The 288,358-nt window shown below is 43.3% G+C and overlaps 1 protein-coding gene across 1 annotated transcript; it reads right to left on the bottom strand.

The window, feature by feature from the left end:
* Positions 1–90,491: 90,491 nt before the first annotated feature.
* Positions 90,492–262,402, bottom strand: LOC126481704 (serine protease snake-like). The gene is made up of 7 exons (XM_050105653.1): positions 262,330–262,402; positions 184,250–184,441; positions 171,172–171,263; positions 151,229–151,344; positions 141,227–141,483; positions 114,551–114,702; positions 90,492–91,747 (listed from the first exon to the last, which is right to left on the bottom strand). The coding sequence occupies exons 1-7, from the start codon at positions 262,400–262,402 to the stop codon at positions 91,574–91,576; spliced, it is 1,056 nt and encodes a 351-aa protein (XP_049961610.1). The 3' UTR covers positions 90,492–91,573.
* Between the last annotated feature and the right edge of the window lie 25,956 nt (positions 262,403–288,358).

Genomic DNA, 288,358 nt, shown 5'->3' with positions numbered 1-288,358 from the left:
AACAGTTCCTGATGACGCAGGCCGAAACGAGAAATTCAGGTTGCCATGTTTCTCCCACGCCAGCTGTGCCGTTCTTTTCGTTCAGAAAACGGGGAACCACAGAAACACTTCGTCAGATTCGTCTCTTTTATTTCTTCGTGTAGGATGAAAATAGACTATTGTATCTGAGACATTTAAATTTGTGCTGTTCATAAAATTTTAGCAAATTCATAGAAAATTCGGTGGACATGAAATGGAGATTTTATTTGTAGGGTAACTGTATTACTAGCTACTCCGTTCAAATTAGTTCATAAAGGGATCGAATAACGACTGCACCATCATGCCTGATCACTTATCCAATGACATAAAGCGCCTTTTATTGCGGCTGTGATCATTATGAAGACCAGATTGATGCATCTCTGTACACTGTTCAGTACTCCAGAAGGTCCCTTCATACCTGCTCACCTGCCGTCTCCCCCCCCCCTCCCCCCCTCTCACCCCGCCCCACCACCCAACACGCGCACTTCCCTCTATTACCAAACTAACCATTTCCTGAAACCTCAGGCTGTCAGATGTCAGCCTACGCCATCTCTCAGTCAAGTTGTGCCATAAAGCCCTACATTTACATCTACGAGTACATCTACATTTATTCTCCTCAAGCCACCCAACGCTGTGTGACGGAGGGCACTTTACGTGCCACTGTCATTACCTCAGTTTCCTGTTCCAGTCGCGTGTGGTTCGTGGGAAGAACGACTGCCGGAGAGCCTGCGTGCGCGCTCGAATCTCTCTAATTTTACATTCGTGATCTCCTCGGGAGGTATAAGTAGGGGGAAGCAATATATTCGGTTCCTCATCCACAAACGCACCCTCTCGAAACCTGGCGAGCAAGCTACACCGCGATGCAGAGCGCCTCTCTTGCAGAGTCTGCCACTTGAGTTTGCTAAACATCTCCGTAACGCTATCACGCTTACCAAATAACCCTGTCACGAAACGCACCGCTCTTCTTTGGATCTCCTCTATTTCCTCTGTCAACCCGACCTGGTACGGATCCCACACTGATGAGCAATGCTCAAGTATAGGTTGAACGAGTGTTTTGTAAGCCACCTCCTTTGTTGATGGACTACATTTTCTAGGGATTCTCCCAACGAATCTCAACTTGGCACCCGCCTTACTAACAATTAATTTTATATGATCATTCCACTTCAAATCGTTCCGTACGCATACTCCCAGATATTTTACAGGAGTAAATGCTGCCAGTGTTTGTTCCGCTATAATATAATCATACAATAAAGGATCCTTCTTTCTATGTATTCGAAATACATTACATTTGTCTATGTTAAGGGTCAGTTGCCACTCCCTGCGCCAAGTGCCTATCCGCTGCAGATCTTCCTGCATTTCGCTGCAATTTTCTAATGCTGCAACTTCTCTGTATACTACAGCATCATCCGCGAAAAGCCGCACGGAACTTCCGACACTATCTATTAGGTCATTTACATACATTGTGAAAAGCAATGGTCCCATAACACTCCCCTGTGGCACGCCAGAGGTTACTTTAGCGTGTGTAGACGTCTCTCCATTGACGACAACATGCTGTGTTTTGTTTGCTAAAAACTCTTCAATCCAGCCACACAGCTGGTCTGATATTACGTAGGCTCTTACTTTGTTTATCAGGCGACAGTGTGGAACTGTATCGAACGCCTTCCGGAAGTCAAGGAAAATGGCATCTACCTGGGAGCCTGTATCAAATATTTTCTGGGTCTCATGAACAAATAAAGCGAGTTGGGTCACACACGATCGCTGTTTCCGGAACCCATGTTGATTCCTACAGAGTAGATTCTGGGTTTCCAGAAATGACGTGATACGCGAGCAAAAAACATGTTCTAAAATTCTACAACAGATCGATGTCAGAGATATAGGTTTATAGTTTTGCGCATCTGCTCGACGACCCTTCTTGAAAACTGGAACTGCCTGTGCTCTTTTCCAATCATTTGGAACCTTCCGTTCCTCTAGAGACTTGCGGTACACGGCTATTAGAATGGGGGCAAATTCTTTCGCGTACTCTGTGTAGAGTCGAATTGGTAACCCGTCAGGTCCAGTGGACTATCCTCTGTTGAGTGATTTCAGTTGCTTTTCTATTCCTTGGACACTTATTTCGATGTCAGCCATTTTTTCGTTCGTGCGATGATTTAGAGAAGGAACTGAAGTGCGGTCTTCCTCTGTGAAACAGCTGTGCGGCTGGTCCCGGCGGAGGTTCGAGTCCTCCCTAGGGCATGGGTGTGTGTGTGTTTGTCCTTAGGATAATTTAGGTTAAGTAGTGTATGATCTTAGGGACTGATGACCTTAGCAGTTGAGTCCCATAAGATTTCACACACATTTGAACATTTGAACATTCTGTGAAACAGCTTTGGAAAAAGGTGTTTAGTATTTCAGCTTTACGCGTGTCATCCTCTGTTTCAATGCCAGAGTGTCTGGATTTGCTGTTTCGATCCACTTACTGATTTAACGTAAGACCAGAACTTCCTAGGATTTTCTGTGAAGTTGGTACATAGAATTTTACTTTCTAATTCACTGAACGCTTCACGCACAACCCTCCTTACGCTGACTCAATTCCATTCACCACTACTTCATTCATTGCTTGATCTGCCCATCCATTCCAACATTCTGTTGAAAGCGCCTTCTCGTCTGTGCTGTTTATCGTCCACATTTCTTTTCCATATAAGGCTGCATGCACTACAAAAATTTATGCTGAATGCTAACACGTTATCAGATTAACAAGTTTTTCTTGCTGTTGTTAGTCTTCGTTCTTCATCCACTTTACTTCTGCTGTCGGTTACTTTCCTTCTTAAACATCGAACGTGGCCTACTACTTTGAGCGTTTCGTTTCCTAGTCCAATTCCTTCAGCATCACCTAATCTAATATGACTACATGCCTTAACCCCTATTTTACTTTTGTGTTGGACTTATCCATTCAGTTAAAGTGAGTTTCCGAGTCCTTAGGCGCACCTGAAAGAAGTAAAGTCGTTGGTACATCTTTCCCTACCAAACAGTAAAACTAAATCCAAAACCAAGCCGAAAAAGTCTTTTAGCTTTTCTCTTGCCTAAAAAAGAATTTTTATTTAGAAACTTATGGTTTCAGTAGTGCAATATTAGTTTCTTTTCGAGTCATCAGTCTTCTGATTGCTTTGATGCGGCCTGCCACAAATTCCTCTCCTGTGCCAACCTTTTCATCTGAGAGTAACACAACCTACGTCATAGTATGAAAGCTTTCACGACCGGATGACATATCTTCTGGTAAACCTTCCGGGATGTAAGGTCGTGGTCCATGGACCACGACCTTACATCCCGGAAGGTTTACCAGAAGATACAACCTACATCCTCAAATATGTGCGGGATGTATTACAGTCTGTGTCTTCCTGTGCAATTTTTATCCTCTACAGCTCTGTCTAGTACCATGGAAGGTATTTTGCAATTTCTTAATAGATGTCCTACCATCCCCTCCCTTTTTTTGTGAGTATTTTCTATATATTTCTTTCCTAGCCGATCCTCCGGAGAATCTCCTTGTTCCTTATCTTATTAGTACACCTAATTTTCGACATTCTTCCGTGACATCTTAAATGCTTCGACTCTCTTCTTTTCCGGTTTTCCCACAGTCCATAGCTCAGTACCGTACACTGCTGTGTTCTTTCTCAAATTAAGGCCGTTGTTTGTTACTAATAGTCTTCTCTTGGCCAGGAATGCTTTTTTTTTTTTTGCTAGTGCTAGTCTACTTTTTATGTCACCCTTCCTCCGTCCGTCAGCGCCATTTTGTTGATAAGGTAGCAGAATTACCTAACTTTCTTGTCATTCGTGGTCACCAATTCTGATGTTACTTTCTCGCTGTTATCATTTCTGCTGCTTCTCATTGCCTTTGTCTTCCTTCGTTTTACTCTCAACCCATATTCAATACGCATTAGACCATTCCATTCAACAGATACTGTAATTCTTCTTCACTTTCGCTGAGGACATCAATATAAACAGCGGATCTTATGATTGATATCCTTTCACCTTCAATTTTAATTCCGCTCTTGAACCTCTCTTTTGTTTCCGCCATTGCTTCTTCGGTACATAGATTGAACAGTCGCGGCGAAAGACTACATGCCTGTCTTACACCCTTTTTAATCCGAGGTCATCGTTCTTGGTCTTCCACTATTATTGTTCCCTCTTGGCTCTTGCACATATTGTATAATCGCCGTCTTTCCCTGTAGCTTACCCCTGTTTTCCTCAGAATTTCGAACGTCTTGCTCCACTTTACATTGTCGAACGCTTTTTCCAGGACCACAAACCCTGTGAACGTGTCTTGACTCTTCTTCAGTCTTGCTTCCATCATCAACCGCAACGTCACAACTGCCTCTCTGGCGTCTTTATTTTTACTAACGCCAAACTGATGGCCATCTAACTGATCCTCGATTTTCTTTTCCATTCTTCTGTGTATTAATCTTGTCTACAATCTGGATGCATGATCTGTTAAGCTGATTGTGCGACAGTTTTCGCACTTGTCAGCTCCTGCAATCTTTGGAACTATGTGAATGATGTTTTTCCGAAAGTCTGTTAGTGTATCGCCGGTCTCATACATTCTACACTCCAACGTGAATAGTTATGTAGTTGCCACTTCCTCCAATGATTTTAGAAATTCTAATGGAATGTTATCTACCGCTTCTGCCTCAATCGATTTTAAGTCTTCTCAAGCTTTTCTAAATTCTGATTCTAATACTGGATCCCCTATCTCTCCTGTTTCTTCTTCTACTACGTCATCAGGCTTTCAGTGTACTCTTTCCACCTATCCGCCCTCTCTTCAGAATTCCCATTGCACTTACAACGTTACCAACATTCCGTTAATTTCACTGAAGGTTGTTTTGACTTATATGCTAAGTCAGTCCTACCTACAAATAATTTCTTCTTTTCGATTTCTTCACATTTTACATGCAGCCATTTCAACTTTGCTTTCCTGCGCTTCCTATTTATTTCACTCCTGACTGGCTTGTATTTCTGTATTCTTGAATTTCCCTTATCTTTGTACTTCATTCTTTCATCGATCAATTGAAGTATTTCTTCTGTTGCCCATGGTTTCTTCGCCGTTACTTTTTTGCACACATGTTTTCCTTTCCACTTTCCGTGCTCGCCCTTTTTAGAGATGTTCACTCCTCTTCAACAGTAGTACCTACTGACCTATTACTTACTGCAACATCTATAGCCTTCGAGAACTTACAGCCTACCTGTTCATTCCTTAGCACTTATATATCCCACTTCTTTGTGTATTGATCCTTCCTGACTAATCTGTTAAACTTCAGCCTATTCTTCATCACTACTACAATACACTGTGATTTGAGTCTATATCTGCTCATGGGTACTCCTTACAATCCAGTATCTGGTTTCGGAGTCTCTGTCTGACCAATATATAATCTAACTGAAATATTCCAGTACCTACTTTTCCCAGTCTGTCTTCTCCTCTTATGATTCTTGAACAGAGAGTCGCTATTACTGGCTGAAATTTATTGCAGAACTCAATTAGTCTTTCTCCTCTCTCACTCCTACTACCAACCCCATATACTGCCGTAACCACTTCTTCTGCTCCTTTCCTTACAACCGAATTTCAATCCCCCATGGCTATTAAATTTTCGTCTCCCTTTACGCACTGAATTACCCGTTCATTATTCTCATATACTTTCTCCAGCCCTTCATCTTCGGTTTGCGATGTCGGCATGTATACCTGAACTATCGTTGTCGGCGATGGTTTGCCGTAGATTCTCATGAAAACAAGTGTACCACTGAACTGTTCACTATAACTCACTCGCTTCCCTACCTTCCTATTCATAACAAATCCTACTCCTGTTACACCATTCTCTGCTGCTGTTAATATTACCCTATACTCTTCTGACCAGAAATCCTTGTCTCCTTTCCATCTCATTTCACTGATCCCCAGTGTATCTAGATTGAGCCTTACCAGTTCCCTTTTCAGATTTTCTAGTTTCCGTACCACTTTCAAATTCTGACACTCCACGCACCGACTCGTAGAACGTTTTCCTTTCGTTAGTTATTCAATCTTTTTCTGATGGTCACCTCCTCCTGGCAGACCCCTCTCGGAGATCCGAATGGGGGAATATTCCGGAATCTTTTGCCAATGGAGAGATCATCATGACACATTTGCAGTTACGGGCAACATGTCCTGTGAATACACATTACGTGTCTTTAATGCAGTGTTTCCCCATTGCCCTCTGCATCTCATGCCGTTGATCATTGATTACTCTTCCGCCTTAGAGGCAGTTTCCCTCCCCAATGCCAAGAGTGTGTCCTGAACCTGTGTCCGCTCTTCCGCTCTCTGACGAGGCTGTTGTCAGAATGAGGGTGATCTCTTATGCCGGAATTCTTCTGCCGACGTTCATGATGATTTTTATTCAAACTTTGAGCGTTGGCGGCTTTCAAACCCGCGACCGAGGATGTTTTCCTTACTAATCGGAGACGATACCCCTAGACCGCGAGCTCAATCATCGCAGTGTTGAGGTGAGAGATGAGATCCCACTGTATGACAGTCATCCTAAACGTGTAGCAGAGTTGAGATACCCGACGTATGTCAAGAACTGAAATATGGAAATAATACAACATTTTAATTGGAATGAGATTTTCACTCTGCAGCGGAGTGTGCGCTGATATGAAACTTCCTGGTAGATTAAAACTGTGTGCCCGACCGAGACTCGAAATCGGGACCTTTGCCTTTCGCGGGCAAGTGCTCTGTGAGGACCGGGCGTGAGTCGTGCTTCGGTAGCTCAGATGGTAGAGCACTTGCAAAGGTCCCGAGTTCGAGTCTCGGTCGGGCACACAGTTTTATACTGCCAGGAAGTTTCATATCAGCGCACACTCCGCTGCAGAGTGAAAATCTCACTCTGGAAACATCCCCCAGGTTGTGGCTAAGCCATGTCTCCGCAATATCCTTTCTTTCAGGAGTGCTAGTTCTGCAAGGTTCGCAGGAGAGCTTCTGTAAAGTTTGGAAGGTAGGAGACGAGATACTGGCAGAAGTAAAGCTGTGAGGACCGGGCGTGAGTCGTGCTTCGGTAGCTCAGATGGTAGAGCACTTGCAAAGGTCCCGAGTTCGAGTCTCGGTCGGGCACACAGTTTTAATCTGCCAGGAAGTTTCATATCAGCGCACACTCCGCTGCAGAGTGAAAATCTCATTCTGGAAACATCCCCCAGGCTGTGGCTAAGCCATGTCTCCGCAATATCCTTTCTTTCAGGAGTGCTAGTTCTGCAAGGTTCGCAGGAGAGCTTCTGTAAAGTTTGGAAGGTAGGAGACGAGATACTGGCAGAAGTAAAGCTGTGAGGACCGGGCGTGAGTCGTGCTTCGGTAGCTCAGATGGTAGAGCACTTGCAAAGGTCCCGAGTTCGAGTCTCGGTCGGGCACACAGTTTTAATCTGCCAGGAAGTTTCATATCAGCGCACACTCCGCTGCAGAGTGAAAATCTCATTCTGGAAACATCCCCCAGGCTGTGGCTAAGCCATGTCTCCGCAATATCCTTTCTTTCAGGAGTGCTAGTTCTGCAAGGTTCGCGCGAGAGCTTCTGTAAAGTTTGGAAGGTAGGAGACGAGATACTGGCAGAAGTAAAGCTGTGAGGACCGGGCGTGAGTCGTGCTTCGGTAGCTCAGATGGTAGAGCACTTGCAAAGGTCCCGAGTTCGAGCCTGGGTCGTGCACACAGTTTTAATCTGCCAGGAAGTTTCAACATTTTAATTAATTCTTCAATAAAAGATTGAAAAATTACTATTTGAAATTCGATATTATTTAATAGCACTTTATGCAAAACAATACTGCACAGTGCTACACTTGCAAGTGACAGTGAATTACAGACTCTTAACTATTGGGACAGTAAAAATGGGAGAGAAAATAGAGATAAGGTACTGTAGTATTGAACAACAACCATTTATTAGGTAGCATGTTTATCAATACAGCTGCTGCACACTAAACCGGTTTCTTAATTCAAGATGTTCTTTTTGTCCGTTTTCGTGGACGAAAACGTTTTCACACCTAGAGCGGCAGAGGGTTAGGCAACCTGAGTGACAGCTTCGCGCCCTCTATCGCTCCACTGTCTGCCCGATGAGGACCTCCTATGCGAGCACGCAGGTAGCTCGGTAACGAAACGTATTGTTGCTACCGTGTCACTATTACCTGCTAATTTTTTTAAGCAGTGTACTTCAGCGTTCCACCCCCGCGCGTGGCAGATGTTTAGAAGAAGCAACATGTAAATCGATGCTGAACATGAATGTGCTGGTTTGAAATCATCTTGCGACCGGTAAAAATTTTCTCGAATTTTATTACGAAGCATGCTATTAGTACAGACAAGACACTGTCTTACAAAGGACCGACTAGCGTGACACATTGTTTGAACTGAAAGAGACGATTTGCTATGTAACATATCACAGCCTCCCCTCCGTCAACTCATGCAGAGCCCTAAATGAATTCAATTACTTTCTTTTTCAATCTGTTCCTTCTCGTAATTTGACTGCTACATGTCAAACTAATTTTACTGGGATTTTAATAACCGATCCTCATACAGGCGCTTGAAAGACGCTACGCTGTTAATATTTCGGACCTATATACACTCCTGGAAATTGAAATAAGAACACCGTGAATTCATTGTCCCAGGAAGGGGAAACTTTATTGACACATTCCTGGGGTCAGACACATCACATGATCACACTGACAGAAGCACAGGCACATAGACACAGGCAACAGAGCATGCACAATGTCGGCACTAGTACAGTGTATATCCACCTTTCGCAGCAATGCAGGCTGCTATTCTCCCATGGAGACGATCGTAGAGATGCTGGATGTAGTCCTGTGGAACGGCTTGCCATGCCATTTCCACCTGGCGCCTCAGCTGGACCAGCGTTCGTGCTGGACGTGCAGACCGCGTGAGACGACGCTTCATTCAGTCCCAAACATGCTCAATGGCGGACAGATCCGGAGATCTTGCTGGCCAGGGTAGTTGACTTACACCTTCTAGAGCACGTTGGGTGGCACGGGATACATGCGGACGTGCATTGTCCTGTTGGAACAGCAAGTTCCCTTGCCGGTCTAGAAATGGTAGAACGATGGGTTCGATGACGGTTTGGATGTATCGTGCACTATTCAGTGTCCCCTCGACGATCACCAGTGGTGTACGGCCAGTGTAGGAGATCGCTCCCCACACCATGATGCCGGGTGTTGGCCCTGTGTGCCTCGGTCGTATGCAGTCCTGATTGTGGCGCTCACCTGCACGGCGCCAAACACGCATACGACCATCATTGGCACCAAGGCAGAAGCGACTCTCATCGCTGAAGACGATGCGTCTCCATTCGTCCCTCCATTCACGCCTGTCGCGACACCACTGGAGGCGGGCTGCACGATGTTGGGGCGTGAGCGGAAGACGGCCTAACGGTGTGCGGGACCGTAGCCCAGCTTCATGGAGACGGTTGCGAATGGTCCTCGCCGATACCCCAGGAGCAACAGTGTCCCTAATTTGCTGGGAAGTGGCGGTGCGGTCCCCTACGGCACTGCGTAGGATCCTACGGTCTTGGCGTGCATCCGTGCGTCGCTGCGGTCCGGTCCCAGGTCGACGGGCACGTGCACCTTCCGCCGACCACTGGCGACAACATCGATGTACTGTGGAGACCTCACGCCCCACGTGTTGAGCAATTCGGCGGTACGTCCACCCGGCCTCCCGCATGCCCACTATACGCCCTCGCTCAAAGTCCGTCAACTGAACATACGGTTCACGTCCATGCTGTCGCGACATGCTACCAGTGTTAAAGACTGCGATGGAGCTCCGTATGCCACGGCAAACTGGCTGACACTGACGGCGGCGGTGCACAAATGCTGCGCAGCTAGCGCCATTCGACGGCCAACACCGCGGTTCCTGGTGTGCCCGCTGTGTCGTGCGTGTGATCATTGCTTGTACAGCCCTCTCGCAGTGTCCGCAGCAAGTATGGTGGGTCTGACACACCGGTGTCAATGTGTTCTTTTTTCCATTTCCAGGAGTGTATTATCACCTACGCTTTTTTTTTTTTTTTTTTTTTTTTTTTTTTTTTTTTTTTTTTTTTTGTTGCCGGGCACGACGTGATTTCGATTTCTACACAGGTAGCCATTAAAACTACACCACTGCGCAAACTGCATCCAACAAACGCCGATTTGCCGTTAAGTGCAGGAGAGACCGAGCTAGCTGGCGTAGATATTGATTTTTCTATTATTTCATGCAATACTTGGAGAGATTCTGATGACTGAGGCGGATAGCTTAACTTTTTGGCGTCAAAATCACATAGGACACATTAATTAAGTACGTGTCTATGCAACACCAGAAATATTCTTCCTAAAAGCTTGCAAGTGTGCCAACTAATCGCAGGCGCGGGACTGCTTGGCAACCGCAAGGGGCGAGTTGGCATAACCTGATGTGCGTACGGACACTTAGAACACAACAATTTTACAGGAAAAACGTCTTATTTTAACAAAACCTGAGGTAAAGTCATTTTCAAAGACTCAGTTGTTGAAAAAATAAATTGCTCATGAAGAAATAACATTTGAACAAAAATAAATTTATGAACAACAGTATGAACATAGGACCGCAGCTCGTGGTTTTGCGGTAGCGTTCTCGATTCCCGCGCACGGTGTCTCGGGTTCGATTCCCGGCGAGGTCAGGGATTTTCCCTGTCTCGGGACGACTGGGTGTTATTGTGTCGTCTTCATCATCATCATTCATCCCCAATACGGTCGGAGGAAGGCAACGGCAAACCACCTCCAGTAAGAGCTTCCCTAGTAAGGCGGTGTGGGTCTCCCACATCGTCCCCTAGGCTCCTCCGAGTATGGGACTTCACCATCATGAACTTAGATGTGTAACCAAGCAACGAATCCTACAACAAAAGTAAGTTCTGCTTATTATTATAGCTACCTATAGTTACTGAAATAGCATAAACTCAATGTTTTAAATCAATAACAAATGTAAAAGTTGGGCGGTCGTTTATTTCAACAGGTAGATCCAATTTCCTCACAATATTACTTAGGTTGTGCCAATCTGAGTCATCCTCGTTTGGCCGTCTCCAGTTTTCTCTCTTTTAGATCGTGGCAGATCCGTGACCTCTTGGCACCTTTTTGAAGTTGTCCAGGATTAATGGGAACTGTCGAATGAGAATCCTCACATTCGTCTAGATAGGAGGCTGAGGGTATAAGTTCTACGCCGTAGAGAGATTGTTGACCTTCTCAACAGTCATTAAGGAAGGCCAAGTTGTCGTCATCTCCGTCATAGCTACTAATACCTGAAACGGCGTCATCAGAGTCCGTAGAAGAAAATAAGAATTGACGTTTTCTGGAAAGATTTAAAAAAATAGAAAAAGCACCTTGTGGACTCTAGCTATGTCGCTCTTCTTGGCTATACATGACTTTTTCTTGTTGATGGCCCTTTCAGTCTCTGTTCTACACTATTGGCCATTACAATTGCTACACCACGAAGATGACGTGCTACAGCCACGAAATTTAACCGACAAGAAGAAGATGCTGTGATATGCAAATGATAAGCTTTTCAGAGCATTTACACAAGGTTGGCGCCGGTGGCGACACCTACCACGTGCTGACATGAGGAAAGTTTCCAACCGATTTCTCATACACAAACTGCAGTTGACCGGAGTTGCCTGGTGAAACGTTGTTGTGATGCCCCGTGTAAGGAGGAGAAATGCGTACCATCATGTTACCGACTTTGATAAAGGTCGCATTGTAGCCTATCGCGATTGCGATTTATCGTATCGCGACATTGCTGCTCGCGTTGGTCGAGATCCAATGAAAGTTAGCAGAATATCGAATCGTTGGGTTCAGGAGGGTCATACGGAACGCCGTGCTGTATCCCAACGGCCTTTTATCACTAGCAATCGAGATGACAGGTATCTTATCCGCATGACTGTAACGGATCGTGCAGCCACGTCTCGATCCTTGAGTCAATAGATGGGGGGAGGGGGGGGGGGGGCGTTTGCAAGACAACAACCATCTGCACGAACAGTTCGACGACGTTTGTAGCAGCATGGACTATCAGCTCGGAGACCATGGCTGCGGTTACCCTTGACGCTACATCACAGACAGGAGCGCCTGCGATGGTGTTCTCGACGACGAACCTGGATGCACGAATGGCAAAACGTCATTTTTTCGGATGAATCCAGGTTCTGTTTTCAGCATCATGATGGTCGCATCCGTGTTTGGCGACATCGCGGTGAACGAACATTGGAAGTGTGTATTCGTCATCGCGATACTGGCGTATCACCCGGCGTGATGGTATGGGATGCCATTGGTTACACGTCTCGGTCACCTCTTGTTCGCATTGACGGCACTTTAAACAGTGGACGTTACATTTCAGATGTCTTGCGACTCGTGGCTGTACATTCGATCCCTGCGAAACGCTACATTTCAGCAGGATAATGCGCGACCGCATGTTGCAGGTCCTGTACGGGCCTTTCTGGATACAGAAAATGTTCGACTGCGGCCCTGGGTAGCACATTCTCCAGATCTCTCACCAACTGAAAACGTCTGGTCGATGGTGGTCGAGCAACTGGATCGTCACAATACGCCAGTCACTACTCTTGATGAACTGTGGTACGTGTTGAAGCTGCATGGGCAGCTGTACCTGTACACGCCATGCAAGCTCTGTTTGACTCAATGCCCAGGCGTATCAAGGCCGTTATTATGGCCAGAGGTGGTTGTTCTGGGTACAGATTTCTCAGGATCTATGCACCCAAATTGCGTGAAAATGTAATCACATGTCAGTTCTAGTATAATATATTTGTCCAATGAATACCCGTTATCATCTGCATTTCTTCTTGGTTTAGCAATTTTAATGGCCAGCAGTGTATGTTTGATTGAACTGTCTGTTAGAATAACAGTAAAGCTTCTTTTTCGGCCACGTTTGGTTTTTTAATCATGGTGGTTCTGTCGGGAAAGGATGAATTTCTTTGGGGCTTTGTGTATTTATTTATTTTTGACAGAAATCGTAATGGAATGTGGATTTGACGTAGGTGTGGGACGAGCTGTCATAGGTATGCCAACTGACCCCATACCTAACTATCCCACGGCGATATTAAAAACGTAATGGATACCACTACCATCGAAAATTGCCATCAGTAGCTCCTCAGTTCGATCTACAGGTTTACCACAATAACGAAAAATACGACGAAAAAACTTACCCGCGAGTCAGAAAAATTATTCCATGTGTCCCTCTTTGTTGACGGTTCTAAGCAGACTGAAGTTACGGTGGATAATGCTCGTTTACTGCACACTTCCCATTAGCACGATGACAGCCTTCTAATTCCACACTGGCAGGTAGTGGAATCTTTGTGCTATCTAGCACCTTATGCGAACTAACCCTGGTCTCCACAACTACGTGACTGGATAGGTAAATCATTAGCATTTTAGTGGGCAGCCTCATTAAGTAGGTAGCAGTAATGACATATACACTCCGTAAAATTTACGCAGCGCGTTGATCATTCAGATATCGCATTTGAATGTTGTTTGTTTGTGTAGAAGATAGCGCTGAGCCCCACGTAAGAAGGAGGACGGTCTACCAGTAAGTGTCGGATGTCGACAGCGGCATGATCGTGTGCTATTTACACTGTGTGCTATGGAGGGACATGGGGTCCGCATAACGCCCTCCCGGACGTTTTGCAAACTTGTTAGACTGTCGTAATACTTATGCACAGTACGTTATTTCCTATCCTTTCTAAAGTTGTAGTTTTACTGGCTAGCAGTGTATAGGCTAACCTAAATAATCCTGTATATGTATCTTTGAGAATTTAATAACGATTCGTTCCACCTGTTTCTTTACAAGGTTGCAGACGTCTATTGTCCCTAAGTTTTAAGTTATTTATCTGGATCGTCACACCTGCAAGTACAACATGTATTCCGACAGTTGATGATCATAATTAATTTCCCAGCAGACTTTAGCTAGGACCAAATGACAAGGATCAAAAAGCTACAGGACCAGAAATTCCATTCGATTGTAAATTACACTGGTGCCCACTGTTAGGCTAATGTATACCCAACACATAAATGAAGGTTACAATGTCATAATGCTTCCAGAAAGAAAACAGTGAAAACACTGGTGCCTCGCGGTCTAAAGAAAAGAAAAACTGTTCTGGTCTTCAGTCAAGAGACTGGTTTCATGCAGCTCTCCACGCTACTCTATCCTGTGCAAGCTTCTTCATCTCAGAAATACTACTGCAACCTACATCCTTCTGAATCTGCGTAGTATATTCATATCTTGGTCTCTCTCTACTATTTTTTCCGTCCAAGCTTCCCTCCAATACTAAATTAGTGATCTCATGATGCCTCAGAACGTGTCCTACGAACCGATCACTTCTTCTAGTCAAGTTGTACCACAAATTCCTCTTCTCCCCAGTACTGTTCAGCACTCTTCTTGTCTAAACTAGTTATCGTCCATGTTTCACTTTCATACATGGCTACACAAAGTACAAATACTTTCAGAAAAGACTTCCTGACTCTTAAATCTATACCTGACGTTAACAAATTTCTCTTCTTCAGAAACGATTTCCTTTCCATAGCCAGTCTACATTTTATATCCTCCCTACTTCGACAGTTATTTTGCTCCCCAAATAGCAAAACTCGTTTACTACTTTAAGTGTCTCAATCCTAGAAACGTAGGTTTGCCTTTCCCTAACCTATCTTCTATGAGAAGTCGTAGGATCAGTACTGATTCGCACGTTCCAACATTTCTACGGAATCAAAACTGATCTTCGCCGAGGTCGGCTTCTACCAGTTTCTCCATTCGTCTCTAAAGAATTCGTTTCACACCTGTTAACACCTGCTTTCTTTGGGTTTGGAAGTATTATATTCTTCTTGAAGTCTGAGGGTATTTCGCCTGTCTCATACATCTTGCTCATCAGAGGGAAGAGTTTTGATATGGCTGGCTCTCCGAAGGCTATCAGTAGTTCTAGTGGAATTCTGTCTACTCCCGGGGCCTTGTTTTGACTTAAATCTATCAATTCTCTGTCAATATCAGGGAACATTTACAGGTAAGCGGTACAGACAAGTAAAGTAAAGGAAGAAATCACTGAATTCGTCGTAGTTCATAGTGCTCCAAGATCAGAAAAGGGATGCAACTACGTTTTTGTTGTAAAACCAGTACCTGGAATATGTACCAGGCTCGAGAAAATACTGACTAAGAGAGCACTCAGTCTAGACAGACGTGGGATTACGACCATATCGGTGAATGGCAACTGTGAGGCGCTATTAGACAACGTGGTGTGTAATTGGCCTTTGAGGGAAGTATGTGGGACAGTCAAGGGACATGTCTGAAACGTTCCATCTGTCGCCCGTGGTCGCCAGGTGCTACATAAAATACAGGGTGGTCATAATTAAACTGACATTACTCTGAGCACTACAGTGCAGGCGCTGAAACATCACAGGTATGTTCACTAGTCAGTGCGATCTCGGAGTATTCTTAAAAAATAATAGTTCCCACTTTCGGTCACTAGGTGAAAATATGGCTCTATAAGCAGTCAGAATGTGGCTTGGGTGCAATAAAAACGTAGGAACGAACAAACACTTGGTAACGGTGGTTTTGGCATGTTAATTATCGTATTGTAACAAGTTACAACGTGTGTTCAGTATAGCCTCCCAAATCAGGAACATGCTGCATGCGTAACACCGACAGTTGCTCGCAGCATATTCGGTGTAATCAGAGAGATATGTCGTCGCATGCTGTCCTTCAGACCAAGGAAGAGTCCTGATACACCTCTGATAGGGACGATGTTTCAGATACTCCTACAATCAGAAGACATATGGATTTATGTTGGAGGATCTGGAAGGCCACTCATCTTGAAATTGCCTAAATAACGAAAAGTGTGGGGTGATCCACATGAATTTCAAATGAAATCCGTTGGAATTCGATTACTCGATAAATAGTACAATTCTCAAGGCTGTCAATTAAACTAAGTACTTGGGTGTAAAAATTACGAACAACTTCAGTTGGAAAGACCACATAGATAATATTGTGGGGAAGGCGAGCCAAAGGTTGCGTTTCATTGGCAGGACACTTAGAAGATGCAACAAGTCCACTAAAGAGACAGCTTACACTACAATCGTTCGTTCTCTGTTATAATATTTCTGCGCGGTGTGGGATCATTACCAGGTGGGATTGACGGCGGACATCGAAAGGGTGCAAAAAAGAGCAGCTCGTTTTGTATTATCACGTAATAGGGGAGAGAGTGTGGCAGATATGATACGCGAGTTGGGATGGAAGTCATTAAAGCAAAGACGTTTTTCGTCGCGGCGAGATCTATTTACGAAATTTCAGTCACCAAGTTTCTCTTCCGAATGCGAAAATATTTTGTTGAGCCCACCCTACATAGGTAGGAATGATCATCAAAATAAAATAAGAGAAATCAGAGCTCGAACAGAAAGGTTTAGGTGTTCGTTTTTCCCACGCGCTGTTCGGGAGTGGAATGGTAGGGAGATAGTATGATTGTGGTTCGATGAACCCTCTGCCAAACACTTAAATGTGAATTGCAGAGTAATCATGTAGAGGTAGATGTAGAGATTATGCCGTCATTACCGAAGATTTTTCGATGCAAATCTTTCACCTAGCAAGCTACATGTGGTGTCACTCCATGTTGCATGAAAATAGTGGTATGGACACAATGGCGTTCTTTTAAAGCTGGAATCACTTGTCACTTAAAGAGGTCTTTATGGTGTACAGATATCACTGTACACCTAACAGCATCCTCGAAAAGCAATGAACCGAGAATGGAGGAGCTTGTGATAACGCAGTCACAGAAGCTGAGTGCAGTGGATGTTGCTGCACAGCTGTAGCGGAGTGAAACCCCATATGCGATAGTTCTGTACATTCAAGGCACCATGCAGAGGAAAATGTGTGTACTCTTCGAAGAATACCCACATGTCATCCACTTCCATTAGTTCCAAATAAATAGCTCCAAAGTCACAGCATTGTTGTCTATCGTGGTGCTTTACTTGGTGTACGTTGCAGGGATACCAGAGTGAAATACGGCGCAAAAACTTTTGAACTGTTAGCCAGGAGAGAGACAAATCCCGTGACACAGACTGAGCACTGACTGCAGAATTTCAGGCATGTGCTGCTCGGTCGTCTATTGCTACAGCAATTTCATCAACAATTGTCGTGGCTATGGGCTGCTTGCACCATCTGATTCACCTGTTTCTTCAAAATTCTTACTCCTATTCTGTGACCCATTTGTTAACATGAGGCGTCTTGGCAGCTGTTTCTGTCGGCGGTATTCTCGCAGTGCAGTGCTGCTACTGCTGCCCCATTGTGGTGAAACAGCTGTACCAGCAGTGCACGGTCTTTCTTGTCAATAGCCCGTGCATTTCGTACGGGAAACTTCACCCTTCTTAACCTTTTGCACCAACTGTTTTGGTTGGCAGGAGAGCCAACACCGTGTTACTAGAAGGAGGCCGAAAGGCACGCGTTTTAGCTCAAGCAGGCTGGCGTGAGGTCTGGAACAGGACAAGGAAATTAGAATTTAGAAAAACGGACGTAGCTGGTGGAATACTTAACTTTAATCCATTAATGGTGAACGTCGGTCTTGCCGGTACATGATTCACACTATCAATGGTAACTGATAATAGCGCCTTGCTAGGTCGTAGCAAATGACGTAGCTGAAGGCTATGTTAAACTATCGTCTCGGCAAATGAGAGCGTAATTTGTCAGTGAATCATCGCTAGCAAAGTCGGCTGTACAACTGGGTCGAGTGCTAGTAAGTCTCTCTAGACCTGCCGTGTGGCGGCGTTCGGTCTGCAATCACTGATAGTGGCGACACGCGGGTCCGACGTATACTAACGGACCGCGGCCGATTTAAAGGCTACCACCTAGCAAGTGTGGTGTCTGGCGGTGACAACACACCAACAGTCACTTCACAAATGAAATCAACACGCATCGCCAAGTGACGAACAGCATACTGACGCCAAAATAGTAAACATTTCACGTTCTGACTGCTTACAGCGCCATGTTTTCACTTGATGGCAGAAAGTGGAACTGTTAATTTTTTATCATACTCCGCTAGAACACTGATTAATAAACATATGTACAATATTTCAGCATCCTTCGGTGCATACAGCCCACTCTGAACACCTTCAGTTTAATTATAACCAGCCGCTACATCAAAGAACAGGAGTGATACAGTAGCAAAATTGTTGGAGCTGGCTGTTAATCTGGGATTAATTCGTAGGTTCTTAAAGATATGATTGCCTAGGTGGATGACACTGCTTCAGCAACTTATTTATGTACGAAGGAATCGTCTGATAAAGTCTAAGTGTTTACATGATAATTTACAATGAGAATTCTTCACGCTCATGAACAACTGTACTTACCTGTTAATTTCTTCGTTAGACTATAGCTGCACTGCTGTCCATCGTTCCTTCTCTCACAGAAATTACTGTCCAGCAAAGTACGCGGAATAACCTGAGTGGAATATGGACGCAGAAAAGACACAAAATCACTGTCAAATTGAAAGTTTCGTATGGAGCGTAAGGTACACCTGCATGCCTATGCTACTGCCAGTTTTGTCCACGAAAGGCACACGTAAATCTTCGGGTCTCGGTCCTTAAAAACGAATTTAATTCGTCAAGAAGGTCAAATGTATACACCACTAAGCTTTCGAAGCTGCACCTGTCGTGCTCTCTGAAGCTGTCTTTAACACTTGACATCACGGCCTCAAATGTTTGCCAAGTATTGTGGCAGTAGCGTCATTGACATTACTGATACCGTATGTAAATAAATAACCAAAAGGTACACCAACTGATTTATTCGTCTAGCTGTGTATCTGTAGCTTGACAAATACAGGTCGCACTAAGATGCAAATATTGAAAGAAAATAATGATTACAACCAAAGAGGATTGGTATTATATCATTTTAAAGAAAAAATGTGGTTCACAGAATGTGGACAGTGGAACCTTCTAGCACTGCTGAAGAAACACACATAGAGACAACTTTAGTTATGCTTATATTATTAAAGGTTGTGTTTTAGGCCGGACTCCTTGAAGACTCTCTGCTAAAGGGGGAGTGCGTGTCTTAAAGATGTAAATAGTCTGCTGTAAATGGCGTCATATATACCGTCAGCGGGAGCGTCGTCAGAGCGGCCATGACCTGCTCGAAGCCAGCTGGTAGCTGTGTGATTCCAGCTGGAACGGAGGAGCCCTCCTTGGCCACATCCAGAGCACCTCTTCAGCTGGCCATCGTAAATTATAATGGCACTGCTTACGCCGATATACACCCGTAATTAGGGTGGCACGTGTTTTAGCTCGCTGCAGATGTGTGGTACACCTTTGAGAAACTGGTATGTGGTAAATTGTGCCCATTTCCCAGCTGTGTCACTAATCACCTTCCCATATGAGCAGAATACAGGTACAACCACTTCTGAAGGGACAACAAAATGGAGTACAGATGCGCGGGTCGTCTGCAGTCCACGTCCTGCATGTTCTCCACCTGCGTCACCGAAATTTCCATCAGAGTGTGATATTATGCAGCTAAGACTTTTTTCTGTAGCTAGCAAAACTCGCTATTGTCGAAATATTGTCCATGAAATGGAAACAACCACTCGACTGCAAATATGGAAGTACTCTCTTAATTAATCACACCGAGAAAACTTGGGACATAATATCAGATGTTCTGTGTGTCTTTACTGTGACGTATAAAAATGTATTCAAAGCAAGCTGTTGTTAAATACTTAATTAACTGACAGATCCCGATATTTCGGTTATTTTGTCGATTTGCTGCAGACGTAGCAAATGAGGAATAGTGATGAGCACCAGTGAACTGACGAAGAAAAGAAAACATTATGTTGCCAAGGCAGTTATTTGCACTGTAACAGAGCAAAGGAACTACGTTCACCAAAAAAATATCTGAACATGAAGCTAAAAAACGAATCAAGAAGTCAGGCGTCGAAAAGCAGATTAGACAGAATACCACAATATCACCACACATATTTCGAATGCAAGACAAATAAAGCGTTTGAGTTTCTCGATAACGACTTGACGAGCCACGGTATTCTAGTTATATCTGTTTTGTTTTGCATACGCAGCTATGCCAACACGTCAGTGGTAGCTCGTTCAACGCCAGCTTCATATGGACTGTAATGTGTGCGGGTAACAAGCAGTAACTGATATAATAGCTGTAGTGTCTCATCTGTAAAACCCTTAGGTTTCCATTTTCTTTGTTGCGTAATTCAATACATTTAATTGCCCTACTGGGTGTACGTGTCACGGTAGCAATCGCAGTAAGAACTGGATGGTCAGCTTCAGCATTCCAACGAATACTCGCGTCATCAACAGAGATTGCTCCTGCAGAATGCTGCGCAACTTCATCTCGCCTCAAGAGTTACGGCAGAGCCCTGATGGGAATTTTTGCACCGTAACTAAGTCGTATCCTCTTTTAATTCGTACTACGCTGTTTATAAAAGGCTACTCTCTGTGAAACTCGTGTACCAACACCGCTGTCTAAGATAGCCTGAATACCAAGACGCATTCTCGAAAGAAACGACGATCAGAAATGTGCATATATTAGCAAGCGAAACGAACAGATGATTTCGTAATACACATACAAATTTTTTATACTCAGTACTTAGTACAGTTATTAACTGACTTTAGTAATTTAAAATGCTGTCATAGTCTACTAATTAAGATCTATAATCTTATATCAAAAATTTAACTGACTAGTTTAAGCATTACAGTTAGAATCTGTGTCAAGTGTGCTACAGAGATGTGTGATAGGATCGCAATTTCCTGTATACCTAAATGACGGACAGGGTGGCCAGCAATATGTGGTTCTTTGCCGATTATACTGTTTTGTATGGTAAGGCGTCAAACCTGGAAGACAGTAGGAGGATACGAGATGACAGACAAAATTTATAATAGTTGTGCTGAATGACAGCTAGCTCTTACTGCAGAAAAATTTAAGTTAATGCGGATGAGTAGCAAAAACAAACCTCTAATATTCGGCTAAAGCATTAGTAGTGACTTGCTTGAGACAGCCACGTCGTTTAAATATCTGGGCGTAACGTTTCAAAGCGATACGAAATCTAACGAGGATGTGAGGATCGCGGTAGGGAAGGTGAATGGTCGTGTTCGGTCTATTGGGAGAATTTCGGAAAATTGTGGTTCATTTGTAAAGAGGCCGCTTATAGAACCATTAACCATTCCTAAGTACTGTTCGACTGTTTGAGATCCGTACCAGGTCAGATTAAAGGAAAACAACGAAGCAATTCAAAGGCGGGCTGCTACATTTGTTACCAGTGGGTTCTGATAACACGCAAGTGTTACGGAGATGCTTTGGGAATTCACAACAATGAGAATCCCTGGAGGGCAGACGACGTTCTTTTCGAGGACAACTACTGAGAAAATTTAGATAACCGGCATTTGAAGCTGACTGCAGAACGACTCTACTGCCGTCAAGTACATTGCGCGTAAGGACTACGAAGACAAAAAAAAAACTAAAACTCCACCCGAACATCCATGAAGGCCCAACGGTACCGACCGGCCGCCCACAGGCATCACTTGATGAGGATATGGAGGGGCATGTTGTCAGCACACCGCTCTCAGTATACGTGGCCGGAGCCGCTACTTCTCGATCAAGTAGCTCCTCAGTTTGCCTCACAAAGTCTGAGTGCACCCCGTTCCTAACAGCGGTCGGCACTCATCCAAGCGCTAACCCAGCCCGACAGCGCTTAACTTCAGTGATCTGACAAGAACCGGTGTTGCCACTGGGGCAATGCAGTTGGCACTACGAAGATAAGATACGAGACATTAGAGTTTATAGGAAGCCATATAGGCAATCGTTTTTCCCCTTTGCTAGTGGAACAGGAAGGGAAATGACAGGTAGTGTTACATGGTAGCCTCGGCCGCGAAACGCACAGTGGCTTGCGAAGTGCGTTTTTCTTTCTATGTCATCAGTCTTCTGACTCGTTTGATGCGGCCCACCACGAATTCCTCTCCTGTGCAAACCTCTTCATCTCACAGTAGCACTTGCAAACTAGTTCTTCTATTATTTGCTGTATGTATTCCAATCTCTGCCTTCTACAGTTTTTGCCCTCAACAGTTTTTGCCCTCCACAGCTCCCTCTAGTACCATGGAAGTCATTCCCTCATGTATTAACAGATGGCCTATCATCCTGTCCCTTCTCCTTGTCAGTGATTTACACATATTCCTTTCCTCTCCGATTCTGCGTAGAACCACCTCATTCCTTACCTTATCAGTCCACCTAATTTTCAACGTTCGTCTGTAGCACCACACCTCAAATGTTTCAATTCTCTTCTGTTCCGGTTTTCCCACAGTCCATGTTTCACTACCATACAATGCTGTACTCCAGACGTACATTCTCAGAAATTTCTTCCTCAAATTAAGGCCGACATTTGACATTAGTTGATTTATCTTGGCCAGGAATGCCTTTTTTGCCAGTGCTACACTGCTTTTGATGTCCTCCTCACTCCGTCCGTCATTGGTTATTTTACTGCCTAGGTACCAGAATTACTTAACTTCATCGACTTCGTGACCATCAATCCTGATGTTAACTTTCTCACTGTTCTCATTTCTACTACTGCTCATTACCTTCGTCTTCCTTCAATTTACTCTCAATCCATACTCTGTACTCATTAGACTGTTCATTCTGTGTAGCAGATCATGCAATTCTTCTTCACTTTCACTCAATATAGCAATGTCATCAGCGAATCGTATCATTGATATCCTTTCACCTTGAATTTTAATTCCACTCCTGAACCATTCTTTTATTTCCATCGCTGCTTCTTCGATGTACAGATTAAACAGTTGGGGCGAAAGACTACATCCTTGTCTTACACCCTTTTTAATACGAGCACTTCGTTCTTGGTCATTCACGCTTATTATTCCCTCTTGTTTGTTGTACATATTGTATATGACCCGTCTCTCCCTATAACATACCCCTACATTTTTCAGAATTTCGAACATCTTGCTTCCATTATTAACCGCAACGTCAGAATTGCCTAGCTCGTGCCTTTACTTTTCCTAAAGCCAAATTGATCTTCAACTAGCGCACCCTCAATTTTCTTTTCCAGTCTTCTGTATATCATTCTCGTAAGCAACTTGGATGCGTGAGATGTTAAGCTAATTGTGCGATAATTCTCGCACTTGTCAGCTCTTGCCTTCTTCGGAATTTTGTGGCTGATGCTTTTCGGAAAGTCAGATGGTATGTCGCCAGACTCATATACTCTACACACCAACGTGAATAGTCGTTTTGTTACCACTTCCCCCAATGATTTTAGAAATTCTGATGGAATGTTATCTATCCCTTCTGCCTTATTTGACCGTAAGTCCTCCAAAGCTCTTTTAAATTCCGATTCTAATACTGGATCCCCTATCTCTTCTAAATCGACTCCTGTTTCTTCTTCTATCACATCAGACAAATCTTCACCCTCATAGAGGCTTTCAATGTATTCTTTCCACCTATCTGTTCTCTCCTCTGCATTTAACAGTGGAATTCCCGTTGCACTCTTAATGTTTCCACCCTTGCTTTTAATGTCACCGAAGGTTTTTTTACTTTTCTGTTTGCTGAATCTGTCCTTTCGACAATAACTTTGTTTTCGATTTCTTCACATTTTTCCTGCAGCCATTTCGGCTTAGCTTCCCTGCACTTCCTATTTATCTCATTCCTCAGCGACTTGTATTTCGGTATTCCTGAGTTTCCCGGAACGTTTTTAAAGTTCCTCCTTTCATCAATCAAGTGGTTTCTTCTGTTACCCATGGTTTCTTCGCAGTTACCTTCTTTGTACCTACGTTTTCCTCCCCAACTTCTCTGGTGGCCCTTTTCAGAGATGTTCATTCCTCTTCAACAGTGCTGCTGAGCTATTCCTTATTGCTGTATCTATAACCTTAGAGAACTTCAAGCATATCTCGTCACTCCTTAGTACTTCCGTATCCCACTTCTTTGCGTATTGATTCTTCCTGACTAATGTCTTAAGCCTCAACATACTCTTCATCACTACTATATAGTGATCTGAGTCTGTATCTGCTCCTGGGTACGCCTTACAATCCAGTATCTGATTTCGGGATCTCTGTCTGACCATGATGTAATCTAACTGAAATCGTCCCGTATCACCCGGCCTTTCCCAAGTATATCTCCTCCTCTTGTGATTCTTGGACAGGGTATTCGCTACTACTAGCTGAAACTTGTTACAGAAGTCAATTAGTCTTTTTCCTCTCTCATTCCTTGTCTCAAGCTTGTATTCTCCTGTAACCGTTTCTTCTACTCCTTCCCCTACAACTGCATTCCATTCCCCCATGACTATTAGATTTTCGTTCCCCTTTACATACTGTATTACCCTTTCAATATCCTCATACACTTTCTCTATCTCTTCAGCTTGCGACGTCGGCATGTATACCTGAACTATCGTTGTCGGTGTTGGTCTGCTGTCGATTCTGATAAGAACAACACTGTCACTGAACTGTTCACAGTAACACACCCTATGCCATACCTTCCTATTCATAACGAATCACACTCCTGTTATACCATTTTCTTCTGCTGTTGATACTACCCTACACTCGTCTGACAAGAAATCCTTGTCTTCTTTCCACTTCACTTCACTGACCGCTGCTATATCTAGATCGAGCCTTTGCATTTCCCTTTTCAGATTTCCTAGTTTCCCTATCACGTTCAAGCTTCTGACATTCCACGCCCCGACTCGTAGAACGTTATCCTTCCGTTGATTATTCAATCTTTTTCTCATGGTAACCTCCCCCTTGGCAGTCCCCTCCGAGAGATCCGAATGGGGGACTATTCCTGAATATTTTCCCAATGGAGAGATCATCATGACACTTCTTCAATTAGAGGCTACATGTCGTGTGTATACACGTTACGTGTCTTAAATGCAGTGGTTTCCATTGCCTTATGCATCCTCATGCCGTTGGTCATCGCTGATTCTTCCGCCTTTTGGGACAGTTTCCCGCCCCTAGGACAAGAGAGTACCCTGAACATTTGTTTGCTGCTCCGCCCTCTTTGACAAGGACGTTGGCAGAATGAGGGCGCCTTCTTATGTCGGAAGTCTTCAGCCACCAATGCTGATTAATAATCAAAATTTAAGCAGCTGCTGGTTACGAACCCCAGACTGGAGACGTTTTGATTATGAATCAAAGACGCTACCCTTAAACCACACGTACAAGTACATGGTGATAATTATTGAACTCTAAGAAATACAATCGTCATAACTTCTGAACGGTTTGCGTTAGGACATTTAAACTGCATGTTTGGCAACGGGGCGTGATGGGAATTAGTATGGTATTGTATGATTTGGTTTAGCGACGAAGCCTACTTTCATTCAGATGGGTTGGTCAACAACTAAAATTGGAGTATTTGGGGGACTGAGAATCCGCATTTCGCGATCGAGGAGTCTCTTCACCCTCAACGGGTAATTGTGTGGTTTGCAATGTCCAGTCACGGAATAATCGGTGCGATATTCCTTGATGGCACGGTGACTAGCGAACGGTACGTGAGGGTTTTGGGAGATGATTTTATCCCCATTATCCAGAGTGACCCTGATTTCGACAAGATGTGGTTCATGCAAGACGGATCTCGACACCATCGAAGGAGGAGAGTGTTTGACTTCCAGGAGGAGCATTTTGGGGACTGCATTCTGGTTGTGGGATATCCAGAGGTCTCTGGCATAGGACACGATTGGCCGCCACATTCTCCGGATCTGAACACATGCGACTCCTTTTTGTGAGGCTATATTAAAGACAATGTGTACACAATTAGCACAAAACCATTGATGAGCTGGAAAAATCCATTCAGGAGGTCATCGACAGCATCGATCTTGCGACACTTGAGCGGCTCACTAGGAATTTCGCTATTCGTCTGCGCCACTTCATCACCAATGATCGCAGGCACATCGAATATGTCATAACCTAAACCCGAATATCTGTAGTGATGTTTACATGTTGAATCGGTGTGTGCAAGCTGTAGTTTGTAAGTAATTTCCTTTTTTATATATATAGTTCAATAATTGTCAGCTTGTACGTAGATGTGTGTATGCCTTGATAGAGAGTAACTCACGTTGCGCAAATTACACGTATTGCACCCATACATTATTTGAGAATGAGAGCAATAAACTTAAAGCATAATTTCATTCACAAAACGTTTGCTCTCTGACCACGTCCACAAAATAATGAAATCGCTTACGACATTTTCGTTGTTTATGCAGTAAAACATCAGCACCAAGTACGAGTTTTCATCTCATCAGTTCTTTACTACAGTCTACATTCGTAACACATTTTACAGACAGTAGTGTATCCACATGTACCACTAAATGCGTTCGCAAAATATGTGATTTTAGGATACATGTTTCTGGAGGTATGACGTTTCATACGTGGAAATTGTATTTTCTAAAGAATTCCGTGTAGGAGTTTACTGGTTATATTCTAATTAACACGTAAAAATCGAAGAAAATATTTAACCAACAGGTTTTCGACGACGTGATCATTAAATAAGAAGGACATGTGCGGAATGGGATAAGACTCGGATCGAGGTTTTTTTAAAGATGTTATTCTCGTTTTTTTCATAAGCAGATTCGGACAGGCACTGAAAAATTTACTTTTGAAAGCAAAATGCGGGTCCCACGCGTTATCACTGCGCCATACCGATCGGTAAATAAGTATGTCACGAACGGTGTAAATAATGCACGTGTGATACATATTCCGGGTACTGGTTGTAGTTGCTGAAGAATTATTTGCTGTAATTTTCTATAGTCTAGGCATATTGGTGATTGAGAAGCTTCTATTTATACTTGAAGACTGAGAATAAAGTCAGTAATTCTAGTAACGAAAGGGAAATTTTCAGATCCCAACTCTTCAACGGTGACATGTGAAAATTTGTACCGGAGCGCGACTTGGACCCGGACCTGTCCGAAATACCTGACAACACATATATAAGTATGTACATATGTGCTCCTTGACATCGAAATGATACCTTTTGTGTGGATGGACTCACTCGTCCGAATCACTGCGGGACTCGTCGGAATAGCTGCGAGCAACAGCTGCGCGTAACTGCAGTGCCGAAATGGTAAGTGGAATTGTATAATCTCTGAGAAATGAAACGTGTTCCTTAGTGTTCATAAGAGCCCCATATCTCTCCCGTCTGCAAAAAAAGAAGTACGAAAGTTTAAGATCATTTATGAGGTCGTACGAATACCGGTGCATAAATTTTGTGCTACATTTCGTTATACATAAATGCATACAAAAACAGTGTTTTTTATATATGTTTTTCAAATTGTAATGTGCAAACAAAATAGTTGAATCACAGAGAAGCAGTGTAAATTAATTCTATGTCCCCTCTTTTCATTCGAGAGAAGATCTTATTTTCACCTAAAAGGCTATGTTACAATTGACACCTGCGTGTGTTACAAGTGGTCCATCCCTGTGGACAAGTGTAACATAGAACTGTCTTAAGTATAAATTTAAATAAAGTGGGAAATATGTAAGTATTAATAATTAATACATATTCATAATTGCAAAGAAAGGAAGATTTAGTTTCTTAAATTAAATAATTTTCTATTATAACTGTTACAAGAAAAACTGGATTTGGTTACAGCTGACCCCAAGCACTTTTACGTGGCTGCAACTGGACTCCCCGGCTAGAAGTTGAATCTGTTGCTGTTACCTGTGAGCAGAGCTCGGCCGCTGTGGGACTGCTCCATGTCATGGGCTCAGATGTTCTCTCAAGCCAGTCTCTCACATCGCTGCTGTCTTCTCTTGATAAAAAAGGATGTGTGTCTCACAATGTTTCTTTCCATAGTTCTTGGACCATTTCTGCTTTGATAAAACTCTCAAAGGAATAACACACTACTGAAACACTTCCGTTAGCATAGCGATTTGCGTAATCTCGGACAACCAATAATTAAATGATTAATATGCGGGTCAAAAAGTGGCCGTAAATCTGTCTTACTTATCTTTCGAGAAGCAAATTTCCATAAGTGATAACTGTGACTGCGAATCTTCTGCAGTTAAACTTAACTGTAGAAAAGTTCTCGTATTTTCTCTTTCAGATTTTGATGCGCCCCGCCACGAATTCCTCTCCTGTGCTAACCTCTTCATCTCAGAGTAGCACTTGCAACCTACGTCCTCAGTTATTTGCTTGACACATTCCAATCTCTGTCTTCCTCTACAGTTTATGCCCTCTACAGCTCCCTATAGTACCATGGAAGTCATTCCCTCGTGTCAGCAGATGCCCCATCATCCTGTCTCTTCTCCTTATCAGCGTTTACCACATATTCCTTTCCTCTCCGATTCTGCGTAGAACCTCCTCATTCCTTACCTTATCAGTCCACCTAATTTTCAACATTCGTCTATAGCACCACATCTCAAATGCTTCGATTCTCTTCTGTTCCGCTTTTCCCACGGTCCATGTTTCACTACCATACAAAGCTGTACTCCAGACGTACATCCTCAGAAATTTCTTCCTCAAATTAAGGCCGGTATTTGATATTAGTAGACTTCTCTTGGCCAGAAATGCCTTTTTTGCCATAGCGAGTCTGCTTTTGATGTCCTCCTTGCTCCGTCCGTCATTGGTCATTTTACTGCCTAGGTAGCAGAATTCCTTAACTTCATTGACTTCGTGACCATCAATCTTGATGTCAAGTTTCTCGATGTTCCCATTTCTACTACTTCTCATTACCTTCGTCTTTCTCCGATTTACTCTCAAACCATACTGTGTACTCATTAGACTGTTCATTCCGTTCAGCAGATCATTTAATTCTTCTTCACTTTCACTCAGGATAGCAATGTCATCAGCGAATCGTATCATTGATATCCTTTCACCTTGTATTTTAATTCCGCTCCTGAACCTTTCTTTTATTTCCATCATTGCTTCCTCGATGTACAGATTGAAGAGTGGGGGCGAAAGGCTACAACCTTGTCTTACACCCTTCTTAATTCGAGCACTTCGTTCTTGATCGTCCACTCTTATTATTCCCTCTTGTTTGTTGTTCATATTGTATATGACCCGTCTCTCCCTATAGCTTATCCCTACTTTTTTCAGAATCTCGAACAGCTTGCACCATTTTATATTGTCGAACGCTTTTTCCAGGTCGACAGATCCTATGAAAGTGTCTTGATTTTTCTTTAGCCTTGCTTCCATTATTAGCCGTAACGTCAGAATTGCCTCTCTCGTCCCCCCCCCCCTCCCCTATGAACTATGGACCTTGCCGTTGGTGGGGAGGCTTGCATGCCTCAGCGATACAGATGGCCGTACCGTAGGTGCAACCACAACATAGGGGTATCTGTTGAGAGGCCAGACAAACATGTGGTTCCTGAAGAGGGGCAGCAGCCTTTTCAGTAGTTGCAGGGGCAACAGTCTGGATGATTGACTGATCTGGCCTTGTAACATTAACCAAAACGGCCTTGCTGTGCTGGTACTGCGAACGGCTGAAAGCAAGGGGAAACTACAGCCGTAATTTTTTTCCGAGGACATGCAGCTTTACTGTATGATTAAATGATGATGGCGTCCTCTTGGGTAAAATATTCCGGAGTTAAAATAGTCCCCCATTCGGATCTCCGGCCGGGGACTACTCAAGAGGACGTCGTTATCAGGAGAAAGAAAACTGGCATTCTACGGATCGGAGCGTGGAATGTCAGATCCCTTAATCGGGCAGGTAGGTTAGAAAATTTAGAAAGGGAAATGGATAGGTTAAAGTTAGATATAGTGGGAATTAGTGAAGTTCGGTGGCAGGAGGAGCAAGACTTTTGGTCAGGTGATTACAGGGTTATAAATACGAAATCAAATAGGGGTAATGCAGGAGTAGGTTTAATAATGAATAAAAAAATAGGAGTGCGGGTTAGCTACTACAAACAGCATATTGAACGCATTATTGTGGCCAAGATAGACACAAAGTCCATGCCTACTACAGTAGTACAAGTTTATATGCCAACTAGCTCTGCAGATGATGAAGAAATTGATGAAATGTATGACGAGATAAAAGGAATTATTCAGGTAGTAAAGGGAGACGAAAATTTAATAGTCATGGGTGACTGGAATTCGTCAGTAGGAAAAGGGAGAGAAGGAATCATAGTAGGTGAATATGGATTGGGGGGAAGAAATGAAAGAGGAAGCCGCCTTGTAGAATTTTGCACAGAGCATAACTTAATCATAGCTAACACTTGGTTCAAGAATCATGAAAGAAGGTTGTATACCTGGAAGAATCCTGGAGATACTAAAAGGTATCAGATAGATTACATAATGGTAAGACAGAGATTTAGGAACCAGGTTTTAAATTGTAAGACATTTCCAGGGGCAGATGTGGATTCTGACCACAATCTATTGGTTATGAACTGCAGATTGAAACTGAAGAAACTGCAAAAAGGTGGAAATTTAAGGAGATGGGACCTGGATAAACTGAAAGAACCAGAGGTGGTGCAGAGTTTAAGGGAGAGCATAAGGGAACAATTGACAGGAATGGGGGAAAGAAGTACAGTAGAAGAAGAATGGGTAGCTCTGAGGGATGAAGTAGTGAAGGCAGCAGAGGATCAAGTAGGTAAAAAGACGAGGGCTAATAGAAATCCTTGGGTAACAGAAGAAATATTGAATTTAATTGATGAAAGGAGAAAATATAAAAATGAAGTAAATGAAGCAGGCAAAAAGGAATACAAACGTCTCAAAAATGAGATCGACAGGAAGTGCAAAATGGCTAAGCAGGGATGGCTAGAGGACAAATGTAATGATGTAGAGGCTTATCTCACTAGGGGTAAGATAGATACTGCCTACAGGAAAATTAAAGAGACCTTTGGAGAAAAGAGAACCACTTGTATGAATATCAAGAGCTCAGATGGCAACCCAGTTCTAAGCAAAGAAGGGAAGGCAGAAAGGTGGAAGGAGTATATAGAGGGTTTATACAAGGGCGGTGTACTTGAGGACAATATTATGGAAATGGAAGAGGATGTAGATGAAGATGAAATGGGAGATAAGATACTGCGTGAAGAGTTTGACAGAGCACTGAAAGACCTGAGTCGAAACAAGGCCCCGGGAGTAGACAACATTCCATTAGAACTACTGATGGCCTTGGGAGAGCCAGTCATGACAAAACTATACCATCTGGTGAGCAAGATGTATGAGACAGGCGAAATACCCACAGACTTCAAGACGAATATAATAATTCCAATCCCAAAGAAAGCAGGTGTTGACAGATGTGAAAATTACCGAACTATCAGTTTAATAAGTCACAGCTGCAAAATACTAACGCGAATTCTTTACAGACGAATGGAAAAACTGGTAGAAGCGGACCTCGGGGAAGATCAGTTTGAATTCCGTAGAAATGTTGGAACACGTGAGGCAATACTAACCTTACGACTTATCTTAGAAGAAAGATTAAGAAAAGGCAAACCTACGTTTCTAGCATTTGTAGACTTAGAGAAAGCTTTTGACAATGTTGACTGGAATACTCTCTTTCAAATTCTGAAGGTGGCAGGGGTAAAATACAGGGAGCGAAAGGCTATTTACAATTTGTACAGAAACCAGATGGCAGTTATAAGAGTCGAGGGGCATGAAAGGGAAGCAGTGATTGGGAAAGGAGTGAGACAGGGTTGTAGCCTCTCCCCGATGTTATTCAATCTGTATATTGAGCAAGCAGTAAAGGAAACAAAAGAAAAATTCGGAGTAGGTATTAAAATCCATGGAGAAGAAATAAAAACTTTGAGGTTCGCCGATGACACTGTAATTCTGTCAGAGACAGCAAAGGACTTGGAAGAGCAGTTGAACGGAATGGACAGTGTCTTGAAAGGAGGATATAAGATGAACATCAACAAAAGCAAAACGAGGATAATGGAATGTAGTCAAATTAAATCGGGTGATGCTGAGGGGATTAGATTAGGAAATGAGACACTTAAAGTAGTAAAGGAGTTTTGCTATTTAGGGAGTAAAATAACTGATGATGGTCGAAGTAGAGAGGATATAAAATGTAGACTGGCCATGGCAAAGAAATCGTTTCTGAAGAAGAGAAATTTGTTAACATCGAGTATAGATTTAAGTGTCAGGAAGTCATTTCTGAAAGTATTTGTATGGAGTGTAGCCATGTATGGAAGTGAAATATGGACGATAACCAGTTTGGACAAGAAGAGAATAGAAGCTTTCGAAATGTGGTGCTACAGAAGAATGCTGAAGATTAGATGGGTAGATCACGTAACTAATGAGGAGGTATTGAATAGGATTGGGGAGAAGAGAAGTTTGTGGCACAACTTGACTAGAAGAAGGGATCGGTTGGTAGGACATGTTTTGAGGCATCAAGGGATCACAAATTTAGCATTGGAGGGCAGCGTGGAGGGTAAAAATCGTAGAGGGAGACCAAGAGATGAATACACTAAGCAGATTCAGAAGGGTGTAGGTTGCAGTAGGTACTGGGAGATGAAGAAGCTTGCACAGGATAGAGTAGCATGGAGAGCTGCATCAAACCAGTCTCAGGACTGAAGACCACAACAACAACAACAACAACGTCCCTTTACTTTCCCTAAAGCCAAACTGATCGTCACCTAGCGCATTCTCAATTTTCTTTTCCATTCTTCTGTATATTATTCTTGTAAGCAGCTTCGATGTATGAGCTGTTAAGCTGATTGTGCGATAATTCTCGCACTTGTCAGCTCTTGCCGTCTTCGGAATTGTGTGGATGATGCTTTTCCGAAAGTCAGATGGTATGTCGCCAGACTCATATATTCTACACACCAACGTGAATAGTTGTTTTGTTGCCACTTCCCCCAATGATTTTAGAAATTCTGATGGAATGTTATCTATCCCTTCTGCCTTATTTGACCGTAAGTCCTCCAAAGCTCTTTTAAATTCCGATTCTAATACTGGATACCCTATCTCTTCTAAATCGACTCCTGTTTCTTCTTCTATCACATCAGACAAATCTTCACCCTCATAGAGGCTTTCAATGTATTCCTTGCACCTATCTGCTCTCTCCTCTGCATTTAACAAAGGAATTCCCGTTGCACTCTTAATGTTACCACCGTTGCTTTTAATGTCATCAAAGGTTGTTTTGACTTTCCTGTGTGCTGAGTCTGTCCTTCCGACAATCATATCTTTTTTGATGTCTTCACATTTTTCCTGCAGCCATTTCGTCTTAGCTTCCCTGCACTTCCTATTTATTTCATTCCTCAGCGACTTGTATTTCTGTATTCCTGATTTTCCCGGAACATGTTTGTACTTCCTCCTTTCATCAATCAACTGAAGTATTTCTTCTGTTTTCCATGGTTTCTTCGCAGCTACCTTCTTTGTACCTATGTTTTCCTTCCCAACTTCTGTGATGACCCTTTTTAGAGATGTCCATTCCTCTTCAACTGTACTGCCTACTGCGCTATTCCTTATTGCTGTATCTACAGCGTTAGAGAACTTCAAACGTATCTCGTCATTCCTTAGTACTTCCGTATTCCACTTCTTTGCGTATTGATTCTTCCTGACTAATGTCTTGAACTTTAGCCTACTCTTCATCACTACTATATTGTGATCTGAGTCTATATCTGCTCCTGGGTACGCCTTACAATCCAGTATCTGATTTCAGAATCTCTGTCTGACCATGATGTAATCTAATTGAAATCTTCCCGTGTCTCCCGGCCTTTTCCAAGTATACCTCCTCCTCTTGTGATTCTTGAACAGGGTATTCGCTATTACTAGCTGAAACTTGATACAGAACTCAATTACTCTTTCTCCTCTTTCATTCCTTGTCCCAAGCCCATATTCTCCTGTAACCTTTTCTTCTACTCCTTCCCCTACAACTGCATTCCAGTCGCCCATGACTATTAGATTTTCGTCCCCCTTTACATACTGCATTACCCTTTCAATATCCTCATACACTTCCTCTATCTGTTCATCTTCAGCTTGCGACGTCGGCATGTATACCTGAACTATCGTTGTCGGTGTTGGTCTGCTGTCGATTCTGATTAGAACAACCCGGTCACTGAACTGTTCACAGTAACACACCCTCTGCTCTACCTTCCTATTGATAACGAATCCTACACCTGTTATACCATTTTCTGCTGCTGTTGATATTACCCGACACTCATCTGACCAGAAATCCTTGTCTTCCTTCCACTTCACTTCACTGACCCCTACTATATCCAGATTGAGCCTTTGCATTTCCCTTTCCAGATTTTCTAGTTTCCCTACCACGTTCGAGCTTCTGACATTCCACGCCCCGACTCGTAGAACATTATCCTTCCGTTGATTATTCAATCTTTTTCTCATGGTAACCTCCCCCGTGCCAGTCCCCTCCCGGAGATCCGAATGGGAGACTATTCCGGAATCTTTTGCCAATGGAGAGATCATCATGATATTTCTTTAATTACAGGCCACATGTCCTGTGGATACACGTTACGTGTCTTAAATGCAGTGGTTTCCATTGCCTTCTGCATCCTCATGTCGTTGATCATTGCTGATTCTTCCGCCTTTAGGAGCAATTTCCCACCCCTAGGACAAGAGCGTGCCCTGAACCTCTATCCGCTCCTCCGCCCTCTTTGACAAGGCCGTTGGCAGAATGAGGCTGACTTCTTATGCCGGAAGTCTTCGGCCGCCAATGCTGATTATTTATCAAGATTTAGGCAGTGGCGGGGATCGAACCCGTGACCGAAGACGTTTTGATTATGAATCAATGATGCTACCCCTAGACCTCGGGTCCAGCCTCAGAACCATTTATCTTCTGTTACGATTCTAAAAATTATAAAATAAATTTTGAAAGACAGGGTAATAAATCTACATCTACATCTAAATGACTAATCCAGATTTCACAATTAAATACGTTGCAGACAGTTCGTCGAATCATCTTCAAGTTACTTGTCCACTGTTTCAATCTTGCGCGAGGGACTTTAATCTCTTTGTGTGAGCTCTAATTTGTCTTATTTTATTACGATAATCATTTCCAGCGATGTTGGTGGGCATCAACAAAATGTTTTTGCATTCGAGGGAGAAAGCTGCTGATTTAAATTTCGCGAAAAGCTCCCGCCTCAATGAAAAACACCTGTACGATCTTCCAGCATGCTGGTATAGCAACGGGTCAGCAACTTCTGTTAATCAGTACAATGAAAAGCCAGTCCAAATCTGGAAATTTTACTTTTTTTTTCATTGACTCGGTAACCCATTTTCAAATCGTTGTAACGTAGTAAAAAATGGTATTTCCGAAGATGTGAAAGGCGCGTCAAAAACGTGCAACGAACAGTTACAGCGCATTCTATGTTACGATAATCTGTAAATCTGTCTCGGCTTGGAACTAGTCATCAAGTGAATAAAAAAAGGAAAATTTGCAACTTTGGTCAGGTTTTTCGTTGTACCGAAAACCGCTTTTGTTTCAATAACTCCAGTCGCAACTAGCCTGTCATATCTGTGATAATCTCTCCCCTACCTGCTACAACAGAAAACGAGATTCCCTATCACTCTGAACTTTTCCCGTGTCCTCCGTCAATACTACCTGATGAGGAGCCCACTCCGCGCAGCAGTACTCCAGAAGACGTGGGACAAGCAGTCTCTTTAGATCTGTTGCATCGTCTGTCTTCTGCCAATGAAACGCAGTCTTTGGTTGGCTTTCCCCACAACGTTGTCTTATCATTGTTCCAGTTTAAGTTATTCATAATTTTAGTCCCTAAGTATATATGTAGGGCTTATTTCAATAGTTTTACAAGTACATTTTTGTTCATTCTGGGATATAGAGTCCTAAAGTTAAATGAGCGCTGAAAAATCTGCAGTTGAGATACCAGAAATATTCAAGCATATGGCTTCTTGCTAGAAATGAACATTTCTTTCTGTTTGTTTGTATCATTAATTTCAGAAGCATTAAAGGCGGAAAAGTGGAGGTAATGGACTTGTACCACTATTGAAATAAGCCCTTCATATATATATATATATATATATATATATATATATATATATATATATATATATATATATATATATTTCTAGAGGTTGTAGAGGGGACATAGTAGATCAACTTTTACATAGGAACTCATGTTCGGAATCGTGATCCAACGACGCTACAGAGCGTCATAGTTATATGTGCCGGCGCGTATATAAGGTGATCCAGCGATAATGTTACAAACTTTCTAGGATAATGGAGAAGGATAAATGTAACAGGATAAATGTCCTGTTCCGGCAACGGACGAGACGAAAGTTGTAAGCGAAAACCTTTCTGACACCTCTCACAGTGTGGTACATATACTGGCACTTTTGTTGCTAGGATTATAGGGTTGGCATCTTTCAGAGATGGTAGTATGGAATAAAACAAGAAAAATGTTTAGTAAACAAAGGTTATAAAATGCATACCTAGACACCAATAAGCACTTGTCCTACTGAAGAGATGTTTCACATTAGCGAATATGATCAAGTTCTGATAGCTCCTCAGGTACGCCCTCTCCAGCCCATGCTTACGGGAGATTTTTTTCCTTCTTTTGGTCCATACTACCACTTCTGGAAGTTGCCTACCCTACATTCTTAGCAACACAGTACCAGTACATGTATTCCACTGTCAGAGGTATGAGAAGTGTTTTCACTTACAACTATCGACTCATACATTTCCGGTACAGGGAACCTTTTCTCAAATTGCTACATTTGTCCTTTGCCATCATCCTAGAGAGTTTGTAACGTGTTCACGGTATCTCTCTGTACGTACATAAGCCTAAGTACAGGCACAGGGCCGCGCGGGGTAGCCGCGCGGTCTGAGCCGCCTTGTCACGGTCCGTGCGGCTCCCCCATCGGAGGTTCGAGTCCTCCCTCGGGCAAGGGTGTCTGTGTTGTCCTTAGCGTAAGTTAGATTAAGTAGTGTAAACTTAGGGACCGATGACCTCAGTACTTTGGCCCCATAAGATTTTACCACAAATTTCCTAAACTTACACGCGCACGCGCCTGTAGCTTCGACGCTCTGCAGTGGGGTTCCATAACGTTTCTGTGCATGGGTTCCTATGTAAAACTTGGTCTGGTGAACGATATCACCAAACTTCAAGAGTCCGTAGAGGGTATCTTGAGGAACAAACTGAGGACAGAAACCCATGCCCAGAAACGTCATCCAACGACGCTACAGAACGTCGAAGTTACAGGCTTCAGCTCCTGCCGCCAGCCCACCCCTTCGGCTGCAAATGTCACCTTGTACGTTGACGGAGTGCAGGTGAGACGTCTCGCAATGTACTTGACGTTAGACGGCGCCGAACTTGTCTACGCCTGTCATAACAACAATGTAGAGACGGTTAGCAGCAACGACGTCAGAGGGGAAAGTCAAACGTACGCAGTACAAACGTAGCTCTCAATCGTAGTTTGTCTCGTGCTGGTGTGCCGCATCATGGAGGACTTCACCTGGTCCGAGCAGCGCGATTTGCATTTTGTCTATGATGAGGCGAGAGGAGGTGGGCACATCATCTTACACAACTATGGGAAAAGATACCGAAAAAGATGTGAGCCACACGATTGTATGTTTGCAGCTATTCGTCAGCATCTGGGTAAAACAGGTGGTTTCGAAGGAGGTCAAAACGACGGATGTCGCGTGCGAAGCTTACGCACGCTACGATTTGAAGAGGTCGTATTAGAGAGAGTCCACAAGCACTCGCGCTGTGCCACACGCATTGCAAAGCAACCAAATAACGTTTAGGCGGTGATGCACGAGGAGGGAAGGCGAGGCATTCATTCCATTTCTAAAAGGCGCAGGCCCTGACGGTCCATGGTTTTGTTGACCGTGTGGAGGTCGGGCAGTGGTTTTTGCATCGTAACGCCGCGCTGCTGTATTACATTGTGTATGTTTTGTTCACGGTCGAGGTCTCCTTGAACCGTCAAGCCGTGATCGATGCTCACAGCTGTGATATTTGGGCAGAAGAGAACCTCCACACCACCCACGAAAGAGATCATCTAGAAAACTTTACCACAAATTTATCGGTTGTCCTGGTACACGATTACTTTATTGTCCTCCACATCGTTCCTCCTTGACTCACAGGCGATACCTTCCGCAACGTTCGGTCGAAATGTGCTGCAGGAATCACTGTAGGACGTGCCGCTAGCAGTCTGTCGACGTATATGATTCGAGCACGCTGTGGCAGGCGCACACTTTGTAAGCTACCGCTTCTGTTTTGCTCTTTTCTGCTGATGGGTAAGCCTGCGAGCCGAACATATAAGTGAAAAATTTTGCACAACGGATTTTATAACGCTAATTTGTCGCCCGGGCACTTATACGCTCTCCAGAAAGGTAAGCTTATCCTTTGCCCTATATGTGACATCAACTAGTCGTATGCAAATCTGGTTGGTTTCTAACAAAATGGTTCAAATGGCTCTGAGCACTATGGGACTTAACTTCTGAGATCATCAGTCCCCTAGAACTTAGAACTACTTAAACCTAACTAACCTAAGGACAACACACACATCCATGCCCGAGGCAGGATTCGAACCTGCTACCGTAGCGGTCGCGCGGTTCCATACTGTAGCGCCTAGAACCGCTCGGCCACACTGGCCGGCTGGTTTCTAACCATATCCTCAGTATACGCTAGAATGTTCAGATGTGCTGATCTACAAACACTGCCTCCATCAGGTGATTGCAAACATGAAATACACAAAAAAGGAGATAATAAAATGACCAAGGAAGGTACTAGCTATGAAATGATACACTCAGTAGTGTTAAATTCTTTACTCTTCTGCAATTTACTCTATACAAGATTACACAGTACCAGCAACATTATAGTTCTTCCTAGTCACATTTGGTAATCGCTCTGCCTGGCACTGTCCTATATTCACGGTCGTTAATTCAAGCGCGGAATTCTGACGTCAGCTGTGGCAATTGCAATTGTAGTTAGAACTACACTCGCGACTAGCAACGTGAAGCCTCAGCATAGAACGAAAAAGACACGTAATCAGCAATTTACTTTACTTCCCTAACCGCCGTTGCGAATGCACGACCACTACAGTGATCTAACGCTTATCGCTGCAAAGGTTCTCGGATCAGCGAGATAACATAAATTCTACCTCACCAAAAGCTTCCTTAGGCACCTCCACGGCTGCCGTGGAACACCAAACGATCCTCAGGCTCTCGCTACAAGTCCTCTGTCCCAGCAACGAGGTCGCACACCTCACCAGAACCAACCTCTTTCCTCGACGCCCCAGGAACCAGTGTTTTTCCGTCGCTACGCTTTTTCGTAGGTCCTGTTCTTTTATCTTTCCCCCTTTTAATGTGCGTGGCCAGACACGTTGCTGGAAGGCGTTCGTTTCCGAGCGCCGACCAATCTCAGTTTTGCAACCGACCGAAGCTTCTAGATGCTTCCAGACTGTTCCAGAAGCTTCCGCTCCGGCCGTTGGGAAAACCACCTACACGCCGCCACGCGTTTTGTGAGCGAGCCCCCGTGTCTTCTCCTTGTCCTCGGTCACGTGGCTCCCGCTGAGCCGCGGTCCACCCGCCTGGGGTTTCCAGAGTAGCTTACGGACGCTGTTGTCTTCAGCTCGCAGGCCTGCCTGCCACGCTTGTGTCTTTCCCGTTCTCCTGCCAGCCTCCCGTCTCCGTCCGCTTCACTATCGCCCAACGTGCAGATATTCTGCAACAAATTAAGATCCCTAGCCGATGTCAGTATCGTTAAAGGTTTCCTGTCTCGATGTTTATAATGTTAAAAGGTATTCTTTTCGGAGTGGTAGTTGTAATGTGGCTCAAAATGATGCCACATTACAACTTAAGTCCAGCTGCGAGGACCCACATAGGACAGATGCTTGTAGGTTGCTGGAGCGGTTTATATGGTCCTTTAACTTGACCGCTTTTCTTGTGGCGCCATCAGAAGAAAGTGGTGTACGAAACCCCAGTGGAACCCGCGAAAGGCTTAGCTGCAAGTATGCCTGCAACTTGTGAAAATGTTCGCATCACGGCTGGTGTCTTTGAGCGAGTGTGCTAGTCAATGGTATGCAGGAATTTTAAATGGCTTCTCTTATCCTATTTGTTTCTTGTATAGAATACGCAGTTCAGTGCTTGAAACTTCTGTTGTGGGTCACTCTGAATATCCTCATATTTCCTCCTCCTTCCTTCGCATTTATATTTTCTTTCTTTCAGTTAGATAAAAGCGTCGAATTCTTGACACATTTCTGCCGTTATTCATTGAATGCAACTGATTGCCGCATACTTCTGCAGAGCAGACGGCGATATCTGTTGCGTAGGCAGACGTTAGCCGCAGTATATTCGACGCTATCGCTATCTTTCTGTTACATTCTGTATAACGAAAAACATTGGACGTTTTAGGGGGTTCCAGGAGAGAGATAAACTGCTGATGGAAACCCCTGTCCGAAACCCTCATCCACCGAGGCAACAGAGCATCGTGTTTACACCGGATAAGACCTGTCTACGTAGCAGCCAGCTACATCTTCTCCGCTGCCGGTCGTCGCCATCTGTCGCGATCACTGAATAACAAACAACACAGGTCTATCGTCTGACGTTCCACTTGTGGTCCACCAGTGTACAAACTACCAAGTCGCCTCTGCTGCCGAAAGCGTGGATGACTTTTCCAGACACAGGTTCCTATCCTCGATTTGTTCCACAAGATATCCTGTACCATCCCTCGAAGTTTTCGCAACATTTCTGATACGTACTCTATATATCCCGGACCTTTTCATGCATGAACTACAGGTTCGTGTCAGAGAAATATCGGAAGCTCTGTTTACTGACCAACCCACTCAGAAGAACATTTATCTTATCAGACAACACGAGGTTTTTCAACAACGCCTCATCGCGATGCGTCCTGTCCAGTAACATTGTGCAGACGTTGCGCCTAACCATTTTATCTGGCTGCCGTAACTGTCGAGATACTTGCATCTTATAAGGATGAAGCTTTAAATCATACACTCCTGGAAATGGAAAAAAGAACACATTGACACCGGTGTGACAGACCCACCATACTTGCTCCGGACACTGCGAGAGGGCTGTACAAGCAATGATCACACCCACGGCACAGCGGACACACCAGGAACCGCGGTGTTGGCCGTCGAATGGCGCTAGCTGCGCAGCATTTGTGCACCGCCGCCGTCAGTGTCAGCCAGTTTGCCGTGGCATACGGAGCTCCATCGCAATCTTTAACACTGGTAGCATGCCGCGACAGCGTGGACGTGAACCGTATGTGCAGTTGACGGACTTTGAGCGAGGGCGTATAGTGGGCATGTGGGAGGCCGGGTGGACGTACCGCCGAATTGCTCAACACGTGGGGCGTGAGGTCTCCACAGTACATCGATGTTGTCGCCAGTGGTCGGCGGAAGGTGCACGTGCCCGTCGACCTGGGACCGGACCGCAGCGACGCACGGGTGCACGCCAAGACCGTAGGATCCTACGCAGTGCCGTAGGGGACCGCACCGCCACTTCCCAGCAAATTAGCGACACTGTTGCTCCTGGGGTATCGGCGAGGACCATTCGCAACCGTCTCCATGAAGCTTGGCTACGTTCCCGCACACCGTTAGGCCGTCTTCCGCTCACGCCCCAACATCGTGCAGCCCGCCTCCAGTGGTGTCGCGACAGGCGTGAATGGGGGGACGAATGGAGACGTGTCGTCTTCAGCGATGAGAGTCGCTTCTGCCCTGGTGCCAATGATGGTCGTATGCGTGTTTGGCGCCGTGCAGGTGAGCGCCACAATCAGGACTGCATACGACCGAGGCACACAGGGCCAACACCGGGCATCATGGTGTGCGGAGCGATCTCCTACACTGGCCGTACACCACTGGTGATCGTCGAGGGGACACTGAATAGTGCACGGTACATCCAAACCGTCATCGAACCCATCGTTCTACCATTCCTAGACCGGCAAGGGAACTTGCTGTTCCAACAGGACAATCCACGTCCGCATGTATCCCGTGCCACCCAACGTGCTCTAGAAGGTGTAAGTCAACTACCCTGGCCAGCAAGATCTCCGGATCTGTCCCCCATTGAGCATGTTTGGGACTGGATGAAGCGTCGTCTCACGCGGTCTGCACGTCCAGCACGAACGCTGGTCCAACTGAGGCGCCAGGTGGAAATGGCATGGCAAGCCGTTCCACAGGACTACATCCAGCATCTCTACGATCGTCTCCATGGGAGAATAGCAGCCTGCATTGCTGCGAAAGGTGGATATACACTGTACTAGTGCCGAAATTGTGCATGCTCTGCTGCCTGTGTCTATGTGCCTGTGGTTCTGTCAGTGTGATCCTGTGATGTATCTGACCCCAGGAATGTGTCAATAAAGTTTCCCCTTCCTGGGACAATGAATTCACGGTGTTCTTATTTCAATTTCCAGGAGTGTATTTAACAGCGTTCTGCAAAGACGTGCGAGGGATTTTGTAATGTACCGGAATGGCAGCGGGCAGATCTCTGTGGGCTTCGTCACAGGACTGCGCAAACTCGTCTGATATATTCCGCGTTCTAATTGTCATTTTAGATCCCTTATGCTTCACTCTGGTTACAGAAATCATCTGACGCCATTTTTTTATCCATTGGATAATGTTCTATTGTTTGGAACACGAAACCGGCTCTCTTTTCGACGGGACATGGTGCTTCGGACAGCGACAAGGCCCTGCGCGCGACACAACTCCTCCACTGCCTCATTACGCAGCTGTACTGCGCAATGTTGCACACCGAACCGAACGGCATAACTACGAGCGGCTGATTAGATGCGGTAAATGGCGCGGGAGCATCTACATCTTAGCAGCGTTAGCAATTCAAAGTATACTATTTCCCTTGCGAGAAGGAATCGTCAGATACAGTAAGCACGAACATCATTTTGAAGCTCATTTCCAGGCGATTCTTGTGGTGTAAACGCCTCAGCTGTGATATACTATGGACGCAACGTACATGTAAAGTCAGCTAAATTTGCAAAGTTTCGTATATTAATAGCAATGTACACTACTGGCCATTAAAATTGCTACACCAAGAAGATGACGTGCTACAGACGCGAAATTTAAGCGACAGGAAGGAGATGCTGTGATATGCAAATGATTCGCTTTTCAGAGCATTCACTTAAGGTCGGCGGCGGTGGTGACACCTACAACGTGCTGACATGAGGAAAGTTTTCAACTGAATTCTCATACACAAACAGCAGTTGACCGGCGTTGCCTGGTGAGACGTTGTTGTGATGCCTCGTGTAAGGAGGAGAAATGCGTACCATCACGTTTCCGACTTTGATAAAGGTCGGATTGTAGCCTATCGCGGTTGCGGTTTATCGTATCGCGACATTGCTGCTCGCGTTGGTCGAGATCCAATGACTGTTAGCAGAATACGGAATCGGTGGGTTCAGCAGGGTAATACAGAACGCCGTGCTGGATCCCAACGGCCTCGTATCACTAGCAATCGAGATGACAGGCATCTTATTCGCATGGCTGTAACGGTTCGTGCAGCCACGTCTCGATCCCTGAGTCAACAGATGGGGACGTTTGCAGGACAACCATCTGCACGAACATTCGACGACGTTCGAAGCAGCATGGACTATCAGCTCGGAGACCATGGCTGCGGTTACCCTTGACACAGTATCACAGACAGGAGCGCCTGCGGTGGTGTACTCGACGACGAACCTGGATGCACGAATGGCAAAACGTCATTTTTTCGGATGAATCCACTTTCTGTTTACAGCATCATGATGCTCGCATCCTTGTTTAGTGATATCGCGGTGAACGCATATTGGAAGCGTGTATTCGTCATCGCCATACTGGCGTATCACCCGGCGTGATGGTATGGGTTGCCATTGGTTACACATCTCGGTCACCTCTTGTTCACATTGACGGCACTTTGAACAGCGGGCGTTACATTTCAGATATGTTACGACCCGTGGCTCTAGCGTCCATTCGATCCCTGCGAAACCTTACATTTGAGCAGGATAATGCACAACCGCATGTTGCAGGTCCTATACAGGCCTTTCTGGATACAGAAAATGTTCGACTGCTGCCCTGGCCAGCACATTCTCCAGATCTCTCACCAATTGAAAACGTCTGGTCAATGGTGGCTGAGCAACTGGTTCGTCACTATACGCCAGTCACTACTCTTGATGAACAGTGGTATCGTGTTGAAGCTGCATGGGCAGCTGTACCTGTAGACGCCACCCAAGCTCTGTTTGACTCAATGCCCAGGCGTATCAAGACCGGTATTACGGCCAGAGGTGGATGTTCTGGGTACTGATTTCTCAGGTTCTGTGCACCCAAGTTGCCTGAAAATGTAATCGCATGTCAGTTCTACTATAATATATTTTTCCAAGGAATACCCGTTTGTCATCTGCATTTCTTCTTGGTGTAGCAATTTTAATGGCCAGTAGTGTATAAACGAATGACACATCAACATACGATGGTTCAGCTGAAAGATGTTGATGGAGGTCTCCATTTGACCTAAGAACCAAAGTACGCAAATCCATACACAACCCAAAGGGGTCAATTAATTCACTTTTTTGCTGTAAACAATTTGGTGTATAATTTACTCAATGCCATACAAACAAGCAACAGCGTGGAGTGTTCTTAGTATAGTTTTAAGATAAGGCGTTCATTCATTCATGTTATTAAAAGGGATAAGGGCGTTTTTCACAGTTCATTTACTTTAATTCAAAAACAGGGCACAACATACAAAACCTGATTGCACCAGTGAGATCAATAGGCAAATGCAATACGGTGGTGGTGGTAAGTTCCTCTGGGACCAAACTGAAGTCATCGGCCCCTAGGCTTAAAGACTACTTAATCTAAAACTAACTTACGCTAAGGACAACACACACCCAAGCCCGAGTGAGGACTCAAACCTCCGACGGGGTGAGCCACGCGAACCGTGGCAAGGCGCCTCAGACCGCGCGGGGTAGGGGCGCAGTATGAATTCATCTACTACATACATTCTTGACGCTATTATTGAACTGTTTGTGTGTTATGATTATCTGATGAAATTTTCTAAATTTATGATTAAAGGTTTTAGTTAGAAGTTTCAGTCTTAAAAATATAAGATACATAACATTAATAAAATTGTAAACAGCCGACCAGTTGCAATGGATAAAGAAATTCTTTACCTAGGTTTCGACAAATATAAATTTGTCTTCTTCAGAACGTAACCTAAGGGCAATGAACATCACAACGCTATGATGTTCACTGCCCTTAGGTTACTGTCTTCAGAAGGTCGAAACCTAGGTAAAGAGTTTCTTTATCCATTGCAACTGGTCGGCTGTTTATAATTTTATTACGTGAAACCGTTGTTATGTTTAAAATATACATAACATTCTAATAGGCGCGTCAGCACATATCCAGCGATGTTATGATGTGTTCCTAGAATAATGTTGTTGTTGTTGTTGTTGTTGTGGTCTTGAGTCGAGAGACTGGCTTGATGCAGCTCTCCACCCTACTCTATCCTATGCAAGTTTCTTCATCTCCAAGTACCTACTGCAACCTACATCCTTCCGAATCTGTTTAGCGTATTCATCTCGTGGTCTCCCTCTACGATTTTTACCCTCCGCGCTGCCCTCCAATACTAAATTGGTGATCCCTTGATGCCTCAGAACATGTCCTGCCAACCGATCCCTTCTTCTAGTCAAGTTGTGCCACAAATTTCCCTCCTCCCCAATTCTATTCAATACCTCTTCATTAGTTATGTGATCTACCTATCTAATCTTCACCATTCTTCTGTAGCACCATATTTCGAAAGTTTCTGTTCTCCTTTTGCCCAAACTATTTATCGTCCACGTTTCACTTCCATACATGGCTACACTCCATACAAATGCTTTCAGAAAAGACTTTCTGACACTTAAACCTATACTCCATGTTAACGAATTTCTCTTCTTCAGAAAAGCTTTCCTTGCCATTGCCAGTCTACATTTTATACCAATGTTAGTAAATAATAATTTGTGAACATGCGGTGCTGTGGGTCCGTTAGTACGTGAGGCTTCAGATGGCCTACGAGAAAGCGCAGTAACGACGTCAGTTGCAACGACGGCACAGTGAGTGGTGGTTGTACGCTATCATCAGTGGCCACAGTACAGTACAGAACATTTACCGAAACACTTAGAACGTAATTTATTTTAATAATGGTGACTACTAAACAGTGTTTTTGGTTTGAACAATTTTGAACGTTTTAGGATATCTTCAGATAATTGGACTTTGCGGTGGATGATGGTTATGCGGTTCTGTGAGCAGTGATAACGCTGCTAATTTCGATTATTCTACATTAAAATTTAGACAGGTAACGATTGATATTGGCTACTCGTTTGAGTATGGATAATTTGTAAATGTTTCAATTGGAGATGGTGCATATTTTTATTTCATTGAGGACTTCTCAAGTCAGTGAGAACTGATGGATTCGTGTCATTGCACTTAAAGATATATGGAACCGAAAAAATGAGTAAAAGGGTAGATTTTGGCTAGTGTTACGGATACCAATGAAAATAAATTACATCAATTGTTTAAAACAAATTACTAATCTGACAGCAAAACTTGGAATTGGGCTTCAGAACCAAAGGAAAAGACGAAGCCTTTTAACGACTGCTGTAAAAAGAATAAAGCCTTTCTAAACATGGAATTCTGAGAGGTCACAGCTAGAGTTGTAAAACTACCGTAAACTATAGTAAGTGGGCGTAGACTACAATAGTTTTCTTGGTAGCCTTGGTCAGTTAAGATCGTAACCGCGTTACCAGTACGCTGCTTTTGTTGCATACCTATCGGGTGTTACCTCATTTCGACCCCTTTACTTGTGTATGCGATCATTGTCTTACTGTATAGTTTCCCACAGAAACCGGGAGCTGTGAACTGCATAGAATCTGAACGAGTGTGTGTAAAGAGCCACATAAACTACGGAACGTTTTTGTTCTACACAGTTATCCTTCTGTCTGTTAATTAAAAATAAACAGTGTTTATAACAAAATTTATGTCATCGTTCCACGTTTTACTCGAAAATTATTAATTTATAACATGAAACAGAGGTATGTTGAAGCGAAAATGAAAAAAAGAAACAATATAGATTTATCATATAGAGCTATAAAACGTAATTTCCACAAAAAAGGTAAAATTTAAGAAAACGCTAAACAAAAATATATCTAACATCGCTTCAATACCTCATCGAGCTTATATGAAAGATGTTTGTTATTCACAAACAACATTCTGGCAATTGATGATGATGAAGAATGTTCTATTGAGTACAAAATAACGACAATACTTGTACAAATCTTCTTGTCTTTGTGCATGTAGGAGTACGAGGAGGACATTAGTGTTTATCGTCCCGTGGTTACAGACGGATAAGCAGCTCGAATTAGGGAAGGATGGGGAAGCAAATCGGCGATCACCTTCCAAAGGAAGCAAATCGGCATTTTCCTGGAGCGATCTAGGCGTGCGAGTCCGGTGTGCTAACCACTGCGCCATCTCCCTCAGTGTTTGTGCATGTAAATTGTACATGTACACCATATATGTGTCAAAAGCAGTTGCTCTGATTACATTAAAATGCAAAAGTTACGCTATCAAATAATTTTTATTACTTACAAAATGCAATTTATATTTTACAAGGATATGAAATACACAACGGATTAACACTGAACAATGTGCGGTTCTAATTATGTACAAGCAAACAAACAAACAGATGAAAGGGAAGTCGTCGACTCCTAGTTCCTCTCTCACACTTTCATTTCCGTTTCTTCTCCTACCAATACTATCGATAATCCTACAATTTATTACGTCATTTCCGTACTGCACCAAAACTAGCCAACCGCAGTCTTGGTAGAGCGCAACGTTGCTCACATCAGAATATGTGAACGAATCTTATTGGTTGCAGCACAGATACGATTATCAGAACCATCGAAACCGTTGACCTACAGTCTGCTTCAAACGCAGAGGTCAGAAGAGATCAGTTCTTTTCAGCTGGCAGTAGATCGAACAGGATCACATTTCAAAACATTGCCGAGGTGATTTTCATTCACGATATTTTCCTTGGAATCGAGGGAAATCTCCAGAAAATCTTGGCCGATAACAGCGTATACGAGCTAATTTCAATTTATTTCTGGATAGATACGTAGCAAACATTTATTAGGGGGCCCCAGGGATATGACAGGAACGGTCACTCGAACCAAAAAGTCCAGTAAACAGTGGCTCTAGAATGCACACCTGAGGTTTCAGCACTTCTTCAACTCCGATATTGTGAAACAAATCTCTTCTACTGCAACCTCTTTACTTTCCACATCTTGAGAGGTGGTAGTATGAACCAAAAGAAGAAAAAAATTCCAAGTAAACATGGGCTGTAAAGTGCGTGCCTTAAAAGCTACAAACACTTGCTCAGTCGAAGAAACGTCTTTCACAGTAGCGTAGACCAACAAGTGCTCATAGCTCTTAAGCCAGGCACTTTACAGGCCATGTTTACTGCACATTTTTTTCTTGTTTTGGTCAATACTCGCGCCTCTCAAAACATGGAAAGCAAAGAGGTTGCACTAGAAGAGATGTGTTTCACAGTATCGAAGGTGAATAAGTGCACATAACTCGTAAGGTACTCATTTTAGAACCCATATTTTCTAAAAAAATTTGCACTCAATGATCGTCCCTGCCATATCCCTGAAAACTGATGATTCCTCCTGGGCCACCATATGCGTGTGCGAGTGTGTGTGTGTGTGTGTGTGTGTGTGTGTGTGTGTGTGTGTGTGTGTGTAATAGACTGCTGCTCGCCATGCAGATTGAACTTCACCGGTATGACAACTTTTTAAAAACGAAATACTTTTAATCTTCCTACATCCATATTTATGTTGGATGAAGGTGGGATACAGCTGGTATACTTTTTGTTAAAAATGGAACTCCTCCCGCTGTACTTAACGTTTTATATTTATTTGGCTACTAGTTTCGACGTTGCGTCAACGCCACCTTCAGGCCCGTACACTTTGATGAAATCAATTGTGTGTGGATCACTACTAGAAGTACGCGGTGAGAGCCACACACAATTGATTTCATCAAAGTGTACGGGCCTGAAGAAGGCGTTGAAAGTAGTAGCCAAATAAATATAAAATCTTAAGTACAGCGGGAGGAGTTTCATTTTTAACAAAAAGAAATACTTTTAGTTCTCTATCTTTAAATAGGTGACAAGCTGCTCGAGTTACGACCCATTGTCCAGTAAATGGTGTTTCCTGCCAAATACCAGGCAAGTAGTAGGTGAGCAGAAGCAATATTTGGTAGGGGCTTTCCAGCTCTGACATTTGCCTTCAAAACCCCTTAGAAACCTTGACCGGAACCAGGGAAAGGAAATTATTTTTAATTTTATTCTGGGTCAATCCGTCACAGACTAATGTACACTTCCTGATATGAAAGAGAAAGCGTCCTAAAGACATGGACGGATTTAACGTGATTTCGCACAGGTTTACACTATCGACTGGCATCTACGTTAAAAGAATTAAGATTCTCTTTGACAGGTAGAACGGTGACCAGTGTTGCTCGCGTATGGCGTAGTTACCAGGCCTGACACTATATACTACGGGTGCTAAAAGCGTTGAGCGATCACTGAAGGACACGCGTACTCGTGTGTGACAGCGTTATCACCACCTGACCGTGTCTGAAAGCGGCCTCACTGTCGGTCTCCATTTGGGCGGCTGGTTGAGTCGTGCGATTTCCAGGCTTTTGGGGTATTCGTAGGTGACAGCGCTTCGATGTCAGACTGTGTTGGAATATGAGGGCAGGCATACTCATCAAGATTCCAGTAAGTCACTTCTGACCACCACAAGGGTGTATCCCTATTGTAGCGGCACTACTGTGACTGGAAAAGTCAGTTTTGGAGCAATATTTCTGAGCACACAAGTTACAGCCAGGCACGGGCCTGTTCACAGTATGTTACACTACCAGCAATGGCGAAGAAGAATGGAGGCCACATGGCCAAAGACCCACTGAGAAGAGTAAACGCAGCGGTGTGCATGGCGCAAGTTACAGGCAGAAGGGGCCCTCTGGGCCAACCCAGGTGTTATGAGTACATGACTCAGAGCGGCACATTAGCAAAACAGAGGCGCACAGCCACGTATAAATAGGCACCGGTTCACTAGCAAGGCATTCAAGTGTGACAGCTCTCCTGGACGGCAGGGTGTGTCACACCACCAGCTACACGCAGCACCAGATGGGGCGCCAGCGTTCCAGTCCACGGCAGGTCGTTGGTTCGGCCCTCTGAGGCCAACACGGGGTCCGCAGCCAGCCAGCGGCCGGACACGCCATGGTTCGCTATGGCGGGCAGTCTTGTTGGCTTTCAACACACGCCGGTGGCACCCCGAGGTGAGAGCTGCAGATTCGGATGCCGGATCACGGGCGCTTGTTGTCACTGCGACATTCTTAGCCATGTCGACAAGGAAGCACGCCGCAGGCCGCCTTGCAGCTTTCCTCGAGCAGCGCTGAGGCAATAGGGATAGAGGACACCGAGTCGACTGCTGGCGCATCCTGACGACGACGCAACTGCGCGGCCGTACAATGCCGACACACAGCAGGGTGTTGCACGGGTCGCTGAGGCAGCCATTCTGCGCCAAGCCATTTCACAGACAGTGAAGTGGTGTCCTCAGCATTGCAGGACCCGGTGACGCAGACCAAGAGGAACGGGGGCACTGTAGATGGAAAACTCGGACGAGTTTTAATACAGCCCATCCTCGTCCAACATTCCCTCTACACTATACTATTCACTAAGTACCCATTTAAATCTGCGTCTCCTATCCAAAAACAAGCAACAGATTACTTGCAACATCCTGTCCCACCCTGCACCATTTACTGGAGGCAAGCAGCAACACAACAGGAACGGCTACGTTTGGAGTGTTGCCGTGACTGGGAACCATAGGCTGCTAAAGAATTGCACCACATTGTCTTCAGCAATGAACTGTGGTTCTGCAGTACAGTGGATTACCATATTCGGCAAGTATGGCGGCATCCTGGAGAGAGGTCACATTCCTACAGCGTTCTGGAGGATCACAGTGGTGTTACTCCTGGCGTCACAGTATGGGGAGGCGTCGGGTATGACTTGCAGTCATGGCTGGCACTGAGTTAGGGAACTCCCACAGCGCAGCGGTACGCCAGTTATATCCTGCGTCCTCTTGTGTTCCCTCTCACGCGGCCGTATCGTGCTGGCATTTTTCTACAGGACGATGCTTGTTCACACACAGCATAGGTCGCTATGAACTGTCTACACGATAATTTAGAATCGAATGGGCCCACAGCGTAGAAGACATCTCTCAGAGACGTTAAACTACTACAGCAGAAATTACACAATGTCTGTATGATGTTGAGGTACTCCTGTGGGCCAACAAGATCTCTGTGTGTGCCCCCAATAGAACTCTTGTGGGACCATTCCATACAGTGAACTCACATTTCACGGCCAGCATCCGCAATATCCAGAACCAGTCACAACAGCTGTGAACCTTCCCAAACGGTCAGTGGATGCATCCATGCCAGGCGCGGGGGAAAAGAATTTGCAAATGATATGGGAAATATTATTTAAAGGGTTCAATGATTTTTTGAGATTATTCTGGAATATATTGTCGGATCAAGAAGCGGATTCGTCCACCCGAACAGTCAGCACAGGTAATGAAGAAAAAATTGAACAGTAAGATTTCGTTACGAATACATAGACATAAAAATTAAAAATTTTCTTCTGTCCTTTCTTCAAATGATTTCTTATACCTCTTTAACGTTGTAGTGACACGTTGGTGTTTCCCTCCATTATTACTGGTGTCCTTGCAGCTCCTCACAATCGTCCAAACATTTATTACGACGTACTTTTATACATTAATAAATAGATATTCAAACAATTGTTTGAAACTGTCCCGAATATCTTTTCACACACACAACCTTTACGTAAGACATTCACAAGGTTAATAATACTCGGCATGCGTACATTCTTTATGCATCTGGTCTCTTTCAGATCTCAACGCAGACAGGCAGCTGCTAATTAATTAGTGCGCGCTGGATTGCTCATTAATAATCATCTCTGGCCTCACTATCTTTTATCGTTGTCACAGATGTTATCGCCATCCAGCGTCTTTCAATAAACTTAAAAATTATCGCCTCGACGTCATATTGACAAATGGACTGATACTGCCACGTTCTTTGTAAATTAAACTCGGTTTTGGAACCACTGAAATGCCATCAGTTACCCTCTACAACCGTGAACTTTTATTTCGTTTCCTCTTTCCTTCTCAGTGCTTTATTTATTTATTTTTCAGGCAGTGCATGAAGGTTTAGATTCTGGATATCAGTTTATACGTCTCCGAAAGTGAAGCCATTGACTTGCTCGACAAACCCGGCACTGAGTACAGCTCTGCCGGGGAACTCCATCCAACAACAATACAGGCGCCTCCGGAGGACTGGCGAAGCTCTGTTCTACTGTCGACGCTGCCTCGGGCGATTACACATAAACATTCCAGCCGAGAAAATCAACACCTGCTTGTTTTCGTGAGACTCTCCAGCAGACGCGATGCAGACGGGCAGTACCCGTCTCACCACAGGTGGCACTTACATCAGTGCTGGAGATGCGGCAGCCATGATACCTCCGCCCGTGGCGTGCTGACAAACAGACTAAGCAGTCTTCGTCCACCTTAGCTGTACTTTAGACAACAGTTAGTCGTAATCATGTTCTCTGTCTGCTCAGTGCTCACCGGGACATTTTTCACAATTTTGAGGCCAGTTAGCCAGAGTCCTAATCCGACCTCCTTTCAGAGGAGCCACAGCCAGTGCGGGCGTGACAACCCAAACTCTCTTGTTCTTGTTTCTAAAGGTGTAGCAGACGCAGGAATTGCTGTCGGAGAAGATGGATGGCATCACCGCAGCGTCGGAGGTATACAATCGCAGTGCCGCCATTCCCCGCTTTTGACAAAAAAGTGAAATCTAGGGTGAACTACACGCCTTGAGCAACATTTCGTCACAAATGGAATCACGGGCCATACTCATGAGTACCGTTGCTTGGTGTACAGCCTGTCCAAGAAGTTCATCCCTGAGGTGGTTCAAAAAATGGTTCAAATGGCTCTGAGCACTATGGGAGGTCATCAGTCCCCTAGAACTTAGAACTACTTAAGCCCTTAAGCCTAACTAACCTAAGGACATCACACACATCCGTGCCCGAGTCAAGATTCGAACCTGCAACCGTAGCGGTCGCGCGGTTCCAAACTGAAGCGCCTAGAACCGCTCGGCCACAACGGCCGGTATTGAGGTGGAACCCAACAAATTGTCTTATGAACAACGTAACTTGCCACAGTGTTTTGACTCGCAGATCCATGTGGCAGCTGCTCGCCATACGTTCTTTACCTGTCAGCGCAAGAATGGCCAAACCTGTCATGAGTGGATAGTGCAGTTATAGGGTCTTTCTACGAACTGTTTATATCAGTGTGGCAATCCTAAGTGTAAAGAGGCTTATGCATACTGCGCGACACGGACTTTGTTCATTCGCCTGACGAGGGACTTAAGAACGAATTAGTGAAACTGAACGACGGCTCGTTGGCGCATGACTTCCGATCATTCGAGCAAACGGTGAGATCATGGGCGGCCCTGCAGGTCCCCTCTCAGGTTTTTCTCCATTCACCTGCCTCGCAACGACCAGGTCCTCCCGCCGTTCAGTCGCCACTTTTACTCAGGACGCAGCCACTTACCCACCAGAAGATTTTGGCGGACGTGCCTCTAGTGAGTTACATTCATGTCCTCATTGTTTTATTACTCGTCGAAAATAGCAATGCTACTTCAGGAAGGCGAGATGTACGTTGGGTCCTCGTGATGACTGGGTGTTGTGTGATGTCCTTAGGTCAGTTAGGTTTAAGTCGTTCTAAGATCTAGGGGACTGATGACCATAGACGTTGAGTCCCATAGTTCTCAGAGCCATTTGAACCATTTTTTACGTTGGGTCGTGAGTTGGGCCACAAGGCCCAAGCTTACAACTCTGCCACCAAAATGAACGTAGACAGCACGCAACTTCCGGAAACGAACTCTTATAGCAAAACCCACATCCCAGGGACAGGTCCATCCGTGCTCCAACTTCATGCTTCATCGCTCTCTCTGACCCACACGTTGACAATGGACGTGTTCATCTATGAGACACCTGTCAGGTTCAACATAAATTCAGGCTCCTCCACAATGATCATCAACACGCCTGCTTGGGTTACTGGTTCTTTGGCTATTTCCAAAACGACTGAAGAGTTGCAGCAACAGTGATGTCGCGATTATGGGCCAATTTAGTCCCCAGCATCTGCTATAAAGTGTCACTCATAAGAGCCAAATTATTGATTGTTCAAACAGAGGGCCATCAACATTTTTGAGTTGACCTTTAAGACAAATTAGGCATTGAGGTGCACAGTTCTACCAATCAGATAAGGACCTCCTTAAAAAATAAGCCTCCGTTTTTAATTGTCAGGTGACTTGTGTTAACAACCATCAGGCACACATCACGTTGCTGCCATCTGTAATTCCCAAATTTTGTACAGCAAGGTATGTCTCATTTACTTCAACATGCAAGTTGTGGTTAGAGCTCTAATGGCTGCACGACAAAGTGGTCCTCATGCCAGTGGCTAATAGTTTTTGGGCTGCCCCCACAATTTTGTTTGAAAAACTACGGATTTGTGGTGACTTTAATTCGACTGTAATCGTCGGGGCGATCGTGGACACGTACGCTATTGTGAAAGTGTTACCATTTTTAAGAAGATTGACTTCCGTCAAGTCTACTTCCAATTGCATTTGGACGCAGAGTTCTGGTGCTCAATACTCCATTGGGGCTATTTCAGTACAATGGACTGCCATTCGGGATTTCAGGTATACCTACCATATTCCAATGCTACCTGGAACAGCTGACCCAGAAGGTCCTAGGAACAGCAAACTACTTGGATAACTTTGTAATGATGGGAAGAAATAGAAGGGAGGTGTCAACACTTTTGGAGACACTCTTCCAAGTTTTCCAGAAAGCAAATCTCAAATGCATCAAAAAAATGTTTTTTTTGTCAAATAGGTCGAATACCTAGCGCTTTGGAGATCGGTTCAAACGCTTTACAGGTGGAAGCTATACATTAATGGTCGGCATCCACGGACACTAAACATTTAAAGTGGGTCCTGAGACATTTCAGTTACTACCGAAAGTTTATCCCAAATGCTGCAACTATCGTGGAGCAATTACACCACCTTCTACGCAAAGACGTTAAGCGGCAATTGTCACCCATCTGCCACAAAGCCTTATAGGACATTAACCAGGCTTTCGTTGAGTCTACGTCTCTCATAGCTTATGAGCCACAAAAATTGCTCATGGCAGCGGCTAACGCATCGGATTATGGGCTGGGAGCAGTTCTGTCCCATCAACTAAATGGCTTAGAATGCACTATCACCTTTGTGTGCGAAACTGATGCTGGTGAAACGAAATTACAGCCACATTGAAGAAGAGCCATTGGTGATAATCTTTGTTCTAAAGAAATTTCACAATTATTATATCTATGGCCAGCGGTTCGTACTACTGACTGACCACAGGCAACTGTTGTATGTCTTCAGCGCAAATTCAGGTATCCATTACCAAAGGGCGTGAGGCCTACAACGGTGGGCCGTGTTTCTGTCCCCATATATGTATGGCAATGAGTATACGAGTGCGGTAACACTCTTTCGGCTGCTGGCAGGTCAGGACACGAGTTTTGACAATGCTCCAGAGATATGTTTCCACACAGGCGTTGAAGCTGCAGCAGTGGATATTCGCACCAAAATTTCGGGCGTCTTCTCCATCTTACACTGCTGAAGTCTTTCCAAAAGGCCGTCAGTATTCTCCCTCCGGCGCTGCCTGATTCTGCTAAACTGGAGACTTGCCTGTCTGATACTGGCTTTCCTCTCTCGTCCGTGACCCGTGCGTTGGCTGCCATTTCCTAGCGCCAGGGGCATAGTTAATCGCACAGGCTTTTGCTTGACCGCACTGAATGTGATTGAAGCTACCATCAGAAGAAAGGAAAGGCGGGGATCAAGCAACGCTACTAAGACAAGAGTCATATTTACACAGAAATAAACAGATACATTAAGCCTTCAATTAGAATCACAGAAATTATCTCTCGCTGACAAATGTAATCGCACTGTAACAGGTAGCAAAGAGTGCTTCGCTGTTCAACTGGAACGAACAATAATTCCGACAGTCATTGTTCAGTTAACTGGGAAACAAAAAACACAAAGAATGAAGAAGGCTATTAGAGCGGGAGAGTCATTTTGAAACGACGAGATACAACACGGCGGCGGCGGCGGAACATCCCTTGTTAGCTGGGCAGCGCCGTGAGTGATCTCATGGCTCGATGGCACACTCGTGTTTTCCAAGTGTCATGGGTGATTTGGCTGAACGAGTTACCACAAATAACGAGCAATAACATGACTGCAATGATTGCTCGTTAGATACCGATAACCTTCCTTACCCTTCTGACGCTTCAGCACTCAGGTAAACTTCTACACCTTGGGCCCAAAACTACAGTGGGAGCGACTGTCTTCCGGCATCATGTACGTGTATCCCTGAGGGTCTTGTTGTTGTGGTCTTCGGTCCAAATCCTGGTTTCATGCAAGTCTCTATGCCACTCTATCCTGTGCAAGCCTCTTCATCTCCGAATAATTATTGCAACTTATATCTTCAGGAATCTACTTACTTTATTAATCTCTTGGTTACCCTCTAGGGGTTTTACTACCCATTCCTCCCTCCAATACTAAACTGATGATTTCTCAAATGTTTCCTCTTAATCGATCCATTCTTTTAGTCAAATTGTGCCACAAATTTCTTGTCTTGCCAGTTCTATCCAGTATCTCTTCATAAATTACGTGACTTACAATCTAATCTTCTTACTTCTGTAGCAGCATATTTCAAAAGGCTATATTATCTTCTTGTCTATATCGTTTATCATCCATGTTTCACTTCCATACATTGCTGCACTACAGACAAATCCTTTCAAAAAATAAATAAATAAAACAAAATAAAATACTACCTAAGACCTAAATCTATACTCGATGTTAACAAATTTCTCTTCTTCAGAAACTCTTTTCTTGTCATCGCCAGTCTTCATTTTATGTCCTCTCTACTTCTGTCGTCATCAGTTATTTTACTGCACAAATAGCAAAACACATTCACTACTCTAAGTGTATAGTTTCCTAATCTAATTCCCTCAGCAGCACCTGATTTGATTAGACTACGTTTCATTATCCTTATTTTGCTTTTGTTGATGATTATCATACATCATCCTTTCAAGACATTGTCCATTCCCTCTGTCAAATCTTCTGCTGTCTGTGACAGAATTACAGTGCCATCATAAAACCTCAAAGCTTTTATTTATTCTCCCTGAACTTAATTCCTACTCCAAATTTTTATCTAGTTTCCTTTAATGCTTGATCATTTCTGTACAGGTCGTAAATAGCCTTCCACTTCCTCTGTTTTACATCTACTGCCTTCAGAATTTCAAAGAGAGTATTTCAGTCAACATTATCAAAAGTTTTCTCTAACTCTATAAATGATATAAACGTAGGTTTGCCTTTCCTTAATCTGTCCCCTATGTCGTAGCGTCAGTACTGCCTCGTGTCTTCCTACGTTTCTCCGGAATCCAAACTGATCCTTCCCGAGGTGTGCTTCTACCAGTTTTTCCATTCTTGTGTATAGAATTCGTGTTAGCATTCTTCAGCCATGACTCATCAGACTGATAGTTCGACAATATTCATACATGATTTCTCTGGAATTGAAATTATTATAGTCTGCTTCAAGTCTGAGGATGTTTTGCTGTTTCATACCCCTTTGGCTTCAGATGGAATAGTTTTGTCGTGGCTGGCTCTAACAAGGATTTCACTAATTCTGACGTCAGTTGACAATACTGAATTTTAATACTACATTGCAGCAACATGTTCTAAACGAATTTAATTTCTCACTTAGTAATACTTCCTAGCTCTTTGCTAGTTCACATAAAGTACCATAAGTCTCTAGCTTGTTCAACAGTCATCCAGTCATATGCTGAATCTAGCTTTCCACAGACAGAATTGTGCATCATCTTTGATATTGGCTCATACACAACCTTGTCTTGTCAACATCAATATTTTTCACAAAATTGAACTGTGAATACGTACTACAGGTTATTCTTAAGATATGATAAATAATATCATCAAATGGGATATTATTCAATCTGATGAGATTAAATTGCATAAAATGTTTATATTTTGCATGTAGAGTGAATATTACTAATAAAAACATATATAATGGCAAGGCAGTAAATGTTTTATATTACAAAAGAGTTGTCATTTCCAGATAACGGCGTTATTTAAAAATTTGTATAGTAGTAACAAAATCTGATAAAATATTCATGTTCACTCATATTAATCATATGGCTCATCCCATAAAAAGTCACAGCTCTCTAACTCAATAAAAATAGTCAAATACCATAACTGGGCAATTATGAGAAATTTGGTAAAGACTCGCAGCGCACATCAAATGGCTAAAGCACTAGAAACAATTCTATATTAGTGCATATATTTATTCATAAATGCAAAACATTTTGTGTCATTATCAAATCCATAAGTATCCAAATCATTATCTGAAAGCAACTACACATTGTCGTTAGTATAAAGTTTCAGAATTTACGTAAAAGCTAAGTAAATAGCATCGTTATCTCTAAATAACTATTAAAAATCATTGTCATCATATTGATCACCATCATCTTCAAAATATAATCAAAATCTTCCAGACATCTCAGAACCTACAACCTATATCTAATAGTAATTGCTACTGTAATTATAATAATTATAATTGTAATTAAATTACTACTAATAATCTCCTTTCAATCCGACTGTACTCATATTCTTGTACAAAAATGTTTGTCATGTTTAAAAAAAAAATCGCCCACAGACAGCACACGCTTGTAAGTGGCGACCGTGGGAAACAATAGCGCCACTGAAAACGGTGCGCTGGAACATCGGCGAAGAGCGAGCGAGGATGTTGCAACAGCAGAGCAGGAAGGTCAACGGCCTGCCTCGTCTGACGGCTGCTGGTATTACCGCGAAGATCCCCACAGTACGAGCTTTCCGTGCGTGAGTCACACGTTTTCCACAAATCGGCGGCTGGTGTTACTGACGCGTTAAATGACACAGCTTGTGTCTCCTGGTAAGAACTATATTTCTGTACCTTGACCCTCCGTCGTAGTGGACGGTGGGAACGCAGCGGTATACGATTAAGACTTGCGAAGCACGGGTACGTGGTGCGCGGCCGACCACTGATCGTGGTGTTGCGGACGCAGTGCACGGCTGCTGACCGACGATGACAGACAGCTGTGATTCCAGAAAGTAATGCCTGTCATCGATTAGACGCATATTTTAAGGTGCATCTGAAGACGGCGTCGGCAGTCCCTAAATCGATTATGCATTAAAAGAAATTCCAAACCATTCTTGCAGCCAGAGGCTAGTTTATTTGTTATTCCTAATTTATTCCTGTTTAAATGTTACAGTTCCAGAATCAGAAGAGATAGAATTCACTACAGACACCTTTTTATACATGGTGTACAACAAACCGTTTACGTTATTGAGCAGGATATTAACTTTCAAAAAAGGACAGGAGGGGGGCAAACTATAACCTCCGTTACTTACTTTAGTAGTCCTCCAGCAATTTCAGCGTTATTTGAATGCGGTATCTTCGATTGAGATTGGACGTCACTTCAGCGTGGCAGTAACAGCACGGGGTTTTTATTCAGCTACGGAGGGATATGCTCTTATAAAAAGGAAGAAGAATTATATCGGATGTCTGGATAATAAAAGAAAATTAAAAGAAAAGAGGTAGTGCTAGTGAAAGTGTAACTTGGAGTTGCAAGTTTTCGGTCGAAAATTTCTGGGGAGCTGTTGAGGAGAAGAGTGAAGGTGAAAGATTTAGACTAGAAAAAAATGTGAAGGGAAGAGATACAAATAACGAGACCAAGATAAAAATTGAGGAGAATGGATAGTATTACCGTCAGACAAAAGTGATTGAATCTTTAACGGTACGTTCACTCATTGGACTGGTTAACTATCACTGGATTATATTTAGAGAAGAACCAAGTAAAAATTGTGAATAATAATAATTCCTTGAAACAAAATTTGGAAAAGAAAAAATTCAGATTCGAAATGGTATTATGTGGTGCTGGTGAAGGAAATATTCTTCAATAAAACAGTTCGACAGGTATTAAGCATTGTACTTTAACTGAAGCAGAAGTTACTAAAGCTTCGCATCTACTGAATAGCGTCTTATGGTAATCCAACTCAGGCCGTGGGATTTCCAAGAAAGGTGAAATAGGGAGCATCTTAAACGAGGTGCAGCAAAATTATATTAAAACCTAAGAAGACAGACTAAATTGAAAGAACAAATGAGGAAAAAGTACATGAAAAACGATTGTCGTAAGAATAGACGACTCGTAAAGTTTTCACAATGAGTTTTTCCTCTACAGCGAAGTGTGCATTGATAGGAAACTTCGTGGCAGATTAAAACAGAGTGCTGGACTGAGACTCTAAGTTCCCGGGTTCGGGTCCCGACCCAGCGCACGGTTTGAATCTGCCACGAAGTTTCATATCTGCGTACACTCCACTGTAGAGTGAAAAACTCATTCATGAAACATCTCTTCAGACCATGTCTCGACAATATCCTTTCTACCAGGACAACTTCGCTGGAGAAATTCTGTGATGTTGGGAAGGTAGAAGATGAGGTACTGGCAGATAAAGCTGCGAAGACACTTCGTGAGTTGTGGTCGGGTAGCTCAATTGGGAAAGTACTGGCCGCAAAAAGCAAAATTATCGTGTTTGAGCCCCGGTGTGGCAGACAGTTTTAATCTGCCAGGGAGTATGGTTTCGCAAAATTTTCACGAACGGGTCTCCAGGATTGATAGTGGGGAATACCACATCGTGACGACTGACATCACTGGAAAAATTTTCATCTGTGAAATGGTGACTGCTCCTTAATCCACAAATTTATTCCAGAATATAGTTTCAATATTTTTTTACGATTTTCAGCGTCTTGTAGGAATTTTGATCCACATACAGAGTGTCTACACCGAAATGCTCTGTTTTTTGGTAGGTTTAAAAATAATAAACCTTCATTTGTTTCAAGTCCGACTCATCCATTGGGTGCAGAAGGATAAAAACATGGCATGGGCAGTGTCTGGACACTAACGGCGTGCAGTGGGTCGGCGTGCCTCTGAAGAACAAGTTCAGAATGTCTACCAAAACCTTACAACGAAGTTTACGCAAATAACTTCTTCACGTGGTATGGATTTTCAGATGAAATATTTCTGGAATCAACTGGAATCCCGCTTTCTTTTCGAGTGTAATGTTTTCTGGTGAGGCCACATTTCACGTCTCTGGATCTGTGAGTCAGCATAACGTGCGGATTTGGGGATCACCGAATACACACGTTATCGGGGAACAGATGCGAGATAGCCCGGAAGTGAACGTGTGGTGCAACAAGGTAACTGGACCACTTATATTTGCTGGCGAGACTGTCACGGTATCGACTTACCTAGACATGGCGAGACATGTTGGAGATGTTTGCTTTTACCCAGGTTGAAAAACTGCAATCAAGCCTTTGGTTTCAACAAGATGGTGCTCCACCGCACTAGCAGTTGCATGTTCGTAACGAATCGAACATTTCCAGGAGGCTGGATTGGGCATCATGGGCCCGAGAACTGGTCTGCCAGTTCTCCTAACATCGCAGCACTGGACTCTTTTCTCTCGGCCTTCTTAGAGGACAGGATGTTTGCCACTGCAGTGTGGCACCCTCCAGACCTCCTTACTCGAATTGTGGATGCCATCGGTACCATATCTGAGGATATGTTAGAGACTTAACTTGGCATAGTACTCACTTTTGAGAAGGAAGTAAATTTATTTTATTTAATTTTGCGTTGGAAGCAAATTGAGAATAGGGCCCTTCGGTATAGACATCCCGAACTATCCTGGGAACGAAGTTCTTAAGTGACCACATATAAGGGTTTGAACACAGATCAGAAGAGTGAAAAAGACTTCATAAAAAATGGAAATTATATGAATACTGAACAAGTAAATAAATATTGTGCAGAAAATAAATACAATTCATCATGGCTTGCTAAATCATTCTCTGAGACAAGCAATGCGGCTGGCTGACTAATCTCAGAGTTTAAGCGACTTGCTTAAGACAACATGCCCTACCGAAAATGAAGCTACGCTAGTAGACGGAAGAGAGACTATAGTTTCTTTCAGAAATGCAAGTGCTTATGTCTGAGTACATAACATGATGGACATTGCAATTTTGCAATCTTTAAAAATATGTTAAGTGTAATGTTCCTTAAAAAAATAACTTTGTGTTATCCAAATTTACTGTGTGATGTGTGGTTGAGAAAGTGGTGTGTTTAATCAGTTCTACTCTAATCCAAAGAAAAATTAAACAATTTAATCTGGAAAAACCCATATGTAATGCCTATAATGAAATCAATCCCTCTGAAATTTACTCCGTCTCGTGAGCACCGAGTTCTATGGCCCTGTGCAATAAATTGATAATGCCCGGATTAAAGCTGTTACAATCGTTTATACTTTTCTGATTCTGGCACATGAAATTTTTTTGACTCTGAAAAATCATTTATTTTAAAAAATATTCATTGGATTTAAATACACACGATGTGGAAGAGGATGACGTACTGATAGCAGGATATGCTAAGACCGAATGCTTCAGTTTGAAAATTGTATTCAAGATAAAGTTTCTCCTTCCCAAAATCTGATATGAAACATTTTACATTAACATCAAAATCAGTGAGCTTCTCAATTGTTCTACAATTCTCACTTACTGTCGTAATTAAAATACTTGGATTGTCACATGAGAAAAAGTCTGACAACGTTTAACAAAACAGATTCCAAAATTTAACTTGTCTGTATCAGGATTACAAAACACACAAAATATTACAAATCGGGTACACCTAATCCAGCTATACACTAAACCTGATGGCAAACACTTTGTTTCAACATTGAAGTGTCAGTACCGTAAAATAACAAGATCCACAATGCTTTGCTGCAGACTTAAAATTTATATACAAAATTTCATTACCTTACAAAACAGTATTATGCCAAGTGCATAGGCCAGCAGCTAAATTCTCACAGCTACCCACTTGCTTAAAGTCTTACGTCCTACCTTTAACAGAGTGCGACAACTGCTATTGCGCTCCCCTACTTACAATCGGTTCTGCCACTCAGGCAACATGTTTGGTTCAGTTCTGTCAAAAATACAATCTCTTCTACATGTTATAACCATTTCATTTCATTTTTCATGAAATACATTACAATATCTGGCTCCACGTACAAGCCCCTCCCTCCCCCTTCCCCCCCTCCCCGCCCACACACGCAACATCAATAGCTTACACTTCATAATGAGAAATAAACAAATTGATGCCTTTGGATCTAAAATATTTTGCGTTAAGATATTTAGAATCATTCATTCAGAACTAATACGGCGTAATAGTAATCAAATTTTCGGTATTTGAGAGGTTCCAAAATGGCTATGAGCACTATGGGACTTAATATCTGAGGTCATCAGTCCCCTAGAACTTAGAACTACTTAAACCTAACTAACCTAAGGACATCACACACATCCATGCCCGAGGCAGGATTCGAACCTGCGACCGTAGCGGTCGCGCGGATCCAGACTGAAGCGCCTAGAACCGCTCGGCCACACCGGCCGGCTGGTACTTGAGAGGGCCCCGTGACAAACGAGTGATCGTTGTACAATGAAACTTCACACCTGTTCGCAGCACTTTTCGAACGGAGGACGATGGAATCTTCATCTGTCCTGACACAGCTCAGTCACTGCTTTAAGATCACATATCGCGTCCAGCATTCTCAGCAATGGCAGCAGTAACTTCTTCAACAACTTGTGGCGCAGTTGCAGTCGGCCTCTTCCAGGAGCAGTCCCCGAATCACCAAATATCGAACTTCCAAATTATGTTCTTCAACCCCAGTGCGGAAAGAGGGCCTCTCCGTGTTTCTTTAATGCGCGAAGAACAGAAGCACTATTGCCGTTCTTTGACAGAATAGCACTGCGAGTAAAGCCCTGCCCACGTTGTCCAGACCCCTGCTGGCTGTCTGCAGCCGTATGCTCACTGATGCTTGTGTTTCAGCTTCACATCGCCGTACCAGTACCGCCGCCTAACGGTAAGTCAAGACACCAACACTACTAACAACGCAAATCCTGCAGCTCACAGTGTGAACATCATTCCTGTAAAGTTGGGCACTCCTACAGTAAACAGTTCTCCTTCTACAGTGGCTCAAGTAGCGGAAGTTTAACTACGACCAACCTGTACCTGTAGAACCTATTCTTATGTTTCGTGTGATTCTCCATTTCAGAGTTGCTACTGCAAGCTAAAGATGCTGCCATGAACTTCGATATCAATACCTGTACCACATGATTACATGTATGACGCCCTATACCACTGATCAGCAAGTGGAGGAGGCCAAATGTGACAAATAGTGTAAACATTGGAAGTAGAAATGACAAGTTGGGACTTTTATTAATGAGCTTATAAGTAAAATATTAAATGTTAAGATGTTTAGAATTCTTCATTCATTATTAATACGCGTCGAAAATATTCTCGTTTTTCATGCGATTCCGTGTTTGGAAATGGCACTGAACGCTGAATGTATTGCAGCGGACTACTTGAACTACACCTAGAATCCTCTCACAGAAATTGTGCGTCCTTTAGACACGTGTAGCCACTGCTGAATGTGGAAGGGTAAACTGTACAAATAGTATGAGCGCTACAACTCCATATGGCAAGTTGTTGCTTTCCTTGTTGTTTTTTACAACAAAATTATTACATTTGTGTATGTAGTCTTCTATTCTGCTGTAATACGTGATGAACAGACTGTTATGTTTCATGTGATTATGCATTTTGGAACTGCAACTCGAACTTGAAGGTCTGTCATAAGCAATGCGAACTACATCTGACTGACTAGATGTATGAGAAGGTTCAAGGACGTAGCGGCCTCTTATTGGCAAGTCGAAGCGATAAAATACGAGAAATTGTATGAGTCCTGAAAGTTTGTTCAGTATCTCTATGTTATGTCGAAGTTTTTAAGAGCAAATACTTATGGCGTAAAGTCAAGCGTCGGGCACCAGTCGGGAACGGTAGGGAAGAGAAGGCTGTGAGAAGAAGTCAGCCAGTCGCACGCTGAGCGACCCCGCCATTTCAGGACGACAACGTAGTAGCATCCTGATAGCAACGTGTGAAGAGGACATAAGCTCCGCGACCGACCGGTGACGCCCCGAGGAATAGCAGCTCCAAGATTAGCGACTTGGATTGCAGTGTCCACGTTATGCACTTCGATAGCGGTTCAGGACAGACGTGTCAGAGATCAGCAGTCACTGCAAAGACTGATTATATCGTATGTCACCCTTTCCTTGGAACACATCTGTGTAATTGCCAATGTATTGTAATTGTTCCTATTGTAATAAAATTCATCAATACGAGTTGTTTGATAGTTTGTCTAGCGGACCGAGTATGCAGGCTTCCTAGACACAACAAAAAGTACGTTTCCTGCCAAAAAAAAAAAAAAAAAAGAAAAACAGTCATCGTAAAGACGTGGCTGGAGTTTAACTGATTGGTGTTTGTTCGTATTTAATATTGTTATGGGGAGTGATAAGGCAATTAAAAGGTGTCAACAACATCTAATGTTGATCGATCACTGTGAATGACTGGAAGATGATGAGTATCGTATGAGACGGCGTTATCAGCACGTGACAGAGTTTGAAAGGGGCCTTACAGTGACTTTCCATGTGGCCAGCTGGTCGAATCTTGTAGTATTCTGATATACGGAGCGTTTGGGTGTGAGAGACGCCCCAGACTGGACTGCATGGGAACGCGAGGGCAAGTGTACTCGTCGCCAACATCCCGGTCGGCCCCTTCTGACCAGCACAAGGAACATTCACTGTTTTGTGCACCAAACACATCATAACTCCTTCACATCTCCGCCAGCCATCCGAGAACAAGTAAGGGACTCCCTGCACCACTGTGTGTCGTCCCGCGCCACTGTCTGGAGACTCGCAGCAGCTGCACTGGCAAATTACTGTCCCATGTGTAGTAGGACGGCGTTAACACCACAACACAAACGACTGTCTTTTGATTACTACTGTGAAGCATGGACTGCTGACGAATGGCGTCGCATTGCTTTCACCAATGTACTGCGGTTTCGTACAACCCAGGATGACCTTCGTCGGCTGACCTGTGCGAGCACCAGTTCTTCCAATGTTTTGAAGAGGCACAGCGATGTTACTCCTGACGTCAAAATGTTAGGGAGCCGTGGGGTAAGACTTCACGTTGCGGGCGGTAGTTACTGAGGGAACTCTGATACCAAGACAGTACGTCACGGACACTGTGTGTCAACATGTGGTGCCTCTCACGCCACTGTATGATGGCGCCATTTACCAACAGATCGATGCTCGCCCACACATTACACGTGTCTCTGTGAACAGTCTGCCTGTTGATGAGGTACTCGCGTGGCCAGCAAGATCCCCAGATCCCTCCACAGTAGGAAATGTGTGGCGTCAGCACCGATGTCAACTCTGTCCCAGAGCCAGTAACCAAGATGTCAAGGTCCAGCTACAACTCTTGTAGACCAGCTTGCCTCAAGAGGGGACACAGCTGTCCTACGACACCTTTCCCAACCAGCCAGTGCATGCATCCCGGCGGAGAGAGTGCCATATCATACTGATAAGTAGCCTCATGCTGCCACGTTCTTCGGAAATTTGATTCCACTTTGTAATCACTGAAATAACATCGCACACCCTCTCAAGGTGTGAGGTTTCATTTTCATTCTTTTTCCCCTTCTGAGCGCTTCACATCTTTGTCAGGCAGTGTAATTCTAGTTTTAAGATATTTACTCTCTTTCGCTAAGAGAAAAATGTGGGTCATATCCTTATGTCTCAGGTTATTCAACACTTAGTAGTTGCTGCTGGATGCTGAAGGTGCTTTCATGGGCTATGAGAATGACACATAGACCACTTGCCAGAATGTATGAGATCCATTCGACATGTCGACGTGATAACCACTAAGCGTAAGTGGGAGGTGTTAATAGTATGAGCACTGCCTGTTGGCACGGACTCTTGATGTTTTTCGAAGCAAAGTATTTAACGTCAAGAAGTTTAGAATCTTTCATTCAGAACTAACGTTGTATTCACGAAACTTATGCTGGACCAAACATTTAAATGTGGTAGCGGGAGAACCCACAACCACCAAGTAATCGCTGTTACCAGTTGCCTTACTTGTACACAGCAGCTGTACAGCTTTATCACAGTATCAAATAGGATTATGGTCCATCTATGGCACAATTAGTTTGTAACAAAAATTTTGTATCTTATATACCAAAAAATTTTTTTAAATATATTTGTTTAATGTAACAAGAAGTTCCTTCGAAAACGTTTTGTGTAATTTTACGAAGTTAGAATAACTGTAAATTTGTGTGTGCATTGCTGTAGAAATATCCACCAGAAGCTTATATATATAAAATGTTCAAAGAGATTATACGAATCCACCCTAGTTGTAATAATAGTGATGTACACCATTAGCATGAACGTAGCAGTGACGTGGGGCGCACCAAATGTGAGAACCGTCTACTGCCGTAGCAGAAAGGAGGGCGAATAATGTTGCTAATGTGGTTGCGTTAACATCATTTCACTGTACGTCCATATTTTAAACATAACAATGTAGTAAGACCAGTCTGAAAGCGCTAAAAACTGCATACTGAGACTCAGTACGTATCTGGCCAGTGATAAAAGAAATTGTTCTAACTGTAAAGTGAAATTCAGTGTTTGAAGTTGTGTAAAAAGAAACTACGCAACAGCGTGGCTTTGTATGCACAGAAGGCTACACGACGAGAGGGTGACGAAATTGTGAAGACCTTATTGCTCTATAAATAATAATTATCAGTTGCATGCGGACGTTTGTGTAAAATTAGTTCAGTTGGAATGTATATGGTAAAGATGGTACACCAAAAGAAAAATCAGCAAAAGATTTGTAGTTTTCACTTACAGCAGCCCTAAGTTTAATCTTCATAATTACGTGAGCACTGCTAAAAGAGTACCGTCAAACATCGCTTCAGCTACCTAGGCAAGAATTTTTTATGTATCTGTAAAGGCGGATTTCGTTTTGATATCAAATATTATTTGGATAATATAAAGTAAAAGGTTACATCTTTCCTTATTTAGTATCCACCCTAATTAGAATCACTGTTAAGTATGTAAAGGTTTCTTTGCAAAATTAACGTCATTATGTTCCGAAATATTTAAGCAATGAAAACTGAATTTTGGCTACAGGAGAAAGAGCCATTTGTATTGGCTAGAGTGCATCATTTGATAAAAATGCACTGTTAATTGTACACATATTTCACATAGACATGTAATGCATAAAAGTACGTCAATTTCTGAACTCATAGTTCACTCGTGTTACTGAGTGGCGAGAAACCAGCAATTTCTAGATTTGCCAGAAAAAAATTCATTACATTTAAAAGAAACAGTCATAACAATAAATGAATAATTTTACTACTTAATCAAAGGTTTGCATTATTATTATTATTATTATTATCATTTATTTTATGGCCTTCATTGGACCACTGTAGTCAAAAATACAAAGTTCTAAACAAGTTGTTACACATGGATACAATTTGGTTCGACAACAACTTAATATGATGTTTAGGTAATATAATTATTAGAGGCTATTCTTATATGAAAGGTGTTTTGCTCTTCTGTCTGCCCAATATTTCTTCATTCTTTCAGATATTTTCTTTCTTTCTTCATCTGAGACAACTCTTCCTGTACTCCTTTTATTGATTTTCATTTGTAGTCTGGTTTGCGGGTCTTGCAGTATTCTGGTTTTCTCTGTCTTGTTTTTTAGGTCATCTACTGTAATTTGAAGTTCTTTTATATCTTCCTTAATTTCTGTGATCCATTTAATGTCGCTCTTTCTATTCCACAATTTTTGAATTATTTTTTTACTAATTCTGTTTTCTGGAGTTCTCATCAGATGCCCAAAGAATGAGATGCGTTTCCTCCTAATTGTGCTCATGACTGGTTCTATTTTCTTATATACTATTTCATTTGATGCTATTCTCCAATGTCCATTTATTTTATACTGTTTATTTATACATGTCCCAATTATTCTTCTTTCTATTTTTAGTATTCTGTCAATTTCTGCTGTATTAGTTGTTTTGAAGATAGTTTCAGCTGCGTATGTTATTTCTGGTTGTGTAACTGTTTTATAGTGTTTTAATTTTGCATCTATAGATAGGCTTTTTTTGTTGTATGTAGTTTTGGTAATGCAATTTGCGTAGTTCAGTTTTTTTATTCTATTTTGCCATGATGGCTTCTCATTTAGATTGTATGTTGTTATTTCGCCTAAATATTTAAATTTATCAACAATTTTGATTTCCTGTTCTCCTATTGTAATTTTGTTTGCAAGTGGTGGATCAGTTAGCATAATCTCCGTTTTTTCAAATGATATTCTAAGGCCTACTTTCTCTGCTATTTCTTGTAGTGATTTCACTTGTTGCCTGGCTTCTTGAACGGTGTTGGCTACGAGAGCAAGATCATCAGCGAATCCCAAGCAGTTTAAGCTAATATCATCTTTTGCACTTCCAATTCTTATCCTCTTTGGATTGTCCTTGTACCATTCTCTCATTATGTATTCCAGTGCACAGTTGAAAAGTAATGGTGATAGGCAGTCACCTTGTCTTAAGCCTGTTTTTATGAGGAATGGTTCCGAAATTTCTCCTCTAAACTTCGCTTTTGATTTGGTGTTGGTTAGAGTGAGTTGTATTATTTTAATTAGTTTTGAATGGAGTCCTAGATTTCTTAAAATTTTTAATATTGAAGGTCTGTGGAGACAGTCATATGCCTTCTTAAAATCTACAAATGTTATTGCCAGAGGTTTGTTCCGTTTCTTGTAGTATGCCATAATTAATTTTAAACTAATTATCTGCTCTGCACAGCTTCTCCACGGTCTGAAACCTCCCTGATATTCCCCTAACTCCCATTCTAATTGCTCCTTGGTTCTTTCACATAGGATCTTGGATAGAATTTTATATGTGCAATCTACGGGAGAGATTCCTCTGTAGTTGTCTGGGTTGCTCTTATCTCCCTTTTTGTGTAGTGGGTGGATGATAGCTGTGGTCCAATGTTCGGGAAATTGTTCTGTTACCCAAATTTTTGTTAGAGCCATGTGTAAGGAGGTCTTGACTGTGTCACTTGCATATTTCCACATTTCAACAAAAACCTGATCTTCTCCACATGCCTTATAATTTTTTTGTTCTTTAAGAATTTCTTCTACTTCTCGGAAAGTTGGAGGGTCTAGTTTGTTGGGTTAGGTTTTTATTGGGATATTTATGTTGATTTGTAAGAGTTCTTTGGGTTCCTCACAATTCAGAAGTTTGTAAAATGCTTTTGCCATGACTTCTGCATTTTCCTTGTTACTGTGTGTCATTCTTCCATCTTCATCTTTCAGTATTAGTGTAGGGGCCTCATATTGTTGTAGTTGTTTCCCAAAGATTTTGTAGTAGTTCCTGGAGTTGGCTTTATGATAATTACCTTCTATAGACTTTATAATATCTTTATGAAATCCTCTCTTGATTCTTCTAATATTTTGAGTGAATTTTTTTCTTTCATTTTTTAGGTTGATGGCATTTTATTCAGTTTTATGTGTTTGAAACTTTAACCATGCTTGGTGTCTATCTTCATGGAATTTCTCACATTCTGATGTCTACCATGCATGTTTCCTTCATGGGTTCAAGGGAGCTAGATTCTCTGCTTCTTTTTTAAGATTAGCCACTAGTTGTTCTAGATCATCTGTTAATTTGATGGTTTGTGTTATTTGTTGGTACTTATTATTTTTAATTAGCTGATGTGGGTCAAACCTCCTTTTTATTTTATTATTTTTTCCGGTCTTCTTCTTTAACGGTGTGAATTTGATTTTAATTTTAACCATATAATGGTCTGAGCCTGTGTCTACTCTTCTCAGTACTTTAACATTGTGGATCTCCTTATGAAAATTTTTGTCCATACAGACATGGTCTAGCTGCCACTCACTCTTCCTCCAGTCTGGATGTCTCCATGTTTTAAGTTTACTTGGCTTCCTCTTAAAGTATGTTGATTTAGATATAAGGTTTTGTTCTCTGCAGAGTTCTACAAGTCTTTGACCGTTTTTGTTTGTAAATTTATGTGGACTCCATTTTCCAATTATATCTTTATATTTCCTTTCTTTTCCCAACTGAGCATTGAAATCTCCCAATAAGATTTTTACATTCTTTTTATTTACTCTGTTCACAGTTTGTTCTAGAAGGTTCCAAAATTTATCTACCTCTTTCTTTGTTTTTGTTAGACAATTTTTTTCATTTGTTGGGGCATGAGCATTTATTATTGTGTAGGTTTTATTTATTGTTTTAAAGCTTAGAGTCGCAATTCTTGGTGATACTGCTTGGAAATCCGTTACTGAATCTATTATTTTTATGTTTACTAAAAACCCTGTTCCAAACTGGAGACATTGTTTCATTGCCCTCGGTCCTGGTTTCCCATTATAAATTCTGTATCCTTGTGATTCGAATGGGTCGTCTGTGGTGTTTCTCATTTCTTGGATCCCTGTTATTAAAATTTTTTGTTTACTTAGTTCATCTGTGAGCTCCTTGAGTTTTCCGGTCTGAAGTAGTGAGTTTATGTTGTGTATTGCTATATAATTTATTTGTTTATGTTTAATCTTCTTTTTGTGTTTTAGTGTGCATTTGGATGGTTGCAAACGCTCCGATTCGTTGCTGTCTTCTAGTTGACTACCCACCGAATCCGATGTAGCCTTTTCCTGCCTTTTTGAGCAGTACGGTGGATTTTTTTTCCTAAAAGACCTTTCCATTTTTGACTGTCGAAGGTTGTCAACCTTAGTTGGAGCAAGCTCCAATTTACAACTACGGTTGTTAACCGCAGAGGGTGTGTTTGGTCCGCGAGAGCTGTTTTATTTCACTCAAGTCCGCCAGTAAACCGGTGAGGACTTCCCTATCCGCCACCTGGGACGCGCCACGTAGGAGTATCACCTCTCCTCCTACTATGACAGCATAGTAGGTTCGTGGTAAAGGTTTGCATAATATGATTTTAGCTCATAACTTTAGTAAGTACCTGCAATTTTCTCAAAGTATTTATAATATGATAATTAGATGTGGGTCAGAACATTACTGAAGAAATAGACATTTCTACCAGTTCGATATTTGCTATGAGAAATTTCATAAAGTCAATATAGGCATCTATAATGCTTTAAAATTGTTCATATTAGCATCATTACGTATTACATTACAGAAACAGTGCTAATGTAAATCTAGGTTGTATGTCATTTTCCTGTAGTATTCATAACAGCAGCAGTAAACTGACAGTAAGGTAGGTAAGATTTATAATCACTATGAAGTAAAGTACCCAGGCTCTGCAGTACTCCAAAGTTAGTTTCCTGATCTCACAGCTGAATTTAGTAACACATAATTTTTTAGTACAACTAAAGCCTCCGAGTCCGTTTTGTACGTTAAAGTAGTGTTTCCATCTAACAGCTTTAACTGTAAATCTAGATTCAGACACTGTAAACCTTTCTTACTAAAAACAATACAAAGCCTAGGCTTTTCAGTTTTCTAGGTAGAAACACTAATGGTGAGTAATTGTTCCTGTGTAAGCTGTGGTTACTGCGTTGTCCCAGTAATGTGGAGCTCTGAAGAGGAAATTAATGAGTAGGAAGGAAGTGATACTTGTGTGAAATTACAGCGGCCATTTTATAGTGCGCAGGGTCTTCAGATTCTGATAGCCTACTTGTTAGCAAGGTCACTGTCAAGGCACACTGTAGTTGTTCAGTTTTTACCTGGTTAGTGATTTTGTGTTTTGCTAAATTAAATCTCATTAGTGTCATTATTCCCGCGCCCGGGTTCCCGGGTTCGATTCCCGGCGGGGTCAGGGATTTTCTCTGCCTCGTGATGGCTGGGTGTTGTGTGATGTCCTTAGGTTAGTTAGGTTTAAGTAGTTCTATGTTCTAGGGGACTGATGACCATAGATGTTAAGTCCCATAGTGCTCAAAGCCATTTTTGTCATTATTCACGAAATAAACAACATAAGTTACCTGGACAATTTTTATAGTGCGTAAATAAACATCAAAAGCGACAGTTGTCTTAATTCTGCTAGAGAGATGTGTCTTTTTAACAGCACACTGAGCTAATTAGCTAATTATGCTTTAGAAATTCTTTCCAAATTATTTAGTGAATATGAACTGTCGAGTCGATAGTCAATAGTACAGTAGAGTATAGCCGAGAAAGTGTAAGGTCATTGGAAGTTTAGCTGCAATTTACAATCATCTATCGATTAAAGTTTGACAATACTTGAGTGAAATATGAATACTATGCGTGACAGTATAGATCAACGTTTACTTGCCCTTACGTTGGTATAAACCTCGGTCCACAGAACAATGTCTAACATAACTTGTATCGAGTCCACACCGAGTATTCTTGGCGGCGACAGCAGGTGACTCCGGAGACACTCGCCGAGACACCTTCCTTGAGCTGCTGACCAGCTGATTCTGAGTGCAGTGCTTACATTCACTTTTAGCGGAGTGTGTGACATGAGGCGGATACGTCACATCGTCCTTCTTTTATGCGCGCTCACTTCGAGTCGAACCTTAATCAAGCTGCGCCTAAGCAGTAGGCAACTCGGCGGTCGTGTATGCAGGCTGAGTGACGTATCTTTTGGGAGGACAGAACAACTAGTAAGAGGGCTGTTCGGAGACCAAGGTCCGATAGGTCTCGAAATGGAAACTGCAGTGAAAATAAAGTTTTATTTGTAGCAGTACGCCTTTCAGCTACATCTCTACACAGTAGCGTTGTACCAACTTTCCAATACTCTCGTCACAGAAGACAGCCGCCCGTGCCTACTGCCACTTCTCTACACTCGTCTGCAGTTCGCTCTCTGTGCTGGAATGTTGTCTTCATAGCTAGCGGTTCATGTGAGCAGACACGAACATCAGAGGGAGCCAAGGTCCGTCTGTATGATGGGTGATCGAACACTTCCCATCGGAAACGCTACAATGGCATTCTCATTGCCCTTGCAGTGAGCGGCCGAGAACTGTCATGATCGAACGAAATGGATGACAGTTACGTTGTGTGGCGTTGCGTGAAATCAGACGAAACCTCGCATCAGGCACCCGTACTTGGCGCGAGACACTATTGTTCTAGGCATAGTCACGTGCCCATCGTGTGCTCAAAACTCAAAAGCGCGACGTCACGCCACCGACAGGCATACTGGAGACACCTCGCAACATTTCTATCTAAAGCTGCATCGGATTTTGACTGTCGTTTCCATTTCGCTAGCTATCGAACCTTACTTTCCCAATAGCCCTCGTATATAGGACGGTTCTGCGATAGTGTTCCAACTTTGAGATGTGATGAAGAAGAATAAAAGTATCGATTTGAGGTACGGGACCCTGGTCTGGGAACGACCGAGTCAAAAGTTATGAGCGGAAATCGGCCTGATAACTCTGACAGTGGAATACATGTACTGGTACTGTAAGAGCTCAGAGCACGTCTTTATCTTCGATACTGTGAAACACACCTTTTCGACTGCAGTCTCTTTGGTTTCCATGTTTCTGGAGGAAGCAGTAAGGGCCAAAACAATGAAAAAAGGTCGAGTAAACTAGAGCGCTAAAAGGCGTAACTTTAGGCGTATCTTTGTTCATCTTCTCTGCTTTGGAATACATCTATTCTGCAGAACAACTGCCCATAGCTCTTGAGGTATACGTTTTAGAGCATTTTACTGGACGAATGTTCTTGTTTTGATGGATTCTACCTCCTCCAAAAATTTGGAAACCAGAGGGCTAATCGTTCTGCCATAGGCTACGAGAACTGCACCAGAATCATAGTATGAGACCCTCTGCACTTGCAACAAGCATTGATCGGCAAGTGGGAGGGATTAAATGAGACAAATTGTGTGAGAGCTGCGAGTTGGCACGGCATTTGCAGGTTATAATGAATTGCGTGGCAATTAAGTAATTAATGTTGATATGTTCATAAACTTTTATTCAGAACTAATAAATGTGGCTCATATTCTTACGTTCCATGCGATTCTTCATTTCGTAGTGGATAAAATATAATAAACGTGCTGCCATTGGCTGAAACAACCATGCCTTGACCAAATACCTGAACGTACTCTTATGATATGAAGATCGTATCTATTCTTTCGGACATGTCTGGATTTCATTGTAATTTTGTACTCATATGAGATTCTACAGATAACTGATAACCGCTAATCGGTAAGTGGGCAGGATTATATGTCGTACATAGTGTGCGTGCTGCACGTTGGAACGATATCTAACAGGTTTATTGGTGTTATGTGAGTAAAATATTTCATGTTGAGGCCTTAAGGATATTTAATACAGAACTAATATATGATCAGGGTGATTTTACGTATGGGAACTGCTATATGTAGCTGAAGGTTCTGCCATTTCTACGAGAACTATACCTAAACCTTCTGACTGAACGCATGAGACCCTGTGGACACATGATGACAACTGATCGGCAAGTACAAGGGATTTAATATGACAAAGAGCAAGAGCACCGAAAACTGAAACCGCAGGTTGCAGCTATGGAAAAGTAAGTTGACTGAATGTTGCTTTATATCTTCGAAACACCATGTAATTCTTTTAGTGTTACTGGTATTGCTGTGTTGGTAGTGTTAAGTCATTCACACTAGAAAAGAACTGAAGTGCACTAAGAAATACCTAGGCCAAGGTTTCTCTTCTCAGAGACTGATCTGAATTACATATAAATTCTGTTTTTTTCCGTAAGATTATGCAACTGACTCCAAGACTCAAAAATAATGATTCATTGTGTAAATGTCAATAATACTCAATTATTGTAAAGATTTTAAGGAATCTTCTATATAAACCTATGGAATTGTCGAGTTTTGTCATTTTATCTGAGAGTCATCAAAGGAATTTGTCCAGACCAGCTTTTGCAATGTGATTCATGTTACCATATACACTTCACTAGTTATTATTGTTCAGTGGCTACCGTTTTATTCTTCTTCTTTCGGAGTTATGAATGAAACATTGAAATACAAATTTTTTTAAAAAAATTATAGGCGTTGAATGCATGACAGGTCGTGTCACAGGCTTGGTTTTATGTATTTGCTCTTGCTATTGTATTTGGTAGAACTGTTTCAATTACGATACGAAATTTGGAAATGAAGTCATTGTAGCTCCGAGCAGAGTACACCAGAGTGAAAGCGTTTCCCACACTCCCTGAATGCTCCATGTGCTCAGCCCAGATCGTGGATGATCCCGATGGCCCAAGACAAGCACACAAAGCGCACGAACGTAGACCGCAGACAAACCACTTCCAGAGAGACGCTTCTTGGGGAATTCTTCTAAACAACTATTGTTTGATTTTAATAGTAGGTATATTAATTAATATTCTAGAACTGACTTTAACGACAGTTACACGAGTCTTGTCCTAGTGAACAGAAACTTGGAATCACGGTTCTTGTTAGTCACTCTGTCTCATATTACCACAGTAGTCGATTATCTTATGGATGTTTTGTAAATGTAGGAGATTGTTCTCGTTCAGTAAATAAACATACAATATACCTTAATCTGCCACAATCTTTATTTGCGAAAATAAACACGTAAGCGTAGTATTTCGTTTGCTTTCCGGAGTAATAATTGCAAACTGGGGCCGCTGCTGCAGCAATTCACTATAGCTCGATTACTGAGTGGCTGTGGCACAATGACTAGTGGTAGTTGAGCCTGAAGGTATTTCCTGCCGTGGAGGGCCCAGAGAGACAGGCCAGCAACAGTATCCACCGCTTACACTGGGCAGTCACAAATAAATTCTCCAGCAAAACTTCACACACCAAACCGTTAAGGTTCGAAGCACACTGAGAAGCAAACAATGAAGTTTTACGTGGTTTTCTTCAGGTATGGGCCAACAGGGTGCTCTAGGGACACTATCAAACATTTTAGGAAGCGATAGTACAGAATAATTGGAGTAAAACATTCTGTATAACATCTGGCGAACTTTTTTTGATTACAGAGATACAGCTGGTTAGACATAAGTTTTCATCTCGCACTTAGGTACTCTTTTTGCTATTGGCTTATTTAACGCTAGCCATATTTTTTAAGTTGTGAAGTTGTGCTTTTGTTTATATAACTGAATTGTTCAACGGTGGTTATGATTTGTTAGCCAATTCTACTTTATCGAGGAAGAATGTCGCACGTACTTACAAGTGCTGAGTATACTGATATGGTCTCTGTGTACGGATTTCGCAATGAAAACACAGCTGCTACTTTTAGAGAATACGGTATCCGATTTCCTAACTACAGAGTACAAGACTCAAGAGCGTCTATTCATCTTTTCACTAAACGGTATGAGATTTGTGCAGTGAGGAGCACTCATATTTCATCTGAACGTGTAGATGAAGCAGGAGACATTCAGTTTGTACAACATAATCTTTCAACAGACATACGCAGAATTTCTGCACATATTGACGTTACTCATTCAAGAATATGGCGGACATCATTTACCTACGGCCTCTATCCTCAACGTTGTAGTGGACTGAGCATCTTCAAGAAGTAGATATCGTTGGCTAATTTCAAATCGCCGGTTAATCCCGTTTTCCATTGGTACTGTTAACTGACGAAATACCTTTCAGTCGTGAAGCTATCAATAACGCTCGTAACTCACAACGGTGGTCCGAGGAAAGCCGACAAGCCTTTGTCGTGTCATATTTTCAAGAACGCTGGTCTGCAAATGTGTATTGTGGTGTTATAGACAGTCGGTTGATCGGACATGTTGCGTTACCTAGTCGTCTTACAGGGCCAACTTATCTAGAATTTCTGGAAACAGTTCCCAGCACTAAGAGAAGCGGTTCCTTTGGTTGCAAGAATGGCTATGTTCTTCCAGCATGACGGGGCACTCATCCGTGGCAAGTCATCTAATCTTAACATTCCCCGCCGCGGAAATGATTACCTTTTTTGTCCATAAAGGTACCTGGACCGTACCCCTTTAGATTTTTTATTATCAGGATGGTTACAGGCAAAAGCCATAGAGATAAAGTAACAAAAGAGAGGAATTGAGCGTTCATTATGGGCGTTTGTAGTTCTGCGAGACTGTAGATTCTGCGATACTGAATACCACAATCAGCTGAAGATCCATGGACTTCCGTATATAGGACAATCGTAGAAGTTGGACAGAGGAATATAGGTACAAAGAAGGGAACTGCGAAGAAACCTTGTACAGCAGAATACTCCTATTGATCTATGAACGACAAAAATGTTCAGGGTGTCTCAAACCTTTTGTCTCAAACTGAAAAATGTGATACTGCTTCCACAGCCAGTTATATTGAAATAGAGAACCGAAGGTGGGAAATGCATATTTTTTGTATTGTGGACATGCACAGCACACACTGCTTAACAACATTGCTGGTAGTAATTGTTCAAAGCGACAATCTCCAGTCTCAGTGCATACATTGCCACGGAGCGTGAAGTTCTACCGCGTCTCGCAGAGACCCCGGCTGTCTGATGTACACTGGAACAGACATAATACGCACGACGTAGATAATAGCATGTATTTCATGTAATGTCACCTGCATCGCACCGCCACATTAACCTGTGCCACACGCGCGCTACTATCCCTGGTGTCACTTGTTTACTGCATCAGACAGCTTGTGATGAGTCTATGGTGAGGTGTGTTGTTGTGTGCAGCGCATGACGTGCAGCCAAAGATGGAACGTTACTCGTCACGAGAGTTCGCAGACGTAAATTTAATGCGCAGTGTGCCAGGAAGTACTAAGAAATGACGAGATACGTTTGAAGTTCTCTAACGCTATAGATACAGCAGTAAGGAATAGCGCAGTAGGCAGTACAGTTGAAGAGGAATCGACATCTCTAAAAAGGGCCATCACAGAAGTTGGGAAGGAAAACATAGGTGCAAAGAAGGTAGCTGCGAAGAAACAATGGGTAACAGAAGAAATACTTCAGTTGATTGATGAAAGGAGGAAGTACAAATATGTTCCGGGAAAATCAGGAATACAGAAATACAAGTCGCTGAGGAATGAAATAAATAGGAAGTGCAGGGAAGCTAAGACGAAATGGCTGCAGGAAAAATGTGAAGACATCGAAAAAGATATGATTGTCGGAAGGACAGACTCAGCATACAGGAAAGTCAAAACAATCTTTGGTGGCATTAAAAGCAACGGTGGTAACCTTAAGAGTGCAACGGGAATTCCACTGTTAAATGCAGAGGAGAGAGGAGATAGGTGGAAAGAATACATTGAAAGCCTCTATAAGGGTGAAGATTTGTCTGATGTGATAGAAGAAGAAACAGGAGTCGATTTAGAAGAGATAGGAGATCCAGTATTAGAATCGGAATTTAAAAGAGCTTTGGAGGACTTACGGTTAAAATAGAGCAGAAGGGATAGATAACATTCCATCAGAATTTCTAAAATCATTGGGGGAAGTGGCAACAAAACGACTATTCACCTTGGTATGTAGAATATATGAGTCTGGCGACATACCATCTGACTTTCGGAAAAGCATCATCCACACAATTCCGAAGACGGCAAGAGCTGACAAGTGCGAGAACTATCGCACAATCAGCTTAACAGCTCATGCATCGAAGCTGCTTACAAGAATAATATACTGAACAATGGAAAAGAAAATTGAGAATGCGCTAGGTGACGATCAGTTTGGCTTTAGAAAAACTAAAGGGACGAGAGAGGCAATTCTGACGTTACGGCTAATAATGGAAGCAAGGCTAAAGAAAAATCAAGACACTTTCATAGGATTTGTCGACCTGGAAAAAGCGTTCGACAATATAAAATGGTGCAAGCTGTTCGAGATTCTGAAAAAAGTAGGGGTAAGCTATAGGGAGAGACGGGTCATATACAATATGTACAACGACCAAGAGGGAATAATAAGAGTGGACGATCAAGAACGAAGTGCTCGTATTAAGAAGGGTGTAAGACAAGGCTGTAGCCTTTCGCCCCTACTCTTCAATCTATACATCGAGGAAGCAATGATGGAAATAAAAGAAAGGTTCAGGAGTGGAATTAAAATACAAGGTGAAAGGATATCAATGATACGATTCGCTGATGACATTGCTATCCTGAGTGAAAGTGAAGAAGAATTAAATGATCTGCTGAACGGAATGAACAGTCTAATGAGTACACAGTATGGTTTGAGAGTAAATCGGAGAAAGACGAAGGTAATGAGAAGTAGTAGAAATAAGAACAGCGAGACACTTAACATCAGGATTGATGGTCACGAAGTCAATGAAGTTAAGGAATTCTGCTACCTAGGCAGTAAAATAACCAATGACGGACGGAACAAGGAGGACATCAAAAGCAGACTCGCTATGGCAAAAAAGGCATTTCTGGCCAAGAGGAGTCTACTAATATCAAATACCGGCCTTAATTTGAGAAAGAAATTTCTGAGGATGTGCGTCTGGAGTACAGCATTGTATGGTAGTGAAACATGGACTGTGGGAATACCGGAACAGAAGAGAATCGAAGCATTTGAGATGTGGTGCTATAGACGAATGTTGAAAATTAGGTGGACTGATAAGGTAAGAAATGAGGAGGTTCTACGCAGTATCGGAGAGGAAAGGAATATATGGAAAACACTGATAAGGTGAAGGGACAGGATGATAGGACATCTGCTAAGACATAAGGGAATGACTTCCATGGTACTAGAGGGAGCTGTAGAGGGCAAAAACTGTAGAGGAAGACAGAGATTGGAATACGTCAAGCATATAATTGAGGACGTAGGTTACAAGTGCTACTCTGAGATGAAGAGGTTAGCACAGGAAAGGAATTCGTGGCGGGCCGCATCAAACCAGTCAGTAGACTGATGACCAAAAAAAAAAAAAAGTGCCAGGATGTACTGCCGACAAAGCAGCACAAATGTACTGATAACGCTTTCCCTACAGGCATCAGTTTATCTCCGCAGATACCAACTTACGAGAGAGACCTGTCCAAACACCAGAGTTTCAGGAGACGGTATTGGATCGTGTGGCCGACCGCCCAAAAATAAGCACCTGTCAACTTGCCCGTCAAACATACACTTCGAAGGATACTGAGTACTGGTGGAAGAGGTATTGCAGCCATATGACATAGAACATGTGCAAGCACTGGAACCAACGGGTTTTGAGCCCCTTGTTGACTTCTGTCAATGAATTAGCTACCACAGTTCTGTAGTGCAGAACTTTATATAATTTGTTTTGTTCGCGGTGGAGGCCTCATGCAGCTAAGGTGGTATTTCCAGCAGCCGCATCAACCATGCCTGGAGTGAAGACAATCCCCACGCCACCCACATTGGTGGCCGCCAGTAACGATTCTCAGTCAACGAAAGGGCGGGCGTTGTCCAAGATCACGTAACAGTACGTTATTTGCTGCCTCCTCATTTGAGTGGTCAATATTACCTGATGTCCCTGTGAGGTATGCTGCCACATTCTTGGAGACTTGTCGTCCACGAAAGGATGTGGTTTCAACACGATGGTGCACCACTTTGATGTTAATGTCTGCAAGCACATGAACAACACTTACCTCATCGTTGGATTGGAAGGGCAGGTGGGCAGCTCGATCATCGGATCTCGCACTTCTGGACTTCTCCCTCTAGTGTAACGTCAAGACGTTGGTGTATGAAACCTCCGTAGAAACGGATGAAGACTTGCTTACCAGGGTCAAAGCTGCCTGCCTCCTGGTACAACAGACACCTAGGATCTCTGACAGAGTGCAGCAAAACTTAATGCGCCATTGCCACGCATGCATTGAGACTGGCTACAGTCACTCTGAAAAATTACCATGAGCAATGTTGTTGATATGCGATTTTCGCACTGTATGCCCATAACACAATAAATATGCACTTCCGACGATGGGCTTCCTATCTCAATGTAGTCTGTTGTCAGCCCACAATCACCTGTTTCAGTTTGACCCAAAAGGTCTGACACACCATGTATAAGTTACTCAGAAATGAAATCAGCAATAAGTGCATGGACCTAAAGCCAAAATGGCTACAGGAAAAATGAGAAGTAATCGACAAAAATATCTGTTAAATTATGGTTAGATAGGCATTAGGAATGGTAAAGGCCCCTGAGAGGCAGTCTGACGTTGGACTTGATATTCAAAAGAAACAATGGCTGCAGTGGTATTGGGTTATCCAGACAAAAGATTCTGAAGGCACAGAACGAAGACGTGATGACTGAAGAAAACTTCACAAACCAAGATCGCTATAATAATAATAATAATGTCGTATGGCTAGGGCCTCCCGTTGGGTACACCGTTCGCCTGGTGCAGGTCTTTCGAGTTGACGCCACTTCGGCGACTTGCGCGTCGATAGGGATGAAATGATGATGATTAGGACAACACAACACCCAGTCCCTGAGCGGAGAAAATCTCCGACCCAGCGGGAATCGAACCCGATCCCTGAGGATTGACATTCCGTCGCGCTGATCACTCAGCTACCGGGGGCGGACAACCAAGATCGCTAATAAAGTATATTATTGGATAACTGATTCCGACAGAGCCATGTTGTCGCATTAGATCAGCAAGACGATGAGGAAAAATTGATAGGAAAACATTTGCAATCATGATATTAGAACATGAAAAAGTGTCTTACATGCAATAAAATCATAACTTGTGGAATTATGACATACCTTATGCTATAGCATTTTTACATCATATTGTACATCGGTGTTGCAAGTCGCTTCACACTGCATACGCACTTCCCAATACCATGAAGATCACTATACTTCAACATATCAAATGTAAAGCTATCATGTGCAAATATAAGTATTCTGCGCCAGTTACGAGTGATCATGTTTAGCCGAGCTGGGGAATCCGTGCAGTGTAAGGCGCCTTGCCTCGGTTCGCGCGGCTCCCCCAGTCAGAGGTTCGAGTCCTCCCTCGGGCATGGGTGTGTGCGTTGTCCTCAGCATAAGTTAGTTTAAGTTAGATTAAGTAGTGTGTAGGCCTATGGACCGATCACCTCAGCAGTTTGCTCCCGTAGAAGGCATCACAAATTTCCCATTGTTCATGTTCACCATCAGCTGGCGACCAACAAAGAAGTGGTGTAAACACAACGACAACCACGTACATCCACTGGGTGGTATTGTGTGGCTGACTGGATTATCATCTTATGTACATCACAATACACAGATATATTATTCCACATAATTGGTGATACATTATTAGGGACTACTTTCGTTTAAATTTTTGTAAGTCCAGCTCAGAGAAATATAGAAATTTTATGTATAATTAACATATGCACCTGTGATAAATTTGTAGTATAAAATATGTGTGACTTACGTTGAAGAGCTATAACTAGGCTCGCAATATGCCGAACGTAGATAAGAATTTAATGTCAGTTTTCTGTGTCACGTTTGTCATTTACATCCGAGTGTCCATAGTCATGCTTCGAATTTTTCAACATAACGTCCAGACTCTCTTTCAAATTCTGAAGGTGGCAGGGGTAAAATACAGGGAGCGAAAGGCTATTTACAATTTGTATAGAAACCAGATGGCAGTTATAAGAGTCGAGGGGCATGGAAGGGAAGCAGTGTTTGGGAAAGGAGTGAGACAGGGTTGTAGCCTCTCCCCGATGTTATTCAATCTGTATATTGAGCAAGCAGTAAAGGAAACAAAAGAAAAATTCGGAGTAGGTATTAAAATTCATGGAGAAGAAGTAAAAACTTTGAGGTTTGCCGATGACATTGTAATTCTGTCAGAGACAGCAAAGGACTTGGAAGAGCAGTTGAACGGAATGAATAGCGTCTTGAAAGGAGGATATAAGATGAATATCAACAAAAGCAAAACGAGGATAATGGACTGTAGTCGTATTAAATCGGGTGATGCTGAGGGGATTAGATTAGGAAATGAGACACTTAAAGTAGTAAAGGAGTTTTGCTATTTAGGGAGTAAAATAACTGATGATGGTCGAAGTAGAGAGGATATAAAATGTAGACTGGCAATGGCAAGGAAATCGTTTCTGAAGAAGAGAAATCTGTTAACATCGAATATAGATTTAAGTGTCAGGAAGTCGTTTCTGAAAGTATTTGTATGGAGTTTAGCCATGTATGGAAGTGAAACATGGACGATAACCAGTTTGGACAAGAAGAGAATAGAAGCTTTCGAAATGTGGTGCTACAGAAGAATGCTGAAGATAAGGTGGGTAGATCACGTAACTAACGAGGAGGTATTGAATAGGATTGGGGAGAAGAGAAGTTTGTGGCACAACTTGACCAGAAGAAGGGATCGGTTGGTAGGACATGTTCTGAGGCATCAAGGGATCACAAATTTAGCATTGGAGGGCAGCGTGGAGGGTAAAAATCGTAGAGGGAGACCAAGAGATCAATACACTAAGCAGATTCAGATGGATGTAGGTTGCAGTAGGTACTGGGAGATGAAGAAGCTTGCACAGGATAGAGTAGCATGGAGAGCTGCATCAAACCAGTCTCAGGACTGAAGACCACAACAACAACAACAATGTCCAGAGAATATATTTTTTTGTTTTTCTTTATTTTTTAAAAATCACCGTTATAATTCCATTTTAATTTAGTTTGACAAGACATATCATGAACGTTGCTCCACTCACATTCCCATTCAGTATCCAGACATTGGGCAACATATGTGATGTACCGGGTTACAATTATTGAATTATATGAAAAAAACGTAAATTAGTTACAAGCTATGGCGTGCACACGCTATAGTTAACATGTAAACGTCACTACAGATATTCGAATTTAGGCAATGATATGTTCAATATGCCTGCCATCATTGGCGATGATATGGCCCAGACGAAAAGCGAAATTCTGCATGACCCGCTGAAGTGTCGGAATATCGATGCTGTCGATGACCACCTGAATGCCTCTTTTCAGCTCAGCAATGGTTTTGGGGGTATTGCTGTACACCATGTCTTTAATATAGCATGTGTTCAGATCCGGATACTATGGCGATCAATCGAGGGCCATGCCAAAGGCCTCCGGGTATCCCAGAGTGTTCTCCTACTTCGATGGGGCCGAGCTCCGTCTTGCACGAACCACGTCTTGTCGAGATCAGAGTCACTGTGGATAATGGGGTTGAGATCATCTTCCGGAACCTACACGTACCGTTCGGTAATCACCATGCATGCCATCAAGGAACATCGTGACTGGACACAGCACAGCACACAGTCACCCATGGAAGGTGAGGAGACTTCTCGATCGCGAAATGCGTCTTCTCATTCCCCCAAATGCGCCAGTTTTGCTTATTGACGAACTCATCCAAATGAAAGTGGGCTTCGTCGCTAAACCAAACCATACTAATTCCCATCATGCCCCGCGGCCAACCGTGCAGTTGGAACCTCCAAACGCAAATAGTTCAGAAATTATGACGATTTTATTTCGTATAGTTCAACAATTGTCACCCTGTTGATGAACGTCATAATTCCACAGTTAAAATTATATAAGGCTGTTATTTCTGTAATGGTGATATTTTATAGTATTGTGTGTACAGCACTGTTTTTAAATAATAGAAAACAAAAGTATATTGTACAGCCATTATGGTGAAACATTCGAAACATGACTATCGACAGTCATATGTGAATTATAAATGTCACACTACATCAGAATATCGATCCTGAAGAATTTCGTTTTAAATTCTCTCTACATTTAGTATATTCTGAGCCTAGCTCACGTTTCTTAACGTATGCCATATATATTTGATGCTACAACATTATCAAAGGTACATACATTAATTAGACATGTTGTTGTTGTTGTTATTGTTGTTGTTGTGGTCTTCAGTCCTGAGACTGGTTTGATGCAGCTCTCCATGCTACTCTATCCTGTGCAAGTTTCTTCATCTCCCAGTACCTACTGCAACCTTCATCCTTCTGAATCTGTTTAGTGTATTCATCTCTTGGTCTCCCTCTACGATTTTTTACCCTCCACGCAACCCACAGTACTAAATTAGTGATCTCTTGATGCCTCAAAACATGTCCTACCAACCGATCCCTTCTTCTAGTCACGTTGTGCCACAAACTCCTCTTCTCGCCAATTCTATTCAATATCTCCTCATTAGTTATATGATCAACCCATCTAATCTTCGGCATTCTTCTGTAGCACCACATTTCGAAAGCTTCTATTCTCTTCTTGTCCAAACTAGTTATCGTCCATGTTTCACTTCCATACAAATACTTTCAGAAACGACTTCCTGACACCTCAATCTATACTCGATGTTAATAAATTTCTCTTCTTCAGAAACGCTTTCCTTGCCATTGCCAGTCTACATTTTATATCCTCTCTACTTCGACCATCATCAGTTATTTTGCTCCCGAAATAGCAAAACTCCTTTACTACTTTAAGTGTCTCATTTCCTAATCTAATTCCCTCAGCATCACCCGATTTAATTCGACTACATTTCATTATCCTCGTTTTGCTTTTGTTGATGTCCATCTTATATCCTCCTTTCATGACCCTGTCCATTCCGTTCAACTGCTCTTCCAAATCCTTTGCAGTCTCTGACAGAATTACAATGTCATCGGCGAACCTCAAAGTTTTTATTTCTTCTCCATGGATTTTAATACCTACTCCGAATTTTTCTTTTGTTTCCTTCACTGCTTGCTCACTATATAGATTAAATGACATCGGGGAGAGGCTACAACCCTGTCTCACTCCCTTCCCACCACTGCTTCCCTTTCATGTCGCTCGATTCTTATAATTGCCACCTGGTTTCTGTACAAATTGTAAATAGCCTTTCGCTCCTTGTATTTTACCCCTGCCACCTTCAGAATTAGAAAGAGAGTATCCCAGTCAACATTGTCAAAAGCTTTCACTAAGTCTACAAATGCTAGAAATGTAGGTTTGCCCTTCCTTAATCTAGCTTCTAAGATAAGTCGTAGGGTCAGTATTGCCTCACGTGTTCCAACATTTCTACGGAATCCAAACTGATCTTCCCCGAGGTCGGCTTCTACCAGTTTTTCCATTCGTCTATAAAGAATTCGAGTTAGTATTTTGCATCCGTGACTTATTAAACTGATTGTTCGGTAATTTTCACATCTGTCAGCACCGGCTTTGTTTGGGATTGGAATTATTATATTAGACATAACGTTTCTATATTTCTCAGAGTTAGATTGTATAATAGTGTACACAAAAATGGTCCTTAATGAAGTATCACCAGTCATGTGGAGTGGTGTACCTATGTTCTATGCTGTGCACAAGATAACAATCCAGTCAACCGCTACAGTGCCAGCTGGTGGACGTACCTGGCGATCACTGTGTTTACGTCACTTCTCTGTCAGTCGCCAGCTTGAGATGAACATGAACTTTTGTAATAGTTGCAATATAGTTATGTTTATGTTTCCACATTATACAAGCATAAGATATGTAACGGTTCCATTGATTATGTAACAAGAGACTTTATCAAGCTGTAATACCATGATTGTAAATATTTCCCTGTCAACTTCTGTTCATTTTCTTGCAGATCCGATGACGACAGCCCAGCTCTGTAGAAACTGGTCATGCTTTCTTTAGTGGTCTTGGCTTGTGATGTTTTCTTCTGTTATCATACACTGCAGTTTGCTCCCAGACTGACAATGTCACGAATATACGAAGAAGACAATCCTTCAAGGAAATCTATTATTGGAGACACCATTGTTGATGAGCACCTCAGTCACATTGACAGCTAAACCATCTACATCTACATCTACATCCATACTCCGCAAGCCACCTGACGGTGTGTGGCGGAGGGTACCCTGAGTACCTCTATCGGTTCTCCCTTCTGTTCCAGTCTCGTATGCATAGTAATTCCCTTCATGCCCCGCGGCAAACCGTGCGGCATACCTGTTCAGCGAGGCAATTTATCAGTCTGACAATAAAGCAGAGCTGTGGGTAATGTCCATCCTGTGCAATCTTTGGATGCATAACGATTGAGATAAAACGGAAACACACATCTACGATTTTTAGAAATACATTAAAGAAAAAAATAGTTAAATATTTTGAAAGATAAAAAGTGCCAAAAATGTAGAGTAAAACATTGTTTTAGAATTATATTGGATTAATAAATTGCTTTCACTTCAGTTACTTAAATTTTTTATTTATCGAAAGTTTGTAACACGTAACAGACATTTGGATTAATAATCGTAAATCTTGTCAGCTTTTGGAAAAGATTCTGAAAAAAAGGTTTTTGACTTGAACATTGTAGAACTGAAATGCACATCTTTCAGCCCAAACTTTTCAGCGATTTCATAGTGTTTTTTAATTACTTTTACTTCAGTTACATGTGATGAAGTGGTAGTTGTAAAGTGCATCTTCTGTTCTGCTGCTGCTGAAAGGTAACACGTCACTAGGGCACTTCACGAAACAGTTTAGAATTCCGTTATTCCTTGGATCACTGATACGTCGATACTGAGGTTCGATATGGAATCCACCTTCATGGGAAGAAGGAATTTATTCCGACCCCTTCTTACTCTGCTGCAGTCTCTGTGCTGGTCAGAGCTTGCTTCGTTTCTTTGTTCCCCACCAAACCCCCCCCCCCCCCTCCCTCTCTCCACCTTTGCAAGTGTTCAAAAATTGTAAAATGTTCAACAAACTGTACTGACACTCACTCATTGAACACACACACACACACACACACGCGCGCGCGCGCGCGCGCGCAATACCACATATAGCATGTTTCTTACCAATAATTGCCTCGGGCAAGATGAAGCCAATTAGAAAACACTGTCCGTTGACTAGATACAGAGCTGTTCATCACATTTGTCTCTCACAGCACCAACCAGAGTGAAACTGATAAGATAATCTTAGTAAGCAACGCAATACTGTTTAATACTCTGTCAGAGTTCCATAAAAGCCAAAGCACCGGCATTATTATGTAGATTCTGCAGCAAGTATTCCAACAGATTCTGTCCTTTCCTCAAGAACAAAATTATTCAACATCTTATCCTTACAGATAGGCAACATTTTGAAAGCCATAAAGTAATTAAACATCTACTCCACCACAAAATACTATCCTCGCTTCCACAGGGTTTTATTGATTTGAGCAAAATTACAATCTGTATAATATCATGAATGTTGGAAACAAACGTAGCCCTCGAAACGGAAATATTTTTTTCACTTTATGATCCATATAATTCATACAATACACCCAGTAGATACGAACACAGTTTAAGTGTTAAGCAATACACAATATAGAGGTAAGAGATCATAACCTGCCTCTCCACTCTGACCTTAGTCTTTCGTTTCTCAATACATAATCTAATAAGATTATAGTGGTCCTAATTCACAGCATCCAACTTGTGGCAGTGGTTGCAATATACAAATGCATCTGCTCCGCACCTCCTTTTATACTGGCGGTTCCACTTCTCATGATCTCCAGTGGTCGATTCCACATTACCGAAGGGTGCCCAAATACGTTTGACAAGACTGTGATAATACCCTGAAGATTTCTGCAAGGATAACCTACATCCCCTGCAAAGTGTCTTTATGTTGTTCTTGTTTCATTTCCTAAGAGGTTCTCTATAAGGAACAAGGGACTCTTCGACACGTCTCTCTCAATGCATACCAGAATGGTTCGATAATATTCACATTTGGAGAATATGGAAGTCATGGAGAACGTGTTTTTTTTTTCCTTCTCATTCTCTTCAAACCCGTCACAGACATACACGCCATGTGACTTGGGATACTCTCATCCTGGGTCACGCCATTCCACACAGGCAGCAATTAGGCGTCTTTGAATGAATTAGATCTCCTGAAATAGAACCGTACAGACACACATTGGGCCGGCCAGAGTGGCCGAGCGGTTCTAGACGCTGCAGTCTGGAACCGCGCGACCGCTACGGTCGCAGGTTCGAATCCTGCCTCGGACATGGATGTGTGTGATGTCCTTAGGTTAGTTAGGTTTAAGTTGTTCTAAGTTCTAGGGGACTGATGACCTCAGATGTTAAGTCCCATAGTGCTTAGAGCCACTTGAACCATTTTAGACACACATTGAACATACTTAAATAGAAGTTCAAATGTGTGTGAAATCTTATGGGACTTAGCTGCTAAGGTCATCAGTCCCTAAGCTTACACACTACTTAACACACACTACTTAACCTAAATTATCCTAAGGACAAACACACACACCCATGCCCGAAGGAGGACTCGAACCTCCGCCGGGACCAGCCACACAGTCCATGACAGCAGCGCCTGAGACCGCTCGGCTAATTCCGCGCGGCTAAATAGAAGTGACAGTATGAATTGATAATCGCAATCCTATTGCTTGATGACAAATCAAACCGCTGAGGACCTGCACTGCGCCACCTATTCATAAGGGCTGGGATATCAACAACTTGTTACTATCGTCTCTTTGAGATTATGAAGGTAGCAGGGGTAAAATACAGGGGCTAAAAGGTTATATACAACTAGTACAGAAACCAGACAGCAGTTATAAGAGTCGAGCGGTACGTGTTCTGGCGTAACCACAAACGCCGGAACGAAGATGCGGAACGCAAGACCAGAGAAGGCGGTGGGGAAACGGCGGCCAATGGTGCGCGGAATGGGACCGCGCCACGCCAGGTGCCCCCCCCCCCTTGCAACCGGTGTATATAAACTCCGCTCCTGCTAGCCTCGGACGGCTCAGATCAGCACCGGATCGCGGACGCTAGTTATCAGTGACGTGTGTAAAGTGTCGGCTGAACAGTTCACATATCAAGCACTCTAAATTATATTGCAAGTCGCCCCTCGTTTGTATTCTCTAAAGTTAAGTATTGTCAATTGCTTTCTAAAAATAGAACTACTAATGTTATTTGTCTGAAACTGTTGTATAGCATTCTGGGAACGCTGCATTCTGTAGGCACCCTGTTAGCAATAAGTGGGAAAGATCCACAGCACAAAGGGGGGCAGTGGTTGAGAAGGGAGTGAGACACAGTTATAGCTTATCCTCAATGATATTCAGTCAGTACATTAAGCAAGCAGGATAGAAAACCAAAGAAATATTTGAAGATAGAGTTACAGTACACCACAGAAGAAACAGAAACTTTGAGAGACAGCAAATGACTTGGAAAAGTCATGACAGTTAAAGAGCACTTCATGTTTTTTTTTTTTTTCCTGCACATACTACATAACTTCACTCCTAAACTCTCGCAAATCTTAACCAGCATTGTGACTAAGTAAACAGTTACTTCACGATGCTTAACCCTGTATACCACTGTATATTTATCTGGAGTGCGTAACTAGACAAGCAGCGACAATACGGTAATTGTTTCCACTAATTTCTCAAGTTATATGAATGCACTGCTGTGTGTCAGGTGTTTGGTCTCTTCTGACTAGTTCCTTGATTTAATCCAGGTGTAGGGTCCTGGATGCATCTTGTCAAGTGGCAGCACATAAGGCCACACTGCTCTTGTACAAGTGTTTGCCCGGCCTACAGACGTGTTCCCAGAACCAGTCCGGACGGCGCTTCCCACTACTGAATGTGCAGGGTGCGTCAGCTGGCTGGTGCTGCGAGTGCCCGCCTGTGCCCCAGACGTGCCCCCCTTTCCAGTCCAGGCAGCGCGCGATGCTGGGGAATGTGTCGGCTGTGCTGTCAGGCTGACGCTAGTAGCACCTTCCCAGGCCCCAGACACGGCCCTCTGTCCAGTTCAGACAGCGCGTCCCGTCGATGAACGTGTAGGGCGTGCCGTTCGGCTGGCACTACGAGTTCCCTTCTGGGCCCCAGACGTGCTCCTCTATCCAGTCCAGGTAGTGCGCCACGCTGGTGTACACCCCTGGCACGCTGCCCCCACATGGGCTGGGCCCCAGGCTGGTGATCCCCACCACGGTGTACAAGCCGTCGAAATCCACCTGCAGTGGACCTCCAGAGTCGCCCTGCAAACATGCCAGAAAACCAGGGTTGTTAGCTTCCAACGTAGTAACACTGAAGGATTTGGAAGACGTTACTCCGTTAACACCTTGACCAAACATTGGAAAAGCATACTGAAGTATCCCCATGCCTGTGGGACATGATAATAAAAATTTCATTCTTACATGAGCTTATTTCCGTTAGTTCCAATACAGAAAAAATGCATTCCTATTGTTGAAGAATGAGGTGATTGTACTTGAAGGTTATCAGGGGAGATCTGAACACAGAATACATGAAACGCGTGCACTTGCAGTTTCTAGCTTTTCTTTTGTGGGCGCTGAGAAAGGTTGAATCATTGGCACAAGAAAAGTAGGAGAATTATATCGACGCATGGCACAGACAATTGGATGTGCAGTTACTGTACAAGAGTAGACATGAATCCTTCCAGAAGGACTAAACCGTGACAAGATTCTTGGCGTGTTCAATTGGCTCTGTCACATAGACAGCTGACAATAGTAGAAATCACGCTAAAAGTAACAGACCGATCGCCACGCTGAATCGTCGGGAACAGATTGGTTGAACCTGGGTTCTGGTATAGACTTTGCGTGCACCGTTTCCTGCTGGTAGCTCACCAATGTGAGAGAAATTTGCATTCTGTAGACTCCACCGATGTGTGTCCCTTGTATCTGTGGTTCTCATATCGACGCCAACAAGTCTGCAGGTGAGTGGGTGAAAAGCAATAGGGTGGAGCAATAATCCAGATATATAGCTGTCCAACATCTGGGATCATGGTATGGGGAGCTACTGGGTTGATTTGTTAATTATTGAAGGAAGGCTGAATACTCGTCCGTATGTGGCAAGACTGGTAAAACCTGTTGTTATATCCATCATAATTACAGTACCAAGTGGCATATTCAGCAACACAAATGCAAGACCCCACAGTAAGTTTCCCACCACAAATGTCTTGAGGAATGTACAGATCTTTGACTGATCTGGCCAGTTCGCTGACTGAATACCCTTTGAGAATGTCTGCGGTGGGACGTGGTAACGTTTACTTTGTTACCAGAATCCAACTAGTATGTGACGGCACGTGCTTCGGGTGTGCCAGTAAATTGCCTAGAACCTCGCCAACATAACTTTTGGAGGCTGCTTCCATGCCAAAACAAATACAATAAAATGTTTATAGCTGAGGTCAGACACAACTCTTACTGATACTGACGATAGACATCGGTTCTAAAAGGGATAATAATTTAATATTTTAATATTTGTTACGTGATGAACAGTCCACCCTCTTAGCTGAATGGTCAGCATATCTGATTGCCACACAACAGGCCTGGGTTCGATTCCTGGCCGGGTCGGAGATTTCTCTGCGGGGGGGAACTGGGTGTTGTGTTGTCCTCATTAGCATTTCGTCGTCATCAACACGCCCAGTGCGGCGTCGACTCAAAAGACTTGCAACTTTACAAACTTTACCAGGTGGGCACTTCCAGCCGTCAGTGTCCTTGATCATTCTAAAGCTTGATAAATATTGTACTGGTGCTTAGTCGTATAATACTTCCCATTGCCGACAGTGTGTCCGGCGAGGTGTCTCAGATGCTAAAGGCACTCCCATCTGGAAGGACAAGAGTTAAAATTTACCTCCTGCGTTTTCTGCAGTTTCCTTAAAACCATGTCAGTCAGATGCATGGTAGTCCCTACATGAAGAGTACAGGCACCTACGTATTCTCTTCTTTTCCAGTGGGACTAACGCTCCGTCACTAATATGTTTCAGTAAAATAAGTCAAGTGATGAAGTGCAATAACGTCAAGGAAGAACCTATACATCAGGAGCGCGGCACTGTAAATCAGAGAAATTCCCAGAGAAAAAGAAACTTAAATGAGATTCTGTAGATGCATATCAGAAATGGAGTGAACATATGATTTACGAAGTAAAACGTGATATAAAGATGGAAGCAGGGAAAACTTTACTCATAAGTTCTAAAAGGTGATAGCAAAGATACCTGAGGAAGGAAATGTATGGTCTCGCTTCACATCTACAAACTCTTAAGATTTTTTAAGCGTTTTGAGAAGTAGTTGCCCAGCGCGATGTTGTGAGGTAGCGGGCGAGTCGTCGCGCCCTGCAAGTATTCTTAAGTTCGGAGGAAGCAGCGGCTACCGCTCGGGTTCGGCAAGGCGCCGCTCGTTGGCAAACACGTGGTGTCGAACGTTAGCCGGACGGGAGGGGCGGGGGGGGGGGGGGGGGGGAGGTGGCCCCAGCGCGTGGTCCAGCCGCGTGGCTGGCAATTCCGCTGTGACGAGGACGGTGCTTTGTGTCGATGAAGGAGACACGCCGGGAGTGCCAAAGGTGGCGGACTTTGTGAAACCAATATGGCAGACATTTCACAATTCCTATAAAAAAAATTAATAGTAGGCAGAGGAATCATGATACCTCAAAGAGGAACATGAACATTACCATTATTTGCACGACGATTCTGATGATGTACTCGGATTTTCAATAGCTTCATTAGTTTAAAGTTTAGTACCTGATTATAACACGCAGCAACGAATTTCTAAAATCTAAACGCGTCTTCCGATTTTGTGTCTTTAGAAAGCTATTAGTGTAAACTTAATTTGGTATGAATTACAGCCACGTAACTTGAATAGTACACGAGTTATTGGAGGTCGAAATGGCCGATTACAATCGATCGAGTCAGGCCATAAGTACTCCACAGTTACACGAGAAAAACGGTAGTAGCATGCTTGTAAATATATTTATTTGTCTATGTCTTTGTTTATATCCGATACATGCTATTCATTAATAAATTGGTTAAATATTTACTGTGTGTTAGAAAGCACAGAGACATTAGGCTCCTGGCGTACCTTTTGCTTCTTTTCTTTTGATATATGTTTATTTAATTGTTTGTTGTTGTTGTTGTTGTGGTCTTCAGTACTGAGACTGGTTTGATGTAGCTCTCCATCCTACTCTATCCTGTGCAAGCTTCTTCATCTCCCAGTACCTACTCCAGCCTACGTCCTTCTGAATCTGTTTAGTATATTCATCTCTTGGTCTCCCTCTACGATTTTTACCCTCCACGCTACCCTCCAATACTAAATTGGTGATCCCTTGATGCCTCAGAACATATCCTACCAACCGATCCCTTCTTCTAGTCAAGTTGTGCCACAAACTTCTCTTCTCCCCAATCCTATTCAATATCTCGTCATTAGTTATGTGCTCTACCCACCTAATCTTCAGCATTCTTCTGTAGCACCAAATTTTGAAAGCTTCTATTCTCTTCTTGTCCAAACTAGTTATCGTCTATGTTTCACTTCCATACATGGCTAAACTCCATACAAATACTTTCAGAAACGACTTCCTGACACTTAAATCTATACTCGATGTTAACAAATTTCTTTTCTTCAGAAACGCTTTCCTTGCCATTGCCAGTCTACATTTTATATCCTCTCTACTTCGACCATCCATACATGGCTAAACTCCATACAAATACTTTCAGAAACGACTTCCTGACACTTAAATCAATACTCGATGTTAACACATTTCTCTTCTTCAGAAACGCTTCCCTTGTCATTGCCAGTCTACATTTTATATCCTCTCTACTTCGACCATCATCAGTAATTTTGCTCCCCAAACAGGAAAACTCCTTTACTTCTTTAAGTGTCTCATTTGGTAATCTAAATCGCTCAGCATCACCCGACTTGATTCGACTATATTCCATTACCCTCGTCTTGCTTTTGTTGATGTTCATCTTATAACCTCCTTTCAAGACACTGTCCATTCCGTTCAACTGCTCTTCCAAGTCCTTTGCTGTCTCTGACAGAATTACAATGTCATCGGCAAACCTCAAAGTTTTTATTTCTTCTCCATGGATTTTAATACCTACTCCGAACTTTTCTTTTGTTTCCTTCACTGCTTGCTCAATATACAGATTGAATAGCATCGGGGAGGGGCTACAACCCTGTCTCAGTCCCTTCCCAACCACTTCTTCCCTTCCGTGTCCCTCAACTCTTATTACTGCCGTCTGGTTTCTGTACAAATGCCGGCCACGGTGGCCGTGCGGTTCTAGGCGCTACAGTCCGGAACCGCGGGACTGCTACGGTCGCAGGTTCGAATCCTGCCTCGGGCATGGATGTGTGTGATGTCCTTAGGTTAGTTAGGTTTAAGTAGTTCTAAGTTCTAGGGGATTGATGACCTAAGATGTTAAGTCCCATAGTGCTCAGAGCCATTTGAACCATTTTTTCTGTACAAATTGTAAATAGCGTTTCGCTCCCTGTATTTTACCCCTACCACATTCATAATTTGAAAGAGAGTATTCCAATCAACATTGTCAAAAGCTTTCTCTAAGTCTACAAATGCTAGAAACATACGCTTGCCTTTCCTTAATCTAGCTTCTAAGATAAGTCGTAGGGTCAGTATTGCCTCACGGGTTCCAACATTTATACGGAATGCAAACTGATCTTTCCCGAGGTCGGCTTCTACCAGTTTTTCCATTCGTCTGCAAAGAATTCGCGTTAGTATTTTTGCAGCCGTGACTTATTAAACTGATAGTTCGGTAATTTTCACATCTGTCAACGCCTGCTTTCTTTGGGATTGGAATTATTATATTTTTCTTGAAATCTGAGGGTATTTCGCCTGTCTCACCAGATGGCAGAGTTTAGTCAGGGCTGGCTCTCCCAAGGCTGTCAGTAGTTCTAATGGAGTGTTCTCTACTCCCGGGGCCTTGTTTAGACTTAGGTCTCTATCAGACTCTTCACGCAGTATCATATCTCCCATTTCATCTTCATCTACATCCTCTTCCCTTCCTATATCATTGCCCTCAAGTACATCGCCCTTGTATAGACCCTCTATATACTCCTTCCACCTATCTACTTTCCCTTTTTTGGTTAGAACTGGGTTTCCATTTAGTGTTTAATTGTTTATGTATTCAGTAATGTGTTAGAGCGTGTTTATGGTCCAGCCATAGGAATTAATTTCAAGTTATTTAAATGTAAATCCAGTATTTAGTATGTGTATCAACATGTTTGTGAGCGCACGTCGGCTTGGAGACATGGAGCGAGCGCTGTATCTGACGGTGCTCTTTACTAGGAGAGACGTATGGAGGCTAGGGAGGAGCATTGTTTCCGGGGCGATGACACGGGGGAGTTCGGAACGGTGCGGAGCGGCGGACAGTACGGGGCAGAACACACGGGAGTGAGTGCTCGACGCGGGAAGTACGGCGCGACGGACGCACGGTCAGCGGAAAGACTTGGACAGAGTGGAGCAATTTGCGCGTGGTCGCGGAGGATAGAAATATTTCGGAGTGCCGACCTGTGCTCTTGTGTGATTTCCGTGGCTTCTGCAGCGAAGACGGAGTCTGCGTTTAGAAGTGAATATCTCGCGAGCTATGTTGTTGCCCATAACTAATTACGTGAAGTAGGAATCCATTGTTTCCGTCTTATTCAACTTATATTTTATTTAATTACTGGACTATCGACACCAGTAAGTGTTTTGCAGAAATATACCGCATTCTCACAAGTCCTTCTACTATTGCACTCATAATTTAAAATCGTTAAGATAGTATTTCTACATCTACATTTATACTCCGCAAGCCATCCAACGGTATGTGGCGGAGGGCACTTTACGTGCCACTGTCATTACCTCTCTTTCCTATTCCACTCGCGTATGGTTCGCGGGAAGAACGACTGCCGGAAAGCCTCCGTGCGCGCTCGAATCTCTCTAATTTTACATTCGTGAGCTCCTCGGGAGATATACGTAGGGGGAAGCAATATATTCGATACCTCATCCAGAAACGCACCCTCCCCAAACCTAGACAGCAAGCTACACCTCGATGCAAAGCGTCTCCCTTGCAGAGTCTTCCACTTGAATTTGCTAAACATCTCCGTAACGCTATCACGCTTACCAAATAACCCTGTGACGAAACGCGCCGCTCTTCTTTGGATCTTCTCTATCTCCTCTGTCATCCCGACCTGATACGGATCCCACACTGATGAGCAATACTCAAGTATAGGTCGAACGAGTGTTTTGTAAGCCGCCTCCTTTGTTGATGGACTACATTTTCTAAGGACTCTCCCAATGAATCTTAGCCTGGCACCCGCCTTATCAACAATTAATTTTATATGATCATCCCACTTCAAATCGTCCCTTGCGCATACTCCCAGATATTATACAGAAGTAACTGCTACCAGTGTTTGCTCTGCTATCATATAATCATACAATAAAGGATCCTTCTTTCTATGTGTTCGCAATACATTTCATTTGTCTATGTTAAGGGACAGTTGCCACTCCCTGCACCAAGTGCCTATCCGCTGCAGATCTTCCTGCATTTCGCTGCAATTTTCTAATGCTGCAACTTCTCTGTATACTACAGCATCATCCGCGAAAAGCCGCATGGAACTTCCGACACTATCTACTAGGTCATTTATATATATTGTGAAAAGCAATGGTCCCATAACAGTCCCCTGTGGCACGCCAGAGGTTAGTTCTGTTTGCTGAAAACTCTTCAATCCAGCCACACAGCTGGTCTGATATTCCGTAGGCTCTTACTTTCCTTATCAGGCGACAGTGCGGAACTGTATCGAACGCCTTCCGGATGGCAAGGAAAATGGCATCTACCTGGGAGCCTGTATCTAACATTTTCTGGGTCTCATGAACAAATAAAGCTAGTTGGGTCTCACATGATCGCTGTTTCCGGAATCCATGTTGATTCCTACATAGTAGATTCTGGGTTTCCAGAAATGACATGATACGTGAGCAAAAAACATGTTCTAAAATTCTACAACAGATCGACGTCAGAGATATAGGTCTATAGTTTTGCGCATCTGCTCGACGACCCTTCTTGAAGACTGGGACTACCTGTGCTCTTTTCCAATCATTTGGAACCCTCCGTTCCTCTAGAGACTTGCGGTACACGGCTGTTAGAAGGGGGGCAAGTTCTTTCGCGTACTCTGTGTAGAATCGAATTGGTATCCCGTCAGGTCGAGTGGACATTCCTCTGTTGAGTGATTTCAGTTACTTTTCTATTCCTTGTACCCTTACTTCGATGTCAGCCATTTTTTCGTTTGTGCGAGGATTTAGAGAAGGAACTGCAGTGCGGTCTTCCTCTGTGAAACAGCTCTGGAAAAAGGTGTTTAGTATTTCAGCTTTACGCGTTTCATCCTCTCTTTCAATGCCATTATCATCCCAGAGTGTCTGCAGATTTTATTTAATTGTAACCTTTCATTGATAAATTTGTATGTTACTTTCATAATTCGCAATTGCTGAGTGATAGAAACCTTCGACCATTCGATTCATGTGTGTATTGTTATCGTATACTGTAGACTCAGCAGTTTTGGCCTGTAATGCGGCAACTACGTATCCCAGCCCCTAGAGAACGAAACCATCCAAAACTTTTAATATTTCAACGTTGAGTCGGAGGGTGCGTAGTTATTTGGAAGTCCGCAATGTTAACAAGACATACTGCTGCTGCTGCTGCCGCTTATGTGTGAGAGGGTGATAGTATTTACTGCAAGCCACTATTATTTTGTGGAGTTCTTCGAAAAGTAGGTAGAAAAATAATAAAAAATGGGAGTTGAGTGCGTAGTTTTCGTCAGTGTGTTGTGTATTAGTAGAGGTGCCTCCGTAAGAAGTACGTTTTCTGTTATCACAATCCACTTTGGTTTTCGTGTATTCGTTAACTTATAATGAAGGAGGGTTATGCTAGCCAGTTATTTTGCCTTTCCAAATGACGACGAAGAACTTTGCTGGGGAAACATTCAACGAGGTGTCTGAATGTCTGTGGGGGGAATGGCGATCCATTGAAACTTCTTGGCAAATTAAAACTGTGTTCCCCACCGAGACTCGAACTCCGGACCTTTGCGTTTCGCGGGCAAGTGCTCTGCCATCTGAGCTGCCCGAGCATGACCCACGCCCCGTCCTCACAGCTCTACTTCCGACAGTACCTCGTCTCCTACCTTCCAAACTTTACAGAAGCCCTCCTGCGAACCTTGCAGAACTACCACTGCTGAAAGAAAACATGTTGCGGAGACATGGCTTAGCCAGAGCCTGGGGGATGTTTCCAGAATGAGATTTTCACTCTGCAGCGGAGCGTACGCTGATATGAAACTTCCTGGCATATTAAAACTGTGTGCCGGACCGTGACTCGAACTGGGGACCTTGCTCTACCAACTGAGCTACCCAAGCACGACTCACGCCCCCTCCTCACAGCTTCACTTCTGCCAGTACCTCGTCTCCTACCTTCCAAACTTAAAAAAGCTCCGCTGCAGAGTGAAAATCTCATTCTGGAAACATCCCCCAGGCTGTGGCTAAGCCATGTTTCCGCAACATGTTTTCTTTCAGGAGTGCTAGTTCTGCAAGGTTCGCAGGAGAGCTTCTGTAAAGTTTGGAAGGTAGGAGAACGAGGCACTGGCAGAAGTGAAGCTGTGAGGACGGGGCGTGAGTCGTGCTCGGGCAGCTCAGATGGTAGAGCACTTGCCCGCGAAAGGCAAAGGTCTCGAGTTCGAGTCTCGGTCCGGCATACAGTTTTAATCTGCCAGGAAGTTTCATATCAGCGCACACTCCGCTGCAGAGTGAAAATCTCATTCTGGCGACCCATTCTTCCTCAAGAGCAGAAACCAAAGAAGTTCGGGACTCTGGGCAATCCAACGTTGTTAGCCATAAAGCATTTTCTCACAGACGCCGCTTTATGACAGCGTGTAGTGTCATCCTGATAGCATCACCGTTTTCGAATTCCTTCCTCTGCTGTACGCAGGACAGAATGCTGTAAAATGTGTTCATATGCTTCGACATTTAGCGTTTTCCTAGGCGCAGTGAGGGCACCACACCATGACCACGACGAACACCACGCTACCGTAGCACCACCTTCTCTGTGCTTCACTGTCGGTACCACACATTACGGCCGGTAAACGTTTCCAGGCATTCGCCAAAAGCAAACCCTTCCATCGGATTACCAGATGATATAGCGCGATTCAGCACTGCAAAATCGCTAGTTTCCAGTCATCCTCTTGTCATGTCGCTGGCTCGGTTGCGGAGAATCTTTGTTAGCGGCTGCATTTACACAGTCGAGCACGGGATACGGAGCTGCTATGCTGTGTTGTGGGTAAGTCTGCATGGAAAAGGCATTACTATGGAAGTTCAAGTGTGGCTGCAAGTACTATTATTGTGAAGTGATGAGATATGGAAGTGCATTTAGTGAAAAGTGGGTAAAAGAGTAATTAAATATGAGCAGTTCCGCCGGCAACGTATTTGAGTACCCTCCCGTTGCGTGTCGTACTGTACTACACTAAACATCCGCGCCGTGTTCGGCCTTCCAGAATGAAACGGATGTGAATCAGTAAAATAGTTTACCACAAAGGAGAGCAACCAAGTGCCAGTGTCTTGCAGCGAGCGTGAAAACATGCGTTCGGTCATCGCGTTTCCGTATCATCAACAATCAGCCGCGTCGCGACGGTTACGCGCACGCTCGTACGAGTGAGAACTCTGGACAGCGTTGTATTATTGCAAGTGTGAAGAAGTACTGGTACGAGATGTCTGTGTGTGTGCTTGACGAACGTAAGAACGGCTTCGGCTTCTTCCGCATCATCAACAATCACCTTCGTCGTGTCGGTTACGCGTACGCAGGTCCAAGTGTTAATTGTGAACAGATAATCACCATTACTGCCTGTGTTTCTATCACCGCAGGTTCGGCCACAGGAAGACTGTGAAATACGTGTGACTGTGTGCAGAACAACAGTGACAGACATTAACATCGTCAAGAATACTGTACGGTAATAAGGCAATGATAACTATGACCTCTGATCAAATTAGCAAGAATGGTAATTGGCATCAACACTTACGACTTAGTGTGCAAAAAGTGCAACCTGCGATTTTCTTATCGTCTCAGAACATAATTGTTCATACCAGTCGTAGGACAGTGTTGTGTTTAGTGTTGAGCGGCTTCCCTAAACTTGCTTTCATATTTATATACACGAATTTAGGTAAGCCAGCAGCAGTGTGGAGCAAAAATAATACGACGGCCGCGAGAGTACCAGGTACGTCGCGTGGACAGGGCGTACGGTAGAAGCGAGAGCAGTTTAAGGGTCCCCCACCAGTCGTACCCCTGAGCGTGTCACACTCTGTCCAGTGGTTTCGTTCTTTGCACCACCTCAAGCGTCGCCTGGATTATGAGGACGTGCTCGACCATTATATACCGTTTTTCTGATCTCGCTACACTCAGTCACTGTGCTAGATGGACTGCTGGCAGCTTTTTGTGACTCGCGAGTGACTCCTTCTGCCGATATTACTCACGAGTATTGAGCTGACGGTAGGAGTGGACAGGCGGAGGAAGAAGCGATTCCAGCTGCTGCCTGTCCCGTGATCATCCGGGGCTCTGGAGGCGACTGGGGGTTCTCGTCTAACTCCACCAGCAGCAACAACGGCAGCTCAGAATTGTCTTCGGCTACATTCTTCGTAGTCCGCACAGCTACCACATCGTAAGACTGTTAAGCGAAAAATTATGAACTTACATAGGCATTAACCAACAACTTTTCTTTCACAAAGTATGACTAATCTGAATAATAACCTGCGGTAGTTAAAACTTGTAGGACACCTGTGTTGTCATTGTCCTCAGGCATTATTACCAAGTGGGAAACCGTTTCCTTTCCATGTAATCATCGAGTCTCATAAGCATATGAAAATTGATTAATTATTTAGTGACAGTTTTGTGTGTTTGCTAATGGCCAGCTTCAGTCTAAATTTTCTGCCTCAGTAACTGTTCTTTCTTGTATTGTATAACAGAGGCTACTTAAAGTAAAGTAAAATTTCACTGGCAAAACTAATAACTAAAGACACAACGCAAATTAACACAGCGCAGTTTGATTTATTTTGTATTTAGCTTAGCGAGGGACTTCTTCTGGCTTGGTATGTATTTTATAGTTGTTATTTTAAAAGTAAAATCAGTTGCTCAGTTGCTCAAAATAAATTCAGTTAATCTTTCAATAATCAACAGTTAATTGCCTCCCTTTTTCTAAATTTTGCGTCACGTGACACTCAGGTTACTGAAAGTCATTTTTTACATTACAAAGTTAAGCCAGTCATTTATTTAACGTTACTTTCAAAATTTAGTATTTCAGAATGAGTAACTGTAAACTCGGTTCTTTCCGATTCATTTACTTTCTCGTGAGCTGTTGTGCTGTGGAAAAGCGTGACAACGTTCTGTTGCCACGCCAGCGATTATTTGCTTAAATTTCTTTGCTGTTCCCTTCCTCATGATTCCGCAGATTCATTGCCCTAGCGGGCTGGAGGCCGTTAATTATCCGTTTTTTTATCTAATCACTGTTTCCTTTGTATTATCAGTGATTGTTGTAGTAAATATTACGTGGTACCCCTTTTTCCCCCTGGTGCAGTTCGTGAGCTATTGCACTATACTGCACCCATTTCAAAATTATCATCAGTATTTGGCTTTAAGTTTAGAATAGATTCTTCCTTCAAAAGAGTTTGTTGTACGCTTTCCTCCAAATAACAGGCGTTATTTTCCCTCGGTAACGATAGCCTTACTCACTATAAAATTTCATTAGGCACATACGATCACAGTCAGTTATATCGGAATCCAGTAGGCCGATTAGGGAGGGGAATTTACAAGTGGCCAATTCCGCTTTACACAGGGGTGTCCGGGTACTTTTGATAAGACTCTGTAGATATTCTGAAAACTGCTGCAGAGAAACTATTTCAGTTATTAAAGAGATTCCCCACGAAGAGGAAGGGACTCTTCAACGTTCCTCTCAATGCATACCAGAATGACTCGATAACACTCAAATTCGGCGAGCATGGAGGCCACGGAAGACGTTTCTATTTTATCTTATTCTCATCAAACCTCTCATTCTCATCAAACCTGTCTTCTACGCACATACACGTAAGCTGGCGTACTCTCATCTTGGGTCACGGAGTCCCATACTGACAACAATGACTGCGTCTTTGGACGAATGAGACCAGCTACAAAAGAGCCGCAGAAGCACACATAACACCTACTTATATAGAACCGACCGTCTTAAAGACCGTTCTGAGGACACGGTGCGATGATATTCTTCAGCGTGTTGTCTAATGACAAATCGTGCCACAGAGGATTTGCACTGCGCAACCTATTCGGATGGACTACTATGTGAACAACAGGTGACTACCGTCTCTTTTACATTCTTAGTTTAGGAGGGGTGAAATACGGGGACCGAACAGTTGTATACATTTAGCACAGAAACCAGACGGCAGTTGTAAGAGTCAGGGATAAGAAAGCGGAGGAGTCGTCGAGCAGTGAGATAGGGTTGCAGCCTATGCCCGATGTTATTCAATCCGTACGTTGAACAAGTAGTAAAGGAAACCAAAGAAGGATTTGCAGAAAGAAATGAAGTTCAGGGAGAGAAAATAACTTTCAGTTTTGCCGGGGATTTTGTAATTCTGTCAGAGACAGCAAAGGACTTGTAAGAGTAGTTGAACGAAATGGACACAGTCACGAAAGTTATAACGTGAGCAATAACAAAAGCAAAACTAGGGTAAGGGAATGTAGTCGAATTAACGGAGGCGATTAGCAAACGAGACAATAAATTTAGTAGATGAGTTTTACTATTTTGGCAGGAAAATAACGTTATGGCTCAAGTAGAGAGGATATAAAATGCATGCTCGCTATGGCAGAAAAAGCTTTCCTGAAGAAGAGAAATTTGTTAACATAGAGTATATACTTAAGTGTCAGGAAGTCCTTTTTGAAAGTAGCCATGTATGGAAGTTAAACATGGAAGATAAACATCAGATTACTCTCCATTCAGGGGCTGTTACACGCAGCGACCGTTATTTTGACTTGTAAATAATAAGATTTCAGCTATCAGTCGTCCTTTGGAATTTTTATTCGTAGATCTAGATTTCAGATAGAAACTAGCCATTCTCAATGCACTATCAATTTTCGTCAACGCATGTAACGCCTGTTGGTTGGGCTTTGTCCACAGTTCAATGAATTGTGCTCAAAGCCCGACCAAAAGGCATTACATGAAACTTCCCGGCAGATTAAAACTGTGTGCTGGATCGAGACTCGAACTCGGGACCGGTCCCGAGTTCGAGTCTCGGTCCGGCACACCGTTTTAATCTGCCGAAAAGTTTCATATCAGCGCACACTCCGCTGAGTGAAAATTTCATTCTAGGCATTACATACATTGACCTAAAATGAAAGTGCATTGACAATGCCTAGTTTCTAGCTGAAATCTAGATCTGCCAATAAAAATTCCAAAGGACGACTGATAGCTGAAATCTATTATTTACATGGTAGATAAACAGTTCAGACAAGAAGAGAATAGAAGCTTTAGAAACGTGGTGCTAGAGAAGAATGCTGAAGAATAGATTGGTAGACCACATAACTAACGAGGAGGTACTGAATAGAATTGGGGAGAAGAGGAATTTGTGGCACAACTTGACTAGAAGAAGGGATCTGTTGCTAGGATATACTCTGACACATCAAGAGCTCACGAATTTAGTGCTAGCGTGAAGTATGGAGGGTAAAAATTGTAGAGGGAAACAAAGAGATGAATATAGTAAGCAGATTCAGAAGGATGTCGGTCCTCTTTCAGAATACTGCTGCGCGGTGTGGGATCCTTAGGGGATAGAAATGACGGAGTACATTGAAATAGTTCAAAGAAAGGCAGCACGTTTTGTATTATCGCGAAATATGGGAGAGAGTGTCGCGAGAACTGATACAGGATTTCGGCTGTAAATCATTAAAAGGAAGGCTTTCTTCGTTGCGACGGAATCTTCTCACGAAATTCCAATCACCAACTTTCTCCTCCAAATGCGAAAATATTTTATTGACACCGACCTATAGAGGGAGGAACGATCACCACGATAAAATAAGGGAAATCAGAGCTCGTACGGAAATATATAGGTGCTCATTCTTTCTGCGCGCTATACGGAAGTGGAATAATAGAGAATTATGAAGGTGGTTCCATAAAATCCCTAAGATGTAGATGTAGATGTAGGTTGCAGTAGTTATTTGGAGAAGAAGAGGCTTGCATAGGATGGGGTAGCACGGAGCCCTGCATCAAACCGGTCTTCGGATTGAAGACACAACAAGGACTTCTTTGTTAGACGTTTAGGGTCGATAGATTTGTAGCTACGGGACACGAAAAAGTGCGGGAAAGTCCATCTGTGTTAAGGGGGCAAAAACACGGCAATGAAATGCATGGAACGCACGTAGAAAGGGACGGAGCAGGGTGACTCATTGGTTAGCACACTGAACTCGCATTCGGGAGGACGACGGTTCAAACGCGCGTCCGGTCATCCTGATTTAGGATTTCCGTGATTTTCTTAAATCGCTTCATCCAGTTTCCGGGATGTTTCCTTTGAAAGGGCACAGCCTGTTTCCTTCCCCCCGCCCTTCCCTAATCCGATGGGGCCAATGACCTCGCTGTTTGGTCCCCTCCCCCAAATCAACAAACCAAACCACATGATAGTCGTCAGCCATCACTGTTAATATCTCGGATCAAATACGAGGTTAAAATCTATACAGTTTCGTGGAAATATTGCCTCAGATGGTTACTGGCTCTGGTACTAAAGATATGGAGCGCGTAGACAGAGCTGTATGATAACTATCAATTAGAAAAAGCGCCACATGTGAGCCTTGTAAACACTGTGGCTGGAACTACACAACATTCAACGGCATCGACGAAGTGCTTCGCATAGTCACCTCCAGGCGACGTACTCTTTTCTATAGTATTATAAAGCACATATGCCAGTACTTATTGTGTGTTATTTTATAAATATATACCGCGCAATACAATTAAAGGATCACTTTTTCGATATTCCGTAACAGTCTCCCTTCCAAAGCGTAAGTTTGATACTTGGCCAAAAGGTTCCCAAAACATGCCTCTGTAATTGGACAAAAGCGTGGCGCCCTGCAACGGCAGCCATGGGCTCGGCGGTGCTTCAAACAGCAGGGTGCCGACACATACGAGAAAAAGGCCAGAGCTCAGAAATTCGTGAGAGGTGTAAGGTGGGTTAATGACGTCTCATTGGCTCCAAGTTTCACAACTCCTCCCAACGCCGCCGAGGACGTGTGTCACGATGAGAAGATCGCCACACACCACCTTTCACACATTTCGATCCTTCATTTTCCGCCTTTGCGATGGAGGTCACAACTCCGACGTCCACCGTTGAAATCACGCGGTGTTCTTATGGGTGGCCGAGGAAAACGTTTGAGAGTCACCACAGTTCATAGCTGACACGAAAAAGACTCAAGAAGTGGCATAAAGGAGCGACAATGAAACCACCCCTTCCCTCGGGTGTTGATTCCCCGCACATTTCGCGATCGAATACGATAGTTTGCAGTGCGGTGAGCAAGAGGACGGCGTTCTTGACAACATTAGACACTCCTGACACTTCTCTGACGACTCAACACTTCTGTAAAGACGTCGGGCGTTGCAAGTCTACTCAACGTCCGCCCCTGGTAGCTGAGTGGTCAGCGCGACGCAATGTCATACCTAACGGCCCGGGTTCGATTCACGGTTTTGTCGGGGATTTTATCCGCTCAGGGATGGGTGTTTTGTTGTCCTAATCACATCCCCCATCGACTCGCAAGTCGCCGGAGTGGCGTCAACTCTAAAGACTTGCACCAGACGAACGGTCTACCCGACGGGAGGCCCTAGTCACACGGCATTTAGAATTTTTGCTCTGGTATACAGTGTGCAAACATCAAGGCCCGTTCAAAACGTCGAATGAAACATTATCCGAAGCAGCAAAGGGTTTTTATGATTCTTCAGCTATCCTTTTTCTCGCCCTACTGTGACGGGATGATGGGTGAGTGGGGTGGGGATGGTAACATTGACACGTGTGTGAATAGAAAGTGGCAAAGGATCTCTCTAAGACCCCCGTACCCCATCTGGCAACAACCTCGCTGCTCCTTCGAAGGGGTTGCCTGTCTTTAAGCGTTAGAGAACCAACGGAGCGTCACTCAAGTGCATGGGTGTCGAAGAGACTGTACATGTACATTTTCAAAATGCGTAACAAATGTGCGAGGTGGGGCGGAGGGTGTTGGTGAACGGGAAAACCTCATAGGGACGCTTTGTCGTTTTATTGGTGCCTGTGTCAACGTCGCAACCCTCCGTGATCACGCGACAGGAGGACGTGAAACAGGCGCACTGTAAACGAAGAAGCGCCCTTTGCTGTTCGGATCACGTTCAAATTTCGTTGAATGATTCTGAACGGTCCCTAGAGGTTCCACCCTGTATACCAGAGCGAAAGCGGCAGTCATTCTAAACTCCAGAAGGGTCAGATCACGTTCAGTGCGGTTACAGCAGCACAAAATCCATGCGGAAACGCTGAACTGTCCAAGGAGCGCCAGAAGTGTCGAACATTGTCAATAACATCAGCCCGTTGCTCATCGTACTGCGAACTGCCATTTTCGACCTCAAAATGTCCCGGAATATACCGTAGACTTATATTGTTCACGTCAATCTGTTGTAGAATTATGAAACGTGTTTTACGCTTAAGTATTACAAGGTTTTGGAGAACGAAAACCTCCTCTGTAAATGTAGACAACGACACTCAAGTTGACCATGTGTTCCTTGACGTCACGAAGGCATTTGACACTGTCCCGCGTGGCTTTTAGTAAAAACGAGTTCACTGAGTATCGGACCAGATCTGCGACTCGATGCAAGACTTCCTTGCCGAAAGAACCCAACACATCCCTGTTAACAGAACAAAATCGATTGATGTAAAGGTAATTTCGGGAGTACCACGAGAAAAAGAGATAGGACCGTCATTGTTTACGATGAATATAAATTATGTAGCAGAAAGTGTCGGAAGTTCTTTAAGACTATGTCGCAGATGATGAGGTTGTCTGTAAGAAAGCAGCAACGCCAGAAGACAGTATCGATTTGCCGAATTACTTACAGAAGACTGATGAACGGTGCGGGCTTTGGCAGATGACCCTGAACGTAAATAAATACACTCAAGAGCCAAAAAAACTGGTACACCTACCTAACATCGTGTAGGGCCCCCGCGAGCACGCAGAAGTGCCGCAACACGACGTCGCATGGACGCGACTAATGTCAGAAGTAGTGCTGGAGCGAACTGACACTATGAATCCTGCATGGCTGTCCATAAAACCGTAAGAGTTCGACGGGTTGGAGATCTCTTCTGAGCAGCGCGTTGCAAGGCATCCCAGATATGCTCAATAATGTTCATGTCTGGGGAGTCAGGTGGCCAGCGGAAGTGTTCCTTGACCCACTCTGTTGCAATTCTAGACGTATGGGGTGTCACACTGTCCTGCTGGAATTGACCAAGTCCGTCGGAGTGCATAATGGACATGAAGGGATTCAGGTGATCAGACAGGATGTTTACGTACATATCAGCTGTCAGACTCGTATCTAGACGTATCAGAGGTCCTATATCACTCAAACTGCACACGACCCACACCGTCCCACACCGTTACTGAGCCTCTACCAGCATGAACAGTCCCCTGCTGACATTCAAGGTCCATGTATTCATGAGGTTGTCTCCACACTCGTATACGTCCATCCGATCGATACAATTTGAAACGAGACTCGACCGACCACGCAACATGTTTCCAGTCATCAACAGTCCAATGTCGGTGTTAACGGGCCCAGGTAGCCGGCCGGTGTGGCCGAGCGGTTCTAGGCGCTACAGTCTGGAACCGCCCGACCGCTACGGCCGCAGGTTCGAATCCTGCCTCGGGCATGGATGTGTGTGATGTCCTTAGGTTAGTTAGGTTTAAGTTGTTCTAAGTTCTAGGGGACTGATGACCTCAGCAGTTGAGTCCCATAGTGCTCAGAGCCATTTGAACGGGCCCAGGCGAAGCGTAAAGCTTTGTTTCGTGTAGTCACCAAGGATACATGAGAGGGCCTTCGGCTCCAAAAGCCGATATCGATGATGTTTCGTTGAAAGGGTCGAACGCTAATTCTTGTTGATGGCCCAGCATTGAAATCTGCAGCAATTTGCGGGAGGATTGCACTTCTGTCACGTTGAACCATTCTCTTCAGTCGTCGTTCGTCCCCTTCTTGCAGGACCTTTTCCGGCCGCAGCGATGTGGCGGATTTGATATTTTACAGGATTCCTGATATTCTAGGTACACTTGTGAAATGATCGTATGGGAAAATCCCTACTTCATTGCTACCTCGGAGATGCTGTGTCCCGTCGTTCGTGCGCCGACTATGACACCACGTCCAAACTGATAAACTGCCATTGTAGCACCAGTAACTGATCCAACAACTGCGCCAGACACTTGCTGTCTTATATAGCCACTGCCGACCGCAGCTCCGTATTCTGCCTGTTTATATCGATTTGTATTTTAATACGCATGCCTATACCAGTTTCTTTGGCGCTTCAGTGTATAACACATTGCGCATACATAGGGAAATAAGTCCACTATTGTACAGCTACACTATTGATGACAAGTTGCTGGGCACAGTATCTACCGTAAAATCTCTAGGAGTAACTATCCAGAGAGTGAAATGCCAGACTGACATTCACAGAATAATCTTAATGAAATGTAGCTCGTCCACGAAGGATGTGACTTACAAGGAGCTTGTTCGGCCGATTCATGAGTATTGTTCATCAGTCTGGGATTTTCAGCAGGTAAAAATGACAGAAGCGATGAAGCGATAGAGAAGATCCAATGAAGATACACTCCTGGAAATGGAAAAAAGAACACATTGTCACCGGTGTGTCAGACCCACCATACTTGCTCCGGACACTGCAAGAGGGCTGTACAAGCAATGATCACACGCACGGCACAGCGGACACACCAGGAACAGCGGTGTTGGCCGTCGAATGGCGCTAGCTGCGCAGCATTTGTGCACCGCCGCCGTCAGTGTCAGCCAGTTTGCCGTGGCATACGGAGCTCCATCGCAGTCTTTAACACTGGTAGCATGCCGCGACAGCGTGGACGTGAACCGTATGTGCAGTTGACGGACTTTGAGCGAGGGCGTATAGTGGGCATGCGGGAGGCCGGGTGGACGTACCGCCGAATTGCTCAACACGTGGGGCGTGAGGTCTCCACAGTACATCGATGTTGTCGCCAGTGGTCGGCGGAAGGTGCACGTGCCCGTCGACCTGGGACAGGACCGCAGCGACGCACGGATGCACACCTAGACCGTAGGATCCTACGCAGTGCCGTAGGGGACCGCACCGCCACTTCCCAGCAAATTAGGGACACTGTTGCTCCTGGGGTATCGGCGAGGACCATTCGCAACCGTCTCCATGAAGCTGGGCTACGGTCCCGCACACCGTTAGGCCGTCTTCCGCTCACGCCCCAACATCGTGCAGCCCGCCTCCAGTGGTGTCGCGACAGGCGTGAATGGAGGGACGAATGGACACGTGTCGTCTTCAGCGATGAGAGTCGCTTCTGCCTTGGTGCCAATGATGGTCGTATGCGCGTTTGGCGCCGTGCAGGTGAGCGCCACAATCAGGACTGCATACGACCGAGGCACACAGGGCCGACACCCGGCATCATGGTGTGGGGAGCGATCTCCTACACTGGCCGTACACCACTGGTGATCGTCGAGGGGACACTGAATAGTGCACGGTACATCCAAACCGTCATCGAACCCATCGTTCTACCATTCCTAGACCGGCAAGGGAACTTGCTGTTCCAACAGGACAATGCACGTCCGCATGTATCCCGTGCCACCCAACGTGCTCTAGAAGGTGTAAGTCAACTACCCTGGCCAGCAAGATCTCCGGATCTGTCCCCCAATGAGCATGTTTGGGACTGGATGAAGCGTCGTCTCACGCGGTCTGCACGTCCAGCACGAACGCTGGTCCAACTGAGGCGCCAGGTGGAAATGGCATGGCAAGCCGTTCCACAGGACTACATCCAGCATCTGTACGATCGTCTCCATGGGAGAATAGCAGCCTGCATTGCTGCGAAAGGTGGATATACACTGTACTAGTGCCGACATTGTGCATGCTCTGTTGCCTGTGTCTATGTGCCTGTGTTTCTGTCAGTGTGATCATGTGATGTATCTGACCCCAGGAATGTGTCAATAAAGTTTCCCCTTCCTGGGACAATGAATTCACGGTGTTCTTATTTCAATTTCCAGGAGTGTATATACGTTTCGTCAAGGGATCTACATCTACATGTACATCCAAACTTTGCAAGCCACCTGACGGTTTGTGGCGGAGGGTACCTTGAGTACCTCTGTCGGTTCTCCCTTCTATTGCAGTCTCGTATCGTTCGTGGAAAGAAGGATTGTCGGTATGCTTCTGTGTGGGCTCTAATCTCTCTGATTTTATCCTCATGGTCTCTTCGCGAGATGTACGTAGGAGGGAGCAATATACTGCATGACTCCTCGGTGAAGGTATGTTCTCGAAACTTCAACAAAAGCCCGTACCGAGCTACTGAGCGTCTCTCCTGCAGAGTCTTCCACTGGAGTTTATCTATCATCTCCGTAACGCTTTCGCGATTACTAAATGATCCTGTGAAGAAGGGATCGTTTAGTCGGTGCGAGAGTGTGACAGAGACGCTCTGCGACTGCAGTTGCTGTCGTTACAAGAGAAGCGTTGTGCATCATGGAGAAGTTTGCTGTCGAAATTTCGAGAGAGTACTTTTCAGGAACAGATGGGCAACATAACACTGCGTCCTAGAAACATCTCGCGTCATGACTACATCGAGAAAAGTCGAGAAATTAGCTGTAATTTAGAGGCTTACCAACAATGGTTCTTTCCACGCGTCATTCGCGACTGGAACAGGAAAGGAAGGTATCAGTTAGTGCCGGAAGTACCCTCCGCCAAACAATGCTAGGTGGCTTGCGGAGTAGGATGTAATCATCGCCCCAAGGGAAGAAGTGGTTTCATTGACCTTTTGTGTCGATTCTGATCGGCGGTGTCTCTGGAACCCGTTCCTCGGGTACCCACTAGAATCCAGCGAGATTTCAAGGCTAGGCGATCCTCCACCGTAGAGGCGTCAAAAGAAGGGGTGAGATGTGGGTAAGAGTGGTTGTGAGGGCTTCCCCATCATATGACAAGTCCACGGGCTGTTGGGCAGAATTGTAGTGAAGTTTGGTGGCTGTGTGATATCATTAACCCATCTTACTCCTCACATAAACTTGTGAGCTCTGGTCTTTTTTCACAAATTGTCGACACCTTACTGTTTCAAGCGACGACGTGTGCGAGGGTGAAGTGGCAGGTGCAGCGCTTCTGCATCATACTCGGGAACGTTGTAGGCCCATCTGAGCCAATTTAAAAACTCATGAGACAGTTATGGAGCTTCGTAAAAGTGATTTTGTAATCCGCAGTGTAATGTACGTGTGCGTGCAAGCTGTTGTTAACCCGAGTCACGCTGCCGGTGATCAGTTCTCGGCCTAAATCCCAAAAGTTACCTTAGTGCCGTAATAGCGAAGAGAAAACTGTCTTGTTTTCATGTAAAAGTCTGTCAGAACTTCTTGTTATTTTGAGAAACTCCTTAGACGAGTTGAAAAGGGTCACAAACGTTAGGACCTCCCTGCTGCACAATGCTGAAATAAAATAAAATTTTGTTTGCTAATTGCAGCAAGTGTATGTGCATTTACGTTTACTTCTGTTTATGGGACGTCTGTATAAAGAAAGTAAAGTTGCAAATTCAATTCCTCCGTTAATTTATCTATAACTTGGCTCAGAACCAGAAAGGATAATTTCGTACCCGCTCATATGAATGAGTGATCTGCTTAATAATTAATATCTCACAGCGAACTGCATAAACAGTTTTACACGTAAAACGACGTTCAACAGCTTTCTCATGAAACAGTTAATGCTAACAATAAATGAGTAATTAAAATTTTGGATTCTGTGATTGCAATTTCTTTAATCATTAAAAGTATGTCCGAACGGGTCATGCAAACATAATTTTACGTTGATACAACAGGAAATTGTAGGTTTGTGTGACCTGACATAAATGACTTACAATCTGCCTTGTTTAGTGCAGTGTTTACGGTATGCAGAAGAATAACTAACTTTGAGTCCTATTGCTTCAGTTGACCACTAGTAACACGATCCCAATCAAACTTTTGTAAAATAACAGCACAAATGACTTGTGTAAGAGGCGAGGGGTGTTACAGAGTGCAAGACCGAATTACTAAACGAACGGTATCTAACCATATACGTTAATTTGAATTGCGTACTTTAGTGCAACTAATCTTAACGTACGAACGCACTACCTGCACTGGATGTCTCGAACATTCCAGAAAAGGACTACCTCTTCTGATGTGACGTTGCGTCGAATTTAAAACTTTTTTTATGTTTCCAAAGAACCCTTGCAAGGCAAAACATTTGTGCAGTACAAAATATAAATGAAGGTAAGTAGGCATAAACTTGTATAATTCCCGGCCCCTTGATCAGTTTTGCTGTTTTCTAGCGGGGCGGCGATCGAACCTTTCCTTTCAGTCTGCTGTTAGTGTTGACTGAAGCATAAATTTAGAAATGAGAAACTTCAGCTTTAATTTAGTATCATTTGTAATGAGCAAATTACATATTTTAGAAAAATCCATTCACATCGTATAATTAGACCAGTTCCACTAGTCGTTACCCTTATCTCTCCATACTGAATCATACCCGACATTACATTCCATAAACGCTACGCAAGCGCATCGCCACTAGCGCCGTGCAGCGGCCATATGCGGCAACTCGCCATCGACAACAATGTGTCCTTCAGTCTTCACCGACAGGACGGTTGTCGTGTTGACAACGTGTCACGACAACTGACAGTTCGGGAATTGCGAACAGTGTTTCAGACACTAGGTGGGGACACGCCTTTACTCGGCAGAGATCAGACAACGATCAGCGCAGAAGACTCTCTGAGATACAGCTGCAAGAGACCAAAGTGGAGGCAGTCAGCTTACCGAGCAAGTGTCCGATTTGCCGGCGGGGTCCCCCGCGCAGATGATGGAGTTGTTGAGCCCCTCCGGGAACTTCCTCTGGTAGTACTTCTCACACCTCTCGAGTGGAAGTACACTGATCTCAGTCTTAAGCAGTTTAGCGCTTGACTTAAAACCTGAAAGAATAGAATAATTGTTAATGGCACACTCAGATCTACATCATCATTTTTTCTTTGTGAGAAATTAACATAGTTATTACCGTAGGTTTCTACGACAGAGGTTCTAAGTGATATCTGGGGGAACGTAATACGTTAACATAACACCATCACACTCGTACACGAGAATCACCATAACTTTAGACCGCTCCATTCGCACCATCAACAGAACAGGCTCTGCTAATGGTATACTAGCCCTTCCACGTCGCTGGCAACGAGTTCTACACAATGCTGGTGACTACGTTGAAGGACAGTAGCAGGTGCAAACATGTAACTCTTTTGTATCGGTTGTGAATAAACAGTTGCCTCTATTTAAGTTCCAATCCTCGTACAAAGCATTTATTAATAAAGTTACCTCCACTTATGAAAGATGTTTTCCTCTAAAGGTAACTCGAATCACACAAAAGTCAAAAAATAAACCATGGATTACACAAGGAATAAAGATATAATGTGGGATAAAAAGGAGACAGTATCTTCCGTCTAGGAACAGCTCTGATGTTAGCATTCTAATGCATTACAAAGAATACTGCAAAATATTGAAGTAACTAATCCAGAAATCGGATCAGCTTTATTATGAGAAAAACATAATTACTTTGGGCAACAAAATAAAAAACTGTATGGGGTAAAGTGAAGATAGAGACATGTGGGGCCAGGAAACAAGAGAAACAGATAGCTCTAAAAATAAAAGAGACTTCGGTAACAAGTGCGTGTAGTGTTGCAAACCTCTTAAACAAGTACTTCATTTCCGTTCGTGACAGCTTGGGTTATCAGGTTCGGTGAACAAGCAATGGAGTATCTAAGACCAGTCTTTAAAAATAACTTCAGTAAAATGGCAATGACACTCACGTTTCCCAAAGAAGTAGCATCCATCACAAAATCCTTAAAATCTAAGTATTCTAGAGCGTACAATAAAATATCAATGAAGTTAATCAAAGAGTGCTCACGAGAGTTGAGTTCTGTATGAAGTTATTTGTGTAATTAATCTCTCATCAGTGGAACATTTCCAGACTGGCTAAAATATGCTTAAGTTAAGCCTCTTTACAAGAAGGAGGATAAAGAGATACCATCAAACTATCGACCAATTTCACTTTTGCCGGATTTCTCAAAAATATTTGAAAAGGTTGTGTTCAAGCGTCTCCTTAAGCATCTGGTTGCAAATAATATATTGTTCAAGTCACAGTTTGGATTTCTTAAGGGTTCTGGTACAGAGGAAGCTATTCACATTTACGGTGAGAATGTACTTATTTCATTTGATAATAAATTATAGGCTATTGGCATTTTCTTTGACCTGTCAAAAGCCTTTGACTGTGCGAACCACACCATTCTCTTACGTGAATTACAATATTAATGGTGTCACCGGCAGTGTGGCAAAGTGGTTTGAGTCTTATCCAACTAACAAGAAAAAAAGGGTGTCGTTGCAAAATATGTGTGTTGTAAGCAGTCAGTCTTCATCTGATTGGGAATTAATTACATGTGGTGTTCCTCAAGGTTTAATCTTTGGCCCATTGCTTTTTCTTGTGTGCATTAATGACTCTCGTCTGTTGCGTAGCCACATGCACGTTTGTTTTATTTGCAGATGATACAAACATTGCAGTAAGTAGCAAGTCATGTACAGATTTAGAAATAGCCACTAATCAAATTTTCACTGACGTTAATAAGTGGATTAAAGTTAATTCACTGTCATTAAACATTGAATAGATCTACTATATGCAGTTCAGAACCTGTAAGAGATTTCCTTCCAGCATGTGTATAACTTATGAAGACATGCAAATCGAAGAGGTTGCCAGTGTTAAATCTCTGGGATTACAACTCGATAATAAATTATGTTGGAAAGGGAATACCAAAAAATTGCTTAAGCACCTAAACAAGTCTGTATTTGCAGTGAGAATGGTGTCAGATGTAGGATATATAAATATAAGAAAACTTGCATACTTTGCCTACTTTCATTCTATTATGTCATATGCGATCATATTCTGGGGTGATTCATCTAACTGAGCAAAAGTTTTTAACATGCAAAAGCGTGTAATAAGAATCATTCGTGGTGTAAATTCAAGAACATCCATAGAAACCTGTTCAAGGAACTTGGTATTCTAACCACTGCTTTTCACTACATTTACTCCCTAATGAAATTTGTGGCAAGTAATATATCTCTATTTCCAATCAATAGCCCAATAAATAGTATCAACACTAGGAATTAGATCAATCTACATAAAGACTTAAAATCACTTACCTTGGTCCAAAAAGGGGTCCAATATTCAGGAACACACATTTTCAATAAGTTGCCAGCAACCGTTAAAAACTTCGTTTCAGACAAAGCACGGTTTAAACAGAGTTCGAAAGACTTTTTGATAGGCAACTCCTACTCTGTGGATGAATATCTCAACAGAGACTGTTAGGCCAGCTTAAGTAAAAATGTCTGTTAGATTTCAGTTTTGACATCACTTGGCCACAACAGTAAAGATTAGGTATATTGTATATGATAAATTTATTAATAATGCATAACAATGTTTCATTCTGACAACGTGTTAATGCTGTAAATATTAGCTGTTCCAGTTTACTGTATTGTATTCACCTATATTGACAATCTCCTGACAAATGATCAGGGTAATAAGTATTATATTCAAATGTTTTATGTTATACTTTCTGATATGTTCCACACCCACGAGATTCATCTCATTTTTTGGGTCCATGGAACTGAATCTAATCTAATCTAATCCCGCGTTAACAATTGCAGGCAGGTGACCACAACACAAAGAGTGCCATCTAGTAGTCGCAAATGCAAGATACTTAACTTTCAAAATGTAGACAGACAAACGCTACGATGAACATTATTTTCTACATAAAGTAAAAGGCAATAATGTTACCTGACTGCTGCACACACGGTAAAAAATTGTCTGCATAAGAGCTTATATATATAGTTTAAAGGCTGAAAACGCCATTTTAGAAATACAAAGGGAGCTGAATAACTCAGTGAGCAGAAAAGATAGAGTATAGATATAGTATAGCATAACATGAAATGCAGTTAATAAAAACTTTTAAAAAACAAAAAAATTATGAGCCGACTTAAATAGAAAAAATATTTCGGTAACTGCACGAGGGAACACAAATCAAATGTCAAGAAACGGCTTTATACCGTTGAAGAAGCTTTTGTTACCTATTTGTAGCTGCTCATTAAGAATGAGACCATCATTACGAGAATGATGTTTAAAAATTTATAATTCTTCTAGAACATATAATCTACGGCCTTTCTTCTCAATGTGCAAAATGTTGATATCGTGAACAGCTTTGGGTGCGTGACCTGTAATCGGAAGATGGTCTGCAAAAGACGCCATTTTTTGTTAAAAGATGTTCTTTGTATCTGACTGGTGAGGCACGCCCTTTTTGTCCTATGTGGTAAAAAGAGCAAGTGCCACAAAAAATCTTATAGACACGAGAGTTTTTCAAAGGGGAACAGGTGGACTTTAAATTGTGAACAAACTTTTTTTCGAGCTATTATTGGCTGAAAAGGCGACATTACAGTTGCATTTATTATGAAGAAGGCGTCGAATGTGATAGGAGATGGGCCCCAAGAAGGAAATAGAAAATAATTTCTTCTTTTGGTTGGACTCAATGATAGAGGTGCCGAGTGTAGTAAATCTTTTAACAGTTTTCTTTTTAAGGATGTCGTCAACTATGGCAGTTTCGTATTCGTTGTTAAGTGCTATAGTTTTGATCAAATTAATTTCTTCCTCGAATTTTTCTTTCGAGAGTGGAATAGAAGTAGCTCTGCGAATAGCAGAGTGGAAGAAACCGTTTTTATGAGATTGAGGGTGCATGGAAGAAGCAGGTATGATATGATCGGTACATAATTCTTTACGGAAAACATTAAAAGATATTTTATTTCATTCTGCTGTTAGCGTCAAATCAAGAAAGCTCAGCTAGCGGGACTCATTTCCGAAGTCACCGGTGAAAGATATTTTCTCGTGAAGTTCAATAAATTGACTGAAAATACGGTCAATACCATCAACAGGTCCTTTGTAGATGACTAAAATACCATCGACGTATCTGATATAGGAGAGAATGCCCAGCGCTGTAGCTGAGAAACGGTTGAAGAACTTTTCTTCAGCAAGGATACCAGCCAACGGATTTCCCATAGCGAGACCACCGGGTGCTGATACAGTTGTATTTTTATTTGACTACGACTGTGATTAGATTCATGAAGTCAGTGATTTGTTCATCTGAAAGTTCTTTTTTTGAAATGGCGTAAAAAGAAAGTGCGAACACTGTTCCAAACACTGGGTGGGGACACACCTTTACGCAGCACAGATCAGATAAACATCGATCAGACAGACGATACCAGAAAATCATCCAAAAAATACTTGAAAATGGCTCAAGGGAGACATTGTATAATCGTACAGGAAATAAAGAAAGTGGCAGCTGAAGGCTTCAAGAAATCATTCAAAAAATAGATCGCAGCTGAGGACCCTATCGCACAGAAAATTATATTAACCTTCGAACATTTAGTATTACATTTTAATGAGGTTTGTTTAATAAATACGTTAAATGATAGTAGAAAAGGGCAGAATTTTTGTAAGTTGAGTCGCAATACAAACCAAAGCGTCTAATTTACCTTGTGTATGGCAATAATCACTTAAATAATTCTTTTAATGTATCATATTTCAAGTTAGGTGAAAAAGTATAAAATAATTTCTCCTGGACCTATACCAGTTCCTAGTCCAAAACAGATACTTCTGAAAATTTATGGTTGTGAATTTTTAATATCTGTGGAAATGGAAAGAGCGTTTGGCGTCATTGGCCGGGAGTCCCCTTACGGGGCAGGTCCGACCGCCTTGGTGCAGGGCTTACTACATTCTACTCCACATTGAGCGACCTGTGCGCCGGATGGGGATGAAATGATGATGGACACAACACAACACCCAGTCCCTGAGCGGAGAAAATCTCCGACTCACCCGGGAATCGAACCTGGGCCCGTAGGGCGGGAATCCGTCACGCTGACCACTCAACAATCTGGGCGGACTTTAATATCTATGAAAAATACTTAACGATTTATAACAAGAAACCTGAGGTACATGCAGTAAATAATAGTTACAGCATAAACTATTGATGAATCAGTTATGTGCTGCATGCACCCACATTCTCGTTATAATTCTTACAAGTGCTCTCATAGCAATTAAAAATCCACAATTACAGTTTTCACAGCTATCTACATGGCGTTAGAAATCTGAATGGGGATAGAAGAAATAAATGTACACTTTTTAGTCTGATTCAAAAATGTACTAAATTAAAAAAATTATTTTTATTCAAGTACTAATTTTCTGCTTTTTAATCATGCATGTGTGAATTTTTTTACAGTCAAAGTAACAGCAGAAACTGGTCGATAAACTAACGGCCATCAACAGCATAGACATAGGTCAGACGATAAATTTACATTGACAAAGCGAACGCTTTGTTAAGAAGTCAGTTGGAAAAGTAGCATTCAAAGACTGGAAAATAACAGTGAAACTTGTGAGACGAATATATTATCAGAACCATGGAATAATGAAGGAACGTTACAACAGTGCATCAGAGACTTGATTATATATGTGACTACGAGCAGCAACACTGATAGGTCCAATGACTGTGACCCTGAATAGCGGTGTTTTCCCATTAACTAGTGGACAGTGTATAGTGCACTTTAATTATGCACTTACTTCCATTAAATCTTGTGTTTGTCAATTTATGTCAGAGAATTTTCCTTTCCTGTTGTGAGGCTACGGAATACCGTTGATCCAGCTCACATCACCTCTTTATAAAGTAGGACTTCATATAATACATTTTGTGTAGACACTGAGATGTTATTTCGGTGTGTCTAATAGTTTCCGAGATATGCAGGGATAGGCCAGAAACAGATATCATACGTGAATCTCGGAAACTTTACGAGATCTTTGTAGGAGATTGAATCCAAGTTATATCTTGACACAATTGCATTAAAAAATCGCACTCAGAAGCATGTACAGAGTGGTCAGAAAGAGTATGAAAAGCTTGTAGGGGTGTTGCAGTTGTAGGTTGTGGTGAGGAATAATTATTGAGAAAAAGATTGATACGTTCACCGTATCCGAGGTGATTAGCATTGAAGGTAGCCAATCAGGCTGTTGGGCGTGCAAATTCAGCGGTCCGACAGATGCAATTAATGCCAGTTGTTCTCATAGCGTAGATGACAGCGCACGAGACTGCTTAGCATGTGGCTCGGGTTCGATCCCTACTACCGCCCGGTGTCCAGTTTTTGTGTCGCTCTCTCGTCCGGTTTGAGGAAACCAAACGAAGGACACGTTTGGCCACACCGTCTCTGAATATGCTCGCACATCGGCCTGATTGGATAACTTCAATGTTAATTAACTCGTAAACGGCCCAACGTATCGAATTCCTTTCTTAACAGTTATGTTCCAGCATAGCCAGCCGTGCAACACCCTAACAAGGTTTTGAGACTCTTTCTAAACACCCTGTGTATAGGAAACGCAATGTAGTTGGTAACTCTCGAAAGATTCATCATCGAACGAGATTTCTGGTAGTAAGTTACTACCCCGAGTTCAATAGCTTTCAAGATTTGATGTGACACGTTTGAAGGTGTTGGTGAAAAGAAAAATTTCATCCATTTTAAAAAAAGTTAACTGTCACTATAATTAAAATTAAGAAGAGATTTTGGATGAGATTTTGGATGTGCATGGAAAGACTATAGAGTTCTATGGCGGAGGTAGAGGGTTTAAGGCGACTTCCTATCGTCACGGATAGTTGTGTCCTGTGGTGATTGCGTACAAATAGTAGTACCTGACTGCACAACTTCGGAACTTAAATATCACGTGCCAACTAGTTTAATTCAGATTTATAGCCTAGTGTCCCCGGGTAACCATAAAAAACTCGTATAAAGTACACAACAGTATTCTGAACCCGCCACAGCCGCCTAGCTAACCACCCACATCCGTGTTTCCTTCTCTGCCGCCGGCCCCGGTGGTCTAGTGGTTCTAGGCGCGCAGTCCGGAACCGCGCGACTGCTACGGTCGCAGGTTCGAATCCTGCCTCGGGCATGGATGTGTGTACTGTCCTTACGTTAGTTAGGTTTAAGTAGTTCTACGTTCTAGGGGACTGATGACCACAGATGTTAAGTCCCATAGTGCTCAGAGCCATTTGAACCTTGTCTGCCAGTGTGCAGTGAACTAGTGCAGCGACAGGCTCAAGAGTATTCTAGTAGCTTGTGTTTGTGTTTTTAACAAATTTTTCAGTGCAAATCCATGTCTACGAGGCGAATGGGCTGACTTTTACTTAGCTCTTTTTATACCTGTTGTCTGCATTTGAATCTTAATACGAGTGTCATTCAATAAGTAACGCCCCACATTTTTTTCTCAGAACACATTTATTCTGAAGAGTTAGAATTTGGTGACAGTATACATCAACATGTCTTGTCCATGTCCCATTTTTCTAGGTAGTCTCCATCAGGCTCTATAGCGGTACGCCACCGTTGTGGAAGAGCGTCCATTCCCTGCTGGTAACTTGTCTTGTAGGCTTTGCCATGTTTTCACTGCATGACTGACAGTCTCGTCATCTTCAATGTGTGTTCCCCGCAGAGAATTCTTAAGCGGCCCAAAGAGATGGAAGTGCGAGGTTGCCAGGTCTGGACTGTAGGGTGGATGAGGCAATGATGTCCAACCCTATTTCGTGATGTGTTCCCAGTTCTCAAACTTGTGTGTGGGCATGCATGATCGTGTTGGAGTGCTCGTGGTCTTGCGGTAGCGTTCTCGCTTCCCGCGCACGGGATCTCGGGTTTGATTTCCGGCGGGATCAGGGATTTTCTCTGCCTCGAGATAACTGGGTGTTGTGTGTCTTTCATCATCATTTCATCATCATTGACTCGCAAGTCGCCGAAGTGGCGTCAGCTAAAAAGGACTTGCAATTTCGGCGGCCGAACACCCCGCATGGGAGCTCCCGGCCAACAATGCCGTATGATAATTTCATTTCATCGTGTTGGAACAAGATTTCTGCTGGATTCTTGTCCGATCGATCACGTCGGAAACGGTTCTTGAGTATATTCAGAGTCTTGACGTATGCCTCTGAATGGATGGTTGACCCCCTTGGCATCACATCCACGAGAAAGACGCCATCAGAATCCCAGAAGACCGTCACCACGACTTTTCCGGAAGAGGGGGTTGTCTCAAATTTTTTTCGTTTGTGGTGAATGAGGATGATGCCACTGCATGGGCTGCCTTTTTGTTTCCGGCACAAAGTGGTGCACCCAACTTTCGTTCCGCGGAGCGGTCCGTGACAGAAATGCCTCTCCGTACGTCTCAAAACGCTCCAACCGTTCAGATGAAATGGCATTTCTTTGAATCTTGTGGTCGGCTGTGTGAATTCGTAGAACCCCTTGTGAGCACCTCTTTGAATATCCGAGAGTCTGGATCATTGCACTTCTAATGCTGACCGACAACTGCAGAGCCAATTGTCGAATTGTGATGCGCCAGTCTGCACGAATAAATGGTTCAAATGGCTCTGAGCACTATGGGACTCAACTGCTAATGTCATTAGTCCCCTAGAACTTAGAACTACTTAAACCTAACTAACCTAAGGACATCACAAACATCCATGCCCGAGGCAGGATTCGAACCTGCGACCGTAGCGTCCGCACGAATAATGGTGTCCGCATGATTCAGCATGTCTGGAGCAGTGGCTGTGACAGGACGTCCCGAGCGTGGCTGTCCATAGAGCTCTGTTTCTGCATTTCCTGAGGCTGTAACTTTCTTTATCCATCGCCCAACTGTACTCCTATCAACTGCAGCATCGCCATACACTGCACACAAACGTTTATGGATGTTCACCACGGTTCTTTTTCTGCACACAATAATTCAATAATAGCACGCTGCTTGTAACGTGAGTCGTATGTAGATCCATTTTGACCCTGAACTACGGCTCTGCCATCTACCAGAACGGTTCGAAACTTCACCGGCGCACAGAACAAAACTCAAATGTGAAGCATCAGTAAGGACGTTTGTCTTCGTGTATTAATGGCTTTTTAAAAAACGTGGGGCTTTACTTATTGAACGACTCTCGTATTAGGATGGACAGGGAACGTACATGCTATGTGCAGACGCCGGAGCAGACGGCCACAGTCTGGGAACAGTTGAAGACGTTGGCGCCATCAGCCACCCGCTGGCTGCTGCCTCGGGAGTTGAGAGGCGGCGGAGAATTTGTCGCCACCTGCCGTTCAGCAGACCCAACTGATGCAGATCAGCTTAGGTCGCACACGGATATTTCGCAGAAGTTGGAAACAAAAAAAGTTGGCAGGGCTGGATGTGACCCTAATTCCATTTTACAGAGAATACTCCCCTCGGCACTGGTCCCTTCTTTAGCTTTCATTCATCACGAATCTCTCGCAAAACGCAAAGTACCAAGCGACTGGAGAAAATGTACAGGTGACTTCCAATACATGAAGGGCAAATGAACGGACCTGCAAAATTACGGACCAACATGCTTAATGTCGCTTTGCTACAGAACTCATGAGAATATCATAAGTTTGAATACAATGAATTTCCTCGAGACGGAATAGTTTCCATGTACTTATATGGATATGGCGTCTGTTCTTTCTGACATGTCTGAAAGAACAGACACCATTGATGACCTGCGGTCGTCTAGAACGAAATTAGAATTATATTGATTTCAGCTGCTGGTGGGCGTTGATATATATCGACGGGGACAGGTGAAAATGTGTGCCCCGACCGGGACTCGAACCCGGGATCTCCTTGTTAGATGGCAGATTCTATCCCTCTGAGCCACCGAGGGCACAGAGGCTAGTGCGACTGCAGCGACTATCTTGCGCACGCCTCCCGCGAGACCCACATTCTCACCTTGTGTGTCCTCGACTCTGGGTGGAGGCTTCTTTTTTTTTATTTGCCAAAAGTAGTTTGCGTGGTACAATATCTGGCGTTTTAATTACAGTGGGTCTTCTACAAAACAGTTTCACTTACGTACTAGAACACAGAAATTGGAGTACAATCGTTTTCATGGGTCAGCTTTTAAAGAAAACTTGTTTCGCACAACTGCATCTACTAGATTCCAAATCTGTTTTCTGTGTACCCTCCCCCAATTATTCCATCGATTAATGCCAACTGTTATTCTTGCCACGTTCAGAACCATTACATTTAGTTAGGGCCTTACGTCAACAGTAGGGCTAGCAACGTGCTTCGCAAACAATTTCGATGGAACCATTGGGGGAGGGTACACAGAAAGCAGATTTGGAATCTAGTAGATGTAGTGGTGCGAAACAACTCACGTCCACGCCGTGCAAAAGATTTCCTTAAAAGCTGAGCAATGAAAACGATTGTACTTCCATTTTAGTGTTAGCATTACGTACCGGCAAATATTTTGTAAAAGAACCATTGTAATCGCTGTATGACGATTAAGACGCCAGATACCCTACCACGCTGGCCGAGCGGTTCTAGGCGCTTCAGTCTGGAACCCCGCGACCGCTATGGTCGCAGGTTCGAATCCTGCCTCGGGCATGGATGTGTATGATGTCCATTGGTTTGTTAGGTTTCAGTAGTTCTAAGTTCTAGGGGACTGATGGCCTCAGATGTTAAGTCCCACAGTGCTCAGAACCATTTGTACCATTTGAACCCTACCGCGCAGACTACTTTCAACAAATAAAAACAAATATGTCTCAAAGCAGGATCGAACACTCGACCTCCTGTCTGCCAACCCAAAATACTTTCCCCTGTAGCCGGCCGGAGTGGCCGTGCGGTTCTAGGCGCTTCAGTCTGGAAACGCGCGACCGCTACGGTCGCAGGTTCGAATCCTGCCTCGGGCGTGGATGTGTGTGATGTCCGTAGGTTAGTTAGGTTTAAGTAGTTCTAAGTTCTAGGCGACTCATGACCTCAGAAGTTAAGTCGCATAGTACTCAGAGCCATTTGTACCCTTTTTCCCCTGTACCAACAGCACAACTTCGGTGTGTATATGCTGGCAGAGGTAGTTAGTTACCTTACATGTGATTACAGTGTTGCCACATCGCCAATCTTTAGAGTCCATTTAATGCCCGAAATATGCGCAGGACGGAATTCTGAGAGACATTTTTGTACTGCCAGTATGTCAGGAATCGTGCTGCGAAGTCCGAGTGTGCGAATTTTTCTTCACCCTGTATATATAAAATATCTGGCAAATTAGGGCGAGCAGCTGGTGCTGATAACGCTACAGTGTAAGGAAAGTGACCACAGAATAATACAGGATGACTTACACGGAATTTGTGTATGGTGATGATGTTGGTGATGATGTTGATGATCATGTTGATGATGATGTTGATGATGATGTTTGGTTTGCGGGGCGCTCAACTGCGCGGTCATCAGCGACCGTACGGGGTCCCAATTTTTACACAGTCCAATTTTTTTTTTTTTTTTTGCTCTGTCCAATCTAGCCACTGTCACAAATTATGATTATGATGATGAAATAATGAGGAGAACACAAACGCCCAGTCCCCGGGCAGAGAAAAATCCCCAACCCGATCGGGAATCGTACCCGGGACCGCGTGATCCAGCGGCAGCAACGTTAGCCACTAGACCACGAGCTGCCGTCGTATGATGTTGATGAATGCCAGCTTGCTCGAAATGTAGAAAAAGGTAAGTTGATGTAGATGAGTAGCAAACACCTTAGTGTTGTGCTGCTTGATACTCTGACGTCTGGTAGATATCATGCCGTAAAGCTGCAGAGCACTCTGGAACGGAACGCATACGTAAGGTCGGTAGTGGTGTAGGTGAATGTTCGACTTCAATTTGGTGAGACAAATGGGAAAGTGTCGTTCATCTGCAAAGGAGACTGCGTATAGAACTGTACTGCGACACATTCTCGGCTACTCGTCTAGTGTCTGGAATTAGCGAGAGGTTGCGTTAAAGTAAGACGTCGAAGCAATGCAGAGGCGTGTTATATTTGTTGCCGGTAGGTTCGATCAATACACTAGTACTACGGAAAAGACCAATCAAAATAAATGGAAATTTCTGGAAGGAAAACGATGTTCTCTTTCAACGAGACATTATTGAAAAATTTTAGAGACCGGCATTCGCGACTAACTTCAAAACCATTCTGCTGCCACTAATGAATATTTCGCTAAGGGCAACCACGACAAGGTGAAGCAAATTAGGGATCGTACGAAGACGTACAGGCATCGTCTCGTCCTTCTTGCGAGTGGAACGGTACCCTCTGCCACGCATCACATGGTGGCCTGCTGTGTATTTATATACATGTACAAGGGGTGAGCTAAATAATGTGAACACCTTTAGTTACTTGAAAATAGTTTATTAATAAGGGGCTGGATCGCCATTTGCCCGTAATACACACACATCAAAAAAGTTTTGCATCACATCGGTTCCGAGAGTTTCGGAACTTGTACAGAAAATTGGAACAGAAATCAACATGAACACCATTTCCGCCCTTCTTATTGCTCACAAAAACTACACATACACAAAGCCACCATACAGCGAGACCGTCAGAGGTGGTGGCCCAGATTGCTGTACGCACCGGTACCTCTAATACCCAGTAGCACATCCTCTTGCAGTGTTGCATGCCTGTATTCGTCGTGGCATACTATCCACTATGCCATATCAAGGCATTGTAGGTCCAGATTGTCCCACTCCTCAACAGCGATGGCGTAGATCCCTCAGAGTGATTGGTGTTTCACGTCGTCCAGAAACAGCCCTTTTCAATCTATCCCAGGCATGTTCGATAGGGTTCACGTCTGGAGAACATCCTGGCCACTCTAGTCGAGCGATGTCGTTATCCTAAAGGGAGTCATTCACAAGATGTGCACGGTGGGGGCGCGAATTGTCGGCCATGGAGACGAATGCCTCGCCAATATGCTGCCGATATGGTTGCGCTATCGGTCGGAGGATGGTATTCATGTATCGTACAGCCGTTACGGCGCCTTCCATGACCAACAGCAGCGTACGTCGCGCCCACGTAATGGCACCTCAAAACAGCAGGTAACCTCCACCTTGCTGCACTCACTGGACAGTGTGTCTAAGGCGTTCAACCTCACCATGTTGCCTCCAAACACGGTCTCCGACGATTGTCTGGTTGACGGCGTATGCGACACACATCGGTGAAGAGAACGTGATGTGAATCAAATGGCTCAAATGGCTCTGAGCACTATGGGACTTAGCATCTATGGTCATCAGTCCCCTAGAACTTAGAACTACTTAAACCTAACTAACCTAAGGACAGCACACAACACCCAGCCATCACGAGGCAGAGAAAATCCCTGACCCCGCCGGGAATCGAACCCGGGAACCCGGGCGTGGGAAGCGAGAACGCTACCGCACGACCACGAGATGGGGGCCGTGATGACAATCCTGAGTGGTCCATTCGGCATGTTGTTGGGCCCATCTGTACCGCGCTGCATGATGTCGTGGTTGCAAAGACAGATCTCACCATGGACATCAGGAATGAAGTTGCGCAACATGCAACCTATTGCGCATAGTTTGAGTCGTAACAGGATCTCTGTGGCTGCTCGAAAAGCCTTATTTAACATGGTGGTGTTGCTGTGAGGGTTCGTTCGAGCCATAATCCGTTGGTAGCGGTCATCCACTGCAGTAGTAGCCCTTGGGCGGCCTGAGTGAGGCATGTCATCGACAGTTCCTCTCTCACTGTATCTCCTCCATATCTGAACAACATCGCTTTGATTCATTCCAGCCGGCCGCGGTGGTCTAGCGGTTCTAGGCGCTCAGTCCGGAACCGCGCGACTGCTACGGTCGTAGGTTCGAATCGTGCCTCGGGCATGGATGTGTGTGATGTCCTTAGGTTAGTTAGGTTTAAGTAGTTCTAAGTTCTAGGGGACTGATGACCACAGATGTTAAGCCCCATAGTGCTCAGAGCCATTTGAACCATTTGATTCATTCCGAGACGTCTGGATACTTCCCTTGTTGAGAGCCCTTCCTGTCACAAAGTAACAATACGGACGCGATCGAACCGCGGTACTGACCGTCCAGTGATGTTTGAACTGCAGACCACACGAGCCTTGTACCTCTTTCCTGGTGGAATGACTGGAACTGATCGGCTGTCAGACCCCCTCCGTCATGCATGGTTATTTACATCTTTGGGTGGGTTTAGTGACATCTCTGAACAGTCAAACGGACTGTGTCTGTGATACAATATCCACAGTGAACGTCTGTCTTCAGGAGTTTTGTGAACCGGGGTGATGCGAAACGTTTTTTGATGTTTGTAGCTGCGATTCTTCTTGGAATACTGGTATATAATGATGATATAGTCTCGAGTGGAATGTTATACCACTCTTCGACGGGAACCTCTTCCAATTCCTGTAATGACGAGGGAGGCACAAATCTGCTCTGGAGTCTGCACTGCAATAGCTCCCACAAGGATTAGATAATATTCAAGCCTGGGGACTGTGCTGGCCAGGGAAGACGCTGCACTTCAGCTGCATGCTCCTCATACCACGATTGTACTGTCCTGGCTGTGTGAATGGATGCATTATCGTCCTGAAATATGGTACAACAACATTTGCCCCTGATGACCTAAAACGTTCACATAATCGTTGGCTGTAACACGGCCTTTGAGAGTAATGATGGGAGCTGTCGACACCATCACACTCTCACCTCCATGGTTAAGCGTTGGAATCAAGCAATCGGGATTTTAAGCTTCTTTTGGTGTTCTCCAGGCGTAAACCCGGCCCGATGTTGGAAATAACGAAAACGTTGACTCGTCGGACCGTATGACGTGTTTCCACTGTACAGCCGTGTTTTACGCTTCTTTGCGTTGGTTGTGGGCACTAAGGGTTTCGGTGCAGCAGCTCGTCCGTGAATATTTGCTTTATGTACACTGCTGGCCACCGTAAATGCAACACCCTGAAGGAAGCATCCGAATCAAGTGAAATTTACACCATGGGTTTGCAGCGATGAGATATGCAACTGATTAGAATTTCAGCGCAGACGCACATCACGCGCGCCTGTGGCGCCACCTCATAGCGCCATTTAAGACTTGGCGATTTCGACGAGTGTACGTTCGGCACGTGTGTTTACCTTGTGGTTGTTTCACAAGACGATCAGTTATGCCTCGTAGAGAACAGCGAACATCTTTTGATCAAGTATCCGAGTTCGACAGAGGAAGGATAGTGGCTTACCGAGATTGTGGATTATCATACAGAGAAATGTAATGCGGATGTGTGACCGTTGGATACAGGAGGGTACGACGGACCGACGTGGTCGATCGCATTCACCTCGGTGCACCACTGCACGTGCTGATAGACAAATTGTGCGCATGGCAGTGACGGATCGCTCAGTGACATCCCGAACCATAGCACAGCACATTGCGTCTGTAACGCATCATCCAGTGTCTGCGCGTACCATTAGACGCCGTTTACAGCAGAGTGGTCTGTCCGCAAGACGTCCATTGCTTCGTCTACCATTGACGCAGAACCACAGACGTCTCCGTCGCCAATGGTGTGATGACAGACGGATGTGGACGGCAGAATGGAATGACGTTGTCTTTACTGACGAGGCACGCTTCTGTCTGCAGCACCACGATGGTCGGATTCGAGTGTGGAGACACCGTGGAGAGAGGATGCTGGACAGCTGCATTATGCACCGCCCCACTGGTCTTGCACCGGGTATTATGGTATGGGGCGGTATTGGATATTACTCTCGTACGCCTCTAGTACGCATTGCCGGTACTTTCAATAGCCGGCGCTACATATCCGAGGTGCTGGAGCCAGTTGTCCTTCCTTACCTTCAGGGCTCGGCCACAGCCATATTTCTACAGGATAATGCGCGACCACACGTGGTACGCATTGTCCAAAGGTTCTTCGTCAATAACCAGATTGAATTGCTTCCCTGGCCGGCTCGCTCTCCGGATCTTTCGCCGATAGAAAACATGTGGTCCATGGTTGCTCAACGAGTGACCCAGATTACATCCCCAGCTGCCACACCAGATGATCTTTGGCAACGTGTGGAAGCTGCTTGGGCTGCTGTACCCCAGGAACACATCCAACGTCTCTTTGACACAATGCCGAGACGTGTGGCAGCGGTGATCTCCAACAACGGCGGCTACTCTGGCTACTGATTCTGGCAGGAACCACATGTCACAGACGTCTGTAAACGTAATCATTTGATACTTGGTCAACATGTTATCTACAAAATAAATTTTGTTGTGCTACCTCTTGTCTTTCTTGGTGTTGCATCTAGGTGGCCAGCAGTGTAGTTGTCGGCGGACAGTGTCGATAGATACGGGGTCTCGAAGACGGCTGTTGAGCTCGGCAGTCACTTTAGCTGCCATGGTTTTGTGTTGTTTTGACACAATTCTTGTTAGCGTACGACGATCTGTGCATTTAGTTTTGGCTTGCGACCGCTATAACATTTAGACGACGGTAGCTTTCCATGTCTTGTGTGGGCTGTCATGGCTGTTGAAACAGTTGCTCTTGAAACATTCAGTAAGTTGGCTGTCACGGTTACTGACGCTCCAGCTAGTCGGGCCCCCACAAACTGCCCTCATTGGAACTGCGTTAGGTCTTTCAATGCACGTCGACCTCGGCCTCTGGATGCAAATACGAAGTGCTGAGTTGTGACCTAGTATTGTCGTAGCGACTGAAGTCATTCATCAGTCACGCACTCGTTGACCACACGAGGGTCCCTGTCACTGGCGGTGATGCAGCAGCAACAGGTTGGAATCTCTTGGGCAGCGCACGTGGTGGATCAACGTAGTACCAAATCTCACTCAGCTGCAGGTTTAATGTCAAAGAAGTGCACTTCGAAGGAGACTGTCTTTATTTTTACTATTGTTTTGTTTTTCTTAAATGGTGAAGCTACGTTCTTAGTTTTATAAGGCGCGTGTGGGTATTGTATATTGAACCGGGGACCTAGAAACAACGGAGAGTCTTTGACCCGCGGTAGCCCTCAGCGGTTCACAACCCCACTGCCGCCCCACACCGAACCCAGGGTTATTGCGCGATTCGCCCCCTTCCACCGTGGACGGCCCCCACCCCCCACCCCCACCCCCCACCCCCCCGCGGGAACGTCTTATACCAGACAAGTGCACCCAAAATATTTGCGTGGTATAGTAATTATGGTGTACGCGTATACGTGGAGACACTGTTTGCGCAGCAATCGCCGACATAGTGTAACTGCGGCGGAATAATGGGAACCAGACCGCATTGGCCGGGGCAGATGGAAAACTGCCTTAGAAACCATCCACAGGCTGGCCGGCACACCGGACCTCCACACTAATCCGCCGCGCGGATTGGTGCCGGGGACCGGCACGCCTTCCCGTTGGAGAAGCAGCGCGTTAGACCGCGCGGCTAGCCGGGCGGGCTTTTATAAGGTGTGCCACTGATTTTCTGCTTCTATTGAATCTAAGCTGACACACACATGCTCACAGACAAGGGGGTGAAACAAAACATATTTTTGGGCAGTTTATAAGTAGTCCAGTTGACATTTTGGGGAAAAGTGATGAGTGACAAGCAGCGTGAGTCACCACTTGTTTTGTTCCGAGCACATGTTGCGATTAATTGGTGACCGCTTGCAATTATCAGTTTTGAGGTTGTGTGTTTCGCTAACGTGGATGCAACAACTTCATATCGAAACTCCAACATTTTACCAGAGGTATCAAAAACTAATAACAAAGAGACTTCAAAGTGACAGTTAATCGGAACATATAGTTGCTCACTGAAATCAACTGATACAGCTTGCAAAGGAACAACATTAGATTTAGTTTTTTGTATGTTTTGTTTGTAACAAAAACAAACTAATATCGACAGTGAGATTTTCACTCTGCAGCGGAGTGTGCGCTGATATGAAACTTCCTGGCAGATTAAAACCCTGTGCCGGACCGAGACTCGAACACGGGACCTGTGCCTTTCGCGGGCAAGTGCTCTACCAACAGCTTGGGTAGCTCGATTGGTAGAGCACTTGCCCGCGAAAAGCAAAGGTCCCGAGTTCGAGTCTCGGTCCGGCACAGGGTTTTAATTTGCCAGGAAGTTTCGAACTAATATCGATACACCAGTTCCGTGAAACTACTGTGTACGGTACTTAACATCTTATTACATTAACTTTATTTCTGCATATAACTATTTTCATTAATCGAAATTGTAAATGTCTGTTCTCGTCCTGAGGAAAAACTAAGTTATGGAAAAGAAAAGGGTGTGGTCTTCAACCAAACTAAGGGAACCTCTGTTCCATTTAACTGCTCCTCCTTTTAAACCGCCTTTCTGTACCTGGGACAGCTTTCCTTTGGTTGAGGTGCGCACCTGGCGGACAGCGGAGGACACAGTAGCTGCCACGCAATGTTTGAAAACAGTTCACGTAGAAGCGCGCTCCTCGTGAAGCTGATGTTTGTGCAGAAATTTGGTGCTGTGTGTCGAAGAAGTCGGCGGTTTAGCGACTTTCTTAGTAGTGCGTCGTCTCATATAGATTTAGCCTTCGATGCAAGTTATTTCCGGGCAAAATTTTGTGTTCCAATGGGTCACGCCAGAGGTACATGAAGCAGTGTTCAAAGACTTATACGCCACCTGACATGCATAATACTCCCAATTGCACTGTGACTCAAGGGCAAGCTTTTGACTTTCAAATTTATGTTTCACATTGTTGCAGGAGAGACAGATATATTAGAGAGAGTGTGGTGATGTATTTTTTAAACAGTACAGTAATAATAACAGTAAATTGTGTTGCCGTCTTTGAAAAGCACTTTAGGTCCATTTATCTAGAACTTTACATTAACACTTCATTAATTAAAAAGTGTCTGTCACAGAATAAAATTTACCGTCTCCTTTAATACGAAAACTAAGTAAAAATTATGAAAGCTTGCATTGCTACATTCATTGGATAATGTGACTTATATAGTTTGTCAAGTTTAGACTATATTTAATAAGTCGATACGAGTAACTTCATTTCTGTTTTAAAAGTTTAGTTAATTTGATTGGAAAAGTGATTGCTGCCAAACATCTTGTCGAATTCACTCTGGTCCTAAGTGTAAAGTTACATTTCTTCAAGGAAAATTTCGTTATAGATTTCAAGCAAAAACTCTTTTCAAATTTTATCCCTTCAGGACTGGACACTGCATTCTATAGACATTATTATATATTTTCATAAGGAAAATATTCAGGGTGAGTTTTCTCTGGTTGTGATCCAGCTGTAAATACTGGTACTGTGATTTGAAAACCTTCAGTTATTTAATCACTAACTAAGATAAGCAGTGAAATGCGTAGCGATGTATCCGACTGCAAATGTTCGCTGCATACACCCTTCGCAGTGTTTGCTCAGAAATCGATTGACATGGACCTGCACTAACGGACAGCAGCAATTCTTGTCGAGTTTGAAACCAATTGTCATCGACAACACGGGGCGCTCGCCTGCCGTCCTTAGCGGCTAGGGTCCCTTTACGACGGCTGTTGTTACGCCGCGTTACATGGCAGAGGGTGGCACACCGTTCCGTGTAGACACGGTCGACAGTCCACACTGACACACCAACAAATCGGACAGTTGCACTTGGGGTGTGGTGAAGTGCGCGTCCAAGCACGAAGACTTTTTTCTGCCACTCTGCCATACCTCGACATCGACCCACCGTACTGCGATATGCCAAACTACAGACATCGCCGCCGTGTAGTGCACCAGTGGCGGAGGGCCGCGTGATGGCCTGATAACAGTCCTACACCATACTAACATACTGCAACAAAAACGCCCACAGTATAGGGAACATCATGAAGAAACATGGACCACGAATATCATTCCACACAGACAACACAGTACAGAAATAACTACACTAAGAGAACCTCCACAGACAAATTCTCCAAAGCTGGAACCTATCAACGAACCTGTAGTTCAACCCAGTCTGTCTTCACAGGCCAAACATACAAAAATTTCAAAACGAGATATTCTGAACATGAAACTTCCTGGCAGATTAAAACTGTGTGCCCGACCGAGACTCGAACTCGGGACCTTTGCCTTTCGCGGGCAAGTGCTCTACCAACTGAGCTAGCGAAGCACGACTCACGTCCGGTACTCACAGCTTTACTTCTGCCAGTATCTCGTCTCCTACCTTCCAAACTTTACAGAAGCTCTCCTGTGAAACTTCCAGAACTAGCGCTCCTGAAAGAAAGGATATTGCGGAGACATGGCTTAGCCACAGCATGGGGGATGTTTCCAGAATGAAATTTTCACTCTGCAGCGGAGTGTGCGCTGATATGAAACTTCCGGAGGTGAGTCGTGCTTCGGTAGCTCAGATGGAAGAGCACTTGCCCGCGAAAGGCAAAGGTCCCGAGTCCGAGTCTTGGTCGGGCACACAGTTTTAATCTGCCAGGAAGTTTCATATCAGCGCACACTCCGCTGCAGAGTGAAAATTTCATTCTGGATATTCTGAACACTTCAGAGTCTTAAAGTGACAGTAGATACTCCATCCCGTTGTATGGGCTTCCTCCAGCGATACCAGTCCTTGTCCTGGCGGCGCAGTCAGTGGTTCACTGTGTGAATCACCTGCACGTCGTCCTCAAAATGTCTTCCAGGAATGGGGTCCTTCAAATGCCCAAACAGGTGGAAGACCGAGGGGGCTAGGTCAGGGTGGTCGGATGTGATAGCCGTGGATGGTCCACCCGACCGCTGTAAATCGCGGAGCTCCACCGAAGGGCCTTCTGATGACCTCACCCTCCGTGCCCAAACACTAACTGTACTATTTTGACTAAAGTTCAGTCTTGATCACATCATTTATGTTTTAATGATATAGGTAACCGATTTCGGTTCTTTTTACAAAACCATCATCAGACCCATGGCTCCTTTAGGATGGTAGGCGGAGCTCTCCTCAGCTGCTACGAAGTCAACTGATCTAGTTGCAGCTGAGGAGAGCTCCGCCTACCATCCTAAAGGAGCCATGGGTCTGATGATGGTTATGTAAAAAGAACCGAAACCGGTTACCTATATGATTAAAACATAAATGGTGTGATCAAGACTGAACTTTAGTCAAAATACAACAATTAATTGATCACTGTTTTCCAAAAATGTTTACCAAAATTGTACTAACTGTACTTCTGTCGACAGCAGATGCTCCAAGGACTTTGCACAAGCGTTTGTGAGTATTCCCCACAGTTTCTTTCTCTGCAGTGATAAATTCAAAGAATGCACGTTGTTTGTAACGTACATCACCTACAGACACCATTTTGAAACTGTCCCGCAGCTACGCTATCTGTCGGAAGAGCCGAAAACTTCGCGCGCTCACTAAGAAGACTTCAAATAATACATACGTAAAGTTTCTTGTTCGTAGCATTGTTTTCGGCTGAGAAAAAAATGCAGTGTATTACTTTCTGAGTAACCCTCGTACAATAACATACATAACCACAAAGCATGGAAATGTACTTCGAAAACGCACAGATTTCTTCATGACTGCTATGCGGATGACATGCTGGAAAAAAGACAAATGGTTCAAATGGCTCTGAGCACTATGGGACTTAACATCTGAGGTCATCATTTCCCTAGAACTTAGAACTACTTAAACCTAACAAACCTAAGGACATCACACACATCCATGCCCGAGGCAGGATTCGAAACTGCGACCGTAGCGGTCGCGCGGTTCCAGACTGTAGCGCCTAGAACCGCTCGGCCACACCGGCTGGCGGAAAAAAGACAAAAACAGTACCAAAAACGGCCTCTAAAAGTGCATTTTCACTAGGAAGGTAATTTGCAGGTAAGCTATCGAAAGAAAGCAAACAAAGTGCACATGTTATTGTATTTACGTCTAAAATATATAAACGACGATAAACTGCGTATTATGTTCTACAGGAATAAATTTGACCCACAGAAGATGATACATAGTTGTCTAAACTTGTCTGGTTGGGTAAAGAGAAAGAAACTGTGTTTCGCATAATGTGGAGTTTAAAAAACACGTGAAATGCATCAACAGAAACTTCCAAGCCGAGCGAGATGATTCCATCAGTCAGGCAGCGGTAGCCGACCGCGACAGACGCAGCAACAGATAAGTAAACGCTTTTGTGTCATTTATGAGTTCCTAACCAGGAGCAAATTTTATTGTATCATCTGTGTGCTTTAACAGTTTAGTTTCTTGTGTTTCTGCGTGTAAATTTAACATCTACTAGCCACAGTTCTCGCGTTTTCGTTTGTGACATATTAAAAGTTCCTAATCAGGGGAATAGTACTTAGTTTCACTTGAGTGCATCGGTAGTTAGGTTTTTGAATATCTGCGTATTACTAGACACAGTTCGTGCCTTATACGTCAGGGTCTAACAGTAGAGTTGCGCAGCACGTGCCGATAGTCCGTTTATCTGAACAGTTTAGTTTTCCACGGTCTTTAGCATGGACAGGGACTGTGACTGTTGTGTGCGGATGCGAGCCGAGCTGGTGACACTGCGCTCTCAGCTGCAGGCTGTGATGGCTTCGATTACACAGCTCGAGGCTGCAGTGGATGGGCACCACTGCTGTGGGCCGGCCGTGGGGATCCAACAGACGTCCAGCGCGTCAGAGTCCTCCGATCGGTCCTCACCGGTGGCCAACCCAGTTACTGCTCGCACTGAGGCTGACCTCTCACCTGTGGTCGAGTGGGAGGTCACCCTGGGGCGATGCAGGAGACGAAAGACTTCCCAGACGGCCGCACGTAAGGCCTCCCCGGTTTGTCTGACAAACAGCAAACAGGTTCCAAGTGCTGTCTGTGGCTGGTACTGTCGCTGAGCCAGATGCTGTCGCCTGTCCTGTTTCAGAGGAAACCACTCAGCCTGCAAGATCCAGGCAATTGCAGAGGGTGGGATTATTGGTAGTTGGGTGCTCCAATGTTAGGCACGTCATTGGGTCTCTAAGGGACTTGGCTAACAAGGTGGGTAAGAAAACCCATGTGCACTTCTTGTGCATACCGGGTGGAGTCATTCCAGATGTGGAAATGGTCTTCCTGGATGCCATGAAGAGCACAGGGTGCAGCCAACTGCAGGTGGTTGCTCACGTCGGTACCAATGAAGTGTGTCACTTTGGATCAGAAGAGATTCTTTCTGGTTTCGAGTGGCTAACAGAGGTGGTAAAGACTGTCAGTCTTGCTTGCAAGATGAAACCAGAGCTGACCATTTGTAGCATAGTCGACAGGACCGACTGTGGGCTGGTACAGAGCCGAGTGGAGGGTCTGAATCAGAGGCTCAGACGGTTCTGCGACCGTGTAGGCTGCAGATTCCTTGACTAGCGCCAAAGGGTGGTTGGGTTTCGGGTTCCGCTGAATTGGTCAGGTATCCACTATACGCAGGAGGCGGCTTCACGAGTAGCAGCGGCTGTGTGGCGTGGGATAGGCCGTTTTTTAGGCTAGAGGGTCTCGGGAAAACACAAGAAGGGCTTCAGTCACAAAAGTTGCAGGCTGAACACAGGAAGAACGTAGCTACAGGAACCACTGGTATAACAGCTGTAAATTGTCGTGGCTGTGTTGGGAAAGTACCAGAGCTCCAAGCGCTAATAGAAAGCACCGATGCTCAGAGCGTTATAGGCACTGAAGGCTGGCTAAAGCCGGATATAAGCTCAGCCGAAATTTTTGCGAAGAACCTAATGGTGTTCCGAAAAGATAGGCTAAACATGGTTGGCGGTAGCGTGTTTTTTGCTGTCACAAGTAATTTAACTTGCCGCGAAATTGAAGTAGATGCTTCCTGTCAGTTCGTATGGGCAGAGGTCATTGTTGGCAAACTGGATAAAATAATAACTGGATCCTTTTACCGACCTCCTAGTTCAGATGATACAGTTGCAGAAAAGTTCAAAGAAAACTTGAGCTTGATTTCAAACTCGTACCAGATTCATACGATAATAGTTGGTTGTGACTTTAATTTACCCTCGATATGCTGGCGAAAATACATGTTTAATTCCGGAGGCACGCATAAAATATCATCCGAAATTGTGGTAAACGCACTCTCTGAAAATTATTTCGAGCAGTTAGTTCATGAGCCCACGGGAATGGAAAACGGTTGTGAAAACACATTTGACCTGTTAGCAACAAAAAGCCTGAGTTAATAACGAGCATCAAAACCGATATAGGGATTAGTGAATACAGGGTTGTCGCAGCGAGATTGAATACTGTAATCCCCAAACCCTCGAAAAATAAGCGAAAAGTATACGTATTCAAAAATCAGATAAAAATTCGCTTGACGCCTTCCTGAGAGACAATCTCCATTCATTCCAAATTAATAATATAAGTGTAGACCAGATGTAGCTTAGATTCAAAGAAATAGTATCGGCAGCAATCGAGAGATTTATACCAAATAAATTAACAAACGACTGATCTAATCCTCCTTGGTACACAGAACGGGTTAGAACACTGTTGCAGAAACAACGAAACAAACATGCCAAATTTAAACAGACGCAAAATCGTCAAGATTGGCGATCCTTTACAGAAGCTCGAAATTTAGCGCGGAGTTCAATGCGAGATGCTTATAACAGTTTGCACAACGAAACTTTATCTCGAAACCTGGCAGAAAATCCAAACAGATTCTGGTCGTATGTGAAGTATGTTAGCGGCAAGAAACAATCAATGCCTTCTCTGCATGACAGCAATGGAGATACTATCGAAAACAGTGCTTCAAAGCGGAGTTACTAAACACAGCCTTCCGAAATGCCTTCACAAAAGAGGACGAAGTAAATATTTCAGAATTCGAATCGAGAACAGCTGCCAACATGAGTAACGTAGAAGTAAATATCCTCGGAGTAGTGAAGCAACTCAAATCACTTAATAAAAGCAAGTCTTCTGCTCCAAACCGTATACCAATTAGGTTCCTTTCCGAGTATGCTGATGCATTAGCTCCATACTTAACAACCATATACAACCGTTCGCTCGACGAAAGATCCGCACCCAAAGACTGGAAAGTTGCGCAGGTCACACCAATATTCAAGAAAGGTAGTAGGAGTAATCCACAAAATTAGAGGCCCATATCGTTAATGTCGATATGCAGCAGAATTTTAGAAGATATATTGTGTTCGAACATTATGAATTACCTCGACAGAAACGGTCTACTGACACACAGTCAACATGGGTTTAGAAAACATCGTTCCTGTGAAACACAACTAGCTCCTTATTCACATGAAGTGCTGAGTGCTATTGACAAGGTATTTCAGATCGATTCCGTATTCCTGGATTTCCGGAAGGCTTTTGACACTGTACCACAGAAGCGGCTTGTAGTGAAATTGCGTGCTTATGGAATATCGTCTCAGTTATGTGACTGGATTTGCGATTTCCTGTCAGAGAGGTCACAGTTCGTGGTCATCGACGGAAAGTCATCGAGTAAAAGAGAAGTGATTTCAGGCGTTTCCCAAGGTAGTGTTATAGGCCCTTTTCTGTTCCTTATCTATATAAACGATTTGGGAGACAATATGAGCAGCCGTCTTAGATTGTTTGCAGATGACGCTGTCGTTTATCGACTAATAAAGCCATCAGAAAATCAAAACAAACTGCAACACGGTTTAGAAAAAAGTGGTGCGAAAAGTGGCAGTTGACCCTAAAAGTCCGCAGCTCGTGGTCGTACCGTAGCGTTCTCACTTCCCGCGCCCGGGTTCCCGGGTTCGATTCCCGGCGGGGTCAGGGATTTTCTCTGCCTCGTGATGACTGGGTGTTGTGTGATGTCCTTAGGTTAGTTAGGTTTAAGTAGTTCTAAGTTCTAGGGGACTGATGACCATAGATGTTAAGTCCCATAGTGCTCAGAGCCATTGAAACCATTTTTTTTTATCCTAAATAACGAAAAGTGTGAGGTCATCCACATGAGTGCTAAAAGGAACTCGTTAAACTTCGGTTACACGATAAATCAGTCTAATCCAGAAGCCGTAAATTCAACTAAATGCGTAGGTATTACAATTAGGAACAAATTAAATTGGAAAGAACACATAGAAAATGTTGTGGGGAAGGCTAACCAAAGACTGCGTTTTATTGGCAGGACCCTTAGAAAATGTAACAGACTTACTAAGGAGACTGCCTACACTACGCTTGTCCGTCCTCTTTTGGAATACCGCTGCGCGGCGTGGGATCCTTACCAGATAGGACTGACAGAGTACATCGAAAAAGTTCAAAGAAGGGCAGCACGTTTTGTATTATCGCGACATATTGGAGAGAGTATCACAGAATTGATACAGGATTTGGGCTGGAAATCATTAAAAGAAAGACGTTTTTCGTTGCGACGGAAACTTCTCACGAAATTCCAATCGTCAACTCTCTCCTCCGAATGTGAAAGTATTTTGTTGACACCGACCTACATAGGGAGGAACGATCACCACGATAAAATAAGGGAAATCGGTGCTCGTACGGAGAGATTTAGGTGTTGATTCTTTCTGCGCGCTGTACGAGATTGGAATAATAGAGAATTGTGAAGGTGGTTCGATGAACCCTATGCGAGGCACTTAAATGTGATTTGCCGAGTATCCATGCAGGTGTAGATCCACGGCGCTCTCTAGGAAAGAGCGTGCTCTTTTAGAGAGAGCAGTTTGTTGGTATTTTGGCCAGTGAAGTGAGTGACGCCCGCCCCCCGACTCACCCGCTCGGTCGGTGGCGCCCCAGCCGGCGACGGTGAGCGGGCCCGGGGGCGGCCGCGGCTCGCCGTGCAGGCAGGCGGGCAGCACGCTCTCGCCGTAGGCCACCTTGCGCTCCAGCCGCAGCAGCGCCACGTCGTGGTAGAAGGCGGGTCGCCGGAAGCCCGGGTGCACCAGCGCGCGCTCCACGCCGACCCGGCCCTCCGCCGGCGGCGCCTCGCCCAGCCACGTGCTGCCCAGCTGCACCACCGACGGAGACTTCCTGCGCCGTAAAAGGGCATCTCCCGTACTCTGCACCAGCCGACAGCCCACACACGAGGCAAATGCCTAGCTGCAGCCTTCACCAAAGACATCGTGCTCACCTCTATACATTTAGTACTGTTCTGACACTATACTAGCTATCTGGTGATGCCTGGCTTATGTATTTATTCCAGTCTTCTACTAGTCCATGTCATCCTTCCTCCAGTCTCTGTCCATTTCCGTCTGCACCTCTCGCTACACATCTCCTCCTCTTGCTTTTCACTATCCGTCTGTCCATCTGCTCCTCTCCCCTCTCTCTTCTACATCCTCCTCCTTCCCTTTCTCCATCCATTCCTTCCTCCCCCTCTCTCTGCCCTTCTGCCTTTCCCACTGTCCATCTCTTTCCCCCTCCTCTTCCCTTTCTCTCTTCATCTCGTCCTCCCCTGTCTATTTCCTCCATTCGCCTCACTCTAACTCCTCTTTCCCCCATCTAAAAGCATCCCCTCTTCCCCCTCTATCTTCTCCTTCACCTCTCTAAGTCCACCTCCAGCATCCCTCTCTCTGCTCATTTCCTCCTCCCTCTCTCCCTGTCCCTCTCCTTCTCACCCTCTCACTGCCCATCTCCTCCTGCTTTTTCTCTCTGCCCATCTCTTCTTCCCTGCTCTCTCATTCCATCTCTTCTTACATTTCTTTGTTCATTTCCTTCTCTCCCCTATCTCTGTTCATCTTTCCCCAATTCTCTTTCTGTGCCATTTTCCCCTCTCCATCTTTCTATCAATGTCCTGCTCCCCCACAGCTGTGTCCATCTCCTCCTTGCCTCTCTTTCTCCATCTCTTGTTCCACCCTTTGCTCTCCACGTTATCACCCCCACCCCAGTACGTTTCAGCATCTTACTCTCACAGTATATTTTTTTCCAAATAGCAAGTACAATATTATTGAACAATATGGTTTAAATGGCTCTGAGCACTATGGGACTTAACATCTATGGTCATCAGTCCCCCAGAACTTAGAACTACGTAAACCTAACCAACCTAAGGACATCACACAACACCCAGGCATCACGAGGCAGAGAAAATCCTTGACCCCGCCGTGAATCGAACCCGGGTACCCGGGCGCGGGAAGCGAGAACGCTACCGCAGGACCACGAGCTGCGGACTATTGAACAATATTACAAACTACGACATGCACACACTTTATTCAACATATAAACGTCACTACAGATATTTGGATTTAGGTTATGACATGTTCGGTATGCCTACCATCGCTGGCGAAGTTGTGGCGTAGACGAATAGGGAAATTCTACATGACCAGCCGAAGTGCCGGAAAGTCGATGCTGTCGATGACCTCCTGAATGGCTGTTCTCAGCTCAGCAGTGGTTTTCGGGTTACTGCTGTACACCTTGGCTTTAATATAGCCCCACAAAAACCAGTCGCATGTATTCAGATCCTGAGAATACGGCGGCCAATCGAGGCCCACGCAAGTGGCCTCCAGAGCCAGAATGCGGTCCCCAAAGTGCTCGGTAGTCGCCGTGACGTCAAGGAATATCGCACCGATTATTTCGCGACTGGACGTTGAACACCACACAGCTACCCATTGAGGGTGAAGAGACTCCTCGATTGGGAAATGCGGATTCTCAGTCCCACAAGTGTAACAATTTTGCTTATTGACGAACCCATCCAAATGAAAGTGTACTTCATCTCTAAACCAAACTATGAGTGTGCTTACTAATTCCCATCGTGCCCGCGGCTGACCGTGCAGTTTGATCATCCTAACGCAAACCGTTCAGAAGTTATGACGACTTCATTTCATTTAGTTCAATAATTGTCACCATGTGTAAATATGTGTACCAAGTTTGGTTTACACAGATGCATGGGTTTAGGGCCGCGCGGGATTAGTCGAGCGGTCTGAGGCGCTGCAGTCATGGAGTGAGCGGCTGGTCCCAGCGGAGGTTCGAGTCCTCCCTCGGGCATGGGTTTGTGTGTTTGTCCTTAGGATAATTTAGGTTAAGTAGTGTGTAAGCTTAGGGACTGATGACCTTAACAGTTAAGCCCCATAAGATTTCACGCACATTTGAACATTTGATGGGTTTAGGAGAAGCTTTTAACCAACGGCTTTGCCCACGTATGCACATCTCACATATGTTTAACAAATTTCAAGCATCTTTGTACACATATTTCACAGCTCTACCGCATTTCACCCTGCAGTTTTGTTTTCAGGCAGCTCAATGCATATGACGTCATATCTCCTGAACTATATGCCATACATTCATGTAATTTTGCAGGTACATCCAGTGCTATATTTCGATACATTTCGATACTTCCTGCGAAAAGTTTTGCTACTGTACTGAGTGGTAAAGAAGTTTTAAATTAAAACGTCATGTGTGATGCGGCAATTTTTGCCGTATCTCATTGTTCATGACGTCATACCTCCGGTGATATGTGTCGTACAATGATATACTCTTCAAGTACATTTAGTGGTTTATGGAAATACTGTCGGAAAAATATTTTGCGTTTAGAGTTGGTAATAAATACGTAATAAATTAAAAGGTCATTCCTGATACACCAGATTTACTGCCTTAACAGCGAAAATATATTAAGCGATAAACTTTATTCCTTTTATCATTCTGTTCGCGGTGTCCGCGAGAAAAGTCTCTTAAAGGTTTGAAATTATGTGTAAAATTGGTTTCGAGTCACTGAATACTCATTCTCAAATAATCGATGAGGATAGTCGGGCTATTTGCGCGTCGTGAGCTACGCTGCTTTTTCATTCCAACAAATGGTTCAAATGGCTCTGAGCACTATGGGACATAACGTCTGAGGTCATCAGTCCCATAGAACTTAGCACTACTGAAACCTAACTAACCTAAGGACATCACACACATCCATGCCCGAGCCAGGATTCGAACCAGCGACGGTAGCAGTCGCCCGTTTCCAGACTGTAGCGCCTAGAACCGCTCGGCCACCCCGGCCGGCTTTCATCCCAACCCCCACCCCTTTGAGAGGGGTACGGTTTGCCCCCCACACTGACTCCTTCCAAACAGTAAGCCACATGTGTAACAAGTTGGGTTGAAATCGATCCAGTGCTTTAGGCGGGGATGTGGAACATCCACTTTTATATTACGTTTTTGAAGAACGAACATATGCTGTATAAAAATAGATGTGGATTCTGCAAACAAAGATTTTGCGAATGTTAGCTCGCTCTGTTCGTCCATAAAATCAAGAGAGGTGTGTTCAGGTTGGTGCCATACACCGTGACTTCACGAAGGCAGTTGATACAATTCCGCACAGTCGTTTAGTGAAAAAACATACGAGCTTACGTAACGGACGAGATTTGTGGCTCCGCTCATAATTTCCTGGCACTTAGGACTCAACAAATCGCTCTAAGGAACAAAATAGTCAAATGCAAAGGCAGGAGTCTCTCAAGTACGAGCATTGTTGTTTGTTGTTGTGGTCTTCTGTCCTGAGACTGGTTTGATGCAGCGCTCCATCCTACTCTATCCTGTGCAAGCTTCTTCATCTCCCAGTACCTACTGCAACCTACATCCTTCTCAATCTGCTTAGTGTATTCATCTCTTGGTCTCCCTCTACGATTTTTACCCTCCACGCTGCCCTCCAATGCTAAATTGGTGATCCCTTGATGCCTCACAACATGTCCTACCAACCGATCCCTTCTTCTCGTCAAGTTGTGCCACAAACTTCTCTTCTCCCCAATCCTATTCAATACTTCCTCATTAGTTATGTGGTCTACCCATCTAATCTTCAGCATTCTTCTGTAGCACCACATTTCGAAAGCTTCTATTCTCTTCTAGTCCAAACTATTTACCGTCCATGTTTCACTTCCATACATGGCTACACTCCATACAAATACTTTCAGAAATGACTTCCTGACACTTAAATCTATACTCGATGTTAACAAATTTCTCTTCTTCAGAAACGCTTTCCTTGCCATTGCCAGTCTACATTTTATATCCTCTCTACTTCGACCATCATCAGTTATTTTGCTCCCCAAATAGCGAAACTCCTTTACTACTTTAAGTGTCTCATTTCCTAATCTAATACCCTCAACATCACCCGACTTAATTCGACTACATTCCATTATCGTCGTTTTGCTTTTGTTGATGTTCATCTTATATCCTCCCTTCAAGACACCATCCATTCCGTTCAACTGCTCTTCCAAGTCCTTTGCTGTCTCTGACAGAATTACAATGTCATCGGCGAACCTCAAAGTTTTTATTTCTTCTCCATTACTGTTCACAATATTGTGTCAGACAAAAAAAGTGAAGCACACAGAAGACGTTTGTATTTCTGTGCAACTTCCTACACGTAAACATGTTCTGTGAGAACGTAAATAATCAGAGCTGCAGTTCTCTGCGCAGAACGACCAACACAGGTCTTAGTGTTGTTACCAGACCTGGTAGGATATACAGGGTGAATCACCTAAAACTTACACCGCAAGTACTGCGGAGATGGAAAGTGCTATTGATGTGCGGTTTTCACAGAATGAACTGGTAGTCAGGGTTAGCCAATAAACAGATGGTAATAACATACAGGAAGTGTATTTTTTGTACAAACATACACTTTTTTAAATGGAACGGTGCCTATTGACACCAACACACTAAAAGTAGGATAAATTAGAATGAGCCGGATGGAGTGGCGGAGCGGTTCTATGCGCTTCAGTCCGGAACCACGTGGCTGTTACGGTCGCAGATTCGAATCCTGCCTCGGGCATGGATGTGTGTGATGTCCTTAGGTTAGTTAGGTTTAAGTAGTTCTAAGTTCTAGGGGACTGATGACCTCAGATGTTAAGTCCCACGGTGCTCAGAGCCATTTGACCCCTTTGAACCAAATTAGAATGTCAGTAGTGTTTGTTGGAGGATATTAGTGTGAGTCGTTTACGAGATATCGTATTTTGAAAAGTTTACGCACCGACACTTTTTCTGCCATTCTTCTAGGTGCGACGTTGTTTGTTTGCTTGCAGTGTACTTGTGTGTTTCTCGAGTAAAACGCGACTTCCCAGTCAGTTAGTGTGTGACACAACAAGCAGTAGCTCGTGAGTGGGAAATAGTGTTTACCAGTGCAGAAAAAGCCGACATGCTCATGGTGTATAGGGAGTTAGGAACAATGCAGTCGTTTCTTGCTCGCTTATGCGGTAAGATAACCCAATATACGTCAACCATCTCGACAATTATTTATCAGTCAGTTATGTAGAAGTGGCAGTGTAACATCTACACAACCTAACAGAAGGAAATGACAGGCGAGGGGGGGGGGAATTAATGTTCTTGCTGCTGTTTTTTAATTGATCCACACATTAGCTCCCATGAAATCAGCATGAGTGAGGCAAGGATCCTACCCATTCTCTATCGACATAGGTTCCATCCCTATCACATTTCTCTTCATCAAGAGCTGCATGGAGACGTTTTGTTCATGGGTACAGCACACACTAGATGTATCACGTATCTCGTTTAGTGACGAAGTCACATTTACAAGTCGTAGCCAGGTAAACCGCCGAAACATGCACTGCTGGTCTGTTGACAATCCCCGCTGGCTTCGTTAGGTGGAACGTCAGCTTACATGTAGTGTAAACGTGTGGTGGGGGATAATGAACCATCAGCTCATAAACCCGTTTCTCATAGACGGAACACTAAACTTGCACAAGTATGGCAGCCTCCTAAAAGACCATCTTCCACAGTTGCTAGATGACGTTCCTTTTCACACTAGGAGGAACCTCTGGTACCAACATGATAACGGTTCAGCCCATGTAGACTTTCTTTGTGTGGACGAAGCTGAAAGACGCTGTCTACAGGAACACGCCAGCTCCACCTGATGGTACACAACGACGTGTCTGCAGCCTGCTCCGACATCTTGTACTGCCCCTGTCGGTACTCATTAAGAACACAGTCTACAATGTTCAGTTGTCTCGTAACTGGTTAGCATCCACATAACCAGTGTACGCACCTGTATTGTTCTTCACTGTTTATAGTCACAGGTATTATACAAGTATCGCTGTGGGAACTTATCAAAATCCGATATCTCGTAAACGACCCGCACTATTATCTTGCAACAAACACTACTGGCATTCTTATTTACTCTACTTTTAGTTTGTTAATATCAACAGGTATCGTTCGATTTAAAAAATGCGTGTTTGTAAGTTGGAAATTTGTGGTAAGGACTATGGGACCAAACTGCTGAGGTCATCGGTCCCTAGGCTTACACATTAATTAAACTAATTTAAACTAACGTACGCTAAGGACCAAACACACACCCATGCTCGGAGGATGACTGGAACCTCCGACGGGAGGGAGCCGCACGAACCATGAGAAGACTCCCCCGCACGGCTACCCCGTGCGGCTGTATTTCTGTAGAAAAATACGCTTTATAAGTATGATTACAACTGTTGATTGGCTAACAATACCAGTCCCTGACTTCCAATCCATTCTGTGAAAACCACATATCAACAGCACTTTCCACTTCCGCAGTATTTACGGTACACCCCGTGTATAGGTACGAACAGCGTCAAATGCTGAGTGATCACTATGAAGGATACAGTGGTGCCACGCGCTTGTATGATACAGCAGACAGTCTTTTTAGTGGGACCTCACTGTTGGCGTCCAATTTGACGGTTACTCGAATCGTGCACTATCGAGATTTGTGGGATTTCTGGATGTGACGGTGGCCTAATGTTGGACCCTTCCGCGCGGCTGTCTCTTGAATAAATCACTCAATTTTTATGAAACTGTAATATCTGTTTGTCTGAATATGTTCATCACATCAACCGATTTCCGTCCTATTCGGATAAGTCCTTCGCGGTGAGGCGTCTTATATATTATATGGGGTGAGTCACGTAAGACATAACACCTCTTTTATTTCGTGAACGATTACACATTTTGAAACGCAGTTTTCGACAAATATTAGAGCCTCGAGGGGTACGTATTTTTTTTTTTCTTCGCTTGGTCAATGTTTTTAGCGCTGATATCAATGAAGATACTGAACCCAGTACGTTGTTTAAAATAGAACTGTATACTTTTTGAATTCGATAGCTCTTGAGATGACAATTACCTGATACCGCGTTTGTTAATGCTGACGTTGACACCAGTCGTAAAAAAATTCAAGTAATGTCCTAGAAGGATGGGTAATTTCCCCAACCCCCACAAAAAAATTAAAAATATTAAGTGTCATGTAATATTTTGTGTAATGTAGTATCTTGTACAGACACCTTTTATTAATCTGACAAGTTCCATATCATTACGAAGTGTCGTATTCATTATCTATGGAACAAGTACTAATCTGTCTGTGTATCTATCTAACATGGAAAACCATCAGGTCGTCCAGGCACATCTGACGACGTCATTGAGGGAGTGAGACAGCGCTTTGTCGGCAGCCCTAAGAAGTCGACCCGGCGTGCATCTCGCGAACTGCAAATCCCACATACGACAGTTTGGCGTGTGTTGACAAACTGTTTGCATTTGAAACAATACAGATTGACGATCGTGCAACTAATGAAAGACACGGATAAAATAGCTCCCAAGAATTTCTGTGGAGATATGCTAAATCGATTACATGAATATGAACATTTCTTGGACAAAATCGTCTTTTCTGACGAGTCGAATTTTCACTAAGTGGCAAGGTTAACACACATAACTGTAGGATTTGGGGCAGTGAAAATCCACATCAAACATTACAACATCTTCGTGATAGCCGTAAACGGAACGTTTTTTGCGCATTGAGCAAGAACAAAGTACACGGTCCCTTTTCTTCCCAGGGAGAACCATCAATGGGGTAGTGTGCCTGGATATGTTACAACAATTTTTGATACCACATATCGATGAGGATGATCATGAACGAAATTTTTACTTCATGCAAGATGGTACACCACCCCCCTACGTGGCTGTCGTCCGGGATTTTCTCAGTGACCGCTTTCCAGGTCAATGGATTAGCCATGATGCTCCAGTTGCGTGGCCCCCACATTCCCCAGAGCTGACAGCACTTGATTCTTTTTTTTGTGGGGATCTTTCAAAGATATCGTGTTTGTACTTCCTGTGACGGCTTCTCTACCTGAACTCACAAGGGAACCTCCCCATCGCACCCCCCTCAGATTTAGTTATAAGTTCGAACAGTGGATAGGCCTTGAAAAACCGAACACAGATCAATCGAGAAAACAAGAAGAAGTCGTGTAGAACTATGAAAAAAATAAGCAAAATATACAAACTGAGTAGTCCACGCGAAGATAGACAACATCATGGACATTTCGAGACGAGGAGCGCCGTGGTCCCGTGGTTAGCGTGAGCAGTTGCGGAACGAGAGGTCCTTGGTTCAAGTCTCCACTCAAGCGATAAATTTTTCTTTATTTTAGCAAAGTTACGATCTATCCATTCGTTGATTGACGTCTCTGTTCACTGTAATAAGTTTAGTGTCTGTGTTTTGCGGCCGCACCGCAAAACCGTGCAATTAGTAGACGAAAGGACGTGCCTCTCCAATGGGAACTGAAAATTTTTGATCGCAAGGTCATAGGTCAACCGATTCCTCCACAGGAAAACACGTCTGATATATTCTATAGACACTGGTAAGGGAATGTGCGTCACATGACAGGAATATGTTGTCGAGCCACCTAACTTGTACACTTGGCGAATGGGTAAAAAGATTCTTCTACGTTGCCCGATTCAGGTTTTCTTGTGGATATGATAATTACTCCTAAAAAAGTGAAGAAAACATAAGAGTTTGTCACATAAACTGCAACAAATGAATCCAAAAGTCTCACACTCGCACACTTTTCCCTGTGCTCTGTCAAAACATATGTTTTTACGTGTTCAAATTTTCGTGTGTAGACCGTCAAATCCTGCATATGTTCAAGAAAATCTGAACATGTCCTGGAATTTTGGAGAGCGAAGTTGATTATGTGTGAGTGCCTGAACTTTGATAATTGTCTAAAAATAAAAAATTAAAGTCTTTGCTGGAAGGAAGACTTGAACCAAGGACCCGTACTTCGGCAGCTGCTCACGCTAACCACGGGACCACGGCGCTCCTGTGTTCAGTCGGTCCTTGATGTTGTCTATCTTGCGCATGGACTACTCAGTTTGTATATTTTGCTTATTTTTTCATAGTTCCACACAACTTCTTCGTGTTTTCTCGATTGATCTGTGTTCAGTTTTTCAAGGTCTATCCACTGTGCCAACTTATAACTAAATCTGAGGGGGTGCGATGGGGAGGTTCCCTTGTCAGAGCGAGAATTTACGCCACCACTGAGCAAGTTACACCTACAATGCTACAGCGAATTAGGGAAGAAATTGACTTGTGATGGGACGTGTGTAGGATAACCAAAGGAAACCACATAAAACCTAATTGGTTTAAGATACGAAACACAGATGTATATCTTCTTTCAGTAAATTTATATGAATTCTTAGAACCGTAAAGTTCTTTTTGAAACACACTGTACTTGTAAGCACACCCTAATACATCTAAGTGGCCCTCCGTGGAACGTTTCACGGCAGGCAGTGCGCAGTGGGACAGGTTACTGGCGTCAAGCCAACTGCTGGCGCTATTAATGGAGCGCACCGTGTGTGGCAAGCACATCGTTAATTGGAAAGTTTTGGTCGATTAGATGACTGGTAACTACTCTTTGACCTTATTATCAGATCGTTTTTCTCCGCATTGCGGATCGTTTGTACTCTTCAAGTTGGTGGAGCATTATGTACACGTAACTGGCCCACCCTGAAACGCTTCACGACAGGGAACGTGCAAGAGGCCGCTGGCGCCAGGCGACGCGCCACTCACCAGACCCTGTTGGTGCAGCAGTGCGCGGCCGTCAGCACGAACTGCTGGCTGATGAGGGAGCCGCCGCACAGCCACGACGGACGCTCCGACCCCCGCCGCAGGTAGCCCAGCGCCGCCTGCAACAGCGCACCGCAACACGCCGGCTGTCGTCACTGACTCCCAAGTCAGAGCGGTCACACAGCAATACTCGCAGGCCCCGTGGTGTGCAACTCACTGAAACTGCAGCTTACCGTGAACAATACAGTGTTTTTAACAACCACAGCCGTGATTAAAATGTCTTCCAGGTGTCGTACCACGTCAGCGTATAAAATACTTTATGTATTGACATCTTGGGTTGTCGGGTGTTCTGCCGGATATCAGCGTCGTACAGGGTGTTTCAAAAATGACCGGTATATTTGAAACGGCAATAAAAACTAAGCGAGCAGCGATAGAAATACACCGTTTGTTGCAATATGCTTGGGACAACAGTACATTTTCAGGCGGACAAACTTTCGAAATTACAGTAGTTACAATTTTCAACAACAGATGGCGCTGCAAGTGATGTGAAAGATATAAAAGACAACGCAGTCTGTGGGTGCGCCATTCTGTACGTCGTCTTTCTGCTGTAAGCGTGTGCTGTTCACAACGTGCAAGTGTGCTGTAGACAACATGGTATATTCCATAGAACAGAGGATTTTTCTGGTGTTGGAATTCCACCGCCTAGACCACAGTGTTGTTGCAACAAGACGAAGTTTTCAACGGAGGTTTAATGTAACCAAAGGACCGAAAAGCGATACAATAAAGGATCTGTTTGAAAAATTTCAACGGACTGGGAACGTGACGGATGAACGTGCTGGAAAGGTAGGGCGACCGCGTACGGCAACCACAGAGGGCAACGCGCAGCTAGTGCAGCAGGTGATCCAACAGCGGCCTCGGGTTTCCGTTCGCCGTGTTGCACCTGCGGTCCAAATGACGCCAACGTCCACGTATCGTCTCGTGCGCCAGAGTTTACACCTCTATCCATACAAAATTCAAACGCGGCAACCCCTCAGCGCCGCTACCATTGTTGCACGAGAGACATTCGCTAACGATATAGTGCACAGGATTGATGACGGCGATATGCATGTGGGCAGCATTTGGTTTCCTGACGAAGCTTATTTTTACCTGGACGGCTTCGTCAGTAAACAGAACTGGCGCATATGGGGAACCGAAAAGCCCCATGCTGCAGTCCCATCGTCCCTGCATCCTCAAAAACTACTGGTCTCGGCCGCCTTTTCTTCCAAAGGAATCATTGGCCCATTTTTCAGATCCGAAACGATTACTGCATCACGCTATCTGGACATTCTTCGTGAATTTGTGGCGGTACAAACTGCCTTAGACGACACTGCGAACACCTCGTGGTTTATGCAAGATGGTGCCCGGCCACATCGCACGGCCGACGTCTTTAATTTCCTGAATGAATATTTCGATGATCGTGTGATTGCTTTGGGCGATCCGAAACATACAGGAGGCGGCGTGGATTGGCCTCCCTATTCGCCAGACATGAACCCCTGTGACTTCTTTCTGTGGGGACACTTGAAAGACCAGGTGTACCGCCAGAATCTAGAAACAATTGAACAGCTGAAGCAGTACATCTCATCTGCATGTGAAGCCATTCCGCCAGACACGTTGTCAAAGGTTTCGGGTAATTTCATTCAGAGACTACGCCATATTATTGCTACGCATGGTGGATATGTGGAAAATATCGTACTATAGAGTTTCCCAGACCACAGCGCCATCTGTTGTTGAAAATTGTAACTACTGTAATTTCGAAAGTTTGTCTGCCTGAAAATGTACTGTTGTTCCAAGCATATTGCAACAAACGCTGTATTTCTATCGCTGCTCTTTTAGTTTTTATTGCCGTTTCAAATGTACCGGTCATTTTTGAAACACCCTGTACTTGCACGATATTTCGGTCACGTAGCTCGTGGCCTTCATCAGGTGCTGGAGCGGGTGTGGTGGGCGGGGACCGCAGAGGGAACACCTAGAACCGCAGCGGACGGAAAACGGAGCAGCAACGCTCCAGCAGGTCGCAGGGAATGGGCGCGGACCACAGAGGAAGCGCCTGCAGCAGTTGGCGGAGGGGGAAGGCCATAGGTATAAATACTGGACCAGGTCCACTCGAGGAGCAGTCTCAGGTCGCACCTGATGAAGGCCACGAGCTACGTGACCGAAATATCGTGCAAGTACGACGCTGATATCCGGCAGAACAGCTGACAACCCAAGATGTCATTAGATGGCCGGGAAAGCCTGAAGAGTTACACTTTATGGATTATTGAATATTCAATGAACTGTGCATGAAGCCCGACCACCAGGCATTACATGCATTCATCAAAAATGATTGTGCATTGAGAATGGCTAGTTTCTAGCTGAAATCTAGATCTGCCAATAAAATTTCAAAAGGACGACTGATAGCTCAAATCTATTATTTACAAGTCAATATAACAGTCGCTGCGTGCAACAGCCTTCTGAACGGAAGGTAACCTGATATTTAACTTATTCTTTTCAATTTCGTCAATTTTTTTCTTTTTTGCCGTGTTACCACCCACCTTGCATCGAGTTTCATGAAAAAGAAACACTATTAAAATTTAATTTCCTGTACGCTCTTCCATTTTTGTTTTTTGTTTTCAGGTAATACTTTTTGCTTGCACTTATCCACGGTGCTTGGACTAGATATGTGGCGATCTATGGCAGCTCTGACGCCAGAGTCCACTCAAGTGGCGCCGGCAGAGTACCGGAGCCAGCACGAGTGTTTCGAACTACACTTTTCACCGTACGATGTTGAAGACGGCGCTCCGCGGTAGGCCCCCCACCCCGTCTTCCCATGTTGACCGAACGGCATCGTCAATTACGACTGCAGTGGCCGCAGTATCGTCAGATTGCACCGTCAATCACTCGAAATCCGTTGCCTGGTCAGATGAATCACGTTTCTCACTAACAAGGGGAGGCTGCCAATTGTGAAATTCCCGATTCGATTCATACTGCGCATAATAAAAGCTCATGGCCAGAAATGTAATGTGGCAAAGCACCAAGATGCACTTCTCAGCCGTTGTCGAGAAAATCGACAGTTAAAAGAAACCGTTGCGGTGAATACTCTCTACGATTAATAAGTTTCTGCAGCGTCGTGGCGCAGCGGTAAGCGCTCGGGTTCGTAATCGGAAGGTCGCCGGATCGAATCTCGCGCCATGCAATTTTTTTTATTATTAGTTTTTTGTAATTCATATATATATATATATATATATATATATATATATATATATAAACTATTAATGAATTGCTTATGCATGTTGGTGAAGGCGGATCGCTCTCCAATTGTACCGCCTCCATTTTTCCGTTTGTTTAACAGGGTGTACCAAAGCTCTCCCGCCCGCACTGGTTTTCGACGATGTTATAAGTTGCGCTAGGGACCGCATCTACCTTCTTTCGAAATCAGCAGGCAACTACGCTGTTATGCTCGTTACGGCCCATTCAACATCTGTCCTTCAAGTGTAACGAGCGAGTAACGGAGTTTATATTTCATACCTGCCACAGCAAATTTGTGTTCGTGGGGTCTCTATTCTAATTCGAACGTTTGACTTACGCTATACGTATTCGTTTCGGAATATCGTTTCTACGTATTCCGTTAACTATACGTGGTTAACATTGTGAAGACAATTAATAACATTTGTGAAATACAACTTTGTAACTTTGTTTGCGGAAAACATAATGATGTTCGAAGTCGCCAGTTTTTCCACGACAAACGACTTTCAACAACTTATTATATGCATAATTGTTGCAACTGATTGCCGGGAATATATATATATATATATATATATATATATATATATATATATATATATATATATATATATATATATATATATATATATCTGAATTACAAAAAACAAATACTAAAAAAAAAGGTTGCATAGCGCGAGATTCGATCCGGTGACTTTCGGATTACGAACCCGAGCGCTTACCGCTGCACCACGACGCTGTAGAAAATTATTAATCGTAGAGAGTATTTCACCGCAACGGTTTCTTTTAACTGTCGATTTTCTCGACAACGGCTGAGAAGTGCATATTGGTGCTTTTCCACATTAAACCTCTGGCCATGAGCTTTTATTATGCGCAGTATGAATCGAATCTGAATTTCACAATTGGCGGCCTCCCCTTGTAAGACCAGGTTGATTGTCGCTTGCGGATAGGGCGCGAACTCTTGCTCCGAACATCCGCTATACACCCCTGACGCAGGCTGCAGGGCGGTGGAGGGAGGGGGGGGGGGGGACATTCAGATGGACCTCTATGGAACCTGTAGTAGCGATCGAAGCCACCACGACAGCTGGGTGGACTACGTGAATATTATTGCAGACCGTCTGCAACCGTTCACGCTGCATGTACTATGATGGCATCTTACAGCTTCCAGGACAGTTTCGAGAAGCATTATGGTGCACCCAAATTAATGTCTTGGCCACCAAAATCCCGTGATATGAACTCGCTGGAAGACGTTACGGACGCTACGCAGCGCCAGCTCCGATCTCGGAAACCATCGGCCGCAATTGGCGGGAACTGCGTGACCGCGCGTCGGCAGCTGGTGCCAGCACGTACCTCCGCACACCCAGGTACGAATCCACGCCACGCAGGATCGCTCTTTTACTGCATTCCAGAGGCGTCCACTGTCTTTTTGGCACATCAGTATCGCAGCACGACTGAGACGGTGGGTTTCTGGCGCCAGGCGATATCGATTCTTACTTCCAACTTTGATCGTTGTCCCTGTGCCTTGTTCTGTTTGCGTCTTTGAGGCACGCTATTTATGCTGGCGCGCGTGCGCAAGTCGAGGAGAGTTGGTCTGCGCATGAACCGACTCAGTCTGTGACGTGACGTGCTTTCGATGTTGTGGGGAGTTGGCGACACTGTGTCACGTGGACGGCCATATGCCGTGAGGACCAGTTGAGTTGGAGCAACGAAGAAGCATGGACCGCTGCCGGAAGGTATTACAGTTGCATTGACACGGCTGGCCAGTGTTGAACAGCATTTGCCAATACCTCGAGAGCTATGTGGATGGATGGCGTGTGAATTTCACATGAAGAAGAAAAAATTAATCGCCAAGCTTTCGTGGTGGGTTCCTCCTTCTGTATTTAGTGAATATTATTGCGTACTTAAGGACTGTTGCAGTTGCTCGTGCTAGTGGCCAGCAAAACATTCACTGCAGTGGTGGCGAGGCGATTTATGTTCTGGAACGGCCATGAAATTATGTTACTGAAGTGGCTAGAAATAGCGCCTCGCATTTGTAAGTTTGGATTTGGTGCTTAGTAGCACGCCGAACGTAGCTGGTTCACTTGAACGTCATTTCTTAATTTATAGATTTAGAATTTTCTGCTTTTACGAATTAGTGGTAGTTGTTGTTTGTTAATAATTTCTTGTGCGTATTGAAGTGACATTAGTTCCCTATTCCAATTTCAAATACCTACCTGAAGGCTGATTATCACGTTAGGTACTGCATGTTTGATTTATGTGGTGTCAGCCATCCAGCAAAGACAGATTACCTTAAGTCATTGGGTGTGGACTGACACATCTTTTCACGTAGTATCTAGATTTTTCTTTTTTTTTATCACAGGAAACTAAGCTCCTTAATTCTGTTCATTGGTTAACTTGTAATATGTTTATATTAAGGTATTGCTTTTCTATTTATATATTTGTGTAGCTTGTATATACTACAGTGTGTCTGCCGTCATGTTTTCCTGTTTTCAGAAACGTGTATAGTGGTCGACGCGAGCAAACCTCGCCCCCGTGCTTGCAGTGTGACGGAAATCTCAGGATTTGAACTCAGGACCGTCCGGACCCCGTTAACGCGCGATTTTTCTACTTTTGTTTTAGGCAGAAGATTTCCTACTGCCCAAAGTTGAGTATAAGTTCACCCTTTCGATCGTGTGTTTGTGAAATCGTAATAGATTAACGTCTGCTTGCGTCCATCACATGTTCATCAAATTGACGTTTTGCCTTAAGCTTGTATAAAGTCTAGAATCTTCCGGACGTTGAGTGTAGTAAAATACTAAGTGTAAACAGAACAATTAATAGTGCCCTTCAGGTCAGATAGCATCACATTAAGTTTACCTTTTCAGTAACTGTAAAACTGAGTGAGAAAAGCGATATCCGACATTGTAAACATTTAGTTATCTGTTATTACCCTCACGTAAAGAGGCCGTTGTCACAAGTGTGACGGTTAATATTGTAAATACTAATTGTGGATGGGGCCCTGATATGCAAATGTTGTTAATTGATTATTACTGCTGATGAATTCATGTGTATGTGAACTCAATAAAGAAGTGTTGCAACTACAAACTGGTTGTGTTACTGCTATATAAGGTTAGAGTGTGCAACGGCCACACCAACAACAATAAAGATTTTAGCATCTTTGTCGTTATACATAAATAGCTCACAGATAAAAATAATTGATAGAAGTGAAATAAGAGGTAAGTCACAGTACAAATACTGGTATCGATGACATATTGAAGTCTGAACCCTCAGATTTCTGTTGTGATAGACGCCGAGCCCTGTTCGTGGAACCTAAAGAAAATTTTTGTGGGGTCAATTCTAATAGAAGTAAGGATAAGAAAATACACGTTATAAGCACTGCTTACTATACGCTTATTCTATCAGGGATATAAATGGAGATATTTTTATTGGTGGCTGAGGACAGTTTACTGAACAACATTACGTCAGTACTTACTTCATTTACAGACTAATAATTGCAGCTATTAGGAGTCTTATGTTTTTACGTCGGTTAGTACCTCCAAGTACATGTGACAAAACCAAGCCACTAATACTTATTTTCCCCTACTCAACGGGTCAGGTGTTGAAGTGCGGATGTGCGGAGGCAAAATGTTTAGTCTATATCAACAAGTGTCACTTATTGGTTCAGTTACATCCTTGCAGATAACGTCAGGCAGTAAATCGTGTGACGTGATTGCGGGAAGACAGGCACAGAGAAATAAACTAGCTCACTAACGAAGGTACATATTAAGGTACCAATGATCACAGTACCTACCATTACAGCCCTAACACCAAAGTAACCCACTTCTCAATGTAATTCATTGCAGTATTAGCGAGATATATCACTTAGTGGTTAGCACGCTGGAATTGCACTCAGTTGGACGACGAATCGAATCCCCGTCTGGCCGTCCGAATAGATTTTCCACAATCTCCCCAGATCGCTGCAGGCAAACACCAGTATGGCCCTCTTCAAAGGGCATGGCCGATTCCCTTGCCCATCCTTCCCTAATCCGAGCGGCTGCTCCTCCTCTAATGACCTTGTTGGCGCTGGAACGTTAAACTCTATCTTCCTTTCTTTTTCCTTCGGGAGGACGACCGTTCAAATCCCCGTCCGTGATTTCCCTAAATTGAACAAACAAGAACCAGGATGGTCCCACAATCCCTGTCCGTGGTTTCCCGAAACAACAAACAACAACCAGGGTGGTACATTTTCTGTTTACCTCGTAGTAAAGCGCAGATGCAGCTCAGCAGCTTCCAAAAGCTCCTCATCGCTAGCAAAATACTGTATCCAAAAAACATGTTCATGTTTAGGAAAATACTTCAAATTTTCGAGGCATTGTGCAAAAGTCCGTCGCCATGCGGAATTATCATGCCGGGACTTACCATGCCAGACTGTTGGATTTCAGTTTGCGCTGAGGCCTCTTTAACATTTCGCTGTAGTGTTGAATCAGTTGTGCCTCTGTTTCTGAACTGAACCATAAGCGTGCGTTTAGTATCTTAGAAAATTGTTACACACGTCTTCTTTAGGCGGCATTTCACATTTGCGTGGTAAGATCTTCGTCTGCGTGCAGTAGCAAGAACATCACAACCGAGCCTGTACTGTGGGTTTTAGGTCGTTGACGAATGTAGACGATCTGTTACCTCCTTGCCTAATAGTTCACATAATTTCATAATAAACTAGAAGCGTCATTCACTCGCAGCACTGCCATTGGTAAAATTTTCGCCATTAACTGCACAGACATCAAGCTGTACGTCAGCGCGCGTGGCACCTATTTTTCTTTTTCTTTTTGTAGATTAAAAGAAATGCTAGTATTGCGCCTTACTTAGTAGGATTCGAGATAGGTAGCGTTGTGAGTAGGCTGTTTAGGTTTTCTTAGCGCTCTGTATGAAAATCACTGGCTGTGCTGTGTGCAGTCTGTGGCTGGTTGGCATTGTCGTTATACTCGGCATCGTAGTTTTGGGCAGCTAGATGTGAACAGCGCGTAGCGTTGCACAGTTGGTGGTGAACCGCCAGCAGTGGTGGATGTGGGGAGGGAAATGGCGGAGTTTTGAAATTTGTACGACTGGATGGCATGAACTGCTATATATATCATGACTATTAAGGTAAATACATTGTTTGTTCTCTATTAAAATCTTTCATTTGCTAACTATGACTATCAGTAGTTAGTGCCTTCCGTAGTTTGAATCTTTTATTTAGCTGGCAGTAGTGGCGCTCGCTGTATTGCAGTAGTTCGAGTAACGAAGATTTTTGTGAGGTAAGTGATTTGTGAAACGTATAGATTAATTTAGTCAGGGCCATTCTCTTGTAGGGATTACTGAAAGTCAGATTGCGTTGCGCTAAAAAAAAAAAAATGTGTCAGTTTAAGTACAGTCATCTATAATTGTTCTAAGGGGACGTTTCAGCGTTAATAACTACAGCTGTAACAAACAGACATCGGCGTTGAAGGCTCAACGGTACCGGCCGGCCGCCGTGTCATCCTAATCCCTTAGGCGTCGCCGGATGCGGATAAGGAGGGCGAAGTAGTCAGCGCTCCGCTGTGTCGGCCGTTGTAGTTTTTCGTGACTAGTGCAGCTACTGCTCAATCAGGTAGCTCCTCAATTGGCTTCACTAGGGCTGTCTGCACACTTCAGTTGTAGCTGGGGTGATTTATTGGCCACGTAATTTAGTAAAACTTAAAATCACGAACTTGACATCAGAAATATTTTTATAGGTTACCCAGTCAACGGGTGACACATCTAAAACAGTTAACACTTTACATTAACGATTCATGTGTGTCAAACCATCACGTAATCCGCTCCGCACAGTGAAAATCCGTTCTGAACAATCCTCCCAGGCCGTAACGAAGCCATGTCTCCGCAATATCCTTTCTTCCAGGAGTGCTAGTCCAGTAAGGTGTGCAGGAGAGCTTCTGTGAACTTCTGAAGGCAGCAGGCGAGGCACTGGCGGAAGTACGCCGTGCGGGCCGGCCGCGTCTCGTGCTTCAATTAACTGGCGGCAGAGCAGAGCACAGCACGTGGCCGCGACAGCCGAAGGTCCCCAGGCTCGAGACCCCTCCCAGCACATAGTATGAATTTCCAGGTTGTTTTCAATCAGCGCACACTCAGCTGTAATGTGGAATTTCATTCTGGAAGCATGTTGTTCTTTTCTGTAGTCTGCCATAACGTTGCTGTGGTTCAGTATTGCATCACTGTAGGATGCCATCTGGGCACTTAATTTCAGCATAACTGCCTCGTCTCACACTATAAAATTCCTTGTGACATTTCGTGTCCTTACTTTGCGATTCTTTCCTTCCACTGTCTATTCAACTACAATCTTCAGCAACATCTGAATTCGTAAAATGCGTCCAACTCTTCTCTCTCACCAATTCATTACATTCTTTGTTAGGAATTTTTGGTCGTTGATTCGTCACAGGACGTCTTCATCCCTTTCTCGATCGATGCAGCTGACATAGAACAGTCGCCAGTAACATCGAATTTCAATGAGAACATTTACCGTACAGACAGACAGTTACGAAACTGGTTGATTTATATCGAATACTGTCTACGTTTTGTATCCATGCATAGATATGCCTCCTATGAAGTTTTCAAAAATCTTTTCCTCGTGTTAAGTTTTATATTTTGCGATGTCAGCAGCTTCTTCTTCTTATAAAAACCCCTACTGTCTTATGCAACCCTTACTATCACGCCATCTTGCATCTCCCTTTCTCTATCCACCTTACTGATGAGACACGAAAATGCATTGCGTTCTCGAGTATCTCTTGTCCATGTTTAACTTTCATCCAATATGGTTTGCACACCATTATATTAGCTTTATTTTTGTTCACGTGCATTTTGGCACGACGTAACCACAATCAAATCTAAATTATAAAGCAGTGTCATCAGTGAAGTAAAACACTTAGCAATGCAAACACATTTATTGCAAATACCATCATACCATCCTCATGGACGGAGGGTGCTGCTATTTATATGAACACTGAACATTCCAGAGTATGCAAACATTACAAACATAAGAAATTTCGAGAACCATACAGAAATGATAAATACTAAATAAATATTTGCTGCTGAACAGGTCTGAAACGGCGACCCGCATACGCAAGCCACTGACCCCTACTGCTACTCCAACATTACACAATGCACAGCTCACGGCATTGATCCCTCTCTTGGAGAAACAGCGTCCCGTTGTTTGAGATGTTATCACTGGAGCCGAGTACAGCATCCTAGAGCTAGACGTTGTTAGAGGTCCAGCGTATGGCAGCACTGGAGCAGCGTCAAGTTTGGGTCATGTTGGCACATATCCTTCAGTACGGTAAGTAGCAAAGGTCGCTCCTCCCATCGAAGCTTCACAATAATCGAGTGGGCCTTCAGTTTGCTTGAACAAGAATCCCCCATCGTCAGTTTGCACCTGAGGATTGTAGTAAGTCTCTGCGTTGTTGTCTTCTTAATGAAGGTTCATAATCTTCGACTATGTATGCGACGTCTGCCAAGTGATGAATGGTACGATACATTATATTAACTTTTCCAACAGTCGCACTTCCCACATAGGCTAAAAATCTATACCAAGTCTTCGAGGCTAAATCTCACTGATCAGTGCTTGGCGTTACAGCACTCCCGGCCTTTCTTCGGGTGTGCAGAATCTATATGCTAGCCAGCTGCCTTGCTTCTTTAGCCCTGGCGATCTGTTCCACTTACTCATCTTGGTTCTCGTCCGACTGAACCAAGAACAGTGTATAGATTGCATTTGGCCTCGCTACAGTGAAGCATGCAGTGTCTTGATTCGCTGAGTTGTATGCGAATCTCACAACAAACGGTATTATATACCAGTCTGCCTGGTCCACATCAAAGTACATCGACAGCATATCTGCCAGCGTCTTATTAAACTTTTCTGTGAGCCCATTCATCTGTGGGCTGCACACAATTGTCATCATGTGGGCGTTGTCACAATGTGAAGTTACCCCTGATACTACTCGTGACTGGAAAACTTTTCCATCGTCAGAGATCATCACATGGGGTGCTCTCTGCTTCAAAATTATGTGTTCCACAAACAAAGTTACAGTTTCTGAGAGTTCAGCGGTCGGCATAGCGTTTCTGACAGCATATCGTGATGTACTCTGTGCAGACTATTATCCACTTATCGTCATTTGCGTACTTGGAAAATCTCCCAAGAGGTCGCTTCCAGTCTGCAGGCATGGCGCTGCCGCAGGTGTAATCTGTTTCAGATGCCCCAGAGGTAATTGCGGCACTCCGCTAACATCCGTGGCATTCCTTACAGTGAATCCACGTAGTGTCTAATGAGTCAGTAGGGGCCTGGCCAGTGATACCTGCATCTGCTGCCATGTAGAGAATCCCAGGTGACTAGATGCTGGAACATTATGGAAATATGTACTTCGGCATAGTTGGCTGTAGATGTGCTGAGATGATGAGTAACCATTTCTGCCCGTGTTTGTAAATAGTGGCTCTTATACGAGGGTTGGAACTTTGGCAACTATTTATTCACAACCGATACAACAGAGTTACATGTTTGCACCTGTTACTGTCCTTCAAAGTAGTCACCAGCGTTGTGTAGAACCCGTTGCCAGCTTTGTGGAAGGCGTAGTATACCGTTAGCAGAGCCTCTCCTGTTGATGGTGCGAATGGAGCGGTCTACTGCCTGTCAAATCTCTGGAACAGTTCTGAAGCGAATGACACGAAGTGGTTCCTTCATCTTCGGAATCAAAGTCACAAGGACTTAAGCCGTATTACTGTCCCTTTTTTGTGCATCACCTGCGACCAGCTTTGCGAAAGAAGCGGCGACACTTTCTGCGCAACCCACCCGTCATTTTGCACGACAGTGCGCCGGCGCATACAGCGCAAGCTGTGGCTGCTCTGTTCAGTCGATTGGACTGGGAAGTACTGTACCATCCACCATACTCCCCAGACTTAAGTCCTTGTGACTTTGATTTGATTCCAAAGATGAAGCAACCACTTCGTGGCATTCGCTTCAGAACTGTTCCAGAGATTCGACAGGCAGTAGACCGCTCCATTCGCACCATCAACAGAACAGGCTCTGCTAACGGTATACTACGCCTTCCACATCGCTGGCAACGGGTTCTACACGACGCTGGTGACTACTTTGAATGGCAGTAAAACGTGCAAACATGTAACTCTTTTGTATCTGTTGTGAATAAATAGTTGCCACTATTTAAGTCTAACCCTCGTACAATGTTTCATTCATCGGTTAATATTTTCCTCTGGATAATTTCTTCTTCTTCAACGTTTGTATGGTTTTCCGCAATGCTGGATCTTTCTTCTGTTCAGCAACAATACCATTTAATGAAGCAGTGACTGAGATTTCATCCACACAGCTGTGTTCTGCTAAAGGATTCTTTGAAATGGTGTCCTTGGGTTTGCATTCCCATTAATATACCACTTTGATGTAATCCTAAAGCCTCAGTGCCTGTCTCACCAGTTGACCTGAAAGATCATTCAGGCTAGTCATCCAGAATAGGAATGGTGCCCCATTATATTGATGAATGATTTGTCAAATAAATGTGGGTGGAAATTGTTGATCGTTGTAGAATAACTCATCTCGGACGTGGAGAGTACTATGGAGACATAGTACCTTGCTGAATTTTCACCTAGACTCCACCTATCCCATAACCATTAGTGTCAGTTTGAAGTTCTGTCTCAGCTTTCCTGCTATACAATAGCACTGGAGAAATTATTAGCGCCTCCTTATAAGGTAAGACCTTTCTTGCAATTTGTTCCAGGAAAATTTGGTTCGTGGTCGTGCGGCAGCGTTCTCGCTTCCCGCGCACGGGTTCCCAGGTTCGATTCCCGGCGGCGTCAGGGATTTTCTCTGCCCCGTGATGACTGGGTGTTGTGTGATGTCCTGAGGTTAGTTAGGTTTAAGTAGTTCTAAGTTCTTGGGGCTAATGACCATAGATGTTAAGTCCCATAGTGCTCAGAGCCCTTTGAACCATTTTTTGAAAATTTGGCGCCTCTATGCAATAGTTCTTGCAAGGGAGATGATGTTATCTACCGAATTATGGGTTGTTCGGCCGTCGACACCCAAAGTAAGAAGTGACTAATTGGTTGATAATCCCCACTGCTGATACGGTGTTTTACCAAAGGCCTCCTATTCTGTGTTTTGCACTCCAGATTTGAAAGCAGCCGAGACGTGACACAGAGTGGCTAACATTTGCCAATGTTGTTCTCTGGACAAACCATATCTTATTGGCATTTCGATAGTAGTTTCCTCCCCTCCTTGTTCAGCAGTGGTAACAAGCATAATTCTTTGTGGGTAGCACTGAGCTGATGATACTGAACTTGTTCGAGAGTTCTTATCCACAGGGATAAGTTGTGGATGTTCATGAAAATTACTGATCCAAAGTTGTTATTGACCATCGGCAATGCGTATGATCGCCACTGGCGTGTAGATTTCTTTTGTGTGACTGAGAAGCTTTTACGAGTCAACAAATGTTTAATTAACTCAGTATCTAGACTACAAATAGAGCTTGTCTCACTGAAGACGGCAGGACTGCAGTGTCCTGAACAGCAAGCAAGTGCCCAGACTAATCTTCGTTATGTGTGCTTGTCGTACCTCATACTCTTCCTGTTTTGTCCTGCCGTCATTGCTGGTCACTTCAGTCTGATTCGCATAAAGAGAATGGATTACCCTTCCATCACTGTGGTTGACACCAGACTGCGTATGAATGTGAAAACCTTTTACTTCATGAAAAATATTCTCTTTATCTGCGAATACAATGTATGTTTCACTGTTGTTTATAAATCTGTCTTCTATTATCATCCTTACTCTTCTTCAGTACCTCGTCCTCCGAGAACATTGTCGATCAGTAGCATCGTCTGCTGTTTGTCCGTAGCTACTCTGAACGGACATTCTGTGCCCAATCCAAACTACTTAAGATCTTTAGCCATCATAATCATCTACATCCTTGACCATATCTACCATCAATCTTCCCTTGAATAAATAGTTACAACATGCTGCGTTTGTTGTTGTGCATTATATGGCCAAAGTATTCGAGTTTTCTTCTCTTAACGGTGTTGAGTACTGCCGCATTTTTTACTTTATCTGTCCATGGTGGGCTTATCCTTAAAACCATTCGATACGACATTTCAAATGCCTCCAGTTTGTTGCCACACACTGCGGTTAAGAGTCCATGACTGAATTGCATAGAGTAGGATAATGAATATGTAGCATGAAATAGTTGAACAGGCGGTGAAGTGTAGCACTCATGCCGTGGTTAGTCAGAAATTTCATTTTCTGAAAAAAAAACTTCTGGCCTGTTCAATTTTGCAGCGAATTTGTTGTGAGAAGTTACAGTCATCGTTGATTTGACACCACAAATATTTATATGATTGAACCCTTTCGATCTTATAATTACAGGATGCAAGAGTGCCCTGAATTACATCTCGTTTTCTATTGACAAAGATCCTTTATGTTTACTTGACGTTTAAACCTAACCCCTTGGTATACCTCTTTTCAGTAGTAGTGTTTAGTAGTCCCTCCAGACCTTCCAGCCTGGCTGTAAGTAAGGCAATGTCATGAGCATATCACATGTTACTGATAGTAACTCCATTAACCACCGTTCCTTGATACTTTAGACCAAGAGAAGCTCAGAAAATCTTTTCATAATAGAAGTTAAAAAGTAATTGCGAGAGGATGCAGTCCTATCGAACTACTTTCACTATTGCATAAAAAGTTCTCAGTTTACTTGCGCCGGCCGGAGTGGCCGTGCGGTTCTAGGCGCTTCAGTCTGGAACCGAGCGACCGCTACGGTCGCAGGTTCGAATCCTGCCTCGGGCATGGATGTGTGTGATGTCCTTTGGTTAGTTAGGTTTAATTAGTTCTAAGTTCTAGGCAACTGATGACCTCAGAAGTTAAGTCGCATAGTGCTCAGAGCCATTTTAACCAGTTTACTTGCTGAAGCAAATTTGGATAAAATCCCAAGCTTTCAATGACTACCACCATCACTGTCATCAGGGGCTGAGGCTGACTGTCGTAAACTGTCGGAGCCCCACTTTTATACACAGAGGACGGCATGTGATTGGTTGGACACCGTCATGACGACAACACAGTAATGGCGCATACGGAGGTCGCACCCTCTACGTCCTTAGATTATGTTTGAGCTCGCTATCCAGCGTTGTTTGCAGAGCCATCTCCTGCAACAGGCGGTAAGTTACGAGAAGTTTTCCGCGGAGCTCTTTCTTCATCGAGTGCGAGGTTTCATTATTGATACTTCTTTTGACAGCTGACTATCGGTATGCATACTAGCACTCTAGTTCCAGTACATGTTTCCAGTCAATCGGATGGCATAGTCATGCAGCCCCAGTTCACCAAACACATGCATGTTTGTTATGAAGGACAGTATCAAAAGCTATTTCGTAATCGACGAAACAAGCATAAACATCGACACAAATATCGCGGCATCACTGAATCAGTACCTCGGATTTATGGTATATTCTCATATGCAGTACTTTAAGGAATGGCATGAGCGCATTGAACTGATCATTGTATGATGGGCTTTTTGTGAAGTGGTCCAAACGTTGATTTGAGCCAGTCATGAGTTATGATTCCACTTCGGTAGACACTGTTGAACAAAACCAACCAGCAAGGCAAGACATCATTCGTCCCTGAACAGTTTTAGTACTTTATTGTGCATTTCGTCAGGACCTGGACCCTTTTCATTCTTTGATATTGTTATGGCACAAATTCTGCTCTTGTAATTTCCATGTCATAGCTCTCCCAGACCACCATGCTCAACACTTCCGTGGTCCCTGGAGTGACTTTGAATGTATCCCTTCCACTCACCCATTTCCTGTAATATTAAGCAGAATACTGTCATCTATTTTTATGAAGATTCTCAACTTCTAATGTTGTAAATCCTAGTTCCTAGCCTTACTTTTTTGTACAAGTCTCACTTTCCCTTCAGTTCTTCTACACTGAAGGGCCAGAGAAACTGGTTGTTGTTGTTGTTGTTGTGGTCATCAGTCCTGAGACTGGTTTGATGCAGCTTTCCACGCTACTCTATCCTGTGCAAGTTTCTTCATCTCCCAGTACTTACTGCAACCTACATTCTTCTAAACCTGTTTAGTGTATTCATCTCTTGGTCTCCCTCTTCGATTTTTACCCTCCTCGCTGCCCTCCAATACTAAATTGGTGATCCCATGGTGCCTCAGAATATGTCCCACCAACCGATCCCTTCTTCTAGTCAAGTTGTGCCACAAACTCCTCTCCTCCCCAATCCTATTCAATACCTTCTCAGTAGTTATGTGATCTACCCATCTAATCTTCAGCATTCTTCTGTAGCACCACATTTCAAAAGCTGCTATTCTCTTCTTGTCCAAACTATTTATCGCCCATGTTTCACTTCCATACATGGTTTCACTCCATACAAACACTTTCAGGAACGACTTCCTGACATTTAAATCTATACTCGATGTTAACAAATTTCCCTTCTTCAGAAACGCTTTCCTTCCCATTGCCAGTCTACATTTTATATCCTCTCTACTTCGACCATCATCAGTTTTGCTCCCCAAATAGCAAAACTCCTTTACTACTTTAAGTGTCTCATTTCCTAATCTAATACCCTCAGCATCACCCGACTTAATTCGACTACATTCCAATATCCTCGTTTTCCTTTTGTTGATGTTCATCTTATATCCTCCCTTCAAGACACTGTCCATTCCGTTCAACTGCTCTTCCAAGTCCTTTGCTGTTTCTGACAGAATTACAATGTCATCGGCGAACCTCAAAGTTTTTATTTCTTCTCCATGGATTTTAATACCTACTTCGATTTTTCTTTTGTTTCCTTTACTGCTTGCTCAATATACAGATTGAACAACATCGGGGAGAGGCTGCAACCCTGTCTTACTCCCTTCCCAACCACTGTTTCCCTTTCATATCCCTCAATTCTTATAACTGCCATCTGGTTTCTGTACAAATTGTAAATAGCCTTTCGTTCCCTGTAGTTTGCCCTGCCACCTTCAGAATTTGAAAGAGAGTATTCCAGTCAACATTGACAAAAGCTTTCTCCAAGTCTACAAATGCTAGAAACGTAGGTTTGCCCTTTCTTAATCTAGCTTCTAAGATAAGTCGTAGGGTCAGTATTGCCTCACGTGTTCCCATATTTCTACGGAATCCAAACTGATCTTCCCCGAGGTCGGCTTCTACTAGTTTTTCCATTCGTCTGTAAAGAATTCGCGTTAGTATTTTGCGGCCGTGACTTATTAAACTGATAGTTCGGTAATTTTCACATCTGTCAACCCCTGCTTTCTTTGGGATTGGAATTATTATATTCTTCTTGAAGTCTGAGGGTATTTCGCCTGTCTCATACATCTTGCTCACCAGATGGTAGAGTTTTGTCAGGACTGGCTCTCCCAAGGCTATCAGTAGTTCTAATGGAATGTTGTCTACTCCTGGGGCCTTGTTTCTACTTAGGTCTTTCAGTGCTCTATCAAATTCTTCACGCAGTATCATATCTCCCATTTCATCTTCATCTACATCCTCTTCCCTTTCTATAACATTGCCCTCAAGTACATCGCCCTTGTATAGTCCCTCTATATACTCCCTCCACCTTTCTGCTTTCCCTTCTTTGCTTAGAACTGGGTTTCCATCTGAGCTCTTGATATCCATACAAGTGGCTCTCTTTTCTCCAAAGATCTCTTTAATTTTCCTGTAGGCAGTATCTATCTTACCCCTAGTGAGATAAGCCTCTACATCCTTACATTTGTCCTCTAGGCATGCCTGCTTAGCCATTTTGCACTTACTGTCAATCTCATTTTTGAGATGTTTGTATTCCTTTTTGCCTGCTTCATTTACTGCATTTTTTATATTTTCTCTTTTCATCAATTAAACTCAGTATTTCTTCTGTCACCCACGGATTTCTACTAGCCCTCGTCTTTTTACCTACTTGATCCTCTGCTGCCTTCACTACTTCTTCCCTCAAAGCTACCCATTCTTCTTCTACTGTATTTCTTTCCCCCATTCTTGTCAATTGTTCCCCTATGCTCTCCCTGAAACTCTGTACAACTTCCGGTTTAGTCAGTTTATCCAGGTCCTATCTCCTGCAATTCTCACCTTTTTGCAGTTTCTTCAGTTTTGATCTACAACTCATAACCAATAGATTGTGGTCAGAGTCCACATCTGCCCCTGGAAGGGTTGCACTTCTGTCACGTTCAACGGTTTCTTCAGTTGACTTTGGTTCCGTTCTTGTAGGATCTTTTTCTGACTGCGGCGATGTCGGAGTTTTGGTGTTTTCCGGATTCCTGATATTTACTGTACATTCGTGAAATGGCCGCATGGGAAAATCTCCCTCCACTCCATCGCTGCCTCGGAGATGCTGCGTCCCATCGCTCGTACACCGACTATAATACCACCTTCAAACTCACTTAAATTTTGATAAGCTGCCATTGTAGCAGCAGTAACCGATCTAACAACTGCGCCAGACACCTGTTGTCTTATATAGACGTTGCCGACCGCAGCGTCGTATTCGGCTAGTTTACGTATCTCTGTATTTGAATACGCATGCCTATACCAGTTTTTTTCGCTCTTCAGTGTGTTTCGCTGCATGACTTTGAAAGATGTGCGTTTACACTGCGCATTTCCTTCCATATTATTTTCTGCAATTCCCTGTACATTACAAGGATTTGCTTTTGACAAATGGCTTCTCGAGTGTCCTTATCTCTTTTAAAGTCGAACTAATCCTCATATAATCTATTTTTTTTCACTTCCATTCTTCGATAAAGTACTCCTAAAACTATACTGATTGTGCAGTAATTTTCATATCCGCAGGCTCTTGCTTTCTTGGAAAGCGTATCAATTACAGTCGTTTCACAGAGTGATCTCCGTTTCATAAATGTCATTCGCGAACTTATACGAGTTTTTCTCCGCTGTTTGACCACAGCAAACCATTATTAAAAAATAATGCCGGAAACAGTGTTTTGTACTACCTAATCAATGGCGTCCACCGAGAATTGCTCTCAACTTGATTAGGCTTGGTCGATGACAAATCACATACCTGTTTACAGTGCAACTCTCAGCCGAAGTGTTAGATATACACTATGTTCCTGGGACCGTCAGTCCAAAGAGAAATGAAGCTCTCCAACATGTTCTAAGAAGACTGAGATATTGGTACTATGGGTATTGTGGAACCAAACCTTCACTAACATAAAAGAGTTCAAATGGCTCTGAGCACTATGGGACTTAACATCTGAGGTCATCAGTCCCCTAGAACTTAGAACTACTTAAACCAAACTAACCTAAGGACTTGACACACATCCATGCCCGAGGCAGGATTCGAATCTGCGACCGTAGCAGTCGCGCGGTTCCGGACTGAAGCACCTAGACCCGCTCGGCCACTGCGGCCGGCTTTCACTAACATACAGAAAAAGCGCCTGAAAACATGTGGCCAGTTTCTTTGCCTTTTGCATATTATATATCCATCATCGGTTATGTTTACAGCTTCCACGGAGACAGACCGACGCGTTCCTGAGTCACATCCTCCACATTAACGTTCTGTCACCAGCCCTCTAAAGATCGCTTTCATGGAATGCGCCTCCATATTATTCCACTGTGATTTAGACTTTGCATGAAATCCTACTGCACTCTGCCTTGTTTTATTTAGTGCTAAAGCAGTTAAAAATACCTCACACAAGTATTGTTTCTCCACACTTACCATATGAGGAAATTCCTTCTCGACAACTTCTTCACCATTTAAAATGAAGAGCTTCGGAACTTCATTGAAATTTGCTCGATAATTTCGGCACGCTGAAAAGGAAAGATAACTAGTGCATTAAAAGTAATAATAACATTTTATACAGTCTATTGTCTTTGCTCCTATATACAGACAAGATATTGTCTAACGCTGTTTCCAAAAATTTCGAAATGTTCTTAACCGATTTACTTCAAATTTTTACACGTTATTCTAATAAAAATTTTGGATAGATATAGGTTACATATTTTTTAAATATATATGATATGTAAATATATATGTAATATGTAAAGGTAGCGTTCTGAGTAGCAATCAAAATATTCAGGCGCCCGGGTTCGAACCTAGCCACTGCTTAAATTTTCAGTGAAAATTATCAGCAGTGGCAGCCGAAGACTTCTGGCATAAGAAGTTACCCTCACTCTGTCAACGGCCTTGCCACAGAGAGCGGAAGAGCGGACAGAGTTTCCAGGCACTGTTGCTCTTGGAGAGGGAAACTGCACCTAAAAGGTGGGAGAACCACCAACGATCAACGGCTTGTGGACGCAGAAGGCAACCGAAACACCCACCTTAAAGACACATAATACCTATCCACAGGACAGGTGAGCTGTAAGAAGAATCGCGATGGTCTCTCCACTGGCAAAAGATTCTGGATTACTACTACATTCGAATCTTCTGGATGGGACTTCCAAGGGAGAGGTGACCATGAGAAAAAGATAGAATAACCAACGAAGTGATAACATTCTACGTGTTGGAGCATGGAATGTAAGAAGTCTGAAAGTAGTAGGGAAGCTAGGAAATCTAAAAAGAGAAACTCAAACGCTCTATCTAGATATAGTGGTGGTCACTGAAGTGTAATGGAAAGAAGATAAGGATTTTTGGTGAAAAAATGAAGGGTAATATCAAAAGCAGCAGAAAATAGTTTAAAGGGAGTAGGATTCGCTATGTGTAAGGTGGCAGAATAAATGCAGGTCAGATTCGCACCTTATATGAGAGCTTTATACATCGCAATGGGAAGGTGAATATGGCACATAACTTAATTCGGCGGTAATTAGCTAATTTGCCTAGCACTATGTAATGCAAAAAGGGATGACATTCAATCGACAGTAATTAACACACCGTTCCTATAATGCATGTTTGAGCAGAAGGTGAAACAAGCAGCGAGAGGCGTTTTAGTTTCGAATTCAGAGGGACAATGCATAGGTAAGGCTGAGCTACAGGGGGTACCACGGAAACCAGTTAAAGGGAGGTTCCAGGCGGAAAGTCAACGACCGACCAGGTGACTGGACAGGGAGAGCGAGTTTAATGGCCCATCTGAGGGAGGACAGGAAAGAAAGCTTTTAGAAAACTGCTTTTCGGAATTCCAAATGGATACGAAACAAAACCAGTGACGCATTTTCGATCATGTGTCCAGCAAGTGGTACTCATATGAGAGAGTCAATGTACGCATTTAGGCGTCTGGAACGGGCACAAAACGTCCTGTTGGTGGAAACGCGCTAGGAAGGAGAAAAGAGCCAAAGTTTCGACACAATTTAATGGTAGGGACCTTGCGATTAGTAGAGACAGTTTCCACAAAATAAGAGGAACGCTCCTATTGGTCGGAAAAACCTATGACGTGAAGAACAAAAGAACCCAGGTGGGGAGACAGTTCGGCTATGAGTAAGACAAGGCAGAAATTCTTAGGGACTCTTCTCTGAACTGTCGCCAAGTGCAGAACTGAGTGCATAACGCTCTGTACGACGCAGAGCGCAGAGGTGTAATTTGTGCGAACACTGCGTCCTCAGCGCCTGACATCCAGCTAGAAACTAGCTGTAGCATCGTTTACCTCCAACTGTGGAGAAATGAACCAGCCAATTAGTTAATTGTTGTTGTGAGAACTGAGAGGGCATTATAATATGCATGCTGCTCCAACCATGCGCGTGTATATCGTCACATTCCAAGGCTAGGGTTGAGTACATGTTCTCTCGCATAACGAGAAACATAGGGAAAGTTTCTGCTGGAAAATTCAGCAAAAGTGTAATTAGTTTTATAGGAATTTCAGTTGAAGAGAGCGGCCTAGCAGACGACAGCTCATCGCAGCTTAAGGTAAATACCGCGTGCAGACGCATAAACTTGTTGGTTCACCAGCTTGCGTCCGCTGTAAACTCGAGCGACCTTGGGTAATCTTTTGTTCAGTTTGGCACATAGCTAACCATCCACCGTATATTTGATGGTCATCCTAAAAATAGTACCGAACTTTGAACCGGAATCTGACGTTTTTCGTAGTACTGACCAAAATCATAACGTAAGTGTAGGAACAATTTTGTAAAGAAACTTCTAGTTAAAATGTAGTATTGTTGTGTTTAGGATAATTTAACCGTCCGAGAGTTAATCTTTAATATTGTAGTGTTTAGGATTATTTCACTTTTGATGTTGATGAGATGCGTTATCCTGACAACTGTTTTTTTGTTGTCACATTGAAAACTGTGTAAAAGCGTGTATTTTTGTGCTAATATTGCGACATTAAACATGTCATTCCAACTTACACAGTTGTCTTGAATCCTAGAATGAGTAAACCACAAATATTGCTACTTACACATGAACAGGAAGGCTACTGTGGACAGTTCAATGATATGGTGGTTCCCATCAGTTTCGACAGTGGACTAACGCCGACGACCATAACGCAGATACACAACCAGACGTCGCAAGCAGAAATGAAGATGTAGAAAGAGTATACGAGGATGTTGAACAGGTAATTCAGTATGAAAAGGGAGCCGAAAATCTAGTAATGAAAGGGGACTGGAACGCAGTTGTAGGGGAAAGAATAGAAGAAAGGCTTATGGGGAGAGCATGGGCTAGGCAGTCGGAATGAGACAGGACAAAGACTAATTGAGTTCTGCAATAAATGTCAGACGGTAATAGTGAAAACCCTGTTCAAGAATCATAAGAGGAAAAGGTGTGCTTGGAAAAGACCCAGAGACAAGGGAAGATCTCAGCTGGGTCATGGTCAGACAGAGATTTCGAAATCAGATACTGTATTAAACTCAGAAGCAAAAGTTCAAAACCCAAGATCGGTAGCAGGTTTCGGTAAGCCTACATACCCATCTTCGGATATTTTGCTCTAAAAATTCACATAATCGTAGAGCATAATATTACGAAGATGGGAACGTAGTTTTACCGAAACCGGTTATGGAATAAATGCTTTATTAGTGATCTTGGCTTTTTCAAGTTTTATACTGAGTTTAATGCACTGCAGATCGCTCCCATTCCGGCACAACGTCAGGAATATATGGATAGTGGATTTAAGGCGTACCCACGAGCAGGTATACAGTAGACTCAGATCATTACTTAGTAATGATGAAGGGTAGACTGAAGTTTAAGAGAATCAGTGTGGAAAGAAGTGGGATACTGAAGTACTGAGAAATGATAAGACGGATTTGAAGTTAAGTAATACCAGAGTAGGCAATTCAATTGAAGATGAGTGGACTTCTAAAAAAAAAGGGCAATCAGAGATGTTGGACAGACAAACACAAGTACAAGAAAGGTAACTGCGAAGAAACCTTTGGTAACAAAAAAAAATACTTCATCTGATCGACGAAAATACAAAGGAAGTAAGAAATGCTCAGAAAAAGAAATAAACAAATATAAATCACTTACGAATGAAATAAATAGGAAGTGCAGGGCAGCCAAAGCGAAAACTGGCTGCAGGAAAAATGTGAAGAAATCGAAATAGAAATGATCGACGGAAGGACTGACTCAGCATGTAGAAAAGTCAAAAATAATCTTCAGTGAAATCAGAAGAAAGTGTACCAGAGCCTGAGCTAGGGCTTATGGGGTTCGGGGGAGGGGGGCGGGAGGGGGGGATGAGATCGGTTCTGAGGTGAATCGCGAAGTTTTTTGGACAGATGACGACAAACGGCTTTAGGTTCACCTGCGACCAGCAAATATCTGTCACATCTTTTTGATTTCTTCGAAGTGGATTTATACGACTGTCTATGTGGTGGACTAAGAACTGTGTACGATTTATTCTCTTTGGGGAGAGAGAAGACTGTGAGGGAGGGGTGGGGAGGCGTGGGCTCACGGCGTGGTTACGAAATGATGTTACAGTAGCGATCTCTTAACTACACACGAACTGCAGCTGTTGCAGCAACCTTACAGCGGTTGCGCAGTCTGCCTAAAAGCAATTTTTCATTGGTAAGAACTTCTGTGAGACATGTGAGAGTGAATCCCCCTCTGTTAACCGCAGGGGGTTGTTAGTATTTCCGAGTGATGATAATTTCTTCTTTGATACCGAAATCACCAAGGAAAAAATCTCGACTGATAAGAGAAATAGCCGATATTCCAAATACAGTTCCTTTACAGATCTTTCAGATAACAAACGGCTCTTTCATCCCCATCGTGAGATGACATCTAAACACCTTTAAATAGCTGTTGTTTGTGCAAAATAAAGAAGTACAACACATCTTCTGTATTAATTGCCATTGATTTAGGAGAGGCGGAAGGTGGCTGCATTTTATACATTAAACAATTTTTCAATTAAATTACCTCAAAGAAACAAAGAACACTCTCTTTATTTGTAATGTTTTATTTTAACAACAATACTGCACTGAAACACTTAAAATACTAATGGGTAGCCTTCTGAAAGTGCACTATGTGATCAAAAGTATCCGGACACCTCGCTGAAAAGACTTACAAGTTCTTGGCGGCCTCCATCGGTAATGCTGGAATTCAACATGGTGTTGGCCCACCCTTAGCTTTGATGACAGTTTCAACTCTCGCAGGCATAAGTTCAATCTGGTGCTGGAAGGTCTGGACAGTGTAAGGATTGGGAATTTGTATGGGCGCTGATAACGACGCAGTTGAGCGCCCCACATACTAAATATCATCATCACACCGGTTCAGTACCATCACGTTAAGTTCAGAAGGCTTGCCAACCAGGTAAGTTGGTCGGCGTGAGCACCCGTCTCAAAGCGACAGGGTGCGGACATGGAATTGGCTCGAACTAACAAGTAGTGTTGAATTCTTGCAATGCACAGGTCATCCACGCTCTACAGAGCGATCGATATCTACGAGTTTTGAGTTAAAGGAACCGTGAGACGAGTGCTCCAGAACTAAATTCGGCGTTCGAAGAGGTTACGGGCCGTCATGTATCGTATCAGACCGTTAGGAGAGGACTGTATGATGCGAATCTTCATTCCCGACGACCACCGCGAGCTCCGCGTAGTACACAACAACAACACTATGGACTCTGTTATCAGATGGGCAAGATATCGTACAGAATGGATTCGCTAGGACTGGCGTCGGTTGTCATTTACGGACGAAACGTTGATCAGCTTGCACTCTGATATGCACAGAAAATTTGTTTGGAGATCATATCTCTACTCTGTAGTATACGAACGACATTCTACAACTAATAGCGGTATCACATCATCAACAGTTTGGTGATAATATCATCTTGATAGATGACAGTATGCGTGTTGATCATGCTGTTCTCGTGAACATGGTCTTTGAGTACGCTAGGATCACCAGAATGGAGAGGCCGTCCTGTTCCCCGAACATGAGTCCAATTGAACATGTGTCGGATCGATTGAAACGAGCTGTTTATCGACGACGTCGAAAACGACCATATGTTCAGTGCAACTTACACAGAATCCCTGTTGAAGGGTGGGACAGCCGGCCAGGGTGGCCGAGCGGTTCTAGGCGCTACAGTCTGGAACCGCGCGACTGCTACGGTCGCAGGTTCGAATCCTGCCTCGGGCATGGATGTGTGTGATGTCCTTAGGTTAGTTAGGTTTAAGTAGTTCTAAGTTCTAGGGTACTGATGACCTGAGATGTTGAGTCCAATAGTGCTCAGAGCCATTTGAACCATTTTTGAAGGGTGGGACAATTTGGACAACGGCTGGGTTGGTGATCTTATCGATGGCATGCGACTAAGATTTCATGCTCAGAGGGAGCACCATCAATTCTGCTGCTGTATATTATGAGATGCTACAGAAGTTGATAAATAAAATCAAAGACAAATGGAGAAAAATGCTGACTCGTGATGTGTCACTTCATAGCCTCTCTCGCGACCTGATCGTACCGTTTCGATGGAGCATTGTGACTTATGGACCCTACTTCCCTAACCTGACACACTGGGAACAACATCTTCTCATTAAAATGAAAAAGTTGTTGAGTGGACAGCGCTTTTAGAACGATGAAGAGGTCGTGGATTCTGTGACACAATGGCTTCAGGACGTGGAGCAGACGGTATGCTCTGAGTGTAAATAAAAGCTGGTGCCCACGCTCCAAAAGTGAATTGATCTGAACGGCTGTTATATGGAGAAATAATAACATATTTTGTCACATACCAGTAAGGATCATTAAAATATATCCATCTTTCGACTTTTAACAATTTTTGTATTCCTACTGTCTGGATGCTCTTGGATTTTAGACGAACTGCCCTTGATTAGAGTTGTAAAACTGTCGTAAGCAAGCGTAGGCTACTTAAGTTTCCCTAGTACCTTTGGTCGGTTAAAGTCGTACCCGCGTTACCTGTACGTTAGTAGAGTTGCATACCTATCGGGCGTTACCTCATAACGATCCCTTTGCTTGCGTGTGCGATCAGTGCATCACTAGATTACGCTAAAAACTGGAAGCGGTGAACCGTCTAGAGACTGAGTGATGATATATAAAGGGGTGGGTAACCTAAGAAATATTTTTATTCTACATGGTTATCCTCCTGTGTGTTACTTAAAAAATCAGTATTTACAGCAACACTAAAACTGTTGATGTTCAATTCAGGTTTTATTGGAAAACAGTTGATTTGAAACGTCAACTACAGGGATGTTATAGGAAAAATAAAGAAAACAATACAGATTTATAATGTAGCACTAGAGAAGGAATTTCTTCAACAAAAAGGTAAAACAAAAAAAAAAACTATATCAAACATCACTTCAATACTTCATTCAATATACATAAAACGGGTTTCTCTTATTCATAAACAACTGTCGCATTTGTCAATAATAGCAGGAAACTCTTGCCTTAGATCGTGATGAAGAACGTTCTATTGGTTATGAAGTAATCACAATAATCATGTATTCTTTTATTTTTGTGCACTTAAACTGTAGCTGCATCAAAGTACCTGTTTTGGTTACATAAAACTGCAGAAGTTACGCGATCAACGATTTTTTATTACTTATGAAATGCAATTTACACTCTGTAAGAATACAAAATACACAATGGACTAACGCTGATGTGTTGTTCTAATTACGTGCAAAATAGACAACCAAACAAACAAAAGAACAAAGTGAAGTCGTTGGCTCACAGTTTCCCTCTTATAGATTCATTTATGTTTTTTTTCCCTACCAACACTACCGATACTACCGGTAATCCTAACGTTTACGTCATCATTCACACTGAGGTGACGAAAGTCGTGGTATGTCTCCTAATATCGTGTCGGACATTCTTTTGCTCCGAGTTGTGCAGCATTTCGACGCGGTGTGGACTCAACAAGTCGTTGGAAGTCCTCGGCAGAAACACTGAGCCAGTCTGCTTCTATAGCCATCCACAATCACGCAAGTGTTTTCGGTGTAGCATGTTGCGCAGTAACTGACGTCCCGACTACGTCGCACAAATGTTGCACGGAATTCACGACGGACGATCTGGGTGGCCAAATCATTCGCTCGAATTGTACAGAATGTTCTTCAAACCAATCGCGAATTACCGTGGCGCAGGGGCATGGCACACTGCCACCCATAAAACTTCCATGGTTGTTCGTGAGCATGAAGTCCACGAATGGCTGCAAATGGTCTCCAGGTAGCCGAACATAACCATTCCCAAACAAAGATCGGTCGAGTTGGACCAGAGGACCCAGTCCATTCCACGTAAACACAGCCCGCAGCACTGCGGAGCCACAGCTTTGCACAGTGCCTTGTCGACTACTTAAGTGCTTGGCTTGGTGGGGTCTGCGCCCCACTCATTTCCTACATCAGCTCCTACCAGCTGACAGACTGCCTCATCTGACCAGGACACGATCATCCAGTCGCCTAGGGTCACCAGCCCGGGAGGGGCGGTGCAGGCGATGTCGTGCTGTCAGCAGAGCCACCAGCGTCCGCTGTCTGCTGCCATGGCCCATTAACGCGGAATCTCGAAACACTCTCCTAACGGATACGTTCGTCGTACGTCCCACATTGATTTTTCCGATTATTTCACGCAGTGTTGCTTGTCTATTATTCTACTGGCGATTAAAATTGCTACACCACGAAGATGACGTGCTACAGACGCGAAATTTGACCGACAGGAAGAAGATGCTGTGATATTCAAATGATTAGCGTTTCAGAGCATTCACACAAGGTTGGCGCCGGTGGCGACACCTACAACGTGCTGACGTGAGGAAAGTTTACAACCGATTTCTCATACACAAACAGCAGTTGACCGGCGTTGCCTACTGAAACATTGTTGTCATGCCTCGTGGAAGGAGGTGAAATGCGTACCATCACGTTTCCGACTTTGATAAAGGTCGGATTGTAGCCTATCGCGATTGCGGTTTATCGTATCGCGACATTGCTGCTCGCGTTGGTCGAGATCCAATGACTGCTACCAGAATATGGAATCGGTGGGTTCAGGAGGGTAATACGGAACGCCGTTATGGATCCCAACGGCCTCGTATCACTAGCAGTCGAGATGACAGGCATCTTATTCGCATGGCTGTAACGGATCGTGCAGCCACGTCTCGATCTCTGAGTCAACAGTTGGGGACGTTTGTAACACAACAACCATCAGCACGAACAGTTCGACGACGTTTGCAGCAGCATGGACTATCAGCTCGGAGATGGTGGCTGCGGTTAACCTTGACGCTGCATCACAGGCAGGAGCGACTGCGATGCTGTACTCGACGACGAATCTCGGTGCACGAATGGCAAACGTCATTTTTTCGGATGAATCCAGGTTCTGTTTACAGCATCATGATGGTCGCATCCGTGTTTGGCGACATCGCGGTGAACGCACATTGGAAGCTTGTACTCGTCATCGCCATACTGGCGTCTCACCCTGCGTTATGGTATGGGGTGCCATTGGTTACACTTCTCGGTCACCTCTAATTCGCACTGTCGGCACTTTGAACAGTGGACGTTACATTTCAGATTTGTTACGACCTGTGGCTCCACCCTTCATTCGATCCCTGCGAAACCCTACATTTCAGCAGGATAATGCACGACCGCATGTTGGAGGTCCTGTACCGGCCTTTCTGGATACAGAAAATGTTCGACTGCTGCCCTGGCCAGCACATTCTCCAGATCTCTCACCAACTGAAAACGTCTGGTCAATGGTGGCCGAGCAACTGGCTCGTCAAAATACGCCAGTCACTACTCTTGATGAACTGTGGTATCGTGTTGAAGCTGCATGGGCAGCTGTACCTGTACACGCCATCCAAGCTCTGTTTGACTCAATGCCCAGGCGTATCAAGGCCGTTATTACGGCCAGAGGTGGTTGTTCTGGGTACTGATTTCTCAGTATCTATACACCCAAATTGCGTGAAAATGTAATCACATGTCAGTTCTAGTATAATATACAGAGTGTTTCAAAAATGACCGGTATATTTGAAACGGCAATAAAAACTAAACGAGCAGCGATAGAAATACACCGTTTGTTGCAATACGCTTGGGACAACAGTACATTTTCAGGCGGACAAACTTTCGAAATTACAGTAGTTACAATTTTCAACAACAGATGGCGCTGCAAGTGATGTGAAATATATAGAAGACAACGCAGTCTGTGGGTGTGCCATTCTGTACGTCATCTTTCTGCTGTAAGCGTGTGCTGTTCACAACGTGCAAGTGTGCTGTAGACAACATGGTTTATTCCTTAGAACAGAGGATTTTTCTGGTGTTGGAATTCCACCGCCTAGAACACAGTGTTGTTGCAACAAGACGAAGTTTTCAACGGAGGTTTAATGTAACCAAAGGACCGAAAAGCGACACAATAACGGATCTGTTTGACAAATTTCAACGGACTGGGAACGTGACGGATGTACGTGCTGGAAAGGTAGGGCGACCGCGTACGGCAACCACAGAGGGCAACGCGCAGCTAGTGCAGCAGGTGATCCAACAGTGGCCTCGGGTTTCCGTTCGCCGTGTTGCAGCTGCGGTCCAAATGACGCCAACGTCCACGTATCGTCTCATGCGCCAGAGTTTACACCTCTATCCATACAAAATTCAAACGCGGCAACCCCTCAGCGCCGCTACCATTGCTGCACGAGAGACATTCGCTAACGATATAGTGCACAGGATTGATGACGGCGATATGCATGTGGGCAGCATTTGGTTTACTGACGAAACTTATTTTTACCTGGACGGCTTCGTCAATAAACAGAACTGGCGCATATGGGGAACCGAAAAGCCCCATGTTGCAGTCCCATCGTCCCTGCATCCTCAAAAATTACTGGTGTGGGCCGCCATTTCTTCCAAAGGAATCGTTGGCCCATTTTTCAGATCCGAAACGATCACTGCATCACGCTATCTGGACATTCTTCGTGAATTTGTGGCGGTACAAACTGCCTCAGACGACACTGCGAACACCTCGTGGTTTATGCAAGATGGTGCCCAGCCACATCGCACGGCCGACGTCTTTAATTTCCTGAATGAATATTTCGATGATCGTGTGATTGCTTTGGGCTATCCGAAACATACAGGAGGCGGCGTGGATTGGCCTCCCTATTCGCCAGACATGAACCCCTGTGACTTCTTTCTGTGGGGACACTTGAAAGACCAGGTGTACCGCCAGAATACAGAAACAATTGAACAGCTGAAGCAGTACATCTCATCTGCATGTGAAGCCATTCCGCCAGACACGTTGTCAAAGGTTTCGGGTGATTTCATTCAGAGACTACGCCATATTCTTGCTACGCATGGTGGATATGTGGAAAATATCGTACTATAGAGTTTCCCAGACCGCAGCGCCATCTGTTGTTGAAAATTGTAACTACTGTAATTTCGAAAGTTTGTCTGCCTGAAAATTTACTGTTGTCCCAAGCATATTGGAACAAACGGTGTATTTCTACCGCTGCTCGTTTAGTTTTTATTGCCGTTTCAAATATACCGGTCATTTTTGAAACACCCTGTATTTGTCCAATGAATACCCGTTTATCATCTGCATTCCTTCTTGGTGCAGCAATTTTAATTGTGAGTAGTGTAGCACTGGCAACTCTACGCAAACGCCGCTACTGTCGGTCGGTAAGTGAAGGCCGTCTGCCACTGCTTCTGTTGTGAGAGATAATGCCCCAGATTTCGTATTCGCGGCATACTATTGATACTGTGGATCTCGCAATATTGAATTTCTTAACGATTTCCGAAATGGAATATTCCATGAGTCTAGTTCCAACTACCATTCCGAGATTCACGTCGTGCGGTCATAATCCCATCGGAAACGTTTTCACCCGAGTGTGAACGACAGCTCCGCTAATCCACTCCACTGTTAAACCGCGCGTACGCGACACTGCAGTTCAATACTTTTATCTTGGCGGCTCGCGCATGCCCGCCCAGACGCGGGAGATTGCTGCGTTGCCAGTTGTACACGCCAAGAGAAGCAGCGCCATAGTATAGTTCGCAAACTTACGTTTAGGGGGAAGCGCGCATTTTATGAAGTAAAGACACCACGGCCGCATTAACCCTTTCGCTGCTACGGAGACGTGCTCCCCGCATTCTGCGATGTGCGAGATTTTGTCATCATTGCACCGCTCGCCTGTGCCGACACATGGTGTTTCGACTGCTTTGACACACTTAATCATTCGATTTCACAAAAACTATTTGGCCCCAAAATTCGATTTTTACACATCTTCTTGACTGATACCTTCCCCCCCCCCCCCCCCCCCCATAAATGACTTAATTTTGTTTCGAAGTTTAACGCAGTTATTGTGCAGCATTAGATGAAGTAAACCATTGCACGAAATTTTGAAGAGTTTGCAGAGGTAAAAGTCCATAGCGTATACTTTCCATATGGTCGATTTTAGTTGCCACTACAAATTTCAAAAAATTACATTCAAACGAATTAAATTCATGAAGTAAGACACTCCGATATTGGTTCTAAATAAAGAAAATATTAAGCACCGAACAAGGTTTGAAGTCAGAACCTTTTGCTTAGCAGCCATACACTTTTTTTCTCTCATTTTCTTCGATTTTGTTCGTTGCATCTGCTCCGGGCGGACGTCGTAAGACATCCGTTTAAAAAAAATGTTCAAATGGCTGTGAGCACTATGGGACTTAACATCTATGGTCATCAGTCCTCTAGAACTTAGAACTACTTAAACCTAACTAACCTAAGGACATCACACAACTTCCAGTCATCACGAGGCACATCCGTTTGAGTTCGTTGTTGATCGATTAACTCAGTGTTTTTTATTACAGAGGGCAGCTAACTCTCTGACCGAACACACTCAGCTACCGTGCCGGGGTCACTTTAACCATTACGCTAACGCAGCTCGTCATTTAATATGCCTCCTGGAAGACTTTAAAATATCATGCAAAATACCGACAGACACTGTTGGTATGACTATGAATTACTCACGTTTCGTCGAAGTACAATAGGAAATAACCAATTACCGCTGTTCTTTTTTGCGAAAAAGCGGTTAGTAAGAATGATACAAACACCTTTCCTTGCTATCGCCTGAATTAGGAGGCTTATTGCTTGTTTGGTTTAATTAATTAATAGAATATGAAGCAATTGGTATAAAGAATGCTTTTTCCAAACTTTCTATTAAAGAAAGTCATCTATCAAGACATTGCTTACTTCATTTATGACTGAACGTTTCTGAAACTGAAGACACTCGTCCGTGCTCTGCACTGCAGCCGAGCTCTGGCAACGTCGTTCTCAGTTCATTGGCTGACTGTGTTTTGTGACGTCAGATGCGCAGAACGAACCTAAACTCGGCCGCCGTCGTAAATGACGCGCACTTTAGCGCCATCTGTGTATGTGCACGTCGGTGTCGCGTGACTCTTCTCACCTGAGTGTACGTAGTGTACCAACAAAGATACCGAACCGTGCCCTGTAACGAGGAAGTGGCGAGCAGAGGCAGCGAGCAGCGGCGACTCACCGGCGGTGCTGGGCCTGGCCAGCCGGCTGTCGGGCTCGGCCTCCCGCGGCCCCTGCCTGGGGCAGCAGACGACGGCCTCGAAGCCTGCGAACCCGCAGCGCGGCGGGTCCCCGCCCTGGCGGAGCAGTTGCAGCAGCTCGGGGCAGTGGCGCAGCCGAGTGCAGACGCCATCCCCGGAGCAGCGGTCGCCCTCTGCGGAAAATACGGCGTCCGCCCTCCTCAGTCTGGGCGCATCATACGCCGACCACGCTGACTACACTATCTGCCCAGGAAGCCTGCTGGATGATACTTAGAGTTCGGGATCTGCAGCGGTAAAAACGGAACCCTCATAGCATCACTTCGTTGTCCGTCGCCAGTCCGACTATTAAAAGCCCTTTCTCTCAGAAGGGAACCCCCCCCCCCCCCCTCAGATTTAGTTATAAGTTGGCACAGTGGATAGGCCTTGAAAAACTGAACACTGATCACACGATTACACGAGTTTTTCTGCTATTCGACTTTTGGTCTTCGTTGACTGGTATATACGAGGAGAGCAGGTGCATGCGTGCAACTGACGGTGCATGCACGCCCTCTGTCGCAATGCGGGCCCGTGGAGTTAAGAATTGTAGTGACCACATAGAAAAATCGTCATCAGCTAGAAATTTTTTCGTTGTGAAGGTACTAAAGAAATCAACAGGTCCATGCCGTATCCAGCTGAAAGCCATCGTTTCGGTGAATAAATCCTCCCGTAGAGACACAATGCTCGACTATGGCTGACTCACTGCGAGTGTTCGCAAAGAAAACATTTCACCTCTAATGAGACGTCCAGCGACAGCTAATGTTATTATGCTGACACCTGAATTTTAACTCTTGAGTGCCTGCACTCCGACACGGGGCGTGCACGCTGTATCACCATTACGCATGCGACTGCGCGCCCCGGAACAGTATTTCGAAGGCGAAACTCGACAGATGGCGCGCATATATCATTATCCTGCGCGCATGAGCCTCAATCTCAGTTGAGTGATTTCCGATTAGGTATCAGACGTACGCCTATTCTGTCATATCCTGTGACGTACACAACTAGTAAACGCTCTTGCTACCTTTGCAATTGGATTTATGAACATGGGAATAATACTGAAACGTATCATGTATACTGCGTGATCAGTAAAGTCATTCTTCACCTGCTGCATGACTTTTTATGCGACCTAACCAGCTTCACTACAGATTAACTGGAATGATCGCTAGCCTCCTACTTGACTTTATGTTACAACTTAAGCACACAAAAATATCCTCGGTTATTAGAGGGATAGCTGTTACATAACAAAGCCTAACTTAATCTCCACAAAGTGCTAATAATCAAATTTTTGAACTATTTAATTTGGATGGGTCCTGAAGGGATAAGTCTTTAATACTCGGTCTAGTAATGACATGTCTCGAGTTCTCTTGTTTATTTACGGGTTCTGTGTAGTACGTACGAAACTGTTTCTCCCAGTGCACTCCATTGTTGCTTCCGTCCTACCGCGTGTTCTACAAGGTCGCATTGCGGACCCAGCAAGGTGTTCGAAAAACGACAACTTGTCATCTTTCAGAGTGAGAGAGATAACAGACACAGTGACGTTCCTGCGAGTAGTAGAACATGCAGTTTCCTGTTGTGGTTAGTGACTACAATGGTGCGAGTGGCTAGTTCAGACCTGACCAACAGCGGATATTTGTTCTTTAGTGTTTATCATTTCTGGAAGTATCTTGAAATACCTGATGTTAGTATACTCTCGAATATTTTAAGTTTGTATAAGTAACTGCACTCTCCGTCCAGGAGTTCAGTTCTGTCATAGCTGTACGTTGGCGTCAGTAATAAACGTGCTTTCATTTCTAAGATTTATACTCCATTGACGAACCTGCCTTCGAATTTGGACTCGATTGTGATTTCGATGTGATAGCGTTTCTAATACACTGAGCACACCCATGGGTCCGGTTCTGATTCTTACAAGAGAATCTGAGAACTAGAATCGCCAACGATATGTCCACGAAGAGAAGCTGCCTAGAAAACTGAGCGAAGAAAAATGTCATTAATCATAAGAAAAGTTAAACGTAATCATCGATTCAGTGCCCCTAACTCTAGCTGCAACAAGAATCAACTGTCCGACCGGTTATCAGAGAAGAAGGTTACAACGGAACTTTGGCAAACGTGTGCCCATACATGAACGAAGTGAACCGAGGCAAAACAGTGCACTTACCAAGGGAACACGTCATCAAACGGCCTGAATGGTGGAACGATATATATGCCGATCAGAGCAAATTCAACCTCTTCTCAACTGATGGAAGACGTATGGTGCGTCGAAAGCCAAAAAGACGAACTGCAGGTTGAACCTTTGGCACCTACTGTAAAGCATAGTGCAAGGAGAGGGAATGTTTTCATATGCGGCTGCATCTGCGGGGAAGAGATTACTTTCAGTGACAGCACGTTAGACAAAGACGGATATCTCTACATTCTGAAGCAAAACTTACTCATGAGTGCAAAACAAGCTGAGGATTAGAAAAACATTAAAATTTTTACAACGTTATGGCCCAAAGCACGCATCATGCCTTGTTACAGAATGGCTTTTTTAACTCTTTCAGAGCTATTTAGACAACGCCTAATTCGCCAGACTTTAGCCCGATAGAGAAGAACTTGATAAAAGAGACAGGAAAACTATAATTAACGCAAAAGAAGAATTGGATAAGAGCCTGAAGGAAGAATGGGAATCAGATGGAGCTGTGTACACCGCGAAAATCGTTGATAACTTCCGAGAACCTTTCGAGGTAGTCATAAGGCAGATGGGGTATCCAACGAAGTCGTGAGTTCCAGTATTATTCCTGTTATCAAGAACAAATTTGTTGTGCCCGAATATTAAAGAAAATATAGTTTTAAGAAAACACCGCCGCAAGCCGGTCCCAAGCCCGGGCCCATCTAAAAACAAGAGGATGGGGAAGTGTGGAGGGGGAGGAGTAACAACCTCGTAAAAAAACCAGGGTCCGTCCGGCTCCAGATGGTAGCACCCTGTCATAGGGCCCCTGCCTAGGGTTACTAGGTGAAACCCAGCCAACGGTCTCAATGGCGGAAGAGAAACAATTTCCCAACGGCAGAGAGAGCGGAAGAGCTAACTCCAGGGCTTACTACCTTGGTTTTAATTTCGGATTCGGGGCAACCCGATCCCCCAATTTATTATCCAACAATTACTGCAAAGCATGATGGGAACGTCGTCAAAGATAGACACTACTCCAAGAGGTAGACCGAATGGCAAATCCTCCGTTGTTCGTAGAAACAATGCAAAGGGGTCAAAGGATTTTGGAGGACCCCAACCAACATGTATGCAGCCCTCAACACTGAAATTTAAGAAAGCAACTATGTTTGCAACCCTAAATGTAAACTCTCTAATTAAAGTAGGAAAATTGAAATTATTGATTGAAAAGCTGAACCAGAAAGAAATTTTAATATGTGCATTACAAGAAACAAGGTTTTTAGATGAAACTGCTTTAGATTTTGAAAACTATCGTTTATTTAAAGGAAAACCAGGTAAAATCTTAATGAAACAAATGCCATACCTGGGAACAGCATTTCTGGTACATCACTCAGTTTTAGATTCAGTTACTAACTTCTACTCGAGTTCTGAGAGACTATCCATTCTTGAGATTAAATGTAAAAACAAAGGATACTCTATAATCAACTGTCATGCACCCATAAACCAGGACAACAAAAATAACCCGGAGAAAGTTGAAGAATTTTGGGAGATACTTGAAATGGAACTGGATAGATGCTCAAAGAAGAACATAAAAATGTTAGTAGGCGATTTTAACGCACAAATAGGAAGGGAGAAAAAATACCATGGAACAGTAGGCCTCTTCCCAGGTCACAAAAGAACTTCAAAAAATGGAGAAAGGCTTATAGAGGTATGTAGGCATTTCAACTTGAAAATAATGACAACACATTTCAAAAAGCTGAGCCGAAAAACTAAAACATGGAGATCACCAAATCCACTTCTCGGAGAATTCCAAATTGACCATGTGGCTATCTCACTTCATTGTCAAGAAGAAATTCAAAACACTAAAGTGCTGAAAAGCCTTGATGTTGATTCAGACCACTATTTGACTACGATTAAATTCAGACCACTCCCATTTCGAAAAGAGAAGAAAACCTTTTACAAAATTCCAAAATATAACACAGAAACTTTAAAAAATGAAGAAATTAAACAACGGTTTCAAAGAGCATTGCACAAAGATAGCGATGGCATATCCACAATAAATAAGGAAGCGGGATGGGAGGAGATCAAAAACGAAATAGTTGAAATAGCAAAAGAAAATTGTCTCGTGAAAAGAGTAAGAAGACATCCATGGTGGGACAATGAATGTGATGAGAACCTGGAGAAGAGACAGAAATTGTGGCAGAAATGGAACTCCACAAAAGATCCTCAAGATCTTGACAATTTTAAAATCCAGAGAAGAGAAACAGCCAAGCTTTTCCGTAATAAAAAAAGAAGACAATTTCAGGATAACCTAGAACAGATTGAGGAAGACTTTAAAAGAAATAATTCTAGAGATTTCTACAAAACTTTTAGAAAACAGCTAACTAAATACCAATCCCCAAATTTATGTTTTAAAGATGAAGAGAACAAGCTAGGTTTGACAAACAAGACTAATTGTGAAATATTAGCAAAATATTTCGAGAATCTACTAAATTGTGAACCACCCAAAGATAAAATGAGTTTTGAAAACCACCGAAATACTAATACCGAGTCAAAACCTCCAGACGCTGAAGAAATAAAACACATAATACACAGTCTAAAAAACAATAAAGCCCCAGGTGAAGACTCCATAGTACCAGAAATCCTAAAAATAATGGATACCAACCTCCCACAAGTTTTGGAACATATGTTTAAGAAGATCTGGGACGAAGAAAGAATTCCTGAAGACTGGCAGTGTGCCCTGATACACCCACTACACAAAAAGGGGGATAAGATGAATGTTAATAATTATAGAGGGATCTCGCTACTACCAGTAGGATACAAAATTTTGTCAAGGAAATTACTTCAAATCGTGGAGCCAGTTCTGGATAAAAAAATAGGTGAATATCAAGCAGGTTTTAGACAAGGTAGATCCTGTGTTGAACAAATATTTAACCTGAAAACACTAATTCGTTACAGAATCTCAAGAGGCCAGAGATTTGCAATAGTATTTGTAGATTTCAAAAAAGCATACGACTCGGTAGATAGAGAAACATTACTGAAAGTATTGGAAGAATTTGGGGTCGATAAGAAAACAATTCAAATTATCAAACAGACGCTAACAAACAGTAAGGCCAAAGTTAAATTTATGGGTGAAATTTCAAGGAAGTTCGAAATTAAAACAGGTGTTAGACAAGGTGATGGTTTATCCCCAATCCTCTTCAACTGCGTACTGGAAAATATATTGAGAATATGGAAAGAAGAACTCAAAGGCACCAAGAATGACATCAGAATTGGAACAAAAAAAGAAAAAATAGAAGTGGACTGTTTAGCTTTTGCAGACGATCTGGCAATAGTTACAGAAAACGAAGAAATAGCTCAGAACTACCTGGAGAAACTACAAGAAGTTTCGGCCAGAGCTGGACTGCAGATTTCATTTGAAAAAACTGTGTATATGTCTAATCATAGAAATAACAAGAAAAATCTTATTACTAAATACGGCAATATTAAGAGAGTAGAAAAATTTAAGTATTTAGGTGAAATAATTCAAGTGAATGGTTTAGACAAGAGTGCAAACCAGGCGAGAGCAAGGAAAATGGAATTTGCTTTTCAAAAAACCAAAGACATATATAACAAAAAAAACATTTCGATTCAAGCTAAATTAAGACATTATAAAACTGTCATTAGACCAGAATGCCTGTATGCATCGGAGTGCCTAACTCTTAACAAAAAGGGGGAAATAGAAAACATGGAAAAGAAAGAAAGGAAAATTTTGAGAAAAATATTAGGACCGAGAAAGATTGGAGAAGAGTACAAGCTAAAGAGTAATAAGGAAATATACAAAACTATTGAGAAAGTGAGTGAGGCAATGCGTAAACGCAGACTAACGTTTTATGGTCACCTGTCGAGGATGGATGGAAACAGACTAACAAGAAAAGTGTTTGAACATAGTAACAGGAACGAAAAAACCAACAATAAATGGATACAGATGGTGAAAAAGGATTTGGCCTATTTTAATGTCACCCGTGAGTCAATCAGGGACAGGGAAAAGTTTAGACAAATAGTGAACGAAATTAAGTGTTTTCCAGAAGAAACGAAACTAAAGAATAATAACAGGAAATGGTCGGAAGAGCGGAGGAGGAACCACTCGAAAATGATGAGGAAATATTGGGAAGAGAGAAAAAAAGATCAAAAAGCCGGGCAAGTGAATTGTTGAACGTGGTCCAAAGATGGCCGAAATCGAAAGAAGAAGAAGATAGTGTTAAGAAGTGAAATATTATTTAGTGAGTTACTGTCTTATTGTGTTACTACATAAATTATATGCTATAGTTTAAATTCATTATGAGAATGCATTTTTCATTTCTCGAAATTTCATTTGTTTATTAAATGTTTAACTGAAAATGAAACGCATACTTTTGTAGATACAGTGAAGTCACACCCACTGTGTATTTATTTAGTTCTAACACACGATGCTTTATTCTTGTCGCTTACCGCTAACTTACTGGATAATTTCCCCAATATGCAACAGGTATGGAGACATCTTTGCTTATTCACAGAGAGTTGCATTGTGTTGGAGCTATGTGGAAAGAGTGCTGGCTGTTTCCTCGTACATTGCCCTGAGTTGGCGTCATCGTTAGCTATTGTTTCCTTGTGTCTTCGCGTAAATACTGACCGTAAAATGCGCCTCAGCTGACGTGCGTACGACGTGTTTAGCTGCAGGCTTCGACTCGTAATGGCCGAAGTCGTTAACGGCATCAGAGTGTCGCTTCCCGAAGAAAGCCGAAACTGGAGTGAGCAACTTTAAACAGTTTTGTGAACTTCCTCCACCGCAGCATAATAGACTACTAGCGGCAGAGCAGTTGAAACATCCCGTATTTTTTATTTACTATTAAAACAGTCTTGATCACGATTTATTTTACCTTGATAAATAAACCGTGATCAAGACTGTTTTAATAGTAAATATTTGTATGACATTGATCACTGCCTTTCCCGTAATGTGTTCAAAAGTAATCCCGTATTTTATCGTGTGCATATATAGAGCTATGTCTGGTGTCACCATTCTAGACGGAATATCTCCTTACTCTGTGCAGAGGTACAGTGCCACCAAAAGGTACTGGCACACCTACCAGTACCTATACATTACAGAAAAACAAAACGTGATGCCTTTATTTATGCCAGGTTCGAATCCTGCCTCGGGCATGGATGTGTGTGATGTCCTTAGGTTAGGTAGGTTTAAGTAGTTCTAAGTTCTAGGGGACTGATGACCTTAGAAGTTAAATCCCATAGTGCTCACAGTCATTCGAATCATTTTTTTATTTATGCTTGTTGTATTTATTTAAATGTACTGTACTAAAGACATGGTTCCACTATTCTAATTTCTAACAACAACAAAATCAGTTTAAAAAAAGAAATCAGTTACTCTACACATCAAAAAAGTATTCGCAAATCTATACAAAAATGAAATTGAAGTGGCTCTCTAATTCACATAACTCAGCTTTAGTATCCTGTGTGCATACCGTTGGCATTGATGATAGCTCCTGGACGTCTTGACATGGAACGAACCAAGTTGTGAGTAATGTCGACCATTCCTCTAACAACGCCGTCTGAAACTCCCTCTTCCCTGTAGAAGGAAGTTTTCAAGCTATTTTATCCAAGTGTGCCAAAATATGCTCTATCGGGTTAAGATCAGGGCTTTGAGGTGAACCGAAAAACCTTCTTAGAGTACAGTATAATAATCAAACTTCCTGGCAGATTAAAACTGTGTGCCCGACCGAGACTCGAACTGGGACCTTTGCCTTTCGCGGGCAAGTGCTCTACCATCTGAGCTACCGAAGCACGACTCACGCCCGGTACTCACAGCTTTACTTCTGCCAGTACCTCGTCTCCTACCTTCCAAACTTTACAGAAGCTCTCCTGCGAACCTTGCAGAACTAGCACTCCTGAAAGAAAGGATATTGCGGAGACATGGCTTAGCCACAGCCTGGGGGATGTTTCCAGAATGAGATTTTCACTCTGCAGCGGAGTGTGCGCTGATATGAAACTTCCTGGCAGATTAAAACTGTGTGCCCGACCGAGACTCGAACTCGGGACCTTTGCCTTTCGCGGGCAAGTACTCTGCTTCTGTAAAGTTTGGAAGGTAGGAGACGAGGTACTGGCAGAAGTAAAGCTGTGAGTACCGGGCGTGAGTCGTGCTTCGGTAGCTCAGATGGTAGAGCACTTGCCCACGAAAGGCAAAGGTCCCAGTTCGAGTCTCGGTCGGGCACACATTTTTAATCTGACAGGAAGTTTCATATCAGCGCACATTCCGCTGCAGAGTGAAAATCTCATTCTGGAAGTATAATAATCACTCCCGAGTTCTCAGAGCCGTATGTCTAGTGTCGTTGTCTTGCTGAATGGGAAAGACGCCATCAAGAACCAGTTTCTATGCACTGCTACCTAAACGGCCTCGCAACACATCGATGTATTTATACAGGGTGTATAAAGCGGAAACTCAGAAGTGATGGCCAGTATTCAGGGATGTGACAGGAAAGCTCATTCGAAACAAAAAGTTCAAGTAAAAATGGGCTCTAAAACGTATACCTTAAGAGCTATGAGCAAGTCTTGATCTTCGATACTGTGAAACAAATCCATCCTACCGCAACCTCTTTGCTTTCCATAGTTTGGTAAATGGTAGTATGGATCATTTTGCTTGTCCAGTTAGCCGTTCGGTCTAACGTACTGCTTTCCAGGAAGGAAGGCGTACCGGTCCCCGGCGCGAATCCGCCCGGCGGATTAGTGTGGAGGTCCGGTGTGCCGGCCAGTCAGTGGTTGGCTTTTAAGGCGGTTTTCCATCTGCCTCGGCGAATGCGGACTGGTTTCACTTATTCCGCCACAGTTACACTATGTCGGCGATTGCTGCGGAAACACTTTCTCCGCGTATGCATACACCATAGTTACTCTGCCATGCAAACATTGGGGTTACACTCGTCTGGTGTGAGACGTTCCCGGGGCAGGGGGTCCACTTGGGGCCGAAGCGCACAATAACACTGGGTTCGGTGTGGGGCGGCGGTGGGATGGGTGGACTGCTGTGAGCTGTTGTGGGGTTGTGAACCACTGAGGGCTACGGCGGGGACGAAGCCTCACCGTCGTTCCTAGGTCCCCAGTTCCATTCCATACATTGGGTCATTTTCGCTACTTTGAAACGTAACTGTTCTCATGAACAAGTGCTCATAGCTATTAAGGTATGCATTTTAGAGCACAAGTTCACTGGACCTTTTTTCCTTGTTTTCGTCCATACTACCATTACCCAAAATATGGAAAGCTAAGAGCTTGCAGTAGAATAGATTTGTTTCACGGTATCGAAGATCAAGAATTACTCATAGCTCCTAAGATATGCGTTTTAGAGCACATGTTTAATTGACGTTTTTGTTTCGATTGATCGTTGCTATAAAATCCCTGAATATTGACCACCTCTTCTGAAACACCCTGTATAACCATGAAACCTTTAGTAAATGCCAAGTCAACAACACCAGAAGCTGCCATGCGTCCCCAAACAATTATACGTCCTCCCTCATTTTTTACTGCAGGTAGGATATGTTGCGATTGGAGCTCTGTATTTGGTTTGTACCACACTTTTCCCTCTCCGACAGATCCAAACAAGTTAAACTTGGATTCGACAGAAAATAGCACAGTATTCCAATCGATTTATTGACATAATCTTTGACGACCAACAAGCATTTTCTTCGGTTTACTTCCGAAATAAATGGCTCCTTTCTGGGAGGTCTGCCACGAATATCAGCGGCATTCAAAATTTGCTAATGTTCGAGGACTGATCTATTTGTTGGACGTTGACTGAAAGTCCAATACAAACGACCTTGCAGTTTTAAAGGGCTCTTTTTGAAGAAGACGAACTATCCTTCAACGCTCCATACCGTTAAGAAATCTTGGATGTCCAGATCTGCATGTATTGCTTGTTGTAGTAGTCTCTTGAAACTTCGTACGAACGAGACACAGCCAGGGCAAAAGCACCAGTGTGACAGAGACTCATAACTTGCGCGAGCTCCACCGTCGCTGCGGGCGGCGCTGAGGATGAAGATATCGACTTCGCCTCGGCCAGTTGCCGGCCGAGTATAATGCACCAATGACGGGACGACAACGGCCAGAAGCCTGCTCGGCAGACAGAAGAGCAGCTCTCGCCCTCTTGGTTGTAGATCATCGTCCAGGGCTGACACAGACAGGGAACGTCGTTTACTGAACTCTTACAAGTGAGCAGACAGTTGCTTTAATTGCATCTGCTGTGTACTGTGCGATTATCTGCACTTAGCCAACGAGGGCCCTTTTTTGTGTTACATTACAAGCAGTGTTGCAGACTTCAACATTCAGGTACTCACAAAGATAAGTAAAGCTTTTAACTCATTTGTGTGACTTTGTTACTAATTTGTTGGAGCGTTGTAGAACCTTCGTTCTCCTATCCTGTAACCTGACCTTTGGGCATAGCTGTATAATAGTGGCAGGGAAAAATTGTCGTAGCGGTGTACTGCACCAGAAGCCGTTTCACGAATCACGGATTCGACCTACAATAACAACAGTGGCAAATCGGCCTCGAAAGCAGTAATGACGAGGTCTTTACAAAACTGGCGACGAGGGTTTACAAAACTGGAGGCGAGGGTTTGCAAAAGCCCGGATTGTTGTACAATTAACATAAGGTCATTTACCTGTCTTACAGTAACTTCTACTCTGCGAATGTAATAAAACCGCCTTGTTGCGGAACAACACGCAATGCTCCTTCCCCTTTGGACTCGCCGTGACAAGTGAACGCCCATTGCACTGGCCATCAGCAAGCCACTGAACTTTTTGTCAACTCCGATTGCACAGATCTGGTACGGGAGGCACTGTCTGTCAAGCGCAATAACAAACGCCGTACAGTGTGACAATACTTGTTCGACCAGGAGAAAATCCTCATTCAATTGATTACATGTGTTTCTGTGTGATGGGAAAATATTTTAATATTCCAATTATTTCCTTTATTAAGTCAGAATTATGTTGTTGTTGTGATCTTCAGTCCTAAGACTGGTTTGCTGCAGCTCTCCATGCTACTCTATCCTGTGCAAGCTTCTTCATCTCCCAGTAACTACTGCAACCTACATCCTTCTGAATCTGCTTAAGTGTATTCATCTCTTGATCTACCTCTACGATTTTTACCTTCCACGCTGCCCTCCAATACTAAATTGGTGATCCCTTGATGCCTCAGAACATGTCCTACCAACCGATCCCTTCTTCTAGTCAAGTTGTGCCAAAAATTTCTGCCGGCCGAGGTGGCCGAGCGGTTCTAGCCGCTACAGTCTGGAGCCGCGCGACCGCTACGGTCGCCGGTTCGAATCCTGCCTTGGGCATGGATGTGTGTGACGTCCTTAGGTTAGTTAGGTTTAAGTAGTTCTAAGTTCTAGGGGACTGATGACCTTAGAAGTTAAGTCCCATAGTGCTCAGAGCCATTTGAACCACTTTTGAACCAAAAATTTCTCTTCTCTCCAATTCTATTCAATACCTCCTCATTAGTTATGTGATCTACCCATCTAATCTTCAGCATTCTTCTGTAGCACCACATTTCGTAAAGCTTGTGTTCTCTTCTTGTCTAAACTATATATCGTCCATGTTTCACTTCCATACATGGCTACACTTCCTACAAATACTTTCAGAAACGACTTCCTGAGACTTAAATCTATACTCGACGTTAACAAATATCTCTTCTTCAGAAACGCTTTCCTTGCCATTGCCAGTCTACATTTTATATCCTCTTTACTTCGACCATCATCAGTTATTTTGCTTCCCAAATAGCAGAACTCCTTTACTATTTGAAGTGTCTCATTTCCTAATCTAATTCCCTCAGCATCACCTGATGTAATTCGGCTACATTCCATTATTCTCGTTTTGCTTTTGTTGATGTTCATCTTATATCCTCCTTTCAAGACACTGTCCATTCCGTTCAACTGCTCTTCCAAGTCCTTTGCTGTCTCTGACAGAATTACAATGTCATCGGCGAACTTCAAAGTTTTTATTTCTTCTCCATGAATTTTAATACCTACTCCGAATTTTTCTTTTGTTTCCTTCACTGCTTGCTCAATATACAGATTGAATAACATCGGGAAGAGGCTACAACCCTGTCTCACTCCCTTCCCAACCACTGCTTCCCTTTCATGCCCCTCGACTCTTATAACTGCCATCTGGTTTCTGTACAAATTGTAAATAGCCTTTCGCTCCCTGTATTTTACCCCTGCCACCTTCAGAATTTGAAAGAGAGTATTCTAGTTAACATTGTCAAAAGCTTTCTCTAAGTCTACAAATGCTAGAAACGTAGGTTTGCCTTTCCTTAATCTTTCTTCTAAGATAAGTCATAATGTCACTATTGCCTCACGTGTTCCAATGGTAGATATATAATGTTCCTAGAATTTATACGGTACATTTTATATTAGATGCGGAAAGGTGTCTGAGCCGGTAGTTTTTGGAGGCAATGTAAGTGATCCACAAACAGAAATGTTTAAAGAATAGTAAGATTTGTGACAGTTACAATCGCCAGACCAATGACGCGAGCTGATCTGAACTCGAACTGTGGATTGAGACAGGTGTAGACTGCAGAAATGGCATATACGTCGCCGACCAGAGAGCTCTGTAATAGGTCAAACAAATGCAGCGAAAAGCTATCAGAGAAAGAGAAACGGCGAAACGAGTGTCAGAGGGCTCCTTGGGCATCAAAGCGCACAACGTCAACACACCAATCTGAACGGGGCAGAGCGATCTGTAACAGGGACTTGTGTTTGCTTCACTGCGACATTTCGGCTTGCACAAGTCATCCTAGTGTAACAGTGAGGCTTATTTGAAGTGGAGAGAGGACATCATGCCGTTTGAGGAGTACTCAACGTGTACAATAGTGGCAAGGAAAACCCATACAGGTGAAAGTATACGATAAGATGCCGTGACACAGAAAAACGGGAACTTCTGAAACACGCAATTAAAATAGAAAAAATCCACCAAAAAATTTCTGTAAACAGCAGTTAAACTACCACAAGCTGCCTTTTGAGAGACAGTAATCCAAATTATCACTGTTTGAAAACTACGTCCTGTAGATGGTGTCCTCCTGCATGTATGCAGTCTCCCAATCTTCTATTGAGGTTCATTACTGAGTGCTGCAACATCTCAGCCGGGAAACAACGAGTTTAGTTTTTAGTTCTGTGTTTCGTTTCATGCAGTGTTCTTAGCCGAGTCGTGCAAACCCGCCTCTTAAGGTAGCCCCACAAGAAAAACTCACAAGCGGACAAATTCGGTGATCTTGGGAGAGGCGGGGCGACAGGGCAGGGAACGTCACTGAACCTTGAGACACCACGTAATGACCACGTACACTGAACGTTTCTCGCACGGCTGCCATTGACTGCCTCGCAGTGTGCGATGTCGCGCCATGATCAGTGAAAGTGAAGAAGAATTACAGGAACTGCTGAATGGAATGAACAGACTATTGAGTACAGAATATGGACCGAGAATAAATCGAAGAAATATGAAAGTAATAAGAAGTAGCAGAAATGAGAACATCGAGAAACTTAACATTACAAATGGGGATCACGAAGCAAGAGAAATTAATTCCTGGACAAGACAAGTCCACTAGTATTAAATATAGGCCTTAATTCGAGGAAGACACTGCCGGCCGGTATGGCAGAGCGGTTCTAGGTGCTTCAGTCTGGAACAGCGCGACCGCTCCAGTTGCAGGTTCGAATCCTGCCTCGGGCATGGATGTGTGTGATGTCCTTAGGTTAGTTAGATTTAAGTAGTTCTACGTACTAGGGAACTGATGACCTCAGATGTTAAGTCCCATGGTGTTCAGAGCCATTTCAACCATTTTTTGGGGCAGACACTTCTGAGAATGTACATTTGGAGCACAGCATGGTATGGTAGTGAGACACGGAACAGAAGAGAACTGAACAGTTTAAGATGTGGTGCTACAGATGAATGTTGAAAAATATGTGGAATGATAAGGTAAGGAACGAGAAGTTTCTCCACAGAATCGACGAGGAAAGTAATACATGAAAAACATTGACAAGAAGACGGTACAGGATAATAGGACATTGATAAGACACCAGGTAACAACTTCCATGGTACTAAAGAGAGCTATAGAGGGTAAAGACTGTAGAGGAAGACAGAGACTTGAATACACCCAACAAATAATTTAGGACGTTGGATGCAAGTGCTACTGTGACATGAAAAGGTTGGCACGGCAGAAGAATTCGTGGCGGACCTCATCAAAGCAGTCAGAAGAAAGAGCCCAAGACGGGTAAGCCGATGAGGTCTTCCACGTTGGCCACCGAGACCTCAGCTGCATCTTCTGGACTTTCTGTCTGGAGTCATGTCAAAAGTGTAGAGTACAAGGCTTCCCTGATATAGCTGAACGACTGGAGCTGTGAACACTACAGCTGTCTCCGTATACAGGGATGTTTAAAACAATTCGTAAATCGCTGCAAAGACAGAGAAGCACGGCATACAAAAACGAGGACGACAGATGGAACACCCCCTTTGACTGGTACCATTGTGCGGCAAATTGAGATATGAAAAGTTGTCAAGTTGCATTATATTTCTTGTTACAGTACGCCATGTGTGAAATGTGAGCTTTGTTAAATGGAGACTTTATGGCAAAGTTTAAATTTCAAACACACTTGCACTGACTTAGAACAACTCATCCATATTATAAACAAGTATGTACAAACCACTGCACCGATTTCAACCATACTTGGAACACACATAACTTACTGTCTGAAAAGAATCGCTGTATGGTAGAAACCACCTACCTATCATAAAGGATGGGGCGAGGATGGAAAAGAAGTGCAGCTCATGATGCGTAAATACCCGGAGTTCTTTCATCCAGTATTTGAGAATGAGAACACTTAATAACTTCTAACAACGTTTATGCACAATTTCAAATCTTTACGGAACCTTTTCTTCCTGACAGCCCCCACAAATGACGAAAGGGAAAATGGTTATTGCTTCCTACACTTCCGTTTTTCATACAGTAAAACTGCCGCACCAGGTATGACAATTAAATTTATTACTTCTTTGCTATAGCCTCTCTTCACAACACAATCCGCAGGTAGTATCGACATATGTCGCTGAATGCACGCACAAAATTATACCACTGTACAACACACAGTTAAGGATATATGACATCATACACACTGTCCCGCGTAAAAGCGAAATTGCAAGGCCAAATTCGATAGAAATACTGGTCAAATATGTGTACAAGTATTTGTGATACAGGGTAAGATGGTACAATTTCCATCATTTCGGACAAATGCTATTGTAACATTGAGGAAAGAAATAATTTTAATTATGGCACTTGTTCTTTGATGTTTAATGAATATCTAACAAAAAAAGTTACACCATTACAAACGTTGGTTTAAGCAGAAGAAGAGGGTACTGAAATGAGTAAAATTGTTCGAGAATGTACCACAGTAGGTACAACTGTGATCATTTCTTGGTACAATTCTGATCATTGATATCTTCCACAATGAAAAGCAAGCTTCGTGGTACCAAACATTACATTTTTACCAGGGAATCCAGTCACTTTTTGCCAATGATTCCGCACTGTAATAATTCAAGAAACAAAATCCACAATTATTCTTTTTGTTTGTTGGTGATTTGCAGCTTTCCATATTTCTTTCACCATTACGCATAGACCTACATTTCTGTTTATTGTTCTTGTTGCATTTGTTTGTTTCTTCCTTTGTTTGCTGTAGAAAAAGATTTCTCTTGCTGCTTAGGTTTTCCAGGTTTTCGTCTGAAGTGAGACGAACTGATGTAGCTTAATTGGTGGAGGTTGAAGGGGCAGGGGCCCTGAATAAAGCTGAAGGTGCAAATTTCTCCTTACAAGGGAACCATCCCATCGCACCCCCCTCAGACTTAGTTATACGTTGGCATAGTGGCCTTGAAAAACTGAACACAGATCAATCGAGAAAACAGGAAGAAGTTGTGTGGAACTATGAAAAAAAAAAATAAGCAAAATATACAAACTGAGTAGTCCATGCACAAGATAGGCAACATCAACCTCAGGAGCGCCCTGGTCCCGTGATTAGCGTGAGCAGCTGCAGAACGAGAGGTCCTCAGTTCAAGTCTTCCCTCGAGTGAAAAGTTTAATTTTTTATTTTCAGACAATTATTACCTGTCCGTCCGTCCGATGGGAGGTAACTGCGCCGTAGTATGGGGACGCTACACCTAAACAAACATCGAAACACACGACGTCAGTCGACTACAGCGCACGGAAGAGAGAGTATTCCTGCTAACGAGGCTCCCTGGCTGGCAGTTGACTGTTCGCTACTTTGGACGAGAGTGCATTAAATACGTGAGATGTATTCCGTGGGCAATATGAATCCAGCAAATATAGCTCGCGACTTCAATAACAAGGTCAATGAATATTTTCTGAATTGTAAGTTGGCGGTGCGGTCGCAAAACACAGACACTAAACTTATTACAGTGAACAGAGACGTCAATAAACGAACGGACAGATCATAACTTTGCGAAAATAAAGGAAGTACACTTTTCACTCGATGGAAGCCTTGAACCAAGGACCTATCGTTCGGCAGCTGCTCACACTAACCACGGGACCACGGCGCTCGTGAGCTCACACAATCCTTGATGTTGCCTGTCTTGCGCATGGACTACTCAGTTTGTATATTTTGCTTATTTTTTTTTTCATAGTTCCACACAACTTCTTCCTGTTTTCTCGATTGATCTGTGTTCAGTTTTTCAAGGCCTATCCACTGTGCCAACATATAACTAAATCTGAGGGGGTGCGATGGGGAGGTTCCCTTGTTAGAAACATGTCTTTGCAGCAAGGTCTTATTCCTGTGCACTGGAACCCTTGATTGCACACCTAACAGATGCAGCTTTGCTCCAGACCTCACAGAAAATTGTACAGAATCTTCGTTTTGCTGTACCGTCGTTGGCGTTACGATGAATGCGCTCAGCTGCATTTCTATGACTGTGAGGCTTTACAGGCGTGAAGAAAGTTCTGCCTATTGCCTGTAGTACAGGTGTACTGTGTGGAGGCAATCCCAGAAGTTCTATCCCATTTCCCCGACAGTACTCTACATCCTCCAAGTTGGTGTGGCTGCCCTGGTTGTCAGTAACAAGAACTGTAATACTACCCACTGTTTTGTATTCCTTGCAGTGTTGAAGCCTGATCATAAACAGCTCATAATTAATGTATCCAGATTTACTCAATTCCATAACGGAACCAAAAAGCAAGACGTCTTGAAATTCAGGGCGTTTCCTAACTCCTTTAAAAATTACCATTGGTGGTAAATAAGTACCAAATGCATTCATGCATGCAGCAACATTTTTTCCTCTTTCCACCTTTGTTAGGTAAACAACTTGTCGCTTACCTTCGCGACTAGCTATTTTTAGGGGTCCGTTGTTATGAGGAAAGACGGACTCATCCATATTAAAAATACACTTTGGTTCATCAAAAAAATCGTATCCCTTTAAGATTTTTTTCTAATAATGGAAATATTCACTTACTTCCGCATTATTTATGTTCTAAACCAATCGACTCCAGAAAGCTTGCTTTCTAAGTTCCATGGCTATTTCACACTTCTTTTTTCAGTCACCTGAACTGCAGTTCTTCTTAACTAAATTGCCGTTAGAGCCAGTACTCGCTGCTCGAGAAATAAAGCTCTCTGGACCAAACCATTTCCTTTTCAGAATTGAGTACCACTGAATGGCCAATTCTGTTTTCTATAGTTGGAGATAATCCAGCTTCTATTTTCCTTTTAATTTGTGCTTGACCATGCAGAGAGCTGATAGAATTGTCATATAATTTTCATGCAGCTCGACGGCTCAAATTTCCACCCATTACACTAGACTTGGCCACTGTTTCTATGTTTCGGTACAGAATGTCGATACGCGGAACTGTTTCGGTGTTCCGAAACGGCTATATTTCACTGTTTGCAAACAGTGGTGTTTCATTCCTCTCTGTGTCGGATAACGGGACCAGATTCGATCTTGAGCCAGACACAGAAACTGTATCGTTGTTTCAAAATAACGCTGTTTCAGTCCACTTGTGCTTGAAACGGACTAACTGTATCGAAACAGTGATGTTTCATTTCGCTCTGACTCGGACTAGATACTGAAAAACTTTTAACATACTACTTCATAAAACACTCTCACGAGAGTCGAACCTTTTGACACACAACAGCATGAAGCTTAAGATTTCCGAAAATAAAGCTTCGTTTCTAATTGATACCCCTATTCTGAAATGGCGTAATGGGTGATTTATAAACACTAACAAACAATAAAATAACGCACACTATTCGCATTCAAAATAATAAAAGTGTGAAAAAATCTTTTAAATTACACATCTCTTATTACATACGCTTCTCTGTTCATGTACAGTAATCATACTAAACAACGCAAGTAAACCTACAACATTTTAAATTTAAAAAAAGGCGTAGAATGGTAGTTTTTAGACATATACATAAATTTTATGTACTTTCAAGCAGTCTGATTGACGGATCATTGATAGTGTAATGGTGAACGGGAAGGGCTGGGAAGCATGGTGGATTTATAGTAATAGTTCGAAATACCTTGGGGGACAAAAATTTTTTCTCTTATATTTTCTTATTTATTCGAATTATGTGGCTTTATTTGTAAGTCTGTAGTCAATGTGCCTATTCTCCACAATGATTCCTTTTGTGTACATGGCATTTAGCAGGATGGGTATAATACTAACGAAATGTGGGAATCCCAGTACCGTATCTGTTGTTTCTGCGGTCTGCTCCCGCCTCCAGTTCCGTTCGTGTTGGTTCTTCTGTCTTCAGCTATGGCGTTACGAAGCCCGGAGTGGGATTAAATTATGAAGATGAATCCTGAGAAAATCAAATGTAACTTCTGCTCGGCAGTGTTGTCGTTTTAAAGTAGTTCAACTTTTTGCTTAAACAGACACTTGCGAAATAAACATCCAACAGTTAATTTAAGTGAAACTCGTTCGAAACCAGTTTTTATGAATCTGGGCAGTGAGGAAGCCAGTTCAGTTTACACAATAACTGTTCAGGAATCTGCCATTTCAATGCCTGTGCGTCAAGATGAACAATCTGTGCAATAAATACGCAGCGTATCCACCGGTTCAGTTCTGAGTAGGTGTGGTAGACAAATAAAGATTACCAGATTTGCCTCAAGACCAGTGCCTTCATCTAAATGAGCCAAAATAGACCAGTAAACTTTAAGACTTGTTGTTAAAGAATATCTTCCATTTAATGTAGCTGAGAGTCCAGAGTTCAGGAAAATGATTTATTTATTAAATGAAAACTATGTACCCCCCAGTAGAAAAACACTTTCCCACAGTTTACTTTCTCAATTGTTCGACAGCACACTAGTGCGATTATGATCTGCAGTGCAAGCTGCATCCTACATCTCCATAACAACTGATGGATGGACATCTGTGAAAAATAATAATTGTATTGCAGTGACTGCTCACGTCATTGATGAAAACTGCAATCTGAAGCCACATTTGTTATCTAGTATTAAATTCCACGACAAGCATACAGCAGAAAACATTTCCAGTGAATTACAAAATGTGACTTCAACTTGGGGTATTACCAATAAAATTGTAGCTTGCACTACAGATAACGCACCTAATATGGTGAAGGCGGTGATGCTGTGCAAATGGTGGCATGCACTTTGTTTTGCACATACACTGAATTTAATTGTGCAAACAAGCCTTGAACCAATTACAGACACAAGGGCAAAAGAGAAGTCAATAGTGGAATTTTTCAAAAGAAGTCCTCAAGCACAATATTCAGAAGCAAATGGGCTTCCCTATTTTAACACCGAAACAAGATTGCCCCAGGAGATGGAATTCTACGTATGAAATGTTTGACAGGCTTTTGAAAATCAAAGAGCCTCTACGAAGCTCCCTCGCCATCCTAACCGTGGATTCAAAAACAAAACTGTCCAATGAAGAAGGGTCAGTTATTGAAAAATATTGTGAACAAGTCACAACAGAAATTAGCAGCTAAAGAATGGTAATCTTGTCAAAAGTTGTCTTATTTAGCAAAGGTTTACAAAGTCATTGTCTGAGACTGAAAAACTCTGATCACAACAATGATGCCATTAATACAGTAATTGCTAAACTTGAGGATGTAATCTGTACCCGCCTCGTTCAAAAGTTTGGAGATAAAGCAATTGCTTGTGAAGAAACATTATTGGATCCTCGCTTCAGGAAGCATGGATTTCCAAAAACTGGGCATCAATTAAAAGAAACAAAAGATGCCATAATTAACAAGTGCTGTGCAATACGACAGAAACCCACTCGGTGTTCTATGGACAAGCCACCACCAGCCAAACCAGTTGTGGTGAGCACATTCAACTCTAGCAGTGACGACATTTGGCAAGATTTTGACCAAGCTTTAGGTGGCTTGATCCAAAATCTAGACAATCCACGTGTTGCAAGTATAGTCGAACTTGATAAATACATGAAGATGCCACTGATATACAGATCACAAGATCCATTGCTGTGGGGGAAAGAAAATCATGTATTGTTTCCCACATTGTTTGAAATAATGAAATGACATCTTTGTATAATGGCCACCTCTGTTCCATGTGAGAGTATATTTTCAAAGCAGGGGCAAACAGTAACAGACAGACTCCCCATCTTTCAAACAAAAAAGTATCAAAAATGATATAGCCAAACTACAACTTAGAATAGGAACAGCAGATCTACTCAGAAATGAACAATAAAAGTTCACTTGGTTTTGTTCTTCTTTGGACAATGTGCACTGAATTTGTATTTGACTGTATTTTGTTTAGTCCACTAAATCCTACATATAGCAACCTTACAAGAACATTTTTTTCAAATTTGTTGCACACAGGAGACACGTTTTTGCTCACTATTCAGTGAGTTTAACTTTTTTGAGTGTGTTATTCATTTATGCGTTTGAGAATAATTATCTGATTTATGCATGTATATGTTTGTGTGTTTCTGTTTGTAAATGTGCTATGTTTGGTTATTACACTATAGGCATATTGATACTTGTGTATCACAAATAATTCAACAATGGTACTTTGATACTTTTGTTTTTGGCGTTCAGACACTGTAATAAAAATTGCAATTCAATAGCAACTTAACTTCATCTCTGATATCCTGGGGAAGTTTATAATGAAATGATAATACAACTGCTTGCTGTGTGTACTTGAGGGAAGACCATCTACCTCTACCTCATACAAACTTCTTTACCAAGAACTGTAAATGGTGCAGAGCCAGATCTGCCATGATATAGGTATCACAAACGCATTACACTGTATAAATTGTTTCAAATTGCAGTCTGGATTTTATACTTCAAGGAAACGTACTAATCTCTGCATTTCAGTTACCTTGAAATTAATGTTTTCCAGCTTTATCAAGTGTACATATTATGAGATGTATCCAGCTAACTTGTCAATGTTTGATGAAGACTACCATATTTGACCATTGCGCTATATGCTCCAGTATGTTATGGATTTTTTTTAATCTGTGTGCATCAGTCACTTTACATCCTGCTCTGTGTGACAAACAATGGAAAATTTAACTGCGAGTAAGAAAAGTGTGAGTGGCACACTCTTAAATGTTAATTCAATGCCTCGCTTTCCAGAATGTTATCTCAATAAATTATATCTCATGATATGCCTTTTCAAGAGAACATACAGATTATCATTCATAAAACCTATCAAAATTACGCACTAGAATACAGGGGAACGAGTTTGGAAAAATGTCTTATGTCAAACATATGAAGTATGTCCTCGGCCATTTGGAAAGTATGAAAGTCACATGACACGAAAGCAGCGCATTTTCCACAGGAAATACGGAACTGCAAAGACGCCTAAGTGAAAGTTTCATAGTTTCTGCAATATGATTGGTGCTCTCGCACCTCATTTGTGTTTTTCTGACAATTTTTGTGCAGTAGACACTCAAGATGATATAGTATGAAGGCCTATACTATTACAAAACACAAACTGTTTCAGTGTTTCGAAACAGCATTTCGAAACATTACATTGCTCTGTTTCATTTGTTTCGTAACAGTTATGTGTCTCAGTTTGCCCATCTCGCATTACACTCTTTATTGCCTCAAGTAATTCAGTTGAATTCCATTTATTGCAGCTTTTCTTATCTGACCTTTTCGGGCATCTAAAAGAAAAAATAAGGGTTTGCTTTAAAAATTCGTGAGAGAAAATATGTTTAATTCTAGTAATTGTGTATAGTATGTCTACAGTGACCAGTCTTGACAGACTAAACTAAAGAACTGCATTGGTCGAAACTGTACTATGGTATCGAAATTGTACCTTTTTTCTGATCGAAAATGTACTACTGGCGAGAGTGAAATCACGAATAAATAGTACGGAACTCTGCCAAGAGATGGTAGCACGTGCTACACAGTCTTTCTCCATAGATTCCTCATAACACGTGGGAACGGAAACCTCTCTAACCTCACTAATATAGAATCTACAAGCATATGAAACAAGTCAGTTTATAAGAGCGCATAAAACTAAGTAACTTCACTTGTCTCTCAACTACAAAAACTGTACATCTCTGTGGCACTAACTGCTGTATTATGGGAAAAGATAAGAGGAGCTGCAAAAGCCAGCAGCACTGCAACGCCCCACAATACCACAAAACTGAAAAACGGCGCGAAACATGATGATTAGAATAGTATCATATCGAAATTATACAGCCTTGCGTGATATGAAACATAAGTGGAATATATATGCGACGCGTTGCTTATATAGGCAAATCCACGGGTAAAAAGCGCTTCCCAAACCTCTACACTGATTTCAACCAAACTTGGTATACCCGTTACTTACTATGTCGAAAGAGACCACCATTCTCCTATCGAAATCGGGTTGATAATATTGAGTGAGAAGGGGGGAGGGGGCGGGGGGCAAGAGATGAACGGATGCAAAAGGGCAAGGAGGGTATGGAGACAGATATAAGGAAGGGCGAGATGAATAGAGACCGGGGGGGCGGGAGAAGGACAGAGAAAGAAAAGAGAAGGACATGGACAGAGAGAAGGGGAGGAGGTTTAACAGCTAAATTCGTAAAATTCTGAGGAAGCTGAGGCTGTTGCACCCTCGGTTCAAAACAGAACGACCGCGTGGTTTGAGGCGGACTGCGCGGCCCCTCCCGCCGGAGGTTCGAGTCCTCCCTCGGGAATGGGTGTGTGTGTTGTTGTCGTTAGTTTAAGTTAGTTTAAGTAGTGTGTATGTCCAGGGACCGATAACCTCAGCAGTTTGGTCCCTCAGGAATTAACACACATTTAAACATTTTTGAACAAAACAGAACGCACCAATGACGACAAGCAAAGATTAGCAGAGATTAGTGCGTCTATGAAAAGATTTATGCGCGTAGCATACAACTGTAGTACCGTCATACTTGAGCAAAAGATCTGACCGAGAACCCGAGAAAATTCCGGTTCTATGTAAAATCGCTGCGCGGGTCTGAGGTTTGCATCCAGTCATTCGTTGACCAGTACGGTGTGTCAGTTATAATATTGCATAAGGAAAGCCTAAGTTTTAAATTTCGCATTTAAGAAATCGTTCAAGCACGGAAATCGTACAGATATACCGTCTTTTGACCATCCCACAAAGTTCCGTGCGGATGACATAGTAATAAGCATCCCATGCGTAGAGAAACAACTGGAAGAGCTGAAAATATGTAAGTCGCCAGGTCGTATGGCATCCCAGTTCAGTTTGACAAAGAGTACTCTACGGCAATGGCTCCTTACTTAGCTTGCATTCATCGCAAATCTCACGACCGGTGCAAAGCACCAAGCGACAGGGAACAAGCGCAGGTGACTCCTGTGTATAAGGAGGGTAAAAGAACGGACTCACAAATATTACAGTCCAACGCCGTAAACATCAGTTTGCTGCAGAACTCCTGAACACATTCTGAGTTCGAGAATAATAAATGAGAGCGAAAAGCTTATGTCCACGAATCTGTGTGGTTTTAGAATGTATCGCTCGTGCGAAGCTCGGCTTGTCCTTTCCTTACAGGATATACTGCGAACTATGGATTAAGGGCAACAAGCAGATTCTATATTTCTAGATTTCCAAAAAGCAATTGACACGGTGCCCCACTGCAGTCTGCTATCGAGGGTGCGAACATATGGAATAGTTTCCCGCATTTGTGGCACGAAGACTTCTTGCGTAACAGAACCCAGTACGTGGTCCTAGACGGCCAGTGTTCATTACAGACAAGGATTGCCCCAGGAAAGTGTTATATGATCGCTTTTATTTTCTATATATATATATATATAAATGATCTGGCGAACAGGATGAGCAGCAACCTGCAGTTGTTTGCTGGTGATGATGTGGTGTACGGGAAGCTGTCGAAGTTGAGAGACTGTAGGAAACACAAGACGACCTCGACAAAATTTCTTGTTGGTTTGACCAACGACAACTAGCTCTGGTTGTGGAAAAACGTTAAGCTAACGCAGGAAAATAGCAAAAAGAAAAATGTCCTATTCGGAAACAGTTACGTCGATTAAATACCTTGGCGCAACGTTGCAAACTGATATGAAATGGAACGAGTACGTGAAGACTTTGGTAGGGAAGGTGACTGGTTCACCTCGGTTTATTGGTACAATTTAAGGAAAGTGCTTCATCTGTAAAGGAGACTGCATATAGGACGCTAGTGCGACCATTTTTGAGTACTGCTCGAGTATTTGGGATCCACACAAGGACTGATTAAAGGAAGACATCGAAGGTATTCAGAGGCGGGCTGCTAGATTTGTTACCAGTAGGTTCATACAGCACACGAGTACTACAGAGATGCTTTGGGAACTCAATTGGAATAGCTGGAGGGAACGTGACGTTCTCTTCGAGGAATACTACTGAGAAAATTTAGAGAACCAGCATTTGAAACTGACTGCAGAACGATTCTACTGCCACAAACACACATTTCGCGTAAGGACCACTACGATAACATACAAGAAATCGTGGCTCATATGAAGGCATATAGATAGCCGTTTTTCAAAAAATGGTTCAAATGGCTCTGAGCACTATGGGACTTAACATCTGTGGTCATCAGTCCCCTAGAACTTAGAACTACTGAAACCTAACTAACCTAAGGACATCACACAACACCCAGTCACCACGAGGCAGAGAAAGCAGAAAGTAAATTCGTGGTGTAATGACTGGCAGTTATCTCTCAACATTAGTAAGTGTAACCTACTGTGTATAACAAAGCGAAAATCCCCATTAATGTACGAGTACAAAATAAATGGCCAGTCTCTGGGAGCGGTAACATCAGTCAAGTATCTGGATGTGACTATTCGAAATAATCTCAGATGGAACGATCAGACTATACAAGTAACGGGTAAGGCGAACTCTAGATTGCGGTTTATTGTTAGAATCCTGAAGCGATGCAGCCCTTCGACAAAGGAAATTGCTTACAATACGTTAGTTTGTCCAGTCTTAGAGTATTGTTCGTCTGTGTGGGACCCTTACCAGTTGGGTATAATTCAAGAGACTGAGAAGGTCCAAAGAAGAGCGGCAATATTCGTAACTGGTACATTTAGGCATAGCGAGAGCGGCTCCTCACTAAATTCCAAAATCCGATCTTCGCCGAAGATGTAGAGCATATATTATTACCACCAACTTTCAAATCGCGCAATGATCACCAATCAAAGATAAGGGAAATTGGAGCTCGTACTGAGGTGTTCAGACAGTCGTTTTTTCCTCGCGCGATCCGCGAGTGGAGCGAAGTGGGGGAAATATGACTTTGGCGCGAATAGTGCCCTCCGCCACACACCGCTTGGTGGGTAGCGGAGTATATATGTAGATGTAAACGATTCGTTTGCGGATCACCGTTCACTGGAATTTTTTTTCTTTTGTATAATTTCATCTGTTTCCCTTTTAGAGAGTAACTCCCATGTATAAAATAGCTACAAACGACTGACCCCTTTACAAAGGACGTTAGGCATGTGAAACTTTTATCGTTGGAGACGGAAAACCTTAGTTTTGTGTCGCACTATTAACCCGTAGTCTAATGAACCACTCAAAACCAAAACTGGTAAACCAAAAACATCACACCTCTGTATGGATTCATGTAATCTCCTTTTTGCAAATTGTACATAGTGTCAACTGTTTGTTTTAGGCCTGATCGTTGAAAAGCTATAGAGCAAGTCGTTAAATTGCAGTTTAATAATATAATTTCGTGGGTCAGTAGAGAAAAAGTGTAGAAAAAGTTTGAAATCATGTCTAACAGTTGTTGACACTCGCCAGGTGTTTTCAGATGTGCTAATTTTCCACGAATCTCAATGTTTTTGGCGTCGTATCTCCTGAATTATATGTCTTATAATGATACAACTTTGGAGGTACATTCAGTGACGTGTTTTGATATTGTCTGAAAAATGTGTTGCGAACAGAGTTAAATTGTAAAGAAGAAATAGATTGAAACTTAAGGCCTAATGGTGAAGTATTACTGCGTGAACAGCAATATTAAAGTATCATGTTTGTGGGGAATGTGGGCGAGAAAAAGTTTCGAAAAGGTTTGAAATTATGTGCAAAACTGTTTAGAAGTCAGTAAGTACTCTCATTGTTAAATAGTGCATGAATGTAATGTGGGTAATTTGCGTTCCATGAGTTACACTACCCGAATAAACACATGGAGTTTCCAAATTCACTAGTGGCCTTCTCGTGATAAACCTTTCATGTAAGATCATACATCTTAATAAGCAGATTACGACAAAATTTTAAGTTTTTATATTCGGTCAAAAACTGTATGATATGTTAAAAGTCTAATTCTTGTTCCTCCTGGAAACCGTTTGATAGGCTACCACCAACTGGATCCCAATGACTATTTTAACCGTTTACTGATACAGGTTATGGTGTATCCTTCGTACTTAAATTTACTGGACTATGTAACGCAGTCATAGGCTGTGACGACAGCTATATTGTTTATAAGACTGTAGTGGAGTGTACAGCTGCCTCATCTGGTCATCCACATTTAGGTTCTTCGTGATCTACCTGATTCGTTGGTGGCAAATGTTGGGATCAGACAAATGAGTGCTCACTTTTGTTTAAAGTTTCTGAACTCTGCAATAACTAGCAAGTCTCTTAGCACGTACTGACAGTACCACAATGAATGCCATTGAGTATGATCTGACGTTTGATCGATCTAGTAGAAGCTCGACTAGAATTGCTACCTTTAGCACCACAATACATTTGTGTAATCATTTGAACGAAAATGACTTACTCAACTTATTTACCTAAAATTCCATACACCGAGAAACAGTAACTTCTACTTTTATAATCAGACACAGTATGTGGAAATTCTGGACACAGTTACTTTACAATGTGGAACATATGAACTCCACGGCGTTTTTGAGCCTTTTGTGGGAGCCAAGATTCATTCAACAACAAGAATCACTGAAGAGATGATACTGAGGAAAAGAGAAAATCATTGTCGAACTGAACATTAGTTACCATAAAACACTTGAACTATGCGAGATGTACAATATGTACATCCTCATTTTAAGCTGAATGATAAAATAAGCTCAGTTTTAAGAGAGATGTGATTCAAAATAAACATCCAGTAAGTATCCAGAGCATTAACGTCCGATGTGTTGACTGTAACATTTTTGGGGGACTCATTCCACTATGCTGCTCCTACATACACTCGTTTTCAGAAACAAACAGAACATCTTGAACTAATAGAGATAGGACATTCATGTTGACAGAACATGTACATCAGTACGTTCTGCACAACTGAAATGATTAGCATTTTTTAGTCACCTCGGTTCAGCATGTATCTTGTTGCCTAGTAGGCACAGCGTCCGCCATCGGCCCTGAAAACTTGTTCCACGCGTGATGGCATCGACGCGTATAAGGCGTGAGTGGCGCCCTGTGGTTTTGTCGTCCATGCTGCATTCACCTGGTTCCAAAGTTCATCTGTGGTGGTCGGCCTTGGCTCACAGTGCTGCATCTGCTGCTCCGCCATATCCCACACGTTTTCGATCGGCGACAAGTCTGGTGATCTAGAGGGCCAGGGGCAAAAGGCTGACATCCTGTGGCACCAAGAAGGTACATGTTCGTGCAGCAACGTGTGGTCGTGCATTGTGTTGCTGAAAAATAGCGTCTGAGGTGATGCGCAGAAAGCGTGTGGCTGTGGGTCGCTGTATGCCGTTCACGTAGGCCATACCTGTCGCAGTGCCCTGGGCACGCACCAGCTGTGGCCTGAGGTTGGACCCAGCAGCACCCCACACCATAACGTCTCGACTTGGCGCTCCGTACCTTGTGCGAATGCAGTCACTGTGATGCCACTACCCCTGTTTGCGGAGGACCAAAAGATGGTCATTCAAACAAACAGAACCTGGATTCGTCCGAAAACACTATCTGATGCCGTTCCTGTCCACATTGACGTCCTTCCATACGCCATTGCCGTCCAGAAAGTTTCTGCACATTCGTCAAAGATAGGCGAAGAAGTGGACGACGCGCGCGTCGCCCGTGCCGTAACAAACGGCGACTGGCTGTCGCCCCTGATGGTGTATGACGACTTACACTGTCCCAATGTTGCGCCAGAGCCGAGGAGAACGCAGATGTGTCCTGCACTGCAATTAGGATGAGATGTCAATCTTCTCGGGGGGTGAGACCTGACCCACCTCGCTGTGTTCCACGGCCTTCCGTGAACCAATCTGCACACGGCCGTTGCATTGCCGGAACACTTGCTCCTACACGATCTGCGTTTTCTCGGATGTAGCATCACGCTCTCTCATGCCAATAATGCGCCCTCTTTCAAACTCACTGATTTGACGGCACGGTTCGCGCATACGTGTGCGAGGCATTCTGCGTGTCTGCTCGAGACACACTGGTCCATTACCTTCGACAGCGAGGGCCACAGGCACAATTTATCGATGGGTGGTGTTGGACCGCGACTGACCTGAAACCCGCGGGCCGACATGATTCAAATGGTAGCCGTTTCTGCAGAACATACTAATGTACATGTCCTGTGACTATGAATATCCTAACTCTCGTCGTTCCAGAGGTTCTGTTTTTTCTGAACGTGAGTGCTCAAGTTACATCAGTTCTGGCCTGCAATACCACCTGGATTTAAGAGTTTGGAACCACCATATCCGCCCATTTACTTGCCAGTCGTAGTAGGATAGTTTCAGAAAAGTATGTCTAATAGAGATTAAGGCAGAAACCTTACGTATTTCGACAGAGGGGAAGTAATTGTTTGATTACACTTAAGAAAATGTAAAGAGTATCATATTGAGACAATGCGTTCCGTCTGAACAAAGAAAAACAGGTACGAAGAAGAAAAAGACGAAGACGATGACGACGAAGAAGAATGAGAAGGAGGGTAACAAAGTGGATTCATCACTATCGTCAAATACTATCATCACTAGGGTACGCAATGCTGTAGATATTGTCGACACTCTTGGCAAGCCCTCATTCTATATTGTACTGGTTGAGGGAGGAGAAAAGGAAGAGGAGAAGAAGAAGAAGAAGAAGAAGAAGAAGATGATGATGAAGATGTTGATGGTGAAGATTTTGACTTACATACTGAATGTGAGAGACAACATTATCGTTGTTGACTCCATTACTCGTTTCGAATATCGTAAGTACACAACTTTTGGCTAATCAGTTTCCTCTCACAATGCTTCCATATCCATTACTACAGAAACTGAAAACATTTACGTACTGCCATGCGGCCGGCCGGAGTGGCCGAGCGGTTCTAGGCGCTTCAGTCTGGTTCAAAAATGGCTCTGAGCACTATGGGACTCAACATCTTAGGTCATAAGTCCCCTAGAACCTAGAACTACTTAAACCTAACTAACCTAAGGACATCACACACACCCATGCCCGAGGCAGGATTCGAACCTGCGACCGTAGCAGTCCCGCGGTTCCGGACTGCAGCGCCAGAACCGCTAGACCACCGCGGCCGGCCACTTCAGTCTGGATCCGCGCGACCGCTACGGTCGCAGGTTCGAATCCTGCCTCGGGCATGGATATGTGTGATATCCTTAGGTTAGTTAGGTTTAAGTAGTTCTAAGTTCTAGGGGACTGATGAACTCAGAAGTTAAGTCCCATAGTGCTCAGAGCCATTTGAACCATTTTTGAACTGCCATGCGACGGTTGTGTGTTTATTGAAGGAAGACTTGACGATTTATCAGGGTTTGAGAAAGCTAGTGGCATCGACTTAAATAAAAATCGCGCACTTCACTTGTTTTCGGAAATTCAGTATTGTTTGAACAAGCAAATTACACAGAGATGACAAAAGTCGTGTGCTAGCGATATGCATATATACAGATGGAGGTAGTATCGCGTACACAAGCTAGAAAGGACGGTGCATAGGCGCAGCTGTGATTCATGTGAAACGCTTTCCGACGTGGTCATGGCCGGACGACAAGTATTTACAGGCTTCTACCGCGAAATGGTGGTTGGAGATAGGAGCATGGGACATTTCACTTCGGAAACCGTTGGGGAATTCAGTATTCCGAGATTCACAGTGACAAGATTGGGGCGAGAATACGAAACTTCAAGCATTGCCGCTCACCATGGACGACGCAGTGGCCTACGATCTAGCCTCAACGGCCTAGTTGTTGTTGCTGTGCGTGAAATCCTATGGGACTTAACTGCTACGGTCATCAGTCCCTAAGCTTACACACTACTTAACCTAAATTATCCTAAGGACAAACACACGCACCCATGACCGAGGGAGGACTCGAACCTCCGCCGGGACCAGCCGCACAGTCCATGACTGCAGCGCCTGAGACCGCTCGGATAATCCCGCGCGGCTCAGCGACCGACAGCAACGGCCTTTTGTGTAGAGTTGTCACTGCTAAGAGTCAAGCAACACAGCGTGAAATAATCGCAGAAATCAATGTGGAACGTACGACGAACGCATCCATTAGGACAGTGCGGCGATATTTGGCGTTAATGAGGTGTGGCAGCAGACGACCGACGCGAGTGCCTTTGCTAACAATACGACATCGCCTGCAGAGACTCTCCTGGACTCGTGACCATATCGGTTGGAAGCTGGACGGCTGGGAAAGCGTAGCCTGATCACATGAGTCCCTGTTTCAGGTGGTGAGAGCTGATGGTAGGGTCCGAGTGCGGCGTAGACTCCACCAAGCCGTGGACCCAGGTCGTTAACAAGACACTTTGCAAGCTGGTGGTTGCTCCACAATCGTGTAGGCTGTGTTTACATATGGTAGACTGGGCCCGCTGGTCTAGCCGAACCGATCATTGACTGGAAAGAGTTATCTTCGGCTACCTGGAGACCATTTTCAGTCATTCATGGACTTCATGTTCCCAAAAACTGATGGAACTATCATCGGGCCACAGTTGCTCGCGATTGGTATGAAGAACATTCTGGACAATTCGAGCGAATGATTTGTTCAGCCAGATCACCATAGAACCCATAGAACATGGGCATAATCGAGAGATCAGTTCGTGACAAAATCCTGCACTGGCAATACTTTCGCAATTACGGACGGCTACAGAGGCACTGTGACTCATGTATTTCTGCAGGGGACTTTCCAGCGACTTGTTAAGTTCGTGCACTAAGCCGGAAAAAAGTACGTCCTACACGATATTAGGAGGTCTCCAACGACTTTCGTTATCTCAGTGTATAGATCATGTGGAGACTCTGGGATACGCAACGCTGATGAAAGGATACGCACCTTTTGTGCCACACGACGTAATCGCCTTGCAGAATACTGGTTAGTGAATGAGAAATGAAATACAGGAATTTGTTGCTGATGATGGACATTTCGATTTGTATCCTATTCAGTATGGTACTTGTGTCTGCAGAGGGTTACAGGGCGATTATTTTAAATGATCATCATACACTTATATATATGGAGCAAGGAGACACCAAATGTATTATTTTACATAAGTGGGAAATGTCAGAAATACGTGTGTGTCATTGTGGAAGGTCTTAAGAAATGGTCTAAGGCTGACTCTAGCATTCCGTCGTTGGGATTTAACTGAAGGTGTTTCATCAGAAATTAGTATACGGTGTTGTGCTCGAAACAACTATATACGCTGTTTTAGCTTTCAGGCAAAACGGGATTCGATTTCGAGTGATTGCAGCATATTTGACATAATAGTCATAACAAAGTTGAAGATATATCCGAATTCATCTACACATCGTGAACAGAATTAATCCGTCAATTTCAGCTCAAAGAATATAATGTGTTCTGCAATTTTAAGCCGCTGTATTATGGAGAGAGAGGACTAAGGAGTCATACCGAGTTCTTGAACTGCCCTCTTACGTTTCATCGACTGTTAACATCAAAATGAAGGAACACCGAAATCGTCTGTCGCTGATATGAGAACTGAAACGCAATTCCATTATGGATTTGACGCCTTCAACCAGGCGGGTAACAAGGCATACCCACACAACGGAGATTTAATGTTGTTCAAACAAAAGGAGTCTCGCAGTTTTCTCGACCTGAAATAACGTCATAATCACGTGATCGGATGCACAGCCATCTTGGACACTTAAGCTACGAGGGGAAGTCAATTATTATCCGCAATATAGTTATGTTTTTGTTTATTTTGGTGTTGTTGTTGTTGTGGTCTTCAGTCCTGAGACTGGTTTGATGCAGCTCTCCATGCTACTCTATCCTGTGCAAGCTTTTTCATCTCCCAGTACCTACTGCAACCTACATCCTTCTGAATCTGCTTAGTGTATTCATCTCTTGGTCTCCCTCTACGATTTTTACCCTCCACGCTGCCCTCCAATACTAAATTGGTGATCCCTTGATGCCTCAGAACATGTCCTACCAACCGATCCCTTCTTCTGGTCAGGTTGTGCCACAAACTTCTCTTCTCCCCAATCCTATTCAATACTTCCTCATTAGTTATGTGATCTACCCATCTAATCTTCAGCATTCTTCTGTAGCACCACATTTCGAAAGCTTCTATTCTCTTCTTGTCCAAACTAGTTATCGTCCATGTTTCACTTCCATACATGGCTACACTCCATACGAATACTTTCAGAAATGACTTCCTGACACTTAAATCAATACTGGATGTTAACAAATTTCTCTTCTTCAGAAACGCTTTCCTTGCCATTGCCAGCCTACATTTTATATCCTCTCTACTTCGACCATCATCAGTTATTTTGCTCCCCAAATAGCAAAACTCCTTTACTACTTTAAGTGCCTCATTTCCTAATCTAATTCCCTCAGCATCCCCCGACTTAATTAGACTACATTCCATTATCCTTGTTTTGCTTTTGTTGATGTTCATCTTATATCCTCCTTTCAAGACACTGTCCATTCCATTCAACTGCTCTTCCAAGTCCTTTGCTGTCTCTGACAGAATTACAATGTCATCGGCGAACCTCAAAGTTTTTATTTCTTCTCCATGAATTTTAATACCTACTCCGAATTTTTCTTTTGTTTCCTTTACTGCTTGCTCAATATACAGATTGAACAACATCGGGGAGAGGCTACAACCCTGTCTTACTCCCTTCCCAACCACTGCTTCCCTTTCATGTCCCTCGACTCTTATAACTGCCATCTGGTTTCTGTACAAATTGTAAATAGCCTTTCGCTCCCTGTATTTTACCCCTGCCACCTTTAGAATTTGAAAGAGTATTTTGGTAGTACTGTCGTTTTAAGTTGATGACGCATGCTTTGTCTATTTGTTGTTATATCTTTGCAATTTTCAAGCTGCTAGGTAACTTTCGTTATCTCTGCCGTGCTGTTAATCGTGGCTGCTCCGCTGTCTATTTGCACCAAAGAAGAGCAACGTTCAGTGATACGTTTTTTGTGGTCGGGAGGCGGATCAGGGGCCGAAATTCATCAAAGACTTTCGGTGCAGTAAGGGAACAGTGTTTTGCCAAAACGGAGTGTCTACGAATGAATTGAAAAATTCGGAAATGGTCGCACAAGTGTTACGCACGATGAAGAAGCCGGACGACCGTTTACCGCCACAAATGAAGGAACCACTGGGCGTTCACATGAAATGATTCTCTTAGACAGACGATTAACTATTGACGAATATGCACATCGTCTGCAAATTAGTCACGGTTCTGCCTACGAAATCATCCGCATCAGACTTGGCTTTCATAAAGTTTGTGCAAGATGGGTCCGAAAACAACTCATACATTTGCATAAACAAACACGCTTGGATATTTGCAAAAAATATTTGGATCGCTATGGTAACAAAGGGGACAACTTCTCAGACAGGATCATTACTGGTGACCAAACATGGATCCATCATTACGAGCCCGAGAGTAAACGTCAGAATATGGAATGGAAACATCCAAATTAGCCGTGCAAGAAAAAGTTCAAGACCCAACCGTCCGCAGGAAAAGTGATGCTTACGGTTTTTTGGGACGCACAAGGTCCAGTACTGGAACATTATGGGGAAAGGGGCACAACAATAAACAGTGTACATTAAGTGAGATGCTTACTGCCAGGCTAAAGCCTGCAATTCGAAGCAAAGGCGAAGTATTGCTGTCAAAAGGTGTTGTGTTCTTGCACGACAGTGCCCGTCCGCATACTGCTGCCCACACTGCTGAAACTCTCCAGAAACTCAAATCTGAAGTACTGGACCATCCGCCATATAGTCCCGATCTTGCCCCTTCTGGCTATCACTTGTTTGGTCCATTCAAACAGGCATTAAGGGGGGACGTTGATGAAACTGACCAAAAATATCAATTTTCCATTTATTTTTTATTTGTTAGTACGTCTCATGGACAATAAGTTCCCAAAGTTTCAATGTAGAAATCGCATCCGAAGTGCCTGAAAATTAATTAAAAGTGTGACGCGGCCTCCCTGCCACGCCACGCTCAGAGGGATAACAACCGCTACATCCACAAGGAGAGGCTTCCAACTTGTATCCTGGATTTTGTTAAGCCCACTTACAGGTTTCTGGCTGATCCTGCACTTCTCAAAAAGTGTGTTCATGGCAAAACTCAAAATCCAAATGAGTCTCTAAATTCACTCATAAGGAAACGATGCCCTAAAAATACTTTTGCATCTGCTACAGTTGTCAGAATTGCAACTTATGATGCAGTTATTGTGTTTAATGATGGGAACATAGGGAGGATGAAGGTATTAGAAAGAATGGGCTTCAAGATAAGAAATTTTACTCAAGACATCCTGAGAAAAATAGATTTACAGTGCGTCTCTGCAGCTGAAAAGTCAGTTGAAGACCTGGTAAAGGAAAGAAGACAGACAACAAGAAACCAGAAGAGAAGCCTTGAAGGGAAGACGACCCAGAGTACAAATGTGGTGCCTTCTGCAGACGTGACATAAGGAAAAAAGTTAGGTTGTGCTTTAAATTGCGTTTCCTGATATTTTGTTTTTTAAAGTTTATGTACCTGTTCCTCAGATTCTATGAATGCTAGAATTATGAAATTTTTGACACATATTTCCGTAAACCTAGTAAACGTTGTCCCAAGAGAAAATTTTGAAATTATTATTGCAAGCTGAGATATGGAGCAAAGTGCTTGGAATTTTGCATGGATTTAAAATTGTACTTGTGGAATTACAATTAAAAAATTATGAAAATTCTCCTATTTGACCTATTCCAAAAACCTCTTGAGAGAAGCTTACAACATGTAAAGAGATGAAACAGAGAAATTTTTGTAGAAATCTCTTGAATGCCTTCTGAGAAAAAGGAACATTCATTATTTTTGAAAATAAAACTTCAAATTACATTAAAAAAAGTCGAATGTATATAATCAAAGGATTTTATATGTAAATGTGTTACTTTCATGTAAAGCGTGGTACAACATTTCATTGCCATATCTCCAAAACTGTGGATTTGGTGCATTTTGGAAATAGTGTGTGTTTTTCATCAACGTCCCCCCCTTAAGGTTCAAAAATCAAATGGCCCTGAGAAGGGGACTTAACATCTTAGGTCATCAGTCCCCTAGAACTTTTTTTTTTTTTTTTTTTGGTCGTCAGTCTACTGACTGGTTTGATGCGGCCTGCCACGAATTCCTTTCCTGTGCTAACCTCTTCATCTCAGAGTAGCACTTGCAACCTACGTCCTCAATTATTTGCTTGACGTATTCCAATCTCTGTCTTCCTCTGCAGTTTTAGCCCTCTACAGCTCCCTCTAGTACCATGGAAGTCATTCCCTCATGTCTTAGCAGATGTCCTATCATCCTGTCCCTTCTCCTTATCAGTGTTTTCCACATATTCCTTTCCTCTCCGATTGTGCGTAGAACTTCCTCATTCCTTACCTTATCAGTCCACCTAATTTTCAACATTCGTCTATAGCACTACATCTCAAATGCTTCGATTCTCTCCTGTTCCGGTTTTCCCACAGTCCATGTTTCCTACCATACAATGCTGTACTCCAGACGTACATCCTCAGAAATTTCTTCCTCAAATTAAGGCCGGTATTTGATATTAGTAGACTTCTCTTGGCCAGAAATGCCTCTTTTGCCATAGCGAGTATGCTTTTGATGTCCTCCTTGCTCCGTCCGTCATTGGTTATTTTACTACCTAGGTAGCAGAATTCCTTAACTTTATTGACTTCGTGACCATCAATCCTGATGTTAAATTTCTCGCTGTTCTCATTTCTACTACTTCTCATTACCTTCGTCTTTCTCCGATTTACTCTCAAACCATACTGTGTACTCATTAGACTGTTAATTCCGTTCAGCAGATCATTTAATTCTTCTTCACTTTCACTCAGGATAGCAATGTCATCAGCGAATCGTATCATTGATATCCTTTCACCTTGTATTTTAATTCCACTCCTGAACCTTTCTTTTATTTCCATCATTGCTTCCTCGATGTACAGACTGAAGAGTAGGGGCGAAAGACTACAGCCTTGTCTTACACCCTTCTTAATACGAGCACTTCGTTCTTGATCGTCCACTCTTATTATTCCCTCTTGGTTGTTGTACATATTGTATATGACCCGTCTCTCCCTATAGCTTACCCCTACTTTTTTCAGAATCTCGAACAGCTTGTACCTTTTTATATTGTCGAACGCTTTTTCCAGGTCGACAAATCCTATGAAAGTGTCTTGATTTTTCTTTAGCCTTGCTTCCATTATTAGCCGTAACGTCAGAATTGCCACTCTCGTCCCTTTACTTTTCATAAAGCCAAACTGATCGTCACCTAGCGCATTCTCAATTTTCTTTTCCATTCTTCTGTATATTATTCTTGTAAGCAGCTTCGATGCATGAGCTGTTAAGCTGATTGTGCGATAATTCTCGCACTTGTCACTCTTGCTGTCTTCGGAATTGTGTGGATGATGCTTTTCCGAAAGTCAGATGGTATATCGCCAGACTCATATATTCTACACACCAACGTGAATAGTCGTTTTGTTACCACATCCCCCAATGATTTTAGAAATTCTGATGGAATGTTATCTATCCCTTCTGCCTTATTTGACCGTAAGTCCTCCAAAGCTCTTTTAAATTCCGATTCTATTACTGGATCCCCTATCTCTTCTAAATCGACTTCTGTTTCTTCTTCTATCACATCAGACAAATCTTCACCCTCATAGAGGCTTTCAATGTATTCTTTCCACCTATCTGTCACTCCTCTGCATTTAACAGTGGAATTCCTGTTGCACTCTTAATGTTACCACCGTTGCTTTTAATGTCACCAAAGGTTGTTTTGACTTTCCTGTATGCTGAGTCTGTCCTTCCGACAATCATATCTTTTTCGATGTCTTCACATTTTTCCTGCAGCCATTTCGTCTTAGCTTCCCTGCACTTGCTATTTATTTCATTCCTCAGCGACTTGTATTTCTGTATTCCTGATTTTCCCTGAACATGTTTGTACTTCCTCCTTTCATCAATCAACTGAAGTATTTCTTCTGTTACCCATGGTTTCTTCGCAGCTACCTTCTTTGTACGTATGTTTTCCTTCCCAACTTCTGTGATGGCCCTTTTTAGAGATGTCCATTCCTCTTCAACTGTACTGCCTACTGCGCTGTTTCTTATTGCTGTATCTATAGCGTTAGAGAACTTCAAACGTATCTCGTCATTCCTTAGTACTTCCGTATCCCGCTTCTTTGCGTATTGATTCTTCCTGACTAATGTCTTGAACTTCAGCCTACTCTTCGTCACTACTATATTGTGATCTGAGTCTATATCTGCTCCTGGGTACGCCTTACAATCCAGTATCTCATTTCGGAATCTCTGTCTGACCATGATGTAATCTAATTGAAATCTTCCCGTATCTCCCGGCCTTTTCCAAGTATACCTCCTCCTCTTGTGATTCTTGAACAGGGTATTCGCTATTACTAGCTGAAACTTGTTACAGAAGTCAATTAGTCTTTCTCCTCTTTCATTCCTTGTCCCAAGCCCATATTCTCCTGTAACCTTTTCTTCTACTACTTCCCCTACAACTGCATTCCAGTCACCCATGACTATTAGATTTTCGTCCCCCTTTACATACTGCATTACCCTTTCAATATCCTCATACACTTTCTCTATGTGTTCATCTTCAGCTTGCGATGTCGGCATGTACACCTGAGCTATCGTTGTCGGTGTTGGTCTGCTGTCGATTCTGATTAGAACAACCCGGTCACTGAACTGTTCACAGTAACACACCCTCTGCCCTACCTTCCTATTCATAACGAATCTTACACCTGTTATACCATTTTCTGCTGCTGTTGATATTACCCGATTCTCATCTGACCAGAAATCCTTATCTTCCTTCCACTTCACTTCACTGACCCCTACTATATCTAGATTGAGCCTTTGCATTTCCCTTTTCAGATTTTCTAGTTTCCCTACCACGTTCAAGCTTCTGACATTCCACGCCCCGACTCGTAGAACGTTATCCTTTCGTTGATTATTCAATCTTTTTCTCATGGTAACCTCCCCCTCGGCAGTCCCCTCCCGGAGATCCGAATGGGGGACTATTCCGGAATCTTTTGCCAATGGAGAGATCATCATGACACTTCTTCAATTACAGGCCACATGTCCTGTGGATACACGTTACGTGTCTTTAATGCAGTGGTTTCCATTGCCTTCTGCATCTTCATGTCGTTGATCATTGCTGATTCTTCCGCCTTTAGGAGCAATTTCCCACCCCTAGGACAAGAGCGTGCCCTGAACCTCTATCCGCTCCTCCGCCCTCTTTGACAAGGCCGTTGGCAGAATGAGGCTGACTTCTTATGCCGGAAGTCTTCGGCCGCCAATGCTGACTATTTATCAAAATTTAGGCACTGGCGGAGATCGAACCCGGGACCTTAGACGTTTTGATTATGAATCAAAGACGCTACCCCTAGACCACGGGTAGACGGTCCCCCTAGAAATTAGAACTACTTAAACCTAACTAACCTAAGGACATCACATACATCAATGCTCGAGGCAGGATTCGAACCTGCGACCGTAGCAGTCCCGCGGTTCCGGACTGCAGCGCCTAGAACCGCACGGCCACCGCGGTCGGCCCCTCTTAAGGGACCGTCAATTTGCCTCGGACGAAACAGTGAAAGAAGCAGTGCATTCCTGGCTGGCAGCTCAACCGAGAAACTTCTTTTATGAGTGCATCAGGAAGCTTGTACAACGATGGACAAAGTGCGTTGAAAAGCAAGGAGACTATGTCGAAAAATGATGTTCTCGTAAGTTTCTTATTTCATTACAATAAAATTTTATAGCTGCTTTGTGGATAATAATTGACTTACCCTCGTATATAACAAGCCTTGACAGTCACAAGTGATCAATAATTTCTCGGATATTGTACCCAGAGTAAAGGGAGAGAAACACTTCTCTCATGCTTAGGAAAGAAGAATAATATTATCATATTGCTCATTGGTGTTTTCTTTTTTTCGAGAACTATGTACGACATGTGCTTTGATTGCCAAGGATTCCGCACCACTGGCAATCGATTTGTTCTGAAGGTACTTGTGTCTCGGATGCTGGGTGGTCCTCGAAGTAGCGTGGCTGCTTTTGCTGGTTTCATATTATAGTGGGCAGAGATCTAATATGAGCTGTATAGAACTTCTGTAAAGTGGATAATGGAAAATAGGTCAGCTGGTGTAAATTGAAGATGACATTGAATGGTATATGCACATTTATTCCAAGTTAGTCATATCCTACTTGACGGGGTTGAATGAAGAATATTGGATTAGAGATTTTTTTGTCCACAAGAGCTTCCCCTCACTTGCTGCACCCTGATCGAAAATATGTATCAACGAATACAAATTACTGACTGTAGAATTGAACGTGAAATTGTTGGAACAGTGGTGCTCTGATTCCCGTTTGCGGGATTTGCCTTATGACGCCAATGAGCAGAGCAGACTTTGTTGTGGCACATTCAAAGGAATGTAATCTTTTTGAACAATGAAAGAAATGTAATGACTTTCATAAAAGAAATATATCTAACTGTTTGTTAGATTTCTTATTGTCTCCCACTGTTACATACTACAATTATGAAGATAAACTTCATTGTTTATATCTGACAAGTTAGGGTTTGGTCGGATGAAATATGCTCAGATATGGAAAAACCATATTCGGTTGGCGAATCCTAGTCACATGTCACGTGTCATGAAGGGTTGAGTAAAGCACAGTCGTTTGAACAATCTAAGAAGAGGCTTTATCAGTGGGATCGTGAACATGTTGATGATGATTTTGGTTTGTTGGGTACTCTACCGCGAGGTTATCAGTACCTGTACACATTCCCAGTCTTTTTACAGTTCAGTCTTGCAATTTTTTTGAATGATAAAGAAACGATGAGGACAACACAAACACCCAGTCCCCAGGTGGAGAAAATCCCCGAACCAGCCGGGAATCGAATCCAGGACCCCATGATCCAGAGGCAGCAACGCCAACAACCAGGCCTCAAGCTGCGGACTGGATCTTGAACAAAACAGTGCAATGTTTGTCAGGGAGCAATTTAATAGTATGTCGCTGCAACTTTACGTATCAATAGAGGCATTTTCAGATAGAATCCGTTAAGTGAGTGCTAATACTTATGAACTAGTCAGCCCCGTCAGTTAATCCAGGGGAGAAAGAACGTCAGCACCGCTTATAATTTCAGCTGCATTTTATTGCAGATCTAGCTTCAGTCGAATTTGATAGTTATACATACCAAAGATAAATATGTTGATTGTACATAACTTCCTATAACTCACTCATGATAGTTGCGCTGTTAGCTTAAATATACCCTAAAGAGCTATACAACTTGGTACACCTGCCTAATATCGCGTAGGGCTCCCGCGAGCACACCACGCAGAAGTGCCACAACACAACGTGGCATGGACTCTACCAACGTCTGAAATAGTGCTAGAGGGAACTGACACCAAGAATCCTGCAGGGCTGTCCACAAATCCGTAAATGTCTGGGGACTTTGGTGGTCAGTGGAAGTGTTTAAACTCAGAAGAGTGTTCCTGGAGCCACTCTGTAGCAATACTGGACGTGTGGGGCAACGCATTGTTCTCCTGGAATTGCCCAACTCCGCCGGCATGCACTATGGACATGAATGGATGCAGGTGATCAGACAGGATACTTACGAACATGTCACATGTCAGAACCGCATCTATACGTATCAGGAGTCCCATATCACTCCAGCTGCACACGCCCCCGCACCGTTATAGAGCCTCCACCAGCTTGAAGAGTCCCCTGCTGACATGCAGGGTCCATGGATTCATGATGTTGTCTCTACATCTGTACACGTCCATCTCCTCGGTACAATTTGAAACAAGACTCTTCCCTCCGGGCAACAGGTTTCCAGTCGTCAACTGTCCAATGTCGGTGTTGACGGGTCCTGGCGAGGCGTAAAGCCTTGTCTCGTGCAGTCATAAAGAATACAGGAGTGGGCCTTCGGCTCAGAAAGCTCACATCGATGATATTTCGTTGAATGGTTCGCACGCTGACACTTGTTGATGGCGCTGCATTGAAATCTGCAGCAATTTGCGGAAGGGTTGCACCTCTGTCGCGTTGAACGAATCTCTTCAGTCGTCGTTAGTCCCGTTCTTGCAGGATCTTTCTCCGGCCGCAGCGACGTCGGAGATTTGATGTTTTACCGGATTCCTGACATTCACGGTACACTAGTGAAATGGTCGTACACGAAAATCCCCTCTTCATCGCTACCTCGGAGATGCTGTGTCCCATCGCTTATGCGCCGACTACAACACCACGTTCAAACTCACTTAAACCTTGATAATCCGCGATTGTAGCAGCTGTAACCGATCTAACAACTGCGCCAGACACTTGTTGTCTTATATAGTCGTTGGTGACCGCAGCGCCATATTCAGCCTCTTTAATTATCTCTGTATTTGAATACGCATGTCTGTACCAGGTTCTTTGGCGCTTCAGTGCATATCTGCAATTAAATACATATGATATTATGACAGATCTTGCTTTTCTTTCTGTCATTATGAATTAACACAGAACGCAGCAGCGAAGCATGTGGTTTTGCAAGAAGCTGAAAACAGGACATGAGTGTATAATCCACCAGAATTTCACGGCGAATCCGTTTGCAATTTAGACATTTTGCCCAGAAGAACTATACGATCTACTGTATTTTAACTGTGGAGTACGTTCCCGGTTTCACTCGTGTACTGTTATCGATAACGCAGTAGGACTGAGTTCACTGTGAACACAAAGCATGTACTGATTCCCTTCCAACAAGCCATCACTCTTGTTGTGGTGTGGTGAGTTGTCGTGGAACGACACGTGTAACTTAAGTCCCCTGGTACTGCTCGGAGAAGTGACAGGCAGCAGTACTCAGCCCAGGGGACTCCTTATCGCGAGAGCTGCGGTTCAGATCCCATTCCAGTCATCCAGATTTAAATGTTTTGCGGTTTGCTTGAGAAGAATGTCAGGATGGTTCCTTTGAAATCGAAAGAGCGATTTCCTTTTCCACCCTTACCCAGTCCACGCCTGAACTGCGTCTATAATGACCTCGATGTCGACGGAGTGTTCAATCAATGTCTTCTTTTTGGTGGGAGGCTTTCGATGGACTTTGAGCATGATTTGTCTGAGCGTTTATGAAAAGTTTATGACCTGGAATAGCTGTTACACCGCTTGTATAGATTCTGCATTTCACACAACAGTTGAGCACAAAGGAAATTCTGTGACCTCTTGTAATACATATAATATTATCATGGAAAAAGAGAAGAAGCTAGCATATCGAACTTCATAATAAGTGAGTTCACGCAGTTGGAAAGTTTCAGTATCTTGAATAAGGAACTCCTGTTCACTGATGGCTGGACAATAAAACTGCACAATAAACGGAATTTATGATGTTGCCTTACCTCTCTCGCTGTGTTGAAGCAAAGCAGATATCAGCGCTAATTTGCGTTCACTTTTGCTGATTTTCAGCAGCGTCATCTGGTATTTGGTTCAGGATAATACATAGGAATAAACTACGTCTTAGGGCTGTTGTCCATGTGTAATAAAATACGAGCTTTTGGCTGCGTCGCTGACGCTCAGCCTAGATATATTTTCTCTTCTTTCGATGATTATCTATTTTCTGAAACCTGTGAGACATCTCTTGAGAGTTTTACAGATACAAAATAAATACATACTTCCATACTCTGGATACGAGTATAGGAGAGTAGATACTGCAGTGTCACTCATGGCGGGGTCCTTGTGGTGGTGGTTTTCCGTTGCCTTCCTTGATCGTTTACGAAATTTAAATGTGTGTCCGTGTGTGTGGGAAACTGTGATCGGTGCTTATACAGTGTAGTGTTGGGGTTGTGTTGTTAAGGATCAAATGGTGAATAGCACCAAGGGGGGCACCGAGATTAATGCCCCATCCGATGAATAGATCAACAATAACAGTGTCACATAACCTCTCTTTCATGACACACTGCGGAGAGGTTCGAAATTTAATCGAGGACACTGGCACAAAGAATGGCGATCAGATACGTTACGTCACCACTCTTCTCCGTTTGTCGGCCAAATTCTGGCCGCGAAAATTTCATTCACCGACAGGGTTCGAACTAGCTTATCTCCGAATCGAACGCCACGGCACAAGTAAGAACTGGCGACCTTAACTGAAAAGTCTGGTTTTACAACTATATGGAACACAGTTTCGGACAGCCGACCGGGGTGGCCGAGCGGTTCTAGGCGCTACAGTCTGGAACCGCGCGACCGCTACAGTCGCAGGTTCGAATCCTGCCTCGGGCATGGATGTGTGTGATGTCCTTAGGTTAGTTAGGTTTAAGTAGTTCTAAGTTCTAGGAGGCTAATGACCTCAGCAGTTGAGTCCCATAGTGCTCAGAGCCATTTGAACCATTTTGAACCACAGTTTCGGACAATTTCTGAAGTTATTATTTTTGAATAATTTTTACTGTGTCCAGCATTACTTTGTCACTACTTCATGACGGAAAGTATTAATTTCCGGGGCACATCCTAACATCACATGTTTGTGAGTTAAACTATGTCCGTATTTAATGTACAGACAACTGATATTAAGACTGTATGCTTGAAATGAACAATTTTAATCAAAAAGCAGTGATAAAATAATGACTGGCATAGTACGAAATTCGCAGTGAATTGAATATACAGTAACAAACTTCAGGTCTCAATTCCAACAGTACTGAAAATGAAATTATTATTTTTGTGACTTAACTAGAACATACTAATCTATTTTTGTAGGTGTTTCTCATCCTAGTGATTATCATTCAGTTATTTATCTTCTTGAACGGATCGTTTAGGTAACGTGACAGGATTTATAAGATGTCCTTAACAAAGTTGTAGTTTTTAATTGTGAAGGTAAAGAGTCAGAGGGTATCGTAAAATGTCACTGTATCATCTGAAACAGCACCCCCTCGAACATCGACTGAGCTAGAACCGACCGTGTTCAAGTACTTGACTTACGAAACCCCGATTCATCTCCTCCACTTTCTCGCACTCGGAAACTTTAAGCTAAATGAAACCAAGAATATTCTACTTTTTCTTCAATTTAACTGGACATTACACTCACACATAGAAGCTATTAGAAAAAAAACACAATATTATGAGTGATCAGCCATTAGTTCAAATTAAACAGATTACCACTGAAACTTCCTGGCAGATTAAAACGCTTGCCGGACCGACACTCGAACTCGGGACCTTTGCCTTTCGCGGGCAAGTGATCTACCAGGAGAGCTTCTGTGAAGTTTGGAGGGTAGGAGACGAGGTACTGGCGGAATTAAAGCTATGAGGGCAGGGCGTGAGTTGTGCTTGGAGAGCTCAGTTGGTAGAGCACTTGCCCGCGAAAGGCAAAGGTCCCGAGTTCGAGTCTCGGTCCGGCACACCGTTTTAATCTGCCAGGAAGTTTCATATCAGCGCACACTCCACTGTAGAGTGAAAATTTCATTTTAGATTACTACTGATAAGATATTCTACTAAACAAGCTGAACAACCCGTGTCGTGCTAGCAATGGTGGATTATGCACAGCGCGCAACCTCATCGGTAGCGCACAGTAATTCCAACGACATTAAATGCTTAACAATGAAACATGCACATGCAGATAAACACTTACAAGGTACATAAATAAAGAAACATCGGCAGTTAAAAAGCGAATGGGAGGTAATAAACTGTTTAACTTTTATCTCATTAGTATTGATATCAATCGTTTGCAATAATAAGGAATGGTGGTTCAAATGGCTCTGAGCACTATGGGACTTAATTTCTAAGGTCATCAGTCCCCTAGAACTTAGAACTACTTAAACCTAACTAACCTAAGGACATCACACACATCCACGCCCGAGGCAGGATTCGAGCCTGCGACTGTAGCGGTCACGCGGTTCCAGACTGTAGCGCCTTTAACCGCTTGGCCACACCGGCCGGCAATAAGAAATGTCTTCTAAGTTAATGAGTTTGTGTTACGAGTGTGGAAAAAATAATTCAATGAACGAAAGCAAGTCTTAACTATTGTCCTGAATGTTATTGAAAAGAAATCAGAATAGCATAACGATATGGCAATTTATAATTATGTAAAATGAATGACTAAGTAAAGTTAACGTTGTTTCCATATAATGAGTTTTTACATCACTGACTAGAACAATGTAGTTCGCGATGTGTCTTAACGAATGCTCCTGCAAAATAGTTTCCACTTAGATGATGCTGTCGGCGAGCCGTCGACGTCCGCGCTGATAGTCCACGATGCTTGAGCGTGTAATCTGGTAATTGGCATTGTCTTGCTGAGCTCCTTAATCGTGGGCACCTGCATCTACATCTACATTTATACTCCTCAAGCCACCCAACGGTGTGTGGCGGAGGGCACTTTACGTGCCACTGTCATTACCTCCCTTTCCTGTTCCAGTCGCGTATGCTTCGCGAGAAGAACGACTGCCGGAAATCCTCCGTGCGCGCTCTAATCTCTATAATTTTACATTCGTGATCTCCTCGGGAGGTATAAGTAGGGGGAAGCAATATATTCGATACCTCATCCAGAAACGCACCCTCTCGAAACCTGGACAGCAAGCTACACCGCGATGCAGAGCGCCTCTCTTGCAGACTCTGCCACTTGAGTTTGCTAAACATCTCCGTAACGCTTACCAAATAACCCGGTGACGAAATGCGTCGCTCATCTTTGGATCTTCTCCATCTCCTCCGTCAACCCGACCTGGTACGGATCTCACACTGATGAGCAATACTCAAGTATAAGTCGAACGAGTGTTTTGTAAACCACCTCCTTTGTTGATGGACTACATTTTCTAAGGACTCTCCCAATGAACTCAACCTGGCACCCGCCTTACCAACAATTAATTTTATATGATCATTCCACTTTAAATCGTTCCGTACGCATACTCCCAGATATTTTACAGAAGTAACTGCTACTAGTGTTTGTTCCGCTATCATATAATCATACAATAAAGGATCCTTCTTCCTATGTATTCGTAATACATTACATTTGTCTATGTTAAGGGTCAGTTGCCACTCCCTGCACCAAGTGCCTATCCGCTGCAGATCTTCCTGCATTTCGCTGCAATTTTCTAATGCTGCAACTTCTCTGTATACTACAGCATCATCCGCGAAAAGCCGCATGGAACTTCCGACACTATCTACTAGGTCATTTATATATATTGTGAAAAGCAATGTTGTGAATCTAACAGGAACGCTCGATGTTTGCAGATTTAATTCCAGTTTCCGTATCCACATGTATAAGACATGCTTCTTTCCATTAACGCGTGACGCAAGCTGGCATCGTAATGTTTGTTGAACAGCATAACCACAGTTTTCAGATTTATGCTTTACTATTCGATCGCGGCACGACAGTTTTCACAGTATATTCGCCCGCACTACGAAATTATGACAAGTTGATTGTACCGCGAATCATTAGTCCGAGGTTTATATCGATAAATCCGTGCCGTGCGCAATTGTCTACGTAACCACTTCGCCGTTCTTTGTGCCAATGTACAACAAGAAAATGTGCTACCATGTGTGATTTCACAGTCCGTGGTACGCACTAAACAGTTTATGTTGTCTACAACCGTAAACGGTATCTTTACGGCGTGCACATAGCTTACCGGTCTACACATCAAAATTTTACGCTTGCTGAGTCAAAACTCGATTTCGGTTAATGTGCAACGCGGTACGTAAAGCCACTAGTTCTTTAATTGCGGTACATATCGAAATCATAACTACAGCACTGTTAAAACACTGATATTTTTCACCGTCCACTAACACAATGCATAGCTGTAAACGCGCGAGACGAGCCACCCCCAATCCACTCTCTTTTATATTCTCCTCACGCCTCACTCTTTGATGGTGCTTTCCTCTGTCGACCTACCGATATAGTTCCACACTGTTCATACGCGTCGTTCCACAAAGCACTTTCAAAGCTTCTAACTACATCCATTTACAGTATTATAAAAAAAAACACACAATTTCATATTACTCTGTCCGTAGAAAATGAATTAAAATAACGTGTTCATAAACGCGAGAAAACATACAACATCAGAACAAACTGAAAATAGCATTTACATTCATGACCAGTGAATGACGTAAAGAGAAACGTAGTTGTATAAAGAAGTAACGTCCCAAAACTTATCCTGAAATAATTCATTCAATGTAACATGAATAAAGTAGATGAAGTGAAAAAGAATGAATGGGAAAAATCTATATCGTTCTGCAGTGATATGCACACACACTACGAAGTGAAATTTGTTACAGTACATTTTACAAACTGTTGGTAATGACCTAGTTCATTCCCCTTTAGCATCATATGAAAGTATGTGGTGAACACTGTTTTTATTTCCGCTTCGTTCTGCTACCAGAAAAACACTTCTAATCTTAACGACATAGGTGCCACGGAGCAGGTTGCAAACTTTCCCAGACAGGCGGTACGGTTGTCATAAGCGGAGAAAGCACTAAGTGTAAGGCTGAATACAATTGCCGAACCGCCACCCGGACTCGGCTAACTGAATTTCGTGCTCCAATGAGGCTCATTTGGCTTTTCTGGGTTTCCCATTAGCTTTCTGAGCGGAATCGTCCCTCACCGTGGACTGGGGGGCGATTGCAGTCCAGCCAGTTCCCGGTTAACGATCCGACATCTGGAAGACGCAGCGCTACGACGAAAACCGTATTTTCTCCTTCACAGTACGCCTCAAGTTATCATTTATGCTCCTTTCAGGCGATACCTAATTGTTACGGTACAGCATTTTAATTTGATGTTATTACCCTCCTAGTAGATTGTACTATAGATTACCTGATAGCAAGTTCCGCTGAGTCCTGGCAATACCGCTGTACAGACGCCTCTTACACCGGTATTACGCTATCATATTTCTTTGTCAAAAGTTGATATGTCAAATATTTATGTCAAGGAAATTTGATTCTGTAATGGGTCACTTTGTCAAATCTCGCCTGTCGTCAAATAAATATCACGAAATCTAGGGCCTCGCCGTAGATTTGATCATAAAAGTCGTTCGTCTTCTGTCCACTGTAATGTGAAACGTAACCGCTTGGAACGCTGGCGTCGCTAGATCTGTTTGACGTTTCTGTGGTGTGTTGATACACATGGTTTCAAAGTTGTTGTGTTCCTTCGACCCTTTTTTGGTTTTTAATAAATTTGCTTCGACTATAGTGGGGTTGGAGCAAGGGGCACAGTGCATGCTATTAATTGTGTGTTGATAGGCAGGTGGAATATGCTGCAGGCGACTTCGTGTCCACAATCACAGCTATAGCCATCCACCTCTACGTCTGGAAATATCCAGGCAGCTTTTCAGCAAGCCGGAATACAGGATGTGGTCACACTCTAAAATAAAAAATTCTTTCTTATCTTTCCATTCTACTTTGTCTATTTTTGAACTGTGCGTGTCACGAGTTAAAAAGCGCTTCATGCGTTTCGTACTTTTTATTAATTTTGTGGTAGCTGGACCACTAATTCCATTAATTAAATTATTCAAAAATAAAAATAGTTCTTATTGCCCATATAGTGTACTAAACATTTATTTATCTTCACATATTCGCCGTTTAGTGCTCTATAAATCGCTTAACACGTTTCTGGAATTATTTTGGTTAATATGCATTTTGATATTCGAGAGCTGTGCCGTAAACTAGAGTAGCTCTCTCCTGTATCAAGAAATCACAGTGTCACAGTTTGCCTGTCTTCTGCACATATTGCATTTCTCAGGAGAGTATTCTCTTTTGTAATACGAGAAGCCACTTTACTGAGCAAGTACTGAACACACTTTTATCCATTCGGATGTAATTTACATATTAAGACGTGACTTTCTCCACTTCCAGCTATAGTAATAAATTTTGCTGAATACTTTTACGATCTCAACATAATACCTATGGCTTCATCCAAGTATGTTTCCTTTTTTTCCGCCTCTTTTCTTCCAAATAACCACACAGTGCAGCAGTTGTTGTACTAACAACTGAAGCGCATAATAACAAGTTGTTGTCGGCCATCTTGAAATCTGACAAAAAATATGACGACAGTGTAATACCCCTTTTTAGCACCACGTCAAAGATATTTGCCAAAGAAATTTGATGAATGTTTGATCATATTTCTTTATCGAAGAAATATGATGTAATCCCGGCATTAGGACATAATATCTCGGTATGTTAAGTGTTCTACATAGAAGGCACATTATTTGCTTCTAACTTGTAACCAAGCACGAGTGGTAGAAGGTGCTTATGGAACTGAATACAGCAGAAACGGGAACAACATCTGAGAGTCCAGTAACTCGCTACCCTAATGCCTGGAACAGGAAAACGTTATAAATTATCATTTAATCTGCAAGGTCTACGTTGTAATATACTGATTATCCCTCGCTACTGTAGTGTTATCCTGAAGCTGTGAGACAGGAGAACAGGCACTCCAAGGTGCAGAAGCAGAGACGATGCTGGGGGCAGACGAAACTAGGAGAGATATTGCTACGTGAAGTAAACCGTAAGGGGAGAGCCTTGCGAAAATGCAGACGCCCGCAGAAGCGGTCCCAACGGTGCTAGTTACCCTTCAAGGAATTAACATGTAACTTCATATGTCGTCTAGACGCTGTGGTAGGTTGCCACCGTAGAACTTTGTAACCGACAGGCACGTTCTAGCGTATAAAGCCAGCTTGATACCAGCCCTGAGAACAGCAACGTCAGTAGGCTCACAAGGGTTAGAAAGAGAGCGAAAACGCCAAAAACTGTTGACCTAGCAGTCCCCACTCCGGGGAGCACAAGGGGCGGAGCTAAATGACATATAATAATAATGTTGCAAGCCTTATTTGGCAGAGGAGCTACGTTTAGCTTTCAGCTGAACAATGTTGATACCAAATGCGGACTTAGTGCAACTGCGTTAACATCCCCGCCTTAGGTACAGTAGAGGGAACCTAACTAAACCGTGACTGGCAGGCGCCTGCAAGAGACCTGCGGGATTGGCTGGGTGGCTTTAAGTGGGAAAAACAGTGCCCCCACGCGACTCTTTAAAACCCCTAGATTCCGCATTTTGGCGGAGTTCTGTCAGACGATCTGGGCGCCGAATCCGCCTCCGTCGACTCCAGTCTCGGTCCAGCTCCGTGTAAGTCTGCTCTCTCACCTGGAACGCCTCAGTGAACTGTGTCACATTCATTATGTTTTGTTTTGCAGCTAAGTTGTTGCCTTAAGATGCTGCTAGTGTTTGCTGCTGTGGTTAGCATCCACTCCTGGGACTTCTGCACTGGCTTCTGTTGTAACAGTGTTATTCGTGCTTTTTCTAACCCTAGAACTAGCCTCCACTGTATTAGTTAATCGTATCTGGAATAAACAACTATTTCCACAACGAGTTCCCTACCAAGTCTCACAACCTGTATTTCGAGTAAATGCCTGTAACTGTGTTGGCTCAGATAGAAGAAAACAGTCAAATGCCTTCACTGTAAATTGTCCTTCTGCCTTCTGCTCTGCATCGCTCAGGAGCGCAGACGGAGCAGTAACCCCTTTTCTCCCTCTCCCACCTATGTCAGGAGACGACAAAGTGAATGAATCAGTTGCTTGTCCGTAGGTGGGTGTAAATGTGGAATTCATATCTGACTAAGAAATTGACGGAAACAGTCACTGTGTCATTCCAACTTCTAGAAATTTCACAAAAACTCATAAACGGGACATTTAGCTGGCGGAACTGGACACTGTTGTTATACGAAAATCTCATTTTATCGGATGACATCGACGACAGTCTCTCAGAGACACGTGGGAGGAATGAATTGCGGTTCCAGTACCTCAACGTTGTAGATAAACGTCTGTCAAAAGCAGGTGAACTGGCAATGGCTAACGGCGTAGGGACTCCGGAAGCAACAGGAAATACTACATCACATCACACATACAGGATGCAGGTACTGAAAATGTGGGCTTAATTTCACGACAGTTGTTTGCTTCTCAGCAATTTCTGGAAGCGTTTTGGTCTACATTTCGATTTCAGAAAGTGACTGAGAATGTGAGGTACACAGTACAATGTAGCACTTACCAGAGATGCAGGTCTGACAACATGCTTCTGCCCCTGCAACGCACTCCGCAAGCCGCCACACGGCACCTGATGTTGCAGGGCAACCTGTACCACTAATAGTCATTTGCTTTCCTGTCCTATTCGCAAACGTACAGAAGGAAATACGACTGTCTTGGTGCCTCCGTAAGAGCCATATTTCTCTATCTCATCTGCGCGTTCTTTACACGAGATGTACACCGGTAGCAGTACAACCGTTCTGTAGTCTGCTGCAAATGTTGGTTCTCTTAATTTCTCAATAACATTTTACAACAATAACGTCGTCTTCGTCCCAGGGATTCCCATTTGAGCTCACGAAGCATGTCCGTAATCCTCGCGTGTTCATCAAACGTGCCGGTTACAAATATACCAACACGCCTCTGCGTTGCTTCGACGTCTTCCTAACCCGATCTGGTGGAGATCCCAAACAATAAAGCAGAACTCAAGAATGAGTCACACAAGTGTTGTATACGCGGTCTCCTTTATAGATGAGCTACACTTTCCCAATTTTCCCAATAAGTCGAAGTCGAAAACTCGCCTACCCTATCGCCGACTCTACGCTGTCGTTCCATTTCGTACCGCTTTGCACCTTCACGCCTACATACTCAATCGTCAAGATGTGTCAAGTAGCACAACCTTTATACTGTATTCTAAAATTTCAGGGTCGTTTCTCTCATCTGTATTCTCTTACATTTTTCTGCATTCGTCACACCAAACAGAAAATTTAAGTCCTCCTGTGTCTTCCGATATTCATTCAACAACTCTTTCCCGTACATTACAGCGTCATGAGGAAATAGTCATACTTGCTATCCACCGTATCCGCCGGATCGTCTACGCACACAGGGTGCCCCAGGAAGAATGATCATGTTCAGGGACATGACAGGAACGATCATTCGAAGCAAAAAAGGCCAGCACACACGATCTCTAAACGGCATACCTCAGGAGCTGTGAGCACTCCATCATCTTCGATAGTGCGAAACAAATACACTCCTGGAAATGGAAAAAAGAACACATTGACACCGGTGTGTCAGACCCACAATACTTGCTCCGGACACTGCGAGAGGGCTGTACAAGCAATGATCACACGCACGGCACAGCGGACACACCAGGAACCGCGGTGTTGGCCGTCGAATGGCGCTAGCTGCGCAGCATTTGTGCACCGCCGCCGTCAGTGTCAGCCAGTTTGCCGTGGCATACGGAGCTCCATCGCAGTCTTTAACACTGGTAGCATGCCGCGACAGCGTGGACGTGAACCGTATGTGCAGTTGACGGACTTTGAGCGAGGGCGTATATTGGGGATGCGGGAGGCCGGGTGGACGTACCGCCGAATTGCTCAACGCGTGGGGCGTGAGGTCTCCACAGTACATCGATGTTGTCGCCAGTGGTCGGCGGAAGGTGCACGTGCCCGTCGACCTGGGACCGGACTGCAGCGACGCACGGATGCACGCCAAGACCGTAGGATCCTACGCAGTGCCGTAGGGGACCGCACCGCCACTTCCCAGCAAATTAGGGACACTGTTGCTCCTGGGGTATCGGCGAGGACCATTCGCAACCGTCTCCATGAAGCTGGGCTACGGTCCCGCACACCGTTAGGCCGTCTTCCGCTCACGCCCCAACAGCGTGCAGCCCGCCTCCAGTGGTGTTGCGACAGGCGTGAATGGAGGGACGAATGGAGACGTGTCGTCTTCAGCGATGAGAGTCGCTTCTGCCTTGGTGCCAATGATGGTCGTATGCGTGTTTGGCGCCGTGCAGGTGAGCGCCACAATCAGGACTGCATACGACCGAGGCACACAGGGCCAACACCCGGCATCATGGTGTGGGGAGCGATCTCCTACACTGGCCGTACACCACTGGTGATCGTCGAGGGGACAATGAATATGCACGGTACATCCAAACCGTCATCGAACCCATCGTTCTACCATTCCTAGACCGGCAAGGGAACTTGCTGTTCCAACAGGACAATGCACGTCCGCATGTATCCCGTGCCACCCAACGTGCTCTAGAAGGTGTAAGTCAACTACCCTGGCCAGCAAGATCTCCGGATCTGTCCCCCATTGAGCATGTTTGGGACTGGATGAAGCGTCGTCTCACGCGGTCTGCACGTCCAGCACGAACGCTGGTCCAACTGAGGCGCCAGGTGGAAATGGCATGGCAAGCCGTTCCACAGGACTACATCCAGCATCTCTACGATCGTCTCCATGGGAGAATAGCAGCCTGCATTGCTGCGAAAGCTGGATATACACTGTACTAGTGCCGACATTGTGCATGCTCTGTTGCCTGTGTCTGTGTGCCTGTGGTTCTGTCAGTGTGATCATGTGATGTATCTGACCACAGGAATGTGTCAATAAAGTTTCCCCTTCCTGGGACAATGAATTCGCGGTGTTCTTATTTCAATTTCCAGGAGTGTATTTTCTACTGCAGTCTTTTGCTTTCCATATTTTGAGAGGAGGCGGTATGGACCAAAAAATGAAAATAAATGTCCAGTAAACACGAGCTGTAAAATGCATACCTTAAGAGTCAAGAGCACTTGTTCAGTAGAAGCAGGCCCGCACACAAAATTATTTTGCGGGGGAGGGGGGAGGTCCAAATCGGAAAGCTAAATTTATCTAGTATCACTTTTTAAATTATAAATAAAGATTCCATTGAACCTTTCAATAGATCAGACAGGCAGACAAGAATTGATTTGCTGTTTTCGTTCGCCTTAAATGATCCATAAATGTGTTAATAGTTAAATTTCCACAAAACTACTAGATAAATATTTATTTAATTTACAGCAATGTTACTGAAGTATCAGTCTCACATAGCACACAGTAGAAAAGCAAATAACTCGAAAAATTCAAAGAAACTAACAGAAGGTTACAAAGTAAAGTCAGGACGTCCCAAATGTTTCGACTGCGTTCTTCGTCTTGTCACTCTGGTCAACATTTTCCCACTTCTGCTTTCCCCTCTAGAATTCACTCTTTGCAGCACTTCCTGAACTTAGGAGGTCACTGCCATAGGTGCGACTAACGGACTATGTATCTGTAAAGTAGACTTCAGTTATGTATTCACTCATTCAAATACATGCGCACCTGTCTTTTGCAGAGCAAAAGTATGCATCTAGACTTTGGGAATAGTAATTAGTAATCCATGTATCAATCAGTTAAAAATTATGTGTATGGATCTATTTCCAGTTTATAACAGAGCATACGCCACGAAAGAATGTGGCAGATACGTATCATTCGGAATTTGTACTGCGTTTTCTCACAACAGCGTTTTGGTGCATACGTCACTGTTGTCCTAACGTCCTCATATCAATATGGAACGAGAAAAGTGGTGGCATTCTCAATTTGGTAGGTCTGTTCCACTGCAGGTGATCCTTACTGCTAAAATCATTCGCTACTTTTTTCTACGTGTAAAGTATCTATTTAATTTACGCAAATTTTGGAACAAAGGTACTAACCCTGAGTCTATTCTGTTCTGTTCCGAAACAGTCCGTACGCAGCCACGGTGAACCTAAACTTTTCCTTGGATGGCGAAGTGCGGAACTGAGACAGGATACAAAGGAAGCTAATTACATCAAACTTTTCCTTGGGTAATTCATTGTCAACTACATGGAAATCTTTACGCAAATACAGATTTAGTAATGTTATAAAACTGTTCACCATTTACTCTGTTTTACAAGAGTTCCGTGAATCTTCCTCTGCTGTTTTTCATCAACTTCTGTACACCTGAAACTCCTTTCACTTGATTTCTTTCATAATCAGTAATGAATAATATTAAGAAAGCATTTTGGTACTAGAAAAATTTCATCGTAGATAGTATAAGCTCAAACACTTCGGATGGGACAAATCACATTTAACTGTATGGCAGAGGGTTCATTCACATTTCTCTATTATTACAATCACGTATAGCGCTTGGAAAGAACGAACACCTATATCTTTCCGTACGATCTCGATTTTCCTTATTTTACAACGGCGATCGTCTCTTCCCACGTAGTTGCACAGGTCACACCAATACTCAAGAAAAATAGTAGGAGTAATCCACTAAATTATAGGCCCATATCATTAACGTCGATAGGCAGCAGGATTTTGCAACATATATTGTGTTCGAACATCATGAATTACCTCGAAGGAAACGGTCTATTGACACACAGTCAACACGGATTTAGAAAACATCGTTCTTGTGAAACACAACTGGCTCTTTACTCGCACGAACTGTTGAGTGCTATTGACAACGGATCTCAAATTGATTCCGCATTTATAGATTTCCGGAAGGCTTTTGACACTGTACCACACAAGTGGCTTTTGATAAAATTGCGTGCTTGTGGAATATCGTCTCAGTTATGTGACTGGAATCGTGATTTCCTGTCAGAGAGGTCACAGTTCGTAGTAATTGCCGGAAAGTCTTCGAGTAAGACAAAAGTGATTTCTGGCGTTCCCCAAGGTAGTGTTATAGGCCCTTTGCTGTTCCTTATTTATATAAACGATTTGGGAGACAATCTGAGCAGCCGTCTTAGATTGTTTGCAGATGACGCTGTCGTTTATCGACTAGTAAAGTCATTGGAAGACCAAAAAAGATGGAAAAACGATTTAGAAAAGATATCTGTATGATGCGAAAATTGGCAGTTGGCCCTAAATAACGAAAAGTATGAGGTCATCCACATGAGTGTAAAAAGGAATCCGTTGAACTTCGGTTACACGATAAATAGTCAAATCTAAAGGAGGTAAATTCAACTAAATACCTAGGAATTACAATTACGAACAACTGAAACAAGAAAGAACACACAGAAAATGCTGTGGGGGAGGCTACCCAAAGACTGCGTTTTATTGGCAGGACACTTAGAAAATGCAACAGATCTACTAAGGAGACTGCATAGACTACGCTTGTCCGTCCTCTTAGAATACTGCTGCGATTTGTGGGATCCTTACCAAATAGGATTGACCGAATACATCGAAAAAGTTGATAGAAGGGCAGCACGTTCTGTATTATCACGAAATAGGATTGACACTGTCACTGAAATGATACAGGATTTGGGATGGACATCATTAAAACAAAGGCGTTTTTCGTTGAGGAGAAATCTTCTCACGAAATTCCAATCACCAACTTGCTCCTCCGAATGCGAAAATATTTTGTTGACGCCGACCTACATAGGGAGAAACGATCACCCCGATAAAATAAGGGAAATCAGAGCTCGTGCGGAAAGATATAGGCGTTCGTTGTTTCTGTGCGCTATACGAGACTGGAATAATAGAGAACTGTGAATGTGATTCGATGAACCCTCTGCCAGGCACTTAAATGTGATTTGCAGAGTATCCATGTAAATGTAGATGTAGATATTTTACCTTTTTCATTTCAAAGAATACAACTCGCAATTACACCCAAATAAGTCATACGCACATACAGAATCAAAATTCGCTTATTTTGTTTGATTTTAGTTGAAATTTGGCAGTCAACACCATTAAAATATAAACATTTAACATACAAATTTAACAATGTAGTCAATTTTTAATTATAATTGTAATTTTTGTGTCAGTGAGCAACTTAAAGACAAAGATCTCAAAAAGTCTATTGAATAGTAATTATTAATTCTGTGTTCATTGTCACAAATTATTTTGTCATAGCTGTGAAAAATTTTTGCTTCACCTGGTACAGCATTGAGTGTATCGTTATTAATGTAGCAGATTCTTCATTTTTTTGGTGCTCGAATAGCTGAAATTAACACAGATTGTGATAAAATGATCTCTACAGTATTGCCATAAATATCATTAATGATATTATTTTGATCACTGACAAGTGGGTGTGATATTTCAATAATATTGTCACCAATCTGTGGAAATTTCCTCGCTTGATCATACCCATTTTGTTTTACAAGATCCACAAACTCTGCTTCATGTCTCAAGCCCTCATATTTTGAGTTGAAGCAACATGATGAACTCCATGAGACTCATTCCAACCTGTAATGCAATTCTCAAGTGAAGTTGCACGTGAACAACTGTAAAAATTTGTCAAAAATCACCGCACAAAAAACAACAGTTTTCTCTTTCAAAGTTTTATGTTTGTTACATTCTTCTGTACGTAGATCTCTAAATAAGCTGTCTATAAGTTTTAACAATTAAATTGGACATGGAAACATCGTCAGTATGTACTGATGAACATCAATTAATTATCTGTAGTTACTGTTTGATGGTATGTTGGGCACCGAAGTTTTGCAAAACTGGAATGGGCAATTTAAAGGAATTGTGTTAGATTCTACCACCATTTAAAATAGTTCAAGCTATGCCGATAAAAGCCGTTACAATGCAATGAAGATTATGCAAATTTAATTTATGAATAATTTCAGTTCCTGTGGATGTTTTACCACAACCTGCATGAGCAGTTCAGGAAAACACATTTGAGCCCGTGTCATGGTCATGCAGTTCACGAATAACATGGTCAATTATAATACGGCATTCACAGTTAGTTCCTTCGTAAAGTTCATTAAATTGCAGCTATTCATGGAAGTCGTTGTTGTTATTGTTGTGGTTTTCAGTCCGACAACTGGTTTGATGCAGCTCTCCTTGCTACTCTACCCAGTGCAAGCCTTTTCGTCTCTGATTAACCACTGCAACCTACATCCTTCTGAATCTGCTTTCTGTATTCATCTCTTGGTCTCCCTCTACGATTTTCACCACCCACACTTTCCTCCAATAATAAATTGGTAATTCGTTGATGTCTCAGAATCTGTCCTACCAAATGATCCCTTCCCCTAGTCAGGCTGTGGCATAATTTTTTTTTCTCCACTCTTCTATTCAGTACCTCCTTATTAGTTACATGATCTGGCCATCTAATTTTCAGCATTATTCTGTAGCAATGCGTTTGAAAACTTCTCTTCTCTTATTGTCTTATCTGTTTATCGTCCATGTTTCACTTCCATACATGGCTACACTCCATACAAATACTTTCAGAAAAGGCTTACTAGCACTCAAATCTACATTCGATGTTAAAAAACTCCTCTTCTTCAGAAGCGCTTTTCTTGCCACTGCCAAGACCATTGTCAGTCATTTTGCTGCCCAAATAACAAGTCATCAACTACTTTAAGTGTCTCGTTTACTAATGTGATTCCCTTAACGTCACTCGATTTTATTCGTCTACATCCCATTATCCTTGTTTTGCTTTTGTAGATGTCTTATATTCTCCTTTCAAGACACTTTCCATTCCTTTCAACTGTTCTGTTAAGTCCTTTGCTGTCTCTAACAGAACAATGTGACTGGCAAACCTCATATACACTCCTGGAAATTGAAATAAGAACACCGTGAATTCATTGTCCCAGGAAGGGGAAACTTTATTGACGCATTCCTGGGGTCAGATACATCACATGATCACACTGACAGAACCACAGGCACATAGACACAGGCAACAGAGCATGCACAATGTCGGCACTAGTACAGTGTATATCCACCTTTCGCAGCAATGCAGGCTGCTATTCTCCCATGGAGACGATCGTAGAGATGCTGGATGTAGTCCTGTGGAACGGCTTGCCATGCAATTTCCACCTGGCGCCTCAGTTGGACCAGTGTTCGTGCTGGACGTGCAGACCGCGTGAGACGACGCTTCATCCAGTCCCAAACATGCTCAATGGGGGACAGATCCGGAGATCTTGCTGGCCAGGGTAGTTGACTTACACCTTCTAGAGCACGTTGGGTGGCACGGGATACATGCGGACGTGCATTGTCCTGTTGGAACAGCAAGTTCCCTTGCCGGTCTAGGAATGGTAGAACGACGGGTTCGATGACGGTTTGGATGTACCGTGCACTATTCAGTGTCCCCTCGACGATCACCAGTGGTGTACGGCCAGTGTAGAAGATCGCTCCCCACACCATGATGCCGGGTGTTGGCCCCGTGTGCCTCGGTCGTATGCAGTCCTGATTGTGGCGCTCACCTGCACGGCACCAAACACGCATACGACCATCATTGGCACCAAGGCAGAAGCGACTCTCATCGCTGAAGATGACACGTCTCCATTCGTCCCTCCATTCACGCCTGTCGCGACACCACTGGAGGCGGGCTGCACGATGTTGGGGCGTGAGCGGAAGACGGCCTAACGGTGTGCGGGACCGTAGCCCAGCTTCATGGAGACGGTTGCGAATGGTCCTCGCCGATACCCCAGGAGCAACAGTGTCCCTAATTTGCTGGCAAGTGGCGGTGCGGTCCCCTACGGCACTGCGTAGGATCCTACGGTCTTGGCGTGCATCCGTGCGTCGCTGCGGTCCGGTCCCAGGTCGACGGGCACGTGCACCTTCCGCCGACCACTGGCGACAACATCGATGTACTGTGGAGACCTCACGCCCCACGTGTTGAGCAATTCGGCGGTACGTCCACCCGGCCTCCCGCATGCCCACTATACGCCCTCGCTCAAAGTCCGTCAACTGCACATACGGTTCACGTCCACGCTGTCGCGGCATGCTACCAGTGTTAAAGACTGCGATGGAGCTCCGCATGCCACGGCAAACTGGCTGACACTGACGGCGGCGGTGCACAAATGCTGCGCAGCTAGCGCCATTCGACGGCCAACACCGCGGTTCCTGGTGTGTCCGCTGTGCCGTGCGTGTGATCATTGCTTGTACAGCCCTCTCGCAGTGTCCGGAGCAAGTATGGTGGGTCTGACACACCGGTGTCAATGTGTTCTTTTTTCCATTTCCAGGAGTGTAGTTCTTACTTCTTCTCTATGAACTTGAATTCCTACTCCAAATTTTCCTTTGCTTCCCTTTAGTGCTTGATCTGTGCACAACTCTCTCTCTCTCTTCCCAATCACTACTTCCTTTTCATGCCCTTCGATTCGTATAACTGCCATCTGGCTTCTGTTCAACTTGTTCATGAACTGGAACTAACATATCTCCTTCAGGAAACTCTGGAAGTAGCGTTGAAACGGATAATACAAGTAAGCGACATCTCAAACAATGACGATTCAAAATATCATCAATTTCTAAGAGTACTCTCTCGTAAGAAATTTCTTTGTTGTATTACTTTAGGAAACCTTCGCAAAAAAAATTTCTAAATTCATTCCACAAGCTAAAGCAACTGCTGGTATGATCAGTGCAGAAATTACACCAAATAAATGACACATTTGCTTTGGGAAATTCAATTCCTTTGCTTAATTTAAATATTCAAGCAATAAAAAATGGTTCAAAGGGCTATGGGACTAAACATCTGAGATCATCAGTTCCCTAGAACTTAGAACTACTTAAACCTAACTAACCCAAGGACATCAGACACATCCATGTCCGTGCAGGATTCGAACCTGCGACCGTAGCGGTCGCGCGGTTCCAGACTGAAGCGCCTAGAACCGCTTCGCCACGGCGGCCGGCTTCAAGCAATACCTCAAGCATGACATGCTTCAATGAATATATTGTAAACAATTCTATCATAAGTTGTAACATCTTCAAATAAATTAGGACGAGAAACGTGGAGTACTAGCACATGTAAATGATGAAGTTCTACATCCATTGGTGACACTACTTTCATGCGTGTAACAATTTTATCACCACTATGTACTCTCTTCTTCTATTTTGTTTCAGCATCTATCAGACATTGTGCAGAAGAATGACAGTATAACGGTAAACATTCGATGATGGATCGGCTTCATTTAATGCAAAGAATGATGATAATTTTTTTCATGTTGTCAACTGCATCCTTTTCATGTCCAACTTTGAAGTAAACATTTTGTCCACCTAGTTAATGAATATCAAGCCTAATGATACTATGCGATTGAAAATGCGTTGTAAATTTGTAATTACGCCTTATCACTTCACCTGATACGACGTAACAAAATTTCACAGTTCATCGATCTGAATCTCTTCACTCCCATGTCTTCATTTATTGTGTATCTCTATAGTTGCACTATCGTTTCGTTTATATAGATATTTATAAATGCATTTAACACTTTTAGCTGAATTGCAGTCTTTAACATTCACATGACAATTAAATTTAGCAAGTTAATGTGGATTGTAGGGTACAACATAACAATTGTCAAGTGATTGTCCTCGAACATTAATACTAACACCATTATCACGCCATTTTTGGAATGGATATCCATTAACTGACTGACGTTTATTAAAGAGAAATCTTTAGCATTTTTTCTTTTTTTTTCATTTGCCATCTCTCATACACAAAGAATTTTTGTTAAGTGCACCACATTGTCCATACATCATATATTTAGCAGCATATTCGTATTCTTTACAGTTTATTCGGGTATGTGGAATTTCTGTACATACGATTTTATACTATCACAAATGTTTGCTGTTTTATCGATTTCGTATAAAGTGATTAAAATATGCGCATGTGGCAAACCTTCTTTTCTGAAATTCAGTTGTGTAAATGATTGCCTGAAAGTATCAGAGGATTAGCGAGTGTTAATTCGGTAATAGTTTCATGTATTGTTATCAGTATTGAACGACTGATTTTATGATTCATTCATTATATAGAGACTAGCAGTGTCCATGTCATCAAAATATAAATGTGCATAACATGGTGAATGACCATACGTAGAAGTATCAAAGAATGATGACAATTTTTTTTCATGTTTTCTACTGAATCCTCTTTGTGTCCTACTTTGAAGTACTGCACGACTGATTTTATGGTTCATTAAGTCTATAGAGAATAGCAGTGTCGATGTCATCAAAATATAAATGCGCATAACATGGTGAATGACCACACGTAGAAGTCACTCGACCGACCTATGATAAAAAAAAGGGTACAACATAACAATTGTCAAGTGATTGTCCTCGAACATTAATACTAACACCATTATCACGCCATTTTTGGAATGGATATCCATTAACTGACTGACGTTTATTAAAGAGAAATCTTTAGCATTTTTTCTTTTTTTTTCATTTGCCATCTCTCATACACAAAGAATTTTTGTTAAGTGCACCACATTGTCCATACATCATATATTTAGCAGCATATTCGTATTCTTTACAGTTTATTCGGGTATGTGGAATTTCTGTACATACGATTTTATACTATCACAAATGTTTGCTGTTTTATCGATTTCGTATAAAGTGATTAAAATATGCGCATGTGGCAAACCTTCTTTTCTGAAATTCAGTTGTGTAAATGATTGCCTGAAAGTATCAGAGGATTAGCGAGTGTTAATTCGGTAATAGTTTCATGTATTGTTATCAGTATTGAACGACTGATTTTATGATTCATTCATTATATAGAGACTAGCAGTGTCCATGTCATCAAAATATAAATGTGCATAACATGGTGAATGACCATACGTAGAAGTATCAAAGAATGATGACAATTTTTTTTCATGTTTTCTACTGAATCCTCTTTGTGTCCTACTTTGAAGTACTGCACGACTGATTTTATGGTTCATTAAGTCTATAGAGAATAGCAGTGTCGATGTCATCAAAATATAAATGCGCATAACATGGTGAATGACCACACGTAGAAGTCACTCGACCGACCTATGATAAAAAATTTCGTGTATCTGAAAGTGATACACTCCTTGTAAAACTGTATCTGAAATTTTGCCGTCGGAACTGACCATGGCAAATGCCGCATTGTAGATGCGAGTATTATTGAAATAATTGTTTAATCTGTCTTGAATTCTTGGATCATTTGAAGAGCGTCTTTCATAAATTTTCTGTTAACGCCGACAAACTAACTTTTCCTTTATGAGAACACAGTGTGAATGTCATTGTATAACATACGGTAACCTCTGATGCGAAACGTTTTGAATCACAAAATCTGCACTATAAATTCATCAAATCGAAATTCTAACTGTCAAAATTATCTCGAATTAGGAAGATATCATCAGAGCTATGAATATGAAACGTTCCACTTCCTTTTACCACTCTCAAACGGCTGCATACATACATGATTTTTTCTTTCTGCCTATCTACCGCAAAGTACCTTTCGAATTATACGGGGTGTTCAAAAAGTCTCTCCGCAGTGTCGCATGATTGTTAGGCGCGCGTGCCGTATGCCGCAGTGAAGATACCGAAATGAAACTCAGTGAAATACAAGTTATAAATTTATTGAATATTCATTTTTACTTACAAATTTTCACATTAAATGTTGAAAGTGTCCCTCCTGTTGTTGAATACACAATTCGATTCGTCTAATCATGTTTCCAAACACAAGTTGTAACATTTCTTCTGTAATAGAAACAGTGAAAGTGGATATCGCAGTTTTCAATTCATCGATGGGTTTTGGACGGTTTTTATAGACAGTTGTTTTCGCTTCACTCCAGAAGAAAAGTCAGGTAGTGTTAGGTCAGGCGAGCGTGGAGGCCAAAATCCCTGTGAAATCATGCTATCATCAAAAATATCAGCAAGCAGTGACATTGAAACGCGAGCTGTATGCACGGTTGCACCATCTTGAAAATAACCGTTCAGTATTTCACTTAACACAAGTTAGCCTATGAATGGGTACAGAATATCACTGCAGTATCGTTGTGCGGTTATTGTTTCGTTGAAAAATACAGTACCCACAATCCGACGTCTAGAAATTGCAATCCAAACTCCAATTTTAACAGACTGAAATGGTTCCTCATGAATACACGATGGATTTGCAGTACTCCACATACGAGAATTTTGCGACTTCATGTACCCGGATAAATGAAACCACGACTTATCAGTGAAAAACGTTTCATTAAGAATATCCTTTCCATTTTGTTGAACGAAATTTTTGAACTATTGACAATAATGCAGTCTCTTGCCATGATCATCATTTTTCAGTTCTTGCACGACTGTCGCTTTGTATGGGAAAAGTTCTAATTTTTTCCTTAGAGCTGTGTGGGCCGTTCCGATACTAACATCGATTTCCTGGGCGAGTTTTCTTACTGAATTGTTCGGACTCATGGACATTTTATCGGAAATATCGAGTAGTTTATCCTCAGACAAAACGCAAGGACGACCACTTCTCAGTGCATCTGCCACTGAACCCGTACTTCGAAATTTTTTAATCAAATGTCGCACAACATCGCGATGTGGGAGTGTTGTCTCTGGAAAAACTGAATTAAATGTTTGACGAACTGAAACTGTGTATTTACCACCAGCTTTGAACACTTGTTCGGCTAAAAACACACGATCTTCAACGGTTAGCATTTTAACAGTGACAAAAACGAAACAAACGAACAAAGGAACTAAACTTAAACGTTCACGTCAGCACGTAACGACACACACCAACGATACTACTGACGCTGGCTAAGATAAACAAAACAGTGGAATGTTGAGAGAGTCCACTTGAAGGAAGTAACCCAGGCAGGCTAACAATCATACGGCACGCGCGGCTAACAATCATACGGCACTGCGGAGAGTCTTTTTGATCACCCCGTATAAGTTTCATTGGCCTCCTTCTATCATTAATACTGAAAATCGGTGCTTCAATTTTCGTGTTCACGTATTAATACAATGATGTCGCGATTAGACGCTACGTTGCAGGAACATACGCCTAGTGCGTAACTAAACTGATGTGACTCTTCAGGCTTTCCCGGCGAGATCTTGACATGTGGAACAATCGGGTCTACTGCCGGATGTTTGTGTCGCTCTGGCACAATATTTCGGCCACGTAACTCGTTGCCTTCTTCAGGTGCTACTGGCACCCGATTGTTCCACATGTTAAACTGATGTGGTTTGAGTTCCATCAGCTGGTGGGAGTACGTCAGAAGCAACACCAGACTGCAGACACACACACACACACACACACATACACACACACACGCACACAGCTCTGTCCTTCACCCTCGCCAGCACCTCATTCGAACACCATGTACCACTACAAACATTCTTAACGCGCTCGAGAGTAATCTGCCCAATTTGCAGACCTCTGCTGTGTACAGCCGTCGTAATCACAATTACAAACCCACAACTCCTTTTCATTATTCAGCTCAGAGAGTGTTTCGGTTCCATCCTGTACATGTTCACCACCTGTTACCCAAGCACAACACATTCGTATCGATCAGCAGATAAAACTTTACCGCCGACCAAATGAACTTCGACTGTAACTAAGAACCGCTTTCCCGCCTTCTTATACCAGTAACAAAGCCCAGTCAAGGACTCTATAAAAGAGGCGTTATCAGTCACGGAGAGTTCTTACTGTTACATTATTTTGCCAACAGTGCGCTGTTTAAAGAGAGAATGGCGCCCAAAAACGTGCGCTGTAATCATCCATGTAGATGTAGATGTAGATATTTTATTTCTTCATTTCAAACAATATAACTCGCAATTATTCCTGCATTTGCTACAGCTATTAATAATTCACAAGGATAAACATCATAAAAAGTTGGGATTTTATTAAGACATCCAGTTTTTATACATAATCAGTTTCATGTTGGAGAAGTAGAGTTCGATCTTCGATGGTTTGAAATTTTATACTTGCGAACATAGTGATCAAAGACATTTAGTGAATAATGAAAGAATGTTTCCTAAGAATATTGTTTTTACTGAGGTTCTGTATTGTTCAATTGTAGACTAAAGCAATTATTTTCCTCATTTTTGTCGTTCATTCTCTCATGATGCTTCTTCGTCCCTTCTCACTCTTTTCCTTATAGCGTTCAGGTAAGTCCTAAATATCTGCATTGTGTTCAGGTAAGATTTAAGAATTTGCAAAGCAATACATTCTAATTACTTGCATTTAAAAAATATTAGTTTCGTTACTTCATAAAAACAACTGGTCATTGTAATTCATTTGAGAAGATAGCTTGCTTTAAACAGTAAAGAAGATTTGGAAACTGTATAGTTTCACAAGCAAACTAAGTAGCTATCAACTATTGTAATTGTAATCTATCTCGGAATTAAAAATCACATTATTGCTTTTCTGTAATACCTTCTGCTTTACTGATTTAAAGTTACTTATATCTACTTTACCACCTAAGAATTAGAAAACGCTAAAGGGCACAAAAGTGTCTCCTAATAATTCTCTGTTAGTGTTGTCAGGATATGATCTACTCGTCAAGTCTGTTTCGTCTGTCCGAGATATGCTTCCCTACAAATCGAAATATAATTTGCTAGCCACATTTGAGGTTGGAACAGAAAAATGGTTCAAATGGCTCTGAGCACTATGGGACTTAACATCTATGGTCATCAGTCCCTAGAACTTAGAACTACTTAAACCTAACTAACCTAAGGACATCACACAACACCCAGTCATCACGAGACAGAGAAAATCCCTTACCCCGCCGGGAATCGAACCCGGGAACCCGGGCGTGGGAAGCGAGAACGCTACCGCACGACCACGAGCTGCGGACTGGAACAGAAAACATTTTTCTCGCTAAATGTAGTGGTTTGCAAACAAACTACTGTTTGCTTCCACCTCTCGCATGAATCGTGGGCGTCACCATCAGCCATTCGAGTTCAATGCAAGCCAATCTCGACGGTAGGTTCAGTATGAAACGGTCCAGTTTCTACACTCCGAAAACAGAGACTGCATTGTTTTGGTTGGTGAGCACAGATCACATTCTCTCGGCAGCGCTAAATATTTACATATTTCACAAAAACAGAGTAAGATATTACTATCGTGGTATAATTTTCTTCTAGCTTACCGGAAAAGTTTCATTTGCTGGACACGCAACGTGTATCAGACAACAAGAGTTCCGGCCTTCTTGCCATTACCAGGTACAGGCACTGTGCTTGACAACGGCACAAAAGCCAAAATCTAGATAGCACAGAGGATAAATACAGTAATATATAGTGAAATTGTGGTATACTCTTTCAAAAAGTATTACATGACTGCCGCTCGACACCAACGAAAACGTTTTTCTTTTGCAGTGTTTTTTTTCGTAACCAATACGTTTTTCAGAGATGCCCTAATCCGAAGCGCTTCCATGATTTTATCGTACTGTATAAGTACAGACTGTAGCATTCCAAACAAGCCGTTCCATGGAATTCTCCGTTTCTTGCTTCAAGTGATTTCTCTATCGAATTCACGGCACCAGTTTTTCCTTGTCAGTCTTTCGGAAATCTGAAGGAGCAAAACTGAATCAGGAGTTGTATAATCTTGTTTTCAACATGTACGAGCAGGGTAAAATTCCTACAGACTTTGAGAAAAACATTATGGTCCCCATTCCAATGAAGGCAAATGCTACAAGATGTGAAAATTATAGGACGCTCAGCCTAGTTACTCACGCCTCTAAAATAGTAACCTCAATTATCCTAAAACGCATAGAACAAAAAGTCGAAGCTACACTCTCCGAAGACCAGTTGGATTCCGGAAAGATAGAGGAACCAGAGAAGCAATATTTGCTCTAAAACTAATAATAGAGAAACGACTAGATAAGAACCTGACAACATACATAGCTTTCGTTGATGTAGAGAAAGCCTTTGATAATTTTAAATTGGATAAGATATTTGAGGTACTCCAAAAAGTACGAATAGACTATAAAGATAGAAAAATGATATGGAACCTGTACAAAAACGAGACAGCAGTTATCCGTGGACGGACAAAACAAGAAGAGGTGCAGATACGGAAAGGTGTCCGACAAGGCTGCGCACTATCCCCTGTTATCTTTAACGTATACATTGAAGAGGCGCTGAAAAAAGTAAGGGAAAATTCACAGACAGGTGTAGTAATTCATGGCCAACGAATAGATATGATAAGATATGCCGATGATATAGCTGTCCTGGCTGAAAGTGAAGAAGATCTTGTAGTCCTACTGAATAGAATGGATAAAGTTATGCGTGAAGAATATAATATGAGAATTAATAAAGCAAAAACAAAAGTAATGGCATGCGACAAAGAAGATCAAGTGAAAGTCCAAGTTCATGTAGGCAATGAACTGCTTGAACAAGTTGATAAATTTACTTATCTGGGCAGTAATATTACCAGGGATGGAAATAGCAAGGCAGAAGTGCGAAGTAGAATTGCTCAAGCAAAGGCTGCTTTTAACAAGAAGAAAAACATCTTAACATCTAAGAGCATCAGACTTGAAATCAGGAAAAGATTTTTGAAATCATATGCGTGGAGCGTGGCATGCTATGGGTGTGAAACATGGACTCTCGGGACAGAGGAAGACCAGACGCTAAATTCATTTGAAATGTGGTGCTATAGACACATGCTGAAAATAAAATGTATCGACAAGGTCACAAACGAAGTGGTTCTGGAAATAGCAGGTGAGAAGAGAAGCTTCTGGAGTTTCATTGTTGAAAGAAGAGTGCAATTTTCAGGCCACCTATTAAGGCATAAAGGACTCCTGAACACAATCATAGAGGGATACGTCGAGGGAAAAAGACCAAGAGGAAGACCACGACTGAGGTACATGGATCAAATCGTGAAAGATGTGGGATGTAACAACGATAAAGAAATGAAGAGAAAAGCTGAAAGACGCACAGAATGGAGACAAGCTGCCATTGCAGCTGCTGCAAACCAATCCTTGGATTGACCACGACAGAAGAATAATTAATGAAAATCTCCCACAAAAGCAACTACTATACAAGTCTCTCACACACAGGATGTGTTCTTTCGAATCAAGTTCCGCTTTCACTCTCTCTTTCTTATAAAGTTGATGCGCCTTGATGCGATAGCGAGCGACTGTGCTGCGATGGGATGAGTGGAATAGACGGCCGCACCATTCGACAGTGAGATGCTGGTCCTAGAGTGGAGAAGTTCGGTTGTAGTTGCTCCTCCCGCATCAAGAGTGATTGTATTGACATCTGCCGGACTTCCGCGGAACTACATGCACTGAGGAATTAGGGTGAGCATGAACGCCACACGCAGACCCAGAGAACACAGCGCCTCCTCTCTCAGCTATTAAAATCTGTGATATTCCACGATCACCCCTGACGTCCATGTCCTTTTCCAAGGCCACAGAGTCTGCAGCAGGAGGTTTTCCGCTAGTCGAGGTACTCGCGATACATCGATAACACCGAGACACGTTAGGAACCTGTGCCTACCCAATCTCAGTGGTGTCCCATCCGTCTAAACACCCACATTCTATGATAAAAACGCCCACAATGTGAAATACAGATGAATCTTACGTCTTGTCCATCTCGTCAATGACTATCAAGTGACGGCCATTACACAGCAAGTGGAAACCTACACATCATTCTCAATGAGACTGAAATCGATAAAACGTACAGGGTGTGGTATCGCCCGAAGTGTGGAGTTCCCAAGATACAGTTGGTACCTCACGACGGCGCCACAAACTGACAGTCGCTCCCAGTCACGAATGAATGTCGTCAGCAAAGAGTTTCCATACGCCATAGCTGCTGGAAGAGTACTTACGTCAGAGAACGGCGCTATTCACCCGCCTCTGTGTTCGTCGATTAAGAGAGCAGCGTCATTGTAATTCAAATCTCGCAGGGATCGTATTAGTAGTTAGAACTGCATACCAAAGTTTAAAGTTAGAACGATGTGTAACTGTCCGTCAAGTGTAAACAGCATTATTGTACCCGACGACAGTAATAAATACACAGGGTGAAGCGAAATTCGCGCACTCGGGCTTCACAGCGCGGCTCCTCATATGCCAGCGATAAAAAAAAATGTGTCTCACAAAATTTCGCCCAGCCAGAGTGGCAATCTGGCAACAGTGTAACCACATGTATGGTTAGTACCTCTGTTGGCACGCCATACTCCTGTTCTACAGTTGGCGCAGGGCATAGGGTTTTGAATAAACATGCAGAAGATCGACGACTCCATCCTGGGTTTGGTCGGATTTTTTTATTTGCTGATTTCATTCTGACATTTCATACTGTAATGTATACACCGTTTCTTAGGTCACATGTATCCTAAATTGACAACATTTGTAACGCGCCGGCCGCGGTGGCCGTGCGGTTCTGGCGCTGCAGTCCGGAGCCGCAAAGCTGCTACGCTCGCAGGTTCGAATCCTGCCTCGGGCATGGGTGTGTGTGATGTCCTTAGGTTAGTTAGGTTTAAGTAGTTCTAAGTTCTAGGGGACTTATGACCTAAGATGTTGAGTCCCATAGTGCTCAGAGCCATTTGAACCATTTTTGTAACGCTGAACAACGAGGAGAGGAATATACGAAAAACACTGACAAGAAGAAGGGGCGGGATTGAAGGACATCTGTTAAGACATCAGGGAATAACTTCCAAGATACTGAAGGAAGCTGTTGAGGGCAAAAAGTGAAGAGGAAGAGAGAGATTGCAATACATCCAGCAAATTATCCAGGAGGCAGGTTGCAATTCCCACTGTGAGACGAAAAGGTTAGCGGAGGAGAAGAATTTGTGCCGGGCCGCATCAAACCAGTCAGAAGACTAAAAACCCCGAAAAAAAAGAAAAAAATTAGAGAGAGAAAGACGAAGACAATGACTTTTTAATTCCTCTTTTGGTGATCAACGACTGGAGAAAGTGAAAACTGTAAAACATCTTGGAGTAACAGTCCAGAGCGTCCACATCGAAAAGGAAGAGCAAATGCCAGACTGAGAAACGCTGTAGGAATTTTAAGCAAAGGTACTTCGCCCACCGTATAAGTAGCTTACAAAAGACTCGTTGCATCGATTCTTGGACATTGCTCATACGTCTGGGACCATTCACAAGTTGAATTAATAGGGCAGATGGAGAAGAACCAGCAAAGAGAGGCATGATTCGTCACAGAATCGATTAGTAAGTGTGAGAGCGTTACAGAGGCGCTGAAAAACTTGCGTGGCACGCCCCACAAGAGAGGCCCCGACGAGACAGAGAAATCAGAGGCCGCGCGCAGGTTCGACAGCGGAACTTCTTGGGCACCGTTCGCGAATGCACCAGGGACGGAGGCAAACGTTGGTGGCACTAGATAGATGTACGTCCGCCACAAGCCGTCATGTGGTGCGCGCAGTACCGACGCAGAGGCAGGACAACATCCAGTTAACGCAACGCTTCCAATCATTTTTCCTCGCTGACAAGACACGGCAACAATATTTAAACTGTCCGTGGGCTTCAGCCCAATCCGTACAACGAACGAAGCACTGTGCATTACACCTTCTGAATCCTCTTAGACAAAACCATCAAGGGAAAGACGATGCGTACAGAAAAAGTTATCCGACACTGTTAGGAAACTTGAGCTCTTGCAATAGTGCTTAACTTCAGCCACTTGAGTAACACGTAGTTTATTGTTCCTAAGTCGCTGTCGAAACGGGTTACGAAGTAACGCAATCTCTTGTTTGCTTCTAACGCAGGTAATGTGCTGTGTGTATTCATCGTTAAAGTAATCAGTATATTTCTGCTCTGAAGCGCATATGTTGCCTCATCCATACGTGCCGGTTTCTGTCGCGGAATGAAAACTATTGGTTCAGCATCTTCTGTACTCATTAAACTACTTCTTTAAATTTACTTAGAAACACCTGAAGCCCAAGTGTTGTCAATAAGCACCTTTCCTATACTTCAGGCCCGTGTCTGCCACGAAAGGTATTTTGCTTGTGCACCGTTCCCGATCTCGCGACTTTTTGTGATTTCTTCTTCACATCTATGCCCTGTTGGAACTGTTTTATTATTCTTTACAGTCCATTACTCTCCTGTCATCGACATTTTCGCGCACATTCAAACCTTTCATTTCACTTTTCACTACCACGTCCGTAACACTCAGTTCTCTGAGTATGTAGATACTGTGACCATTACAAGTGTTATATAAGAAATAGAAATCTTAAAAGACTGTTGGTATTAACGTATGCAGCTCAGCGTTGGGGCTCAGTGCTCAGGTATTCAGTTCGGATTATGACGACAAAAATATATATATATATATATATATATATATATATATATATATATATATATATATATATATACAGAGTGTTTCAAAAATGACCGGTATATTTGAAACGGCAATAAAAACTAAACGAGCAGCGATAGAAATACACCGTTTGTTGCAATATGCTTGGGACAACAGTATATTTTCAGGCGGACAAACTTTCGAAATTACAGTAGTTACAATTTTCAACAACAGATGGCGCTGCAAGTGATGTGAAAGATATAGAAGACAACGCAGTCTGTGGGTGCGCCATTCTGTACGTCGTCTTTCTGCCGTAAGCGTGTGCTGTTCACAATGTGCAAGTGTGCTGTGGACAACATGGTTTATTCCTTAGAACAGAGGATTTTCCTGGTGTTGGAATTCCACCGCCTAGAACACAGTGTTGTTGCAACAAGACGAAGTTTTCAACGGAAGTTTAATGTAACCAAAGGACCGAAAAGCGATACAATAAAGGATCTGTTTGAAAAATTTCAACGGACTGGGAACGTGACGGATGAACGTGCTGGAAAGGTAGGGCGACCGCGTACGGCAACCACAGGGGGCAACGCGCAGCTAGTGCAGCAGGTGATCCAACAGCGGCCTCGGGTTTCCGTTCGCCATGTTGCAGCTGCGGTCCAAATGACGCCAACGTCCACGTATCGTCTCATGCGCCAGAGTTTACACCTCTATCCATACAAAATTCAAACGCGGCAACCCCTCAGCGCCACTACCATTGCTGCACGAGAGACATTCGCTAACGATATAGTGCACAGGATTGATGACGGCGATATGCATGTGGGCAGCATTTGGTTTACTGACGAAGCTTATTTTTACCTGGACGGCTTCGTCAATAAACAGAACTGGCGCATATGGGGAACCGAAAAGCCCCATGTTGCAGTCCCATCGTCCCTGCATCCTCAAAAAGTACTGGTCTGGGCCGCCATTTCTTCCAAAGTAATCATTGGCCCATTTTTCAGATCCGAAACGATTACTGCATCACGCTATCTGGACATTCTTCGTGAATTTGTGGCGGTACAAACTGCCTTAGACGACACTGCGAACACCTCGTGGTTTATGCAAGATGGTGCCCGGCCACATCGCACGGCCGACGTCTTTAATTTCCTGAATGAATATTTCGATGATCGTGTGATTGCTTTGGGCTATCCGAAACATACAGGAGGCGGCGTGGATTGGCCTCCCTATTCGCCAGACATGAACCCCTGTGACTTCTTTCTGTGGGGACACTTGAAAGACCAGGTGTACCGCCAGAATCCAGAAACAATTGAACAGCTGAACCAGTACATCTCATCTGCATGTGAAGCCATTCCGCCAGACACGTTGTCAAAGGTGTCGGGTAATTTCATTCAGAGACTACGCCATATTATTGCTACGCATGGTGGATATGTGGAAAATATCGTACTATAGAGTTTCCCAGACCGCAGCGCCATCTGTTGTTGAAAATTGTAACTACTGTAATTTCGAAAGTTTGTCCGCCTGAAAATGTACTGTTGTCCCAAGCATATTGCAACAAACGGTGTATTTCTATCGCTGCTCGTTTAGTTTTTATTACCGTTTCAAATATACCGGTCATTTTTGAAACACCCTATATATATATATATATATATATATATATATATATATATATATATATATATATTTAGTCGACTGGACGTGGGAGGGGGGAAGTGAGAGATACGGACGACGTAACAGTTCTAACATCAGACTTTTTCCCCATTGCCGTGGATCAAATGCCAGATCTCTTTGGCGGTGATCCGTCAATGGGATAGAAACGTTCAGCTCTGCAATCCCTGGGTGCTAATCGAGCAGAGAGAAACTGTGCCCCTGTCGGATTCACCTGCTGCATTGTTTCATCTTTGTCACCTTCATCACGAACACAATATAACACTAAGCACGACCTCAACGTATTATGCACAGTTAACAGCTTTGACACGCAAGCTGCCCAAGTGACGTCAACTAGAAATACTTTAAAGGCTCCCTGAACCGAATGAGTAAATAAAGAAAGAAACGTAGTTAAGACGTGTGTCACATCCTTCCTCTCGACGACACTGCAGTCCCTTACAGAACTCGTAGACGGAAGCTGTCTCCCCGTTCCAGATCGACCTTGACCAGCGCGCTACTGGCGAGACGCTGTTTGGCAGAGTCATCCCTCAAGAGGGATGAGTGTTTGCTTTTCGACACGCAGTTGTGCACTCCATAATGGTCTGTTTCCATTAGCAAAGGAGCCTGACGCCATACTGTGAAGCTCGATATCCTACTCTTTCTAGCAAGAGCACTGATAATGTTTGCTGAATGCTCTGGCTTGCACACGAGATGGCCATATGAACAGTTCCCTTACGATTAGCTGACTTTACGAAGGCAAATAGACCTTGAACGTAATAAAGGCCATCTTCTAGCAAGTAATTCCTTTGCTTGAAGAAGACACCCGCAATACGTAATTTGAAGACATTCAGAGTTTTGTTGTCAAAGCCATGACTTGGACTGTTAATTACAATAGAAGTAATATATTAATTACAACAGAAGTGTTGGAACCCATAAGTCGTCAACGTAAAATGATGGAGTTAATCGTTGTAAATTATTTAATATTATTACAACTGAATTTCATAGGTAAGGTGAACTATTAAATCTTTAAACAAAAAACTGCAGTGTCAAAGAAACCATGCTATTAACGAAAAAGCGAGTTCACAAAAAAAAAGCAGACGACCAGGAACTGATACGAGGCTGACTAAAAAATTACTGCCTTTTTAGTATACTTTATAGGAAAAAATAAAAAAATAATAATTAGAATTGTTTTAATGTTATTCGAAAGTTTGTGAAAAGAGTATAACGAAGTTAGGCTTGTTTTTGTTGTATGAAGCTGGTATCTGCGCAGATACCATTGTTGTTGTCAGTCAACCCTGCCACAAAAAGAGTGGTAACGTGCTGAGTACGGAGAAAGTATTGTGTCGAAAGCCGAGTGGGAATGTCATTCAAAGTGTTATTTGTGTAGGTTGGGAATGAAGCAATGTAACTGGGAAATAATCAATTGCAAAATTGGCTACACTGTTAGCTGATGTTTTGTTCGCTCTGTGAATTTTATGCGTAAGTGCCAATCTGAATTGTGTTGTTTTAATTTAAGAATACGGTAAACAAATGTGCAATTCCGTTTCATTAACCAGAAGTCAAAAATGGTTCAAAAGGCTCTGAGCACTATGGGACTCAACTGCTGAGGTCATTAGTCCCCTAGAACTTAGAACTAGTTAAACCTAACTAACCTAAGGACATCACAAACATCCATGCCCGAGGCAGGATTCGAACCTGCGACCGTAGCGGTCTTGCGGTTCCAGACTGCAGCGCCTTTAACCGCACGGCCAACCAGAAGTCGTTGTAAAGTGTACCTTAATCTGCTTCTGTTTAGACTAATTGCAAATGCACGTTTGTGTTTCTGGAATTTGTGGGGTGAATAGAAACAGTAACTGTCAGCGTTTCTTCAGAAAGAGACCAAGAATTTTATGCAGATGAAAACCCATATGGTACTGGTCTCAAACCAGGAGATTATGCTGTGATTAAACTACGTGGAAAAAGTAAGTTGTGGTTTAGACTGTACCCATATAAAACTGGATATTCAGAAGGAAAAGGTTTTTTTTCTTTTTTTCCTTTTTTTTGTTGAGAAAACAAGGGCAATTACGCTCGTTTATGTTAAAAGACGAAGAATAGTTTTTTTAGTGAAAGTGATATTTTTCGGAAGCTCTTCGTTACCTCTGGAGGTACGACTTGTAGATTCAAGGACATCATTTTCAAATGTGATGCCTATGACTTAACTACATTAAGCAACAAAACAAGTTCATCAGTTTTATGTTGCAATAAAATAATTAGAGATATAACAATTTTTATTCGGAGAACAGAATAAAAACCACAACTGATGAAATGTGAATAAAAACCACAACTGATGAAATGTTTTTAGTTTTTGTATTGAACAAAGCTTTTTTTGAACTAAAATAGATAAAGTTCGTTTCTTATTTTCCAAGATCTTGACATGTCCCTCTTCACCCCGAAGGCCAATAACTAGAAAAAATAATAAGATTAACAGTGCTGTTTCTACTCAACCGATTTGTGGGGTGAATAGAAACACGAAATTTTTATTTTTTATGTTATAAAAGCATGAGCTAGGTCCCGAATCTAATTATTTGTGTGTGTGTGTGTGTGTGTGTGTGTGTGATCGTAAACTACTAGACCGACTTCAACCAAACTTTGTACACATGTCCCTTAATGTCTGAGAACAGTTGCTATCGGGGTAAGAATCACCTATCTACCACAGTTCAGGAGCAGTGACGTCATGAACAATGCGACATCATGAATGACGTTTAAATTTACTGTTTCTGTGCTGCTAACTCTGCTCGCGATAAATTTCGCAGACGGTTTTCACATATGCTGTTAAAGGCACCTACAAAATCATATCATGGTCGCACACGCAGTTCAGGAAGTATCACGTCATAAACACATAGATGCGTAAAAACTGCGACATTGTGCGTGAAGTATAAATTTGTAGCTTCCTTGCTACTGACTCTCTTCGCAACACATTTGCAGAGAGTATCAAAATATACCGGTGAATGTACCTACACAAACGTATCGTTGTCCGACAGACAGTTCAGGAGATATGACGTCATAAACACTGATATGCGTGGAAAAATGACGCATGGTTCATGAAGTTTTGATACATTTATTCTTTACTACTTAGACACACCTACATTGGAGTCAGCTCAAGGAAATCCCTGACAGCTGGCAGCGATTTTGACAGTTTTCAAAGGCAAAGCGCAAACATTACTAGGCGAGAATCACCAGCTACAGGGCTACGAAGAGATATTGCCAGAAACACGTTTACAAAATCGCACTGTAGTCGTGGGAAGAAGCTGCGCCCAGCGCACAGAAACCGTGCAAGATACTACATTACAAACAAAGTGCAGTTATTGTTTTCGTTTCTAATAGAAAATTGGCGAAATGAGTAGCTGGGCAATGCCACGATTATCAGCTAGACCCACGTAATTCTGATTGTCGTATTTGTTTTTAAAGTGGTTAATTCTATCTTTTGAAGCTGAAAACCGTTTCTAATCACGGCATTTCGCGGTACTCATACGACTTGAGTGTCTTGAGGTCGAAATATGTGACAAAAAAATATTTTGATTCTGTTATAATGTACTGTCACTCTGGTCAGTTTTCGCTATTAGTTATGGTGCGCGCACTCTAATGACGAGTCTCAAGAACCTTCGTGATACAATTGTGTACACACACGTCATATGACATGTCCCGTCGTTGTTTAGGTACCCTCAACGTCGTGTTGAGTTTCACACTTGGTTTGTACTTCTGACCATTTGCCATATCCTCTACACACACACACAGAGAGAGAGAGAAAGAGAGAGAGAGAGAGAGAGAGAGAGAGATAGACACTAGTGGAGAGGATGTGACTGACTCACCGTAGAGCTGGCGGGCAGAGATCTCGGCGAGCGCGACAACCAGCAGCAGCAACAGCTGTAGGCGGCCGGCCATCGCGCGCGGTGCGGCAGCGTAGCCCAGGCTAGAGCAGAGGCTAGGCTAGGCTAGGCTAGGCTGGACTAGGCGACGGCGGGCCGTCCCCTGACGTCGTGGTCACGCCGGGCTGGACCTCTGGTGGCCCGGGCGGAGCGCAGCAAGTAGCCAGTAGCCACCACGACCACCAGCTGCGGCAGCAGCAGCATCAGACAGCCACACACAAGGAGCGGCCGGGACTGCACTGGCGGGCGCTGGCCGCGGCGCGCCTTTATACGCAGCGCGCGGCCGCCGGCCGCTGCCGCCGCTCCTCGCCGGACACTGTTGGGCCGCCTCTCGCCCTTTCGGCGTTCGGTGCGGACCGTGCACGAAACGCACTGCTGCCCGAAACTTGGACGAAGGCAACCTTCAGAGCACGTGACACTGCCGAGTAACATAGCTCGACGACACTTGGACCATACACAGAAACAACTCTTACATTGAATCAGGGGCGCATTGATGAAGTTTTGTGGGCGGGGGCGGTTGCCCAGAAGAGAAAGAAGACACAGGGATCCTCTCCTTGAAAGATAAAGAAAAAAAACTTTCAAAACCTATTGTTTTACGCTGTTTTGATACGTAAAAACATCAAACAATTGCAAAACTGTTTAATTTTAGACAAAAAAGGTTTAAATTTCTTAAAATGTGTAGCATTCACAACCTCTTTCTGAGTAACTTCTTTTATATAACTGTTAACACACACCAACAAGCTCATAAGGCTTTTGTTAACAACTCAGACTTGATAAGGAAATTAAAAGCGAATAAAGTAAAATTAGAATAAAATAATTTTAGAACTATAGTTCTTAATTTGTTAAGTTATATTTTCCCATAAATATATATATATATATATATATATATATATATATATATATATATATATATATATATATTATTGTTGTGGTCTTCAGTCCTGAGACTGTTTTGATGCAGCTCTCCATGCTACTCTATCCTCCGCAAGCTTCTTCATCTCCCAGTACCTACTGCAACCTACATCCTTCTGAATCTGCTTAGTGTTTTCATCTCTTGGTCTCCCTCTAGGATTTTTACCCTCCACGCTACCCTCCAATACCAAACTGGTGATCCCTTGATGCCTCAGAACATGTCCTACCAACCGATCCCTTCTTCTAGTCAAGTTCTGTCACAAAGTCCTCCACAATTCTATTCAATACCTCCTCATTAGTTATGTGATCTACCCATCGAAATTTCAGCATTCTTCTGTGGCACCACATTTCGAAAGCTTCTATTCTCTTCTTCTCCAAACTATTTATCCTCCACGTTTCACTTCCATACATGGTTACACTCCATACAAATACTTTCAGAAACGACTTCCTAACACTTAAATCTATACTCGATGTTAACAAATTTCTCTTCTTCAGAAACGCTTTCCTTGCCATTACCAGTCTACATTTTATATCCTCTCTACTTCGACTATCATCACTTATTTTGCTACACAAATAGCATAACTCATTTACTACTTTAAGCGTTTCATTTCCTGATCACCCAATTTAATTCGACTATATTCCATTATCCTGGTTTTGCTTTTGTCAATGTTCATCTTATATCTTCCTTTCAAGACACTGTCCATTCCGTTCAGCTGCTCTTCCAGGTCCTTTGCTGTCTCTGACAGAATTACAATGTCATCGGCGAACCTCAAAGTTTTTATTTCTTTTCCATGGATTTTAATTCCTACTCCCAATATCTATTTTGTTTCCTTTACTGCTTTCTCTATATACAGATTGTTCTTAATTTGTTGACTGTTTACGAACTAAGCTGGCAATAATATAACTGTCTACAAATTAAGAAGTATAGTTTTAAAAGTATTTTATTCTGATTTTAGCTCTGTGTTAAAAGCAAGATCAAAATGGCTCTAAGCACTATGGGACTTAACATGTGAGGTCATCAGTCCCCTAGACTTACAACTACTTAAACCTAACTAACCTAAGGACATCACACACATCCATGCCCGAGGCAGGATTCGAACCTGAGGCCGTAGTAGCAGCGCGGTTCCGGACTGAAACGGCTAGAGCCGCTCCGTCACAGCGACCGGTTAAAAGAAGTTACTCAGAAAGAGTATATATTGTAAAGCGTGCTGCTGTCGCAGATCGGGAAGCCCTGTTAATATTTGACGTCCACAATTCGAACATAAAGCTTGGCTTAGTCGTGAAATGAGATAAATATTCGTATTACAGGTCTGAGTTGCGGTCTCTCAAATAGAACTTCGTTTTAATATTAATGTAACTTTGTTTGACTTTTATGGTGACCTTCTTTTTAGTGATCTTTGCAAAGCCTCGACGGAATAACGGCTCTCGCAATTAAAACAAAATGTTGTTTTGTAGCTTACGGTCGCAGGACGAGGAAACATCAGATTTCGATATTAAAAAGATACAGGATGCTGGTCTAGAAGAACACAGATTATAACATGAGAACTCTAATAAAATGTTAGTTAACGGCCATTATCCTTCGTCGATTATCTTCGCGCTGATTGCTGCGAAATATTACTACACAAATCGAAATTGTTTACGACACAAGCAATTGGTTCGGTGTACTGTCATTTTACATAAAACATCGACACTTTTGATGACTTACTTTATCAACTAAATAATTTGTCCTCTCCAAACTCTAACAGAGACAACACAAGAATAATAATTGAAAGTTTTTGTCTTTTGTTTTAGAAACAAAAATTATCTGAGATATTATGTCTTACGCCTGTCACATATATATAACTTAATTGTTTGCCACTACTAATCATATTTATTCCATACAGAATTTTTCTTTTCCCTTCGAAGATCTGTTACAAACATGAGGGAGAGCATAAGCCACTGGCACAGGTAGAATATTCTCTCGCGGGCGCACAAAGTAAGGTGCCCAGAGGAATACTAAATTAAATGACTAAATCTACTGACCGAGACTCTAAATTCCCATGATTATCTTTTACGTAGATTGGAAAAATTAGCATTTGATTTTAATGTAGTTTTTACTCTAGGAGGGGGCCATCGCCCCCTCCGCCCCTCCACTACTTTAATGCGCACTTGCATTTAACTAGAGAAGCTAGCCGGCTGCGGTGGTCTAGCGGTTCTGGCGCTGCAGTCCGGAACCGCGGCACTGCTACGGTCGCAGGTTCGAATCCTGCCTCGGGCATGGGTGTGTGTGATGTCCTTAGGTTAGTTAGGTTTAAGTAGTTCTAAGTTCTAGGGGACTTATGACCTAAGATGTTGAGTCCCATAGTACTCAGAGCCATTTCAACTAGAGAAGCTAAATGAGAGAAGTCCGCAGTAATACGAACAGGAATTGCATTCGTATTGAAAGACAACGCCGGCCGGATGTATGTGATGTCCTTAGGTTTAAGTAGTTCTAAGTTCTAGGGGACTGATGACCTCAGCTGTTAAGTCGCATAGTGCTCAGAGCCATCTGAACCTTTTTTTTTTTCTAAAAAAAAAAAAAAAAAAAGACAAGAATTTCACTGAAGCCATCACTTCATCGTTCCTGCTCATTACAGAAGACAGGTCATGCTCCTTAATATGGTGTGTGATGACCACAGACGGCAATGAATGTTTCGCAAAGTGGATCCATGCTGCCCACCAGGTTGGTAAAACGTTTTTGTGGTAGGCCGTCCCAGCCGCCTCCCCCCCCCCTTCCCCCCACCACCCTCCACTTGACAGCTGCTTGACGGTCTTTCGCGCACATGGACGTGCCGCAGCATGTCTCCCCAACACATCCCACATGTACTCCGTGGGATTTAAGCTGGGGGAAGTGGGCAGGTGACTGGCCGAATATCTTCTGGTCCCATGCGCTCCCCCATCTGGGCTGATACATGCTGTATCGTTTCATCATCCATTACCATCCGTAACAGTGCACCCTGGATCAAAGAAGCGCATGGAGGAACGAGTACACTGCCACAACAGCACTGACCGGTGAATGTGCCGTGGTCAAGGTCTTCGAAGTCAGTGAGCCCAAGTAACGTTATACCTCACCACACAATAGGACCTGGACCACCAAAAGGATCACCTTCGACAATGTTCTTGGCTGCATTACGTCTGCCCAACTCTCCCCATATGAGGATATGTCCAGCATTGCCGAATATGATCGTTGTGTTGCTCTACATGTTATGGGGTGAGGAGGGATAATGGCGCGTGTACGTCCCGATCTCCAAATCTATCAAGGCGGAACACCCATCGGTAAATGTTATTGTGCTCCTTCCCGATCTGGGTCTTTTCAGCAGTGCGTTTGTCCCTGACGTCATTTTCATGGATGGCAATGGGAACCGCATCGAGCGACACAGGTGGAGGAGGTCTTGCAACGAGGGCATATCCTGTGAATGGAGGGTTCAGCTCGTTCCTTCGACTCAAATCCCATCGAGCACGTATGGAATGTACTCGGGAGACGTACTGCAGCGCCAACACATGCACCAACGACAATCCAGCAGATGTCAACCTCACTGGTGGAGGAACAGAACCCCCTACCACAGGAACCTGGCGCCCAGCATGGAAGCACCTTGCAGAGCAAGCATTACTGTCTGTGGTGATCACACACACTATTACGAACAATGTACCCCCTTTTGTAATGTCCAAGGGACCATCAGAAATCGCGGTGACTTCATTGCAATTACAGTCTTTCAGTTAAAGTGTCAGTTCTGTTTCTTTCGGTTACATTCTCTACTACACTCTACTACACTCAAGCGCCAAACAAGCTGCTATAGGCATGTGTATTCAATGCGTATATGTAAACAAGCAGAATATGGCGCTGCGGTCGGCATCGCCTGTATAAGACGACAAGTGTCTGGCGCACTTGTTAGATCGGTTGCTGCTGCTACAATGCCAGGTTGTCAAGATTTAAGTGAGTTTGAACGTGGTGCTACAGTCGGCGCACGAGCGATGGGACACGGCATCTCCGAGGTACCGATGATGTGGGGATTTTCCCGTACGACCATTTCACGAGTGTACCGTGAATATCAGAAATCCGGTAAAACGTCGAATCTCCGACATCGCTGCGGCCGGAATAAGATCCTACAAGAACGGGACCAACGACGATTGAAGAGAATCGTTCAACGTGACGGAAGTGCAACCCTTCCACAAACTGCTGCAGACTTCAATGCTGGGCCATCAACAAGTGTCATCGTGCGAACCATTCAATGAAACATAATCGATATGGGCTTTCAGAGCCAAAGGCCCACTCGTATATCCTTGATGACTACACGATACAAAGCTTTACGCCTCGCCTGGGCCCGTCAACACTGACATCGGACTATTGATGACTGGAAACATGTTGCCCGGACGGACGCGTCTCGTTTCAAATTGTACCGAACGGATGGACGTGTATTGGTATAGAGACAACATCATGAAACCATGGACCCTGCATGTCAGCAGGAGATTGGTGGATGATCTGTAACGGTGTGGGTCGTGACCTGTTGGAGTGATATGTCACCCCTGATACGTCTAGATACGACTCTGATAGGTGACACGTACGTAAGCATCCTGTCTGATCACCTGCATCCAATGATGTCCATTGTGCATTCCGACGCATTTGGGCAAATCCAGCAGGACAATGCGACACCCCACATGTCCAGAATTGCTACAGAGTGGCTCTAGGAACACTCTTCTCGGTTTAAACGCTCCCACTGGCCACCAGGCTCCCAAGACATGAACATTATTGAGCATACGTGGGACGCCTTGCAACGTGCTATTTAGAAGAGATCTCCTCCCAATCGTACTCTTACGGATTTATGGACAGCCCTGCAGGATTCATGGCGTCAGTTCCCTCCAGCAGTACTTCAGACACTAGTCAAGTCCACGCCACGTCGTGTTGCGGCACTTCTGAGTGCTCGTGGGGGCCCTACACATTACTAGGCAAGTGTACCAGCTCTTGGCTCTTTGACTCTTCAATGTAGTTCTTTCTATGTACGGTCCAAGTTTCATCGAGATATGTTACTTCTCACTCACACGTCACTCATAAGTTACTTTCGTCCTTAACTTTCACGTAGCAGTGTAGTACGAACGTTTACCTAATACGGTACAGCACCGTCTTTGGCATCAAAAGGACTTCACTTCTCCGAGGGATAGATGGGTATCAAGCACGAACAATCATCAGCTGCATTTTATATCATCCCTTGCAAATAAACCCATTTTAAAGAGAGATACTGGACGGAGCAGCAAGCCCTTTCTTCTTCACGCCTCGTACTATCTAACTCCGAAACACGTAAAACAGTTTCTCAGAGGAATGTTCTTTCGTATAAAGTTGTTCATCCTCTGTCACCAACACTTTTCCTTTCTCTCCCTCTGCTGTTGTTTCTCTTCTTGGGTGAAGACGCTTCCACATTTTCTCTCTTTACCTTGAAAATCTATGAAGCTTTATATTTTCGTTCTCAATTTTTCTATGTGCTGAGTGCCTTCTTCAGTTATGTTCACCTATTCTAAGCCTTTTTGAGTGTCTCTGCTACACTGACTTTTTATGTCCTTGTTATTTTAATGCTGGGAGACTTTTTTGCTTAATCTTCTGTCGTCCTTCCGGTTAACATCTCCAAAGAAACAGAATAACCTTCCCCACATTGTGTCTGAGGTTTTGCAAATTTTTTAATGTTCTTTTCCGTTTCTTAATTTTTAGGTTCCATGTTCGTCTATGGCAGGCCCTAGAATTTTTCAAAGGATTCTTCGCTGTTGTTTCTCTCCATTTTTTCCCATTTCTCCTGCTTTAAGTGTGTAATGCACTCTGTTGCGATAACAGCATCGCCTGGCGGGAAATGAATGACAATCAGACAGATGCACGGTGTGTAGACTGGCGAAGCCCCAGCGGCTTGGCACGAGCATTTCGGAAACTGCACGATTTGTCTGACGTTCGAGGAGTGCTGTGGCGAATGTCTCCAACACGTGTCGAAACCAAGGTGAAACCACGTCCGGACGTCGTGGGGCTAGCCGGTCACCTCTCATTGCCAAGGTCGGACGTGGTAGACTGGGCAGGCTGATAAAACAAATCAGGCGGCAGACTGTGGCGGAACTTACATCAGACTTCAACGCTGGGCAGACTACACGTGTGTCTGAGCACACAGTGCACCGAACGATCCTAACAATGGGCCTCCGAAACCGACGACCCAGGCGTGTGCCAATGTTAACACCACGACATCGGCAACTACGACTGAAATAGGTACGTGACCATCGGCCCTGGACGTTGGCGCACTGGCTGGGCATTGGATACTCTGATGAAGACCGATACCTTCTTCATCATGCCGATGGAGGGGCGCGAATCCGTCGTCTTCCAGGGGAACGGCTCTTTGACACCTGCAATGCGGGACGGAGACAAGCTGGCGGTGACTCCATTACGCTCTGGCGAACACTCACGTGAGCATCTATGGAGCCAATGGAGCTCGTGCAAGGCATCAAGACGGCCAAAGTGTATGGTACACTAATTGCAGACCACGTACACCCCTTCATGACGATCATGTTCCCCGACGGCAGTGGCTTTTTGCAACAAAATAATGCGCTATGTCACAAGGCCAGGAGTGTGGTGAAGTGGTTCGAGGAACACGGTGGCGAATTCCAATTGATGTGCGCCCCACCTCGCCACATCTGATCCCGATCGAAAACATCTGTGATGTGACTGAATGTGGCGTCAGAGCTCAGCGCCTCCTCCCAAGAATTCACGGGAATTGGGTGACTTGTGGGTGTAGATGTGGTGTCAGTTACTTCCAGCGACCTACCAAGGCCTCACTGCTTCCATGAAACGACGCATCGCTGTGCCGTCCGTGCCAAAAGTTGATATACTGGCTGTCAGGCAGGTGGTCATAATGTTCTGTCTGATTAGTGTATGCGGCAAGCGTCCATCGACAGTTAATATATCGTCTGCTTCGTTGGCATCTCATTTTGTTTGCCTCTTTGGTCAGTCCATTGAATTTTTTTCCGAACTAAAATCTGTATACAGCGATAGTATTCACAGATTTTGATTTACCACCCTGTGACAGTATGACTTATTGTCTTGGAAGACATAATCCCAACGTGAGACCTATGCCTGAGACACTGAATTAACACAGCGACCTACAATGCTCCATGTTCCCTACCAGAAAACGTTATTTTCAGTGTGAAATTAAAAAGATACGACAGCAAGTGACCACAAAAGTCTGAACACTTTCGGAACACTCAAATTGTTTCCTTCAAAGTTACAAAATTTAGCAAATTTGTTGTGGAACTTTGAATTGCTGTAACACAGATTTTTAACTGTGCGCAGTATCGATATGTGAATTCTCATTCCTTCCTGATTGTTTACTTATCCTGATCGTTTACTTAGGTTAAACATTCCACTAGACAGAAATTGCTCTCTCCCCAAGGGTCGACTGTTCTTCTTCAGCTACAAATTACATAAGAAGACAGTGGCAAACTGAAAATGTCAGAGAGCTGTAGATAGAGGTAAGGCGTAGAAAACGGAAGCTTCCTGCTCTGTTTCCACGCACACTTCACGTGACACGAGTCGTCGTCTGCAGCCATGTGTTCAAATACTTACGAGAGAGCCAGTCACTCGTTCAGCCAGCTCGTCCCTACGGCTGTGACGTCAGTGACGGGAAGTCCGGATTCTCCATCTTTAAAAGCTCTTGGATTTCCAGTTCATAGACTCTTATCTGTTCGCCGTGTGGCCACAAACAGCCAACCCTCTGAGCGCTAGAGACACCCGCTGCGCCGTCCGCTCCACTAAATCTTCACCTAACTTAACTAGAGTGCCTGTACCCGAAGTCGCAACGACCCTAATGGCAGTTTTCTTCACAGCTTCTCATCTGGTTTGTTCGAAAGCCTCACTGCAGCTAATCCATTCCAAATACGAATGTAACAGAATATTTCACACGTTTTACCAACATCTGCATTACGTTATTCCCCTCCCATACCATTCTCCATTTTCATTAGAGTGGTAATTACGCATTTCACTCCAGTCTGCATCTGATCCATGTGGTTTTTCTTCTTCTTGTATCTTCCAGCAATTCCCATCAGAGATGTTTCCTTTGTTCAAAATGGTTCAAATGGCTCTGAGCACTCAACTTCTGAGGTCATCAGCCTCCTAGAACTTAGAACTACTTAAACATAACTAACCTAAGGACATCACACACATCCATGCCCGAGGCAGAATTCGAACCTGCGACCGCAGCGGTCGCGCTGTTCCAGACTCTAGCGCCTAGAACCGCACGGCCACCCCGGCCGGCTTTCCTTTGCTCTCTGAGCATTCCGCAGTTCTTTTAAACGATTTTTAGTTTAAAATCATTGTTTCGCTGGCATCAGTCAAAATGGGTAAATACGCAATGACTGTCATCTTTCCTTTACAGACACATCGAACCGTTGGTTTTGGCGGCCGGGGTGGCCGAGCGGTTCTAGGCACTACAGTCTGGAACCGCGTGACCGCTACGGTCGCAGGTTCGAATCCTGCCTCGGGCATGGATGTGTGTGATGTCCTTAGGTTAGTTAGGTTTAAGTAGTTCTAAGTTCTAGGGGGCTGATGACCTCAGAAGTTAAGTCCCATAGTGCTCAGAGCCATTTTGACGGTTAGTATGAAAGCCCTATTTAGTTTACAAAAAGGATTCCACGCCTTCCCTCTTGTCCTGTTATTTATTATGCCGCCTATCTAGTCGTTTGCAACTACCTTACCCGACTCAGTCCTTATCTCGCATATATATACACTCAAAATTAATTTTTCCTAGGTCTGTGAATAAACTAAACTCGATGAGCCATGTTTTTCGTTTCTGAATGTTCACAGTAGTTAGCAGAATCTGCTTAAAGAAAGCAGTTTATTTCAGTGTCACTATGTCTTGGAGAAATAAAGGCAATTTCTGTTTGTTTTGATAATTTTGGTCCATAAAGCGTTTACAACATACTGTAATGCGTTAATATACCCTACACTACCGAAAACTCTACGTTTACCTCTGCATATACATGATTCCTCTGTAATTCAGTCTTCAGTACTTGGCAGATAGTTCACCGAACAAGCTTCAGTCTATTTCTCTACGTTCCTTTCCATTCTCGAACGGCGTGCAGGATAACTGAACGCTTAAATCTTTCCGTGCAGTCCTTATTTCTTTTATTTTATTACGATTATCGTTTTGCCCTATGCAGATTGGCGTCAATAAAATATTTTCGAATTTGGAAGAGAAAGCTGGTGTCTGGAATTTATTAATAAGGTCTCGCACGAATGAAGAATGCCAACTCGACTCGCGTATCGCATCCGTGACACTCTCTACCCTATTTCGCTAAAGTACAAAACGAGCTACCCTTCTTTGAACTTTTTTGATGTCCTCCATGAATCTGGTAAGGATCCCAGACTGCGCAACAATACTACAGAACAGGTGGGACAACCGTAGTGTAGGCCATTTCTGTAGTAGATCCGATGCATCTCACAAGGGTTCTGCCAATAAAACACAGTATTTGGTTCCCAGTCCTCAAAACATTTTCTATGTGATCGCTTCAGTCTGAGCTGTTGGTAATTGTTATCCCCAGGTATTTCATTCAACTGACGCTCTTCAGATTTGTGTGATTTATCGTGTTACGGAAGTTTAACAGATTTCGTTTAGACTGATGTGTATGATCTCACACTTCTCATTACTTAGAGTCAATTGTTTATTTCAGCACAACAAACAGCGATTGTCGTTTACGATGTAGCGCTTGGATTAACACACATTCACATTCAACTTAATTTATTTTCATAATTTTAAGTGTTAAATACTGAATTTTGTGAGTATTGCACATATTTCAGTTATTTTCTAGTTTCAAGTATTCACTTTGAACATATATGAGGGCTATGCGGAAAGTACGGTCCGACAGGTTGCGAAATGGAAATGAGAGTGAAAATCGGATGAACCTCTGCACATGTGTCTTGGGCAGTGCCTCTAGTATGCCTGTCGATCGTGTCACGCAAAGATGTGTAGAGCAGTAGCGTCTGTCGCCAAGTATGGGCGCCCGCTGAGAGGTTTCGCCTGATTTCATGCAGGCCCACATAACGTACCTGTCATACATTTCCTTCTTCACGACAATTCTCGGCCGTACACAGCAGGGGTAATGAGTACGCCCGTTCAGCGTTTCTGATGGGAAGTGTTTGACCACCTACCATACGGCCAGGACTTGGCTCCCTCTGATGTTCATGTCTGCTCACATGAACCGCTGGCTATGGAGACAACATTTTGGCGCAGACAACGAACTGCAGACCAGCGTATAGAAATGACGCAAAGTACAGGCGGCTACTTTCCTATGAAGATGGTGTTGGGAAGCTGGTACAACGCTACGACAAATGTCTAAGGTGTAGCAGCGGCTGTGTAGAGAAGTAGCTGGAAGGTGTAGCTAACCGTTGCAAATAAAACGATTTTGATTTTCACTGTAGTTTCCATTTCGCAACATGTCGGACCTTACATTCCGCATAGCCCTCGTATAATAACAATAATAACACTAATAAAACTATAGAACTATCGGGTCTATCTGTTTGAATGCGCTAATCTCCATAACTGCTGGACGAATTTTCATGAGATTTTTCACTTGTAGCTTGACCATACCTTGGGCAAATATGTAGGCTTTATTTCGTCCAAATTGTATAACAGAACAAAAGATGTTGTAATTAAAAGTTTTATCTGAAACCGTTGTGTCGGTCTATTCGTCTGTTTGAACACCCTGATCTCCAAAACTACTACACGAATTTTCATGGGGGGTTTCACAGACAATTTAAGCGTCTCCTGGGGCAACATATAGGCTATATTTCATCAAAATAGGAACAGGAAAGAAAGATATTGTAATTTAAAGTTTGGATATTTAATCGTCATGGCGTTGTACACTATAGAAACAATTGTATTGTGTCAGTAATTAAAACTTCCAGGCTAAGAGGCCGTGGTCCAATAGTAGAAATACTGGACCACGGCCTCTTAGCCCGGAAATTTTAATTACTGAAGACGCCGGCCGTGAAAGCCTACACGCTAAGAATTGTATTGTGTATTTCAACCGGGGATCTAGAAACGACAGAGAGGCTTCGTCCCGCGGTAGCCCCCAGTGATCCACAAACGCACAACAGGCCACAGCAGTCTTCCCACCCCACTGACGCCCCACACCAAACCTAGCAGGGCTATTGTGCGGTTCGGTCCCCAGTGGGCCCAACCCCCCGCCCCTCCCTCCCCCTTTCCCAGGAATGTCTCATACCAGAAGAGTGGAGCCCCAAATGTTTGCGTGGTAGAGTAATTATGGTGTACATGTACGGGGAGACGGTGTTTGCGTAGCAATCGCCGACATAGTGTAACTGAGGCAGAATGAGGGGAACCAGCCCGCATTCGCCGAGGCAGATGGAAAATCGCTTTAGAGACCATCCACAGGGTGGCCGGCACACCGGACCTCGGACACTGATCCGCCTGGGAGATACTTGCCGGGGACCGGCGCGCCTTCCCGCTCGGGAAGTAGCGCGTAGACCGAACGGCTAACTGGGCGGGCAAACAAACAATAGATGGTACTGTTAGTATTTCTGATTCATTGACAGGTGTATTTTCGGAAACTAACGTCTTTGACAGAGTTTAGCGCTGCAGTCTTGTCTTTACACACATAAACTAACAGTGAATTTACTTGACTAATATAAGGATTTATCAGTTTTGTTTTGTGTATTAAAAACATAACAGCACTGCTTTTATTCTCTTTCGGTAGGTTTTATTTATATTTGACTTCTTTGCTAGGTACGTTTTCTTACGTCGGTGACAGAAGTATTTTCTGAAGTTTACACCAGTGACAAAATTAAGCACTGCAATCTTCTCTTTATGAGTAGAAACTAACACTGAATTTTCGTAACTATGACATAAGGACTTCATGATTTCGCTTTGTGTATTCAAAATTTCAAGACATTACTTTGCTCCTTTCCATAGGTTTTATTTATATTATTTGCTAGGAGAAGCGAATTTTTTAAGTTTGCTTTGTGATTGGTGCCTACTCATTACATTTTCATTTCGTTTTATTTACAAATAAAAATGGCTAGGAAATGGTTGGGTCTTTTTAAATACATCAGAACGGCTAAAAGACTGAGAACTATAGAGTGTTGTGTCATCATTGCCACTTTAGAGTCTTGTACCAGGGGAAGCAAGGAGAGGATGTTGTCTGGTGGACGTTATCCTCTTTCAACAAAACAAAAAATGGTTGAAATGGCTCTGAGCACTATGGGACTTAACATCTTAGGTCATCAGCCCCCTACAACTTTGAAATACTTAAACCTAACTAACCTAAGGACAGCACACACATCCATGCTCGAGGCAGGATTCGAACCTGCGACTGTAGCAGCCCTGCGGTTCCGGACTGAAGCGCCTAGAACCGCACGGCCACCGCAGCCGGCTCAACAACACAACTGCACACAAGTATTGACAGGGTTCTTTATTTACCAGAACAGTAAGCTACTTATCTCTAAGCTAGTCCATGTCTTATGATACAGGTACTTCCATAACAGTCCACATTAGCCTTCCAGCTGGTGAAGTACAAATCCTGCTATAAACACTACTCTCCCATAGCCAGTGACGTGAACTGACAGACGCCAATTAGAATAGTGACTGAGCTAGTAATTGAGCTGACTGTGACTGTGATTGTAACTGCAACTGACTCTGAGCTAGAGACTGACTAGGTGGGTCTGACTCGGCTCAGCCCTCTGGTCCGCGGCGGCGATCTAAATACTTGCAGTCGAGAGGGTGTGGCGGCATGTCGCTTGCGAGTCTGTCTTTGGCCTCTCTCCTGATAAGCGCACTTGCTCCAGCGCCTACTATCGATCTTTTCGCAACCTCTTTGCCGACCAGTGTGCTGGCGACAGCTTACGCCAGTACTAGAGCTCTGCATTTCGATGAAAACAACCGCTCGAGCATTTCCCGTTTCGTGCCGCTGCTCGACGGCTGGGAGAGGCCTACGCTGCAGTACGGCTGTGGCCGTCTAATGCGCCATGTGGCCGGTTGTCCTCCACCTCTCGGTTATCGGCTGGACTGTCGAGCACTGCCGGGCGCTCGAGCGTACTCACAATCTCGGCCGGTGACAGTACAACCGCCGCGCGCTCTACAGTGCCGATTCGCATTAGAAACCGTGTGTAAACGCAGTTGACGACCTGGCTTTGAGCAGTGCAGACAGCGTTATGGATAAGCCAAGTATAGGTCGTAAACGTTCCATTCATGAAACGAAGAGAAGTATTACGGAGAGAATTAGGAGCGGCTCATTAGTCCTGAAGAAGAAAGACATGTCGGAAGAGGAGGCGAAAAGTGAAGCTTGGAAATCGTTTGCACTTGTAGTGGATCCTGTCACGCAGGCTTCTGCTGTTTTCGTGCAATGTACCACACGCGATACCATACTTTCGTACCAGTCAAGCACAACAGGTATGATTCGGCACTGCAAAAGTAAATGCGAAACACAAGTCCACCGGCCACTTTCAGTACCAAGTAGCATAAAGAAAGTTGTTGTTGATAGGTTGGTCGATATGAGTGGAATAGATTTGCTACCGTTAAATACTTGTAGTAAGACTGGCTTCAAGATTTATTCGCAGGAGCTCATCAATGTTGGCGCCACTTACGGCAAAGTCAGTGTAGAATATGTTCTTCCGCACCCTACAACTGTATCGCGGCATATTAAAGAAAAGGCAGAAAAAATACGGGTGACAATGGTGCCCAAGCTAATATGTGCCTTAAAGAACAAAATGTGCGCTTTAGACGCCGATCTGTGGTCTGGTAACTACAAGAAGAGAAATTTTTTGACTGTGACGTCGCATTATGTGAATGATGAGTGGCAGCTGGAAATGCTTGTTTTGATAACAACCGAGTTTCCGGACGTACCTAAGACAGGAGAGAACATACGGCACGAAATCGAAGAGCGGATGCTTGAGTTAGGAATTAACAAGAATGATCTTACGAAATGTTACTTTGCCACCGGCCAAGGAGCTAATATGAAGAATGCACTTGAATCTTACGACCGTTTGTCGTGCTTTGATCACTGCTTGATGACTGCGCTTCGTCACACGTTTTTAGAAGTCGTGTCTACCATCAGCAAGAGCTATAGTAGGCTATTTGAAGAGATCAGGTCAAAGCTGTAACTCGGTGGAACAGTATACTGTTAATGCTCAATTCCATCATAAGTCAAATCGACGATATTCGAGATCTACTAGAATCCCGGGGGCAATCGACACTCTTAGAAACGTTCCAAGAAGGGTGCGTACGAGACGTTGTCGCTATTCTAACCCCCTTTAAAGACGCGAGTTTGGGCTTGGAAACTGCAAAGATGACAACGCTGGAACGTGTGCCGCCGTGGTACAAGAGTCTGTTACATCATTGTGAACCACTAGACAGTGACAACGAGGTAAGAACACTTTCTACAGGTTACGATCCTTTATACAACTGTTGAATTATCGGAGTGCAGTTATGTATATTAGGTTTCCTTTGCAGCTCATGGCGAAAATAAAAAGGAGAGCAGCATACTTTATCACAGAGAAGTGCAAAATTGAGTCTATCCATTATGTTGCCACGGTTCTATGGCCATCACGGCGTCATTTGAAGAAACTCACAGCAGAGGAAAAGCAAGCCGCGTATGCTGAAGTTCGACGATTGTACTTGGAACTGCCCGTAAGTGGTAAGGTTCATTCACTGAAACCAATTAGTAAACGAATGTTTGTTTGTCTAATCTGCCACATTTCGTTAGATCAACATTTATTACGTCTAGAATGTGATATTTGGGAAAGGTTTCGCAGCTTAAACATTCCACAATGCGTTTTGATATTTGTGCGATATATATAAAATGTCACCGTAAATATAGTCGTTTAGTAACCAGTAATTCTAACTATGGTGTATACATTTTTGAAGGTGACAGGAATATCTTACGGATGTTTTCATTCATGTTTAGAGTCCATTCAAGTAAACAGTGACCAAGTTCTTCCCATGAAAAAGTCCAGGATGGACTGGAGTTCGGATGAGGACGACGAAGATGGACACACAGTTACTACCAATGAACTCGACAGGTACCTTTCGCTCTCCAAATCCGACTGTAGCTGTGACGAAGGACAAATTTTGCAGTGGTGGAAAACGCACGCGGGGTTATTTCCAAGGCTGTCGGTAGTAGCCAGAAGAGTTTTCTGTATTCCTGCCACTAGTGCTGCCAGCGAGAGAAATTTTACCAGGCCGGTCACCTGCTGTCCAGCAAAAGATCGTGCCTGGTATCAGACAAGGTGGATGATCTCTTATTGATCCATCACAATTACGTAAGTATTCACAACATATCACGTAATCACAAGGAGGGAAACATTCCTCAAACTCTATAAATGTATGATTCCAGTTTCATTGACTTCACAGGAAGAAGTTCAAACCGCCAGCGGTAGTAATAGCTCCAGGAACACAAATGACGCCTCTGTATCAGGGAGCACCAATGACGAAAAACGAATTGTATAGTCATGATTCACTTGTAACGTTTTTACAGGTCATAATTTGTTCAGAAATTAACGTCTGTGCAACAAAATTTCGTGAGTATTACTTTTAACTCCGTCATTCCTTCCCGATCCTGCATTCAATATTAGTACAACGTATACGTGGCCGAGTTTGGAGATAGGCTACACATAGTCGATGATTAGACTACTGTGTTCCCGTTTGTCTACCGAACGAAACAAAATACTAAATACAGACATTACTGTTTTTAACGTTACAATTACTGGAATACATGATAACCTCAAAGGCGAAACTCCAGTAGTCTGCAACATATTAACAAACATCAAATGTAACATATACAAGTGTATTATTTAGGTCATAGAACTGGTAGTAAACAACGAAAGACATTTGTTAAAGAAATAAGTGAGTGGTTAATGTGAAGCGGTGGCCTCTGATCTCAAGGAGTGTGACGAAGCGCCGCTCGCTGGCACTGCGTCCGCCGGTTACTGGCGACCGGCCGAGCGTTTGGCGCACTCGGCCGAGCGCTGGCGATCGACTGCCCACAGCCGGCGGAAGTGGACGCTCGGCCGCATACTCCCGAGAGCCAGAGGGGCGAGCGGGACTCGCCGGTAAAAATCGGAGATAATGCAGACCTCTAGCCAGTACACTCAAGAATCGAATGAGGAACATCAGGCTTTCATTCACTCTTTGGATATTCCTTCCAGCAGAAGATATTACAATAATAGAAATTCTTGTATGAAATAGAAGGCGTCGCCAAGGGGAAACTTTTTGAGTTTGCTTTGAAATTTTACTGGTACTGCTCTTTTTTCGGTATATTCATAAGTCCTTATCATAGTCTGGTTACGACTGATTTTCAGTTACACTTTGAGACTATCTCTAATAGCGTCTACAATTTCTTCATGTAGTACTACTAGCATATATTTCAATACATTTTTAGCCAAGTGGTGCCCACTTTGAGCAATTAATCTTGATATTTTATAAACACTACACAAAGAGGTTTTCTGCGTGGAATGCGTTTTCTTCTCTCAATTGTAATGATAACATTCGAGTGAACGTTAGCTGGTCCAAATTCTGATGGTCAAGAGAGTACTGATTGGTATCTGTAGAACGAGACTAGTGGTTTGCTTGCAGAATATAAACACCTTTGGACAAAGCTTTTAATCCCAGGCCTAAATTCCGCTGTGTTACACTTTTAAGCACCTCAGTGCAGCAGGGACGGTAACTTGGAAAGGGTTGGAGTCTCTATGCCCGGCAGACACGCTTGTGCACCACAGAAAGGGAATGAATACAGACGTTCAGACCATCCCTTCAATTGCACACCACATCCTCAAAACGTGAAGGCAAGGAGAAAAAGCTATTCGTTGGACCCAGCACTTTTTCGAAACACAAATTTCTTTACATACAGAAATAAGTGAGTGTCAGGACTTGTCAAATCTGGTGAATATATGAATGCTCTAAGAATTCGTACTTCACATCTCTCGTCGTTCCATTTAGTTGGATTATATGATGAAATATATTTTTTTATTTTATTTTGCAATCCTCTTTCCATACATTTTTTCATCCAATTGGTCCAGAAGATTTGCGTAGTGTCCACCAGATACTGCTTCATCTTTTGCAAAGTAACCTATGAAAATAATCCCTTTTACAACCCAGCGAACATTAGTCGTAATCTTTGAGGCTGATGAAATCGACTTCGTCAGTTTTTCTTGCAAGGGCATCGTCTGTTTCATTCCGGTTTCGTTCCTAGTACTCAGCGATGGAGCATAGACTCACGCTAAGAGATCCTTATACAAAATCAATGATCTAAACATTTTTGCGAAATTCTTTTTAGCAACTGAATACGATCGGTATCCACCCCACCATGCACAAAGCTTCCTCACATTAAATTCTTTTTGTACTGTACTTCTTCTTCAGATATGCCAGTGTCAGCTTTTTAAATCACCTGTAAACGCACATTATCATCATGCTATGCACTTTTGCAGTATTTTCTTCTTTGGTAGCAGATCCGAGACGTCCTTCACGTGGCTCATGCTCACAGTGTATTACACAACTGAGTTCAGCACCGGCCGGGGTGGCCGAGCGGTTCTAGGCGCTACAGTCTGCAACCGCGCGGCCGCTACGGTCGCAGGTTGGAATCCTGCCTCGGGCATGGATTTGTGTGCTGTCCTTAGGTTAGTTAGGTTTAAGTAGTTCTACGTTCTAGGGGACTGATGACCTCAGATGTTCAGTCCCATAATGCTCACAGCCATTTGAAGTTGAGGAACGTATTTCGTAAGTGTAGGAAAAGAAGGAGAAAAGGCTTTACACACTCCCAGAAACTTTTCCGCAGGTGATAAACCAGCCAGCACGAACTGTTCAAATTAGTGACCAGTCTCAGTTGCAATTACATCAGTGTTTTGTTAATTCCAATTGATTATGGTCGTCATTGGAATTAATAAAACACCGATATAATTGCAACAGAGACTGATCGCTCATTTGAATCATTTATCTAGTGTTGCTGTATCTGCCATGATGGAATTGAATGGAACGTCCAACATGAAGATTTTTTAATGATGGCGTCATAATTCCGTCAATAAATTGTGAAGACTAACTATAGACGTGGCACACATGCCTGTCCAGAAGTGCTCTCGCTGGTGGAAGAGGAGAAGTGAGCGATAGATCGAGACAGCTCAACGAAGAGCAGCCAAATGAAAAAGGTCTTACACACATGACAATAGCACTCACTGACATCAAAGTGCGCAATATCAGCTCGCGACTTACACTGCTGGCCACTGAAATTGCATCACCATCAAGACGGCATGTAACAAAACGTCAAACTTTTGTGAAGTGCACCACGTACTGGGATACACTGCTGATTAATATTTCAGCACAAAGCACGTTGCAGTAACACCATCTATATTCCGCATATGAGAAAAGATTAAGCAGCCGGTTTCCCACACACAAATCGCATTTGAATCTTGTTTGTTTGTGAGAAGATCATGTTATGGCTCGTATAAGGAGGAGGAATGTATGGCAGCGTGTTTTGGTATCAGCAGCGGCAGGATAGTGGCGTTACGAGACTGCAGTTTATCATTCTGCGACATTACTGCTAGTGTGGATTGAGATCCCGCGACTATAGTGCCGATATTGAGGGCCATGACGCTATGTAAAGCCTTAGAGGCCCGCCCGAGAAGACTCATATATTGATGGCTCAGCCGTACAGGACCGTACAGCTACACACGCACTTTGAGTCAAGAAATGAGCTCTTTGCAGCAAGGTAAGTATGCACACGGGCACTGAGTGATGTATGGAGCACCATGGGCTGTCAGCACAGAGACTGGTGTTGGTGCTTCCTTTAAGGCGACTGGTCCGTGAATACCAGTGGAAATGCTGAAAAAACTGTCAGTTTTCTAAATAGTGTAATTCAAAGAATAAGATTTGTAAGCCCATATAACGCTTACCATCTTTTAAGACATCTTTTGGGAACATTTTTATGTATCAAACACAGCTTAAGCTCTCACAATTTTTTGTAATTGTATTTTTCTTTGCAAGTGAAATAAACCATGGTAATTGTTTATATACATCATAAGTACACATTATTCAAAATACAAACAGAGTAGAAGGTTTATTTTTTCCCTGTAAGTTCTTTACACTATTATCTTTAAAGCAGACTACCGAAAATATGGTGCTGTCATAAACTGTGGTACACAAAAATGTTAAGGATGATTATCAAAAATTTTGGAAAAGAGATCAAGGGTTTTCTTCAAAAAAGCAATTTGTTTTCAAAGTTAAGTCTCAAGAGTAGTCTCCTTTTTAGTTAAGCTTGTTTCAAGACAGAATACAAAATTTCAGCTCTCTATATCTTTAATAGCGTTTAGCCAATACGAACCAGAACATGATATAATTTAACTTTTGTGAAATTCAAGTTTAAGTTAAAACCGGCTTCTTCTGTTGAGCTTGCATGGCACTAATGCATCCCAGGTCCATATTCATCTTGTTTCCTGTATTGCTATTCCTCCCTTCTCTTTTTCACACTTCTTCTTCTTATACTTGCTTCTTTGGTGGCTTCCAACACTGATTTTTTCTGCTTCAAAGAGTCTCCTTCGGTCGATGGCTATTACAGCTCTATACATATTTAGTCCATCACCCACTCCCATCAGTTCCATAACATTAAGCCCTGACACTGCACCGTCACTGAAACATAGAACAGCATCTCGCACACCTTGTGTCACTAAGATCCCTATATATAGGTTTCATAACTTCCATTATAGCAAATGGCAAAGAATGTTAATGGTTGTAGGTCTCACCTTGAGTAACAGCCCTCGCCATGAATCTCTGCCATGTGGGCAGAGTGCATGGCATGTGTTGTCATCTGTGGAGGATTTATGAAAAAAGGTAGCTCTTACTGCCTTTTTCATTCCCTGAAGGTAAGTTTTATTTTGTCTTATGGCTGCCCATAATAATACTGCAAACTTTCTATTTCTTCGTCTGTAAGCCGCCATGTCCACTAATGCGCTTACCATCGGCTGATTTTTCCCCTTCAAATTCCTTTTAAAGTTCCTCAGTCTTTTTACCTTACCTTTTCTGGACATGTCCAATACATTCCTTTTTTTTTAATTCTTGCGTCAGCAACAGCTTTGGATTCACAAACTTTCTGGTACTCTTTTGAGTCTCCATTTCCTAGGTAAGATATGTACTTCACACTACTACTACTACCACTACAGCATATTTCTCCTCTGACCTGTGAAATATCTTCACAACACCTTCAGATTCCATCCCTCCATTATAACCACTAAAATTAATTAAATATTTATGATTTTCAGTTCCAGTAGTACAGCCATGACAGTACTTGGTCATACATTCCACATCAATGACTTTACCGTTGTCCAAGAAGGTAGCTGTCACTACATCACTACACCACTTAGGGAACTAGGACTCTTATGTAAGTTGCAGGCTTTCGTGGCCGTTGTCACTGAAGTTAAAATCTTCTGGGTTATTAGGCCGCTTCATGTTTCTTCTAAAATGTTCGACGTTTCGACCCCTCTACTGGGATCTTCCTCACGATCTTTTGGTGTCCACTACTGCTAGAACACTGCCAGAGACGAATGTCGCGTCCACTTATAAAGGGGGAGTTTTCTGGCGTTCGTGCTGGAGAAGTGATAGTATTGGTTAAAATTCATATGGCTACCATTGGTGGGCCAAAGTCATAGGCTAATATTCCCGCTCTGATGCAGAAGAAGGGGCGCTGGTAGCTCATCTCCTGTGGATACCATTGGCGGTCCATCGTCATTGGACAGAAAGGCACTATTCCACACTTATGCTGGAGAAGGATTATTGGTTGAAATGCCTGCTACTGCTATTGGTTAGTCGTAATCAGTGGCTAGATTCGAAACGGAAAGAGCAAGAGGGGGGGGAATGTTTACCCAAAATATTATTGTCCTCCGAGGTGACTTGCAGCGCGTTGTTTATGCCGCTCACACACCGCGGCAGCGTACTTATTTCCTTGATGGCGGGGAGCCACGATGCCGGAAGCCTATAGCCGTTCTCTCTATTGAAATTAGATGCATTCTTAGAAATTTCGACCGCTTCTCAGACCTTTCTTCTATAAATGTTTGTTTCTTTAGCCAGTACACGTACGTTATTAAAATCGATGTCAGAGCCACAGTTCTCGTGATGTTCCACTGCTGCCGATTTTGCACTTTGTTTTAGCCGCATGTGCCGTTCGTGTTCCTTAATGCGTTCTTTAACAATTCTTGCCGTTTCACCCATATACACCTTGCCGAAGCCACATGACACTTGATAGACGCCTGCATTGTGGAGGTACTCAGGTGCATCCGTTTTCCGTCGGAAAAAGTCTTTTATTTTGTTTTGACTAAAGAATGATGTCTGAATACCATTTTTCTTTAAAAATTCTGCTTATGCGGTCAGTGCTATTAAGAATGACGAGGAACCGCCATCTCACTCCGTCAGGTTACCGTTCGTTTCTGGGGTCACTGACTGCATAAGCAGAATTTTAAAGAAAATGCTGCAGACGTACATGTATTGCTGTCATTCATGTATGCACTTTCCTGAACAGCATTTTTCGTACTATCATTTGCTGCTTCTTGTCAAGTCTGTAGAATAATTTTATTGTACCTATCAAACCTTGTAGGGAGGGGGGGGGGGAGGGGGGGATAAGTCCAAAACAGCACAGAAAATTTGTGCGCTTCTGTACCCTTTGCCTGTACACCTCATAGCATAAGTTTAATATTTGTGTTATACACTCTCTGTCTAGTATAAACACATTCGTTTAAATCACAAAAATTACAAACAATTCTAGTACGCATCTCCTCAACTACCTTCACACCACTATTGCCACACTCCTTGCTCCGCCAAGCTTTATTTGTTAGTTCAGATAGAGCAGAGAGTTCAGCAATAACACAACCTGAATCGGTAGCTGGTGCCTCAGTATTGTCAGTGTTAATACTGTCAAGCCCATTGACCACATACTTCAGTTTTAGATTCGAAGCACTTGGAGTAGTTGAAGCTGATTCAAGAGTTGTATCACGTAGTATTGCAGTATTAGCAGAGTTAATCCATTTGGTAAACCGATTTCCATAAATTTTACACTGTTTAGCACCGAACATCTTAATTCTTTCCATTGCTTTCAAGTGTAATAAGAAACTCACGCACACAATAAGAAACTCGCGCACACAATTACTTCACTGTAAGCAAAATATTCGAGCCAAAAGAACAGCAGACAATGAGTAAACTAATTGTATAAACGAAACATAAGCAACTGTAAAGCTTTCGCAGGTTACCCAACATACGGGAGTAAAAATGTCATAAAAATGAAATAAATTAAAGAGAAACTTTATTTTTAAGAGAGCTGACTGTGTGCCGTGGGTTGGTGGTGTGCGCAGCCACTTTTAAATTTCTGTGATTTCGGTACTTTCTGTGTTCCATTTTCGTGGCAGTAAACTTTATCTCGCTCAGAAAGCTACACAGACTTTTTTAAGACAAAAATTTGAAAAATCGATTTTTTGAGAGATATTCACGTGTAAGTCCCCTTAGAACGACAGCCGAGAGGCGTGCGCCGATAACAGTGCGCCCGACGACAACAATAGTTGCAGTTTTGCGCACGCCATCACGATAGGTTTACCCATGTGCGAAAGCTCCAAGGAGTGCGAGCGAGCGAGTTGGTAAAGTGGACAGCACTTTGCTCTGATGTAGGTGTCCATTACTTCCACAACTCGCTTAAGGAAAATGCCGGGATTATTGCTTTGAAAGGGAACGGCCATCTTCCTTCCGCATCCTTCATTAATCAGAGCTTGTGCTCGAACTAGTTGTCTAGCGGACATTCAGCATTGATCTTCCTTTCCTTTTTTTTCCCAAGAAGAGCGAGCGTTTCCACATTGCATTCGTCCCCGTGATATGGGCGCATACACGATGGTATGTCATGCCATAGCGTATGCAACGGGATCACCTCTAACACGCACATCATGCGATTTGGGCAGCAGACGTCATATTTCTGACGTGTTTAGGGCGCCGGCTGTGTCGTATGTCCGTGGTCTCTGCGACGTTACATCTCAACAAGAAAGCGCAAGTCCGCCTGACACCAGTGCTGTCCTGACACGCGTCCATATAGAGCAGTGTTTCCCAAGCTTTCTGAGGCCATTACCCTTGAACGCAGTCAGATATTACCTAGTACCCCTTACCACTAACGTCTTCAACATCAGTGCTTAGCTAAATTTTAGAATGAAAAAAAAATTCTGTTCGAACACTTTTATTTTTAGAATGACGAAAGATAGTTTATGTAGGTGTTTTATTGTATCACGAACTGATGAATCTGTTTATTTCTAACATCCTTTTTTTATACAATGGTGAAACACTTTGCAGTGCACCTGTAACTCCTCCTCAGAAAAGAAAGCTGACTACCGACATTGAGAACAGACGCTTGTTACAAAATATGCTTCCTCTGCACGACGCCTCTGCCTAGTAGCTCTTGCTTCACCCACATTGTACTCCCCCATATAAAGAAACCCAATTAAAATACGTACGCTACACTTACTGTTTGTAAATTACTTCACTGCTGGACTCCTTACGTCTGAACTGGTCGAAACTGGAAGACCTTAGGCTGCCAAAGCTTTATGTCTGACAACTACAACTAATAACAGTAACACTGTGAAGGTCCTGACGCAATTTCCTAACCATTACGTGGTTACTGTTGTGTCGTGCAGTCAATTAGATGGATTATATGTTGCCAGTGAATAATGAAACAATTTGTGGTCCATTGCGGGATCAACTCAAGGCATTTTGATGAGATATTAAACGTATATGATGTATACGTCTCAATTTTACTGTCATAGATGCATGGCATAAAATAAAAGGTTTGTATGTAAAAGTGGACTGTGTGAGTAGAACATGTTCCCACATTTGTTTCAAAGTTAACCTCAACCAAATTGTGTCGCGGGTTAATGCTCCTCTTTGAAAAAAAAAAAAAAAAGATAAGGACTCGTAAATTAGTAACCAGTGTTACATTCTTACGATATTGTCGTTGTTGAGGTCTTCAGTCCTGAGAGTGGTTTGATGCAGCTCTCCATGCTACTCTATCCTGTGCAAGCTTCTTCATCTCCCAGTACCTACTGCAACCTACATCCTTCTGAATCTGCTTAGTGTATTCATCTATTGGTCTCCCTCTACGATTTTTAGCCTCCACGCTGCCCTCCAATGCTAAATTTGTGATCGCTCGATGCCTCAGAACATGTCCTACCAACCGATCCCTTCTTCTTGTCACGTTGTGCCACAAATCTTTCTTCTCCCCAATCCTATTCAATACCTCCTCATTAGTTATGTGATCTACCCATCTAATCTTCAGCATTCTTCTGTAGCACCACATTTCGAAATCTTCTAGTCTCTTCCTGTCTAAACTATTTATCGTCCATGTTTCACTTCCATACATGGCTACACTCCATACAAATAGTTTCAGAAACGACTTCCTGACACTTAAATCTATACTCGATATTAACAAATTTCTCTTCTTCAGAAACGCTTTCCTTGCCATTGCCAGTCTACATTTTATATCCTCTCTACTTCGACCACCATCAGTTATTTTGCTCCCCAAATAACGAAACTCCTTTACTACTTTGAGTGTCTCATTTCCTAATCTAATTCCCTCAGCATCACCCGACTTAATTCGACTACATTCCATTATCCTTGTTTTGCTTTTGTTGATGTTCATCTTATATCCTCCTTTCAAGACACTGTCCATTCCGTTCAACTGATCTTCCAATTCCTTTGCTGTCTCTGACAGAATTACAATGTCATCGGCGAACCTCAAAGTTTTTATTTCTTCTCCCTGGATTTTAATACCTACTCCAAACTTTTCTTTTGTTTCCTTTACTGCTTGCTCAATATACAGATTGAATAACATCCGGGAGAGGCTACAACCCTGTCTCACTCCCTTGCCAACCACTGCTTCCCTTTCATGCCCCTCGACTCTTATAACTGCCATCTGGTTTCTGTACAAATTGTAAATAGCCTTTCGCTCCTTGTATTTTACCCCTGCCACCTTCAGAATTTGAAATATATTATTCCAGTCAACATTGTCAAAA

This window comes from Schistocerca serialis, chromosome 5 (assembly GCF_023864345.2).
Source record: "Schistocerca serialis cubense isolate TAMUIC-IGC-003099 chromosome 5, iqSchSeri2.2, whole genome shotgun sequence".
Taxonomy (NCBI): Eukaryota; Metazoa; Arthropoda; class Insecta; order Orthoptera; family Acrididae; genus Schistocerca; species Schistocerca serialis.
This window is presented reverse-complemented; position numbering and strand designations above follow the sequence as displayed.

What these genes read in the sequence shown, in the direction of transcription:
- LOC126481704 (XM_050105653.1), bottom strand. Translation starts at nt 262,402, where the DNA reads ATGGCCGGCCGCCTACAGCTGTTGCTGCTGCTGGTTGTCGCGCTCGCC. An exon ending in TGCTGCACCAACAGGGTCTG is followed by an intron (nt 141,484 to 151,228) that starts GTGAGTGGCGCG and finishes TTTACGGCGCAG; the next exon opens with GAAGTCTCCGTCGGTGGTGC. An exon ending in GCAAATCGGACACTTGCTCG is followed by an intron (nt 91,748 to 114,550) that starts GTAAGCTGACTG and finishes GCATGTTTGCAG; the next exon opens with GGCGACTCTGGAGGTCCACT.